Below are 288,358 nucleotides of genomic sequence, written 5' to 3' on the forward strand. Positions count from 1 at the left end.
TTCAATCCTCTCCTTGAGTGAGTGAGAGGAAAAGGAGAGGTGGAGGGAGAGTGAGTTTCAAAAGCAAAGAAAACAAGAAGGAGAGGAGAAGGAAATGGCCGGTGTTCAATGAACCCACACGTGTGAAAGGCTAATCCAGAAATCACTCAGTAATCACCACCATAAAATCAGACCCTGTTGACATCGTTAGCTACACATACACTCACTTTCCCCATCTCTCACAAAGCCTCACTTCCTGAACCAAAGTGACCTTCTGAAATCTGGCCACTCAGCCTTAGCTCTTGGCTCCATGCCCCTGCTATGCAACAGCTTCTACACACCATTAGCTTCCTTCCAAAGTCCCCATCTAGATCTTCCCCAAAGCAATATACTTGTCCTCTTTTTAAGAGAAGGGTATGGGCCCAAGTATCCAGTGAACAAAGACTGGGTAGAGGTGCTGTTAGAAGTTCCTAGGCATTTATGCATTGCATGGAGAGTTTGAAAGGAGGTTGAGGGCTCAAGAGCGCCAACATGGAAGACAGAATTGTGCTGGGAACACAGCTACTATACTCAGTGTTCAGAACTGCATTCGTGGGCCGGTCAAGCTCAAAAGAACAGTGTTGAAAAAGTGATTATGTGTTAAGATAGTTTGGCTGTCACCAAAATAATATTGCCTATTGCCAAGCCAGGAACTTTTGCCAATCAGTGAATTTTTAATAGTGATATTGTAAGTGAGCAAATCTGGGCTCGGCCATGTGGCACTTTGACACATGGCACAAGTAGTGTTGAAGGAAACAGGTTTTTATTAATAGGTATTTATTTATCCTTGGGAGGGGGCTGAGCGCACTCCTGCTCAGAGCCCTCCTCTTCCCTGTGACCTAGTGCTTCCCTTGCTCCCCAAAAGGCTACAAGACAAATTCATACCCAGAAATTCCCTGTACCCTTGTCTGTTCTGAAGCCGGTTGTGCAAACAGATCTCCATCCCCTCTGGAAGGTGCACTTGTGGTTTTCACAGTCACCATCCTCTCGCAGCAGCCCTCTCCTTCAGGATCTGGGGTGCACTGTTCTCAGCCTCCATGCGGTGGTTCAGGGAAACATGTGCCATCTTACACTGGGCCATGGTAGCATCCAGGGAGGCACGGTCCCAAGAGAGTGACTTCTTCATACATCCTTCAGAGGAGCAGAAATGGCTCCTCTCTCACTTCAGACCACATGGCTTCTCCCTTACACATCGGGCCTCATGGTGGACCTTCTCACTCACTCTGCACCTCTTCTCTCTGTGGTGGACTCTCTCCTACTCCCTTACAGCCCATGTGGTTTCCTCTTACACACCAGACCTCATAGCCGACTCCCACCTACTTCCCCTCAGATTGTGTGGTTTCTCTCCTCTTTCAGCCCACCCTCATTAACGCTTGGCCTGGAACTTCCTATGTGATCTCATATCTGGTGCTTCTAATGATGTGTCATTTTTGCCAGTTCTCCTGTATCTTTTACCTTCTTTAAGCTGCCATGTTTAGTCATGGTGAGAGTTCCCAGTGACTTCTGGGGTGGGCATCTGCCCCCTGCCTCTCACGCAGGTGGTAGCTTACCCACCCTGGACAGCAGTCCTCTCCCCTTCAAGAAAGGCACAGCTATTAACTTGCTATTGTTATAAAAAGTATCTTAAATGCCTGTCCTCTACTTCCACTTCCCCTCAATCAAGGTTTGTAGGAATTTTCTCCTATTTGCAGGAGACCTTTACTCTGCACCCCATTATAATACCAGTAATAAATACACTGGATTAAAGGCAAAACATCATTTTCCCAGGTGGGTCCCTTGTGGAAGGGACAGAGGACTTCAGCTTGGCTTCCAATGGGTCCCCCAATGTTCCTCTGTAGAAGGCGAGCTTCTGTCCATACTCCCCCCAGGGTATCCATTTACCATCAGTCCCATGCTGTCTGTACGAACTTAGGCGAATCATCAATCTCTGCCTCTTGCAGTTTCTCCACCTTGAAACGGAGTCAGTATCACTGGCCCCTGACTCTCCCACGCAGCGCTGGTTAAGTGATGAGGTGGACAAGAATGGGAAAGTTGGCCTGGGAGTGAAGGCAGACCCAGAAGGTAGGGCAGAACATAAAGAATCCCAGACAAAAGCCCACAGGTCTTCTGAAACAGACCCTTTAGGAGGATTTTTTGGTGTTTGACTGGCTCTTTATTGGATTCTTTCTGTGTTCCGCAGCCTGAGGACTTGGCTGCCAGTTTCTGCCCTCCAAGACTGGTGCAGACCAGGCGCTTTCTCCCGGTGCCTGTGCACTCTCATGATTGCGGAAGCAAGTGCACGTCTACTTTCATTTTCTGCTGTTCAAAAAAATCTTTTCACTGCCAGGGATTGTGGGAAAAGTGGGCATACCGCAAAACGAATGACAGGGAAACCACAAGTAATAAAATCTTTTTTGAACTGTAGGTTTTAGTTATCCTTGGCCATTTTTGAAGCATTGAAAGGGAATAATACTCACACAGCAATGATGCATGTAGTGGAGAACTGAAGCTGAGTCACAGGAGAAAGAATTGTAATTATTCGATAATATATATTTTATAAAAAACACAAACATACAGGAATAACTTTAACACAAATCCTTCACTGTTACATTTCAGTCATCACGAAGGACACACATGGTTCCAGGCAATACTCCCTATTTCTATAGTGATTTTTTTTCCCTTTCTCATCTGCTCTCTTCATATACTGTAGACTCTTCTATACTTTCTCCTTGATGTGCCACCTCATTCAAGATAATCTCCTCAAATATTCTGAACCCAGGGATCTCATATGAAGTCACTACTCCCTCACACCCTCCTGCCATCTCTCGGAGCATGTTCTTTTTTACCCAGTTTCTCGCCAAACCAAACAAAGAACCAACAACAACAGGAACACACTGCTCTGGAATGACAGGATCCTTTTTCAAGGATATGGAGGTGAAGAACCGATCTGATAAACTATAAGGCACTATTTATCCTGTATTGGAACTGGAGGAGAGAAAGTGTACACAGGCTTACTTGCTCAAATATTCATGTGATCACAGGAACTAGTCCTGACCTGTCCTAATGCCTAGTCTAATTCACCCCCCACTTTTGGTCTAAAACAAAGAAGCCCAACCCTTTGGGTGGGTAGTTCTCAGGGAGAGTGCTTTCTCTCCTTCCTCTAATACTTAATAGTACCTCCAGGGCCCTAAGCTGGGACCCAACTCCTAGTGGAGACGTTATAGTTGGGAATCACTTATCTTCAAACAGTTTGTGTGTAAGGAGTCTGGGCATGACTTAGCTGAATCATTGGCTTCAAGGGCTCTTGAATGAGGTGTGGTTTAGGTCACAGCCACCTCAAGGCTTCACTAGGCAAGGTTTTCATTCCAGATTCACGTGGTCATTGGCAGGAGGCAGCTCCTCATTGGCTCATGGACTCAGATCTGCATCTCAGATCTGCACTGACTGTTGGCCAGAGGCTGCCCTTGATTCCTTATCTTATGGGCCTCCCCAATATGGCAGCTTCCTTCCTCAAAGAGCACAGGCTCTGAGGGCAATAGAGATAGTGCTATCAAGATAGAAGTCACAATCTTTTGTAACCTGTTCTTGGAAGTGGCATCCATCACTTTGCCATATTCTACTGGTTAGAATCAAGTCACTATGTCCAGCCCACACTAAAAAGGACATGGGTCACTGGGGGTCATCTTAGAAATCTGCCAAACTCAAGACAAACTGGGGAAGGAAGGAGAAAGAGTTGTTTTAAGGTTTCAAGGATAATATCAGCACGAGAAGATGACAGTGTCTTTCTCCCTCCTAGTTTATACCATGAAGGTAGAGCTGAGGAGATGGTGGGTATGGGGCTAAAAGTTATGTGTGTATTTATTGTGCAAAGAACTGCTTTTTATACTAGGAAAGTAAATGGAAAATAATGGTAATGGAGTCGTGGGGCAGAGGAATAGCAGAGAGGAACTGCAGATAATCCCTCTGGACAGAAGTGACCCAGAGACCCTCTGGGCAGCAGGTTTTCAGCAGGAACATGCATCAAATAAAAAAGAAAGAATGAGTTATGAGCCAGATCTGGAATAGGCTGTCTGCAACTAAAGAGAGTCAAGATGGAAGAAACAAATTCTGGACAAAGAAGAGAAGGATGGTTCTAGAAAGATTCTTTGAGGCAACACTACACAGGGCTATGGTGTGGGGGAGAGGACAGGGAACATTTTTTAGTGGCATCTACCAACATAAATTTTATTTAATATATTGATTTTATTTTATAAGAGGAAGAAGGTTGCAGAACTTTTCAGAGCCTTTAATATATTAATATGCTTTGTGAAGCCCTAAGATGAGTGTGAGGGAGGCTGGAGATTGAGTAGGCAGTGCTTCTCACAAGTATTTGTTTGTTTTGTATGGAAGCTGTAGCGTGCCACACACTTAAGGGAATGCCATGTTATTAAAAGCCTGTGGCCTTTTCTTTGAGAGCGAGAAGGGAGGGATCCGGCTAAAATATTTTTAGTAAGCCAAGAATGGTGGCCAGTGGTTGAGCAATAAGCGAAATATTTTTATCAAGCACCTATGTGTTAAGCAGAAATGAACCAAGGATTTCAACATTGGGCCCCAACAATGGGAAAGGTACAAAACCAGGGTCCGAGCAGGAGTCACCAGACCATCCCCTTTTCCAACCACCCCCAGAACACCACCGCACGCCCCCCACCCCCAATTGCCCAAGCTCTGCCTGTTACAGCTCCCTTCAGCTCTCTCCCTCCTGCTTGCGCTCATGTTTCTTGTCACCACAGAAGGAATCAGGGGGTTTACCCCGTGGGCTTTTCACATGGAATTTTTTCAGTATCGTAGTGTTAGGCAATGAAAGGAGAGTCATTGAAAAAGGCAAGACAAACATGTTAAGAACCCCTCTCCCCACTTTACATCTTTTTAGCACAGAGAAAAGAAGGAGGGATCAGGGAAGGACTTCCAGCCAAAACACAGGGAAGATTGCTCATCAAGGACTGCTGATTTCTCTAGCATTAGTGGGGAATTGCTCACTGCGGGAATTAAGACACCAGTGCCCTTCTACTCAGAGGATGGGAGACCTCCCCTCAAGTAATCAGGTCAGCTGAGGGTCCAACCAGCTCAGGAGAACAAGAACAAAACAGCTATGAGAAGCCACTCCTTTCTATAGTGCACAATGCTTTCTATAGTGAATGCTGTGTATTCAGGTTAATCCTCCAGCGATATTACAGTTACTCTCCATGGTTAATGAATAGCTTCTAAGTACCTGCTTCATTTAATTGTCCAAAGGCCAGTTGGTCCCAGAGTGTATAAAGCTACAAGCTGGCTAATGAGAGCATTCTCTCTGAGCAAGGGAAGCAGGGGAGTGGCAGGGTCAGGAAACTGGCATCCAAAGGTGCAGGGATGCGGAACAGAACTGGCACAGTTCTTTGTGCCTTTGCCCTCCTCGCAGGCTTCCTGGTGGTCTGCCTGGGGGCCTTCTTCATGTCCTGGAGCTCCATAGTCAGCTGTCAGGAAAACTTGATCATGGCCTATTTGCTTCTGCCTCTGGGGTTTGTGATCCTTCTGGGTGGAATTTCCTGGAGCACCTACCGCCAGGCAAGTGGAAGCAAAGGGATGTTCAGCCATGTTCTCAGACAACACCTTGCTCAAGGAGCCGAGGGCCTGGCCACAGTGGACAGGTACGTGCTGAGAAGACAGACGACTGGTGAGGGCTAACAGGGGGCTGAATTCTGGAAAAGCTGAGTGACTTCTAATCCCACTGTGGAGCAACTTACCTGTCTCATGGGGCTGTGTGCCTAGGGCCAAAACCTTGTCATTGGGCAATTACTCTGGGTGGGGTTAGTGATTAGGAACCATGGTGCTGCCTCTGGGAAAAACTGTGGAGTAAAGGATTTTTATCCCAGAGACTCCCCACCCCCCACCCCCAACACACATCGAGAGCCCACCTAAGCCAACATAAGAGGCCCAGCTTTAAGGTTGTTTTGTTGTATCATGGGAGCTGCCCTTAGAGGCTACTGGTGGTTATATGAGCCACCTGGAGTAGTCAGGTTCAGAGACAGAAAGCAGAACAGCGGTTACCAGGCCAAGAGGCGGGGGATGGGGCGTGACTGTTTATGGGCACAGGGGCTCAGGCCGGGAGATGAACAGTGGCGGAGATGGTCGCACAACAAGGTCAGTGTGCTCAGCGTCACAGAATGGCACACTTGGCTAATGTGGTGAATTTCATGTTATATATATATATATATACATATATATATAATTTTTTTTTACCACATTAAAAAATTTCATTTAGCCTTATGGTTAGTATTGGATAACCGAAAGCCTCCTAATTGTTGGCTGAACACAGGGCCATTCTGGAATAAAACATCAGGTATCATCCTTGAGGTGCAGGCTGCAAGACTCCATACGTTCTTTCATCCTCTTAGTCTGAAATATTTTAGCTACTCCATGTATTTTGAATAACTGTACTTTTACTCATGACTTGATTTTTGACATGATTGTGCTAATTAATGATACAAACTATAATAACCAAAACTCATTTCCAATGTTTATTATACTTTTTGGCAGGGTCTCCAGATGTGATAAAAATTAAGATAACTGAAGTGATTGTAGAAGATGCTTCTGGCATGCTGATTTTATTTTATACAAATGTTAGATAATTGCCTCCAGAGTGTGAATTCCTGATAAGTGCAACTGATTACCTTTTGGGTGTAGCTTAAAGTTACTAACACATGCATACCATTGCACTGTGCAGAAATGCTCTATGAAGTAAATTGTGGACATCATGATGCCCCCTTTTACCATCTCTTCCTGCTGCATCTAGTAGATGCCCAGCCCACGCAAAATGGCTGCCAAGTCAGTCAACAGAAAGTTACATTTCTCAGAAGCATTTGCATTCAAAATGGGTTCCCAGGTTGAAGTATAAAGCCAATGGGTCTGCAAGGGTAGAATGCAGGGCACTGGGCACTGGGAATGGGAACTGGTTTGGGGCCGGGGGGTGGGGTGGGGTGGGGGTTGCGAGAGGTGAATGAGATTTGCGGGGCAAGCGGCCGTCATCCTGGAGCGTCTCGCATTACTCCAGGGGACAGCTCACCTTTCTGTCTTTACTGTCTTTACACTTGTGCCCCATGACACAGCCAGGGCTATTCTGAGTGAAGGCTGAGGTTTGGGCTGTACAGTAGACAGCAGCTTTAGCCTTTTGGCTTTGGGCCTGGTCACATTTGGAAGGGAGCTGTGCCTACAAGTGGCAGCCCCTGTTCTGTTGTGGTTACATACCACAAACACTGCCTGTAGGCACTGGAAGAATTCAGTCTATAAATACACAGCTCAACCAAGCTCACCCTCTATCTTCCTCACCTTGATGCCACACCCAACCCTATTCATAATGGAGAAGCCGGAGAGGTTTAGCAATTAGCCACATTGGGCACAAGTGCCAGTGAGCAAACAGCTCTGGCATGAAGGGCCCTGGTAGCCATTGGCCTGATGGGAAGGTAAAGGCTGCAACTAAAATCTATGTAAAGTTCTCCATTGGAACAGCTTGGGAAATGAGTACGGGTTGTTGGGGGTGTTTTTGTGTTTTGTGGTTTTTTTTGTTTGTTTTTTTTACTAGCTGTTGAGACTTGAAAGAGTGATGGGAAAGAGACGAGCATCTGATATAGTTCAGGGAACTGAGTGAAGCTGGTTTTCATTAATTATTTTGTTTGCTGTGAAGACCTGAGATAGTGGTTGCAATTGCGTAGAAGAAAATGTGTGTGAATGGAGACAAGGGTGTGAATGGACTTAATAACTGGGTAGGGAAGTTCCACAGGCAAGGCTCCCATGCCCCCTACCTCTGCTAAGGATCTCACACTGAAAGTCCCTGGCTCCAATGAGCAACAGAGAGGGGATAGCTTGGAATAGCCCCCTGCGAAAGCATGACTGTAGAGACCCACATCTTATGGCTGGTGAAAAGAGCTCTGCTGGAAGAGCGACACATTTTTTTTTTTAAAAAGCTCGTAATGCCAGGGAATAAATACATCTGTTTCAAAATCAGTGTTTCTTAACAGTTTAACTTTGCACAGTGTGATTTGAGAAAGGCAGACATATGCCTCCTTGGCACGAACCACTCAAATAACACATGCATGCTTGTGGCATTTTGTCCCCCAGGCCAGATTTTTACCCTCCTGCTTATGAAGAAAGTCTCGATGTGGAAAAGAAACCCTTTCCTGCAGAGAGAGAGGCCTTGGAGGTTCCTCCACCTCTGTACACAGAGACGGACCTCGAATTTGAGGATGAAAGTGATGCTCATCAAGAGGCACCGCCGTCCTATGACGAGTCCATGGTGGACAGAGCAGCGGCAGCAACACCATCGCAGGATGCTGAGAGGCAAAGCCAAGTGTGCTGAGGCAGGGGAAGCTCCCCAGTGTGCATGACACTCCCTTATGGGATACAGCTGCTAAAAATAAAAGCAGGCAAGGGACTGTGGGAAGAAAAGCCATGTCAGTGACCCTGCACAAGAGCTCCCTGAGGGGATCACAAGTCTGTAAGAAATCTTGTCAGCTTTATTACATTGAATGTTTTACTACAAGAGGACAAGTTGCATGTCAGGGTGGTGGCAAGAGACACAGCCTGATGCTTTAGAGCTTGGACAAGGGCCTTCATCTCTCTGGGCTTCAGTTTCCTCCTCTATCAAGTGAAGAATTTACGCTGGGGTTAGTATCTGACAATTATGGAATGTTTTGTATATGGCAGCCTCTGTACTATGAACTCTCTGTGCTTTTTATTTAGCCCTCATTACAACCTTCAGAGATGGGTGCAATGGTTGTTCCCATTTTACAGATGCATACACTGAGGCTTTCAGAAGTTAAGACTTTCCCAACAATGTGCAGTTATTTCCAGGAGGATGGAGGAGGTTCCACAGAGGGGCCTGGGAGGATTATTTACTTCCAACTTTTGTGCTGGGTTAATGCTGTCTTACTTCCCTCCTCACAGGGAGCAGCAGTTTGGACTTCTCTCCCCTTCAGAAAGTGGGCCCTAATAGGAGTGGAGGCCCGGGGTTATTGCAATATGTTAAAGCCCCTGGAAAAGCCGCAGAGGTTGCTTCCCGGTTCATCTGCTGGATTCTCTTTTAAAATGTAAATAAGGCCTCCAGGTTTTCTGCCAGGGAGCTTGGCCCTCACCTCCTGGTATAGTTTCCTTTCATCTGATCATTACACTGATGATGAAAGATGGTTCCTAATGGTCACAGGCAGCTGTCGGTGAGTGGGCAGGCACGGGAGGGGTGGACAGCGATGGGAAGGATGAAGATCTTTCCAGGAGGAAAAGGGTTGCCAAGATGGGATGGGGCCCCCGGGCCTTCTCTTCCCTGTTGTCGCTGAGTGCACAGATGAAGCGGGGCCTGACAAATACACAGGAAGCCACATAAAAGGAAATCCTGGTCCCTTTTTGGTTACATGAAGCAAGAATTTGGGCATCTGTGACATAAATCCTTGACATCAAGGGCGCAAGTGGGTATGTGGGTTCCTCACGATTGTCCAACAGGAAGACGATCATTTATTAGCAATGCAATTTATTATTCCTCTTTTATCATCTTTTCTATACCTCTACTGAGACAGTCATCCTGAAATTCCCCGAGGGTCTGAGCACATTCGCTGGCCTGAACAAGCTCTATCCTTGGGCTTTCATCCAGAGTTTGTGTTTGTAATAGATGGTTTTTCCTACTACTGGTCAGCATGGGAAACAAATGTTAATTTTGGTTTACATAAGAAAATTGTTTTAATCTCTTTCTGCAATAAATTTTGTACTTAAACTTTCTCTTTTTGTGCCATTTGTTTGTATCAGGGAAAAAAAATCAATGGAGGAACACAAGTCAAAACTTCATTCTTTATGTGGAACTAACGTAGCATCTAAATCAGTTAACATTTTTGCAAAACCACATATTACTGAACAAAAACTATGCATTCAGGAAATTAGCCAGGTGCTTTCTGAAAAGGAATACTAATTTATTGATTTTTTTTTTAAAGCATACATATTCTGAAGCAAGCATCAAAGACATGAGTATTACCCAAAACATGTACTACCTTTGAAAGGCCCAGCAATTAAAATCCACTGGACAAGTCAGACAAAAGTATCCTATGTGGTTAATAAGAATTCATTGGCCTTCCCTGGAGGATTCACTCAGGGGAAGAAGACATTGTACCCCCCATTGCTCCTTAAAATTATGATGAAATTAATGGTGATGGATTGAGAACCATGACTCCAGAATGACAGGGCGGGCACTTAGATGGCGAGAAAGTGGAAAAGAGGCAAACCTTCAAGCAGAGCATCTTTGCTTGTTCCCTCTTCTCAGATGTGAATGGTAGGCTCACATGTCAATGGGAAAGGTAGATGTTCAGTGGTGATGGCTCCCCAATATTTTAATCTTACAACGTCCTTCTGAATAGCAAGTTTAAGTAGCCCCTCCCCGCCAGAAGATCAGCATGATAAAGTCAATTATGGAATACTTTATGCTGTATTTTGCATTCCTGAGATGTAGAATGGGTATTTTTAACCCCTCCACTCAAAAACTCACAAGTACTTGTACTGACAATCTTATCCATCTTTCAGGGTTCTACTTAAACACATAGTGTTTGGTGAGGTATTTCCCCAGCTCACCTATGTTGCAGGACACATGCTAGGTGCTAAAAGACACGGAACTTGGGGAAAGACATGGGTTTATAATGCGTATCTTCACTGTATTCTGCAATGTTCCATGACAGCTTAGGCTGATTCACATACCAAGTGGACTGACTGTCAAGTGCATGAGCCGTTTCCTCTGATAGGGACTCCAGCGGGTTGGAGTGGAGCAGGCATTCTGCTAAGCTCCGACGCCTCGGATAATCTCTTGCTGTTTGTAACTGTTGAAGGGCCAAAGACTGACTTACTGGCAGTTACCTCATTTCCCAAGGTGCACAACTTCTCAGACCCTTCTCGACTCAGGAATGGAAGTGTCCTCCAGGCAGGTACCTGGGATGTCAGCGTCCATGTGCTTGGAGTATACCCCATGCCTGACCAAGCAATCAAAGGGAGTCACCTGTCCTGTTACTGCCGGTTCCCCCAGGTGCTTTTCAAATCCCCCAGGCCTGCCACGGCTGATGGGCGTTGCTGCCCAAGTGCCTTACACTGGCCCACAGCTGGCCAGTGAGACGTCACCACACCACTACTCGTGTCATTCCCAGCGTTATCTGCAGAGCACGCTGGCTCAGGGCAACCTGCTGTCAGGCCAATGTGCCACCGTGGGACTGGTCGTCAGTCTGAGGCTTCCTGTGCAGAAAGCCCTCATGTCATGTCCAGGCCCTTCAGCCTGCAATGTTACACAACAGTGCTTGTCCCATGGATACTGAGGATGTGTTTCAAGAATGGCTGCCTACCCATGTGCAAGGTCAGCTAATAAACTCAAGAATCATGGATGGGGAAGAACAACAACTTTTTGTTCTAGGGGACTGACACCTGGCAGGATGTTTACCATTTTTGGTCCCCTCCCATAAAATGCCTCCCTGGCACAGGTACACATATTTCCAAACACCCTCTGTGTGGGCAGCGACACTGGCCTGGGTGGGAACCACAGCATTATGTGTGTTGTTGCTGCCATTGGTCTGGGGGGGCCCGCGGTGTTGTGAGTGAATCCCTCAATAGGAGCTGATTACAAGGGTGGCCCTGACACTTGCCACATTCTCTCCATAGTTTCTTCTATGATTGCCTCCTGTGGTCCCCACAGATTTCTTGGATTTCTCCAGTCATTTACTCTTAGGAAAAACTGGTAGCTGGAGCTCCATCGTTGAGAACATAATGAACATGAAGTGCCGAAAAGTGACTTCCTGTCTTTCACCTCTCTGAGGATAAGGCAAGAAGGCATGTATGTATAACTCAGCAAGAGAAGCTTGGCTGTTATGTAAGGCAGACAGAATACCTTGGCAATGTGAGTGTGTGCAAGTTCCAGAGAGGCGGTGCCCTGGTGCCACTCTGCAAAAATAGGTGTCTGTGCAGCTGCTCCTTTCCATTGCTGGGCCCAGGCACTAGCTCTGCCTGCTATTTATGACGCTGTGTCTGCTTCAAGGCCACTCATCCAAGCCAACCGCTCTCTGGACCCACAGCAAGCCCTCCTACCCCTCCAATCCTGGACTTTGTTCTAGCTGCATCTGGCCCTGGTAAAATTATATAAATGGTTACAAGACCCAGGAAACTCTAGTCTTCGGGAAACTACTCAAGTGCCTAGTGTCCTGCCCTCTCGGAGTCACTCTCTGTGTAACTTCCACAGAACGTTGCTTGTGCCTCTGGTGCAACATTCATGTCTACCCGGTTCTTCGTGTATTTTTGTCATAGCTAGGAAGCTATGGAAACAGGATTTCCAAGTTACAAACTCACAGGAGCAAGAATAATGTTTTTACACATTTCTTTGCTGCACCAAAAACAGAAGTCTGCATACAGTTGTTCAACCAGTGTTTGCTGAATGAATGAATATGTACTGGGGCTGCTGGAACTAAAGAAGCAGAATTTTTAAATGAGGATTAATTTACAGTAAAACACTGAAAGTTTGAAATGATTTTTAAAAGTTCAGCGACTTGAGAAAAATAAATAAATATTCTCTTACCTCGGGCCAAGCCTAAGGATGCCCCTAATGGTGCCGACCAACACAGCACCGAGGCGGGGAGGCAGGCCGTCGGGACCCCCGCTTCGCAGAGCAGGAGAACCGAAGGCAGAGGGCAAACCATCTTCTGTTGCTGATAAAGGTCATAACTAGCTCTTTAGAATCTTAGCTCGAAGCTGCCTCCTATTGTTTGGAAGGGAAGAGACTTACAATGAAAGACTAAATGCCATTTCAGTTTCTGCTGTGAGCAATTCGTCTTTTCTGTCCCATTTATTTATAACATTCCCAAGGTTACGATAATGAAAACCAGCCCTTGCTAGTGTTCTCAAAGACAGACTTATCAGAATAGTGACCGCTAGTGGAGTTTCTCAAATGGCAAAACAAACAAATAAGCAAAATTCCACAACCTTTGCATAAGGATGAAATAAGGAATTTCTTTTTTATTGGATACTAAATGTCCTAGCACATTTCTGACAGAAGCATAGATAGAAAATGGAAACAAACCCCTTATGGGGAATGTTTCCCTGCTCGCCCTAATCTTGACTACAGCAATAACAAACTGCTTAACAGTCAAAGCGCACCACGTCATCTGTGCAAATGACACAAGTGAGAGTGCCGTTCCCAAGGAAGCAAAACATACGCAAACCGGTCTCGTGCACCCAGCGCCCTGGCTGAGGCAGAGGGAGGCTGCTAGAGCTGCAATATTCTTTTCCTGGGCAAAGAAAGCCAGCGGTGACCCTCTGCTTCCAGCAGGGGTCCCCGCTCTGCCCTCCGCTCATCAGGCCTGTATCTGTACCCCCAGTAAGGTTTTCCTCCAGCGCCCACTTCATTTCCTACCTTTACAGTATTTCATTGCCTCCTTTTACAGCCATTATATGTCAGACCTGAACTGTGTCCAAACAAGTGCATCAAAACAGGCCCTTACTGGGAGATAAGATAGCAGAGAGAGAAACCGCAGACATGGTGATATTTTGTCTCCCCGGGAGGAATGAGTGTACACCCATGTATCACCCTAGGCGATGTAATCAAGAAAGGGCCCGAGAAATGCTAAGCATTCATTTGCAGAGTCCTGTCCAGAAACCGTTTCCCACCTGCATAATGAATGGCTGAATTTGAAGGAATGCAGCCAGCTTAATAGCTAAAATAATATTTACAAAATAAGAGAGAAAAAACACCCTTTGATATGTTTCGTTAAAAGTGTGCCATTGTGATTTGTAGAAAGCTCTAGAAGGCGTGAGAGGAGGTGGCACAGGGACTTTGGAGATGGGGTGGGGGGTGGGAAAGCGGGCCCTCAGGCGGTTGGTGGGCCTGAGGGGGGCTGCTAGTTCTACAAATTTCCGGATAAAAAGCCTGACCTTGGATGAAAGCGAAGTCCTCCCTGCTGCCCGGGGCCCCTGTGGCTTAGGGTCAGCTCAACTGCGGCACTGATCTCCCCTCCATTACATTTCAGAACCTTTTCTCATGGGCACCAGCGATGCCCAGATGTCATGACTAACAGTTTCCTAGCCCACTTACTCTTTCTCAAAAGGGGAGGTTCCTTTGTGTGATAAAATATAGGTGACAAAAGATAGTGCAGCTTTAACAGACAACTGAAGACCCTATTGCATTTGGAAGAACTGATCAAAACCCAAACAAACCAGATTGTTTTCTTTTCCCACCCACTCCCCCCACCCCCCACCAGCAAATTAGCTTTTGTGTCTTTCCCCCCCAAAGTCATAAGAGGCACAAACAGGTAGCAAGAAGGCGTGGGTGCGGTGTCTCCCGCCAAGCGCTTTCCTTCGGCCCTGGTGAGTGATTCTGCCCCCTTCAGGTGATGACGGTGGGACCCCTCCGGCCGGTCCTCTCATGAATCTGGGATATTTTCAGCGCGATGGCTATGAGAGGGCTCAGCACTGCCTGAAAAAGGAGGAAGAAAGTCGTGAACAACCCACGTAAGTTGCAGGAGGGCCACTGTGGTGGGTCATGATCTCAAACATCTGGATTTGATTCCGATTTGCGACTTAAAGCCAGCGCCACCATGGGCAGGACACCTGTTCTCTGGGCCTTGGTTTCCGGTTTCACACAAGGAGATGGGGTGGGCAGGGGGAGGGAGGGGAGGGAGAAGATGATCTCCAAAGTCTTCTCTAACTCCCAGAAACTTTGATCTAAGGTAGGAACTGTACAACCCAACTACCAGTGCATTGGAGCATTTCACGGACAGAGCTTTGTGAATCAGGAAAGTTCAGAAAACCCCACTCTTCCTTTGCTACCCTCCCTCCCCTACATGTATCCCCTGCCCCATATGAACTTGAGGAAAAATATTGGTTCTCCATCCTGAGACCACACGTGGAGACTCTACTATCTTGAGATGTCAAAGAAGACAAGCCAATCCATTGGCTAGTGCTGCATAAATAACTGCTCATTTCTCCCATCAAATAATATGGTGGCTCCTTAGGCTCCTCAGTGTCCCCTAGAAGGAGGTGGGGTGATTTAGGGACCTAGGGAATAGATTTCTGGGATGATGGAGAACACGATGAGGAATAAGGATCACTTCTTGCCTGTTAGTTGCTTATCATTTCATAGGACTAAGGCGCTGTTTTCCGAAGTGCGGGGCACATACCACTCAGGATGATTTTAGTTGGTGTAGGAGACTATTTTAGATGGTGCAGACATGGTGTTATTTACAAAACAATGAGACCATCACTCTAACTTCCACTCTTCTTCAATCCTCCTAACTTCGTCAAGGAGAAACTTTTCTGCCAATCTTTAACAATTTAACCAAGACAGAGCATGCCTCAGGCAAGCATTCCCTAGGTGGAAGGTGCTATCATGGTATATTTTTATTGAATTCATTTTTATGATACCCTTTTGTTTATCAGGTATAATGTGTTTCTCCTCGTAGAGGAGAAAGTTTATCTACTGTAAACTTTCTGTAGTAAATGAATGGAATTAAATAAAAACAAGGTGAGCCCATTTAAAGGCAAATAGTAAGTAGTGACACTGATAGAAAAGAAACTTGTGAAATACTGACATAAAGGAATAAAAAGGATACTATATTGAGGAAAATAAAACCTGTAACTTTGGAGAGTGGCAGGGGAGTTCTGTCACTTGCAGCCCTCACATATACCTAAGAGATAAGGGATGAAAGGAGTCCATACATTCTCATCAGACAAGAGCACCAGCAAATACCCAGGTGCTGAGTGGCGTATAGACACAGTGTGTCCTGAGTGAAGTATACACGCAGGCCAGTCCTGAGTGATAACTGAGGGATCTAAATGCCAGAGTGAAGCTGAAGGTTTTAATTCATTAGCAAGGGAAGATGATGGAGTGTTTTTGAGCAAAAAGGTATTGCTATCAGAGCTATGCTTGGGCAAGATTTCTCTATCAGCAAATCCCTGGTTACACACACTTATGGCTATATGTATTAAATTGTTGTCCTCTGTGAAGACATCTAGATGAGAAAGCTCAGATACAACCTTGGACACTAGAAGGAGATGAAAAATCTAAAGTTATTTCACAACTAAAAAGCCAGGAGTGATTCCCTCTGGTTCCACCCCATAAACTTGGCATATAGAAACAAGAGTGTCTCTTTTCCTTTTAGTAACCCAACTGGTGTCCAGAAATATCTCCTACATTTTTTTCAGCACACAGTCAACGTGATACCCATATAGGGACATCTGCATTTTTTAAAATCCTAACCAAGGATGAGAGATAGAGAGAGAGAGAGAGAGATAGATAGATGATAGATAGATAGATGATAGATAGATAGATAGGTAGATAGCATCCCATAGGCTCCCAGACCTGGGATCAAACCCACAACCTAGGCATGTGCCCTGACCAGGGATCAAACCTGCAACTTTTTTGGTATATGGATCAATGCTCCAAACAATTCAGCCACCTGGCCAGGGCGGCATCTGGATTTTTTTAGGAGCCAAACACCTATTTTGTATAGAAATCAGGAATTATTCACTTTCACTCCTCTTCTTCTCCTATCTTCTCCTCCCTCTTTCTTTCTCCCCCTCCATTTTTTTTTTTTTTTTTTTTTTTTGCAATACACCAATAACACCTCATTGAGACCTATAAAACAGGTTAAACAAGGACAGTTTAAAATCAATCACTTCAACTGAGGTCCTGAAGAACAAGTAGATACATTTAAAAATCCTATCAATTTAAGAAAATGCAACTGAAATAGAATTTGAAATTTCAAGAACTGAAAATGCAATTGAAATGGAAGAAAATGCAATTGAAATTGAATCTGAAACTTCAAGAACTGAAATTAAAACATACTTGTTTTACACTCTTGTAAGTTTCAAGATTAAGGATTCTCCATTCCGTATTTTTAAGTGCTGGTACCTACTGGCAAGAGCAGAGTTGTAACTGATGCTGTAAATACTGCAGAGCTCCCTTTACTGATCTCTCCTGAACTCTGTAGATGAGTCTGTGCTCTCCATCCTCTGTAGGACACCTGATTGATGTCCACAGCACACGGGATGTCTGTGACCAATAGGTCACTCTCTAACATGCTCACCGACTTCTGCTTCCAACAACTGAGTTATGAGCTTACCAGAAGTCAGTTAAGTTTGTTCCTAAACATGTTAATGCCTGTTGTACTTGTTCTTTAGAGTATGCGATTATTAAATTATATGTAAACCAGTGAAATGTAAGTATATATGAGAAGAGGTTCTTTTTATGAAAACTAAGTTGAATGTCTAAAAAGAATTAGGTAATAGCAACTAGCTAACCCTGTCAAATTAGATGTAAGATACTAGAAAATATTTGAGAAAAATAAAAAGAATATAAAAAATTCTTTCTTCATATAGCTTCACAGTATCTTTAAGTTCTCACTGACTATAAAGAAATTAAAGGTGAACATTACTGATGATGAGTGAAAATCTTTTAGAGAAAAATAATCACAATGAAACGGTATACTTATGTTTAAAGAAAAGATCTTAGACCGAAATTAAAAGATTAACAAATGAGCATACATGTATGATTTTGTGCTATAAGCAATGGTTGAGATATGCCTGCCTTTAGTGGACTCTATTGATTCTCTTTCTGGATTACTGAGCCAAGCACTTCTTTCCCTGTCCTGATCATCCCAGATGAGGAGGCTTCGATGGCTGTTATGTAAACCGAAGGGAAGGAAACGCATTTTTTGGAAACTGCATACAAGGAAGGCCTTGAGTGCATGGCTCCCGCCCTGAGCAAAGAGCCCCGGGCCCACCTGGCTCAGAAGCTGGGGAGCCATCTGCCTGCAGGCGCCCGTGAGAGTTTGAGGTGATGTTCCCCGTGGACTGAACACTAGTGAGGTCTGTGAGCCATTTTCCAGGAACCCAGAAAGTCTTTAGGTGTTTGCATGGTCCTAAGGAGGCCTGCGGCGGGGGGTGGGGGGCGGGTGTCTCTGAAAATGCCCAAGATTGAGTTTTTGCCAGCCTTGTGGGAGCTGCAGGTCCAAATTAACCTGAGGATCATAAAGCAACGTATTGTTTTCTTGCCTGAGTGTGTAGAGTCAATACAGGGGTGAGCAAAAGAAAGAAAGAAAAAAGAAGAAGAGAAAAGAAAATCACCACTTTGATACATGTGAACACCAGGTACTTCTCTCATGTCATCAACCATGTATTATGGAAAAAAAGGGAGGGGAAATAGGTTTTCCCGAGGACTGGAAAGGCCCTCAGAATGGGGATTGAGAAGGAGAGATAAAAATGAGAAGCCCGTGGATGTGAAATTTCTGAGGTGAAACGAAACTCAGAGCTTGAGAAGCAGAGAGGACCCTGGAATGGCCTAGTCTGATTCTTTCCTGTCACAGACGAGGAAAGCCAGCCCAGACAGGAGACGTGATTGGCCCAGGGTTAGTCCTGTGTTCGGTGGCTGAGCTGGGGTAAGCACTTAGTGACGCCTCCTCTACTGTCCTTCCATCACACAGTTCTGATTCTGAGACCCGTGAGACACAAAAAGAACAGAGATACGAGCCTCAGGGGAGGGCAGGGAGAACTGGCAGGGTGGTCATCCCGCTGTTCCAGGCAAGCCCCGCATTAGATGAGAGGTCTGAGCCGCGGTCCCCACTGACCAAGAACACGTGGATGGTGGGAAGAGAATTCCCAGTTATGTGAATGAAGCTCCAAGATGAGTTTTTTGTGAATAAAGGAAATAAACTAATACAGACTTTCATCAATTAAGAAGAGCATTTTCTCCTAATGTCAGTACTGAGGATGCTCGACGTAGCTTTTCCACGGTCAGTTGTAGGAAACAGCGCGCCCTCGCCCTGCAGCAGACCCACGGGCGGTATGTCCATCCAGCAGTACGCACGCTGGGGCTCCAGCGCCCGGGGCTGGGGGCGCTGGGCCGTCATCTTGAGTTAACAGACCTGCCAGGCTAAACAGGGAATTGGAGCCTGTCTCTATTTAATAATTTGATACTTTGTTTATCTTGGATTTTCTGCATTGATTTTGATTTTTAAAAATACCACATTACAATATTTATCTCGATTACTGGGTTTTTTGGCACCCTTTTAAATTTTGCGCTCTGCTAACCTCACCCTAATCCCAGCCCCGTATTACGTTTTAACTGGTTCATACCCCCTGGAAGGACAGAGAAGGTTTCTCCTTTCTTTCCCATCTTATCTCTTGCTTTATGTGGTCGTTGTTTTGATCCACGTTCATGGAAATCAGAGCCACAAAAACAAACCCCTAACGAACTGAACTCCTTACCCTGGCCAGCAATAGGCAGGAGAGGTGGGTATGATGTGAATGTCACAAGACTCAAAGTAAATAGTTAACTGATTTTTTGGAGAAAAACAAAATCCTAACCAGAGACACGACCACTTCATAAAGCAAGATTCGTCAGACTCTGTGGAGGGAGCCAGTGCGGCTGGCCTCAGTGAGGAGTGCGCACTGGGGCGGGGGGTGGGGGGGGCGGGGGGGCGGGGGCAGCTTCCTGTGGGAAGAAGAGTGGGGCGGACAGCGCTTATCCTAGCTCATGGTTGGGGCAGGTAGCACGATCCAGAGAACACAGATCATTCAACCCCAGAAAACACCGATATTCTGACATCCATAAAATCAGGATTTATAACAAACAGCACTTTCTTCTGATCCTTAGGGGTAACTTGTAACAACACTCCCACTTTGGTTAAAGCTGAACTGCCTGACTTTCTCTCATGATTTCACCCAAACATTCATTTGTTTTTAGTCCATGTGTTGTTTGCTTAGTCTAAGGCAGTGGTTCTCAAACGCGAGTGTGCATTGGAATCATCTGGGGAATTTGGTAAAATGCAAACAGCTGGTCCCCTCCCCTTGAGTTCCCAATACAGGAGATCTGGGATGGGGCCCAAGAATTTGGATTTCTAACAAGTTCCAGGTCATGCTGATGCTGCTGGTCCAAAGATCACACTTCGAGAACCACTGCTCGAAGGTACGCCCATTACTGTGCCTGTCAAATGCTTTGCTCTAGATAAACACTAGGTTGCCTTGTTTACATCGCATGATCTCACTCCCTGGCCAGAGCTGCCTGGACCAGGAGTGGGTTTTGATCTATAGGCAGACAGTTTGTAGTCTGGCCAGGGACTGAGATAGCCTAGGGCAGAACTTGAGCCAGCTGATCAGATTCTTGCCTTAAACTGATAAGCACCCCAGACAGATGGTGGGGTAACATGTGGGGGCAAAGGCAGCCACAGAGCCCTGTCCCCTTCTCTGGGACAGCATGCTTTCTTTGCATCCCCTGTGAGCTCTTTTAGATAATCTGGGAAGGAGTGGGAGCCCCAGATGGCCGCTACTGCGCTTCCTGCCAATTCAGACAGGGGTGGCCAAGTCAGAAATAGTTTGATTCATGTAATACAGAAATGATACATTCTTGCATCCCAGGAGTTGTGGAGCAATTCATACCTGCTATGATTATAAACTTGAAATCACCTCCTGGCTTGGTTTCTAATACATCTCACTATTGGAGAAAGTTTCTGATTACACTGCCCTTCAAAACCTTAATAGTCACACAGTGCAACAGAGGAGAGCCAACTACAGGGATCTGTGACCTGAGGCTGCTTTGTAAGAGGTCCGGTAAGTAGGGGTGGAATCTCCCCGGCTTCTCTCAGCAAGCCAGGGGGCCTGGCACGGAGTCGCATCTCCCCAGAGGAAGGGGTGCCTTGGTCTTCTCACCAAGAGGCCATCCACCAGCCTCGCCTCCCTGTGTGCTCCTGCTGAAGCCCCTTTCCTCATTTGCACAAAGATGCCTTGTAGGCTAGATGCTGCCCTGTTTACTGCAGTCCAGATTGTAGGCAATAAAGATGACTAGCTATTTTACATTCATTTGGAAAGCACACAGAAGCAGCAAAATTATTACTGAAATTCAAATCAAACCAAATACATTTTGCTAATACAAATTAAGCAAGAATGCTAAGCATTGCAAACATTTTGTTCTGTATTACAATTCATACAGTTAGGGTCCTCATTTTCATCCCCTTTCATGTAATAAATCTACATATCTATCTTGATCCAAAGAGGATATAAAATTAACCAAAACAAAGAATATGAAAAAGGACTGTGGATAAATTTGAATTCTAAGCTCAACACTCAGGGAGCCCATCTATCTTGTCAATATCCAAATAAATAAATAAATAAATAAATAAATAAATAAAAACTCTTCCACGAAATCTCTCTTCTGAGAGGGGAAAAAGCCATTCCAAGATATAAGCAGATGAAATGCTCCCCCCAAAAAGTACAGTCAAAGCAACAACTAAACCAGCATTTTGGGAACACACAGGCCAACCTAACAGAAACCACACTGGCCAGGCAGGGTGGCCCCAATGCCCTGCCGCCCTCCCCACTTTTGCAAATGATTTGGGACTTCAGGAGGCGAGAAACAGCACTTAGGTTCCAAATTCAAAATAAAATGGAAGAGCCATGAAGCCTATTTTCCTATTTGTTCAAATGTGAGCTCCATTCGGTTCCACACCTGGAGTATGGAAGTACCCCGCGCGGGTGGGAAGGGGAGAAAGCCGCAGTGCCGGCAGCGCCTGCAGGCCCAGCGGAGAAGCGCGGCGCAGAGCCTCGGTCGTTCACCGCCCCTTCGAGGAAACACAAACGACCTGCCCGCGTTTACAGATTAAATTTCATAGAACTGCTCCCTGATCACTCTTTCCCCTCCCCCTTTCCTCTCTACATTATTTCTGTCCTCCCATCTGCCACCAAAAACATTGTGAAAGGACTGGAAATGGCTCATTGGTTCAGATCATCACAGTTTCTGCCTACCTTCCTCAAATGTCCCTAATCCATCCTCATGTTTCTCTTGTTTGGGGATCGCCACAGCCAGCATCAAAAGTTTCCTTTGTGTGTAATACACTTGCCAGTTGAGATGGAAACTGCAATTGCCCACCCTGCTACTGCCACTTAAAAAAATTGTTCGCAGATATGTAACTGCAAGGTTGAAAGGAGGGGTTACGCAAACAAAAGGACCACTGTCTCTCCCGTTTGTGTTACTCAAAGGACTCTCATTCTAACCATCTGCTTCCTCTTTTTCCTCTGTTTTCAAACTTCATTTGAAGCCAAGATCTAGGTTATCAGTCTTCATCATTTTTTAAAAACGGGGTTCCTATATTTGGAATAATAATGTGATTCAGTTTGGGTTTCCGCATATGAATATCAGAAAAATCTGTCCTTAGAGATGATTAAAAGCATCAAAAGTAACTTTACCTCCTCCTGAGGTACCTGTCTGCTGTGGGCTCCCTTCATGGAGAGGCTGTTTCCGTGAATGCAGGGGCCAGGCAGAGAACGCGTGTCCTGACAAGCTCCCCAAGTGATTCCAACGCATCCCCTGACCAGGAAACCACCCTTAGAAGGTGTGTTACGGACTCGAGAAGCGGCAGTGTATAATAGTGGTTACAAGCATGGACCCCGAAGCCAGACCGCCTGGCTTTATCCCCATGAGCTGCGCAAGCTTGGGTAAACTGCCTACCCTCCCTGGGCACCGACCTCAGAGAACTGTTGTAACAATTAAATGAGGTAATGAACAGGGAACATTCAGAACAGTGCCTGACACCCAGGAGTGGACATGTATAAGCATTGCTGTCCTCGTACAAACCAGTGACTGAGCTAACACTGGGGCACCTTTAGTACAACCCCCAAGGCCAGGTGGTGGCGTGCAAACTGGAAAGCCATGGTCACCCGATCCACTCTATGATCTCAAAACTAACCTCTATTTGCTAAAATATGAATTAAATGCTTTTAGATGGCACACCAGTTCTACCCAACAACTCCCTACTGTCATATGCTCTGCTGCCCTGTTCACGCTGGTGAGTTACCTGCCTGCCATTTGAATTTCTGACCATTCGGTTTGCTGTGGGATACATGTCCTGCAGCCACCCGTGCCTCGTCACAAGAAGCTGGCCTCCGTATGTGATGTGGTGGGTGGTGGGCGTGTTGGGGTGAGGGCGGTGCGTGCCTGCAGAGGTACTCTGAGCGCAGCTTCACACGGGGAGGAAGAGACCTAGGGATAGAGTACCTGGAAGCTCCTGACCAAGCTTCAAGGTCTGTGAGGTAGCTGGTACTATCTACATTTTACAGAGGAGGAAACAGGCTCAAAGGCCATACATGACTTGCTCAAAGGCACACAGCTAGTAAGTGGCAGAGCTCAGCTTCGAACCCAGGCCGTGCTGTGATTTTAACTGCAAGGCTGTGCTGTATTTCACCACCCTAGTCTGCCCTCCTACTGAGGAAAAGGTTTCCTGTTTCTGAAAATTGAAAATAAATGTGTCTTCATGCCTTTACTGTGAAAAGGTTTCTCTGTTCCAGGTACACTACTTGAAAACTACTTTTTTTAAGAATTGTGAAATACAGCATTCATAGGAAAGTGCATAAAAGATACATACTCAAATTATAGATAGAGCTGAAGCTGCCCTGGAGGCCTAGCGTATCTGAGTTCCAAATGAACTCCTCACACTGTCCCCCTTAGTTAGCAAGAAACGCAGTCTGCACGTAGAGCTGATGTCCACGGTTTCCCTTTAGGAATATTCTTTAAGAGATTAAAGGACTTGCTTTTTTACCCCTATCTGCAGGACTTTTATCATGAAAAGATTTTCAAAGGCACTCATCAAATACTTTTCTGAATCTATTTTATTACTTCCTAGCTTAAGTGCCCTTGTGATGATACTCTTCACGATTTCATTCTCCAGTATATAGTTAATTTTTATACACATTCCCTGTGGCATGAAAAGAATTTACATGTTGATGCTGTTTGGTGTAGTATCTACATATGTCCATTAAGTCAGGCATGGTAACTATGTTGTTTAAATATTCTATAACCTTAGTAATTTAAAAAAATTTCTTTGTTCTAACAATTGCTGAAAGGAGTGTTAAAATATTTCAAGGAGTTTGTAGATTCCTCTATTTCTTCTCATAGTTCTGTCAATTTTTTGGCTTTATAAATTTAAAATTGTTAGGTTTTCCTGGGGAATTAAACCTTGATCATTTTGAAGAGTTGCTCTTTATATTTAGCAATTATTTTGACCTTTATCCAAAACTAATACAGCTAAATTCTTGGTTATTATTTGTATGTAACTTTTTTCATTTTTTGAGCTTGCAAATTTTCTGTAAATTCATTTAAGATGTGTCTCTTATAATGATGTATTATCTTTTTTAAAAAAAAACCCTCAGACTTTGTCTTTCCCCTGGAATTTAGTTCATTTACATTTGACATAATAACATACTCTATGTTTTCCTTTCTTATATTGGAAGTTATGTTTTTTTCCTTCTATTTTTTGTGATGGTTACCTAGAAATTACAACACAAATTGTTGACCTAACAAAGTCTAATAATGATCTATATTTTTACTTTCCTCCAAGATATACAAAAATCTTAGCATACCTTAATGAAGATTGCTTTCACAGGGCTTATAGCTATTGTGGTTGTATATTTTAGTTCTCTATAATACCAATCAATCCCTACGTATAGCTCCTCTTTGCTTTCTTTTCCTTGAGGCATTTCTGAGGTTCCATGTGGGATACCTTTCCTCCCACCTGAAGGACACCCTTGAGAATTCTTTTTCTGTGGGTCTGCTGGTGGCCCATTCTTTCAGGTTTTGTTTGTCTAAAAATGTCTATTTTGCTTTCATTTTAGAAAGGTAGTTTCTAGACTGTCAGTTATTTTATTTCAGTCTTCTGATTTTCGATGTTGTTGCTAAAAAATTAGTTGTCCATCAAACAACTCTCTGATTTTTTTTTTTGTCTTGTGTTTTATTTCTGCAGGTTTACTCTGACCATGCCTAGATGTGAATCCCTTGTTATTCTCATCCTTCTTGGGCTTCTAAAACCAGTGGACTGGTTTCCTTGATTGGCTCTGGGAAATCCTCAGCTATTATCTTCTCAAGTTTTACCTATACTCCAGTGGCTTTCTCCTGTCTTTTTGAGATTTCAATTAAATTATGTGAGACCACACTGTATCCTTCACGTCCCTTATCTTCTATTCTATATTTTTATTAATCCTGGAGCACAGTGTATTGTCTCTTCAAGTGCCCTGTAATTGTTTATTGTTTGCTGGCCTTTTTATTTCAATATTACTTAGAGAAATAACATGAGACCTAGGGTGTTGTTAGCCTCCTTCATCTCCTGGAATGAAATTCCCGAGGAAGCAGGCAGTTCAGAGCCGTGGGTTTACAACCCTGTGGATTACAGCCTGTACTCTACCTTTGGAATGGTTCCCTTCGAGTTTACCTAGAACAGGGGTTGGTCTGCCTTTGGTGAGTTCCTAGATCTCACTCTTTTTCCTTCAACCACAGGAATCCGCCACACAGGTCTGCCTCTTAGCTGCCTCCTCTGGACAGTCCTTTGGGTGGCAGAGACAGGTGGTAATAAGTCAGTGTTTCTATATAGACCTGATGCTTTTTACCTACAACTTGTATAATTCACCATAAGCAGCCATTCTTAGCACCTCTCCTGGAGAGGAAAATGCTCCAGGACAGAAGGAGCTCTGCTTCATTTCCCTGAGCTCCAACCTCCTTCCTATTTGTGTTACTATCTTATCTGGGAATTGGTCACTGAGGCTTTTCAAATGACGCTTTTATATATTTCTTTCAGCTTTTCTTCTTTTTAGAGGGTGGGTTAGTGTGAATTACCTAGCCCACCATTCCTAGAAACTTACAGTCTTTCACATAGGGCTGGGTTTTTCTTTTTGGTAATCATTTTCCTGCCAATATTTAAGAGTCAAATTTCATATGAAAGTTTAGAAAATCTGGAAACCCTGGGCTCAAATATTACTAAGGCAACAACTGGAGAGTGCTGAGTGTCACCAGAGTTCCCCTGTAACTGGCCCCAATCTTGCATTTGTGGCCTGTTTCAGTGGACATCTGAATTTGCCATCACCGAACTAGCGATAATGTAGCCTGACATTCAATCCACTGAGCCACAGCAGCCAGGGCTGGACTAGCAATAATGCAGAAGAAACAGTGAAATGATGTCAATAGTAATGAGTATACATTTTGCCTGGATAGTTCTACATCCAGAAATCGAGGCCATACTAAGTTAATGTTCCTTTTTCTGAAACAGAGATTATCACTAGAGGGGAGTGAAGGCTGCGGGAGGGCTGGCAGATCTGCAACAGGAGCCCAGAACACTGTGGGGGGTCAGGGGTGAAGGGACTGAGGTCCTTCCCGACCCTGTTTCCTGAGATTCAAATTCTCAGCATGAACGGAGCCGACCACAACTGAGACGCAAACTGTCTCCTCTCAACCCAGCCCTCGCAGGGGGGCACACAGGAGCCTGGCAGAGCAGCTGTGTGAGCAAAGGAAGCCGAAGAGCAGAGATGCTAAGACCTCAACCCATTTTGGCGGGGAGAACCCCTGGCTGGGTGCAGCCCTGAGAGAATGAGCTCTTTTCCTCTCCCACCTTGAAGAACTTCCAAGGGCTAGGCAGGGGTCTTCCGTGGCCACAGGGTGGAGGCCCCTCCCAGGGTGGCGATACTGCTTCTCGGGGGGGAAAAGTTAACAGTGTCCCTGCACTTCCGACAACTGTCACCACAGCCCACGTGGTTTAACTGGTTACAGGTAGCACTGTGGCATTCTCCAGCTCCTAGAGAGTACAACCTCTGAGACAGGACTAGTCCTTTGGATGGGGTTTGAGGACATAAATAGGGTTAGGAAGTATAGACAACAAACTAGACTTCCTGCTACTCTGGAATGGTTGTTTGTGCTCAAGAACTGCATCTGAGAACAGTCTTAGAGGATGGGTTGGGGGGCATTAATGGTATGTCAGACTGAAATGGGCACACTGAGTATTCTAATTTATTTTTCATAAGTGGGTACGCATCCCCATATTTTTTTTAATAGCACAAGCATAGCACCCTAGTTAAGACCATGGGCTCTGGGGCTAGAGTCTAGGTCCGAATAGCAGCTATACTACTTATAAATAGTATTCCAATTCTCAGGGCCCAAATTTTTTCATTTATAAAACATGAATGGATGAATATCTATCACACTGGACGGCGATGAGAATTAGCTATAACACACACAACACACCACGTGATACATGCTACTAAATGTTGTTATTCTTATTACTGAAGCAGGAAGCCTGGCTTGCTAGAACAGCAGGGTGGGAGTGAGCAGACCAGCATCCTAGCCCAAACAGGTTCACCTTAGACAGACAACAACCACTTTGGCTTCTGCTTCCTTGCCTGTAAAATGAAGTTCATATTATCTTTTCTGATGGAAGATCAGATAAAAAAAGATTAAGGATATCAGAAGTGTTTCTGTATCCAAAGCCACTCCGATTAGAAGTAAGATCTCTCTGCATCAGTGAGATCATCTTAGCCTCAGAAAAGCGGTTCTTCCTTTTTATTTATGTGCAGCGGGACCAATATATCTGGCCAGAGGGAATACAATCAGATGGCAGTTGGACAAGACAATGCTGAAAACAGAAGGAACAGACGTCATTGCACTTGGAACACATTCCTTAGGGGTGCATCAGTTTCTAAAGTAGTCAGCAAGGACAGCCAGACTGAGCACCGGTAGCAGAAGCCAAATGGAAAGAAAGCTTCCGCCATGAGGGCTGCCTGAGTCGCACAGCAGAGGTGGTACAGCAGGAGAATCATTAACACCAGGCACAGACAAGATGGAAATGAGCCCTGTGCACAAAGAGAGAGTCTTCCTTGAGATATAAAAACTACTAGTGGAATTTATGGACAGTTAATATACATTTTATGGGTGCTGTGACTGGGAGCTTTTTCCACTTTTGACAAAAGAACATGTTCTTTTGTGGACTCTGCCTTTAAGATATAATTATCATATAACCCTTAAGTATTTTAGGTATATTATTAACCTTTTTACCTAGTAATTGAAGTAGTGCTAGGCTGTCTACCTGTTGGGAGCCGGCAAGTAAACACAGGTGTGTGAGAGTTGCTGGCAAGGCACACGCCCTCAACTGGCCCCCGGACTTGCTGATTGTATACCCATGCAAGGAGGAGGACATTGAAAACAATAGTGTCCTTAGGGGGCTCTTTTGAGTCCTCGGCCAGAGCGTGGGACAAGAAAATGTTTTCCTTGAGAATTGACAGAGTAAGCCATCCATGAAGAACTTGTCCAGGCAGATCAAGAGATACTGTTTTCAGTCACGGAGCGTACTCAAGTGACCGGGTGAACTGACTATAAATGTATTGCTGTACTGGTTAATAAACGCTGATTGCTGATTGCTGATCAGTCCTCCCGACCCTGACTCTTCATTCCACGTCTCCTCATCTCACGGGGGCTGGTGTGGTGCGGGACGCTACACTTTGGCGCCCGAATAGGGACCGGAAGGAGAAGTCCGTGAGAAGCCCCCGAGACTGCCGGCGAAATTGTAAGTAAAAGTGAAACTAAGATAATTAAAACCGGGGAAAGAACCTAATCGGGAGTAAAACATGGGGCATTCTGAGTCAAAGGAAAGACAATTGTATGCACAGATGGTAAAATCTATGTTAGTAGTCCGAGGAGTTCGGGTGTCTACGGAACAAATAAACCAATTTCTTAAACTTGTTCAGGAACAGTGCCCATGGTTTCCAGAGGAGGGAACTGTCAATTTAGAGATGTGGAATAGAATGGGTCAAAAGTTGAAAAATTTTCATGCGGGAAATCCCCTGCGAACTCCCTTAGATACATTCTCTATTTGGGGATTAGTGAGAGATGCTTTGGGGCCGTTGTGGGAACCCCCTACTGGAATCGTGCGCTCTCGCTCTTTAGACTCCATCCCCAAGGTGCAGGGATTGACACAGCAGGTAAAAAACCTTTATAATAATATCCCTGATAATGATGGAAATTTGGAAAATAAGATGGTTAAGAAGAATATAGAAAAGAATTTTCGTAATCATACTGGTTCTGCTACTTTGACATTAGAAGGGCAGGTTCCGTTAGACAAGCTAGAAAAGATAAAGTCGGCATTGGAGAGAGTCCCTTATAAACCGCCTCCATGGGAACTTCCATCCCAACCTAAACCTGAGGAGGTTAAGCCGACTGCTCCGCCTTATCAAAGTTCGAGCCGGCTAATTAGTGGATTCCCATGAGGATTGAGCACACTGCAGAGAACTTTATTATCTAATGTAGAGGAGAGTTTTGAATGTGGGTTCCCCATAATTGCTCCCGTTCAAGAAGTCGATGATCCTAATAATCCAGGGCAAAGAGTCAGACGCCATACCTCATTTCCTATGAAGCTGCTCAAGGAGTTAAAACAATCGTGTGCTCAATATGGGGCCACTGCCGCTTACACGATGAGTCTTATCAGTACTATTGAAAACACTGCCCTAACACCAAATGATTGGAGACTGCTGGCCCGATCCTGCCTCTCAGGGGGGAGATTATTTACTTTGGAAATCTGAATTTCAAGAGCAGGCTAGAGAGCAGGGCCGAGTTAACAGAATGACAGGTGCCAACCCTCAGCAGCAATGGACCGCGGCCATGATAGAGGGAATAGGACATTTTGATGGTGATGATGTGCAGCTTAGATACCCTGAAGATGTGTACATGCAAATAAATGCGTGTGCTGTTAGAGCTTGGAAAAGATTACCTACCACACATCGACTGCAAGAGTTGTCTAAAATTAAACAGGGACCCGATGAGCATTTTCAGGACTTTGTATCCCGGCTGCTACAAGCAGTTGGCAGAGTCGTTAATGATGGGGAACGTTATTGGTAAAGCAACTTGCTTTTGAGAATGCCAATACAGCTTGTCAAACATTGCTTCGCCCTTTTCAGAAAAAAGGGTCCTTGGAAGATTATATCAGATTATGTGCCGATGTAGGGCCCTCATATGTCCAGGGAATGGCTCTCGCTGCTGCTTTACAGGGGACCACCTTGGAAGGGGTAATTAATAGGACAATGCAGCGGAATGCGACCTGCTTTAGTTGTGGCAAAGTAGGGCATTTCCAAAAAGACTGTCGCATAAAGAGAGGGGGCGGCAGTACTAATAATAATAATAGTAACAATAAAAAGCAACGAGGCACTTGTCCAAAATGTAAGCGTGGCAAGCATTGGGCGAATGAATGCCGCTCGAAAACAGATAAAAACTGCAGCCCTTTGTCGTCGGGAAACGGGAGGAGGGGCCCAGCCCCGGCCCGGCAGACAATAGGGGCAGCAACCGAGGCATACCCAGTAATGAGGAAGGGGTTCCCTCCATTCACTCCCGAAGAAATGGCCCGACTATCGAAAATCTCTTCCGAGCAACACCCGGAAGTGCAGGATTGGATTTAAGTAGCCGCCTATACGTGGTACTAACCCCTGACTTAGGACCGCAAGCAATTCCTACTGGCATATATGGCCCCCTACCAAAAAAGGCATTTGGATTGCTTTTAGGACGAAGTTCCTTGACCATGAAAGGTTTGCAAGTTTTCCCAGGGGTCATAGATCAAGATTATACAGGAGAAATAAAAATTATGTGTGCAGCATTACAAGGAATTCAAACAATAAATAAAGAACAGCGCATTGCGCAATTGATTCTATTACCTCTTCCCACAATCGGACAACCTTTGAAGGGTAGTCGAGGTGACCAAGGGTTTGGGTCCTCTGACGCTGCCTTTTGGTTACATGAGATAACGCAAAAGAGGCCGGAGAAAGAATTATATATTAATGGGCATAAATTTAAGGGAATATTAGATACAGGAGCTGATGTGTCTGTTATAAGCCTGAAACACTGGCCAAAGAATTGGCCTGTAACTCAATCTCTCACCCATTTACAAGGAGTAGGGCAATCTAATAATCCTCTTCGCAGTTCGCGATTTCTTGGCTGGTCAGACAACGAAGGTCATCAGGGAACATTCCAACCGTATATATTACCCCAATTACCAGCTAATTTATGGGGAAGGGACATTTTAAAAGATATGAATGTAGTATTAATGACCCAGGATCATTCCTTGCATTCTTTTTCTTAACGGGCCCTGTTGCTACTGCACCCCTTACGGCGGAGGCCATAACTTGGCTAAATGACAATCCTGTTTGGGTAGAACAGTGGCCCTTAACACAAGAGAAAATACAAGCTGCAAATGACTTAGTGCAGGAGCAATTGCAGCTTGGACACATTGAACCTTCTAACAGCCCATGGAATAGTCCTATATTTGTCATTAAAAAGAAATCTGGCAACTGGCAGTTGTTGCAAGACCTACGTCAGGTAAATCAAACTATGCAACTTATGGGAGCCCTACAACCTGGACTCCCTTCACCTGTAGCTATTCCAAAGACTTATTGTATGATTATTATTGATTTAAAAGATTGTTTTTATACTATACCATTAGCTTCTCAGGATTGCAAAAGATTTGCTTTCTCCGTACCTTCTGTAAATTTTAAAGAACCCATGAGGAGATTTCAGTGGAAAGTTTTACCCCAAGGGATGGCCAATAGCCCCACCTTATGCCAACAGTTTGTAGCAAGGGTTCTTGAACCAATTAGGAGTAGGTATCCCCAGGCTTATATAATCCATTATATGGATGATATTCTTTTCGCTGCCCCGACTAAGTCTGAATTGGCTCAAATCTATTGCAAAGCAAAAGATAATTTATTAAAGGCAGGACTGAAGATTGCTGATGAAAAAGTTCAATTGCAATATCCTTATCAATATCTTGGGTATATTATCTTGGGACAAACAATTAGGAGACAAAAATGTGAAATTCGCAAGGACAAATTAAAAACATTAAATGACTGGCAGAAAGTTTTAGGAGATATCAACTGGATTCGTCCCTCTTTGGGGCTTACCACAGGACAGCTCAAACCCCTCTTTGATATTTTAAAAGGGGGGTCTGACCCCAATTCACCTAGGGATTTAACTCCTGTAGCTGCCGAACTCTTGGATATGGTCCAAGACAAAATTAATTCTCAATTTGTGACTCAAATTGATTATGACCAACCATGGCAATACTTAATTCTAGCAACAGAGTTTTTGCCCACAGGACTTTTTTGGCAGAAGGGACCTCTTGAGTGGGTCCACCTGCCGTCTTCCCGGAAAAGGGTTATTCTGCCATATGCTGATGCAATTGCCCAAGTCATCACGGCAGGCCGTAAAAGGGCCAGACAGCTCTTTGGGTCTGAACCCTTTGAGATTGTTGTTCCCCTGAAAGCGGAACAGGTTGAGCAATTATTACAGCAATCCACTGACTGGATGATTGCTCTTAGTGCATACCCTGGAAAAATTGCTCATCAATATCCAAGTTCTAAACTGTTGGAATTTTTCAAAACCACTACACTAATTTGGCCCCAGAAACAGAGTGTAACGCCAATTACCTCTGCTTTAACTATATTCACTGATGGTACCTCTAAAGGAACCTATGGATATGCAATTAATGGACAGGCCCATACTTATGCATGTAATAATTCCTCTGCCCAGCAAGCGGAATTACTGGCTATGCACAAAGTTTTTTCAACATATGTTGATCAAGAAATCAATGTATATACTGATAGCCAATATGTGGCTAAGGTAATGCAAAACTTAGAAACTGCTATTATTGGTTCTCATACATCACCTGAAATTTTTGATATCTTTCTTCAATTACAGAAATCAATTCACCAAAGACTGCATAAATATTATGTAGGACATATACGAGCCCACTCTGGGCTTCCAGGTCCCATAAGTGAGGGTAACGCCTTTATCGACAACAAAGTTACTGTTTGTACTGCGTTACAACACGCTATTGACAGCCATAGTAAGTTTCATCAGAATAGCAATTGTTTGCGGCTGCAATACAATCTGACTCGGGAACAAGCCCGACAAATTGTCAAACAATGTTCTACTTGTCAGGATTTTAATTTTTCCCCTCCATTAACCGGAGTTAACCCTCGCGGCCTTCGTCCTAACCACATCTGGCAAATGGATGTGACCCATGTACCAGAGTTTGGGTCCCTTAAATATGTACGTGTAATTATTGATACATTTAGTGGGTTTCTTTTTGCCTCAGCCCGAACTGGAGAGGCTCAAAAACATGTGATCACTACCTGCCTTCAAGCTTTCGCCACACTGGGCCGGCCAAAAGTCATAAAAACAGATAATGGCCCAGCTTATACTGGAAAGGGTTTTCAGCTCTTTTGCAAACAATTTAATATTTGTCATATAACTGGTATTCCTTATAACCCTCAGGGTCAGGGTATCGTAGAAGGAGCCCACCGGACCCTTAAAACACAAATTTTAAAAGTAAAGAAGGGGGGAGCTAGGGAGCCTCCATATACACTCCCCCACTAATATTCTATCTTCTGCTCTTTTTACTCTCAATTTTTTGAATTTGGATAAAGATAATGTATCAGCTTTTGAAAGGCAGAGCCAAAATTGCAGGCGAGCACAAGTGTTAGTTCGCTGGAAAGATCCACTAACGCTAAAATGGCAAGGACCCGATCCAGTATTGGTATGGGCCCGAGGCAGTGTTTGTGTTTTTCCTACAGATGCAGAGATTCCTAGATGGGTGCCAGCCCGCTTGGTCCGCCCGGTCGAAGAACAAGGCAACAAAGCAACTAATCGCCAAAATGGCGCAGCTGACGATGGACAATCCCCGCAGCCATCGGCGGAACCAGAGAGGAAAATGAGAAGGCAAAAGATCCAGAAGGAAGCCTCGCCGATGATTAAGCAAATGCTGGGGCTGGCTTTACAAGCTCAACAACAGGCGAAGCCTAACAATTTGAGGGCTCTGCTTCTTATTATGCTGACAATGTTACCTGCTGAGACACAAGGCGGGGTTTACTGGGCGTATTTACCGGATCCTCCTTTCTTGAGCCCTGTCACGTGGAATCAGCCTGCTGTTCACGTATATGTGAATGACACGAGAATGATTGGGGGGTCCGGGTAACAGATTCATTACCGCACAAACAGAGAACTTTACTTATTATGGACAGTCCATTGGTCCCCCGATATGCTTTGGGTATGTGAAGGAACAGAAGTACTGTTTAAGGACGGGACATATGCATCAGGGGACCGTAGATATAAAGGAATTAATTGTAACAAGTTTAGATGGCTCTCAGCTGCAACAGCCATTCCATCACAATACCACGTATGTCATAAGTATGACCGGGCCAGGGAGCTGGGACAAAGTAACCAATGACTCTGCAATTCTTCGACCACATGGTATACCCTCTTGCGTCCAGGAACGGTCACTACCTGGACCCATGGAGGATAGGCATCCATTGTGGCTGTATTGTCATTTTGAGCACCCAGTAAGGCATAATCTGACTAATAGTAGTTACTTCATATATGACTGGGGACACTATCATCCTAATGAATCACATTCTTATTTAGATGTTCCGTCCCCTTTCCCTGGGGGATGGGTGCCCCCCATATTGTCAAATGAACAGGGGAATGCACAACCTTACCTATGGAGATTAATGGCTGCCACGAGTTCTATTCAATATAAGCGTAACACAACCAGTCAACAGCCTATCCACCTTCAGGCCTGTGTGGCGCCACCATACTTATTAGTTATAGGAAATATTAGTATTAATGAGTTGAATCACACTGTATTTGAAGTAAATTGCACAAATTGTTCATTAACCAATTGCATTACTCATAAGCAACCTAAAACTGTTATAATGATTGTAAAACAACCTGCATTTGTCATGTTACCTGTCAATCTTACAGAGCCTTGGTATCATCAGCCTGGAGTACAAATTTTTAAAGAAGTGAATAATCAATTAATGAGACCTAAGAGGATGATTGGTTTAGTGATTGCAGGAATCGTAGCATTAGTTAGCATTATTGCCACGGCAGTTACAGCTGCTATTGCTTTAACTCAAGAAGTTCACACTGCTTACTATGCAGAAGCACTATCAAAAAATGTTACTGCCGCCTTAGAAAGTCAGGAAAGAATTGATAGAAAACTAGAACAGAGATTAGATGCTATTGAAGCTACTGTCCTAAAAATGGGAGAGGAGTTGGAAGCTCTTCGAGTTAGAAATACCCTCAGATGTCATGCTGCTTTTTCATATATATGTGTAACTTCACATAAATATAATGCTAGCACCTGGGATTGGGAAAAAATTAAGCGACACTTGTTAGGAGTGTGGCAACATAACAACTTGTCATTGGATTTGAGTAGATTACATACAGAGATTACCAATATAGAGGACAGTGGGTCTCCGGTTCTCCCTATATCTGAAGTAGCCAACAATATTGTGCAAACACTTAGGGACTGGTTTTCACATTTATCACTATCATCGATGCTCAGTTCTGTAATGGCCTTTGGCGCTACTCTGTTAATTCTAATTTGTCTCACCCCTGTCTTGATAAAAATCATAGGACACTCCTTACTTCGGCTAAGAACAACTATGCATGGGTTGTTTTTAAAAAGTAAAGAAGGGGGAGCTGTTGGGAGCCGGCAAGTAAACACAGGGGTGTGAGAGTTGCTGGCAAGGCACACGCCCTCAACTGGCCCCCGGACTTGCTGATTGTATACCCATGCAAGGAGGAGGACATTGAAAACAATAGTGTCCTTAGGGGGCTCTTTTGAGTCCTCGGCCAGAGCGTGGGACAAGAAAATGTTTTCCTTGAGAATTGACAGAGTAAGCCATCCATGAAGAACTTGTCCAGGCAGATCAAGAGAGATTGTTTTCAGTCACGGAGCGTACTCAAGTGACCGGGTGAACTGACTATAAATGTATTGCTGTACTGGCTAATAAACGCTGATTGCTGATTGCTGATCAGTCCTCCCGACCCTGACTCTTCATTCCACGTCTCCTCATCTCACGGGGGCTGGTGTGGTGCGGGACGCTACATCTACCCATATTTTTAGCAAGGCTTCCTATCTTGGTAAAATCCAATTAGAACTTTACTTCAGGTTTAACAAAGATGGCGGTGGAGTACATGGATGTTACACTCACCTCCTCTCAACGCCAAACTGGAATTACAACTAAACTATAGAATGATCAGCCTGAATAACCAGCTGAAGAATAGCTGAAGAGAAGTCTTATAACCAAGGGTTTATAGAAGAAGCAACATTGAGAATGGTAGGAAGGGCGGAGATGAGAAAAGGACTGGCCCCACTCTCACGGTGGTGGCTGAGGTTCCAGAAGGGTATCTCACCTGCAAAGGTTTCCCCTAAGAAGAGTGGGGTATCAACCACAAGCTGGGCTCTCCAGCCCCGAGCTCCAGAGCCTGGAAGAGGTACCCACATAACATCTGGCTGTGAAAATCAGCATGGGTTCTCCAAAATGAAGAGAACAGTAGTCCTCTAGTGACACAGGTGCTCTCTTAAAGGGCCAATGCACAAAATCTCATTCACAGACACACACCTTGGGCTCCAGCAGAGGAAGGGCAGAGTGGACTAGAGTCACAGGAGTTTGTGGCTCTGGGAAGAGAGCTGAAGGGACAGTGCCAGTATCCCTGAGCTGAGTTCCTCTCTCACACTGCAGATGCCATCACTCTTGGGTGGAGCACTCCCCTCCATTCGGCATCATCCTGCTGGAGTTTGCACCCTGCTGAGGAGTCAGCTGCCTGGGCTGGGGTGTAGAGGCCTAGCCAGACTCAAGAGGTTTCAGTAAATGAGTTATGTGGCTTAGGGGTGGGGCCATTCCCCCACTTTCCTGTGAACTGGGCTGGTGCCTCCCCCTCACCGGAGATCTTCCAAGCCCCACACTTTGGGCTCCCAGTGGCTTCACCCTACTGAGGTCTGGGCAGAATCCAGCTTCAAAAGGAATAAAATACCTAGCAATAAATTTGACCAAGGATGTAAAAATCCTTTACTCAGAAAATTATAAGATACTGAAGAAAGAAATTGAATTCAGATACAAATACGTGGAAGCACATACTGTATTCACTGATAGGAAAAATCAGCATCATTAAAATGTTCGTACTACCCAAAGCAATGTATAGATTCAGCTCAATTCCCATCAAGATACCAATGGAATATTTCACAAAACTAGAATAAATATTCCAAGAATTTATATGGAACCACAAAAAAACCCTGAATAGCAATAGCAGTCTTGAGAAAGAGGAACAAGGTTGGAATAATCATGCTACCTGGTGTCGAACTATACTACAAGGCCATACTAATCAAAACAACCTGGTACTCACATCAAAACAGACATATAGATCAACTGAACAGAATAGAGAGCCCAGAAATAAACCCACATCTTTGCGGTCAATTAATATTTGACAAATGGTGTAATTTGACAATTACCCCATTGTCTTTAGAATGGGATAAGGTCAGTCTATTCAATAATTGATGTTGGGAAAGTTGGACAGATACATGTAAAAAAAAATGACATTAGACCACCTTCTTACAGAATACACAAGATAACTAAAAATGGATTAAAGATTTACATGTATGACTTGAATTCATAAAAATGCTAGGAAAAAAAACATAGGCATTAAAATCTTAGATATTTCCCACAGTAACATTTTTTTCTGACATGTCTCCTTAGGTAACAGAAACAAAAGAAAGAATAAACAAATGGGACTACACCAAACTAAAAAAATTTTGCACAGCAAAGGAAACCATCATCAAAATGAAAAGGAAACTGCCTGTACGGGAGAACATGTTTACCAATGATACGTATGATAAGGGGTTAATAGGAAAAATTTATAAAGAATTTATATAAGTCAACATCAAAAAAACAATCCAATTAAAACATGGGCAAAGGACCTGATAGACACTTCTCCAAAGAGGATATATATACATGGCCAATGAACATATGAAAAGATGTTCAACAACACTAATCAACAGAGAAATGCAAATTAAAACCAAAATGAGGTATCACCACGTGAGTGTCAGAATGTCTCTTATCAGTAAATCAACAAACATGTGCAGGCGAGGATGCAGAGAAAAGGGAACACTTGCGCACTGTTCATGACAAAGCAGACTGGTGCAGCCACCCTGGAAGCAGTATGGAGACACCTCAAAAACTATAAATGGAACTGCCTATGACCCAGCCATTCCGCTTCTGGGAATATATCTGAAGAAACCTGAAACACTAATTTGAAAGAATATGTGCACCCCTATGTTCATTGCAGAATTATTTACAATAGTCAAGATTTGGAAGCAGACCAACTGCCCATCAGTAGATGAGTGGATAATAAAGCTGCAGTACATGTACACAATGGAATACACAACTGAAAAGGAAGAAATCCTACCTTTTGCAACAGCATGTATGGACCTGGAGAGCATTATGCTAAGTGAATAAGCCAGTCAGAGAGAGACAAGTACCATATGATTTCACTTAAACATGGAATCTAATAAACAAAATAAACTAACAAGCAAAATAGAAACAGACTCATATATACAGAGTTCAGACTGACAGCTGTCCGAGGGGAGGGGGTTTGGGGGCTGGCTGGAAAAGGTGAAGGGATTAAGGGAAAAAACCTCATAGCACAGACAGCAGTATGATGATACCTAGATGTAAAGAGGTGTGAGGGCAAGTAGAAGAGGGCAAAGGGGGAATAAATGGTGATGGAAGGAGACTTGCCTTGGGGTAGCAAACACACAATACAATATACAGACGATGGATTATAGAATTATACACCTGAAACTTATATAATTTTATTAACCAATGTCACCCCAATAAACTCAGTTAAAAAAAGAACTTTACTTCCTCCCTGGGTTATTTTGAATCTCTTAGCTTGATTAGTACAACTGTGTGAAGAAAATAGTCTAACACTACAGAGTTGATATTGAGGTAGGATTTCTATGGAGATGCAAAATGAATCTGATTTCCTTTTTGTTAGTTGTTCTGAGAAGCAGAAAAAGGTCTTTAAAGGTCTTGGGACATTTTTTTCTGGGTTATTCTCTGCACTTTCTGTAATTTTCCAAAAGAAGGGCAGAATAGCAGGAGCCAGTCACTCCTATAAATGCTTCCGAGCAGTTTGGCATTAGAAGGATTTTTCTGGTCTGAGAGAAAGTCAATCTAGTTAAGCAGAGGTAGAAATAAGGATCCCAAAGGCTCTCTCATAGCAGGAACTCTCAAACTTGAATGTACACACAGGTCACCTGAAGATCTTGTTAAAATGAATGCAGGATCTGATTCAGCAGGTCTGGGGTGGGGACTGAGATTCTGCATTTCTAAAAAGCAACCAGGTGATGCTAACATTGCCAGTCCAAGAATGGACCTACAAGGGCAGTTGAGAAGTTCCAACATAGACCATATGACTAGTGTTATGGGTTAAATTGTGTCTCACTGCACCGCCCCCCCACCTCATTCATATATTGAAGTTCTAACCCTCAGTACCTTAGAATGTGACTTTTGAAGATAAGGTCTTTACAGAGACAATCACGTTAAAATGAGGTCACTAGGGTGGGCCCTAATCCGTTACAACCGATATCCTTATAAGAAGAAGAAATTCGAACACAGGCACACATAGAGGGGAGATGATGTAAAGAGATATAAGGAGAAGATGGTCATCTATAAACCAGAAGAGAGGTCTGGAACACATCATTCGCTCATGACCCTTAAAAGGAATCCACTCTGCCAACACCTTGATCGTGGACTTTCATCCTCCAGTAATTGTGAGACATTAAGTTTCTCTTTGCACCACCCAGTCTATGATACTTAGTTACATAAGCTCTAGCAAACTAATACAGCTAGCAAAACGTATTTACTATCTGACTCTTTACAGAAAAAAAAAACTTGCTAACACCTACTCCATGGGACTAATATTTTGCATTTAGCACTTTGAAGCCAGCAAGCACATGCCTGACTCAAAACCAGCCAAAGAGACTCCAGAAGTCTTCAGTGAGCCTACCCTTTTTCTCACAGCAACTTTAGTTTTTAAATCTTTTCGGGGAAATGAGCTGGAAACAACAAACCAATTGCAGATTACCTTCAATAAAATAAATGTATTGAACAACCCCATCTCAGTCTCTCTTGCTTCAAGCCAGGAAGGGAGAACGTTGGTTCTATGAGCTCCACAGATGTAAGGATTCTGAAGGATGGGAGGAGTGAGAGAAGGAGAGCAAACTGGAGAGACAGAGACTTTCAACTTTGGTTTGGAACCTTTTGTATGGTATATATAAAACAGCATGCCACAGGGGCCTGGCCCCCTCCGGTAAGACCAGAGGCATCACCGCTGCCGGTTCCCTGGCACGTCTCGCATAGATCCAGTTGGGTCTCAGAGAATGTAAAGGGGGAAGATAAGACAAGACAGGTTAATTATATTATAAAACAAATTGCTAATTATCTGAGACTCTTTGATCCTCATGTAATCAGAAAACTAATCTACATTGCTATTAATAAGAACAATAATATTATTGAGAATTTTTCATGTGCCACGCATATTCCAAAATCCTTTATAGGAACTACCTCATTTACCCATCATAACAATCCTATGAAATTATATGTATTTTACTCTCCCTTTTATTTGACTGATAAAGTACAGAAATTAAAGCTTACAGAAATTAAGTTGTCCAAGGTGCAGAGCTGAAAATGGCAGAACTGGGACTCAGGCTCAAAGATGTATAATTCCGAAGCCTCATCTTTGAACAGCGGGCCGTTTCACCTCAATGCTATATGACAAAATGAAATCTTGGTACCCCAGGAAATTTTACTCACCTGTCTTTTCGTTCTGTATTAAGCATGTCTTTTATTATGATGAGTTGACAGTTAGGGACCTTGCTACCACTGGGAGGGACTGTCCCTTCCAAGGTGAGCTAATCTCTAGAGAGAGCAAATAGCTTCCCTGGGAGCACACCTTCTCTATGCAGACCAACCAATCCAAAGCCCAAACACCAACCACGCCCTTTACTGGACTCCGACACTCAGACCGCTGTCCGCCAGCTCCAATCACCCCAAGGCCAGGTATCAGACATAGGGACCAGGGACTGTTCCTATGTCCCAGAGCCTGCTGAAACTATTCAAACTAGCCAATCCCGGACCCTCTTCCCCGCCTCACCCGTCACAGTAAAAGCTGGCGGCCACATTTTCCCCCTGCTCCTGCCTCATGACTGACCCTGGTGCTTCCCTGTGTGGCCCTCTGTGGCACGGGTGTGTCCCCTCTTCTCGGGAACAGTGAGCAACAAGCTGCCTTTTCAATGGCAGTCATTTCCTAATCTGTTGTCCTCTCCTTACTTGAATAATAAAACCTGCATTTTAAATGCTCTCATAGCCTTATTTATCTCCCAGCCCCGTATCATTAAGTTTGTAGTACACAGGCTACCACCTACCAAACAATGCTTCACACGATGATTTCTACCAGCAAAAATGCTCGTAAAGGACACCAAATTTCATAAACTTTCATAGCTTTCCCTCCTGCCCTCAGGCATTGTGGTATTGAAATGCTATTGTGCTAGAGTTTGTCACACCTCCCAGCTTTCCTGGGAGGCAAAAACAAAGGATGGGGAACTTCCTCACCTGTGACTTGAACAGGGTTTCTCACTCCAGGATTGGGGCGTCAAACTTGAAGCCACCCAAGAGCAGACAGGAGAGCCACCGCGGTACCATTCCTCCCCTCAACTGCCTGGGGCCCTGGGTTCCCCATGGGAAAACCGCCCCACCCCGGCCGGAGCCCAGGCCACTCCTTCTCCTTGGCGCTGCTTGGGTACACGGCACAGTCAGGGCTTTTCTTCTGAAGATCACAGACCATCTCCAGATTCACCATCAGCACTCATTTGCCAACATACACTCTAATTTATGAGCAAAGCAAACGATTTGCTATCCGTCAGCGGCACTGCTTCAAAGCAATCTGACTCTCCACCAGCTGATGAGCTGGTGTGTCTTTCTGCTGAAAGGCATGGAAATCTGGAGCAAAGAGGATGCTGGGAAAGTCAGATTATGCTGGCCACAGCTTGTCAAACCCATTCATCTGATGAGAGAAGTTATGGCCAATGACCCTCTGTACTTATGTGACCAAGGCAAATTCATTCATGCTCCCTTTTCAGGCTGAGTAAACAAGATCTAGCAAGGCTCTGATTTGTGGACTTAAACAGGGCCAGGTTAACCAGTAGCCGGTTAAGCACATGCTTTGGGCACAGCAACGCAGAAGCACCAGAATAAATAGCATCATAAGGGCAATTGACATTTTGTAAGATTTTCATACATTTATTCTTAAAGCTAGTTTTGTTTTTATTTTGAATTAACATGTGAGGAAGCGGGGAGGGGAAATAAAATTTTTTCAGCACTTCAGGTCTCTATACTGTAATCCAAAGCCAGGATTAAGGCACAACTTTTAGCCCTTCTGCCTCCTAAGGCCACTAGGTTCTTGGGACAAATTGGCACTGACACGATAATCTTCCAAGATTTGACATAAAGTTCTCTTTCGAATATACTTCCAAAAAGGGGGATTTGAGACGGGCCCTTTCTGTGGGATTGACATGAGTAGTTTATAGTGCCAATCATTGTCATGAAGGCACATCCTTCCCCTATGTCCTAGAAAGTCCACAGTGTGGGTCGGCAAGGCGAGTCCCTGACCCAACCAGGATACACTCAGTACCTTGAAGTGTGTCTGATCCCAGCAGAGGCCAAAGGAAAGTGTCATTGTCACCAAAACCCAAAGCAGCCCTGGACTGTGAGAGCCACTAGCCCCCCGTGAAACACCTGCCAAGTTCCCAGCTCAAGGGAGTTTTCCACACTCCTTCAGATTTATCCCAGGAACGGTTCTCAGTTTCAGAGAAAACCATCCATCTGTCATAATAGAGCCTGAGTCCAGATTTCAATATCTAAGCAAGGCACAGAAGGACTGTTGGCTCTGTTTTGTTTTTCCAGGGCTTAATTTACCTAAACGAGTAAAAACATAAAAAATCTGTACATCTTTGCTTCTTTCTCAACTTTAATTCAGCTCCCAGTGACTGACTGGTGAAAACGCAGCTGTACTAAATTCCTTCCTACACCACTAGAGGGAAATCTAACCTACCTGACCACTACTTGTTTCTTAAAAAAAGAATAATAATAATAATCACAGAACCAAAATTTTAAGGCTTGAGATATCATCTTGTTTCATCCTTCCCACCCTTGGCCATATTTAAAAATCATCTGAATCTATGTGGTCATAGAGACTTCTAGAAAAGCACAAACCAGCCATCTTAATTGGGTAGATGCCCTCACAGTTAAAATTGTTCTAATAGTCGATCTGAATCCCTTCCAGTTCAGCTTGAGTTTATTTATTGAAATTGCATATTCATTAGTTGTAGAGAACAGCTGGTAATCTTTCTCTGCCTCATTATTCCTTAAATTCCTGAAGACCTCCAGGCAAGGCCCCTCTCCCATGCCAAACGGGCGGCTATTAACTTGGCCACAGCATTTACATCCCAACTTTTTAACCACGTGTTTCTTTTTAAATTCTCTCTACATCACTCCACCCTCCCTGATATTCCCAAATTACAGCAATACAGATCAAACTCTAAGAAGTAAAATAAAGTGTTTCCTCATGTTTTTCCTTGCGTATATGACTATTAGTACATCCTTGTACAGGGTTTTTAAAAAAAAATAACAACATAATGTTTTATATATATATATATTTATCTAGTATTATTCCAAAACTATGTGTGTATATATGTATATCCGTATGTGTGTGCACATGTATATGTATATGTACTTATACATACAATTTTTCATCTTGTCATGAAAATTGAATGTCTAAATGAATGTCCTTTTGTATGTCACTTCTGAATTCTATTCTGTTTCTAACTCTTCCACATTACATTATTTCAATTTCTAATTTTATTCTCCAAGTCACTTCAAGATCTCCTAATAACTATAAAACATAACCAATATGCATTCAGAATACTATTCTTTTAATCATTTTTAAAAGTCTACTCATTGCTAATTCATATCAAGAGAGAGAAAACTGGTTGTTTTCAAAACACATTCACCCACATTTATAAAGTATGGTATAATAAAAAATATATTGAACCTTTGTCTCTGGTTCCTGGCACAGAGCTCCCGAGATCCTTTAAATTTCCTGAGCGATAGGAGTGTCTTTTGTTATTCATAATAAGACACTCTCACCCACACCTAAGTTTGTGCGCGAGGTAGCTCCGGGTGGACCTCTACGTTGATGGCTGTACGACGAGGACTACGGCCAGAGGAACCAACCAGGTGTAAGGGGTTGGAACTTTCTGCCCCCACCCAACCTTCCAGGAGGAGAGAAGGGCTGGAGGTAGAGTTCAGTCACCAATGGCCGATGACTTAATTACCCATTCGTACATAATGAAACCTTTATAAAAACTCCTAAACAACAGGGCTCAGATTGCTTCTGAGCTGATGAGCATGTCCAGGTGCTGGGGCAGTGGTGTGCCAGAGAGGGCATGGAAGCTCTAGTCACCTTTCCCCACACCTTGCCCTATGCATATCTTCCATTTGGCTGTTCCTGAGTTGCATCCTTGAGAAGCCACTGGATGATGTCAGCAGAGCAAAGAGGTGATCTAATATGTCTTAAAAAAATCACTCTGGTTGCTGTGCTGAGATGAGTGTGGATAGGAAATGGGCAAGAGTGGAAGCAGGAGGTGAGAGAGGGTCAGACCCTGGTTGTGTTTTGAAGGTCATGTCAGTAGAATTTGCTGTTGAATATGGGATACGAGAGAATAAAAAGGAGTCATGGATGAAGCCTAGGTTTTGGGCCAAACAAACTAAAAGGATGGAGCTGCCATTTACTGAGATGAGGAAGATTTGAAAGAAGCAGAGTGTTTTGGGGAAGTGGGGGTGTGGTGAGGATAAAGGGAGGCTGGCAGGAGTTCAATTTTGCATATGTCAGGTTAAAGATGCCTCAAGACATTCATGTGGAGTTCAATGCGCAACTGGAAATGTGAGTCTATAGGACAGCAGCCCATGCATGCAGCGGCACTAAAAACAGGTGTTGCCCTTTCTACGATTTTAAAGAATTCAAGGTCCTGCTACTAGGGCTTCACAGTTCACATAACTCTTTGCTATTCAAAGTATGACCCCTAGACCAGCAACACAATAACACCGGAGCACTCGTTGGAAACGCAGACTCTCTGGCCTTCCTCAGACTCGAGTCGGAATCATCATTTTAACAAGATCCCCATGTGATTAATATACACATTAAAATTTAAAGGCACTTCTCTGATTTGAATTGCCTGGGAGGCTCTTTAAAATTATAGGCTCCAACCCAGAACAATGGAGGTACAATGTCTGGGAGTGGGGCGCAGGCCTGTGTGTTTTTATCTGGCCACCCAGGTCATTCTGATGTGCAGTCTGGGTTAGAACCACTGATCTAACTCCTCGCTCCTGTCATGTTCCCTCTGCACTACTAGGTCTAGATGCTAGTGCCCCTGGAAACCCTTCTTTGAAGAGATGTGCAAATCTAAGATAGCACAAAGGCACGTAACTAGAGTAACCATATATCCTTGCTTACGGGATGGCCTCGGTGTAATTATTTGTGCCCCTTTCTCTTCCAAAAGTATCCTGATTTAGATGAGAAATGATATGTTCTCCCAACATAGCACAGAATGGCTCTGTACTTTATATCTCTGAATTATAAAGCCCTAATAAGAACAGGTAGAGCAAAATGACAGAAGGCCTTTGCCTTGACAGATGAATCCAATGCATAGGGACTCCTTGTGCTTAGATATTAGTCCTTACAGACTTCTAGGTACAGCTTATCAGACATACATACATACATTCCCTCAGTTGGGAGAAAGGTTGGGGATATGGGGCTCCTTCCAGGGGTTGGGGTGGGGTGGGATGCAGTTCAAGTACTTAAGCCCGCTGTCAATTAGCCAGAAGGTGGTTATCAGTCTGTGATTATCCCAGCCCTTAACAAAAACTTTTCCTTCCTTTTCCTTTAAGATCTTTTATCGTTCATTAGCTACTCCACCCCACAGGCTGAAAAGGACAGGAAAGAAGGTGAATAAAAAGTTATTTTAGCAGCCCTGCTCATACACCTTGTGGGAAAGAAAACAATAACTACTGGGCTGTTTCTGGTTACCTGTGAATTTAAATCCCCTTGGTTCATCCCTGTTTCCAAATTATCACAGCTGGTTTGAGGGCTCATTGAAGGCCTACTGATTGCCAGTAAAATTAAATTGCGAATTTTTTTGGAAAAGGAATTATTCCTGTGCAGAGTGAAATAGTCAGATACTGATGAAGCCATTTGAGGGGAATTTTCCAGTCCTCTTGCTAAATTACTTGCATGGAGGTGAGCATTGTGTTAAGAGTGGGTAGAGCATTAAAAAATAACTGTTAAATTGGACTGAGATTGTCAATGGAATCTCTGCAGACCACAGAGGTCCTTTAATGGGCACCTGAGTGCAAGCGCCAGTGTCGAGGGTGGAGGTCAAGGCTATTTCCTCTCTGCTCTCTGAACTGCCAATCAGAACAAGCCGAAAAGGTGGGAGAGGTTTCTCTGTGACAGAGAAAGCAACACAAGCTGGTGTTTCCCTGCCAGACCTGGAATCAGTATTAACACTAGCAGCTTGGGGAGAATGCCTTATCTTTGCTCTCTGTTAACAGTTAACCAAAGGCTTTTCCTTCCAGCACTCTCCTAAGGAACAAGTAGTTTGTTGGTCCTGGAAAGCGATGCTGTTAGGAGGCCCCAAATGGTCAAACTTACCAGTAAATGCCTAGGGTACAGGTCAGCAGGTGGGCCTGATGAGAGAATCTTCTCCTTTTCCTTAGGGGTTTAGAGGTAAAGTTTAAAAATCTTACTCTCTTTTCCGGAACCGGAAAAGGGGAACCGGAAAACCAGAAGATGAAAAATTGTAAGACCCACCTAGCCAGGTCTGAGAAAACACTTGCAGTGATTAGAATGGGAGAGAATATCAGCAATCAGAAGCACAATATCAGCAGAAGGATTCCCCAGTCATTCAAGACATGCAGTAATGGTGACTTCACTCATGGATTGAAGTACATATACTGAGCCAGAGGGGAAAATTTTCCCTTCTATGCTTCTTGACTTCTTGTGGCTGGACTAATAATAAAATTGAAAAAGACCAGATAAATAGGAGAGAAACAAATTTAATACGTGCACACAGAAGATCATAAATAATATTCAGAGCAATGATGAACCAGCCCACCTTTTTATATTTTTTTAGACAAAGAAACAATAAATTTGTGAAGATTTGACAGGACAAAGAAACTTAATTCTGGAGGCTTATTTGTAAGGAATCTAAACAGAAAAGTGCCTGGATGATAAATTAGTAAAAATTAAGTTTATTTACACAGCCTTCTGAGCTCTAGATTCCTTACCTCTAGCATTAAGGGTGGCTCTCTGCACCCTGCCCCCCTCCACCAGGAGCAAGGAGGATACCTTTCACAGGGGAGAAATATTTCCTGCCTTCAAGGAGATAAGGGAGGCTCAATGTGCCCTTTTTACATGGACTGCTGGTCAAGTCACCTTAACTCAAAGTAATTAATCTGCCATAGTGGGATATTTGGGGGCAGCCTGCCCTGGACCCTGACAATAGCTAACTTATGACCCTCTAACAACAAGTCCATGGTGGTTTTTGGCTTCAAAGGAAGCCTTAAAAAGAAAGTGGCACCACTCAGCTTTTGTAGTCCATCTCAGAGAGAGATTGGTAGGAGAGCAATTTGCCACCCCAAAATGTGTCTCTTTGGTCTAAGAATTATTTTAGGCTGATTATTTTTAAGAAACTGCAGACATAGGAAAAGCTCTAAAAACTGAGTAGAACTTACCCTTGAGTAAGAGACATGTATAAAGGAAATCTCCACTTGTAAGGGTGTCTCCCTGACTTTACCAGGAAGAGGGGATGACCTTAACTCTGGAAACTCATATCAACGAGAGGCAAGGACTTAACTCTGCATAATAACCTCACCCTTGTTTACTGGGCTTTTCCTTGTAAACTTCCATACTCACTTCCCACCCTCAAAATCTTCTTTTGTCTTATAAGCTGGCAACATTATTTAAGGCAGGGGCTTCTGTCATTTCAGAGGGTTACTCAGTTTTCCCAGGCCTATCCCACATATATAGGACGTATATCTATTATTAAACTTTAATTTGTTTTTCTCCTGCTCATCTGTGTCATATCAATTTTATTGTTAGACCAAACAGAAGAACATAGAAGGGTAGAGAAAAATGTATATAAGATTGTTTTCATACATGTCTAATGGCCTAGATATTATATAGCTACTTCTACAGTCAGTGCGGAAGGTAAATAAAAATAAGCAAATATCATAACAACTTACTTTGTGCAAACAGGGAAAAGAATGTTGAGAAAAAATTGTCTTGAGTCAGGGTGAGTCAGAGTTGGCAAGGCCAGGAATATCTTTCCTCACCCTGTACGTAGCTGTGGATACTCAGGTCTTTGCTTTTAATCTTGCTTCCCAAACATGAAATATAGCTGAGAGTTTTAGACAGATAGATAGGGTAAGCCTCCAATTTTTGCATTATGTTGTACTATCTTGGGTGAAATGTACTCACTAACAAATTTTGTTGGCAGAGCGAGGTCCATCACTGCATGGGAAGCCTGTGATCCTGAGCGGGAAGGGCCAAGGACATGATGTTGGCCTTGTGCTCTGCCCCTTCATGCTCTGGGTGACCCTGATAACAGCTGTCAGCCTCCTAGGCCTCTACTTCCCCACCTGGAATAATTTTACTCAATACAGATCTTCTAGTTATAGGTCAGGTGTAAGGATCCAGGGTACCATTTTTCCCAAGTTCTTTGAGACTCTCCAAAGAAAAATACCATGGGAAAAAATCCACTAAAGTACTGACAAAGAAAGAAAACTTTCCCTGGCACCTCTTCCTTCTATAATTGTGACAAATTATAACTGGAAATGCTGAGCAACTGTAAAGTGAGAAGCAGTGACTTCTTCTTTACCTCTCTATTTCACAACAGAAGCATTGCAGATGGAGCCAATGTTTTCATCTCAAGAGATCATCAAAGACCCTGCTTCAAAACCCACGTTGAAGTAAAGATCAAGAGGGCGGGGGCAGCCAGCAATGTAGTTAGAAGGACCCAACATTATAGTGAGTCTTTTCTGGTATTAATTAATGTTTCCTGGAGCTTTAGCAAATATGGGAGTGAGGGGACCTATGCTTCTGCTATTTATTATTTTTCCGAATGAGTTCTTAATTAGTGCCATTGTTGACAACATAAGGGGGCTTTGCCAAACACTGGCTGGCCTCGCCTTGTTGGTGTCTTCTCTTGACTCTAAACTCAGGGCAGCCATAGTCCCTCCTCTCCTGCCAGGCTCTGCAGCAGTCGCAGAGAGGAAAGCCAGAGTAGCATCTATATTGGCACTTCAAGCCCATGGTCCAACACAGAATTTTCCAAACACCTGAAGACTCATAATTTACATGAGCATAGTCAAGGCTCTGAGCAGTGCGGCCAGTTTGATTCTGACTCAAAATTTCTTTATCAATACAAGGTACCTCTTCTTGATGCCACCCCAGTTAACAAAATTCAGAGCAGTCAAGAGAGACAAGTTGTTTGGGAAGTGCTAGCCTAAAGTCACCATAGATGCTAGAGAACAATTTTTCTGTTCCAAACAATGCAAGGAATAAATTAATTTTGCATGGAGTCACTCTAAGTCTGTCCTTCAGCTGGAAGTGTCAATATGGAATTTACTTTCCAAAAAATAAAATCACTCCTACTAAAGGCATACAGGAGCTCCCAGAATTTGCTGGAAGCAATGAAACACACAGTGCTGGGAACACAGCTCTGTTTTGGTACCTGAGGCTCCTGGTCATGACCGCTGGGATCCCTCTCGTAGCTCTCTGCATACAGTCTGATGGTGGCCCGCATGCCACTGGAGGAACTGAGCCGGAAAATGAGCCGTGAAGCATCTGAGAAAATGATCCTCAGGCCCTGGGACCAAGAACATTCGGAATGAATGAGTGAACAGATGAATACACAGGCAAAAACAATTAATATCTACTTTAGATATCAGCATGTTATTATGAACTAAAGATACTCAGAATCATGACAACTTATAATTGGCTCTCGACACTCACCCAAGCAAAACCATGAGGTGAACCTAGAGGCTACTTAAGGTTATGCATTAATCTCTTTATTCTATTTCTGTTGCCTTGTGGTTAATGCTAGGGGAGGGTCAGGAGCAAAACTGTGAACAGATGCTCAAGTTTTTCTGGTCTTGTGACGTGGGTGGAGGTAATAAGATGAAAAGATATTAATGTCCCTGTGGCCACAGTTCATCCCTTATAAACCTAGGTGCAATGGAGGTAGGCAATTTATCTATTACAGTAAGACAAATTGTCCATGTTAAGGTTACTCCATGTGATGTTAGGCTTTGCTTTGAGTTCATCTTCTCTTTGTTTCTTTCCTTGTTCTCACATTCCTCTGGTAGAAGGGACCCTACAATGAAGTGCTCAGGGCTAGAGCCTCTGCTGGGTTCTGGAGAGAACCTGGGGACATCCCTATCCTCTTGGCTCTCTCCTTCCTTCTTACTTGCAAGACCTGGCCACGAGGGTGGGGCGGGCACAGCACTGTGGCTGAACCTCCGTGTTGCTCAGCAATTAATTTGTTTTGGGATCAAAATATCCTCATTCTTCGTGCAATTCTTATTGGAGACAGGGATATTTAAAAAATATGACTGTAAAATCATACTGTGACTTCTGTTGAAGGACATTTGTTTTCTTAAGTCAACTGATAAAGTCATTGTTATAAATAAGCATGTCAGCAAGAGCCAGAGGAAAGAGGACAAACAAAATAGTATGCCTGGTCACTTGTTACTTCAGAAAAAGAAGAAATCTTAGGTGACTTTGGTGTGAGGCATTTTCCATAAGAAATTTACCCTTGAAATTTCTCTGGTCTCAGATCCTGTTTGTTAAGCATAAGTCATTATTGAAAATATCTCATACTGGCCATATAGATCTCTTACCCACCCCACCCCACCTCATTCTGGTCACATCTACTGGGGCACTATGACTCCATGTGAGTTTTCCTGCTTTCTAAGTCTTACAGGCACATTTTGTTCTAGGCCCTAAAAAAAGCCTTAGTCTCTGTCGAAGTGGTTCAAGTCTGCCACAGTCTGTGCAACAAAAAGAAGCCATCTCTGTTCCTGGCAATTCACCATTCTGTGATACTAGTTTTGCAAACAGTATGATATTTCTAGGATTCATTCTTTGAGCAACCATTTTTGAGTAGCTGTTAGGGATCAGGTACAAAGCCCTGAGTATATAAAGGCAAAGACACAGTACTTGTTTTCCATAAGCCTGAAGTAGTTGATTACAATAAACAGAAACCATTTTCTTAACCAGCATATGCTGCTGGACAAGTGAATAGTTAGGAAATTCCAAATGAAGCAAAAGGAACAATTCTCTACTATCCAGGAAAAATGATGCATCAAGTTATGCTCAGACTGACAATGAAGCCCCAAAGGTTTGACCACTGTCTTCCATGTTTTCACAAACTCTCCCGAAGCTGCTAATTCTGTCAAAGCCTGCTTTCCCATTGTCACTACCTATGGCACATGTGAGTTCATAATTCATTGCTCAGGGCCATGGGTTATCTATAGATTGGTTAAAACAGTATCTAAGACTGGAGCCCTAAATCACCCATCACTGCAAATTCCAAACCACTTGAGGCCACCTCTTCTGATGACCTCACAGGCTTAACCCTTTATGTAATTCCCCTTACACAATTAACCCCCCAGATTAGTTTACAGCCAGTGAGAGGTATTTTAAAATCCAGATCATAACAAACCATCAACATGCATTACCTGCTTGTAACTAAGTCTTTTTTCAGTAAAATCATATTATTTTTTCCTAAGGGCAGCTGTATTTTTGGCTGTACTTGCAAGAGATATGTTAGAATCTACATCTGGTAGCCTGGAATAGATTTTGCAGTTGAAAAGATGATGAAGGAGTAAATAGCACACACTGACTGGAAATAATCCAACATCTTCTCTCTTTCCTAAGGGACCAACCAGGAGATCTTAATAGAGAATCCATGTTGCTTTGTGAGACCTCCAGGTGAGAAACACAATTCTCCTTTTACATGTGAAATAAAAAATGTTTAGCCCCATCCCAGTTCTGTGATGCAATGACCCTAGTTCCATGTCTGTTGAGTGTCACTTTGATGTGTGAATCGTTATATTGGATTGCTTTGGGGTCCACATGCGTCCTCCAACAAATGTAATGAATTTGCAACCTGCACATGAGCCATGATCTCTCCAGCATGTATCATTACCTACCAACAAATAAAGTATGAGGCCAAAGTCACCACTGACCAAGACTTACCAAGTCTCTAAATGCTCTGTAATTCCAACAAAAGAACAGCAATAATATACTTCACTTTTTTTCATTGTTAAACCAGGGGCTGGCCATACGGTTTGTCAGTGAAATTTGACATGACATTTGTTTTTATAAATCGTTTTATTCGAACACAGCCATTCCCATTCACTTATGTAGTATCTATGGCTCCTTTTGTGTTATACCTGCAGAGTTGAATAATTAGGACAAAGGCTCTCTGGCCCACAAGGGCTAAAATATTTACTGTTTGGAAATATTTACTGTAAGAAAATGTTTGCTGACCCTTGGTATAAACCATTACATTATCCACAATGTGGACAACTTACTTTTCAACCCTACCCCAGAAAACAAAAAAATTACCATCTACCTTATCAAAATCCCAGTAGAGAGAAATTATGAAGACTGGTTTTAAGGGTGTCCAATTCATCCATTCCCCTAAATATTTCAGCTTATAGCCATAGATTAATCTGGATATATATTTGGCACAAATCAACTTACTTCTGACCACCTACTCACAACATAAATTCACCATTTTATATCCTTATTTTTATTGCAGGGTCTTCAAGGCACTGTGTTATAAAATGCAATTTTGCAGTCACTATAGGAATATTGCTGGAGACTATATGAAATTCCACATGAGACATTTCCACAAGAGCCAAGTGTTAGGAAAGCCTTTCCTTCCCTGAGGTACTGGTATATTTTTGTCTTTCTGACAATAAGGACTTTACAACTAACCAGAACTCCCTTTTCAATATGGCTGCCAGGACACTTAATGCCAAAATTGAGGTTCAGCCCAACTAGATCCTTATGACTTGCATAAATGTACATTTTTCTTCTTCTGTTCTTAACTCTCTACACTTATTTATATCTTCCCTAGTCTTGATTTCTGTTTCTTATTTATATTCTAACAATTTCATTATGTGTGTTTTGGCTGCCACAAATCCTCCCAAAAAAATCAAGGCCCAATGCAAATGAATAAAGTAAGTTCCCATCACAGTCTTGACCCTAAAGCATTGAAATTGCTGAATTATGTTTGGGGTCCTTCATTACTGGATAAGCTCTGGGAGGCAGAGCTTTATGTTCATTGTTGACTATTTATCCACATAGCCTAGGACAATACCTGGCACACTGTAGGTTCGACAACTGGAAGGAGCACCAATGGAAGGCCTTCTTCCACATTTAAGAAGGATTCAGAGGCCAAATGAAAACACTTTCATATTTCCCATCAGTGAACTAGGGCTAATGTATTCACCTTGAAGGGCATTTGTGAGAGATCAGTATATTTCTATTATTTAGACACATCATCATTATGGCAGCTGTTTTGTATCTTCTCATCCTACATTTTTAAGGCAAGAGTTAGTTTTGACTAAAAACAATTGAGTTGGGCCATCGTAGGTTTCTGTCCCCAGTTATGTGATCTTAGACAAATCATAAGGCCATTAATTGCAAACTTTGCTGGACATTGGAATCAGCTTGGGGAGGTCTTTAAAAAATATTGATACCTGACTTATACCCCAGACACGTGATTTATTTGTATGAGTGTGACTTTGGGCATCAGAATTGTAAAAGCTCTTCAGCAATTCTAATGTGTAAACAAATGCGGACACCGTTGCAGTGGCCTGTTTTCCTCTGAATCACTGGCTTCAATATCAAGTGACTGGACTATATTGCAAGTCAGTCTTAAAGAAGATCCCTTTAAGAGCTAAGATTTCATGCATATATTACCATTGGACTGGGATCTTAGGAGGCCCATACACAGGGGGACAATAAAACATCATCTTGCTGAGTTCTGAAAGCCTCCTTCTTCAGCAGGAGAACCATTAGAAGTATCTCCTCTTGAGCCATCTGACACTAATTGTCTTTAGCACAGTCTCCTAAGGAATTCTTGAAGCAACAGTGAAGGAATGCATGATGCCTCTGCTGCCATGGCAGCTACAGAAGCTGAGATGTCCCAAATGACACAACAGCCACAAGCTTCAAGAAGGAAAAAAGATGCCCTTATGCGTTAGAGGACACTGTTCATTATGGGGTGGGGTATCCAAAGGGAACTTTGGTTCCAAGCATTTTTCTTCCCTTTGAGTGCCTGCAGTTGCATGCCTTGGTGACAAGGGTTTTGCCCACCTGAGCTTTGTCACAGTAAGGAAGGATTATTAAAAGACTATGCATCCCTTGCAGGTATCTCCACACAAAAATCTTCCACTTGGCTTCCAGTTATCTCTGCAGCATCCCTTTTTCTCCCCAGATATCCCCCTCTATGTTTTGCTGTTCATGGAGTCAGTTTGGAAATGATACAGAAATAACAGTTATAAAATCCAGGCTTGAATTCTGGCTTAAGCCAGTGACTTTGAGTAAGTCACTTAAGCTCTCTAAGCCTTAGTTTCCTAAAATATGGGTGAAAAATAAAATAGCCTGGCTTATTAGGTTTTTGTGAGCATCAAATCAGAAAATGTAAGCTTTGAAAATTGTAAATTACTATATAAATATTATTTTGTTATTATGTTAAAGCTTTTAATGAAAATGGTGCTAGGCTGTAAGTTGTCTAACCTTCCAGATTTTGCAGAAGATTGTTAAATAAAGCCTAAATGATGATGGTTTGTGGTGCCATGTACATACTATTTATTTTTAAATTAGGCATAAATAAGATGAATTTTATTTTAAGAACTTTGTCATGCCCTCGGAAATCACTGCTAAACCCATGGGTCTGTTACCTCTTAGCTTCTCCATACCTCACACGGAACTGACTTCTTTGGCAATAAAATACTTCTTCCAGGTTGGTCAATTCAGGCACTTAAGGTCCTAAGGAAGGCCCTTAGAATCATCCAGGTCACTTTCTGATTTTACTGAAAATCAAGGGCAAATTAATAAACTTGCTCAAGGTAACACATCCAGTAAATGGAGGAGCCAGGACTTTAGTCTAGGTCCTCTGACTGCAGGCTCACAATTGTAGGTTGAACCATATGAAACTGCTGACGAACATACATTACTTCTCATGTGAAATATTTGAATAATATCTTATAGGATTTGTATGGTCCCCAAAATTAGCTCAGAGCCTTATGTAGAGTAGGTATGCCACAAATGTTTGATAAACATATGTTGATTCTTTTTTAAAGCCTTTGTGTAAATCAATACAGGAAAACCTGCAAGTTGCTAAATACACAGAGAGCTGCCAGATGTTAGTCTGGAGACTCTAGGACATGTTGCAGCCAGGCAGAGAAAGAGGAACTGTACATCACCAACAGTTATTTGGCAGCATCTGACCTCGTCAAATATAGACTTAGGAAGACTTCCAGAGGAAAACAGCATATGGCCCTGAAATTTGGTACGATGTCGCATATACAGTCAGTCGGCCACACCAGGCATATAAACCTGGAGACAGGACAGAGAAAGACTCTGTGAGCCTAACTCAGATGTTATCTCCCACAGGAAATCCCAGCAATTTATCTGGAAAGCTTCAAGGTGAAAATATTGCTGGGTAACATCTGCACCATATTTTGTAGACGAGAACATGCAGTTTGTATAGCAGAAGATTTGGATTGGACAGCCATATCTCTCCATGAAAAAAATTACTTAGAATTACCCATTTTTCTTTGTTTAAGTCATAGTTAACAGCGAGCGTGAGTTCAAAAGTGGTTGAGAAGGGCAGCAGCTAGTTCATACCATGCCCTTACATAAATTACAAACACGTGGACCAATTACAGGACCGCATCCTTCCTCTCGGCTGGCTTAACTTCAACTTCCCCTCCCCCATTAGGCCAGTGTCTTTGTGCAGTTCACTGGCTCTGCAGCTATACCCAGCTGACCTTTTCTTGGGAAAAATTCTCATCCATCCTTTTTTTACAATCAACCAGCACTCTTGGAAGCCAACAATTGTAAATAATTATCTGAGAGAAATCAGGGTCCAATGGCTTCTTCAGTGCACTTTTCAAACATCCATCCAGCAAGAACCATATTAGGTGATGAGAGGGCCACTTGGACTGTGAAGATTACTAGTTACTTCTCACGCAGATTCCAACTATCAACTTTGGAACAGCAGAGCCAGGCCATACACATTCCATTTCCCCATGTCTTTGGTCAAAGATGACTGCTGACCCCTGTTCACTGAACACCAGCCCCAGTGCTGGGACATGCTGCCTTCAGACACTTCACCCAGACAACAGCGGCAGCTACCTCCGTTAGCTCCTGTGATCCTAGGCAACTTTCTCCTTTTATATTTTGTTTACTGGTTATAGTCACCCACCTGGCTATACAAAGACACTAATATTTCAGTAGGAAGTGAATGTGATACCATTCCAGAATGTTTCCATTCTTAATCACACATTTTAGAAAAAATTCCTAAAGCAATCAGCTTAGGTCAAGAGAAGGTAACTTGTTATAACTCCAATGAATCATAAGCAAAGAAGTAAGAACTTCCCAATTGACTAGAAACAGTATATCCCTCTATCTTCAAATCAACCCAAAGGTCATTATAAAACACCGAATACATGTTTGGTCCTCAGAAGACAAATAAACAATATCATAGAAAGAGTAATTGTTAGAAAAAAAATTAATCTATGGTTTTCAAGGTGTCCTATCAAGAAGAGGCCCAGTTATCTTTATTTACCATTGCTACAGTTTTGTTGAATGAGCACTGAAGTTGAGAATCATAATCATAGGTATTACAATATCCCACTGAGAATGTTATTGCTTACTAGAAATCCCAGGTCTTTATCTGGAAAGCTGAACAATGGTGTAACTACATTTGATTAAAGAAAAGCATGTAGTCTAATAAGGTGGTTTCACCCGAACCAAGTTCCAACTCATTCTTCAGTGCATAGCTTAAATATCACCTCCCCAAAGAGAGCATTCCAGAGCCCTAGTCTAGGTTAGTTCCCCCTGATATGCCCTCCTAAATAAATTCTTTCCCTGTAATACCATTCAACAAATTGTATAGCAATTACAAGTTTAATGTCAGTTTGTCCTCCCTGCTAGACTGTGTGCTGTCGTAGCCTTAATGCCCAACAAGCTGACTAGCATACAGCAGTGTTTGGTAAATAGTCATTGAATGGACAAAGGTATGAATGAATCAAACTTCAACTGCCTTCACCATGTACTAAAGTAGGGAAGAAATGTATATTTATTATAGATTCTTTTTCAACATCACAACTCGCAACAGAAAAAGTTTTTAAACCCAGATTTAATCACAATATACATGTAATAGTAATACCTTACTCCCTGAACATTTCTGTTACTCAACACAAGAGGACTATTTGTAGGTACTAACCTTCAGATTTAACTAAATTCTGTAGGTATATAATCACTATGACAAAAATGATTTCTTAAATTCTAACTCTAGTACCTCAAACCACACTTCAGCAAGTGGCATGTTACCAGACAAAAATAAATGGTTAATGACAGGTTCTCAGTTGGTTCATTGATTAGAGTGTGATAAAAATTGAAGGTTGAAGTTGAAAGTTGACCAGTTAGCTGTAAATAGAGTAATCTGCCTGGAGCCCCAAGTTCTCCAGCTGACAACATTCTGTTGTCTACATCTGATGCCTCCAGAGATGAGGCCTCAATAAATTCTTCTATATCTGTCTGCCAGGGGTTGGCAACACCACAGTATATGTTATTAGAGTACCACATGCCAGACTAAAATGTGATTTCAAGATTGTCAATTCACTTTATTATTTGTAGAATACGGAAATTAAAAAATGTAGACACCTTCCTGCATATTAAAATTACAACTACAAGAAAGTTGACTTCAGAATCAGTCTTCAAAGTGATTTTTCTCTGAACTAGTTTCAAATAGTTCTTTTTTTCCAGGTTGAGGACAACATCAAAATCTTTTCACACAACCTGCATGAGTTGAAGAGGTATTAGTAAGCTCAGAGTTAGCCTGAAATAATCAAATAGATTTGGTTTCCCACATCAGCTAATTGGTATGCATTTATTTTCATAAGTTTTTAAATATCAGCTGAACTATTACTTGTCAATGACTTTAGCACCGGTAGAATTTCATGATTTTTGACCTTGTTAAGTAGAAATTCAGGAGTTGGATGAATCATAGAGACTTGGTTTCTTCAATTTTGCTCCTGAAATGTCAGGTTTTCTCATTTGAAAGTTAATTTTCAAAATGTAGTATATAGTTCGGGATCAAAGCCCACCACAGTGGCTATACATCATCAACCAGTGCTGGTGCCATCCTCATACTGTCCTTCACAACGCCGAGGATGGAGTACACCGTCTGTCAGAACTGGGAGAATCTCATAATTGTAGCACACTGAGCGATGACTCCAGGAGATCAGGCTCCAAGGAGAGGATGGGGAGGATGATAGTAAGAGATATTCTGGGTACTGATCATGTCCCTTGGGCTATATTGATGGTGGGAGAAAAAGAGTGCTAGCACCACAGAAAGTCTGGGTGTTTGCACAAAGAATTCATCCCTGAGGAAAGAGTCACCCATCAGACTTTAGGGAGTCACCTTATCGTCCCTCATCTTTCCCAACTCTTTACAAGGCAAAAATTGGGAACTTCTTAAATCAGTCAGCAGTTTGGTCACACGGCTCCCTTACTCTCATAATAGCTATTGGCTTATTTTTCTTACTCATGTTTGAAGAAACCATCACCACTCATTTATGTGCCTAGATTTTACCTGAAAATAAACAGTGACATATTCTCATGGGAAAGGTAGAAGGACGAACTGCAGCTGTTGAACCATGCCTCGATAAATTGGTATTTCTAAATCAGAGTCTCTCTTGGATCCTGTTTAATGCAAGGCACACATTAAGTTTTCTCTTGGTGTCCAAGGTCACAAACATTCAGACATTTGGAGGCAGCCATAGTCCATTCCATGAGAAATGACAGGCCACAATGAGGCCAGCGAGGTCCCTGGGAGTTCACGTCAGGAGCTGAGTACTTCAGGGGTTTCCTTCTTGCTCCTTGAATGACCCCCACAGGGTCTCACAGGCAAGATGGATCTTGCTGAACATTTCCACAGCAGTGTGCTTAGCAGTGGGGTCGGGGAGTGTGGTTTATCACCAGAGCGGATTTTAATTTCATTTTGGATGAAGAGCCTTTTCTTCTTTACCTCTTGAGATATCTGTGAAACAGCCTCTCCCCCCGCCCCCGCCACAGTTTATTTCCTGACTTCAACCTCGAATCAAGGACAAAAAGGAGACTGAGCTGCCTTAAAATAAAACCTTTTCCTTTCTGAAGCAAGGTAGGAGAGTAGGTGGCATGGGAGGGGGACATAGGAAAGGCAGAAAAATGTGACTTTGAATCAATTCACAGTTACCTCAGAAACTGAAGAGGCCTTTCCGTATCTTTACATAACCCCCTGCAAAGCTGTATGTTTTTTTTCCTGCTTTTCTTATCATATGTTTCATTAAATGCCAAAACCCTTCTTTCCCAGTGATCCAATTTTAACATAATTTATTTCAGTTAACCATTTATTAGTGTTTATTATATGCCAGGACTTTACATGTATTATCTCACAATTCTCAAAGTGGTTATATGAGGTAACCACAATTACTGTTCCTCTTTTCACAGACAAGGAGAGAAAGGCACAGGGAGGTTGAATAACTTGCTTAAGATCACTCAGTGAGGAGCTGGCAGAGCCCAGATTTAAAGCCAAGACTTTTTGCCTTCAAGCCTGTACATTTTAAACACCACTCGCACTTTTTCTGCAAACTGATATTCAGACAAGTGGAGGATTCTGCTAAGCAGGAAGGAACTGGTATTTCTCTACCATCAATGGGTGCTGGCCGCTATGCCTGGGGGCTCCCTCCTCAGTCATTCTCCATAATCCTAAATGGTAATTATTACTAGTGTCACCAGTCCCCACCACTAAGTTGACATTCAGAGAAGTTAAGTACCATGCCCAAAGTTACAAATCTAGGCGGTAGCAAAGCCAGCCTTTAAACCTGTGTCTAGCTGACTCCGACACAAAAGAAGGCTGGAGAGACCATAGCCATGTGCTTCCCACAGCAATGTTGCATGAAGTGTGCCCTAGACTCAACTGTCCCTGGAACTGAATGTTGACAATTACTGCCATCCCAAGAATGCTGAGATGTGGGCCTCTGTAATGGAGGTTTAGCAACAGCCCTGCAATGCAGGAATCCCGCCTCTACGCCAGCAGCGCTGACTGTGGCAAAAGAACCACCTGCGACTTACTGGCAGTGGGGAAGAGAGTTAACTGGCCTCTCATAACCCGTACTGAGCCAAACCTAGACCTACAGAGAAGCTCCCGTGTGACTCAGGGCCACTAGCTAATGAAGATGTCACTCGGGTCCTGGAATCTGGGAAGATGAACAACCTTCCCAAGTACTAGAGAAACTCCCAAGAGCAGGTCCTGGTAGCACTTATCTTTGTATGGCCACACTTAAGCTCAGATGAAAGAGTGGAAAGAAAAAAATATCAATAAATTAGAGTAGAAATGGAAACCTGTATTCAGGGTTGGAAGGGAGGGGGCATGGAATAAATAAATGTCCAAACTTGAGACCCAGCTGAGGAATTAGCCTGATGTGAACAATTACGGAAAGCCAGGGGAAAAGTATCCAAATGCTGAGTGTACTGAAGAAGAAAATGGTAGAGTATTAGCGGATTTAAGAGCAAAACAAATGAGCTCAACAGACAAGCTTTGTACGCATAGACGAAGTCCAGAGCCCAGTGCTGACTAGACGATCCCTTCAAGGAATGGTGCTCAGGCCTTCCTCAGGGCAGGGGAGAAACCTCCCAAAGATACTTTAGAAGGCACATATTTTAAGAATTCTAAATTTTACAGTAATGACAACAAAATGAGCCTTGGCTTTGGGAAAAGTTTATTCTAAGGTCCCTAAGTAAAATGGAAGTGGAAACACGGTACAAAACTGAAAAAGATTATCCAAGGCAGAGAGGCTCAAAGAAGCCATGTGCTGAGCTCCTGACTTCACATTTCCAGGGAGTCACTGGGATTATTTTGGAGAGAATTCAATCCAGTCAAGAAAGCATCCTGGAGTGAAACAAAACACAGCTACAAAAAAATGTATGTTGTACTCCCTGTGTAAAGGCTAGCTAGGAGCTTTTGTGTATTTTATTTCATTCCATTTCTGAAACAACCATGAAACAGATATTTTGCAGATGAGGACGAAACTGTGGTGCAAAGAAATCAAGCAACTTTCTGAAAGTCAGACACTAACAAGTGTCAGGGGTAGAATTCAATTCTGGGTCTTTAAACTTCTTAACCAGTATTTTCTCCATTACCTTAGACCTTTCCAAAGTAAAATTGTAACCAATTTGTCTGGCCATAGAGAGCCTAGAATGAAAGGCTGACATTCTGACAGAAGAAAAATCACCATAAAACTAAGCAGACCAGAGAGAGAGAAAACCAAAAGAGTGAAAGAATGACATTGAGCTTTGGAACATTTGCAAATCATGGTATCTTGGGACAAAAAGTATGAATGAAATACTGGTCAAAATAAAAACAGCATTATTACGTTAATAAAATACTATTACACTTAGTCCCCTCAAAACATACAGCTTCTGATTTGTTTTGTTGTGTGTACTTGATGAAGAACTATAAGAAGATAAGACTTTGCAGATTTTAGAGAGAAACTTCTCTTAACATTACTCGGAGTACTTACTTAGACTATAAATGTTAAAATTTACTCTGAGAGTGGTCAATATTTGCCATAGACAATAAATAAACAAAACTGAGCAGAAAAATAATTGTATTAGCTTTCAACTTTTATACAATTCACAAAAATGAGACCATAATAGAGGTTGTGTTTAATTTTGCTACTTATCTATGGTGATAATAATTCTCAACCCCAAATCTTCTTTGAGGTTTTGTGGGGCAAATTTTCCAATTGTTTCTTCCCCTACCAGGAGTAATAAACCTGTCTCACTAACCTCCTATCATTCCTCAATGACATAAGGTAGTAAAAGGTGAAACATTCCTGCACCTGAGGGTCCCGAGGAAAAGGATCTTTTGCTCTTAGAAACAACTGAGTCCATCACCAGCAATGGCTACCACATAGAGAGCCTGAAGGCTGCAAACATTTCAGAAGGAAGAGTTGGGTCTATTGGCCCGTTAGTTCCCAAGTGGAAAGAAGAATGGACAGAAATTCAGGGCTTCATGTTCTAATCTTACCCTCTGTGACTTACTACGTAGGTAACCCTCACCAACGGCTTCCCTTGCTCCTGGATATAGGGTTCTTATCTATAAAATAAAGGACTCCAAATATATCATCGCTGAAGACTCTCTAGCTCTAGGATACTTTGGCACCTGGCTCTGCCTAATAACCTCTTTTGGTTATTTCTTGGCAAGTACCTGTTTCTTGGTCACGGTGCCATCCACAGGGTCCACGTATTCAAAGCTGTCTGTCTTTGCCACACTGTAGACATGGCTCCCCACTGCAAACTGCTGGCCGATGAAGGACTTGTCTGTGACCAGCGCCTCCAGGTCCCTCATGATGTAGTATGTTGTCTTGGGCTCTAGCCCCTCATAGTCGAACCTGGTTGGGGTGGGGCAGGACACAAGATGAACACAAACCTAATTAGAGAATGAGAAAATAAGTGAACCTCTTAAGGTCATCTAATCATTGGTTTTGTTTTCATAGAAGAACCACACAGAAAAGTGCCAACTAGTCTCCCGTCTTCCAACTGGCTCTTAACAATCCACACGCTAGCCAACGCAATCTTGTAAAAATCAAGTCTTGTCACTCCATTCCTTTAAATTCCTCCAAAAGCGCCCATCACATTGAAAACAAGGTTCAAAACCCTAACCACAGTCTCTGCGGCACTGGGGAATCTGGCCCTGCCCACCTCCTCACTTGCCTTTGTCCCACTTTCTCCCTTGTTCCTTATGCTCTAGCCACACAGCCCTTCTCTCCAGTCTTCAGACACAATTCACCCTTGCCTGCCTCTGAGCCTTTGCCCTTGTTGTCTGTCCCTTTACCTAGTATCTTCTTCCCCTGGCTACTCAAAGAGCTGGCCCGTTCTCTTCCTTCAGTTTTCAAACTTGGTGTCACCTCCAGAAAGTGATCTTCTCTGAAGGTCCATCAAAAATAGCTTCCCCCCACTTCTCCCCTCCCTCATTACCCTTTATATTTTCTTTGGTAGTTATCCCAATTTCTATTTACCTTGTTTGTATATTTGTTTATTACAATATTTCTTATCTGTCTTTGCCCACAAAAACTGTAAGCTCCCCAAAGGTAGAATCCTTACCTGTTCTGTTCTCGGCTGGTTCTGGTAAATAGCAAGTGTTTCATAAGTAGTGGAATGGAAGGTAGGAAAAAGGGGAAGATGGAAGGAGAAAGATGAATCAAGAGAGAAAAAGCGAGTTCGACATACCATAAAACTCTTGGAAACTTGGAAGAAATTTCAGCGTTTTTCCATTAAAAAAAAATCCTCTTAGCCAAGATCATCAAATATCACAATGGGGCTGAGGCGTGATTAGAAAAAAAAAAAGTTTAAAAATAACACCTATCTCATTTCTTGTTATGGAGGTTAAATATAATAATGGATACCAAGTATAGTAGTTGGTATCAGACACCAGTGCTTAAAGCTATTAATTAGTTTTATTTTATTCACTACCATAAAGAAACTGTAGGGTCTTTCCAATGTTGGATGGTTTTTGACTTAGATCTAACAGCATAGCCAGAGTGTTCTGTTTAAGAAGCAAGCCCTGGCCTCGGTCAGGTAGCTCAGTTGGTTAGAATGTCGTCCTGATACGCCAAGGTTGTGGATTTAATTCCATATCAGGACCCATATAAAAATCAACCAATGAATGCACAAATAAATGAAACAACAAATTGATGTTTGCTTCTATCTATCTGTCTATCTATCTATCTATCTATCTATCTATCTATCTATCTATCCATCCATCCATCCATCCATTCTATCTCCCTTCCTCTCTGTCTCTGAAATCAAGAAGAAGGAGAAGGAAGAGGAGGAGGAGAAGAAGAAGAAAAGAAGAAGCAGCAGCAGCAAGCCCTTAGAAGGGCAGCTGTGCTCAAGTGACAGTGTTGGGACCTCACATTTGGGCTCCCTGTAACACAGAGAAAGAATGAGTTTTCAGAGTGAAATGAAAGAAGGAAGATCAGAATAGTTGTTTCTACTTTTTCCACCCAACATATTTTAAGTAAGTATCAGGATATTAGCCAAAATGGAGAACATGAAATAATATCATGTCTAGCAATATGTCCCCTGCACCTTTATCCATGTCTTTTATTTTCTCTCTCCTGCACAAGGTGTGTCTTCCCCAGCACTGGTGTCTGATGCCAACTACTGTACTTGGTATCCATTATTATATTTAACCTCCATAACAAGAAATGAGATAGGTGTTATTTTTAAACTTTTTTTTTCTAATCACGCCTCAGCCCCATTGTGATATTTGATGATCTTAGCTAAGAGGATTCTTTTTAAATGGAAAAATGCTGATACTTCTTCCAAGTTTCCAAGTTCCAACAAAACAAGAGAGAACTCAGAAAATTCTTTCTCATCAGTGTATGCATTCGGAGCCCAGATTCTCTTTAAACGTAGTCTTTTGGGGAAAGTAAAGACCCAGCCACGTAGAAAGGGGTCGGATGATGGGAAAAGGGAGTCTAGTAGGAGATAAAGAAGCACTGAAAGTGACTGAGAAACTGAGAACACCCACTAATGTAACAGGTCACATTCGGTCTGTGGCTGAAGCCATTAGACCAGCCTGCCCAAATGTTCATCTTCCTACACAAGCAGGTCCTGGCACTACCTTCCCCTTGCTACAACCCCCTCTGATGACCAACACCACCAACACCAACATGTTCAAGGGAAGAAACCTTGAAATGGAGAACTTCTGGGGTCCACTCATGTAAGGAAAATCATCTGGGTTCTCAGATACCACTTCAGGCCCCATGTTAGCTAAATCAAATTTGTTTCATTATTTCCTCTCCACTAAAAAAGTAGGCTAGAAATAATTTTATTTCACAAGCACCTTTTAATCTGCATTTGCTGGAGGCTGAAGAAAATGCCATTCTACCTTTCTCTCCTCCCCCTTATCTCTGTGATCTTTTGGACAGAAATCTGAAACATGAAACAATGTCCAAGAAGAATTCAAATCTCCTCTGCATTATATTCTCTAATATGGTATTTGTTATGAAAAAAGTAATTATCATGCAAGCTATTGGCCACAAAAAGTGAACTATATTATAAATACACTTATCATAACACCACGTCTTCAAAACACTGACAGAAAGCTAGACAGCCATTCCACAAATTATGAGCAGCACATCCCTGAGTCAGAGTGATCTCATTAAGCCAGACATTAGCAATCAATATATTTTATCAGGTTGGATTTTTAAAAACAACTTTATTCAATGGAAGGATTTGCTGTGCCAGTTAGCCCCTTTTTCAGTATGCCAAAAAAGCCCACAAGAAGCAGGATTTTTTTTGGCACTCATTAGAAATACTAGTGGGTCAAACAAGTTCCCACCTGCTCTGAGAGTCCTTATTCTATGATACAGTGCATAACTGGAGGTAGTTTGCAGGAAACCACATCCTCAGCCTTCTTGAGTGAACAGGCACCAAGAATATTACGGTGCTGTTGACATTTGCCAGACCATTGCAGTCTCTTTCATTTTAATGATTACAATCACAGGCTCCCTTATTCTGATATTTATCTAAGTAAATGACCTCTTAAGAAACAATCACCTTATAAGGGAAATCTAAAGCTTTCTTTCTGTCCTCAAGCTCTTGAAACACAACCAAACATCTAAAGTAGTTAACTATTTATAAGCAAAGCAAATGAGCCACAATCTGCTTTTAATATACAGAGAGCCTCTAAGACTATCCAAGGATTCCCTTGCCCCAGTCCCGTATTCCTTCCTGACATCCTTTCCTACCACTGTTCCCCTAAACCATGGCTTGGTACTAGGGACATACACCTAGCAGGCAACCACACAGCCAGAAGACTCTGTCCCCTCACTTACTTCAACAACAGGAAAGTGGTAGAGATCCCCCCACCCTAAGCTCATTGCCACTGACCTTTTCCCTTCCTCCTTCCTAGGGTAATAGTTCCCTTTTCTGTACCTCCTTTTATGGGGGTAAACTTTAGCAAACTCTGGGGCTTCTGAATCATGTAGCCCTGTCAGACAGCACCAGCTCAGCCACCTTGGGCATGGTCTGGACCATTAGTGGGGAGGCAAGACAAATGTGGGGAGAGGATTACAAAAGTACCCTGACCTGTCACAGCTTCTGTCTCTGCCCCTCTTTCTAGATAACTATGGGTGGAGAACCAACAAGAAAAGCCCCTGGTTTGATTGCACAGCCCTACAAAAACCAAAGAACCTCTCAAGGCTCTGCAGTTCAGATCCCCCCCTTGAGATGGCTGCCCACCATATAGGCACAGAGGGATGTGGCTGGGAGAGGGGAAATGCGTGCGCTCCTGTTTGGAAGTCCTTGACACCATCCCCAACCACTGATCAGCGATTAACCAGCTTCGTCCTCTGTGCCTCAGATCCTCCTGAAAGATGCCTCCTTCTCAAGATTCTAGTCCACCAGCTTTACAAACCTTCTCTAGCAGTAATACCCCAGGATCCATACAGAGACCTTCGCTCTTCTCACCTGCAATAGTAGTGACGGCCAAATTTGGCCCAGTGATCCCGGACAATTTCCTCCACACTCTGCTTCCGGGCAGCGATAATGGAGAGCCAGACTAAGACAGCCCAAAGGCCATCTTTCTCCCGGAGGTGATCGGAGCCTAGGGGAGAAAGAAATATTCTGCTTAGGATTTGTTCCTGGGGAGAATTAAAAGCTAAATGAACTGCGAAGACCAGTTAGCAATTGTCGCATTGAAATGGCTAGATATATTTATTCATTGTGTTGAATATATGCCCCATAATATACTTACATTTCCAAAAACATATAACTGAAATTCAAATAACATAAGATAATATGAAATAAATAAAATAAAGTCCTGTGAATTGTTGCAAGGAGCCAAATTGACAGCACACTTGCTGAATGGTATCATTCATTCAGTGAATAGTTGGTGATTTCTACCCTACATTGGTCTAGACAGTTAGGACTCAGCAGTGATACCCATAAATCTTGAGTTCAAGTAGGTGGAGACAGGTAACTACAGAAAAGTAGACAAATTAAAGAACAAGATGCATCAAATAAGGCCAAGCACTAAGAAAATAATTAACTAGGTGATGATGCCACAGAGTGTGACAGCAGCTAAGACTGCTTTGTCTATAATATAGTTTACCTATAGTAGGGTTTAATGGTGCCCCCCCAAAGATATGTCCACCCAGAACTTGTGAATGTGATGTTATTTGGAGAAACAGTCTTATAAATATAATTAAGTTAAGGACCTTAGAGGAAATCATCCTGAATTACCCAAGTGGGTTCTAAATCCAATGACAATTATTCTTAGAAGAGGAGGAGACACAGACAGAAGGCACAGAGATAGGCCAAGACAGGGGTTATGCTGTCACAAGCTAAAGAATGCACGAAGCCACCAGAAATTGAAAGAGGCCAGGACAACTTCTTCCCTAGGGTCTTCAGAGGGAGCACGGCCCTACCAACACCTCGATTTGGGACCTCTGGCCTCCAGAACTATGAGAGAATAATACATTTCTGTTGTTTTAAGCCACCCATTTCGTGGTAATTATTCTGGAATCCTTAGGAAACTAGTATAGGTAGTTAGGGTCAGCGCCTCTGAAGGGATGACATCTGAGCTCATGCCTGGGAAGTCAGCCATGCCATGGCCTCAGGACAAAGCATTCCAAGCAGAGGGACAGCAACCATGACATCCTTAAAGCAGAAATAAACGGCGAAGCTTATCCCTACAGCTATTTCCATAGAAAGAGATGCAGTTCACATTGTGGCATTCATATGAATGAGTGCAGTCTAAACAGGTAGCTCCCTGTACAAAAAGAACCCAGAAGTATGTGTTGCAGGCTCATTTAAGTATCTGTGTATTGGCCAATTATAAGCTCTCTCTGATGTGAATAAAGCCGTGAATACAAAGGAATACGCTATAGTGTGGAAACATAGTATAATGGGGAGGCATGGGGAAGGCTCTGGAATTAGGGTTTTAAACCAAACTCTGCTGCTTCCCAGGTATGAGGAGTTATTGCAAAGATGATAATCTTTCTGAGCCCCAACTTCTCATCTGTAAAATGGGGACACCATAACCAAGCTTGTGGGGTTGCCATATCAATATAATCACGTTCAGAGGACAGGCTCTTGAGTCAAAGTGTTCATGTTCCAATTCTGGCTAAGCTACTTGCCTTTCTGTGACTTGCTGTCCTCACCTGCAACGTAGGGACCATAATAGCCTCTACCCCACGGGGCTACCGTCGGGATGAAGTGACTAAGTATATACCTAGGTATTTAGAACAGTGACTGGGATGTCACAAGTAGTTGCTATTGCTGTTGATCTTGTTGTTGGCAATTCACATAAAGCACCAATATGGTGCTGATTCCTCAATACACACTTTGATGCAAATTGGTCTCAATTATTCATACAATTTTATCCTCTGTCCCTAACAATAGCAATATCTTAGGAAGGAAACTGGGACCAGGGGAAGTGGACCATTTCTTCTTGCAACAGAGCAATCAGAGTAGACAACAGTTCTCTTGGGTTCCAGGGCTATGAAACATACAGAGAAAAAAGAAAACCTGATGTCACAGAGCTGTTTAAACCCTGCAAAGGCTGGAACAATGCCTTAGTTAAGTTAAGCACCTTTGATAACGTCTCAATGAAGCTTACCCTTCCTGTTACAATTAGTGTTAAATGTTAAATGTTTTTCCTCAAAAAGGAAAACATACAACCTTGAGTGGGCAGTGGAGACAGTTAAGAGAGAAAAAGGATATCTTTAGTTCTCCCTACACACTGATCATTGTCTGCTGATGACAGGCCACATGTCTCGTTAAGAGGACTCTGGGTTTTAATCATCACACCATGGAATGACTCTAGGCTCATTCAGTGAACACATTGCTACAAAAATGGAAGAAGTTTGGAAGACGCTGGGTTAGCTCCATGGCCAAATACAAAAAAAAAAAAAAAAAAAAAAATCTAAGAAACTCTGTCCAGTGGAATAATTTTAAAACCTTTTGTCCTTTTATAGCTGAACAATCACTTTTCTTCACTGGTAAGAGAAAAATACCCTTTTGTTCTAAAACATGGGCTTTGCATACCTTGCATCTCCAGCTGGATTACATTACCTGGAAATACAATGATTAGATGCTATTAACTGTGAGATAAGATGTCAAAATTTAGTGGTGAAGACATCAAGTTCTTTTAGCAGGATTTTTTTTTTTTTAAAGCCACAACCATTTGTAGCCAACTGCATAGTAGATTGTGAGTTGGCTTGGATATACTTGCTTACAAGTATACATTTGCCAAGATTCCTAAGGGGCCAATGATCAAGTAAAATTAACTGTGCTCTTTACAGCTCCTTGAGGTGGGAATGGAGACATTGATGATGTTGCAAATACACAGATGTTTCCCCTGGATTCCCACAGTGCACTTTGGAGGGGCTATACACCACACCGTTAACAATGGCTGTCTCTGAAGTGGCAGAATCACAGGTGTTTTTCTTCTGCTGCCTCCGTATTTCCACAATAAACATGTATTATTTTCATAATAAGAAAAATAAAATTTTAAGTCATCAATAGTATAGAAATTCACATTTAAAAACATGAATTCCATTTACCAAGAGCTGGTTGGTGCATTAAAAGGATCAATACCACTTATGATAAACTGAACCTGTTGACCCCATTTCTTAGATTGAACAACTTTTTAGAGTTGTTCCAATAATGATTGGATAGCTTTTTAGAGCATAGAGATTGACTGATCCCTCCCCTCCTTGCGGGGCTCACAGGTCTTAGATTAGGATCAGGGATGTTCTGTAAGGCTTCAGAAAGTCAGGATGGGGAAGGAAGAAGGGCCACACCTGAGCTGTCAATGTTGGCCTTTGGGGAAGCTGGGCTTGGAGGAAGGGTCTGCTTGTCTCACAGAGGGACCCCCGCAGTGAGGACAAAGCCTCAGATTCATATCAAAAGCCCCCACAGACATTTCTACTGTTGCTGACCCCGTGTGGAGAGGGGGTTCACTCAGCCTGTATTTCACCCCATTTTTTCCCAGGCAAAATCCCAGCATTCTGTGAACAGTTAGAGTTGTTTGGGGAAAAAAACAAGTAAGATATTTCTTAACTTCCTCACTTCACATACTCACATCTGCTCTGTCTTTAAAACATGAGATCCCAGAAATAAACTTTTCTCCTGTAGCATTTATCCACATTATTACCAGTAAAATTTTTAAAAGACTATTTTTTAAAGCAGTTTTAGCTCCAAAGCAAAATTGAACAAAAAGTACAAGGAGTTAACATATATTTCCTGTCCCCAGGCAAATACTACCACCTCCACTATCAATGTCCCCCACTAGAGTGGGACATCTGTCATAACTGATGAACCAACACTGACACATCATTATCACCACAAGTCCATGGTTGACATACATTACAGTTCTCTCTTGCTGTTGAACAGTCTATGGGTTTTGACAAATGCGTAATGATATGTATTCATTATTAGAGTACAGAGAACAGTTTTACTGCTCTAAAAATCTTCTGTGTCTGGACTGTTCTTGTCTCTCTTTCTCCTAGCCCCTGGCAACCACTAATCTTTCTACCATTCCTCATAGTTTTGCCTTTTCCAATTATCATATAGTTTAATTCATACCATATGGAGTCTTTTCAGTTTCACGTCTTTCGCTTAGACGTATGCATTTAAAGTTCCTCCATGAATTTTTATGGCTTCATAGCTCATTTCTTTTTAGCACTGAATAACATCAGTATAATTTTTGAAGCTTGCTTCTTCTGGATTCCTGGCTGGTGGCGCAGCCAGAGCTCACCACCTGGCTGAGGACACTGCAAGGAGCTTTGACTTCTGTTCCCAAAGCCTGTAAGTACCACTCTCCTTACCTTCCTCCATCCTGGCCAGCTCTGCCTGAGGCTGAACAGCATAGAGAAGCAGCTGTCCCCACCCCGATACCAGAAGGAAGGTGCTCAGCTCTTGCCTGACATGACTACAGCAAAAATGGGTACAAAAAAAGAGGGACTATTTTTTTCTCATTAGAAAGATCCTTGTTTCCCCTTCTCCCAAATTAGACTTGGAATTCCCTCAAGCTTTAAAACCGTTATTGCTTTGAGCTGGGCAGTACACACCAGTAAGTAGCGTGACCTCACAAAAGAAAAGGGGGAAAATAAAGAGTCCTCCATAGTGTCAGTCATCCATTTGAATTTTCTTCAAATGGAAGGCCCCGCGCGGGCAAATCAGCTCCATCAAACATCATACAGGTTATGAACAGGTCAAGTTGTCCCAGCAGACACGCAGATCAGGAAAGTCTGAATCAGTCGATTAGGAAAATATAAATCATTTTGCACTTGCTGTCGACTCCAAGCTGGAACGCAGGTTGGTGATTCTCAGCTTAGGCTGCACATTAGAATCACCTAAAGAATTTATTAAAAGACACCAATAGCTCAGCAGGAGACCCAGGCATCAGTATTTTTTTTTAAGTTACTTGGGCGATTCTCATAGGCAACCAGGGTTGAAAGCCAATGCTTTATAAGAAGAGCACCCAAAATAGTCCCGTACTGGGGGCAGATTGCCTAGGGGTAGTGAATTACACCTCTTCCTCTTTTCATTCACATTTGATGTTAAAGAAAAGTAGACACTGTCCCTAGTTCAGCAGATGTCACTGGCCTTGCTGAGGCAGGTGGGGGAGGCTCTTGCTGGAGTCAGCTTCAGTATGCTGGTTTCTCCCTCCCCTTTTTGTGTGGAAAACTTGTGAGGGTTTTGCCAGTTTGGGGGTAACCAGCTCACCCTGAGATCAGGGACTCTCCTAATTTTAGCAGTCAGCATCCCACATCCCCGGAAGCCCCCAGTCCAGGGACAACAGGGTGGTCGGTCACTCACTCACTCAAAGGGGTTCCTGGTGGTTTTGAGGAGATAGGCGCATTCAGCACAAACCTTAGCACATGCATTTCCTGGAGCCAGAAATGACAGGAAATATAGATACAAAACTTGCTCTTGAAGCAGAATTGCAACACAAGATAAATTCCATTCTTAGAAGAGTAACAGCAAAGCACCAGGCACTGAACCTAGTATTTTAAATGTTTATTATATAACTTTCAGAGCTTGATAGCTCCTTTGTACAGATAAGAGGTTAAGGTTAGGTCATGCGTGTCAAGTTGCACAGTGTCTAAGTGGTAAGAAGAAGACTCACACCTGGGCAGTTTGGCACAGACACCTATGCCCTTCCCTGCTATGACAATAGCCTGGTAATGACAGTGGGCCTCAGATGTTGCAATGAAGCAGGTAACATGCCCTGCATGGTTGGAGCTGGGGCAGCCCTTCTGTCTATTCAGATAATAAATTTGCGCTTCGTTCTTCTCTCACTAGACATGCAGGAAAGTTGCCAAATTTCCCTTTACTTCTCCTTTCATATCAGTTTACCTTTTTCATTTGCAAATCAAGTTTTCATTAAGTTTGCAGTGGAACTCTTCCCATCATCTGTTTATTCACTCAAGACAAGTGTTTATTTAAAAAAAAAATAGTGGAATTATGAGGGAAAAACCGGGAGACACATCTTGCAGGGGAATCTGAGATTGGAGAACATGATACAGAATTGAGACAGGTATTTTTTTCTATGTCTCAAACCACTTAAGTTGGCCAAAAAGCAAGACTCATGGAAAAATTGTCACTTTTCTATGCATAAAAATAAGTGCTTTCAAAAAAAATAAATGCGCTAATATTTTCACCAATTGGAGAACAAATCTATGCTGCATACAGGCAGGTCAGAGCTAGCTGTCAGCACAGAAAGGTTTTACTGCTCAAAAAGGCAGCAACTGCCAGAGGGAGCTAATCCTCTGCTGTGGGCAACACAGTGCCTCCCCATAATAAGACTATGTAACAATAAATTTGATGATAATTGTGAGAACAATGGTGGTAATAATTAATAATAATAATGCCTGGCACAAAACTGCTGCACCACTCCTGGCTAATATCCTGGGCATAGCAACACCCTGTAAGCTCCGTGAGAGAGGGTCTATATCTGAAATTACTTGTTGCTCTATCCTGACCCTGGCTCATAGGACATGTGCAGCAAGTGCTTGTTGAATGAACGAGTGAAACTCCAGTATGAACGTTGATATAATTCACGAGATTCACACCTCACTAAAAGCAGCTAGCTAGAAGCACCGTGGAATGTTACATTAGACAAAACTTTACAAATCATTCCACTAATGAAGAAACCGAGGCCCAGAGAAGTTGAAGCAGTCTTTGTAAGGAAGTTCAATCAACCTCGAAGAGGGGAAGTCAGGGTTAGGGTGAGGTCTGTCAATTCCTGGTGCTGGGCAGTGTACATGACACCAGTCTCCCAAGTCCCTTTGCATTCTTCCCATCCTCATCTACTTGAAGAACCAGATGGGAGAAAATGACCCCCCAGCATTTTCTTAAAACAGAGGCAGCAGGGTACTGTGGAGCCAGTGATATTAAGTTTGAATCCTGGCTCTGCCAATGTGGTCTTGCCAGTGGCTTGACCTCCCTCAGTTAAGCTTCAGTTACTTCATCTGTAAAAGGAGGGTCAGTATGGTCCATTGCTGAAAAGTCTCAGTAACATGGTATACAGGAGGCCCTAAGCATTGTATCTGTTACTTAGGAGCTACCCAATAAATAGTACGTATTAGCACCATTTCATTAGCGCATGTCCTGAGGCGGTCAAGCCATCCATCCCAGAGGAGGGGAAAACCTCACAATATTTTGGCCAGCCAGCTGATACACTTCTCTCACCTGACCATACCAGCACAGGAAGGTAAGGGACAGTGGGATCTCCTAACTCATACATCCTCTCTTGTTTCTTGTCACCACTGCTGATGGGAACAACACCATTCTCTGAGAATTCTTCCTTGACAGGACATAACAGTGCAAGAAATCTCTCCAGTGGGTTTAAGGTCCTCACCACAAGACTGCAGATCGTTCTGGGGGCCACCTAAAAACTATCATCAGAGAGCAGGTAGAAAAACCTCAAAGCACAATTTCAGGGATTGTGTCTTAAACACCAAGGGATGGGCTCCATTGTTAAAAGTCCGTTGACAGACACTAAAAAGACACAGTCTGTTTGGAATTCTTCAATCTGTGGCTAAGGGCCATGGCTTCCCAGGATTCCCAGTCCCAGAATGCACGCACTGCAAAGTGTGGACACAGCCTCAGAGGCCCCCTTCCTTTGCTTCTGTTCCACACTTAGGTGTCACATAACACCCCCTCCTACCACTTTTCATCAGCTTGGAGAATGAATTGAAGGGTCAATGGAACTGGAACCATGGAGACCCCAAGGAAAGGATCTTAGGTGATGAAGATATTTTTCTCACTGGAGGAGGGAGCTCTGTTTCCCAGGGTTGATAACTTGTAGAGGGTCCAGAAGGGAGTTTCAGTTTCCAGACTTTGCAGGGAGGCACTTGGGGACGTCAATCACAGCACCTCGGTGCTCTGGCCCAGCCGGGATTGAGTTGCACATGTGCGCACAGCCTGTTTCAACCAGCCCAGCAGCGACTCTGCTCTCTTTAGCACTGATGCTGCTTCCTCGCATCACATCTGCTACCCAGCCAAATTTACACCAACTGGCCACAAACAAAAGAAATGTGGTAGGACCTCAACAATCTGAAATTCACAAATATAAGGGCCTCTTTCTCTAGAGATTTAGACAGATATTGAAACAGCCAAATGTGAAGTTCATGATAATTAAGATAGGGAATGGACTAAAGTTTTCCTTTATTTTGACTTTTTGAAAATATACAATATGTAATAAAACAATTGTATAAATAAGACACAGCTAAACTTATTCAAAATTTGTTCAACAGCACTATTGTGAACCTAATCTTGTTAGGTTGTACATAGTGTATGGGCAAAATATAAATAAAGGAAGAGGCGTGGCCCTGAAATTGTTATAAACTATATAATTATTAGGGGAAATAAAAATTCCTTCACAAAACAACCAGAGAGTAAGTTAATTATATAAACCAGAAGACAATAGAGCAGAGAAAATCTATGCTAAATGCCATAACAATTTAGTATATACAAAAATCACTAAAGCTGGAACCTAGCCCACTGCTGAACATGGCTATTTACAAGTAATTGCCAACAACCCTCACACAGGAAATAATCAAGTTAATTAAACAAATTACAAATACTTAACAGTATTTGAAATTTAAAATCTGTTCATTAACTCAGCCTTGTGGAAGGAGTCTTCCTAGAAGTGCTTTGTTAGCTACATGATGATTGAAAATATCAAAACTTTATTTTAAAATTTTATGTGATCCTGATTTTACCGTAATTTGTAACATCCATCCTCATCCCCTTCCAGCTGGTATATATTTGTGTGGTTTTGTTTTTATGAACACTCCCAAATGTTGGGATACCCTCATGCCTGGATCTCCAGAAATATATTCACTCAGAATGATAAAAATATAACTACTAATAATGCAAAGAAGAAATACCAAAATGGAAAGTCTTTGTTTCTTCTTTCCTTCTATATTTTCATTCATCCACCCTCCATCTCTCATTCCAGCCTTCCTTCTGCTCTTCTTTTCCTTCCTTCCTTCCTTTCCTTCCTTCCTTCCATCCTTCCATCCTTCCATCCATCCTGCCAACACTCAAAGCCTGTCATTTATCCAGGAAAGAGAGCTGAACGAGACAGACATGGCCCCTGTCCTCAGCGCACCTTCAGTTTCTGCATGGCAAGCAGAGAGGCCCAGCAAATCTTAAAAGACTAGAAAGGTGCTTGGGATTTCCTGTGACATGGAATACCCACATACTCTGGGCCTTTACCTTCTGCACTCGAGACTGGGCAGATATAAACAAGAGCCAACTTCAAGAGCACCAGGCTATACTCCAGAGTTCACAGTGGAAAAGTTGGTACTACAATGATGGACAAGTCACCCTGGTGCCAGAAAACCTGGATTCAATTCCAAGTTTCCTGAAAGAGATGAATGTATACAAAAGGCTTAGCAGTACCTCAGCACGTTCTAGTGCTCATTTTAAAATATCATTATTATTATTTTGAAAAACTCAACAGAGAGCAGTCTCTTACAAACAATAAAAATTGTTTCAGTGTCTGATTTTACTTTGTGAATTCGTATAGCTATGGATATCAGCTTTTTTACAAAAACATAATAAAAACAATAGTAATACTCAAGATGGGGGTCAACCTTGGAACTTTTCCAGGTGTTCACAACCAGAGCAATTCTTCAGTGTTACCTGTAAAGGGACACACTCTGGTCTGTGATAATTCATACACTCCCCAAATTGTAGGACTGAATGTAATGATGGAAACCAGGAGCACATCATCAGCAAATGACAAAAAACTTCAGTTTTTGGTTTAGATCTTAGTTTTAGCATTTTAGTACACCCCTTTCTTTATATGGAACAAGTCCAGATTTCTATAAAATCAGAAGTTAGAAAAGTAGCCAAAATGCCATTACGGTCAACAGTTTTCGTCCATTGAAATGGGGGGATTTATAAAAGGTTCTCCTTTCTCTCTGGAAAGCAGTTTTCCAGGGCCCTTCCCAGGAGCTGGGTGAATACCTGGCTGTAGCACAAAAGATGATTTGGCTTCTTTAATGCCCTTGGCTCTGTGACAATAAACACTGGTTTCCCACTGTCTGGGGACTGGACCTCTCCATGGGAGAGGAAGCTCAACTGTGACCCATCCTATCACCAGCTCATTGCCTTGGAAAGTTCTGGGTGCTCAAGAAGCCAGCAAGGGAAATTTCTACCCAGGATTCTGCTCATCTTGGACAAAATGCTTGGCATTCTAGAGCATGAGGTGGGTTCATAATTTCAGGCTTTCCTGGCACTAAATTATGCGTTTCTAGTTGGTACACAGCCCCACGCCTCAGGGACACTGAAGAAGGCCTCCAGTGGAAGAAGTCTGATAAAATTTTAGAAGCATCTTCCTCCCCAGTCTCAGCTCTAAAGCCTTTTCACTTCTCCACTTTCTCTCCCTTAATTAGATAAATTACTTGATTCTGAAAACTCTACCCCAAAGTAAAAAGGATGCTCCTGTGATCAGCTGACTTTTAGAGGTTGGAAGCGAAGGTCAGAGAGGCCACATGACTTGTTCAGAAGTGGCAGGTAAGGGTCTTGAATATAGTCATCAGCCTCGCATTCCTGGGCCTCTAGACTTCCTGGAGCACACGTAATGTAGCATCTCAGGCACACTCTTCCTACCATGCCTAATGGAAAACAAAAATACCGATTTTCAATAGAGCAGTGCTTTCTACTCCTGACTGCACACCAGAATTATACAAGGATACTTATTTAGAGCGCAGATTCTCAGACCCCACTCTGCCAGGAATTCCACGTATTGGTAGGATAGAAAATCCGTACTTTCAGCAAGTTTTCCAGGTAATTCTGACGCAACCAGCCCATGCCTCTCCAAGAAATGGAATTAATAAAGCCAAGGATAAGAGCAGAATGAAGCCGCTTTCTCCTTCCAGGAGTTAGTGGTCCACTTTCTCAGGCCTTCTAATAGCCATTTACTGTTGAGTGCTAGAGAGATGGAATGAGTCATTGTTTTCACCAGAAAGGCTGATCAGCACAGTGGAAAGTGACATGCACCATATGGGAGGAGACCTGCCTTTTAGTTCAACTGTACTTAAATTCGAGCAGAGGCCTTTTCCAGACACCAGGGCCCTGGGTGAAGCACTTAATCACTTCTTGGGCTCAGAAGCCTCATGTGTCATATCATTCAGTGTCATCTGAACCTGAATAACAGTGGAGGAAGCAATTCCTTTGGGGCTGTTCTATACATTGAAAAATCTCTTGTGTTCCTTAAAAGGAAAATGATAGACAAACATGACAATGAGAAACATTAAACTTCCCTTTTAGTCCAGCCTACATGTTGGAACCAGCGTAACTGTCTGAAAGCAAAGCTTGCTGAAGAGTGTGAGCAAGCTTCCTTCCTGTGCACGCTGTGGTTTCCTATTTCCACTTGAGTCAAATCCCAGCATCTAAGCTGGGCAAGCAAAGGGCTTCAGAAACCAGCTTCTCCTTGCTCACATTTCCAGTCCTGTTTCTTGATACTCCCTTCTCCACCCTACCCTATATGTCAGAGGTGAGCAAATTTCAGTCCATAGAACAAATATGGACTTAGGCCTATTAGTGTAAAATTTTTTCAGAACACAGCATACTCATATGTTGCTGTGCCACGGTGGCAGAGCTGAGTAACTGTGAAAGAGACCGTATGTAGCCTCTTAGCCTGCAAAATCTAAAATACTTACTATCTGCCACTTTACAGAAAAAGCTTGCCAACATTTCTGGCTATGATTAAAAATAAATAAATTTTACAAGGAGAGCTAGTATTGACATAGACACCTGTGTGCATGTTTATATGTACATGGTTCTCAAAGTAACATTTACTTTTACTGAATGCAATGCATTCTCATTTCTAGTCCATTAAATTTTTTTAAGCTGTTCATGACATGACACTAACCTCATTTCCCTAAATGAGTCTTGATTTATGCATATATTTGGAAAACACTGCTCTAGACAAACTGAACTACTGGCTACTCGCAACACATGGCCCCCTGCCTCCCCACCACTGTTCCTTTCTTGACATTGAGCCCTCCATCTGACAAGTCCCTGTCCTTTCATCCCTGTGTGTACAGATCCTTTCCATTCTTTAAGAACTAGCCCAACTCCATCCCTTCTATGAAATGGGCTTTGAACTTCCAATCCCAAAGCATTTCCTCCTTTTCTTATCTCCCACAGTGTTTTGCCTATTCCTCGATCGGAAACTTAAAAGTTTCTGCTTTGTGTAATAGCCATCTGTGCATCTTTCTAATTATGTACCCTGAAGATCTTGAGTTTTATAAGGACATGACCTTAAGGATTTTGTATTCTATATATCATATAATTCAGTGCCTCATACAATGTAAGTACTTAGCAAATGTTTGTTAAGTTGAAGTATGCAAATATTTGTTACTAAGGGTATAATCAGGTTTACACATGTAATATTTTATTCTTTAATTTTAAAGACTATAATTACATGGTAGATTGTAAGTACTCAATAAATGCTGATAAAGGCAAAGCAGAAGAGGAAGGATAACCTGGGCTTACTAGTTTTCTTTATAGTTGCTATGTTTATGTTAGTTTAATAACCAGGAGACAGAATTATTGTAACAATATATACTCTGGGATTTTTTTTTTTGAGTCAGTCAGTGGTTCATACACAAAGAATACTGAAGAGGAAGGAAGCTGTTCACTTTGTTAGGACTTAGCAGAGGAAGGGTGTAACAGTCTGCCCTAAGCAGAGCTGCCATCCACGCATTCTGAGTTCAAACAGTGGTTCTTGAGAGGCCTCAATACGGCTGCTCTTCTTCCGAGGAAACAAAGATGAGACCATCCCTCCTCTACCAGTAACAGTAATGCTGCTATGGTTTGACTGATTTTGGTAACAGGATAAAATTCCCCAGGAGGAAATTTCTTCAGGAACCTGAACATAGCTGAAATGTTGTCAACATTTAGTTTGATATCAACAAATCAATCATAGTATTTTATTACATTCTTAGAATAAAGGAGAAAAACATATTAATATCTTACTATATTCTGAAAGGGTGCCTGATAAATCCAACAGCCATTTCTAATAAGATTCTAAATAAAATTAGAATAGGAAAAATATCTATGCATATATGATAAAGATTTTACCAATATTAAAAACCAGTCATACTAAATAGTATAATATTGCATCCATTTTGACTAAAATCATGACCTATTACAATTATTATTTAATATTATCTTGACTATTGTAGCTAAGACAATAAAGATATTAAAATACAATAAAATTAAAATATGAAAAATATAAAAAATAAAATACAAAAGTATTTATAAATATTATAAAACAAAAAATTAGTAATAGTTATATAATTATATTCCTAAGGAAAAAGTTCTAAGAGAAGGTAGAGTTTCTAGAAAAGAAAATGCTAAAATTAATAATGAGATGTGCTAAGGTAGTTGAAAACCAGAGAAAAGGCATATGCTAAGCAATAGCTTCCCTTGTATAAGCACTAGACAAATTAGAAAGGAAAATGAGGACATCGACATTAAAATCAAAGCAGTTAAAAGCTCTATAGAATATATGACCCAGTTTCTTCAATGAGTAAGTTTGAGAGACAAAATGTGGAGAAAAACATGCAGATTAACAGCGACCAGAGTGGGGACGGGGATGACGGGGAAGAAGAGGAAGGGCCGTCACGGGAGCAGGTACGAAGGGCCCACAGACGAGGACGACGGGTGGGGGGTGGGGGCGGGGATAGGGTGCGGGCGGTGGCAGGGCAGGGGAGAGCAATGGGGGGAAATGGGGACAGCTGGAACTGAACAACAATAAATTTTTTTCATAAATAAATAAAATTTTTAAAAAAGAGACTTAAGAAATATCAACCAGTGATAATGTAAGACCTTTTGGATCCTAGCCGCGGGGCGGGGGGGACACACGACTATTAAGTTGTGGAAAGTGGGGAGGCTAGGAGACATTATTAAGATATTACTTTCGCAGTTTCACTTCTATACTTGTTTAGGATATGAAAATCTGCAAGAGAATGTCACTCCCAGTAATAATAAAAGGCCTGGCAACCTGCAAAATCATAAATTTTCTTGAACTCATTAGAGATCCAAAATCACAAGGCAATAAAGTAAAGTGAATTACAGAGTGATGAGCCCCTCCAAGGAGAGACAAGACACAGAACAGTCTCACTTTTGGCAGAGCACAGGAGAAAGGGGATGCTTCCATATAAGTGAATAATAAGTCACTGGCTGCTCACAGGGGAGTTTGGAAACAAAGACTTGCTGGTGCTGGCATGCAGGAGAGGATCAGCTGCTGCTGAGAGACAAGCGTCAAGCCCTTCCCGCTCTCCAACCCTTTCTCTCATAGGACACACAAGCCTTAAGCTCGTGAATGTACGAGCTGTAAACCTTCTCATCCCAAGGGCCCAAGCAAAGATCCACTGCTACTGGAACAGGGTTGAACTAAAAACCTCTGCTCCTTAACTAAAAAACCTTCTTGGGCCAGGATTCCACACTAATACTATGAAGAGGTCTGCTGACACTGGAGTCCCTGGTGATAGAAGTGTATATTGTATCACAGATATGCAGTAACTGGGGGAAGCTAGCGATGAAACAAAAACACTGGAAAAAATCTCCTCTAGCACCCTGCCCTTGCTTTCAGTGCATAGTAAAAAATCTCCCACTCACGGAAGACTTTGAAGTCTGTGCTACACTAAAAATTGTAATAGCAACAATAAAATCCAAATCCAGCTCAACTCCTGACTAGCTTCGTTTAACTTTGTACACTCATGGCCTGACAGAAGATGTGGTGCGCTCATTTCTGTGTATAAATATTATTTGCCTGTGTCTCTACTGTTCTTACATACATACCATCTAGCATTCAATGAAAAATTGAAGAAAAAGCAAGAGTAAACCACTGCTTTATCGAGAGAGAAGTATCAAGAGAACCAGAAACTAAGATGAACCAGATATTAGAACTATCAGACAAGGAGATTAAAATAACCATGTTTAATATGTTACATGATCTAATAAAAAAGATAAGAAACACATATAAACCTATACGAGGGGGGACTCAAAAAAACCAGAATTATCTTCTGGGAGGTGGGTCCCTTATAGTACAGGCTTCCTCTGCTAGGTGAGTGTTCTAGGAACCCATCTGTATCAGTGTACCAGCTGGCGTTGTTGTGAGAGGCTGTGTTCGACTTCAGTGAATTTTTCCTGAAGATTCTTCATTTTTATTATTCCTGTTTATTCTATTACGGTTGTCCCAGTTTTTCCCCCTTTGCCCTCCTCCACATAGCTAACCCCACATCCCCACAGCCAGTCCCCACACTGTTTTCCATGTCCACGGGTCATTCATACATGTTCTTTGACTAACCCCTGCCCTTTCTTTCTACCACTCCCCTTCTGCCCACCCCCCCTTTCCGCTGGCAGCTTGTTAGTCTGTTGCCTGTTTCCATGTCTCTGGTTCTGTTTTGCTTGTTGGTTTATTTTCTTCATTAGGTTCCTCTTATAAGTGAAATGATATGGTATTTGTCTTTCATCAACTGGCTTATTTCACTTAGCATAATAGTTTCCAGATCCATCCATGCTGTTGCAAAGGATAGGAACTCCTTCTTCTTTCTTTCTGCTGCATAGTATTCAATTGTGTAAATGTACCAACGTTTTTTAATCTATTCACTTAGGCTGCTTCCAACATTTGGCTATTGTATATAGCATGGCTATGGACATAGGGCTGCATAAGTTCTTTTTAATTGTTTTGGGGTTCTTAGGTATATTCCCAGCAATGGAATCACTGGGCCAAAATGCAGTTCCATTTTTAGTCTTTTGAGAAAATATCATAGTTTTCCACAGTGGTTGCAACAGTCTGCATTCCCACCAACAGTGTACTAGGGTTTCTTTCTCTCCACATCCTTGCCAGAACTTGTTGTTTGTTGATTTATTAATGATAGCCCTTCTGATAGGTATGAGGTGATATCTCATTATGGTTTTAATTTGCATTTCTCTTATGGCTAGTGATGTTGAGCACCCTTTCATATGTCTATGGGCAATCTATATGTCCTCTTGGGAGAAGTATCTGTTCAGGTCCTTTGCTCATTTTTTAATTGGATTGTTTGCTTTCCTGGTGTTAAGTCATATGAGTTCTTTATATCTTTTGGAGATTAAACCTTTGTCTGAAGTATCATTGGCAAATATATTTTCCCATACTGTTGGTTCCATTTTCATTTTGATGATGGTTTCTTTAGCCATGTAGAGGCTTTTTAATTTGATGTAGTCCCATTTGTTTATTTTTCCTTTATTTCCCTTGCCCTAGGATATATATCAACAAAAATATTGCCACATGGGATATCTGAAATTTTATTGCTTATGTTTTCCACTAGGACTTTTATGGTATCACGACTTATATTTAAGTCTCTTATTCATTCCCTGTTTATTCTGGTGTATGGTATAAATTGGTGGCCTGGCTTCATTTCTTTGCATGTACCAGTCCAGTTCTCCCAACATCATTTATTGAAGAGGCAATTTTTACACCATTGTATGCTTGTGCCCCCTCTGCCAAATATTAATTGACTATAGAGACATGGGTTTATTTCTGGGCTATCTTTTCTATTCCATTGATCTATGTGTCTGTTCTTATGCCAGTACCAGACTGTTTTGATTACAGTGGTCTTGTAATATAGTTTGATGTCAGGTATTGTGATCCCCCCAACTTTTTCTTTCTTTCTCAAGATTGCGGTGGCTACTTACAGCCTTTTCAAGTTCCATATAAACTTTTGAAGTATTTGTTCTAGATCTGTTAAATATGACATTGGTATTTTAATAGGAATTGTGTTGAATCTGTAGATTGCTTTAGGTAGTATGGGCATTTTAATAATGTTAATTTTTCCAATCCATGAACAGGGTACATGCTTCCATTATTTGTATCTTCCTCAGTCTCTTTCTTCAGTGTTCTATAGTTTTCTGAGTACAGGACTTTTACCTCCTGGGTTAAATTTATTCCTAGGAACTTTATTTTCTTGTTGTTGCTACACTGAATGAGATTGTTTTCTTAGTTTCTCTTTCTGATAGTTCATTGTTGGTATTCAAAAATAGCATCAGTTTTTGAATATTGACTTTGTATCCTGCTATTTTGCTGAATTCACTTATTAGGTTGAGTAGTTTTTCAGTAGAGCCTATAGGGTTTTCTATGTACACTATCATGTTATCTGCAAATAATGAGTTTTACTTCCTCCTCTGCAATTTGCATGACTTTCATTTCTTTTTCTTGTCTGATTGCTGTGACTAGGATCTCTAGTACTATGTTGAATAAAAGTCGTGAAAGTGGACACTCTTATCTTGTTCCTGATCTTAAGGGAAATGTTTTTAGTTTTTGCCCATTGAGTATGATGTTGGCCATAGGTTTTTGTAGGTTGAGCTATGCTCTGTCTATTCCCACTTTGCTGAGTGTTTTCTATCATAAATGGGTGGTGGATTTTATCAAATGCTTTTTCTGCATCTATTGATATGATCAGGTGATTTTTGTCTTTCATTTTGTTTATCTGATGTGTCACATTTATTGATTTGTGGATGTTGTACCATTCTTGCATCCCTGGAATAAATCCCACTAGATTATGGTATATGATCTTTTTAATGTATTGCTGGATCATGTTTGCCCATATTTTGTTGAGGATTTTATCATCTGTGTTCATTAGGGATAATGGCTTGCAATTTTCTTTCTTGTTGTGTCTTTACATGGCTTTTGGATTAGGATAATACTGGCTTCATTAAAGGTGTTTGGGAGTCTTTCCTCTTCTTGAATTTTTTGGAATAGTTTGAGGGTAGGTGCTAGTTTTTCTTTGAATGTTTGGTTGAAGATTCTTTCAAACCACTTGCCCATTTCATGATGGGCGATTTAGGAGTGCACCTGCCCACACTGCACTGAGTGTGCAGTAGTTTTTGACCAAAAATGGCATGACCCCTGTGCCACACCCCCTTTATTTACCCGATCTCATTCAGAGTGATTTTTTATTGTTTCTCTGGGTGAAAAAAAATCCTCAAAGGGAAACATTTGTCCATGTGGAAGAGGTGAACCAGTAACAGCAGAAGCACTAGAAGGCAGCAAAATCAAAAATTTAAAAACTGTTTTGAGCAGTGGAGTGTCTCAATAGGTGTACTGCATCAAATGGAGAGTACTTTGAAGGTGACTGACGTTTAAACATGTAAGAATAAATGCATAATTTTTTAAAAATAAATTACTTTTTTATGCTTCCTTTCATATAAATGACATATATAAAAATAATTTCTTCAGAGAGATGAAGCATTATTTTTAAAAAGCCAAAGAGAATTGCTATTAATAAAAACATAATATCAGAAGTGAAGAATTCCCCCAGTAAACTCATCAGTAAATTGGCCACAGCTAAGAAAAGAATCAATGACTTACAGGTATGTCAATAGAGATTATCCAAATTCAAACACAAAAGGAAAAAAAGTAAATAAAACCAAATGGAGGATATAAAAGCTCTGAAACAACATATGGTCATAATTCATCTAACATATGTGCAATTAGAGTCCAAGAAGAAGAGAAAGAGAATTGGGAAAAATATATATGAAAAGATAATGACTGAGAATTTTCTAAAATTAATGCAAGACAATAAACAAGCATCCAAGAGATCCCCAAGTAGGGTTTTTAAAAATACACAAACCTAGACATAGTATAATTTAACTGTTGAAAACAAAGGATAAAAAGAAAATATTGAAGGCAACCAGAGGAGGGAGTTGGGAGAATGTCAAAAGAGAGAAATAGAAGTAAGATTAGAGCTCACTTCTTAGAAACTAAGCAAGGGAGAAGATAATAAAGTGATGTCTTTAAAATACTGAATGAAGAAATTATTTCTTTTTTTAACATTTTAGGCATGATAATGTGGTCATATACTTTTTTCCTCAATAGCCATTATATTTAAAGATTCACTAGGGATTGCTTCCAATAATCAGGAAGGAGGGCTCCCAAGGTAGATGAGGGTAAAGATAAAGCAAGATTGGCCATGAGGTGATGATGATTGATATTAAGTGACAAGCACATGGAAATTCAATATGATAATCTCTCTACTCATGATTTTTTGAAAAAAATTTCCATAACAGCAATTTTTTAAATAAATGGAAGTTAAAAAAAGAAAAATAAATGGACAGTTGAGGTAAGGGTATTATAGCACATATCCCACCATGTGTATACCTTTCCTATTTACTTATTTGCCTCTAACTGTTCCTCCGGCCATTGATTCACACCAGAGTCACAGAGTACTATAGCCACCCCTTCCAGTAACACCAAACCAACAAAACCTACCAGTGCCAAAGCTCTCTTCTCCACACAGCGAGCACCGTCCTGAGTCCATCAGATTTGAGAAGAATCTCCATCCAGCTGGGGTCTCATATACAGGAACCTTCATTGATTTGGCCACTCTGAAAAATGAAATCCGAGGCAACAGTCAATTCACTTATCTCCTTTCCTTTCTTTTCTCAGCAAAAAAGGAAGTCTTTAGGATGTATTAATCCCACAATTAGATTTCAATACATCCTGAACAATACTGACAGTTTTTAGGATGTCAAGCCATAAGGTAGAGAATGATAAATAGCCCACTCCAATGGTTCTCAAGTTTGCTTTCCCCATAATATATGATATATTAAGTTAATGTATAGAAGATTCTCACATTTATGTTTCCCTTCTATACATGTTCCTTTAACTTTGTGGTAAGATTTAATTTGGGGATCTCAGAATTTAAATGAAGATGGTGTTTGGGTACAGACACGTTGAAATATTGTTTGACAGTATCCACTAAAGATGAATGTATACATATCCTACAAACCAGTGATTCAACTCCTAGAAATTACTAATGATATGTGACAGACACTTTGGTGCACTGTTCAGCTTCACCCTAAACACACACACACACACACACACACACACACACACATACACACACACACACACACACATTTTAGGAGTTTCAGGACTAGAACACTCATTCTACCAGCTGCTAGGAATGTTGCTGGATGACAGCTCACAAATGTGGCTCCCACTCTCTGTGAAAGAGAGCTGTCTCACTCAAATCATGCTCACTCCCCTGGTCAATCTACATCCGATGACTGGTGAATGAGGGATGCATAAAGGTCCAGCCTCCTTGCCTGTAACTGGCAAAACTCTGTAGGGCCATTTCAGCTCCATAGCCCCCCACAGGTTGGCTGAGACCTTTGTGTGACTGCATCACAGTCCAAATTCCCTCTCTGTCCAATCCTCCTTTCTCACTCCCCCACAGGTGTTGATCTTGAAGGCAACTTTGATCTTGATGGCAGAAAGAAATAAACTTTCTCTAAGCAAATCTCTCTCAGAGCTGCTTCTGGAGGAACACAGTGTGTGACATTATTCAACAGAATGTGTAAAAGATTTTCTAAAAATTATCATAGAACCATGATTCATAATAACTGAAACAACCTAAATGTCCATCAAAGTAGAATGGGCAAATAATTTGCAATATATAACACAATACCATAAATTCCACTGAGTAAACTATTGCTATGTGCGACAACTTAAATGAATCTCACAAACATTGAGTAGAAGAAACCAATAATAATAACTCACATACTGTACTGTTTCATTTAGATAAAATTCAAAAACAGCTAAAGCTAGTCAATGCTATCAAAATTCAGGCTCAATAGATCAAAGAGGTCAAGTGGTTTATTCAGGTCTTACAGAAGTAAAAGGCAAAGCTAGAATTTGAATCAGGTCTGCTTAGTTTCTGCTCATGGTTCTATTTCCCTACATCATGCTGTCTCCCCAAATGTTTTAGCATGTCAAGAGGTACCCAGATCTCAAAGCATGATGGGGGACAAACTGGTACCACAGACATTGGTCTGAAGAGTTCTAACTTTCCCACGTGTAAGCACAAAAAGGAAAAGACACCAAATGCCTGCCACGAGCAAGGTTTAGTTCTTTGAAGGACACAAGTATAGAAGATGGAGAGGAACCAGTGAGGTGTCCTGCTGGAAAAAAAAGAAGGGCCCCTGGCCAGGTAGCTCAGCTGGTTAGAGCCCCGTCTTGATATGCCAATGTGGTGTTTCAATCCCTGGTCAAGACACATACAAGAATCAACGAATAAGTGAATAAAATAAGTGGGACACAAATCGATGTTTCCCTCTCCCCCTCTCAAATCAATTAAAAATTTAAAAGAAAAAGAAAAAGAGGAAGAAAGATGCACATAGGACAGAGAACACAATGTAACAATAATTTCTTTAAGTGTGGTTTGTGGCCAGGTAGAGGGAAAAAAATAGCTAGAAACGTTTGACACAGGTAAGTAAACAGCTCCCTTTCCATAAAAATCTAAATAGAATTAATGAGCTCAGGGTCCTGAAAAACATATGGGCTAAGTCTCTTTCAAGTATGCTTTGAAAAAGAAGTGCCTTTTAAATGTTTGGGTGTTACATCAAAGGGTCTATTTTTTCTTTATTTCAATGGTCTAAGAAAGATAGACAATACGCTAACGTCCTGGTAGGACCAATGAAAACAAATCCTCCCCAAATCGTAGAGCAAAGGTAAATTTTTGGAGCCATTAATTTTATGGTCACAAGTTCAAGGAAGGAGGAATAATTCACACAGAAGCTTTCCCGGAGCAGCACATAGTAAAGCTTAGGTCAAAATTAATTTGGCAAATATGAATGCACATGATTACCAAATAGAACATGAGCAGAGGTGAGTGCAGAGGGTGTGGAGATGTATATTCTCTGGCCAAAACATTCATGTAGATTCAAAGCCAAGTTGGCAGATCTGAAGGGAGGGGAAAGGATTTCCCCAGTTCCCACCCTTCCCAATTAATCACTGTCAGGAGGTCACCAGGCTGAAGGGTGAAGGTGGATTTTAAAGGACCGGATACTTTTATAACTATGAGCCACAGTTGGAGCTATGCAACCTAAGATAACAATGTGAATAATTAAACTTCAGGATCTTGAGCATAAGTTGACTGTGTCCTAGAATCTGAAAGGAATTTCCTCTCCCTCCTCCTTCTACTAAAGTTGGGATCCATCCCAAGCAGCATTCAGCAGATAGTGTTCTCTAGACTGGGTTTCAGCAGGAGGCCCCTAGGGAGTTTCTGAAACCCTGTGGTACAAAGCTCAAAATAAAGCTGCTCATGCTGCGGGTCTGCAGCCCTCTCCTTGACTGCGGCCACTGAGTTGTGGAATAAACATAAGGACTCACTTTCTAGGAAAGACCAGAGTCTGAGGGAAAAGAAAGAAAATGAATTTGGGCTGTGATTCTCCTGCAAGTGGGAATGAGCTCTAGTAGCACCAAAAAAAAAAAAAAAAAAAAAAAAAATGTATATATAAGCTCCTCAGTGTGGATTTTAAAACTTCAAAACATGTGGCTTCAGGTTGGAAATAGCCTGAACCTATTTTTCTAACAGTTTCTTCCATGATACTCCCTATGTGCTCCTGAAAAACTGGACCATCTCTGATGTTTCAAATATGCTCTTGCATTTTTTCCCTACTCAAGTCTGAGCCCTTCTTCATGCTTTTCATTTTATCTGGATTAACTCTCCTTTCCAATCTCCGTCAAAAGACTTCACATTGCCTCTAGGCCAATTTTAAATGCCCTGTCATCAGGAAGCCAGTGGCAAAGGCTGCTAGGTGGTCAACAAATCCTCTTTTCTGAGACACACAGCGGACTACACTTCCCGACCTCCCTCACAGTCAGCCGTGGTCACACAGTGGAGTTCTAGCCAATGGGAGCCAAGTGAAAATGGCATACACCCTTTCAGACCAGGCTATTAAAACTTTCTATCCTCCTTGTTCTTTCTCCTTCTCCAGTTTCACGTGGACAAGCCCAGCAATCCTGGAAGCTACATGTTGAAGACGGTGGACCCATAAGATAGAAGAATCTGAATCTTTAAATTAATATTTCAAGCAGAATGAATTACTAACCAAAACACCTGTTTTTTACTTTTGATGACTGAGTTTTTAACTTTTGCTGTGTTTGATACCTTATGTATATAGGGATTAGTTTTGTAGAAGTTCCATCATCTTATCTAATACAATCCTTGTCTTATCGCCGCAGTCAATCCAAAGTATCGCTTCCTGGTCAGCCAAGGGCAGCACGAGGCATTTAGGCTGGACAGCAGGCTGTGCGACCGGAAGGCTGGGAAAGCCGATGAAGGACTGCCTCTGAGAGGACACCTGCAGAGCCCTCAGCATGGTGCCTGCTACATAGTTGGTATCCCCTGAGGGACACAGAAGAGGTTGTTCTTAGGCTTGGCCATGTTCTCTCCCTCAGAAAGTCAAGCACCACCAGTGGACAGCAACAGATGCTTTCATTGATATTAAAAAGCACAAATTAGCAAAACAAATTAAAACACAAGGTAACCCTTCCTGCCACTGTGCTTCCTCTAACTTGGAAGCTAACTTGGAAGCTAACTTGGAATACAGATATTATGTGCACATTGTCTTTGTATATGTTGTTACCTCCTTTACATTTAGCTTCAACACACAGACGCTGCCACCGCCACCAATGTGTTGGAAATTCTTTGAGGTAGGAGCTACATCTTATATACCTTTATAGATAGTCCATGTCTAGGATAATATTGACTTGCCTTCCATAAATTCTGTATGATTTCAGTTGACTAATATTTATCATTTAAGGTGTGCTGTTGCATAGCAAAAGAGAAAATATCTCTTTTACAGTCTTTGTCCTTGTAGTTTCCTAAATATACAATTAAGTCATTTCTGCATGTTTTACTTAAATTAGTCATTTTAAGCAAAGAGAATTTCTCTAGGTAGTGGCGCTATCAAGATGAAACAAACACATTTCTTGAACATAGGAGCTTAAAGTATTAGGGGGTGACCAAATGAGAATCAAAGGTTTGAGGAATAAAGGGTTGTTTTTTTTAAGGTTGCAAATAAAAAAAGACTGCTTGTATCAAGTACACAAGGCATACCTAGCTGCTCTTGGAATCCAAGATAGATGGATAAAGAAGATGTGGTGCTATGTATACACAATGGAATATTATTCAGCCATACAAAAGGGAATTCTGTTATTTGTGGCAGCATGGATGAAACTGGAGGGCATTCTGCTCAGTGAAATAAGACAGACAAAGACAAACACCATATGGTATCACTTATACGTGGAGTCTAAAAAAAGTAATAAAGTCCAACTCATAGAAATAGTAGGCAGTGGTTGCCAGGGGCTGGGGAGCAGGGGAAATGGGGAGATGTTTGTCAAAGAAAACAAACTTCCAATTATAAGATGAATAAGTCCTGAGGATCTAATGCCCAGCATGTTGTCTATAGTTAATAGTATGTATTATATACTCAAAATTTGCTGAGAGTAGCATTCTTACCAAAAACAAAAAAGAATAACTATGTGAGGTGCTGAATGCATTCATAATCTTGATCGTGGTGATCATTTCAAGTATGTTCAAATATCAAATCATCCAGTCGTATACTTTAAATATATTACAACTTTGTCAATTACACCTCAGTGAAGATGAAAAAAACAGCTAATCATTGGTGATAGGGATCAGGTCCACGGCTGTCTCTGGGAGGGAGGGAGGGAGAGAGAAGGGAGGGGAAGGGGAGAGAGGAGTGAGGGAGGAAGGAAGGGAGGAGTGGTTGCCAGGGTGAATGGGGGAGCCTCAGGGGTGCTGCTTTGTTTCCTAATCTAGATGGTAGCTCTGTGCGTGTGTTCTCTTTGTGAAAAGTCTTGAGCAGTGTACGAGTTGTGCCTTTTCTTTATATACATTATACTTCAATTAAACAGTTATATAAATACCACACAACCCTCTGTGGTATTTAAAACTAAGTACCTATTTGAATTAGTCACGTTTATATAATTTCAAGAAATAACCTACTAAAAATGGAGTTTGCAGCATTCTGGATGTGCTGGTTAATGTCTGGGAGGCATTTAGCAAAACTAGCCTCAGATTCATCCTCCAGTGTGTTCATATCTGTGAGTTCACTGGCAGTTCCCTTCTTTGATGTCTGGCACTGCTGCTGAAGCTGCTCAGAGGCAAAAGGTTTATGTGGGTTTGCATTTTAGAAGTGTTTCTAAGGCAGCCTACTCACCTCACAAGTATGTGTCAGGCAGAGCTCAGTCCAGCCTTGTTTTCTAACGGCAGCCTTAAAGTCTGCTCTTAAACTCTTCTGTTGGGTGGAGCAACTCACACTTTCAGGTAAAATAACCATAAAACATGAGGCTGTCATCATAAGATGACCACAAAAGTTTTTCAACTTTGTATACAAACTTCAGCAGAGAGCTGCTTGTTCCTAGGGCCTGTAGTATCTCAGCCTGGTCCCAGCCTCAAAACTCACATTTTAAATAACACCTTCCTCACCTGCCTTAGCAGGGAGATCGTGAGACTCAAATGAGATGATATATAATAAAAACAAGGGGCTCTAACAACTGCAAAACTCCTAGAGTTTACAACATTACCACCGTTCCTGATATTTAACACAAAGGAACAAGAACATATCATTTAAAGAATATTTACAAAGAAAAGCTAGTGGTAACTATAAGTCCCATGTTCCCTCTAAATTGCTAGATTTTGGCCAATTGTAAAACAGAGGTGAACCTCACCTTTGCTGCCTTATCTGGAAGCTTCTGTACTTTTATTTTAGATAGGTGCTATGGAAGGAAATAGGATCCTTACTGGTTAGATCTGAATTTTCTTAGGAAATATAAGGCAGGCATATTTCTGAGGATCTTGCCTTTACACAAAGGAAAAATTTCAGCTTTGGGAAATGACCAAAGAGCTAAGAGAAAAATATGTAAAATTGAAGCAATCACAGGTTCACCGTCTTAAGCTAGTAAATAATCTGTAACCCTATGTCTGGGAATTAACAAGTGTTTGTGTTTACAATCTTGATGCTTGAGCACTTTGATGTAAACTGTTCCTGGTTCTAATTATTTTCAAGGAAGAAAAATTGGTGAGGAGCTAGGGCTGGCCAATTTTAAGCCCTATGTGCTCCAGCTAAACTGTGAGATAAAGGGACTACATCCGCCCATGACATTGCTCCCAGAATAACAAAATGCAAATCATCTTTTTGTCCCTAGCTTTGCTTTGAATTTTTGGCTATGTAGACACTGTGTTGAAGCTTATAAAAAGCCAATATAACATTCTTGGAAAATTTAGAATCAAATCATTTACTCCTACTGAGTAAATGAGAGAGCTCTAACCCAGGAGGTAACACATCTCACTAAACAAAGTTTCTTCTCATTCTGAAAACTGGTCCTTAGTTTTCGCTACTGGGCTCAATTAACACCTTTTTCTGGATGGTGTTATAATAATCTTATTGGTCCTATGTCATAAAACAGGACATCTGGGCATTGGACATTAAATAAAATATGATGACTTTAAACAGACACTCATTCTAAAGAAAAAACAAAGCCCAGAGAGAACTAGTCTTTGTATCACGCTGCATCATCATTCTATGGGTAAAATCTTAAGCAGAGGTGAACATTGAAATATCATGGCAGCACCGGTTTTTGAAAAGCAAACATCTGTTCCTTGCTCTGGTGTTTCAAATTCAGTAGAGTATTGGTATTCTATCCCCATGAGTAAACCAAAGTAAGATTTTCAGGAGAAAAAAAGAAGAAGGAGCAGAATATGCCACATGTTGGGTCAAAATACAAGGAAAAGGTTGATCAATTTAATCACATTAAAATTTGTAAAAATGTCTGTTTTGTCAAAAACACCAAAAATGGAGGTAAGTCATAGACTGAGATCAGATATTTGCCATGCCAAAAATCTGAAAAATTAGTAGCCATCCTAAATAAAGAAGTCCTGTAAATCAGGATGAAACACCTAAATGACACAAGCAATTCACAGAGGAGGAAGATTAACTGGCCAATATAAAAATATACACTAATCAAAAAATAGATAATGTTACACCCATCACATAAAAAAGAAGAAAAAGATCTAATAATTTCACATATTGGTGGCCAGTCAGAAATCCAAGGATTGATGGCAGTTTGTAAATTAGTACACTCACTTTACAGGATAATTTGAGAATCCCTAGTAGAGTTGATCAGGCCCTATGACCCAGCAAGGGCTCCTCGCGGTATCTGTCCTAGAGAAATGGGTACTTGTGCACAAGAAGACATGGTTCAAGGATGTCTAGTACAGCACTATTTGTGAGAGAGAAAAAGAGTAAAAGTAAAAGCAACCAAACTGTTTTTTCAGTAGGGGAACAGATAAGCTGTTGTTTATTTACACAGTGGCAAATAGACAACCATGGTTCAAAGGCTCCAAAGCAGAGAAGGCAAAAAAGCCACAAAGGTGAAATTAAGTGTGTACTCTGTCTTGCAAGATGATCTTAGATCCCTGCTATTCCAGTAACTGTTTCTCCCTCACTAATTCAACTTGAAAACCCGGTGGGACATGAGTCCTGCTCTGTAATAATGGGTTTCAGATATTTGCAACTCTGAAGAATTAATAGGACCAAATGACTAAAATGATGAGATGTGATACGATTTGGTTCAGAGAGCCAGGCAGAACCAGCTGTGCCTCTGAAGGCAGAAGGCAGGTCCATGCACGCTGGCTGCAGCCAGGTGTAATTAATTAGCCTGAGCAAGTCCCAAGATTCCTAGTTAGTGCTTTCTATTTGCATGGATAGGACTCAAACCCTTTCTTTTTCTTTAATTAAGAGACGGTGCTTGTATTCTGTGTACTCTAAGCATTCTCCCCTTCTACTTCTCCGGCTAAGCTGTCAACCAACACTCCAGAAAAGAATTCACCAGTTCCATATATGAGTCTTAACTGAGACTTATTTTCAGCTCCCTTAGGAAGTTCCTGGTTCTTCCGCAGTAGGAAGACGAAGAATCTTTAGGCCAAAGCACTTGACCTTCCAGGCAGAGATGCCTGAGCAGAGTTACACGCAGATCTTCATGTGTCCAGGGGTTCGTTCTGGGAATGCAAGTGGCAGGCGCCCAGGCTGGATTTGGAATACCATGAGTCATTCCGCCTGACGTGTCACCTCACCAGAGAAGTCTGAGCTGTGGCCCTGATGGATGACCCAGGTTGCTGGTTCCTGGGAAGCCAGACGAAGACCTCAGGCAGCTGGGAGGGCTATCTAAATGGGCTCTGAGAAAGCAAGTATTCACCATGCGACACAGAGGCAGCCACCCCTTCCGAAAGGTACCACATTCAAGACTGCGCTTACTCTTCCAAGATTTCTGTCCATTACTCAGGACGGCCTTTAATTTTTTAAATAGCTATAAGGGAAGGTCATGCCGCGTGAATTCTTCTCTAACATTACTTTATCTTTTAAAAAACACTTCAGCTTACTAAGACATAGTTATAAAGAAAGAAACGATTTTAAAAAGTTGATGTCCTTTAGTGAGAAATGGTTTACAGCAGAAGGTAAAGCTCAGCTCTTTCACTGCAAAATGGCATCACAGTGACCCTCCTTACCCAGGGAGGGCTCCGTGGGCTGATGCCTGGGAAGCCCCAGACACCCAGAGGGGTGCACAGACATTAGCAACAGCTCTTAGCTTGTTGCCTCTCCGGCTGCTTTCTGCCTCCCCCTCCAGCCTCCTGCTAGAGCAAACCACTATTTTGATAGTCTCCTTAAAGCACCAAGCAGCTCAGACCCTCGCACAAAGAGTTCACTTAGGTGGGGACACTCTTTCTATCAGTTAGAGTCCCAGCAGGAATAGATGAGACGCTCAGGCTGAGTAACCTGAGAGTTTAATACAGGAACTATTGACACAGGCGTGGGCCGAGGAGGGAGAGGCACGATGGCCAGTACAGGGCAGCAGGCCTGGCATTACCCCGCCCCCAGATTCACTCCTGAGACCCAGAAACAGAGCTGGGCGGGTGCAGCTGCCTGGCAGGAGCCACGACCTTCAGGAGGGGCATGGGGCCAGCCCATGGAAACCCTATAGGGAGAGAAACAAATTCCCGAACACGTTCCCCACCCTCTGCCCAATACCCGCCGTGCTCCCAGTTGTCCAGACCCAACTGAAATCTGAAGGAAGATGAGCCAGTCCACGGAAGTCAGCCTGCAGGACGGACAGCAGGAGGAGGACGGAAAGAAGGTCTTGGGAGCGAAGGGAGGACACCCAGCACACTCTTCATCCCTCAGACTCCCGCTGCCTCCTGACTCGCCAGGTTAATCTGCCCAGTCCCTCCTCTGCGCTGCCACTACGAACCCCACCCAGCACACACTCAGCACAGGACACGGCGCCGATGTTGGGACACTGGACTCCCTCTGATCTGTGCGCCTCTGGAGGGCAAGGGCTCTGCCTGGCACAGAGCCAGTGCCTGAAGATACCTGTTGATTCTGTGCAAGCATCCCAGGCTCTATCAGAACACAGACTCCTCCTGTATGGGTATAAAAGACTCCAGAACCAAGTCCTTCAAATACAAGTGGGAGCAAGTACATGAGACCACTGGAAGTTCAGGGTAAAACTAGCTTATGGTGGATGGATTTCCAAATGGAATTATGCAAAAGATCGGCTGAAAAGATTGATAATCTTACTTCTAATGAAGGGTATGTTAGTTTACCAAGTGCAGGGCTGGAGGTTCATTATGAAAAAGTAGCAGATTATGTTAAAATTGACCTCTCTACCTTTGTGGGATTTCTCGGAACTAAATGCTCATTCTACTATAAAACTTAAAGGAGAGGGTAGAAACCTTGCTCGTATTGACAAGGAGCACCTGGCAGGGCTGACATTTCACTCAGCACAGGGAAAACACGGGTTAAGATGAACTGAGGAGTATATTCTGTATATGATTATGGCAGCATGTACTTCAAAGGAATTTACTCCCATTGGACACCTTTGAAGAGCAAGGGAGAAGGAATGGGTGAAATACTCTTAAGTCACATCAGGATACTCAGCAAGGTGCCTTTCCCAGAGAGGCCTGAGAGATGAGACGTTGGAAGGGCATCCCAGGGAAGCAAGAATGCCCCTCCTCCACGTCCTGGCTTGCAAAAAGCTCTGAGCTCAGCAGAGAGGGGCAGCCTAGCCTCAGGGCCCGCTCCTGGCCTGGCCCTGCGGGGACGTACAGGCACGGCTGGTGCCTGTGGCTGACAGCAGGGCTGTGTGGTATCTGAGTCAGGCTCTCTTCCCCTGAGGAGTCTGGTCCTGGAGTTCAGTCCCCAAGGAGGCAGTAAGGGAAGAGGAAGGAAGTGGAAAAGGCAGCTGTTTGCATTCAGGGTGACCCGGGCAGCCCCAGCCCCAGCTGAGACAGACTCTCAGAGGGCCTGCTCATCTCTAGGGGACGGGAACCAAAATAGGTTGGTGAGAACACACAGTTCCTGCAATGAATGGGAGAAGCAGAGACTCCCCAGGGAAATAAGTCCACCCAACTAACTGCCCTGTCTTGGAGAAGGCAAAACGAGGGAACCTTCTCTGTGTGGATCCTTTCCACGTGGAGGCTGCTGCTGGGCCTAAGTGGGAGCCTAGGAGAAACTTCACCACAGAGATGATGTGATGGCCTCTGGGCTCTGAGAACCACTGCAGGGGCACAGTCCTGTGAGAGGTACAATTCTCTTTAGGTTAAGATCCCATGTTGTGCCGCGGAGGGCTGATACAGGCGCACCACTCTCTACATCAGCGCAAGGGGGCCACCCATGCCTTCGTGTTATACATGCGCCCTCTTCAGGACCCAGTGCAGCTGTGGAAAAGTGTTGACGCACACTGCCTTTCTTAGAGGGGGAAAAAAAACACACTTTAATGTCACCTGCCGAAACACTCATAACAGTAACTCTTCAAATGCAGGTGTCTTCCATGGGAGCATTGGCCCCTTGAAACATGGTGCCCCCCTGCAGTGCGCGTCCTGTGCAACTGGGTGCGGGAACTCCAGCGGCCTTGCCTCACCCGAATTCAGGCTGCGGAGAGGCTGCCACTCCCCAGCTCCTGAGGCACGTTCCTGGTGTAGCAGGGGGTAAACCACACCCTCCCCAATGGTCAGATGACTGAGGGTGGACGAAAAAGCTTTTCACAGTCTTGGAACTGTGGAAGGCACAGCTTAGAACAGCACGTTTTCTTTTTCTCCAACCCTATGCTCTGCCCAACAGCATGTGGGGGTGACTCCCGGAGTGTGCATGTACGTGGGAGACCCCACCCTATGTCATACCGAACATATTAAAACACATCCAAATTGCACACAAAAATCTAATTTCTGCCCTAAAAGAATGTTGAAAGAACGTTTATAATTTTTCTTTTGAAATGATGAAGCTACAAGTCATTCATTTGATTAATTATTGGCAATGATTTCCCATTGATCATGCACACTCAGGAATCCTTTCAAAATGAGAAAATATATTCTACTCATTATTTGCAAGTATTCTGATGGCTTCTTGGATACTAAATTTAATAAAGTAACAATACGTTGCATTTTATACACATTCAGCTAGATTGTTAATCATGATGAATTGTCATTTTTCTTCATTTTGGAGCTCATAATTGATTTTCAGGTCTCTAATTTTAAGTCCTTCGCTGTCAAAGGCCCTAAACGATCACCTGAGAGTGGCAGTGAGGGATGAAGTGCCGCTGGTGCGTGCGGAGGGGGGGCTGGGGCTGGGTGTGTGGCGAGGGAGGGTGGTGGAACTCATATCAGAACCTTAGGTAATTTCTTGCACAATCACGTTTCAGGGCTAACACTCACCTTCTCCACTCTATCCCCACAACATTCTGCATATACTATACTTATTTTTCAGAAGGTCCTATAACTTTATTTCTGAACATTCCATTCCAGAATCCTCTCAGCTAGCTCACGTTTTCTCTGCCAATAGCCAATGCAGTTAATTATGCCCATCTGGGACACTAGACACAGATACATGCAACGCTAGCACACTAACCAGGCACCAGGCTATGGACTGCATTTCTCCAAAAATCTCAAATCAATGTTCCAAGGTTCACAAAAAGAAATGATCGTTCACTTGTAACAGATTTTCTAGCTGGATGGAATATCACAATTGGTGTTTTTTTTTTCCCCCTCATGAAACCAAATGTGCATATTCAATCCAAATAAAAGTAGCAAAACAACTTCATATGATGGAACATCTATAAACTTACAATAAGATGATACCTGTGGAGTCCCCAAATAGCGTCCTTCAAGGTCTAACCTAGCACACGAGATTGGATAAGGTTTCCCTCTGATTTACCTAGCTTGTGGTGCTTAATTATTCAGCTTCTGGGAAGAGGCTAGTGCTTCCCACACTTTCTTCACAACACCCATTATCCGGCATACTTATTAAACATGCAAGTTCCTAGGCTTCTCCAATAGAATATCTTCAAATAGTAGGTCTTGGTTAGAGCCCAGGTGTCCCTATTTATAACAAGTGGTGTTTCTTATTTCTAGGAGATTCTTATTTCTAGGAGGGTTTATAAAAAACACTGAGTTAAGACAAACTCCATGCAAATGACAGTGATCACAACCTATGCAGCAGTGTGACACACACACACACACACACACACACACACACACACACACATACACACACATGCTGGGGCAAAAGTAGGTTTACAGTAGTTCATATGGAAAATAACGCAGTAATTAATAAGTAATACAAGAATAAACTCTGTTTTGCATGCTCACAACTGTAAACCTACTCTTGCCTCATCCTGTATGTAGTGTGTGTGGTGTATGTGTATATTCAAAATGTTAATAACTGAACTTTGTATTTGGTTAATGAAACTAACACAGGGCGCCGAGGTGCTGGATAGAAGCCTCTGGGTGGGACCAGGGATCTGCAGCAAAGGCACAGGCGTCTGGAGGGAGGTCACGTGCGGGTTTCCCTAAGCGTCTCCCCCAATGGCCTGGATGGCCTGGCTGCCTGAGTGCCTCAGGGGCAGTGTGGTTGCCCTGGGACCTGCCCTAGAAGAGAGGGCAGGCCATCGAAGGACACACATTGCCACATTTCTGTCAGTTTGACCTATCCTGCAGGTCAAATGTGGCTCAAGAAGGTGGGATTCAAAGAAGAAAATGAGTGTAGGATTAGCTGCAATGGGAGGAGACAACCTGTACTTACAAGTAGAAACTCCTCCTCCCCTTACAACCTGCTGTTCTTTCTTTTCTCTGTTCTCCAACTGTGGCTCTTACTCAGCCCTGGCATGAGTGCCCTCTTTCCTCCCCCGCTCTCAGGCGTGCTATCTCTAGGGGTGGGGTGTCTACTCTTGATGGAGTACGGAGGGATGCAGTGGGATGGGAGTAACAGCTGGTGCGCATCTACCTGGCCCCAGACACTGTGCTGGGTGCTTCCGCACCGTCATGCACTGACCCCCCTCGTGCTCTGCTGCTTGTTGCCCATGCAGAGAAAGTGCCCCAGCCCAGAGGCCGTGTTGCAGGAGCAGTCTGTGCTGATGGAACCAAGGCTGGACTAGACGGGGTGCCCACCAGGTAGACAGAGCCATATGGTCCCGTAGGGAGCATGAGGGTCACCATTTCACTTTCTAGTGGCAATGAAGAGACCTCTGAAGCACCGTATTTCCATGAAATGTCCTATAGATTTGCAATAAACCCTTTCTTTGTCCTTGCTCTGACGTGATTTGTTTCTGCCCTGACAACCAAAATGCCTGGATTTAACAATCATTATCGCAGACTTCAGACTACAAAACTAAGGTACCAAGAGATTAAGCAGTGTGTCCAAGGCAATAAACTGATAAGTGGCTAGGCCGAGATGCAGGTCCAAAACCCATGCTCTGTACACCGGATCGTGCCAAGACATTCTTCAGGGCCACTAAGAATATTTCTGAATGTATTTTGCCTATAAAGAAAATCTGTAAAAAAAGTATGCTGGATCATGTAGTAGGAATTGTAGGAAATACTTGCTGCAAGAAGGAAAACTATTGCTGTCTTCTGGCAGCAATAGTAATAAAACAGCTAACATTTATTAAGCATTTGCTATGTGTTAAGTAGCGTGCTAAACACTTGAAACAAATTTTATCACATTTATCTTCACCATTTTTAGATGACAATTTGGGGCCTCAGAGAGGTTATGTAACTTGTCCAAGGTCTCAGAGCTTGGAAAAGAAAGCCCTGTGGTTCAAAGCCAGCTCTCTCTAAACTCCAGACCTGTACAGAGATGAATGCTACAATCCAGACAAGACTAATCTGAAGTCTTCAAGAGGCTGCGGCTTCACTGCAGCCATAATTACTCACAACAAGAAGGGGGGCGTCTGAGTGAATGTCAGGGTATAAGTTGTAAAGTTCTCCCTAAAAGTCAGAAGGCCAACTTGTGAAAGAGACTTGTAATGAAAACTAAGATGCCGACAGCACCAGGCAGTGAGCGTGGCCCTCTGAGGTTTTCCTCCCTGGAGCTTGGCACCAGCAACCCCCTTGTGATTTATGTTTCCAAATGACAGAGCTCGCAGGCACCAACGCTGCAGTAGCGAGGAAAATGGATGGGCTGCCTGGGGATGTTTTCCCGGCCCGCACCACGTTCCCTTAAAAGGCCTCGAGTTTATATACAGCTCTGACACAAGGGCAGAATCAAATAATAGCAGGGCCTCTCTTCCCCTTATATGGTCAAGTATTACAATGTCACCCTCCCTCCTAATGTATGAAGCACAGGAGTGGAGGAATGTCGATCAGGAGACAGGGGTGGGGGGCGGGGTGGGGTGGCCGGGGCGGGGATGTTTCACCAGAGTGAAGATACAAAAAGCTCGTCTCTCTGGCAAAGAGCTTACAAGACCAAGTGAAACAGAATGCATGCTTTCTGAGTTTGGTTTGTTGGTTGTTTTTTTTTTTTAATTCTGAAGAATAAACACTTGTTCCTCTCTTAAATATCAACATTTCTTAAAGCCAAAGAATATGCAGGTCTCCCCCCAGGTGTTGGACAAAGAGAAAAATAAATCAAGAATAAAAACTTGGAGTATATATCCTTCATACATTTACCCCTCTCTCCCTTATCTTTGTTTCTCCATTAAACATACATGCGCGCACACACACACACACACACACACACACAGCATGTACCCAACCAATCAAGCATCTGAAAAGAAAGGAGTATTTCATTTGAAACATAACACAGAAATAGGATGGGCGACCAGTCAACTACAAAGAGTTCTTATCTATAAAAGGCCTTAGCCATATTGTTAGAAGTTACAGACCAAGTTTTCTCATCTAATCTCTGTCCTATAATTGAAACCAATAAAGACAAGAGGGTGTATCGAATGAGAGTGTATGGGAAAGTGCATTGCACATCATAAATCAGATGATATTCAAAGTTAACTCAAACACTGTGGTAATGTCCTCATAGAATTATTACTTTTAAAATTAATATTTATTTTTACTTGCTGCACAAGAAGGTTTCTTGTCACGATTTAAACTATTTCCATCCTTGCTATAATTCACTTTCCTCTGTCAGGACTCTGAATCTATTTGGAGGACATGCTGGCTCCAATGACCGAATTCCTCTATCCTGCCTCAAAAAGCCACGGAACCCTTGGGCATCCACTCGAGGTTTTAATGGTATATTGTACAAGCTAGCAAACAAAGAGTCAGGCATTCTATACACATAAAACATATTGCTTTACCATTTACAAATGACATGTATGCAAGGAGCACCTTGATGTGAAACTGAATACTTTAAAAAGCACTTAGAGATCCCTCAATAAAGGGTGCGGTACAAATAACACTCAAGAAAATAAAGAACCGCATTTCCTTTATGGTGACTCCCACAATGTGGTATGTTTAATGCGAAAGTGTAGCCTGGAGGCTCAACTCCTTAAAACCAGAAATTTAGAAATCAGAACACAGTGATCCCAAATCAATGTCTTCACCTAAAAAGGTGTTATTTAAGATCCTCATACAACTCTCACAAAAAGGAAAGCTCTCAAAAGGTACTCATGCAAATTCTCTGCGTCCCACAATTTTATTGCACGGCAACATCTGAAGCAGAAAGAGCGAGGGGGCAGAGGGGCAAATGCACTCACCCCGGGCTGTTGTGCGCCCCTGGCTAACCTGGTGTCTGCTGTTTTCCTGGCCCCGTCACACTATCTCGGGGGCCTAGGAGGGAGGTTTTATGGGCATGCCAGTTGCCCAATTTTAAACATTTTTAAATACCTGCAGCTCCAACTGAGGAGGTTTCCTTCCAGGGACTGTGAACCAAACAGCAGGTATGCAGTCTGTAGGCAGAACCGCGTGCATTTTGCTTAAAATGCAGATTCTGGGGTTCCACCCAGCATGCCTGAATCCAAACTTCTGAAGATGTGGCCTTGAAATCTGCATTTTAACAAGGGCCTCGCCATCCACCCAACCCCCATAAGACTCTTATGCACTCTAACACTTAAGAACCAATGCTATAAGCACTCAGGACATTCTGTTGACTTTAACACAGTCTTATACCCAGCTAAGGAATACAATCATGGCCCAAAGTATACTTCTCTTAAGATATCAGCAAAAAGGATCTGAAGGAACAGCTAATCCAGCCCCTTCGTCCTCTAAATAAGGAAAGCAGAACTCCAAGCCGAGTAACAAACTCGCCGGCTTCTGGCAGAGCCCTTTGGGAGTTCCGGACCAGGTCCGGGGCCCAGGTTATTGTTTGTTCTGCCATAAGACCAAACGCTTTCCCCACCGCTCCCTCACTGCAGCCACACCCACCCACACACTTTCCAGGGCTGTTTTGTTTTAAATGAAGGATAACCAACCATGGTGACCTGGAAACTGTTGTTTCTTCCTGTCCAATACCCAACCCCTTCTCAAGGAACCAGAACTTTGTTTTACTTTTGTAGAACGACTCCCTTCCCCCTCATGGCACTCAAGGTGATCCCCTCCTCTCTGGCCAAAGAGCAAGCACATTACACAACCTAGGCTACGTACACACTCAATTTTAAGTTAAAATGAGGAAAATGGATAGTTTCTTCCTTGATCTGGAAGACAGTTCTTTGAAGAGATTGCTCATACACAATCCCTGTCACCCAGGATCTTATTCTTTTTTATAGATTTTCATTTATTTATTTTTAGAGAGAAGGGAAGAGAGGGAGAAAGAGAGGGAGAGAAACATTGATGTGAGAAACATGGATCGCTTGCCACAAACCTGCAAGCTGAGCATGTGCCCCAACCAGGAGTCAAACAGGCGACCTTTTGCTGAGCCACACCGGTCAGGGCAGGTTCCTATTATTTTTGAAGCCACCTTTCCTTTGATTCTGAGAGTTACTCCTTATTCTTCCACCGCATTCCTTTTTCTAGGCCAAGAACCCTACTTTACCCTGGCTTCCTAAACCCAAAACCATACCTGTGCAAGCATTTGATTCAAACCTACGGAAATGAAAGTTGGGGTTAAGTATCTCCTTTTTGGAAAGAGAGGTTGTGAGATTTTGTAATTGGATGGACAGGAATGCAGAACTGGAAACCTCTGTCTGCATCAATACTTACCACTCCACTCAACCCAAAAAGCTCAGTCTTTGCCTCTAATCCCCAAAAACTCCATCCCCAAACTAAAAGGCTTAAGATTCTATCTGTGCAGCTGAAAATAGAAATAGCCATGAACCCACAACTGCACAATGATCCAAAAGACTCTTCTAAGGAGTGCACGCAATCTCAAGATCCAGTGCCAAGAAGTTATTGGGCTTACCACATCTGCACAAGAAGACAGACTCTCCTCCTTGTCAGTCTGGGTTTTATCTTTAATGTCCTCTCCCCAGGGCAGCACTATGGTCCCTGACACGCGGTACATCTGCGTGCAATTTCCACATAATAGGAGCAAAGCTCAGTTATTTTAAAGCCACAAGTGCCATTAAGAGGTCTTTCTGCCAAAACCCATATGGCTCTTTTGTTACAAAGCTATACAAATATTTGTATTTTCTGTTTAACTTGGCAGTAAGGCAACCTTTCAGAGTCTCTACTGCTCTTGCTTTGAAATGACTGTCTCCTGCGGCATGTTATGTCCTATTTACTGTGATTCTCCAAAATAAGTTCTAATTTTTTTGAGGGGAGTTCCAATACTTTGTTTAACAGGCCCATCATTAGTTGCTCCAGGGAAGCGGTATACAACCCAAAGAACACCTTAGCAGTAAGAGGAAAACTTTAAAAATGTATTTTAATTAAAAAAATTGGCTCATACTATGTCTTGGCCAGTGTGGTTCAGTTGGCTGGAGTGTTGTCCCATAACCAAAAGGCTGTGGGTTCAATTCCCTGTCAAGACACACAGCTAAGTTGTGAGTTTGGTTCCGTTCTGGGTGTGTACAGGAGGCAACCCATAGATTTTTCTCTCTCACATCGATATTTCTCTCTCTCTCTTTATTCCTTTCTCTCTTTCTCTCTCTCAATGCAATGAAAATATATCCTTGGATAAGGATTACCCATATTTTTCCGTGTATAACCCTCACTTTTTTTGCCCACGTTTTTGAGGGAAATACAAGGATGTACATTATACGTGGGTAGTACTAATTCCATATCTATATAAATGTTTTTAATTCTTTTATATATGATTTATGCATTAAAAGTGTAACTCTAGAAAGTAATAATGATATCCATATGCAAAATAATACCCTGGAATATGATCATCAGTTTTGTTTCTAAATATAAATAAATAAATAATTGAATCGAAAGACTAAAACAAAAGACTGTTTTCCTGACAGTTTGGGCCAAAAATGTGAGTGTGCATTATTATATATGGCAAACTACAGTAGATAGATTAAAATTAACCTGTAACAAAATGGACTTTTTGCTGTTTTCTGTTCTATGAATTGTGACATATAAATAGATTCATGTACCCAGCACCACAATCAGGAGACAAAACATTGCCATCACCATCCAGAAACAGTCACACCTGTCCCTACTCCTAGCCCTAGTGAGCACTGCTCTGGTTTCATCTCCATAGTTTTGTCCTTTGGAGTACCAAATACATGGAAGCACAGTATATGACATTTTAAACCAGGCTCCTTTCATTCAGCACAATCACTTGAGACTCATCCAATTTGTCTGTGTATCAGTATTTCCATTTTATTGTCAAATAGTATTCCTTTGCATGACCATATCCTCATATCACAGTTTGTTTAGCCACTTACCCACTGAAGGACTTTTGGTTGTTTGCAGGTGATGGATATTATGAACCAAGCTATAAATATTTGTGTCTTGGTTTTTGTGTGAATATAAGGTTTTGATCCTCTGGTACATACATAGGAGTGGGATTACAGAGTCATACAGTAATCATCCATTTTTTATAAGCAATTGATAAACTTCTCCAGAGCGGCTGTATGTCCCATTTGTGTTCCCACTAACGGTGTATGAGAGCTCCAGGTGATGTACATCATTGTCAGCACTTGGTATTGTCTATATTTTTTATTTTAGCCATTCTCATTTTTATGTAGTGGTACCTCATCCTGGTTTTAATTTGCATTTTGTAGTTGTGGCTAATTATGGCCTTTTGTAATTAGGCTAATTATGTTGAATATCTTTTCATATGTTTATTTGGCATCCATCCATTCTCTTTGAGCCAAATCTTTTGCTCATTTTTAATTGAATTGATGGTTCCAACTCTTTCAATTTGTTGCAAAGATTATATTTTCTTCTATGAATTGCTTTAGCACTTTGGTCAAAAATCAACTGGCCATATTTAGGTCTATTCCTGACTCTCTATTATATTTCACTGATCTCTATGTCTCTCCCTTTGCCAATACCACATTGCTTTCTGCTAACCAGGAAATGTGATTCCTTCAGCTTTATTCTTTTCAAAACTGTTTTGCCTATTCTAGTTCCTTTGCTTTTCAATGTGGATTTTGGATCAATCTGTCTATATCTATGTCCTATGAGAATGTTTATTGGAACTGCATTAAATCTATACATCGAGTTGAAGATAAATGACACCTGTGCTATGTCGAGTCTTCAAATTCATGGACATAGGATGTCTCTTCATTTAGAATATCTTTTCTAAATCATTATTTTGTGGTTTTCAGTATATAAATCTTATACATCCTATTATTAAATTTATAGCCAAGTACTGTATTTCATTTTGTCGAGCAATTGTAAATACTATTGCCTTTTGTAATTTCAGTTTCTAGCTGACCATTGATAATATATAGAAGTGCAAGTGACTTCTGACTGTTGACTTTGTATCTTCTGACCTTCCTTTATTAATTCTAAGACTTTTTTGTGGATTTCTTAGGCTTTCCTATACAGACAATCATGCCATCTGTGAATAGGAACCACTTTATTTCTTCCTTTTCCACTCACTATACCTTTTAATTCCTTTTTATGCCTTCTCATATTAGCTAGAACTTTGAGTACTGTGTTAAGTAGTAGTGGTGAGAGTGGACAACCTAGCCTTATTTCTGATCTTAAGGGAAAAGCATTCAGCTTTTCACCATTAAGTATAATTTTAGCTCTAGGCCTCTTTGCAGATGGCCTTTATTATACTGAAGTTCTCTTCAATACCAGTTTCAGTAAATGTTGACATTCTGTCAAATGATTTTCTGTCTCAACTGGTATGATCATATGGTCTTTCTTCTTTAAACTGTTAATAAAGCAGATTACATCAATTGGTTTTTGGATATTAAACCAGCCTCATGCTTTCAGGATAAATCCCAGATTTTCTTTTTATACATTTATTGGGTTTATTATGATAATATTTTGTTAAGGATTTTTACATCTATGTTTACAAAGGATATTAGTCTGTCTTTTTTTTCCTTATACAATCTTTGTCTGGTTTTAGTGTCAGAATAATGCTGGACTCATTAAATGAGTTGGGAAGCATTTCATTCTATTGTTCTATTACATTTTCTGGAAGAGATTGTGCATAATTTTTAAAAAAATATTTGGAATAATTCAACAATGTAGCTATCTGCATGTGGATGTTTATTTTTTGAAAGCTTTTAAACTATGGATTCAATTTCTTTAATAGCTATAGAAATGTTCAAATTATCTATTTGATCTTGAGTATTAATAATTTATGTTTTTTGAAGAGTTAGCCATTTCATCTAAGGTGTTGTTGAATTTATTCATAAAGAGTTGCTTACAGTGCTCCCCTATTATTTGTAATTTGTGTCTTCTCTTTTTCTCAGTCTGTTTACTAGATTATCAATTTTATCTACCTTTTCAAAGAACCAAGCAGTTGGTTTTTTAATTTTTAAAATTGTTCTACTATTTTCATTATCATTGATTTCTGCTATTTTTATTATTTCCTTCCTTCTCTTTGCTATGTATATATTTTATTCTCTTTTTTCCTGGCTTTTTGAGGAACAAGCACAGATTATTGATTTAAAAGCTGTCTTCTTTTTAAAATAAGCATTTGATGCTATAAGTTCCCCCATCAGTACTGCTTTATCTGTATTCCACAAATTTTTGTGTTGTATTTTTATTTTCATTTAATACAAAATATTGTCTAATTCTCCTTGAAACTTTCTCTGATCCACAAGTTATTTAGGAGCATATTGTTTAATTCCCAAGTGTTCAGAGATTTTTGTGTCATCTTTCTGTTATCAAATTTTAGGCTAATTTCTTTATGGTTAGGGAACATACATACTTTCGCATGGTTTCAATTTCTTTAAAAAAATATTTTATTTATTTATTTTTAGAGACAGGGGGAGGGAGGAAGAGAAACATCAATGTGTGGTTGCCTCTCACACCCCCCCCCCTCCACTGGGAACCTGGCCCAAAACCCAGGCATGTGCCCTGACTGGGAATTGAACCAGTGACCCCTTGCTTTGCAGTCCGGTGCTCAATCCACTGAGTCACAGCCAGGGCCAATTCTTTTACATTTTGTTTTTATGTTTGTTTGTTTGTGGGTTTGTTTGTTTTAATGACCTAGCATATGGTCTACCCTGGTGAATATTCATGCTCTTGAAAAGAAAACATATTCTTCTGATGGTTAGAATATTCTGTAAATGTCAATTAGATCCTGTTGAAAAATAGTGTTGTTCCATGCCCTTCTTGATTTTCCATCTAAATTTCTTTTTGTCTGTTCTGTCAGTTTCTGAGAGGATATTGTTGATGTCTCCATCTATCACTCTAGGTTTTTTTATTTCCCCTCCCTGTTCTGTCCATTTTTGTCTCATGTACTTTGAAGATCTGTTTTTAGGAGTATATATATACTTATAATGATATCTTTTTAGCAAACTGACCAAGAACACTTTTAGTTTTCAAAATCTCTGCAGTGCAGGTGAGTTCTCAAAGTCTGCATGTACTGTTTAGGGTCAGATCCATGCACGTTCAGCTCTGGAACAGCCCAATGGTTCATACATAACTTTGAGGGTCATTTTCTCTGACTTTACCCTCTCTTTGATCTCCCAGATACTTTCCAGCTTCCTGGGATTCTTTCTGCTACTCTGACCAGAAGCTTAGGGCTTTATTTACTCTGTCCTGCCACATACTTCCATGTCTGTCCATGTTTCTGGGGGGAGGGAAAGTCAAGCAGTAGGAAGACAGGGAAGGAAAAAAAGCAACAGTGTTTTCCCTACTCTCTTGGAACCACTTCCCCCAGTGAGAGGAATGTTTCTCGCCCTCCAGGTTTTGGGCTCCTGCTGGCCACCTTACTACTACTGCCCCTGCTACTCCACAACTGGGAACTGGGAAATGAAAGGGCAAACAGAAAAATGGGAAATTTCCTTACACATTCTCTCTCTGACTGTTGGGTGAATTGAGTCAGAATAGAGGACTTTTCCTGTAGTTCTATCTGTGCAGGTTTCAGGCTGTCCTGAATTCAGCCTGGAGGATACGAAACACATCACTACCTTGGTGGCACTTTAATTTCTGGTCTTCTTTTCCTGCTGTCTGCTACTATTTACTTTTCTAGAGTCCTCAAATAGCTGTTCCATACATCTTGTCCAGATTGTATAGCTGCATTCAATGAAAAACAGGTGGTTAAAGTATGCTTACTCCATCTTACTCAAAATCAAAACCAAGAGGGAAGCTTTTTCAACATTCAGACTCCCTGGCTCGACACCAGACCTATTGGATCTGAAAGAGGAGTCGGAAAGTGGGGGCAGCGCAGATCTGCGGAAAGCACCGCGGGAGACGCTGACGCACACGTGCAGTGCAGAGCCGTTTCTTAGAATATGGTCAAACAGCTACAGATGACCTGCCGCGGCTCCGATCCTCCCCCAGATCGCTGGGCTAAAGGTTAAGAAATCTGAGTCCTTAATTCAGAAACTGCAAACTCAAATGCCTCCACAGGCCATGCAAGTCACACAGAGGTTAAGCAGCCAGTGGGACCTCGGGAATGGTGAAGAGGGCGAACTAGACAGTCCGTGCCTGTCGGCGGCAGCCTCCACTAAGCTCCGAACAAGCCGTCCTGCGGGCAACGGCAGGCCCGCTGGTGTCAGAGCTGCAGTTTTTTGGTAAAACAACAATAGTCTGGGGTGTTTTTTTTTTTATATACGATCTCTCAACGTTTAAATGTTAGCAAAATAATTCCAAAGTAAGTGTGGTGATCGCTGAGGGTGGAGGAAGAGGCGGGGGAAGGTAGAAGGGGGTCAAGAGGGGGATAAATGGTGATGGAAGGAGACTTGACTTGGGGCGGTGAAAACACAATACAGTGCGCAGACGGTGTGTCGTAAAATTGTGCGCCTGAAACATGGATCATTTTGCTGACGTGTCACCCCAATACAATAAAAAAGGAAACAAACAAGCAAACATGCCATTCTATTGCTAAAAAACAAAAACAAAAAAACTTCATGGCATCAGTTTGCTATTTTTGGTCCGGTGAGAAACTGGTAATATTTCTATAATTTGGTTGTACTTATATGTTATATGACTGTGTGTGTGTGTGCGCATCCCTTTGAAAAATTAGTCTCTGCTTTTGAGATATCTGGAGATGCCCTACATGTAGCAAAACTATTCACTGTTTGGAAACTTAGCAGTGCCACAGCATGTGTAAAATATAACACCCTTTGGAAAGAGATATTCACGAACTTGTAGACTGTTGCCCATGAACTGGACTCCCTGCGGTATTACTAAGAACTCCCTTCTCCGTAAGGCACCTCATTTCATGGAACTTGCCAAGCTTCCTTTCCCCACTAATAACGTCCTTTATCAAAACTTCTTTCAACAAAAACCCAGAGGAAATGAAACAAGGGGAGGAAATTAATAAAAAAGAAAAATCTCAAAAAGTATGATTAATTTATGTTGCTAAGAATTTTTAATTTGCAAGTTACTATAGGGTATGTGACAAATTTCATTTGATTTTAATTTCAGTGATGTGACCTAATGGGATAATCAAGTGAAATGTATGCTATAAGCATCCTCATATACAAGCCAGTTCTTATTTACCGTTAATAGAAAATCAGGAGTTACTTATGCATAAATATGACACCATATCTTAATTTTAGTGAAGGAATTCATTAATACGGTAAATTTACACTTAGTTCAAGCCGGTTCACTTAACTAGCAAAAGCATATTGCTATCAAAATACAAAAAGTATATATATTTAACATCGGAACGTGTCAGGAAATAGATCTGAGTTCACGGCATACATTAAAAAGGCTTGGAGTCAGATAAACCTGGACTTGAATTCCAGCCCCTTATCTGACTAGTGTTTAACCTTGAGCTTTGGTGTCTTCATCTATAAAATGCAGTTAATAATGAAAGTTTTTAACTCAGCTTTTCTGGTTGCAAGAAACAAAGTCTCGACTCAAGTCACTTCATATAGGATAGGATTTTGTGGGATGAAGTAGGATGTAAGAACACATTTGAGAATGGGAACACAGACATTTTGACCAGAAAGCCAAGCCTTAAAAGAAATCCAGGAAACACCGAATACCAGGCTCCATGAACATGTATTGTTCAGAATCCATGGAGGGTACACAATTTGTCATGTGATGTGTCACTACCCAGACCCAGCTCTTCCTTGTCGCTGGCTTCCTCACCTTCCATTGTATATGGTTTCCACTGCATACGTATTTTTTAACTTTATCTTCGAAGTTCTCATTATTCTGGCTTATCTACCCATAATTCCCACTCTTATGACCATCCTGGCCCCACCAGATTCCTTCTATCTACAGCTTCTGCTCCTGCATGAAAAGGATGGCTGACTGGGTTCTTACATATTCAATTTACTACGTTCAAGATGTATTAGAAAGAACCTGATAGTGTTAGTAATTCCCTGTTAATGAAGAGCTTTTTGCTCTATTTCAGAGGATAAACCATCTGTGAATAGGCCACATTTGAGCAGGTGACCAATCCTTGGCCTAATGTGTTATGGCTCAAATTTATTTTAAAAAACAAATACCATTCTTTGCCATATGAGTGTAATAATTTATTTGGGATGCACACTCACCCTGGTTAGGATGCAACATCACAGAGAGATCAAAATGCTGACACTTGGTTTCATACCTTTGTCTAACTAGCACACAAACTATTTACAAATTATCTTTTATACAGTTGGGCCTAAAAGTATTCTATCATTGAAAAGTCTTAACCATGCCCATATTGGTTTGAATAGATTTCAAATTTACACTTCGATATTTGCTGTATTAAACTGGAATTGTTTCCTGAGGGACTCCTAGCAACCGGTGAACATTATATTTTATAGAGGATGGTTCCAGACATCTGCAGACTTGTTCAGCTAAGTAAGTAAAGCATAAAATCCCCATCCCTCTACCTTTCCCCTTCTTTTGGCTCTGAGCCCTCAATAAGCAGAAGGTTGAAGGAAATCAAACCAACATCTTTCCCAACCTCTTCATTTTATTTATGTATTTGATTTTTACAAGGTTCAGTGATCAAAACGTGGCTTTTAAATTAAAGATCGCTATCACATAAGGGCCGTACTGACTTGGGACTTGATTAAAACCAAATCTGTTCAATGACCAACAGGTCAAATGTGACATATCCAAGTACCAGGGAAAGTTTAAGAGCACACATAAACACCCAGTCATCAAACTGATTTGAATTGGATAAAATAAACAAAATCTGGCCTAAATGGGAGTTTGTTCAGCAGTGTCTCTCAGCTTTCAAAAATCCCTGAAAGAAAAATTCACAGCTTGAATGTCTCAAAAAAATCTTCCAGGGGGTTAATGGATCTGTGTATTAATCAAAGCTAAATCAGAAGGAACTTAAATAAGCTTTGCTCTGGCCAGCCTTGTAAAGAGCAGATATTCATATGGGTTTGGAACAGCCCTAAACACTTCTCTGAATTTGGGCAACAACAATTTGTTATGTACAGATTCGTGAGCAGCCACTGGAACTCAGAGGTCTTTGCCCCACTTCCCTCATTGCACAGAGAGGAAGCCGACACAGAGAAGGAAAGAAGCAAATGAAGCAGCGGGATTCAGATTAGAAACCGTGCCTTTTGAGGCAAAATTTTTTCTTTGCCAAGAGGTGCTAATTCTGCACGAGCAATTACAATTTTGAAAGCACATTCTTTTTTACCTAACAACTATACTTTTAGGAATCAATGGTATAGAAATACAAGTGTGCAAAAATAACATATACTAGGATATTAACTGCACCATTGTTTCTAGCATGAAAAACTGGAAGTAACATACATGTCCAACAATAGGGCAATTGTTGAGTATAAGAGTTCATCATTGTGCAATGGAATTAAAGAGCTGTCAAAAAGAATACAGTATATTTAAATGTTCTCACATGGACATTCATGACAAACTGTAAAGTGAAAAAAAACAGTTTTCAGGTCAAAAAACCAGCATGAATTCATTCTTTTGTTTGTTAAAATAACAAATTAAAATTCTGTGTGTGTGTGTGTATTGTGAAGGAGTGGGAGATTTTTAAAAACAAAAAGAAATTCAACAAAAGGACCTCCTCAAGGATAATAAAGTAACCTGCAGTGTGCCAATAACCTGAGGCATTCAGCACGCCAGAAAGGCTCCTGGGCCGCAAATAGCTCACACAGGAGCAGCAGAAGCTCCCGGGGGGTGCCCTGGGCAGGGGAGGCTTTGGCACAGCACGGACCTCCAGCAGCCACCGCCACCTTTCTACTCTTAGATTTGGAAAAGGATGTTCTCTTCCACTAACACAAAATGCTATTCAAACCCAAGTTTCATTCTCTCCAGCATTCCTCTTCCACCCAGCTGCCTCCTTTTAACTATTCATAGAGGGAAATTCTGGAAAACCACAGCACAGGGTCCTGGAAAATCCACCTTCCTTATGGGAGAGATGGAATAGACTCAAACTCTGTCTCTGGTATACAATTCTAAAAGAATATTGTAAATGTTATTATCTGAGGTTTCTCCAAGCACACATTCCATCGCCATGGGCTTGAAAACTGTGGACGGGTTGACTCTTTTAGAAAGCTTGACCTGAGCTAAGTAAAGCAAGAGCTTTAATAGCTACACTAAATCCTTGTGTTCTTTTTTACAAAATGCTTTTGAGACAGAGACAAATTTATTTTTTGAGCATTCCTAGTCACATGCTGAAACCTGGCGTCTGCACCCCAATAAAGATAATTTTATCTCTGCTTTCTTACCATCTCCTCTTTGCCCACCCTCTAAGGAAATTTTTTATCTTCTAATGTAATTGCTGGATTTTTGTGATACAGAATTGGGAGATAGGAAGAAAGAGGTTGGAACAGAAAGACGGAATCCAAGATGTGGAAAAAGTGTGGGCAGCGTTGGGCAGTGGTGGGAAACAAGAACGCGCAGAAGGGCCCACCCACGGGTGCAGCCTGGCCGGGCGGCGCAGGGCGGGGGCGGGGCGGGGGGGCGGGGCAGCGGCGGAAGAGCAGGACAATGCTGACCTTAGGCAAAATGGCTAGGGTCTGTCCTGAGGGTCCCTTGAATGTGTTCTGGGAGCTGCAAGCAAAACTTAGAAGCACTTTCCATTTGCTTTTGGTTGTGTCTTTGAATGTCACGCTGCCCTGGGACTTGGTCGCATCGGCCAGAATGATGCCAAATTTTCTCACCGTTAAATTTCAAAACTGTAGGGAAGGCAAAAGGATACTGTATTTCCAAGAGCATTAATTTTTGAGAGCTATTTCAATAATGTATGCTCATTTTTCAGGATCTTTCTGGGTTTCAAGCAATATATCCAAGGTAACAAAAGAAGTCTTTCATTGGAACTTGCCTTTCAAATAAAGACCAAAGGTATCAAGAAAATAAAGCAAATAGTAACCAACCTTAGATAGCCAGATATTGTTCTTCTGAGAAATGCAAACACTGAGTCGTATTCTAAATCACCTGCATCCAATCTCGCATAAATGGATTGTGAGGTTCAAGTCCATACCTGGCTGTTGCTCAAAGGGTGAATGTGAAAGTTGGGATAAAAGGGAACTTGTCTTAAATTGCAACAAAATAGATTAGCTCTGAAAAAGATTTCTGAATACTGACAGCTGTTAAATTCTGGGATGAAGGCCTGAGAAAAATTATGACCTGTTCTTCAGATGTTGGGACAAATAGAATGAATGCACTTAAATCCAAGACAGTATAACTCACAAGAACCAATAAAAATTTGTACGTGGGGAAATTTTTCACTGCATAGTATACCACTTCATTCCAAAAGATACTTGTTTCATTTAACTTCCAAAAACACTGACAAAAACCATTGTCAGGCTCTGAGTTTTGTCTCTTGTGGGATATAAATGCAACAGACACTTCTTGAAGGGATAGTATTGCAATATTAATTGGAAATTTGGATTAACACTTTGATATAAGTTTGTGTTTTATGAACTTTGTGTTAGTGGTAAGTACAGTTAAGTGTCACCCTACTGCTTTAGCATCTTGATTTATTTGTTGGTTGATTGGTTATTGGTTGGTTGATTACTTTTAACATTTGATTACATTTACTGCTCTAGAAATGAAGACAAAAGTAAACTTCCCCCAGCAGCCATGCATTTAGTTTTGTTAGAGCTTTTTCCCATATCAGAAGCAGAGACTTAATATTTTTTGAGATCCTTAATAATGGTAACTAACGCACACTAAAAGCACACTATGTTCTAGGAACTGTTCTAAATGCTTTAGAGTATTATTTCATATAATCCTCATAATAGTATATTTTGGTATTACGAGGAGTGTATGGTATAATCTTCATAATAGTACAATTACTAGAGCAGACACTAAAGAATTCTTATTCTTTATACCATATACCTTGCACCACTGGAAGCATCTAAACCAAGACAATTTCCATCTTCATTTTGCAGATGAGGAAAGCAAAAGATAGGAAGATTAGATCTGCCCAGGATCACCCAACTAGCAAGTAACAGAGCTGGCATTCGAACCCAGCACTTCACCACTGGTAGCACCTCCCCAGTCATGTGGCAAGGATTTTACACACGAAATCTGAGTTATGGGGAGCATTCTCCCAGAAAACAAATGTTCATAAAGATTCCTTAAGTTTCATTGGATAGAGCTGCATATGAGATTGAAGAATGTGAAAGATAGAGACAGCAACTTCCAGGGAAAACTGGTCTCCTGCAGCTGCTTTGAATTAACATTGAAAGCAAACATTAAGAAACGAGAAGCACAGAGCAGAGTTTCCTGTAAAAGGCACTCCTGGAAATCCTGATTCCTAGCAGAATCACTAACTCCAGATATATATTTCCATACTCCTGACAGGTTATTAGATTGCAGCTGAAACACAAGACATGATCTTGGCTTGGGGTGGGAAAAGGAATTAGCATGCCTGCCTGAAAGCCAGTCAAAAGAGACAAAGAAAAAAATGCATTTTTGAAATAGGAGCTGAAAGTAAAAAAAAAGTTCATGCCCTGGCTGGTGTGGTTTGGTGGATTGAGTGCCAGCCTGTGAACTGAAAGGTCACTGGTTCGATTCCCGGTCAGGGCACATGCCTGGGTTGCCGGCCAGATCCCTGGTAGGGGGTGCATGGGAAGCAACTTACTGATGTATCTCTCCCTTTCTCCCTTCCTTACCCTCCCTCTAAAAATAAATAAATAAAATATTTTCTTTAAGTTCAAAAGAATTTGCTCATCGATATAAATTTGGGGTAATAAAACCATCAATGGGTGGCCAAAAAATAAATTGAACATCTACAAAGCCTCTACATGTGCACATGTGAAATTGCAACCAATATCCCGTGCAATACAACTGGGTTACATCCATCTCCTAGTTGACATTTCAATCTTCCAAATGGTTAATACTCTGAAACAGAAAAACTTCTTAGTCCCAGAGATGATCATTGGTTAAGTGGTGATCTTGGGCATATAATATCTTTCTGCTCAAATCAGAACAACTAATAAATATTACTCATGAAGTTTCATCTACTTGTAAGTGCAAGTGCATTTATTTCCACAAAATATACAGGTGATTCTACCACAATGCATGCAAAAACAAAGTGTATAATTTTTAGCCAAATTTGGGGAGCTCTTTAATAGAGCATTGTTAAAGGAAAGCTCTAACATTCTAACTCATATAGAAAATTCCACGTCATTGCTCAATAGCGCAACACCCAACATAAAACAATCTGAGGTCTGAAAAACTTGTCAGAGTTCTCTCAGTATTTCCACAGAAAACAACAGTAATTAGAATTCTGGAGCAGAGTTGCTCTTTGACTATCCGTGCCCTCAGAGTTTAAGCTAAGCCAACACTACAACAGGCTTCAGAGTAAGACCCAATATTGGCTTTCATCCAGCCTTCACTAAATTACATAGACTCTGGAGGAATAGGTTACAAAACAACCCAGAGTCTGAGGCCAAGAAAAGAAAAAAAAACTATTCAGAGCTATGCACTCAATTTCTGCTCCCCTTATCAAAGTTTTTCAACAATTGGCAAGTGGAATACATATAAAGTTTTGACATGGATTATTCATACCCAAGTCAAAAGCTCAGAACTCTGATCTTTCCTGAATTGGCCAGAGACCCCCAGTATCCATGCCCACAGCAGGTGGCCTTGTGATGCTCAGACAGAATCAAACAGGGATTTTCTGCTCCAGAGGGGATTTGGAAGCCCTCCCTGCTCCTGCTGTGTCAAGGAAGTCTGTTTGCACATCCTGGCTCCTACAACCCAGTCTGGAGTTCTTTGACACAGGATATGGTTATCAAACAACAGAGCAGAGGCCCTTTCTGTCATCCCAACCTCTGTAACAAGATCTTGGTTACAGAATGACAGATATTAGAGAGTAGATGATTAGAATATTTGACCAGAGCAAGGGCCTTCCCTGAAATCACATTACATGGGTCAGACCAGCTCCACCTTTTTTAACCCCATTTCAAGGAATTCCCAGATTGAAGACTGAAGTCTCCCACTCCCGCTGGGGATTCTGCTCTTAGGGAAATGAGGCCACCTGTGCTGTACTTGCCTATCTCCGGTTTCTAGCACCGGTTTCCTGCCTGACATTTTTAATAACTCTTCGATGAATGAATGTTTTGGCCAGTCAGGTGACTATAAGGAGCCTATCCGGCATTAGCCATCTGCTCAGTTCATTTCCAGAAAACAATCACTCATTGAGATCTACAACAGGCCAGGCCACAGCAGGTTGCAAAGATGATTCAGGAGCAGTTCTGTCCCAGAGGGCCCTGCAGTCTAGGGCGAGGCCTCCCAGTCAAGTGGTTTTGATAGATCCTAAAGATGGAAATATGGCCACCAAATGTAAATTTTGAATCTTGTGGCTGCTTTCAAGAGGGCATTGAAGCATTCTGGGACGTTCTAGGAAAGTTACCAAAGGGAGGGGTTGCTTGGATGAAGGAAAAAACTGAAAAGACAAGATAGATAAAAAAATGTTCATTCACTTTGACTCCATAATCTCTCCTCTGGAACTAGTCCCAGAGAAATTGGTCCAAAAAAAAAAAAAAAGCTTAAATGTACAAAGATGTTTTTTACAGTATTATTATAATGGGGAACAACTGTAAACCATTTAAATGTCCATCAACAGAGGGAAAGCTAGTAAATTACAACACAACGATAATGTTAGATGGTAAAAAGTAGAACACAAATTTGTATAAGGCACTGTGATTGGAACCATATATGCATGAACAAAGATCTGAAATGAGGTAAAAATAATTGTATGTATAAGTAAGGAAACTGAAAGTTAAAACGTTTTTAAAAACTCTCTTACTGAATACTTAGAACAACTCTGGAAAATAAATAGTATAGTAATGAATTTTTATAATAATGAATAATGAACTTTTTTTTTAAACACATGAGGAATGGAGATTCAGGAGGATAAGTGACTTGTCTAAGGTCAGAGCAAAAGACTTAAACACAAGAAAGATATCCAATCTCAAATTCTTCCTTTCCATTACACTTCTTTGCTTCTGGAGAGTCAATATAAATTAATTTTGATTCCAGTTGTAGAAAGCCATTTTGGGTATCCCTTGTCACTTTTTATGTCCAGGGTCTATTGACCAAGAAAATTAAAACTTTGCTTTAATTTATCAATCAATAAAAATGGATAAGGTGTTATCATACTGTTTGATCAATGAAAACAATTGCCTCAAAGTGGTTTCCCTCCCACATGCCAAGCAGAAAATCCTTTAATCCAAATGTCTAGCACTGAGACATTTCTGGCCCTGGCTGGTGTGGCTCAGTTGGTTGCAGCTTTGTCCTGTGAACTGAAAGATCGCAGGCTTGATTCCTGGTCAGGGCACAAATCTAGATTGTGGGTTGGGTCCCTGGTCAAGGCGTGTGTGAGAGGCAACCAATCAACATTTCTCTCTCACAGTGATGTTTCTCTCCCTTTCTCCTTTCCTTCCCCTCTCTCTTTCTTTAAAAAAAAAAAAAAAAAAGATATTTCTGGAATTTAGGTATCTTAACTACAAAATATGACAGTGCTTAGGATAGATTTTGATCCAACCTCAACATCCACTAAGAGCATTCCTTTGAATTTTTCTCTCCACTATATAGAGTAAGGAATATAATATCAAATATACCTTTGCAAAATTTCAAGTCCAATTCCCACAAGATACATAAACATCTGAAAGCCTCCACAACTTCCCATTACCAGCAATAGTGCCTTAGAATCTTCATTGCTCTCGCCCTCACCTCTTCCCCGCCCTTCTCATGTAGATGGACTGGTATGCCATCACTGACCAGATTGGACACTTTCACACTGAGCCTTGCTTGCCTTCTTTTGATAACAATTTAGCCATTCAGACGTTTGGACCACGTCATCAAGGAAGGTTTCCATTGCCTTCCTCTTGCTCTCTTTTTTTCTCACTGTTATGGAAGGGTCCCCTTGCCTTTATTTAATTTTAGAGAGAGGGGAAGGGAGGGAAAAGGAGAGGATAAAAAACATCAATACAATAGAAACATCTATTGGTTGCCTCTCCTACACACTCCAACTGGGGACCAAACCCACAGTCTGGGTCTGTGCCCTGACAGGGAATCGAACTGGCAACGTTTTGCTTTGCAAGATTACGCCTAACCCACTGAGCCAGTCACACTGGCCAAGGCTGGAAGTTTTGATAACTCAGGCTTGTTCCTGAACTTGTCTGTTTGCCTGCCAATGGGCAGAAAATAAGAATGAGGCAACCAAGACTTATAGGATACAAAATCCTCAAAAAAAAAATCATTATAATTCTTGAATTACTCTTTTATTTGGAATAATAAATTTCATTTTTTTAATGAACAGCAAATGAATAGCTGGCTAGAGATTTATATCAAATTTGCTTTGTTGGAAATGTGTTTACTCACACTGATACGTGAAGTTCAGATAAAGAAGGAAGAAGGCCCAGTTTGTACATCAGAATATAGCTCTAAGTAGGGAGGGCAACTTGAAACCATGGAGTCGCATTTTGGAAGGGATCTTTAAAATCCAACACTTCAGCCTCCTCTGATTATAAAATCCCTTCTGTAAAACTTATGACAAGGGAGCCCACTAGCTTTTGCGGGTTTCATAGCTTCCTTTTCAAGGATGCACATTGAACTCCTTTGCAGAGCAGCAAAGTGATTAATAGTGACAGTTTCACTTATTTTTTTTCTCTCCCTACAACTTCTACCAGCATTTGCCCTCTAGTTAAATACAGAATGAGCCCATTGCTTTTCCACTGGATGGCTTCAGTTAAGATTTCTCCCAAGGGGTTCCCAACGGACGGACTCTAATGCTCTAAGAGATGTTAATACATGCAGCTGGGTTGGGGGTTCCTTGCTTGAGTAACCTTGGGAAAGATTGCATTCTGTAGACCTTTACTGGGGTGTCAAAGAAACTTGTTAAAGGTTGTATATAGCTTTTTAAAAAAACAATTCTACCTTTATTTCATCCTTTTTCAACTTGTATCATCTATGGAAACTTTTTGCCTTATTTTGGAATACCCATTATCATTTCTCACGAGAAATGTTTGCTCTGAAACATACTTTGCAGGAAATCCAAAACTGAATCTTTTCTTTGCTAAAAATCTCAGGTTGTGTCAACAGCTCCCCATAAGAAAAATTCTGACACTTTACCATCTTGTGCATCATGAGGTCATGGGTGTCTGAGGAGCAGATGTGAGAAGGGAGGAGTGAGAGGAGGAGATCTAAAACGAAGTTAGAAGAGAAGTGACCACAGACTGTGTCTACTTATTTTGTCAAAAGGCATGCGGCACTGCCATCTAGATGGGTTTGAAAATAAAATTCAACACCCTCAAATTCAACCTCCCATAGCAAGGAAAGGAGAAAGAGAAAAAGGAGATAGAGTTATGTATATGAACAGACCCCACACTTTTTCCATCAAAATATGATGTAGTTATTTGAGGGCTGTGTCTTACTATTCATGAAATGCTAAAGGGTCCTCAAGGACCTTGGTCTTCAAAGAGGGGAGGGAAAGGGAGGGGGAGAGAGAGAGAGAGAGAGCGAGCAAGAGCGCATGAGAGAGAAAAGGAAAGGAGAGGAGGAAGAGGAGCAGAGGGGAGGAGAGGGGAGGGGAGGGGAGAGAAATGGTCTGGATGAAATTGTTGCCACTCCCCAAATTATGACTCTGCAAAGCTCTTCAGAGAAATCTCTAAGACTTGATAGGAACTTTGCCACCCAATGACATTTTACCCTTTTAAATTCAGATTATTGTGCGTTCTTTCATATTTTTGCCTTTGCAGAATGCTTTTCTCCTATTAGTTATTTTCCCATTAGTGTGCTAATTTTATTTCCTTTAATTATCTCATCTATATGTTTACTGTTTTCACTCTCCTAAATAGCGAATAGAGAGCATCAGAACACGGTGAGAATCTTGAAGATCAGTTATGCTATCAAGAGGGAGGAGGTAGGGGCTTTAGACCCACCCGAGAACCTCCTTCAATCACTCCAAATAATTTAAACATGAACAAAACTGAGTCCTTGTTATCCAGACAGAGTTTTAAAACAACTCCTCTACACCCCTTCTAAAAAGATTATGATGCCTAAGCCCCCTCTGTACAGACATTTTGGAGCTAATTAATGTTATTAACTATCTTGCCAAGTCATCAAATTATCATTTGTTGTTGGGAATTTTTCTTCATACTTGCCCTATCAAAAGTTAGAATTACAGTAAGTTCTCTTACTACTACAAAATTTCTTTAAAATTTTTATATCGCATTTAAGAATCATTTCTCTACATATTTTATGCTGTCATTTGATACATATTCATTAGAGTTATAAAAAAATCAATAAAAAGAATCTAAACGTGGACACAAACCAGTGACTTCCTTCTGTGATCTTGCTGTGTACTTTCTGTGCTTTATATACTCCCTCACTAATTCTGTTAGTGCTATAGGGACTCAGTGTCATTGCTTTTATTTTCCTCAGTGATTTGGCAGGAGTGCATCCCAGTCCTAATACTATTTGTGGTTTATTCATTCAACATATATCTGTAGCGTACTCTGCAGGTACTGGAAAATCTGCTTAACACTTCAAAAAATATATATAATCAGAATACAATGTCTTAAAATAAGATTAGGAGTAATTTTACTTATACATTGATACTTTAAAAGCTTGGCATTTAATCATTTCATCAACAACCTTTTATTGCTCATTTCCATTCTTAATATAGATAATGTAAATAAGTTATAACTCATCACTTGACTCTTATACTTGTTCCGAACCTCAGCACAGATGTTTTTAAGCCTTTCCACAGATGTATCTGAAATGTTAAGATATGAGGGACAAAAAACAAATGTAAGACTGTCTAAGATCTTGGAACTTTCTAAGATCCAAAGAATTCACAACATGCTATTTCAACTGCCTTTTGGAATTGGAAAGCCCATTATTGACCTCGTAAAACAAGTCATTTAAAATCATCCCTGATCCCTCCATGATTAAGAACTTGGGAAATTTCATTCTATTCTTAATTTTACAAAGACAATAACAAGTAAGATAACACATGAATAGAACTCAGAATTAATCGCATGTAAATACAACATTAATAGATCCAGATTTGGATTAGTCTCTCTCAGTATTGTTTCTGTAAAAGCCAGCTTAAGTTTCTATTTCATTCATGTCTATTGCAAGATGATAATGGTTTTACCCCCTTCTATAGATGCAAGATGAGACCTAGCAAACTCAGGTACTATAAAACATCTGGTTGACTACTCTAAGTTTTGAAAAGGACTTCAGGGGGAAAAACTTTCATTAACTTAAAAAAAATCTGCTCCAGACTATTAGACCCCAAACTTTGCTAAACTGCTTATTTTAATGAAGTCTTCAAGCAGATTCAGTACACTCAAAGCGTGCTCACCATTTTAAAATAAGGTAACCAAATTTACAGACTAATAAGTTTGCAAAGCATTCATTAAAATACTATATTACCTTTCTTCTCTACAAATTGCTGGTACCCACTTCTTAATCTAATGTTTGTCTATGAAGTAAACATTATGTACTGGTAAGGTCCAGTTAGGAAAGCAGAATCAACTCCTAGCATTTCAAAGGAAAAGTTTAATGTGGAGAATCAGTAACCCAGAAGATGGAGAAATAAGCAGCCACACAGAAGTCAGAGAGACCACCCAGAGATTAGGGACATCAGGAACCAGCTACAACCTCCAGAAGTACAGGGACAGAAGGAGCCCAGATGCTACAGTCATCCAACAAGAACTGGCTCTTCAGCTCTGGGGCAAAAGAGGAAGCCAGCAGCAGCTCTCTGAGGTACAGGGCAGGGCAGGGCAGGGCAGAGCAGGGGAAGGGCAGGGAATGAATCTGAGCGCAAAAGTGAAAATGGCCAGAACACATCTAACCTTACCCTATGTACTCCAACATGGACACAGGCACCCAGATGTGTACATGTGTATGTGCACACACATAAACACACATACACATGTGCCCACATTATGCATTCATCTCTGTTTCCTCAGCCTTGCCTTCCAGAGAAGAAACCATCAATAGGCAAAGTATGAATCCCAAGTTAATATTACTTCTCTCAAAGCCTCTACGATCATCACAATAGTACCTTATACCTCCGTAATGCTTCACTCTTTCAAAGCACATTGAAAATCATCGATGCATCTTTTATTTGAGGTATAAATGACATGGGCTTTTATTTTACAATAGTTTTCACAACTACCATGGGGCAATTCACGAATTAATATCTTCATTTGACACACACACACAAAAACATTCTGCGAGATTAAGGTATCTAACAAATGTATTTCAGAGTCAAGTCCAAAGTCCTAGATTCTTCAGGCTCCTAGGTCAGCCTCCTTAATGTTCTGCCTACTAATAAATGCCTGAAGGTCATGGTGTGCAGAGTAAGATCTCTAGGCTCTAAGTCATCACATCTGGCCATAGACTAATAAACAAGGCTATACTAAAGTAATCAGAAGCAGCAGTCAACTTCTCTTACAACTTTATGCTTCTAGTTACCCATTTTAAGAAAAATTCATCATAGCAATCACTTGTGTACTGCATGACAGTTTACAAAGTGCCTCCCAATTTCCCCATGTGATCTAATAGTATTCCTGAAATACATCATGATAACAACCTCTTATCCAACTTACATGCATTGCAAGTAAAAAAGCTTAAGGTCAGTGGGCCATTTTTTTACTCCTCATAGATGGCATAAATCTCATGGTCTACTGCATAAACTCAAAGGGATCTATTTCCATCAGATGTGACCTATTTCTGACTCTTTTCATAACCCACAAAAATCACAAACAACAAAGCAGCTCTGACTGTGTTTTTGCAACACACTACCCTTCAGAGGTTTGCCGCCGGAAGTAACAGAACTCCGGGGCCTTCAGAGTCGCCAAGTGAGGGCTGGGCTGTGCCAGTCACCAGTGCAGCAGGAATGGCTGATCCCATTAAATATCTGGGACTCCTCTTGGTATCTATTTGCATGAAGGGCTTGATGCTAACCTGATTCGGTCTGCATGCAGTGACAGCTCCAAACTCTGGGGTCAAGGCACTTTCCATGCATTTGGCAACTGACCTTAGAGGGGACTGCAGATCAAAGGCAGCCACACTATTCTGTATGGAGCATCATAGTCCCACTGGAATCTGATTGTAACAGTCTCCCAGCAGCACCCACACTCAGCAGGACAGAGAGGATTGCTCAGCAATGACAGAATTCTCATGGGATGGGGAAGGGCCATCTCAAAAACGACATAAAATCTGCCCTAGTTGTGACACTAAAAATGCTCCCATTTCTTTAGGGAAAATGCTCTGTTTGGGCTCTGAGAATATGCAGAGGGCAAGCTTTCATATGGCAACAGACATTTCCAAACTGGGAGCACTTAAAGGCTAAGTGAAAAGAGAAATAGATCAGTTTCCCAGGAAATGCTTCTAAACAAAGCTAAGTGTCAGAGGGAGGAAGTGATTAGCTGTGGGAGACCCGGCCCCACCCCTGCCAGTCCCGTTTCTGCCCTGAGCACCTCTCAGTATGGCTTCTCCCACCTCAGTCTCAAAATGCCCAACTGCATCAGAAGCAATGCCCACTCCAGCTGAGGCCAAATCCCCCAGGAGTACGTCCACCCACAACCAACTCCTCTCAGCCAGGATGTCCTTCTCCTTCCAGGTTCTGGCTGCTGGTGGAAATGGAGGAGGAGCCAAGCTGAGATCTGGGAGCTAATCGTTGAATCTATTTGTGTTTTGCTGTTTTACTCATAAGCTGCCCAAATGATAGCTACTCCATAAATTTCCTGAAAATTGCCAGCAGTTACAGAGCTTTAAAACTTAAAAAAAAAAAAAAAAAAAAAAAAAGCCAAACACTCAAGACTTATTATCTTCTGTTCATCTTCTCTCTTGGATATGTCATAATGCCTGTATCTCCCTCCTCATTAAAAAATAATAATGAGCTATAGAATTGAGAGCAACTATATTATATTAAATCAAATTGATTTCGTGAGATTTCTTCAATCGGATTTTTCTGTCAAAATCCCAAACCAGAAGTTTATTTCTACATATATATGGGGGGACGGGCACCTTGTAAAGTAGTAAATAAAAGTCACAGTCATTGTAAAACAGGCCACCTGATCCTTGCCACATTGTCTCTTCTCAATTGATGCCAAAATCGGTGCTAAAGCTCACATAAGCCTAGTTCCTCACACAGTATCATTTTTCCTCTGAACTTCATCTCCCAACACCTCCTTCCACCCCTCAACTGACATTCAAACCAACAGGCTGTGGGATGATAGGAGGGGGTTCGGGTGGACACCCTGGCAGGAGGGGTCCTAGAGGAAAAGGGGGAGAGGCACCTGACGGGGTGCCAGGCAAGCCCCACTCCCTCTGCAGCCAGCTGATAAAACCGACTCCCCTGGGCTCAGATGGGATTAAGTGAGGTGCCACCAAAGGTGCAGCCCCTCCCCGAGCAGGCGTTTAAGAGCAGTGAATCCTTTGACAAAGAGCAGAGGCAAGGTGAGAAAAACACAAGCAGTCAGCCATAGCAACTGCTGGGCCGAGTTTTCTTCTTTCTTGAACACAAAGCATCCTTTTTCCTATCGCCCCTTCAGTTTAGGACAAGCTATCAGTGACAGGGTCTGATTTCCAAAGCCCTTTTCTTTCGCACCCTCAACGCCACAGGATGTTAGCTAAAAGGTCTTCGAGCTAAAAATAATAACGCTTGTCTGTAAAGCTGAGCACCAGGGCGGAGTCGGATTCAGAGCCCAGGATGCCTTTGTCTGAGCCAAAGCAGAGTGGGAGGTGACAGAACCCCATGGGGCGAATCCTCTGGGGACTCCTTCCTCTGAGTTCTCAGAGATAAATAAGAAAGCATTCCAGTTGCTTTGCCCAGCGAAATGGGGTATGACCTCTGTAGTTCAAATAAGCTTGGGGTGCCCTTGGACAAACTCAGCAAGCAAAACACGGGCTCCTGCACACAGATCTGTCACTATGTCTTTCTCCCTTTTTTTTTTTTTTTTTTTTTTTTTTTTTTGCCGAGGAAACCCTGTTGCATGGAACCTATTATTTAAAAGCTGTACCTATTCCGCCAGCTTTGCTGCAGACAGTATAAAGATACCCTGCAGGCCTACATCGCTCAACAGGGCAGTTATCTTATCAGGATGGAGAACTTAGCAAAGGGATGGTGTACTCACTGAACCTGCAAGTTTGCCCAGTTTTCACACCTTCCCTTGGTATTTGACCCTGGCTTTCCAGCCAACCTGTTGAACACCATGCGGAAAGAAAATCTGTCAACATTCGGAGCTGAGTAGGAAATAGCATTTTTGAGATAAAATTCCCTTTGTGTTAGATATATACTTAGCTTTATCAAGTGTCTTTCCTCAACAGAGTTGCATAGCAGTAGATTTCATAAAATAACAAAATCATACATAATCACGAAAGTGAAAAACATTCCCTTTGAGATTTCCTGCTTAGAAGAGCCTGAGATAACAATGCCCTAGAGCCAGGCACATTTCTGAGTTATCCCATTATAATTGTGTATCATTTCTCTCTGTGCCTTCATTTTCTCATTGCCTACCTTTCCCAAACCAGACACAAATAATTGGATCTGAATATTTAGGAAACATCAAATAAGAAGAAAGAGAACAAGTATACCTGATGTCTTAGTTTGGGTTTTCCAGGAGCAGACTTGAATTTTGAAACAAAGATTCAAGTACATATATTTGGTCTGTGGGGAGAGGAGGGGAGTGGAGAGATCAGAGGCTGGGGGAAGAGGAAGTAAGATGAGGAAGAGAAGGAAGCCCATAAAGGTGGGTTCTCAAGCCAGTTATCACAGCAGGTGACTGAAACGACTCCTGCACAGACACCCTGGATCTCGTGAACACAAGGCTTCGGGATCCGCTCAGGGGCAAAGGAGCTAGGGCTTTTACACACCAGCTCTCACCAGGCACTCGTGCAAGAATCTTAACAAAGCAATCTGTAACTCTGTGTGGACTCCCGTGGACGCAAAGCACTACACCTCATACTGGGTTTTATCTTACTATGCCAGGGTTCTTTTGTTGTTTCGTTTTGCTTTTTTGTATGAACGGATGGCAGCAAGTCATTGGCTAACCAATAACAGAACACTTGTGGAAAGAATTATGCAGATCCTACATCTTCCCATAAGCATGCACAACACGGTCTAAATGTTTCTGTCTCCCCCGGTACCAAGTTTGTATGTTGAAATTCCATTGCCCAATGAGAAGGTATTAGGAAATGGGGTCTTTGGGTGGAGCCCCCATGAATATAAGGGACCCCAGGGAAGCTTGCGAGCCCCTCCCTACGTGAGGGTACAGTGAGAAGTCTGAGACCTGAGAGGGGGCTGTCACCTGACCCTCCTGGGCTCTGAATCTGACTTCCAGCCTCCAAATCTGTGAGAAATAAACTTCTGTTGCGTATGAGCTGCCTGATCTATGGTGCTATGTTATAGAAGCCAGAACAGACTAAGCCAGCTGGTCGTGTTTAAATCTCAACAATACTTATTCTGGAATAGTTGCTAGGCACTGGAAAATGCAATTGCTTTTCTTAAAAAAGGATGAAGCTTATGCAATTAAGTTTAACTTAACAAAATTGCATCTATGTATTTATATATGCTCTGTCTAAAATATTATTTAGAATATAATATATTTTATATATTATATATTATAAATATATATATTTATATAATATAAAAAATATATATGGGGAAAGAACACATTCAATGCCTTAACAAATTTATGATCAAGAGTTGAGGCAGAAATGTAAAAAAATACCATGAAACAAGGCATAACATACTTACCAAAAGCATAAACAGAGTGCTCTTCATCACCAAGGAAGGATCAAGAAATTCTAACCAGGTGAGAATGAAGGAAACATTTTAGAGAAATGATTCCGAGTTGTGTGTAAGCCAAGTTGGTTCCTATCCCTAATAGCAACCTCTCTCCCCATGGCCACGGCCACAGCGTCAGCTGTCCACATTTCTGTGGTTCAGGGGATTCTGCCAGGTTCCAGACTGTGCTCTGAATCCCCTCGACTGTGGTCGAAAGTTCTTCCCTGAATTCCCCTGCAGGTCTTTGCCCTGTTGGATACCCACCTGCCAGCCTTTAGTTTCAGGGTCTCCCTGGATACTTCCTCTAAAAACATATACCTTGGCTCCTCCCCTTCAGGGCTATAGGTACATCCCATGCTTCCCAGAGCTCAACCAGGTCTCTAGGTCTTCAGACTTCAATCTGTCTCAGGTTTTCTATCCGCATGTGAGAAGCAATGAGACACAGGAAAGTTGAGGTCTTGAATGACCAGCAAATAAGTGGAGAGGAAGCCAGACAGACTTTGTGGAGAATGTAGGAAGGGCCAGAGAAGAATTGGTGCCCACTACATAAAGAATCAGGTCCCAGCACATAGCACCGTGGCCTTCCTTCCCATTGTTTTACCATGTGTGCTTCCAAGAGATCTGCAACAAATGCTCCAGAAAAATCATGCTTGGCAGTCTCCTCATGTGCCTTGTTAAATTATACCTCTCATACCCTTTTATTGGTTGCTGTTTATTGCCTGGCATGTCCTTTCAATTCTCCTTCCTGTCCAGCAGACAAACTCCTATTCCCCAAACCTTCTATGTGACACTCTCCAAAGTCTTCTCTGTCCAGCATTCTCCAATCTTAAGCAAAGCTGATTTCTCACATTTTTGTGTCACCTACCTCAGAACCATTATTTCTGTAATTATTGGTTTACTTGTCTTTATCTCCTCCAGAGATCTGAGATTCTCTAAGGCAGAGAGTGTGTCTTATCATATCCTGTGGACTTGCCCTCCGTGCTGTGCATCGCACCTGGCCCAGAGCACTACAGACACCTGCCTGACCGGGCAGAGGATGTTGGTTAAGAGAAAGGAAGTGAATTTGTCCACATGGGATGAGGCCAACATCTGGAACACATATGCATTCAAGTCAATAGGTAGGAAGCAGAAGAAAGAGAGGAGAAGGTAATCTGTTGGAGATCCTTCCATTGTCTTTCATTTGGACCCATTGCCAAGGTCAATAAACAAGAACTTGGAGTCTCCTTGATTTATCTCAACTGGTGGTGTGATTGAACTCCCATGACATAATACATTGCCTTTCCAATTTTTTTTTTATTAACCAACCTACCTTATTCCAAAATGGGTGATAAAGGGCCTTGATTTTATCTGAATGCCACTGTTTTTTTTTAATTAATAAGGTAACATTGGTTAATATATAAATTTCATATGTACAACATTATTTGATATCTGTATATATGAATATCAATTCCTGTGTCCCTTTATTAGCTGTTCACAATGCCTAGGACATTCGGGATACGAGAGTTTGAAAAGTGATTGTGGAGGAAATATGAGCTCAGCACTATGAATCTACACTGCACATTTTATTTGCAGTGTCGTAAGTTTTAAGTGACACAGACGCACTGATATAATAAGATTCCTTTGAATTCCTTGAATTCTCCAGAGGCAAATTTTAAGTGCCAGATACCAACTTTACTCTTTCGAAAAATGAAAAATGAGGCATGTTTACCTGCACACCAGTCCCATAAAGCTAAAGAAGCATCACCTTTAATTAATCCTAGACAGTGATTCTGAAGATGGGGAGAGGAGGCAAACATACTTTAAGGGGTAGATAACAATCTCTAAAATTCTGTGAGTGTAAGTATATGTGAGCCTCAGTGTTTGCACAATTGTTTCCCAGATATTTTGATACCCTTGGGGAGAATCCTACTCCATAGGGAACCATTTCTACTCATGGAAGAAGAGGCAGAATTAAGGTTGAGAAGTGTTCAGTCATAACTGAAATCCAGGTGGAAATGTGCTTAGAGAGAGAAAACATGAAGGAAGAGAGTGAAAATATAAAGGAAAAGAGAAATGGAGAGTCACACATGGTTAGGAGGAGCACGGTTTTTTTTAGAAAAACAGCCCAAGAACACTCTCAAATAATGTGGCTTGTTATGTCCATATTTTGACAAAGGTGATCACATTGTGCTGCCTGTCCAAACAGCGCCAATCTCAGACCAAGCCCTGGCTTAAGAAATGAAATCCACATAGTAACAACGGGTTTCCTATCACATCCATTGTGTTCATGCTGGAGCAGATTAAAACAGATGTTTCCTGTTAAACTGTGAATCTCCCCTCAAAGAACACATCAGCGTCCTCAATCCCTTCAAGCTACATATAAGACCAGGGGTTCCAGGAAGCTGGGCTTCTCCTGAACCTCACTATTCCAGTTGTTAGGTCAGTGATCCCTAAATAACAAGGTGCTCTAAAATACTACATTGTTCCCATAAAAGGAATGTGGCACACAGTTTTATAAAAGAAAGAGACTATTAAGAAAATAGCCTCTGAAGCCAATGACAGGGAATGCAGTTTCTGGTGTGTAGCTGCTATAACCAGTTGACATTCTTGGCTTAAAAATACCTAACACCTTTGGGATGCGCCCAGAGCAGGAGCCCTGAGAAGATCTAGAAAGTTCTGTGGAAACAGGTCTCATCAACAAAGGGTGATTTCATCAATTAAGGAAAACCTAGCCACTTCTGGGGAAAAATTGGCAACTCTTCAACAATGCACCCTTTCCTATTTTAGGAAGTAGAGAACACTGAGTAAACAGACTGTAGGAAATATTAGCATGTGATATTTATCAGAATCAGACTATAAATGTCTATGGCTCTCAACTAAAAAATCAGGAAGCATAATATGTGTAAAGTTCACTTCTAGGTGCAAGAAATGTTCTGATTTACAGAAAGTATTTTATTCAACAAACCAGTAAAATTGAAGATTTAGATGAGGGAGAATAAAATAAGGTAAACTATGTTATTGAGAGATAATAAGAACTAATATTCATTGAGTGCTTATTCTGTGCTGGTCGCTTTACATGTATTATTCCATGTAAGTTGTATGATGATCTGATGAGGTTAAGTACTCTAATTTTCATTTGACAGATGAGAAAACAGGCACACAGAGGTTAGGTGACTTCCCTGCATTTAAATAGCTATGTAACGGTAGAGCTCACACTTGAACTCAGGTGTACGTGAATTCTAAGCACATACTCCTCATCACCATACTTTAGCATTTTTTTACTCACAATAGAGATGGTTTGCTTCAGAATGTTTTCTCTTTTCCTAACCTGACTTATCCCTGCTTATCACACTGAGCAACTACTGTGGTCAAATTATTACATTCAGATTACAAACAAACATAAAAAATTAATGTAGTCCCTGTCCTCAAGGAGCTCATTCAAGAGCTTCCCATAAGAAACATCCATAACCCGAAAGTTCTAGTGCAACCACAAGTCCTGATCCTGATTCAAGTCAACGTAAGTAGTTTCAGTTCCGCATTCTCATGGCCTCTGTTACGACATTCTTCACATTACGTTGTAAGTGTTGCTCAGAATATTTGTCTCTCACACTAAATCATAACTTTTTTGAGGGCAAGTGTGAATTGTATTCCCTTATAACTATCTAATCCAAAGAAAGAATTCAATAAATGTTTATTGATGAGTAAGTGAGCAAACTGTAATAAGAAATGATGTCAAAGGCATTTTCAGGAAAACACCCATAATTCTAGAATGTCCTTTAATAGTGGGTAAATAATTTCAACAAATTAGCAGGTGCTGACAGCTGCCCACCCGAAGTCGTTCATGCTGATTTCCTCATGAACAGAACTATGATTTTATTATTTATCCTCAGCAAAGGTGAACATATTATAGATCAGGACAAATACTGCACTGGATGGCTTTGCGAAAAGTTCCCTTTACTTTAAAAAGATACAGAAATAAAAGGCAGTTCTTTTTCTTCCGTAAGACCATGTCCTATGTGGGACAAATAGCTAGAATTGCTGGACTCTTTCAATGAGGAAAACTCACTAAGGACAAAGACCACACCCTGAGGATGACAGATTCTGGCTCCTTAATGGCAAGGCTGAGGCAATGAAATGGCTCCCCACCCAATCGTGCTGGAGCTAGCTCTTTCTAGATGTTTTAACATGTGAGAGACACCTTTCCCGTTTTGTTCATGTCATTTGGAATTCACTTTTCTGTTACTTGCAACTAAAAATCCCCTTGCTTCCTTCCCCAAAACCTTGCTTCCTAATCTTTGTTGCCATAAATCCAGAGGTAAGGACTGCTGTTACCTCCATGTGTGGTTCCTACTCTGAGCATCAATTTACTTATTTATAAAAAGAGGAAAAATAATATTTCTCTCATTAGGTTTGAGTTGCTATATCTTACATCTTTTAGATATAAAGTCCCTCCTGTTCCTCGTTATTATCATTAATATCATCATCATCATAGTTTATGTCGATATCCTAAGCTCTTTAGTCTAAAGAAACAATAAAAAATATATTTCAGAGAGTCAAAAATTTTTTAAAAACTAACATTTTATGTCTTCATAGACTACAATATTCTACACAAATGTTTATGACATCATCCAAACCTACAGCAGAGACGGTTGTCCTTCTATGACCTTTCTCCCCTTCTTTCTTGACAGGAAAACCGCTGACTTGGCGTGGTGCCCACAGTCATTCAGAATGAAGACTCCATCTTCCGGCTTCCCTGGCACTTAGGCATGGCCACTACCAGTAGGTGCTGGCCAGTGGATATAAGCAAACGTATCAACTTTCCAGTGATCCTTTTTTTTTCTTTGAAAGGTAGATAGTATACCTAGGCCCTTCGCCCTTCTTTATCTTTTGCTCCAGTAGCTGCCTAAAATGTAGACAGGACAGCTGGAGCTCCCATTAGCATGAAAAATAAGGGCAAGAGCGACGCCCAAGGGAGGCGGAGCAATGAGGATGAAAGACCGTGCTCCCTGAGAGCTCTGTGGGAAAGAGCCACTATTCCACCCCTGACTACTTTCCTTCTAGAAGCGGGGAGCTAGGCTTTCAGAAGCAATGACAATCAGGGTAAAGTCAGATGTACCAGCTCGATCACAACTCACATCACATGTGAGATCTCCCTCTAATCAGCCTCACCCTGGCTCAATGGCATGCCCACCCAGAGCCACAAGCCAGCCTCTGGTTTATAAGCTACTCCAGATGTTGGCCCGCAGATGGAAGTTTTTTCTACAAATTCAAATGGCCTTCTGCAAGTCAGCTCTCGTTCTCAAATCCCTCATGCTCCTGGCACCCACCTATTTCCGTAAGATTCATGTAAACAATCCCCATCTGGGAAAATATATCCACTCTTCTACCTCCCAAGTCTCTCCCTCTTGGACCAGAGGAATTGACTAATGGCTTTGCAGATAAAGGGACTCCAGAGGAGCTTATACATTTTTTTAAGGTCATTAGCAAAGCAGGAAACAACCACTACAATAATAAATTGAATTGAGGTGCTAATGTTAAGAAAGGAAGTAGCCAGTGTTACATGGGTAACAAAGAAAGCCATTTTTCAGGAATCACTCCTCTGCCCTCTCATTCCCTCACACCGGTATAGCACAGAGCGTGTTTCTCTTATTTTACTTTTTGTAGTTTTTGGCTGAACTACTATACAGATTTTGAAATGGGCAAGTGCTTATTACATCATTCACACAAATCATATTACATATTTTAATGGGATGTGTATACAATGCAAAGTCAAAATGTCAAAATCCTATCATCATATCATCAGACTTAGTGGTAAGGAAAAAGCCTTGAGCTCTGTGTGGGGGTTTGACGGTTTTGGCCAGCATACAGACAGACACCGGTGCATTTTAAAATAAAAAAGAAACACCATCTCTTCCCATAAAGACAATTTTTTCTAAAGAGATGAGGCTTCCAGGGTGTGATATGTTTTCTAGGGAAGCACTTGATAAAGTTAATAAAGAACTTCTAATTTGTAACCACTTTAAAGATACTAATAAAAAGGCAAAACATCAAAAGGCAATAGATCTAATCCTGGGTCCCTAATTGAAAACTTTGCTATATACATACAAAAAAGCTAAAGAAAATTAACGTTCATTGTTTACAAGGTAATGTGAAAAACAGCCAATTACAGATATCTGTGCTTCACAGAGCAGTCTTCTAAAAGCTTCGTCATACTGTGAAATGGGACGAACGCACAGCTAAAAGCACCACTCAATGTCTATTATTTATGTAGGGGATATAGGATCTAAGTGTAACCACTGGTTAAGGTTTAGTCCCAGTTCCTTGGTTTGAAAAAACTGGAGACTAGTCATTAGAATCTACTGTCTATCCTTTGGTTTGTTATCTATAAAACTCCATCTTATGATAATAGCTAACCTCATTGAGTTCCAACATCATATAGAACTGTGAACTGACACTGTTCTCTATGTTACCTCATTTAATCCTCAGTAAGAGAAGTGCTGTTATTGTCCTCTTTTAGCAGAAGAGCTCCTGGTTAGGTAACAGAGCCAGAGAGGGCAGGAGTCAGTTCAAACCAAGATAGTCTGAAAGCAGAGGCCAATGAAAGTCATAGGGTACCAAGTCCCATTGTGTACATGAGCTCATCTGAGTACACTAGCAATCCTTGATCTATGTTCTCTCTCTTTCAATCTAGCGCATACGTTCTCTCCCCCCCCCCCCCATTCCTAAATGTAGGTAGTAGAATCTATATAAGGCAATCTATAGAATACAATGTCTTCAGGATTTTAAAACACTCCAGGTTTATCCTTGACATTCAGATTTAAGTCATGGACCTCTTGAGCATAGCAGAATACCTTACACATAGAAGATTAATATATTTTGTTGACAGTAAAGTTTGATGAAGGAAGAAAGGATGTGGAAGAGAAGATAAGCTTCAGCAGTGATGTACAGAATCTAGCAGTGTGCCTAATAGAGGTAGATGCTTAAAAAAAAAGGTTTTTTGAAAATGACAAAGTGAAGGGTAGATAAACAGAGAAGGGGAGATAGAGGAAAGAAAATAAGGAAGAACAGAAGAAGGAAGCAAAGAAGAAAACAGGGAGAGGGCAAGAAAGATGGTAGGAGGAAGAAAAGGAGAGAGAAAGGATTAGAGAGGAGAGGATGGGAAAGAGATGAATCCACAGGCATGAGCTAGGATCACAGGCAAGTACCTCCATTTGAATTCTAATACTGCTGTCAGCTATTGGTAAGCTGCAGAGGATTTGCAGGGGCATGAGGAGGTAACAAGAAGGGCACCTGGAGTTCTTAAATAGGTCCTGAATTCTCTCTCCAGAACTACACCCCAATGCCCTCATCTAGCTCACCTCCCTTTGCCACTTACGGAGCCCCACATTGCTGCAGTTATTCTTTCTGGAAAGAGACATGAAAGATCTTGCTCTGGAGAACAACTGCATCCATTCAGCTATCTGGTTGGGAAAGCAATGAACTGCCCACTAGCTCTACCTAATATGGAAAAGGGGCTTTCAGCATATCCCACCCCCTTGTGGCCTCACTGAATGAACGACTCAGAGGTAGTACAAACCCCAACCAAAGTCAAGACTGAACAAAATGTTTTCAGTTGCTTCTTACTAAAAAAAAAAAAAAAAAATTCTTTGTCTCTCATACAAACAATGTAGTGTGAGAGCAGACATTCGCTCCCCAAAGAGAGAGGCTGCAGAGCCAGAGGCAGGGAGCCTGTGGATTAGAGTCATGTCTTCTAAGGCAGAGCAGAGCAGGCATACCCAGGTCAAATGCAGTATCATTTGAACCGTTGCAGCAAGGTTCACCTGCGGCCACCTCGACTTCAGTTATGTGGGCCAACACATTCCTTTTATTATTTAGGCTTGTTTCAGCTGGCTTTCTCTCATTTGCAGCACAAAGGTCCTGACTGATACAATATCTCTGTGAGTCCTGGATAGAGATCTTGCATTCTTAAATACAGGTACCAACTCACCAAAGAGTTTTTCTCCATGCTAGAATATAAACCACTGATGCAATCAGGGATTCAAAAAGAACTTGGAATTTCAGGTGACAAATTTAAACCTCAGGCAGAAACCTGATCAGGGATGAGACGAATGGATCCCCAGATCTGATTCCACCCTCATCTGTGTAAGGCATATAGACAATGCCTAACAAGATTCATTTTCATTTTTTTTGTCCGTAAGCATGGACATCTAATACCCATCTGTTAACACAGTATTTACTAAAGGAACCCATTGTACTTAATCGGTACCTTTCATGTTTCTGGTCATCAGTGTGGCCTGTCTGAGATTAAAAACTCAAAGTGTAGGAAGTGTATCTGCTTAACCCAGTTTACATAGAATGTAACAGAGAAAAGCTGCTGAAACCTGATAAATGTTTTCTGTGAAGCCACTGCTGGTGATCTTAGCTACCTGAAGCAGATCCAGAGACAAGGATATAAAATTCAAACCTTACCTTGGACTCCAGCCAACATTTTCCTGGAAGTTTTAAGTTAAAGCCGGGAAACCACTTCTTCCAGAGATTTACTAAACAATAGTGATGTTCAAGGTCAAAATTACATGGCACCTTAGGGTGAAAATTAATTATGTTTGTCCAATGTCATACATCACCCTCTGGGCAATATAGGGTCCACACACACATACACAGCTTCCAACCCACACTAACAACTTTCACTCAAGGTACCATCAGAACATTTTCCTGCTCCCAACAATAAAGAAAAGTAAAGAAATTATGCTTCTTTCTTACTCTGTGACCTTAAGCAAGTTACTTAACCTCTCAACATCATATTTTTCCTATAAATAAAATGTCAATAATAGCGCCTGACTCAAATATTTTTGAGGATTTGATGAAAATCGAACAAGACACTCTAATAGAATTCACTGTAAATAAAAACGCATTTATCCTCTTACTGTTTGCTGAGCAGGCAAAACTTTGGGGCAACTTCCTGATTTACCCTGTGCATCTTTCTCATATACTATTCTTCCTTCAGCCTGATGGGTAAAGTGAAATCAATGACATTTAGCAATCACTTAAGCAGTGTTCCAATGGGATTAGCTGGGCACTACCCTATGAGGGGGGAGTATAAAATTCATTTTGAAACTTTTCTTTTGTTGTTAGACTTACAAAATCTATTTTAAAATATAAATCACACACTAAAAGTACATTCTCTTTTACTCCAGAAAGATCTTCAGGACTAGGATGATTTATTATTATCCTCCTTCATTTAAAAGCATTGTAAAGTGCTAGGCTTTTCTGGCAGCTTGACAAAGCATATGTTTCAGAGTTATGCTGGGCTATCTTATTTTCCTTATATCTTTTATGCCACTGATAAATTAGACTAATGACCTTGATACCTTAAAACTTCTGACTCTACATGTAAGATTATTTCAAAGAAGACAAAATTGCAGGTACTATATTGATGTTCTAGCTCCCCACAGAGCTAGAACAGTGGACAGCAATTCCAGAGGCCACTCACCTCACCTGAACCCAGACAGTGTTTACAGACAGTTTAGTAAATGCAAACCTCCATGCTGGGAACTAGAGTTACTCAGAAAGTGATGATTCCTGACCCCAACCATACAGGAAGGCCCCAGAGAGGTGCTTTGTTTTATCTTTAAATAAATAGGTTTTGTAAAAACAGTAATAATAGTTTTTATTACTTTTATTAAGGTATAATTTACATAAAATAAAATTCATCAACTTACATATAAAGACTACATATACAGAAAACTATAGTTGTCACTATGTTGCATAGCTACCTCCATAATCAAGATTTAGAACATTTTTATCAGCCCAAACAAAAGTTACTTCATGGCTCTTTGCAGCAATCAATGGAATTCACTTTTAAATTGTATAAATATTTGAAGTCACAAGGAAAGAAAAAGAAAGAAGATTATTTAACCAAATGGATCCCCCAAAAAACAAAATTGAGATTATAAATGAAGGTGGGCCATGAAGTCAGTGTCCCCATTGAAGAGCCACTGTATGTCACTTAGTTCTATTCTCTAGACGATTTCATTGAAATCCCTGCTTCGAATGGTCTTTAATCCCCAATCACCCCGGGCGGCATTAAGGGGCTTCTTTCAGTATTAGCTGATTCCACCCATGGTCAAAGTGACTTGATAAAGGCCAAGGAGGGCCGAGTCAGTGGAAAGACTACGAATACGATGCTGGGCACCCTTAACAATGATTAGCTATGCCTTTCCAGAGATAGAACCAGAGGCAAAGAGTCCTTGCAAATGTAGCGGGCAAGAAAGAACTGACTTCTAAAAATGGTTTGTCTTTCAGTTCACAAAGGACGGTGATAATGACTATATATTTTGGAACTCAGGTCACTTAATGCTTATCCAAAATTGTTTTTCTGACCCTCAAACAGCTAAAACCCAAGGACTCAGGACAACTCAATAAAAGTTTATCCAACATCTTGCCGCTTCTAGTCTTAAATATTAACAATTTATTCCTCTCATTTTAGCCAATTAATTCATAAAAGCCCTCTACTACATGTAGGCATGAAATCACTTGCTCATCGGATATCAACTCTTAGAAATACCAAATAACAGGCTTGAATAACTATCAGCATCCTTTCCAGTAGGTGAACACAAAAATTATAGAGGAAGGCAATGCAAGTTATTCTCTAAATGTTTTAGTAAGAAGCCCTGGCTGGTGTGGTTCAATGGATTGACTGCTGGCCTGTGAACTAAAGGGTTGCTGGTTAAATTCCCAGTTAGGGCACATGCCTGGGTTGCAGGCTAAGTTCCCAGTAGGGGGTGTGCAAGAGGCAACCGCACATTGATGTTTCCCTCTCTCCCTCCTTCCCCTCTCTAAAAATAAATAAATAAAATCTTAAAATAAAATAAATGTTCTAGTAAGAAATCCATCTCATACTGTTCATCAAAGCAAAAAATAAATAATTCTGAGCTTAAGTTCGGAATTTAATTATTGACTAGAAAATAACTTCTATGTGGTTGTTTACTTTTACCTTACCTCGATGAAGTTATAATCAATACCCACATATCATTATTAAAAATCTGACTCACTATAAAACTTACCTAAATATAAATGAAAACCATCTATCAGGCATAGTTTTATTATACCCAAAGATGATTGTATGATTATACATCATTCATTTTCTTCTTATCATTCAGGTATACTTTCCTGTGTAACTAGATGATAGCATCAACAAATTTATTTTGCATAGAAAGCAAAAGAAGTGTATTGGTAGTTCATAGTAGTTAACTTTTAGATTTATGTGATTAGATCTGTGAAGTCCTAGTTACTTTTTCTCCCAAATAAAATGTATCCAGAAAGGAAAGAAATCTTACTCAACCATTTAATAAGTATTTACTGAGACCGTATTCTGTGCCAGGCACTGGATAAAACCTTTGCCTTTGCCTTCAAGGGTCTCACAGGACATTAGGAAACAGATAAATACATGTAGTCAATGCCTGTGACAACTGTGATAAAGTGATCTATGAGGAGCAACTTCCATACACTGCTTTGGGGCAAAGAGAACACAATGCCAAAGGAGAACTTACAAGAAGGTGATGCTTGACTCAAGCCTTGAAAGATAAGGAAGAACAGAGTGGCCTAAAGTGGGGCACAGGGGACGCATTTCAAGGAAAGAGAACAGCAAGTGCAAAGACACGGCAGTGTGACAGGTTATCAAATTTGGGGAACTGTAAGCAGTACAACACTTACAGAAGGCAGGGTAAAAATGTAGGTAGGAGTTAGATGTTCATAATCAGGAGATTTTGCAGTTTTGAAATCCAGGGATGGGGGTCTCATTCTGGGGGCCTTTGAGGCCACGAACAGATTTCTAGCAAGGAAGGAAGATGTGTGACTTTCTGCTTTAGAAAAATTGGCCTTGGGGTGGTCCAAAAAATAAACCAGAGAGGTCTGAGGGCAGGGAGGAAACCAGCTCATTGACTGTTGCAATAGTTCAAGCAAAAGATTTTGAGAACCTGTACTAAAAAAATAAAAGTAAGGTTGGAGAAGAAAGAAGAATTCAGGAGCAGTTAAGTGATTTTTCTAACAGGACCCAATGACTATAGTACATTGGGAATGAGGAGAAGTAGAACTCTAGGATTATTCCAAGGCTTATGATTTTGGCATAGGTGATTCACCCAGATAGTAAACACACAAAAAAAGAGCAATTTTTAAGAAAAAATCAGAAAAGTTGTTATTTACACATATTAGATCTGAGTTGTTTAAAACAGACAGATATTGACAGCAATTTAGACGTAAAACTTAGGGGTTACATTTTATCTGAAGAGAAAAAATGAAAATTAGAAGTGCCTAGATGACAAGGGCTTAATATCTAAAATATACAATGAGCCCTGGCTGGTGTGGCTCAGTGGATTGAGTACCAGCTTGAGAATGGAAAGGTCACTAGTTCGATTCCCTATCAGGGCACATGCCTGGGTTGCAGGCCAGGTCCCCAGTCAGGGACTCACAGGAGGCAGCTAACTGATGTTTCTCTCCCTCTCTTTCTCCCTCCCTTCTCCTCTCTCTGGAAGTAAATAAATTCTTTTTAAAAATAAATAAATAAAATATACAATGAACTCTTGCAAATCTATAAAAAGAGAGAGAGAGAACATAAACAGAAAAATGAACAAAATTCAGGAACAGGTCATTAATAGAAAAGGAAACCCCAAAAATCTCTCAAGTATATACACTCATTAGTAATGTGAGAAATTAAAAATTAAAATAGCAATGGAAAATTGGACTCAAGGGTGCAAGGGGGCAAACAAAGAATAACCAGCATAACCAGCACAATAGCCGATCTTTTCGATAATCTCTCCTTGCTTATCTCCCGGTCTCATCCTTTCTTCCCGCCCCGCCCCCCCTTTTTTTTGGAGCTTGGGCATACAGAGGAGTTAATTTATCACTATACAATCTTTTCATAATTTGTCCCGTGGAAGTCCCATTTCTTTAAATGCCCATCTCTGCCCTCCTTACTTCTCCAGAGGGCTGAGCGCCACACGCTGCCCTCTCACTGCCAGGTGGGTTTGGCCAATAGAGGCATCAGCAGGAGGTTAGCAGGTGGGAAACAAGAGAAGCTGGGGTCTTTGTACCTCCCTGACAAGTTCAGTTCCTCTCTGATAGCCCATCCTTCCCTACTTACACCTCACCAAGCTCTGGCTACCCTGATCCCTCCCCTTGACCCTTCAGTCTTAGGAGAATTAGTGGCTTTCTGCTATTGTGAGTCCTGGGATACATTATAATATTTTAAAATTTTGCCCATATTTCTGTCTACCAGGTTATTAGGTTACTATTATTAACTTACTTTTAGTAAACCCCTGTTGAGTGTGCCATCTTTTTTTTTTGACCCTGGCTGAATTGGCTATGGAGAATTTCAGGGCAGTAATTCTTATGATAAAGGGTTTTTTTAAATTTTATTTTAATTCAGGATACACTTGAACACATTTATCTGCTGTGACAAAATAATTTCCATCATTCTATAGCAGAAGCAATCAATGGAGAGACTAAGTAATTAGATATCAGCTTATATCACTATGTCTCTCACCACCTTAGTCCATCGCGACTGATCTTAGAGACAAAACAGCACAGGGCTACAGGATGCAGTATGGACCAAGGTCATCCCAGATCAGTAGATACTTGCATACTTGCAGGATTAGCACTGTCTAGATTCCAAAGACCAGCTAAATATGTTCAAGATAAAGCTACAGTCCATATTTCAGACTGAGGATTGGCAACAAATAGCTGTAGACTACATTCTGAAAAATAAGTATTTTCACATGTGTTATGGGCCATCCCTGATCCCAGCATCATAGCCAGGCCCAACTGTAACATTCTGATCTTTGGTTCCTACCCATGCCCCCCTGGAGACTTTCCTGGCTACCCTTTTTAAGCAGAATGTTCCATACCCACCAATTACTATTGCGCCAAGTTCATTTCCCATGTCCATGGGTTACAATTGGTATTTATTTATGCCTTTTTCTTTCTGTACTTGTTATTGTCTGTCTTCTCCATTAAACTGTAAGTTCCACCAGGGCAAGGGTGTAGGATACAGAAAGCCCTTCATAAACAACTCTTGTGTGAATAAATGGTGAACAACGAGGGTAGCACAAAGAGCAAAGACAGAGTAGAAAAGCAGTAATTCCCCTCACTATGATATTTACGGATGGTGGACCTTTCATGGCCCCCCTGGTAGTCAAAACAGACATATTGTATCTGACTCCTTTGCAATATACCCAAAGACGCTAGCCTATTTGAGGCTTTAAATATCTCTAATGAGGAGGGCTTAAGTCTGCATGTATTTGCCTTGTTTTATGCAGTATTCGGCACAGCCCCAAGCACAGATGGGCGCTTCATAAATACCGCTGAAAGATAACACAGAGGATTATTTAATGCTTCCACGTGGGGCAGAGAGAGACCTTGGGCTACAAATATATTTTGAATGTGCTTTACTTCTCCGATCATTTGAACTGAAATGATTTCAGCAACCTAGACTCATCTACAACCACAAATCACATTCAGAATGACAAAGCTCCAAAAGAATGCCATTTTCAAGGCTGAAACTGTATTATTCTGGGGTAAATGGAGTCCTTGTTGTAGTGACTGGTAAGGATACAAGTGAAAGACACTGAAAGTCTCCCCTCAGGGGACAATGATTATCTTTAACAATAAAAGTTTGTCTGGATAATTCTTCAGTTTCCAATGTGCAGTCCCCCCGTATTCTGGAATCCCTGGAGTTGAGGCGAGTGCACCATTTAATGTTTCCCAAATATTCAGTTGTCATTCTTCCAGGGCCTGGCAATTCTGGGCACATTCCTATGATTTCATCAATGTTAAAAAATAACCTCCATGGGAAACCACTGTTAAGATAAAACTTTGAAGCTGCATTTATTTTACCTAAGAAAAAAGAAGCTTATAAAGTGTCCATCATGAGAATCCACCTGGGAGCTGCACAACAGATCAAATACCCAAAACAAATCACCGCGTCAGAGCCCCACAGAATTCTGAATCCCAACCAGCAAGCATGAATAATCCTTTTAAATGGTCACTTACATATCAGAACCGGTCCTTTGTGAAATCTCTAAGAAAAGCCTCTGGTTTCTGACTGAAACAGATTTATTGGAAAGAGGGGATAAAGTGAAATCAAGAAACACTGGGAAATTTCCACGAGAAAAGAGGACAAATGGTTTTTGTTGTCTGAATGAAACCAGCTTCTCCTGGCCAGGGTTTGAAAATTTGCTGGCTAAGCTACAGGAAAGTTGAGTAATATTCGCATGGTTTCTCAGGGACCATCCTGATCAAGTTGTAGGTTCTGGGCACATGCAATAGCATATTAAATCAGAAGACCTACTTTCAAATCCTGGGTTCTTTCTTATTAGCTGTACAACCTTATGCAAGTTAACTTAACCTCTTTGATACTTTGTTCAACATCTTTAATATGTTGAGAGTAATGCCTACCCAATTACCACATTTTTATTACAAGGATCAAGTGAGATCAAATGTACCCAAGTTCTTTCTAAATTATAAGATTCTGCATAAGTGAAAAGTTATTATTAACTACACTTCCAAAGTTTAAATAACTTACATAATGCTCAGGATCTGTATAATTCTGGATTCTCAATTTCTAAAGATGGTCCCATTTTTGCCTATTCACTACAGCTCTACTGAATTTTTGTTTGTTTGCAAGGAAGGACATAAGCAAAGGCAAACAAAAACAAACAAACAAACCATGGAATTATATAACTTTCTCTTTGATACCAGGCAAGAATTTTAAACTGAGCTGGTTCATCATTATGAACTTAATATCAATGTCACCTGAGGAAAAGAAGTAAAGTGGGGGACATCAAAAGGTGTGTGATTCTTATCTGGTGGAAGAATACAAGATCAATTTACAAAAATTAGTTGTATTTCTAACTACTAGCATAAAACAACTGGAAAATTAAATCTATAAAATTATTCCATTGGCAATATCATCAAAATATATATATAAATACACAGGAACAAATTTAACAAGAGTTGGGTAGGACCACTACACTAAACTACAAAACATATGTATAAGAAAATATACTACAACATATGTATGAGAAATTAATGAAAAAATAAATAAGTTGAAAGATATACCACATTCCAAGACTGTAAATCTCAATATTATTAAAATGCAATTCTTCCCAAATTGCTCTATGGATTGAACACAATCTCAGTCAAAATCTCAACAGGCTTTTGTTGAAATTAGCAAGTTGATACTGATGTGTACATAGAAATGCAAAGGACCTAGGACACATAATTTTTTATTGGCTAAAAAAGAAAAAAAATTGGTGGGAGTTGCTTAGTTTCAGTACTTACTTTAAAACTTCAGTAATCAAGACAATGTAATATTGATATAAGAATAGAAAAATGTATCAGTGGAACAGAATAGAGAATCCTCAAATAGATCCACATATATATAGTCAACTGATTTTGAACAAAGGCACCAAGGGGAAAGGAAATTCTTTTCAATAAATAGGGTTAGAATAAATGGATATGGAGGAAAAGTGAACCTTGACCCCTGCCTTACACCACACACAAAAGTTAATTCAAAAATCATCAAAACTTAAATGTAAAAATTAAAACTACAATGATTCTAGATAAAAACATAGGGAAATCATCTTTCTGACTTTGGGGTAAGGAATGATTTCACGTAGAGGACAAAGAATTATATACTAACCATAAAAGAAAAGAAATAAATTGAACTGTTAAAATTTAAAAGTTATACACATCAAAAGACACCATCAAGAATATGAAAAGGCAAGCACCAGGGAGGGAAAAAATATTTGTAATGCGTATATCTCACAAAAGCCTTATTATCCATAATATATAAAGAACTTCTATAAATCAATAACAAAAAGACAAACAACCCAATTTTTTAATTGAGCAAATACATTAAAAAGTTACACAAATGGACAGTAAGCATATGAAAATGAGCTCAATATCACTTGTTATTAGGACAATAAAAATCTAAACCAAAATGAAACAATATTTTATACTCACTAGGATGTCTAAAATAAAAAAGACTGACAACACCAAATGATGATGATATGAAACAACTAGAACTCTCATATATTTCAAATAAGAGTGCGTAAAATGGAAAAAAGCTGGGCAGTTTCTTGTAAAACTAAACATACATCATTCAGCCTTCTCATTCTAGATATTTACCCAGGAGAAATGAAGATGTGCCCACAAAAAGACTTGTATAAAAATGCTCAAAAGGGGCATGACTCACAATAGCCAGTTACTGGAAACAACTATAGTGTCCACTGACAGGAGATTGGAAAAAAATACATTGTGATATACTCAATAATCGGGATACTACAGAGCAGCAAAAAAGAATGAACTACTAACACATGCAATGACTGTGGATGCATAAAATATATATATATGCAATGACTGTGGACGAATATTTTATATATCTATATAATGTAACAAACAAGTACATAGTATATGATTATATTTAGGTGAAATTCAAGAACAGAAAAAACTTAAATATGGCAATAGAGCTTATGACAATGGTTGCCTATGGGCGATTGGAAGGAGACAGGGTGATGAGAATGTTCTGTATCTTAATCGGTATGGTTGTTACACAGATGTATACATCTTCAAAACTCATCGAATTGTACCATTAAGATTACTCATTTTACTGTATGAAAATTTTACCTCATGAGTAAACGAATGAACAACACCATGAGGAAATAACCACACCAATCCAGAAGGTGGGATTCTGCAAGACAGCTGGTCAGGTCTCCTCAAAAATCTTTGTCATTAAGTATAAGAGAATAGGCTTGTGCTAAATTTTAAAAGATTTAAGGGACATAGCAACCAGATGTAATGTATGGTCTTGGACAGGATATTGCTTTGGGCAAGCAATGCATTTAAGATATTTTGGGACCATCTGGGGGAAATTTGAATATAGTCTTGGTTTTAGATGACATAAAAATGTATTAATACAAAGCTGGAGATGGTTGATGGAAAAGAAAAAACAAGCTACAAAGCAGTATATAGTATGTTTTATACATATTATATATTATATATTATATATGATTTATAATTATGTATGTATAGAAGGAGATCCAATAGCAAATATACATTTATCTATTAACATAGGTAATGTTGGAAAAGGGTATTTGTTGCATATTCTAACTTTCCATCATGCACAAGTAATGCTTCCATAATAATATATATTGCTTGAAAAGATTAGATTCTGAAATTCCTTCTTTTACAAGGCAAGGTAAAAGATGGTGGGGGTGGGCAAGGCAAGGAGAAAAAGTGCCTAACACTTTGATCTACTCAGTCAATATCCTGTTGGGCACATCTCATTTCTTCTTACAGCACACCTATAATGGATCATCCCTATTTTTGCAGACGTAATAAGGATATGAGCCAGCAGTTTAACATAATGTTATTTGACCTGAAAACCCATGTTCTTTCCACCTCACTTACATATTGTTTTATTACTAAACATTTATGAAGTATTTATTATGTACCATGCACTCTGTTAAGTGTTTCACATGAATCACCTCACTCCTACCTCATAAGAATCCAAGTAAAGATGATTCTGTCATAATCCTCATTTTAAAGAAAAGAAAGCCGAGCACAGAGATCAAATAAGTCTTAAAGTTCCCACAAATAAGAAGTGCCAGAACCAAGAATCAAATCCAGCCCACTTGATTCCTCATGTTCCAACCCTGAACACCATCCGTGTCTCTGAGTTCCTCAAGGTCCCAACAGAGTAGGACGAGTCATCGGCAGCAGCAAGTGAACATTGACATCAGAGCCTACCACAAAGCTATTCACAATGACGTCCTTGCTTACCTGTCCAGGGCCATGCTGGTGGGCATACTCCTCCCAAACCCTCGGACCCCCATCTGACGGAAATATGGAATGCAAGAGAGGTTGGCGGCAATGATGGCCAGAGAGTCGGAAGGGCTCACAAAGAAGCCATTTTGGCCTAGGATCATATAACGGTCCTGTGGGAAAGAATGTGTGAAAATGATCGGACAGAGGCACCTGCTGCTAGCAGCCCATTCCCATAATCATCACAAGACACTTTACGGCCATCGTGTATTTAAACAACCTAAAACAACCTGAATGAGGCTAAAGAGGGCATGGGAAACCTTCTTTCAACTCCCTAAATATTGTAGGCCCCAGGATGTTGACGCAACTGGGAATGAGTCCCACCTGCTGAAATGTAGACGACTACCTCAGACTTCAGTAGCCTCCAGACCCTACCTCACACTGTCCCCCAAACGTAATGGAAAACAGGGGTTATTGTTAAAACAGCTGGCTCCTTAACATGGTGCTTTCAACAAAACAAGCCATAAATAAAGATTTATTGCATGAATATTTTTTAAAAAGAAATAACCTCTTCATAACATAATGTTTACCAGGAACTAAGAACAGTAATGGCTATTGAGTTGCAATACTTGTTAAACAGAAGAGCAGATGCAGTGCCAGTTAGGCTTCATGTGCCCCATACATGTTGGCCCCAGATGTGTTCATTAATTTTCCAGTTTCCAATGCTTGGTTCATTTTATGGCAAAAGAGTTAACAGGTGAAAAACATTCTTACCCCGTCAGCATCAAATGCAGCTCCAAATCCATATTCCCCTCCTTTCATAGCTTCCAGAAGGGTCGTTGCATAAGTCAGGTTTGGGTCAGGATGTTGCCCGCCAAAATCTTCCAGGGGAACACAGTTTATTGCAGAATTGGCTGGGGCTCCCAGCTCATCACACAAGACTTTTCTCACATAGGGTCCCATAACTAAATAAAGATAAACAGTGATGTGAAATCTTTACAGAACTGCATCCCCCTATCCCACCCACCATAAGTACTTTGTTCTGGTTAGAACAAGAAAAGTCATTTAATTGCACAGAATTTACACACACATACACACACACATACACACACACACACACACAAAGCTTTCTCAAGACACAACACAGAATAAGTTTTACTTCAATTACTATTCACTGAGCATCTACTATGTGCCAGTTGGTGTGTCAGGCATATAAAAGATGTAGTCAGTAATCCAGTTACATAAAGCTTTTCTCCAAATCTTTTCTAAAATGTTGCCAGAAAGAAATAAACTACTTAATAATGACTCACTGTCTGTTGCTTTTCGTGTATTAAAAGCTTTAGCTAAATATATGCAAAAGCACTAACAGGCTCTAGCAATGTTCTTTGTCTCTGCAATTGTAGTAACTCTGCCAAATGTGTAATTAAACACTGTAAAACTGAAGCATATAAAACTAAGCACGTTTTACAAAATAAATGCTGAGGAATAGTGTTTTCCAGTTCGGCACACACTTATGGCTTGCCTAACATGAAATTCCTATGTTAGAAATGGAAGGGATCATATTCAACGGACTCAGACACACAGTTCCTACATTTCTGGGCTCTTAGTCTACTAGTGGAATAAGTCAAATCTACAGGTGAGTGATTGCAACGGTAAGACAAGTGCTATTCATTGTGTATTTATAAAATCATCCAATCAAATGGCTTAAGAGAAAGAATTACCACAGGTAAGGCTCCCAGAAAATGGCAGCATTTCTACATGGGGACTAGAAGGGAAAATATGAATTTGACAGGGGTGGGGAGAGAAGATGCCATCCGAATGAAAAGAACATTATGAGCAAGGGAACAGAGCCTGAGACAAAACATACAGCATGTTTGGGGACCAGCGTATAATTCTGTTAGCTGAAACATATAGAAAGGATTGTTTTCTGTTTATTTTCCATTACTATAACACAAACCTCAAACAGTGAGGCATCTCTTGATTTTTCCTGCCCAGCCCTCATTTCTCCTTCCTCTAGCAGAAGCACTTTGGGTTTCCTTTGAAGAGCCAACCCTGTTCCCATCTCAGTTCATTTAATCTGGGTGTGACTAAATCCCACTGCTCCCATGCTGGGGAGGTGGCCTAGATCTGCCCAACTGGTGTCTTTCATTTCTTCCAGAGTTATTGATGCAGAGATGGACATATAGTACAAGCTAGGCAGTGAGGCTCAAACCCAGAAATATCCCTCAAACTATTTGGAAATAGAAGCCTCCTTTTCTCTGGCCAGATAATGCTAAGGGAAGAACCTAAAAGATGCTTTTCTTAGGAATAGGACCAGCCTAACAGGAAAGAATGAAACAGCCCAGCCGGAAGACCTTAAAGTCCATGGAGGACAAGCTCCATGCATGGGCTCAGAGATCACAACAAATGTTTAGTGTCTAACTCGTAAACATGTCAGAGAGCCAAGGATCACCAGACTTTTGAGGAATGCATTTAACATGAGACTTAAACAAAGTAAAGAACAACTTGGAGGACACAGACACTGTACAGAGAGAAGAAAACTTTAAAAGTATGTATCAGTAATAGCCTCACAAATCAATAAGATATGGTAGAATGGCTAAAATGGAAAAGACTAACAATACCAAGTGTTGGTGAGAACACAGGGAAACTGGAGCCCTCACACATCCCTGGAAATGCAAACGGTCGGGCCACTCAGGGAAGCAGTGGGGCGGTTTCTTACAGCTGTCTGTGTGCTCATCACATGACCCAGCTATCTCCCCCGGGGTATTTACCCAAGACAAATGAAAACATATATCCGTACAAACGCTTGTTCACAGTGTTTATAGAAGCTTTGTTTATAGTAGCCAAAAACTAGAAATAACCCTAACGACTTGAACTGGTGCATGGATAAACAAATGGGTTGTTTACAATGCAATACTACTCAGTGCTAATAAGGAATAACTACTAATATATAAACACCACGAATGCATCTCTGAAACATTATTCAGACGGAAAAAGCCTGAAGAAAAAGGCCATGTATTATATGCTTACATTTATATGGCTTTCTGGAAAAGGCAAAATTGTGCAGGCAGAGAGCACACGAGTAATTGCCAGGGGCTAAGTGTAGGAGGATGGGTTTGATTTCAAAGGGCCACAAGGCAATTTTTGGAAGTGAGGGAAATGTTCTATATCTTGTTCGTCATATTGGTTACATACTATTTATACTTGTCAAACTTCATCCTATTGTATAGCTACAAGGTATGGATCTTTACGGCATATATGTAAATTACCTCAGCAAACCTGACTTATTAAAAAGAGATATGGGATTCATGAAACGTGAATCAGAAGCTATTTTTAAAAAGAGATCATTTGGAAAAAAAATTGGGGAGATTAAAAATATAACAGTGGAACTGAAAAACTTAATGGAAAGAATTGGAGGTAAAACTGATCACATCTCCCAGACAGTATCACAAAATAAGGAGAAGAAAAACTGGTGGCGCAGGGAGAATGGGAGAACGAGAGCATCAGTTCTACAGGGCCCGTGTCTAAACAATAGCCATTCTGGAAAGAAAGGAAAAGGAAAACAATAGAGGAAATCATCCAACAAGTAATTCAAAGAGAAATTCCCCAGAATGAAAGGGCACAGCTTTCCAGACTAAAAGGATCCTCCAAGTGCCCAGCAAAAAAGAGGAAAATAGTCCCACATTAAGACTCATTGTTGTGAAAGGTAGAAACAACTGAAGATAAGGCAAGGGCCTAAGAGCCCCCAGAGAGGAAAAGAGAAAGATTTCATACAATGAATTAAAAATCAGAAGTTCAATACAGGTGGCTATCATGGAACAATGCCTTCAAACTTCTAAAGGAAGATAATATCCAGCCTAGATTTCTATATCCAGACAAATGTCAATTAATTGAGAGTAAGCATAGAATAAAAGGCATTTTCAAATATGCAATGACTTAAAACATTTACCTTCCATGAGCTTCTCTCACGGAGTTCCTAGAGAACGTGCTCCTCCAAAACTTAGGGATTAATTAAAACAAAAACAAAAACAAAATTAAAAAAACCCAGAAGACAAAGTTCCAGAAATAGGACAGTCAGCATAAGAGAGGGGTAAAGGGAATTACTAGAATGATGGCAAGGGACGATTCCAGGAAGACAGCAGCTCAGAGAGCAACCAGTGCAGAGAGAAGCAGATCAGAGATCTCCAGGAGAGTGAAGTGAGAGATTTAGACCCTGTGAGAGTATGAGGGTTAATAGTAATAATCACACTTGACAAAGACTAAGCGATGTGTGTACACAAGACAATGACTAATCGCAAGGCAATAAAAAAAAACTGTACTGTAAAGAAAACAGAATTATAATGCTTTACATGACTCAGCAGTATTATGGTAATGTAGACACTGAATACTGATCTTATTAAAATGGTCATATAAGTAGCTTAGGTAAATGTGCTCGACTCAGCAAGTGGAGAGAGTGTAAAAAAAAGCTACAACCTCGTTTTCCATAATACGAAGCCAGTACTGGCCAAAACTGAAAAATCAACAAGAAGCTGTATAGTCACGGTATTTATTAACAGGAGATAAATACTTCAAAAAAAGAAAACTAAAAAGGGATGGCTGAGTAGTCAAACACTGTGTTCACCTCCTCCCATAACCAAATCAAAATTACAACTAAACTATAGAACATGCAACCAGCCAACCACCTGAAGACAGGTTGACCAGAAGTCCTGTAACTAGGATGTGAAGAGGAAGCCACTGGAGACTGGTAACACAGAGGAGATGCAAGCAGGGCCGGCTCCGCCCCCACGCCTAGCAGTTAAGAATCCGGAGGGATATCTCAGCTCCGAAGAACCTAGGAGCTCCAGCCCCACACTGGGCTCCCCACCTTGGAGCACCAGAGCCAGAAAGAGGCGCCCACCTAACATCTGGCTGTGAAAATCAGCAGGGATTCGCCCCTATGGGTAAAACAAAAGGCTGCAGGAAACCCAGCTGCACTCTTAAAGGGTCTGCGCACAGGGCTTGCTGGCACTCACCCTGGGGGCTTTGAGGGAAGGGGACAGGGCACCAGAGATGTACAGGAAGAAACTGAGTTGTGCAGTTTCAAAGCAAGGGCTAGAGAGTTGCCATTGTCCCTGTGTTGAGCCCCCCTCACACACAGACAGCAGGCAGGCACCATCTTTCTGGTGTTGAGCCCTCAGCCAACTGGTCCAAATCGGAATCTGCATTAGCCTGGTGAACGCAGCTCACCCTGCTCCGACTACTTCCTGAGACCCCCGCCCCACCCAACTCAGGGTATGAACAGAGGCCCTTTCATAGCCAGGCGGCCAGCCTTGCTGGCAGTGCAGTCTTTCTTAAAATCTCCCAAAGGTCTCCCAGCCCCAGGCAGATGGTGGCTGACCTCAGTGTGCCCTGTGCCTTTTACCGAGAGGCCCCAGGCTCAGCACTGGTGAACAACACTCACCCTACCCTGGTGACTCCCTGAGACCCCACCTCGCCCACCTCAGGTACTACCTGAGGCTCTTTCCGTGCTGAGCCTTAAGGGCAGTCAGCAAGCCTTAGGGTGCCCCACGCCTTCTGCTGAGTGGCCCCGTGCATGGTGCTGGTGGCAGCCAGCCACCATTAGCAGTATGGCTGCTCCCACGCGCTTCTAGGCATAGCACAGGTAGCTACCAACCTTGAATCACTTCGTAGCTCCTACCAGGTAGCACCAGACTGGTCACAGGCAGCAACTGACATTGGCACCGACGGAGTTCCCATGAGGCCCCAGAACCAACACACTTGGTGGCTGGCTTCAGACCACAACAGAGCACTACCTAATTAGCCTCACAGGCGGCAAACCCAAACGGTAGTCTCAGCAGGTACTAGGGCCACTGGGGCAAATCCCACGCCGTGGAGTCAACCTGAGCGCAGCAGCTGGTGTGCTGCGGTCATGGCCAACCCTCACAGCCAGTCAGCCTGAGGGTTAACCCCACGCACTGATGTGTCAGCAGCAATCAAGGCTCAACTACAATAGGAGGGCATACACAACCCAAACAAGGGAGACCCACGGAGCACCTGGTTCAGGTGATCAGGGAGATTGTGTGTGCCATGGGGCCCCACAGGTCACCTGCAACATAAGGCCACCCCGCCAAGACCAGGAAATGGAGCGGATCTACCTAATACATTAGAGCAAACACAGAGTGACAGCAAACTTACTTGTTCAAGCTTTTTTTTCTTTTGCATCAAAAGGGAGAAATTAGAGCCCTGATGTTTTCTAGAGCATGCCAAACAACTGAAAACACATATGTTGTGTGAATACCTACAAATCCAGCCTTTCTCATAATCTCAGAAATCCAACGTGGGTCAAGGTCTCCTTAACATTTCTTGCCCACCGAATGGTGAAAGCCCACATGCTTACCTCCATGCATCGCATCAACTCGGATCTTCAGTTGCCCAGGCCCCGTCAGCAAACTTTTGATGGCATTGAAGTCAAAGATGGTCCGAAGGAGATTGAGATAGATATCCACTGGGTCCACTATCTCCACTAAAGATAGGAAAGCAAAGTGAAACATCAATAGCTGTGACCATGAAGAATACCTGGAAGTGTAACAAAGAATCACTGCCCTAATACGTGAATCTCTGACCAAAATCCCATCATAATCCTACACATTATCTAGGAAGCAAAGTGTCCATTTACAGACAAAATCACAGACTAAGACAAAGTAAGATGCTACAAACTTTTCAGGTTATAGGGGCGTAAATAATATCAAGTTATAAATTCTCCTTTGCAAGTAAAAATCCAGCCGCAAGAATAAAGTCGTTAAAACTGTGCCTCTGCTCCCTACCCACACCCTCTTTCTGCCACCTACCTCCAAAATACTGCCCCCACCTCAAAGCTGAAAGGCATCTTGGCATACTCAGTGGCCTGTCCAGCAGGGGCTGGCCAAACCATGACTCAGCTGTCGTGAAACAAATCAAGGAGTGACCTCAGCAGCGACTCCTGTTTTCCAAATGCTATCGTGCCAACCAGACCCAGGTTCAAAATTAGTGAGAAAAATATATTCCTGAGTTTGGTTTATGACATCTCTTGTGTGCCCAATCGAGTACCAATTTCAGGGTAAATGCCAGATATTTAGAAATCCTCATTAAACACAAATGTTCTCCAATGTCTGGCACCATCCAATGACCAGGAATCCAACACATGTCATTTCTATTTATTTGACAAATACATAAAACACAGAATACATTACATTTTTCAAACTTGGCAATCATCACATAATAACACTCAGAAAGTACTTTTCCTAGAAAAGTTCCTACTTGACTTTTAGACACTAAAATTTTTCCATGAGCACAGCTTTTTAAATTCGTAGTTAAATTTTCAAACTTATATGCATTGTTTTTCAAAGTTTTCAAACACATACTAAATACTTTGGAATCCTGAAATATTTAAAAATGCACTAAAAATATTACCAATCCATCTTTAATAATGCTCAGTAAATCCAGGTAAAATCTTTAATGGATGAGATTAGAATACATAACATGAAACTATCTCTTCATTTGGTCAACTATGCATCCAAAAATATTGCTCCTTGCACTTAAATCATTGTAGTATGTGTGTAATTACTTTTTAAGGAAAACAGATAGCTTTTAGTCATATTTTGACATAAAGAAAATATTATTCTTAACATAAATCAATTAAAAATGAATCTATCTGAATTCTATACCTAAAAATGGTTAAAATTATAAACTTTGTTATTTACATTTTACCACAACAAAATATTAATCTATAAAATAAAAGGTCGTGTCTTGAATATATTAAAAATTTTACTCATTGTATAATATTCGATAATGTTTTCAGCAATTTCATTCTGGTATTTTAGTTCTCGAGCCACTTCCCTAAATACATTTGGTATTTATAGTAGATAACACATGATACCAAAGAGAAATGTAAAAAACAAGGAAGCAAAGAGAATTCAGTGAAATTTGAAAGATCACTTCACAAAGTTTATGTGCTTGGCCCTTTAAGGTGAAATGACAAGGACTGACTTGTTTCCAATTAACTCAAGCCCTGCTTAACATTTAAAACAGCACGAATGTAGCACATAAATTATTCTGATTATCTGAAAATTCTTTTCAGAAGCCAGGAAATCTCTCTACCCACCTCCTGGTATCCAAAATACTTTTTTAAAAAACTCATCAGACTAGCCCTGTTGCTACAGCAATAGACCTGAATCTAAGGTCACCAAAGATCTAGGTCTCTTGGACAACTAAATAAAATTGTAAAGATACCATAAATAAACAAAAAAACACACAAAAAACAAGCTATCTTCTTAATGGTAATGACTGATTTTTCTCAGTCATCTTATTGTCTAGTCCTTCAAACACATGTAATCAAGCATATTTAAATCATTTTGTTTAATATAATATATCCCTTTCTTTTAGCTGTCAAATCATTGTATGTGTGTCATGTGCGTGTTTGTGCATACGTGCACACGGTTCCAACTCGATTAATAAAAGCAAGCTTCCATTGCTTCCAATAAGTACCACATTGCTTTGAATTAATTTCTGCAGACTAGCTAAGTAAGAAAGTGATTGAAAACCTTTCAAGAAAAATGTACTAGAGCTGGTCCAACGCTGTGACCTCTGAGCAGTCCATTTCAAGCTCTTCTCTGTCCCTACAATACCTTGTTGCCATGAGCCAAGTATTTCACCTTTTTAGCTAAGTTAAATTACTCATAAAATATAGATACCGTCCTAACACAACCTGTATTTAGGCTTATAGGGGCACTAAAGTAGTAAAAAATATATATATTAGTTTTTTTGTTACCTATATGTCTTTTAGAAAAAAATAAAAGGATAAAATAGAGGGAGGAAATGATACATACATAAATGACATTAATGTAATTATATGGTTCAATATTAATCTATAAAATAAAATATTATAATCTAAGTACCTTAGACGTTTTATTCACTTTACAATATTTTTGACAATTCCATTTGGTTCTCTCATTTTTCAACCCCTTGCCTAAATCGACTGGGTACTTACTAAATTCTTTGATAAAATTTCCTAAAACAGTGCTTGGTAGAGAGCAGGGAAACAGCAATTGTGCTTTGAATTAATATGAACTGCATGGTTCTGGCTTGAAAAAGAAACACCTACCTCCCATGGGAAATTTTAACCCCATTACCATGCTGAGTCTCCTCTAATTATCTGAGGTATTTGAGCATCTTCACCTTAATTGCTCAGAAAAGCAATTCACAGTTTAGTCTTAGAACACTGTGAAAGAGTCAGCCCTGAAATGCCCCTATGTGGAAAATGATAGAGAGTTTGGGAAGTAGTTTTTGAAAGGTGCCAGTTCTGAATATCTTCTCTGCCCTCTTTGCCCTCTGCACCACATTCCGATTATATCTGTTTATCAAGTGTGACTCCCAAGGTTGATAACCCAATGGCTTCATGCGTGCGCTGCCCTGCCCCGCGGAAACCAGTCGCTCCTCCACAGAGTTATTCTGACTTCTCCAGAATAAGATCTATTACCTCGAAACGGTTTGAATTTGTTCTCCAGGTCAAATTCTTGTCTTCCTAGTCGAGACAGGTCAATTCGAAGATCAGGACATATAGCATATTCCTCAATTGTTTTGCTGATCTGATAAATTTTGTCTGAGACAACGTCTGGCGCAGGACCTAAAATTTGAAAATAATGTATCACCAAAAATAAATTTAATTAAAATTTCCATCAGAACAATGTTACCTCCTCCCCTACCAAGCAGGAGAAAGATTCATTTGTTCTCTAAACAATAGACAACAGTTCACAGTTCAATTAGCCTCAATATTTCTTATGCTGTATACATCCACTGCAGGGGAAATTTAGTAAGCCTCACCTGTTCTATGGAGCCTCATAACCTACATGTTTGTTTGTTTTAATCCACTTCTAAGCAATGATACATCTTCCCTAAAAATAGTTTCACACCTGCCAGGGAGGCCCGGTTATGTAATCAGCTTTATTCAGGATATGAGACACAAACAGGATATGCATTTGACAGAAGTGAGGGATTCCAGATTTAAACTACAGCTTCCCAGGCGCACCTAGAGGAAAGAAATACGATTTCTACTCCCAGGTCTGCTGCCTCATAAGTGTGTGAATTGACCAGGGAAAATTATTTTCCCCAATTCTCACTCTCCAGTGACCTTCAAGTTTTCAAATGGGGTTTAATTAAAAATATCCAATACATTTCCTCGCAAGGCCAAGTTGACAAGTTGTAATACACTTTACATTAATTAAACATAAAAACTATAGTTGTCCTCCTTTAGTTTTTTCTTGTTTTTTTAAAATATCTTAATGCAAGCCACTTCACATATTTTGCACTAAGTTTGGGAATCAAATGAAAAAGTAGATTGAAAGATCTAAAATATATATGATAGAGGATAGATAGACAAATAGACGTTAGGTAGCTTTGTGTATTAATTTCACTCATCAACTATATTTTACCTTTCTACTGAACACAAGTTATTTCTTGATTTCTTTTATATCCCAATCCTTAGAGCTGTACTGTCCAATGCAATAGCCACTAGCCACATGCAGCTAGTCAGCACTTGGAATGTGACTAATCAGATTGCAATGTGCTATAGTTGTAAAATACACAACAAATTTTGAAGAATTAATAGAAAAATATAGTACATTGTATTAATAATTTTATAATAACATGTTGACATAATGTTTTGGATATATTAGGTTAAATAAAATGTGTTAATCATTTCACCTGTTTCTTTTTACTTTGTTTATGTGGCTATTAGAAAATTTTAAATTGCGTATGTAACACACAACTTATTTCTATTTGACAGTACTGCTTTAGGGCATTACACTATTGTTGCTTCCCAATTAATGCTCATTGAACATATAAAAAGGAATAGTGCCCCAACTCATTAAATTACATACATTAAATATGTGCAAGTTTTTTGTATATGAATTGCACCTCGATAAGGCCGGGGGTTTGGGGGAGGGACAGCAACGGCACCATTCCAGTAGGTAGGAAAGAAAAGAGCCTAGCAGATTGTGCTGACGTTTCTTTGTCATGTAGGAAAAGTAAGAACCAAAAAGAAATAAGCACGTCCCTTCTCAACTTCACCCTTTTACAAAACATAAAAAGTAAATAGTCTTACTTAATTTTTGCATTTTTTATACAAAACGAATGCTTGCCAGATTAAAGAATGCATAAATATCCCCGTCTTCTGGACACCACACCATGTTCTTGTACTATCTCCATCAGTTTTTAAAAGTTTCTGAGTTTTAATGCCAAAGCACACTAGCTTCCAAAAGTAAAACAAGTTCTAGCACACTAGATAACTTTCTATCAACCACAAACATTGATAACCTCAGAGCTCATCAACCACCTCTGCACTACTTGACAACTTCCACATTCTTTGACATATTCTACTGCAATGATTTTCTTCTTCGTTTTGGTCAATGCCTGGTACAGTCATACCTTAAGTATTATTGTCTCTTGAAACTCTTCTTTCAAAAATATCAAACCTGAGTGTCCTTAGCTCACACATTGCTTATCTTCCATCTCTCTTACTCTGTACCTCTGCTGAACATGCTCCCCATCACTTAATTACTCCCAGGCCATCAACCCGTTCTAGTTTTATTGATCTATTATTCCAGGCAGGACCCTATGGTACACCGCTTGAGCTATGCCTTTGTTAGCATGGTAACACATACCAACATTTATCATAATTTACATATGCCACATATCACACTTCAGATGGATTTGGCATTTACAAAAAGCAGAGGAAGTAAGCATTGTTATTATCCTCATTTTACAAATGGAGAATCTGAAATTGGAAGAGGTGACCTAAATCAAGGTCATATCATTAGTAACTGACAGGCTGATTTGAATCCTTGTAGTCTGATGACAGCTCAGACACTATTAAGAACTACCAGCTCGGGGGTTAGGCGGGTGGAGGGACTGTGCAGAAAGGAAACAGGGACTCGTGGACACGGGCAGCAGTGTGGTGATTGCAGCAGAGGGGAGGGGGGATAAGGGGGATACATGGAAATGGACAAAAATACAATAAAAAAGTTTTAATGATTTTGAAAAAAAAAAACAAAGAACTGCCAGCCCTCTTGATTCTCTGCCAGGCCCACCCAACTGTTCCCCAAACACTGGACGTCCCCATTTTCTGCTCCCATTGCTGCCACACCGAGCATTGCTGAGGTTAGTCATGAAATTATATGCTTGCCTTCTCCTAAAAGTGAGGGTTTACCTTCATCCTGGCCCTCACTTCTCAGGAATCCTCAACACATTTCCCAGAGCACCTTTTATAAGACATTTCCATTTATTCCAAGTCCTTTCCCTATTCTTACCTCATGATCTTAGCAGGCAAACTTTCTCCTTACTTTTTTTTTGAACAGATAAGGATAACTATATCTGCCCCTCTCAAAGTGGGTTCTTTCCCCATCTTTGCCATCTTACTCAGATGTTCAGCCCTCTTCTTGGAATCTAGGTTCTGAACGAGCTCCATAGCTTTTTCTGTGATGCTGGTTGAGGTTTTTGTTTTTTTTTTTTTAACCATTTTACTCCTCAGTGACTTTATCAGGTTGTTATAAGGATTAAATGAGATAATGTATGTAAAGTTCTGTGTATAGAGCCTGGCACATTTTAAGTATTAAAAAAACCCCAGTATTTTAATTATGGATTCCATTTGTCCTCTAACATATTCCCCTCTACTTAAAAACATGTTCAAAATAGTCCTGTTCCCTAAAGATATTTTAAAAGCAATGTAGCTCCAGATGTGTCCCATTTTCTTGGATATGCCTACTTATTCTATACAATTAGCCTTTTAACTTATTCCATATGCTGTATCTGCATGACACACAATAGAAGAGATGAATGCCTGCAACTTCAGATGAAGGATGTCTTGCTAAAACTTATTCTACTTTGAGTCGGAAGAAACCAACTGAATCTCTCTGTGCCATCAGGAATTTAGTTTCATTAATAAGTCCAAGACATGCAAACATGAAGAAGTAAATGTAAGAGGAAGGACTTTCAATGTATTGGGTTGGCCAAAAAGTTCATTTAGTTTTTACCCACGATGGTCCTAGCAGTGCTTAGTTGTCTTTAACTTAATTCAAAACAAACTCATTAGATTACATTGTGACAGCAGTCATATCATGTGCATTTTTAAAAAACTAATCAAAATTGGTGAATTTTTGTGCAGCCATTTTAATATTGAAGATGAAAGTAAATACACAACATTTTTGGTGTATTATGCTTTATTATTTCAATAAAAGTAAAAACACAACTGAAAAGCGAAAAAAGATTTTTTGTGTGTGTATAGTGTATGGAAAAGGTGCTGTGACTTATCAAACACATCAAAAGTGGTTTGCGAAGTTTCTTAGTACTACTGATAATTTGGCCAAATAATTCTTTGCTGTCTCATGCACTGGAAGATGTTTAGCTGCACCCCTGGCCTCTACCCACAAGAAGCCAATAGAGAGAAAGAGCCAACATACTCAGAGTATCCAAGTCAATAGTTATAGGTGAAAATGAAAACTATGCCTTTTATTTATGGAAAAAACTAAACAGCTTTTTAGGCCAACTCAATAGTTAAAGGCTAAATGGTAAGTTCAATCCTCTACCTCTATTTGAGGTTTAATTGAATAGGTCTCAAAACCTCCTGTAATTGGGTATTTTAGAAAACACCTTCCTTTAAGCCTCACAGGATGTCATAGAGATGACTGGGGTGCTCTTGTAAGATATGAAGTCATGTATTAATTCCAAATTCTTATTTGAAATCTATTGCTGTTTGGTAACTTATATATTACATTTCTCTAAAAACTGCCATTTTTCTGAGCCTATTCAATGTCCTGTGTTAGTGTATGAAATACTTCACATTGCATAGTTTTTCCAGAAATATTCAATAGCTGCTGCAAGACTAGCTTATAGGTCCTAGGTATGATTTTTAGCGAAGCAGAACTCCTCTAAACAAGCTTTCAATGACAAGGCACTTCATAAGGCATTTTTTTAAATGCTTGACATCAATAAAGTTCTTTGTTTGGTAGTATCCAAAATGGCTACAAGGAGGAGGAGATAATATATGTTCTCTCGGGATGTGCTTTTTTTGGCTGGAGTCAGGAAAAATTCAGAGTGGTAACTGTTGCTGGTTAAAATTCAGCTCCTACCCATGTTGACACACAGATTCGGTATTCTAGATTAAAAGAGATTTAAGAGACTTAACCAAACTCAATGCATGGTTCTGGAATAAATCCTGGTTTAAAAAAAATAGCTATAAATGACATTTGGGGGACAATTGGAAAATTTTGAGTACAGGTTGTTTTAGACGATATTAGAGAATTAGTATTATTTTTGGTTGGGTGTGCTATCTCTTTCTTTTCAAGAGATGCATTCAGAAATATGTAGATGTAGACAAAATGTATTCATGCTGTAATTTACCTTAAAATTCTTAAGGGAAAAAAAGATAAGCAAAATGAAAAACAAAGTAATGGGTATGTGTATTCATTCATTATTCTCCATTACATACAAGATCTGTTCAGAAAGTATCCATGTAATATGAAGAATAGAGACATTTATTGAACATAATATAAGATACAAGAAACATTGTACACAGAACAATGACGCCTCAGTCCCCTTGAAAGTAAGCACCTTGGGACCTCACAGAGTTTTCCCAAGATTCATCTCCAGTTATGACCTTCTTGAAGAAATCTTGTTCATTAGTAGCAATTTGAATCGAGTCATCAACAACTGCTGCACGATGTTCCTTCTGCCCTGGCGGCAGAAGCCGTGGAAAGAATTTTGCCAGGACACATTCCACACCAAGATCCTGCATCAAAACCTCAGACACAGTAGTTTTTGGCATCCCCAGAGCACCTTCTAGTTCTTGTACTGTCAGTCGCCAATCTTTGTTGATTGCAGCTCATACACATTTAACATTCTGAGGTGTTCTGCTTGTTGTAGGCCTTCCAGAATGTGCATCACTTTCAATAGATTCTTGACCATCTTTGAAGTGTTTGTGCCACATTTTTATTTGCACTGCACTCATCACAACATCCCCGAAAGCCTTTTGAATCATCCGAATAGTTTCCACAAAGGAATGTTCTAACTTAATGCAAAATTTGATGCAGATTCGTTGCTCTACTTGCTCAGTCATTTTGAATGGGACAGCCACACAACACACATGCTCACTCAACAGTGTCTACCACCCCGACTAAGTAGTACAGTGAAGTCAGCATTGTTCACACACACACATTCCATTCCATCTCCTGGCTGCCAGGTTGCATCAATGTTACGCAAACTGTTCTCATTATATTAATGAAGGCTGGACTTTTTCTGAACAGACCTCATATGTTTAAAATTTTTTAGTTCATGCCTATACACATATCCCACTTTCCTGTTTGGCCACCAACATTTCCAAACTATACATTTCTGTAAATATAAGAAAAAGTGAAATAATTCTAAGCATTTCAGTGAAAGGAAGTCAACACTATAGGAAAGGAGGGCCTAAGGCTTAGGCAAAAAAGTCATTTGCCCAACCCTGAGCAGCCATGTGACTTTGAGCAAATAACAGCCGCTCAGGGCTTTGATTTGTTCATCTGTAAAATAACAATAACATTCTAAATGACTTCGAGGGTATGTTCCAACATAATCCAGAGTCTTTCCTTATCAAATAAGCATCAACTATTCAACTCTTTCACTGTACTGAGGAGTTCAGGGGACCAAGAGACCAAATGGATTCAAGATGCCATTATGCTACTTCTTTGTCCTGTCACTTTGGGCGCTGTGATAATTCATTTTATGGGTTAATTTGACTGGGCCACAGAGAGCACAGACGTCTGGTTAAACGTGATTCTAGGTGTGTCTGTGAGGGTGTTTCTTGATAAGATTAACATTTGAATCAGTAGACAAGTGGGCTTCATCCAATCCAAGGGAGACCTGGACAGAACAAACACACTAAGGGAGAATTCGCTGTCTCTTTCTGGTTGTCTTCAAGTGGACACTTCCATCCTTTCTGCCTTTAGACCCCAACTCAGACTGGAATTTACACCATTAGCACTGCTGCTTCTCAGGCCTTCCAGCTCAGGTCAGAACAATTCCATTAACTTTCCTGAGCCTCCAGCTTGCCAACTGTAGATCTTAGGACTTCCCAGCCTCCAAAAACATGTGAGCCAATTTCCTAAAATAAATCTCCTTATATCCTATCAGTACTGTTTCTCTGAAAAACCCTGACTTATACAGGCACCTCACTAGATATCTCTAAGCTATTTCCTCTCCACTCTGTCTGTCTACCATCAGAGGACCACTGTAAGACTATGATCATGAAAGAGGAAAGAAATCATGATAATTAAGGCATTCTCTGAATCACATACCTCCATTGGAAACATTAAACTTCACTCCAAACTCTCCTCCTGGTCCTCCAGGGCAGTGGCTGGCTGTTAGGATGATTCCACCAGCTGCCTTGATCTTTCTGATAATGCAGGAAACGGCAGGTGTTGACAAGATGCCATTCTGTCCAATAATCAGTCGTCCAATCTAGACCAACCAGGAAAAAAAAAATCATCCCTGTTACATGGGATTGAAGTATGGTTCAACAGGAAAGTGCCACGGTATCTGTTAACACACAGTAAATCACTTCAAAAGGAACAACCAAGTGGGTGGGGACGAGGTGGGGGACAGAGCATGGGCGTTGTCTCTTCTGCCCAATGTCTCCAAAACAATTTGGGATACCCACATCTAGCAGTCAATTATTAGTCTGTAAATTGGAACTGCCTCATTGATTTTCAGTAGCTTGAACCACCTGCTTTTGATGACCAAAGGGTTAGCCTGAACCAGACAAAAAGTTCTCAGTTACTGGTTCCAAAGCTGCGCATTAACATGCTAGAAATTACAAGAAAAAAAGAAATGAAGCAAGTCTATTCTTCACCCCTTCCTTTGCCTCAGCACAAGCTCACACAGGAGGGGACCTGACTTACACAGACTCATTGTCAGTGGGCATATTTTAATTGTACCCAGAATGATCACTCTCCTGAACACAGGAATTCTATATCTGCTACTAAGTGATAGCATGTGCTGGGAATGTTGAAGAAGCTATCCAGTCATGCTAGGCATAGATCTTTAAGTCATCCATTGGTGTGTCCAGACTTTCTAGAACTACAAAATGGACTTTTTAAAAAGAAAGCAATACAGCCCTGCAGAGCATAACTTGGGATGCTTTGTTTTAAAATAAGACCCAATGTCATGCAATCCAGTGGTTCTCAAATATTGCTGCAAATTAAAATCACTAGTAAAGCCTAGAAAATTCACCATACTCAGATTGCATCCCAGACTAATTACATTGGAATCTCTGGGGGTAGGATCCAGCCATTTGTAGTTTTTAAGCATCCACAGGTGATTCTTATACCCAGTCAAGCCCGGTGATCAAACCTCCTCGTCACTCAAAGGACCAGCAGCATAAGCACTACCTATGAACTTGGTACAAATGCAGAGCCTCAAGGCCCACCCAAGACCTACTGAATAAGAATCAGTATATGTCTTTTAAGGTTTTATTTATTTATTTTTAGAAAGAGGGAGAGAAACATTGATGTGAGAGAAAAACATCAATTGGTTGCCTCTCACATGTACCCTGACCCCAGGACTAAACCTGCAACCCAGACACGTGGGCTGGCCAGGATTTGAACTGGTGACCTTTTGCTCTACAGGACAATGCCCAACCAACTGAGTCATACCTGTCAGGGCAAGAATCAGTATCTTAATAAGACCCTCTTTCCTCCTTCTAGATAATCCATTTGTCCATAAATGTTTGAGAAGTATTGATGTAGCCCACAAACCAAGGCAAGCTCTAGCATCCAGCTCAACAGCAATTACACTGGCATCAAATAATAGCATTGCTAGAGGAAGGTCACTGACCAAATATGACCGTGAGGGGAGATACAGGAAAAATATGCTTTAGAGAGCAAACACAAGAGCTCCAAAAACAAAGCAATCTTGGATGACTTAGTCTGGAAAGACCCACACACCACAACATCAACAGACTATGTTTTCCATTGGATGAGGCATATTATAAACAAATAAATGTAATAATAATAAACAACTAGTTGGATACATATTAGGAAGGAAGTCAACAGGGTTCCATGACAAAGAATAATGGGGTGTCGATTTTAATAATAACAATACTAACAATAGCCCAGAGAGCTTGAATTTTATTCTAAGTACAATGGGAATCCATCAAAGGGTATTAAGCAGTGGAAGTGACCTAATATTATTTACACTTTAAAAGATCACAGACTGAGCAATCCAAATGATCTTGTTAAAAAGCAAGTCATTTCTTGTCAGCAAAACCTCATGGCTCTCCTTGTCCCCCACCAACCCAAGGTAAAGTCAAAGTCTTCATCATAGACTCCAAGGCCTGACATAATCTGACCCTCATTGCCTGCCATTTCCCTCCCTCCCTCTGCTTCAGCCACACTGGCCAGTTTGCTGTTCCTCAACACAGCAAGCATGATCAGGGTCTTTGCATTTGCTCTTTCCTCTGTTAGAGCACTCTTACCTGGGTATTCACATACCCACCCTGTCCTCTCCTTTGTGTTTCTTTCCAATGTCCACTAATCAGAGATAGCACTGTTGACAGCCATATATAATACAGCACCCATTAGTCTTTAATTTCTCTATTATTCTGTTTCCTTTACCCTGATTTAATCTTCTGTATTACACACATTATCATCTAATATTTCCATGTTATTTATTTCTTTTCCCATTATGTATAAGCTCTAACGACTTCATTTATTCACTGCAACATTTTGTGATTCTCAAACAAACTTACCATGTAAGTACCTGATAAATATATATTGAATTAATTGAAAAAATGAATGAATGATGAATGAATGGCTGCTATGTGAAAAATGCATTTGAGAGTGACAAGAACAGAAGGAAAAAGATCAGGTGAAAGGCTGAGTATGAGTAATGTCTTGGATTAGGCTAGAGGCAGTAGAAATAAAGAGAAGTGATTATATCTGTGATATTTTCTGGAAGGAGAATGAACAGAACATGTGTGTTGAGTGAACTATGAAATAGAGGAGCAATGGTAGTGAGCCTCCAAGATGGCTCCCAATGACCCTTGCTTCTGGCACTCCTGCCTCGAAGCAGTCCCACTGAATATGGCAGATTTAGGGTACCAGTACATTAAAGAGTGATAGTGTGTGACTTCTAAGGTGAGGCCGTAATTGCCACTTCTGACTTGCTCTCTTGGATTGTTCACTCTGGAGGATACCAGTTAGCAGGTCATGAAGACACCACTCTTGTAGCCCTATGTGGGCACCTGTATGGAGAGGAATGAAGACCGCCCACCAGCAGCCAGCCCCACCTTGCTAGCCGTTAAGGTGAGCCGTCTTGCAGGGTATCTATCCTCCAGCCCCAATCAAAGGCTTCATATGACAAAGCCCTCACCAATGTGACTGTGACCTCATGAGAGTTTCCAAGCCAGAACAACCCATATTCTGTCCCACAGAAACTAAGAAATAAATGTTGTTATTTTTAAGCCACTAGGTTTTATGGTATTTTCTTTCTCAGTTTTCTACCTTTAAAATTTGATGAATGATGATGCCATTTATTGAGACACAAAAAACATAGGGCAACAATTACACTCATATTATTATCCAGAGCCATGGTAAATTATGTTCTACAGGCTCTTGTTAAAATTTAATTGATTACTCAACTCAGTCTACTGAGTATTGCATGCAATGTAGAAGACTCCAGGTACAGCGACGAATACAATTTAATCACTTCTTTCAAAAAACAAGTTTATAGATTCAAGAAACTGAAAATTTATTATACCTTTTGTTCATAGTTTTTGATCCTATTTTTTTTGAATTATTCTTAAAGATATAATCTTTACCATAAACTTGGTGGCTAAAACAACAGAAATTGATTCCTTCACAGTTCTGGAGACTAGAGTCTAAAATCCCACTTCCTCTGGGGGGTCTAGGGAAAAATCTGGTCCCTGACTTTGTTGGTCTCTGATGGCTGCCTGGTGTTCCTGGGCTTGTGGCCACATCACTCTAATCTCTGCCTCTGTCATCACATCACCTTCTCCATCCACCATGTGCTGGTTTTATCTTCTTCTATTAATTCTTGCTCTCCCAGTTAGCCCAAGACAAATGACACCAGAAAAGATACGGTTTTTGAGATCTAGTAATTGACCAAGTAAATATAATCTTTGGAAGCCCTGTTGTATAAAAAAAAAAGTAGTTAACTTGAAGTTAGAAGATCTAGATATGAGTCTTGGCTCCATCCCTGACCTATGGCAAACTACCTCAGTTTTCTGAAGCTTTCTGTCTTCATCTTCAAAGCCAAGAGGGTAAAGGGTTGTGAAAACTCGCTTATGATGAGGTTATATAAAGGGGAACTCTCTGTGAAATGAATCTTGACCCAAATGATGCTACTGCCTCCCCCAAATCCCATTCCCCTCCCCCCAATATTTAAAATTCATTCTTAGACAGGAGATTATCCCTTAAACTGCTATTTCACTTTCTGAAAAAGTACCAGAAATACTACCCTCCATCAATGTAGCAGACTGCTGCCTTGCAAGGAAGAGATGGCCTACATACTCAATTGGCTTTGGTTTTGTTTGAGGCATTGGAACAGGCAACATCTGACTTTTATTTCTGAGTGGAACCCGGATCACAGCCTGGAGAGGTGCAGGCCATGGCATTCTGCTGCAACCTCACCAACCCTCCCAAAGGGGGCATTGGAGGGACCTCCACTCCCACACCACATGGCCTGTGTTTGGCTGGAGGAAGGGAACCCAACCCAGCCCTGCAGAAGGTACACTAAAGCTCCCTAGATGGATTTTACTGCCTCTGAGGAACATGTCCTTTAGCACCCACTAAGGAAGATGGGGCAAGGTGGGCCCTAGCCCACTGTCATACACACAGAGGAGGCACAGTGACACCGATCCCAGGACCCACAGGTAGCCATGTGAACACTGTCACACAGGTGCCTGCAGACACATATGCGAGGCATACACTTTCCAAGACACATAGATACATTGACACAGCATGAACTTGTTCATACCCAGTCACAACTTCTAAATATTTGGGGCATGGAAGGCATAGCAGGGAGCAGTGTGCAATCACCATCGTTCCTGTGGCTCAGTTACTTATGATCTCTCTGTGTCTAACCTTCTAACTGGATGCCAATGCCCTCCGTCAACCCTTAAACCTCACCTAGATTGTGCCATTATTTATTCGACCCATGAGTGGGCATAGCAGATGCTGCAGGAATCTGGATTCCTCGCCTCATGGCACAGACCAGTGTCCCGAAAACAGAAAGCTTTATTACACCAAGCTTTCTCCCAACACTTTCATTTCTTTACGCTAGGTACACAAACAACTAATTCTGTTAATGATTTTTATTTCTGATGGCTCCTTCTTTTCCAGAATGCTGCCAACAACTCTTCCAAATTAGATTTAGTATGAGTTCAGTGTTTAATTATCTCAAATTAAAAGCCAAGAGAGCAGCAATGCACAATTTAAACCCACAGGTTAGAATCTCAGAGTAGACGCAGCATCCTGACTCCAAATGAGTTTTCCCCAGTAATGTAACACTAATGAAAGCAGGATTGTTTTCATGTGTGAACTCCCTTAATAAGACTTCCCCTTGATGATTTCCTTTTAGCTTTAAGTAAGTCATTTTTTTTTTAAAGAGTCCCAAAGGGAAGGAAGAAAAGTAAGCATGACATTCCTCAATGTCTTCCATTCACTGTGGCATAGCCCTACAGTCTCAAAGTGAAACAGAGAAAGTGAAGAGAGCAATAAACAGAAACTTCCTTGATGTTGCACAGAGGGAGTGTTGTACAGGACCACACAGCCACCACCACGTCCATCTCCAAAGTGCATGGAAAGCCATACACACAAAGATGCCTGTTTCCTGTCTTCTCAGTTAAACAAAAGACAAAAACCTCAAAGGCAGTCCAAAGCCAAACTGCCATGGATGGCAGGGGCCTCAGTCTTTCAGTCCCAGCTGTCAGAGAGGAGGGCCAGCCCTTAAGCAGCACGGCACATGAGTAAGCAGGTGATGGCTAAGTGGAATTTCAAGAAATAACAAACTCAAGACATGGATGTGGTTACCCAAACGCCAAGGGACTTCTCCAGTTGCTCGTGGATAATTGTACAGTTAAATGCTTTGTTACATGGAGACCAGATGGGAGCGACCAAGCTCATCCTCAGCTTCCTGTCCCTCTGGAAGTCTTTACACATATACTCAGGGGCTGGAAGCAAGAGATGAGAGTCCTTTAGAACCAAACCAAGATGCGAATTTCACATTCAATCCCTAACCTCTGAACAAGTTCAGATAATTCACAGGCATCTAGAAGTTTGGCCCAAGTTCTCTGTTCCTGTTCCTCAATCAGTCCACCAATTCCCAGGGTCTCACTGAAAGGATCAGACAATCTAGCTTTCCTCAGGTGCAAAATGAGGGTCATGAAATTGGAACTTGATTCCTCCTGGTGAAAAGGTAATTCAGTGCTTGAAAAATGCTGAGGTCTTTACCATAAGGCACAGGGCTTGGCCCACTAAAATAAGAAACGGCCCTGTTTGCTGCCATGTCATAAGGTGACCAACTCCTCTGGGTACCAGGATGAGAACAGTTGGATCTACCTAGGTCAAGGATGCAGAGTTGAGTGTCCTGAGATACGCTGAGATTTTTGGTATCCAGTGGGAAAGGATATAAAAACTGACCTTGCCACCTACTAGCTATGAGGGGACCCAAAAAACCCTGGAATTTTTTTGTAAAAAGTTATGTATTTATTTTTACATGTTTAAACTTCAGTCACCTTCAAAATAATCTCCATTTGATGCAATACACCTATCCAGACTTTTTTTCCACTGCTCAAAAACAGTTTTTGAACCCATCTATTTTGATTCCTTTTAGTGCTTCTGCCATTTTTTGTTTTGCCTCTTCCACATAGGCAAAACGTTTCCCTTTGAGTGCTTTTTTCAACTGGGGAAACAAAGAAAGTCACTTGGGGCAAGATCAGGTGAAGAGAGAGGGTGGGGCACAGGGGTCATGCCACTTTTGGTCAACAACTGCTTAGCACTCAGCGTGGAGTGGGCAGGTGCGCTCATACATCACCCACCATGAAATGGGCAAGCACATTGAAAGAGTGTTCAAAAAAAATTCACTGAAGCCTAATGCAGCCTCTCTCAACAACACTAGTCGGTAAACTGATACAGATGGGTTCCTGGAACACCCACCTAGCCGGGGAAGCCTGTTCTACAAGGGGCCCGCTCTCCAGAAGATAATTCCAAGTACTTGGGTGGTCTCCCCTAGTATATGATTTTGGACAAGACCCTGAATCTCTCTGTATTTCAGTTTTGTTATCTAAAAGGTCGAAGCAATCACATGATGGAGGATGAAAGCCAATGAAGCCAAGCTTCAGTTCAGGGTCTGGCACCCAATAAATGCTAATACATTTCACTTGCATTCTTTAATTCTTAATTCTTAATTATGAATTTCTTACTTCATAGTCATTGAATGAATTTGTTGTTTTATTAATCTGTCATGGTTTTCTCATTATAAAAATATATATTTGCATGTTTCTTTTTTGAACGTTTAGGAAGTACACATTAGCAAGAGGAAAATAAAAATCATCTGTAAACCTAAAAATGACCACTATTAACATTTGTGTGCACTCTTTGTCTTTTGTCTATCTGTTTTGATCTTTCCCTTTCTCTTTCTTCCCCATGCCCTGTCTTTTTCTCTCTCCTTCCCTCCCTTCCTTACATTTACATATTTTTATGTTTTTACAAAACAGTTTTGTGTGGCCTACATCCTTCATTTAATGTAACTAACCCTTCCCTAGAGTCTGTCTTACTATCACTGAATATTCTTTCACATGATTTTAGTGACTGTAGAGTCTTCCATTATCTAAATGTACTATCATTTATTGACCAATAAAAAAGTGTTCTTTCACTTAAAGTTTTATATGTGAAACTTAAAAAATGTTCGAGGACCAAACTCATACTGTGGAATAAATTAAACTGAATATAGCTTGCCCATAATTAAATTAAGAATTAGTTGTAACACGCTTTCATGACTATATATAATGTTTTCTTTCTTCTTTAACCACCAAAACTGCTCACTAAGAAACTACTGAAGTCCATGGCGAGGAGTGACAGGACTTTGTCTGCATCCTTGTCTTGACCTCGACCTCCTGTCATTGCCCGCATCTATGCCTCCAATTTGCACTGACCGCTGGTTGGTATGATGCCGACCTCCTAGCTTACCCGTGCCATTGAGCTCACTGCAGAAAGCTGCCCTTGAAACACAGACCCCTGCCTAGAACAGTAGGACTTAAACACTGCTTGTGTTTCTTTGAATTGGTCCCTCCAACTCCAGCACAAGTCCTATTTATTATCATAGAAACATAGCTCATTTGGGAACATTTAGTCACCTCCTTGAACTCTATGCACTCTGCAAACACTCCTGATATCTAGGACTCTGTTCTTTCTTCCTCTTAAATATATCCAGAGAAGAAGATATATCTCTTTGAGGGGGTGGGAGGTATCCTATGCACAAGTGCACACACATATGTATGCTACTTGACAAACCACCAAAATTCGTAAGAATAATTTATACCCGGCACCTTTATAGGTAGACAGAAATTTTATAATACAACAAGTCCTGGACTAACATTGTTTTGTTCAACATCAATTCGTTATAACACTGACGAGATACCCAAGGAAATTAACTCTTATTTATATCAATTAGCCTATGGTAAAACCAGTTTTATGATATGTCATTCCACTTAAAGTTACAGGACTTACTGTATAATAAATATAAATACATTATATAGTAAGTACACTGAAAAAAACTCAGAAACTTTGGCATCTCAGCCTTTCCTTATAGCTTTGTGTTTTCCCATGAGGATCTGTCACATCAATTAAAATATATTTATATAGATCTTTAAATAAATTCCGTCAAATCACTTTCTGTCTGGACAGGAAATAATTACTGCCCATTTGCTAAGTGCCTCCACCCCCTATAGTAAGTTCCAGTGAACTAAGGACCTCTGGCTATCATAGATTTACAACTCAGCGAGATTAAACAATTTACGGTTATTTATGACAGCGAAGCTGGGTCTTCTGTATTATATTCCACATTAGCATCTGTCACTTTACATTTGGGAGCTCCTGTCCAAAAAAAGATTATGCTTCCTAACCAAACATTCAGCAGGGCAGCAGAAACAGGCACCCTGACAAAGAGCCCGACAAAATAGTTTAAAGCATCACCAGCCCCTGCAGCTGTGCATTTTCAGACCACTCAGCAGATTAGCATGGAGTCTCTTAGCCCCTGCTTGGTCTGTTCCTCTCACTAATCTCTCACATGGCCCAGTCCATTAGGCTTGAAAATACTCCTGAAACGAGCAGCTTAAGATTTGGCCTCAGGAGGGGCAGTGGGGCAGCTGGGGTTGGGGGGCTGCTCTTAACACAGCCAGAGACTCAGAAAGTTTTAAGGTGGAAAAACATGGCATTGACACAGCTCATTCATAACAGGAAGTAATGCATAGACTATGCTAAAAAAAAAAAAAAAAAAAGTTCTTTATGTTGAGTTAAAAGTGTATGCCAGAGCAGCTGCTGCCACCTCAAGTACCGTGCCAGTGAGTGTGTGCATGAGTGTGCGCGTGCATGTGGAGCGCTGGGAGGGGCAGGGGGTCATGGTGTCCACAGCCATCATCCGGCCCTAGGCAGCAGCGAGGAGGAACACCAAAAGCCAAGAGGAAGCCTTACCGACGCGAATGTGATCGCCGTATCAGCAGGCACCTTCTAGTCAGTAAAGCTCCTGAGACTAAAAGTCCGTATGCACATGTCTTTTTATTTTAATCAGAGTAAAATAGTTTGGTAATAATTGTTATATGAAGAAATAAAATAATTGATAATAATTCAGCCCTGGTGTGGCTCAGTGGACCAAGTGCCGGCCTGTGAACTGAGGGGTCCAGATTTGATTCCCGGTCAAGGCACACTCCTGGCTTGTAGGCCAGGTCCCTGGTTGGAGGTGTGCAAAAGGCAACCAACCGATGTTTCTCTTGCGTATTGATGTTTCTCTCCCTCTCTTTGTTTCTCCCTTTCTCTCTCCCCGAAAATAAATAAATAAAATATTTTTAAAAATCATTAGCACATTCATTCCTCCCAATAACCCTGGAAGATGGGGGGACAAGTATTATTACTTTCTTTATTTTTATAAATGAGGAAACAAACCCAAGAAGGTCAGGTGACTTCAAAATCAGACAAGCTGCAAATGGTAGTATCATGATTCAAATCCAGAGCTGCTTCTCTTTGCATTATTTTTTAATGATGTCTTTGATTATTAAAGCAATGTATATACATAGATGGTTAGTTAATAAGAGTATATAAAGGAGAAAGGGAAAGGATTCTCCTTCCTCCACCATACATACCCACAGACCCCAGATACTGGGTTGGCCAAAAAGTCCCTTACCTTTCTTCCATAAAATAAAAGACACATTTTTCATTTTCACTAATAACTTTATTGATATGGGTATTTTGAGTATATCGGCTGTCTCCCGCTATTAGCTTCCAGTGGGTAGAGGCCAGGGGTGCTGCTAAACATCTTCCAATGCATAAACAGCCCCACAGAAAAGAATTATTTAGCCAAGATGTCAGTAGTACCAAAAAAACTTTGCAAACCACTTTTGGCACTTTCAATCAGTCACAGCACCCTCTCCATACACTGCACAAATCTTTTTTTCTTTTTTTGTATTTCAGTTGAGTTTTTACCTTTCTTTAAATAATAAAGCATAATATACCAGAAATGTTGCATATTTTCTTCCATCATCAATATCAAAATCGCTGCACAAAAATTCACCTATGTTGATAATGTTTTTAATGCACACTGATAGAACAGCTGTCACAATACAATCTAACAAAATTGTTTCAAATGAAGTCAAAGACAACTAAATGCTACTAGAGCCATCATATACGAAAAAAAGTAGTGGACTTTTTGGCCAGTCCATCATAGTCACTGTTAATTGTTTGGAGTGTGTTCTTCCGACCTTATTTTTTTATGCCTAAATTATATACACAAAAGTGAGATCATGCTACACATAATACTCTACTAATTACTTTGTTTCATGTAACAAACTATCATTCACATCTTTCTCAGGTCACATAGAGATCTACCTCCTGTGTTCATGAATTTCAATGAGTCCATGGTGAGGCTGTGCCATAAACTATGCACCTGTACTCTACTGTTGAACATATAGATTGTTTCCAAGTTTTTCTTTAACCAAATGCTGCAGTAAGTAGTTTTTTACACAGAGATTTGTACATTGGTACTAGGAAAATCTATGAGATAATATCATAGATTAAAGGATTCCTGGATTATGGGACAAGAACTCTATAAATTTAGATGTATACTGCCAAATTCCCTAAGCAAGAAGTCGTATCTATTTAACTTCTACCAACAGTGTACAAGCATAACAATTTTCTATACCCACACCAACTCTGAGTATTTACTATTCTTTTTTTCAAACTGATAGGTTGGTTTTTTATTTTTCTTTCATTATTGAGGTTGATCACCTGTTCATGTATTTTTTGTTGTTGACATATTCCTTTTGAATTGTTTGAATTTTCTCACTGGAAACACTTTCATATATTGTAGATATTACGCATTTGTTGTAAAACTCTCCTCCCAGTATTTTGTGGGGTCTTTTGTCAAAGGGGATAAACTTTGGTCTTTATGATTTCAAATTCTTTTCTTTTTCCATCAGAAATTCCTAAATGCAAAACTATTTATCCCAGCTACCAATCAGGACTCTTATTAGTGGAAAACAATATACTGGCAATAATTTAATATTATATTTGTACAAAGCACCTATTAGCAGACTTGGGGGGAAAAAAAACAAAACTTCTGTGCCTTTATGCCAAGAAAAAGAATTTCTTTGGGGAATTGAATGTTCCTGAAACTTTTCTCTACATATAAATACAGACTTTAGTCCAAAATTTGATGTCACTAAAAATGTAAGAGATGAAAGATATTTGAGGACTCAGAAAATGTGGATTTTAACAAGTCTTGTATATATTCTAAATATCCTTTTAATCATAATAATGAGAGTTGAGTCAGATGAAAGAAACTAAAACTTTCCCTTTGGCTATGCAAGTATAAACAGTTAAGGCACATTGGCCAAATCTTGAGTGTTTGCAATTAACTGTCAAGGCTGTAGGCAAACGAAGAACATTGTAGGCCTAGCTTTCTACCTTCAATACAAAAATCCCTGGGAATTTTAGACCTTTTTCCCCCTGCCTATTATTCCAAAAATAATACTGTTCAAATTCTGTTACAGTATTTTTTCATGTTACTGTTGCCTAAAAGAAGAGTGGCCAATGCCCAAAAGATACGGGTTAAGGTTGGTCATGCCAAAAACTATGCTTAGATTTCTCAAAAATCGGTTCCAACTTCTATTCCTCAAGTCTATACAGAAACTCGCAAACTTCAGAGTTCACAAAGGGCTCCAAGAGAACAGATGTTTCATAGAAAATTCTTAGGGCAAGTCTCACACATAATGTTGCTGATGTGTGTCTGTCTTTTCAATAAACATCATTATGCTTTATTAGAAGATTTAATAAAGCAGCTTAGTTAAAAATGCCATCTGGGTCTCTGGACACATTAAACAAAGCTTAAAATAACCCACCCTAGCAACTGGGAGGGCCCAGCTGTTCTCAAAACCTCTCCCACTCTCTTTACTTCCCCACAAAAAAAATAAATGAAGACTCAAGGTTAAAAGATTCAAGAATGAACTGGCCCAAACAGATAGACAAATGGAACCACAGACTCCCTAAAACTTGCTACTGCTCATTCAATAGATATCCGAAGTCCACAAATCAGGGATGTGGGTTTGGAAAGGGAACCAAAATAGAGTGATGGAAGACTCTTTAGGGTTTTCTAATGTATTACAAAACTTCCTATTATCTGGGCCATAAGAGCTTACTCCATTTACCTATACTGTAGTGAAAACCAGTAGAAAACATGGAGCAATCACCACCAAGATCTTTTTCCCTTCAAGAGATAAGACCTGGAACCAGTCAACTCCAGATTTTCACATCCATTCCAGAAAAGAAACCTTACATATCAAAGCTCAGGCTTCCCTCGCTTGCTTCCTTTTTCTTCCTTCCTTACTTACCACCTAACACCATATCCCACTCTGCTCTCCTTTCAAGCCTACTTTCTTTATCTTTGGGTCTACACCAAAACTGTTCCCCCAGATAGTCTAATAAATGACAAGGCAAGTGTGTTCTCATTCTTTGGAACAACCACCTGTCCATGGCCTATTAGAATCAAACACAACCTGTGCAAGCATCTTAACTGGAGTGCACACCCGAGTCCCTTACTGGCCCAGCTTTCCTCATGCCATTGCACTTCGGCTTCTACCTTGAAAAGGCTTCACAAGGCATTGAGAAGCTCTTAAATTCTGTAACTCAATAATAATATTGTTGTTGATCATCCTATGCCCAATACTGTACATGACTAGTCAACAAATGGATTTTCTCTTGACAAAAACATGAAACAGAGATATAAGTTGTTTGTAAAGAGACCCACTGCATGGTTTATTCAATAGATGCATTCAAATTACTATTATCTAAAATGTATTCCACTGAACTTAATAAGACTCCATTATATTTCTTAGTGCTATAAATTTTACAAAATGCTTTCCTATTCAGTGCTTCCTCTGATTCCCAGGATAATTTAGTGATGCTGTCATTTCCAGTTTATAGAAGAGGAAACAAGTGGTTTCTAGGTATTTCAAGAGGCTAAAGCATTTGCCCTGCAACTTGTAAGACAGAGCTAGGAAAACAACGGGAGAATCCCCAATGCTGATAGAAGGCTTTCTACCATCCCATTGTCTCATAGGCCATAGTCTGGTTTGGGTTGACCAAACATGTATTTGTAATATTGGTGGGTTACCTTTATTTAACCTATAGCTGCTTTGACTGTTAACAGCCTGGCTTCTCTAAATACACATACATTTTAAATGCTAAGTTATAGAACTGTACTGTCTAGTATGATAGCTACTAACCACTTGTGGCTATTTAAAGTTAACTTTTAATTAACTAAATTAAATGTAAAATTCAGTTCTTCAGTAGCATTAGCTGCATTTCGAGGGTTCAGTAGTCACATGTGGCTAGTGGCCAGGACAGTGCAGGTTACGGGATCTTTCCAGCATCACAGAAAGTTCTGTTGGACAGTGCTGATAAACAATGTCATCTCCGGAGAGAGAAGATATTAGAAAAAGTCAGAAAGATCTTGAGGCCGACTCAGTGCTGTCATTGTCCAATAGTAAAGGTAGTTTGAACTTAAAAAGTTTATAACAAAAGAGATAGAGAGAATGCTCTTGGCCAGATGGATCTACCCAGACAAGGGCAAGGCATATTCTTGTAGCCGTTCTGCTGTATTTAGCTATAGAACTCTATAAGGCATTAGAATAAATTGATCTACAGAGGATCTAAACCCCTGAAGAGGATCTGAAGCAGATGGAAACAGAAACAGAATAAAAAATCAATTAGTTACAAACTAAGTTTAATCACAATTCACTTAAATGATACAATTTACTCTTTGTACTTAGTAGTTGTTTTACTATTTTAGTATGACATTGTTTGTAGTATTAAAAAGGCATTAAAATACTTCTCCAGATTTTTTAGGTAAACTCACAAAGCCACATAAAACTACAAAAACAGGTAAAGAGTTTCTTTTCAGTGTTCAGGCATCCACTGAAATTGATTATATATAAATCCAGGAGTCCATAGCAATACTCAAACACAGGAAAGCAAAACAAAACAAAATGCATGTGTTACCAATGGAGGTGCCTGTTTCACTAAATCTTCACTGTGAGAATTGGTAATTAAAAAGAGAGAGAAATAAATATATTCTGCTTTCTAAAGGGAACTCTATTACAGGATAACCAAATAGCCTAGGTTGTGATGAAACTGCCCAGTTTACAGGAGGGGAAACTGCCAGCTAAAACATTTAGAAAGAACTAGACAATTAGCAAATCATCATTTTTGAAACCCCTAATGAAACAGTTTACTAAAGCCAGGGTCATTAACGGATGCAATAGGTAAAGGTTGACAAGGAAACAAATATTCACCCGCTACTTGCTGGTCCCAAGGGGGAAATAATGGACGCTATAGGCAACCAACACCACAATCCTGTGATCACCCCAGCATCACACACGACTGGTCAACCAGAGATTACGCTTCCTGATGTGATATAACGTGAACATACACCATCACCTATAAAATATTCTTGTAAAATAATGCTGACCCTGAATCTAATTAAGCCTTTACAACTAATTTTTAGTTCACCAAAAATAAACAAACAAGCAAAACAGGAATATAGTGAAAAGTTAAATGACGTCATCAAGAAATCATCAGAAAATTCTAGAAAGAGGGTGGTGGCCGTAGTCTCTCCAATAAGTAGATTTCATTAACTAAATAAAAATAAAGAGGGAGGGACTTTCTCGGTTAAGAGAGACTGAAGAAAAATAACCAAATGCAATGTGTGTTCTTGGATTAGAAGAAACATTTCAGAGTAACTGAAGAAATCTGAATGTGGGCTGGGCAATAAATGATACAAAGAAATCACTTTTTATTTTGTTGGGGATGATAATGAGACAGTGCAACTGTCAAAGAAAATGTTCCTATTTTTTTAGAGATCCATACTAAAGAACTTAAAGGTAAAATACCATCTTATTTAATATAATTTAAAATACTTTAGCCCTCAAAAGAGATGAAATAAGTATAGAAAAATGTTAAGAATTTACGGTATGGGCATATGAATGTCATTAACTTATTCTCTTCACTTTTCTGAAAGTTTGAAAATTTCATAATTTTTTAATAAAAATTTTCAAATCTCAAATTGTACAGGTATATGTCTGAGAATCTACTTCAAATGTTATGAGATATTTAAATATTGATAATATAGTTTATCATTTTCTAACTTCCAACCTTCTGTTCTCCTCCAGCAATTACATAATCAAAGAACAACTACAGCTTTTTAATAGGAAATTGTGTAAAATTAACTTTTTAAATCAAAACCAAGAGCTTTCAGGTAGAGAAAATGCAGCCCACCCAGTCAGATTCCAATCACGTCAAAAAAAGAAAAAGAAAAGAAAGAAAGAAAGAAAGAAAGAAAGAAAGAAAGAAAGAAAGAAAGAAAGAAAGAAAAATTCTAGTTTTCTCCTATTTTCTAGTCTGTTTATTGAATATTCAATAAGATATCAAAAAAGGCCAAAGCACTTGGACTCAAAGTTCACCATTTCTGCATATAACTCAATAGTCCAAATCGGGAGGCAAGTGTATTCCCATCAATTTGCGATTACTCAAGACCAGTTTTGCTTATAGTATCCAAACCACTTTCCCCAGTTTTTTTATTATTCACTTTGCTTTAGCAAAAGCCCCCAAGAACTGAAGAAAATGAGGGAAAGATTGGTTAAAATTGCCTGTTTGAGATTTTGATGAATGTCCACCATTCCCTTCACCCATGCCTAGGCATCTTACAAGTAGTACTACCAGATTAAGAGATGGTGCTTCTATGTGGATTTCAATTTGTCACTCTGCTCTTCATAATCACTGCTAGGTTAAATTTGACTCTATTTTAAGCATATATTAATATATGCTAACTATCTCCTAAAATAGACTCCGCTCAAAGTTAATAAAATGTGTTTATCAGAGAAGACCCATGGAAGGAAGAGGCTGAAGAGTCCTTATGGTAAAGTGTGCCAAGAAATAATAAAGCATAGTAATAATTTGCCTGTGCGAATCAACAACTGTAGCTTCAAAAATATCCTGACCCACAATAAATATTGAACAGGCTATGTTTCTCTCACTCCCTGGAAAAACTGGCCCCGGAGGGAGTATGAAAGCTTCCATAGTTCCCCCAGGGCTCATTCCTCTCCATCATTCCAGGGGGCAGCTTTGTCAGACGAGAGTAAAAGACCATTTGTCAGCCTCTCTCCAAACCCCTGATTCAAGCCAAGTTTCACCAATGTCAAGTGAGAGTCTGGGAGAAATACAAGTCTTGTATCTCCAGCATCATCATCTGCTGGGGTGGGTAACCACAATTCCACCACCCTACGTGCCCCTCTGCCCTGTTCCCCCAATCGATTTCAGTTATTTTTTTTTTCAAATCTCCTTCTCCCATCCCTGAAACCTTGAGAAAGGGGAATTATAGTAGGCAAACATGATACATGGACAACCCCAAAGCTTTAAAACAGACACGCACAAAATGAGAAAAAAAAAACGGAAAGTGTTGGGAAGAGGAAGGACGGAATCAAAATGCCAGCAAATTGTTTAGTTTCACTTTTTAAAATGTTCCCACTCATCTCTATAGCTGCAGAGATTTCACTTAAAGTTCTATGTGAATGGGTCTGCCTGCATTAACAAGGCTGAAGTTCCTCTTTAAGACAACATTTCCCACATAAAATTCAGAGGTCCCTGAAGTTAGGTATCCCTCCTGTCAAAGTCCTTGAGAGGCCTCTGGATTTGGAAAGGAGGAAATAGGGGTATGGGAATATACGAAAAGGAAGGAGGGAGAAGGAACAATAAGAAAAACCAAGGTCTGAGAATTCAGATTGCAAAAGGAGGCTACAGAGGTCGTGGGAGAATGGAGAGGAAATGAGGATGAAATGCAACGAGAGAATAAGCATGAAATGTTGTCAAATGCCAAAGGGCATCTTGGAGAGAAGTTGGGAATTGCTTTTTAAAAGGCATTGCAAATCTCATTTCCGTCTATTTACAGATACGTCTCAGGGGAACGGGGAGCCCAGGCTGCATAGCATCAAATTGATCCCTACTCTATTCCTACCCAAATCGCATTAATCATGAAATAATTCCACCGGGTTCATGAACCAACGATATTAAAAACCTCCACCGATTACACTCTCCAAGTATGTCAGAGATCAACACTGGTGTGTGTTCTGAGACAATACTACTGTTAAATTTGGCAGACCCAAACGTTAGGGTGGAAGGAGATCACTGCAAATAGGACGATGTCCAGGGAGCATCAGAGAGGCTGCGGAGAGCGGGAGCGGCCGGACGCTGGAGGAGAGGACCTGGGAGAGCAGCACAGCCGGAGTCGGGGCCCAGGCCAGCGGCGGCCGGGGGCGGGAGTGGGCACGGGCCGCAGGGGGACGGCAGCAGCGCGGCGGGGAGCGAGGGACGACCAGGTAACTCACCCCGTTGGCCGCGGCCATCTGCACCACGATCTCCGTGGCCGTCCTGCTGAAGTACCTGCCGTCGCTGCCCACCACCATGGTGCAGCCCTGGCGATCGCGCAGGTCGATGGACGACAGCACGCTCTGGATGAAGTTGGGCAGGTAGTTGCGCTGGCCCTCGAAAAGGCCGGTGGGCCGCCGCAGCCCCCCTCCGCCGGTGGGCCGCTGGTCCTCGTAGGGTGCCGTGGGCACGGTCAGCACCGGGATGGGGCTCCCCTCCATGGCGCTTCCTGGCCGGTCCTGCTGCGGCTCCTGGGAGCCGGAGGGAATCTGCAGCCCGTCGGGGCCCCCCACCGGCCTGGCAGCGCGCCGAACTCCGCCTAACGCCCCGGACCCCTCCCCAGCCGGCCCGCGCCCTGCGCCCTCCCGCGGCACAGACCGGCGGATCCTCCCTCTCCGAGCGGCCCTCGCTGCCCCAGCAGTTTGGCCTCTACCTTCCAACAAAGTTCTCTCCCGCCCAACTTCCTCTCCAGCCGGATCGCCCTAAGGACCTGCGGTTTCTTCCCCCAGCTGGACTCACTTTGGGGTGTCGTCCCCCAAACTCGTTCCCTGTGCCAGCTACCCCGACCCCTGGAGGCTCCTCCTCTTGTGCCTGGCCCCAGCCTGCCCCAGCAATCTGTGTCTCCGGGGCCCGGCCTCCCCTAGAAAATAACCTGGGAGTGGTGAGACCTGCGGCAGGATTTGGGATCCTCTCCCGCACCCCCAGACCCCCTTCCCTTTCCCCGGCAGCCCTGTCTCCCAGTCTCCCTGGGAGTGAGCCGTTTACACGCGCAAGTTTCTCTCTTGAACAAGGGCAAGGGAGGGAGGTGGGAGGGGGCCGAACTTTTTGCCATCAGCAACAGCCCCAGCCAAAAATAACCCTGGAAAGGCGAGCTGAGAATTGTTATCTTCTGCCAGCGCTGAAATTGGAGGCTGGGTGCTGCGTGTGTGTCTGTGTGTGTGTACACGCCCTCCGCCACTGCCATTTGTTGCAGGGAATCACAGACTGTCAGGCCCTTCAATCCAGCAGGACCCGCCCAGCCATCCACACTTCTCCCCAGGCTCTCTCAAGGCAGCCCACGGCTCAGCAGGGAAACGTTTCTTCTTGTGGTGGTCGGAAGGGCAGCAACACAGACCCACATTTCCTTATCCTTCCCACCCTCCCTAGCCCAGCTCATGCTGAGAAACAGGTTTGTCCCACAATGTATTTGCCAATACTGCTGAGTCCTTATGGGAATCGTTCACTTTTAAGAGGAAGAGGGTTAAAGCCCTTTTTAATAACCTACCAGAAATGAACAAACTCAAAATAAACAAGGACGGGGTACCAGAAACTGTATTAAGTCCTTTCCATGCATCGTCTTATTCCGCCAGGGCTAGAGATAGCCTGCCTTGTCTCCTTAAAGCTCACTTGAAATCCAAAACCAAGAAATACTCCATAGAAAATAGGAGTGCAGAGAGAATAGACTAAAAAGATAAAACGCCAAGAGCCCATTCCCCTGACTTTGTGGTTGAGGGAGACTTGGCTTAGCACCAAGAAGACGAAACCTCAACGCTTTTAAGGATCTGTGCATTTCTCTATGGTTTGGGGTTTTTTTAAATCACTGTCTAATAACATTTCATTTTGCAAGGAAGGACAGTATCATTTCCAGAAGAAGAGAGGGCAGCAAGTCCTTTACCCCAGTAAAGATGCAGCCCTCAAGCCTAGAGATGCCCAAAAGACCTCCAGGATTTCAACTCTCCACTTTCAGCACCTGCTTCTCTCTTCATACCACCATCTTTCTGTCCTACCAAAGCTCAGCTCCTTCCACAGGACTAGAGACAAGTCAGGCACATCTCAGACAAGATGTTACAGTTTTACCAGCCAAGAGGAAAGCCTCTTCCCTTGGTTCTAATCCCAAAATTTCCAAAGGCTCTGACTGGTCCAGCTCAAGGCAATGGGCCCAACGATATTACCAGGCCCCACAGTGAAAAGGGAAAAGGGTCGCTCCAAGGTAAGGAGGTGCTATTCTCCGGAGGGAGGAGAAACAGATGACCAAACCATACTGTTCACCATACTCCACACTTTCCCTGTTCAAGCCTTTTGAAAATTATTTTTTCACTTTATATCATTCATAAAGAATGTTTCACATGCTGCTGCACCTTTCTATGTATATCTTCTCTCCTCTAGCTGTAGGTGACCTTGGAATAATCCCAGAACCTCCCCTCACCTCAGAGTCCTCCCTGTGAAATGGGCATTATCATTATAATCCCTCCCGCATAAATTGTGGGGAAGACTAAAGTACTTAGTACACGGCCTGACAAATGTTAGATGTTTACATTGTTGCCATCAATGCTGCATTTATCATTATTATTAATGTATAGCAAGAACTACAGTTATAGATTTGTAGACCACCATTGTACAAAAAGAGTCTTCAGGCATAGGTGATAGCCTATAAAAGTTGATTCAATTAATCTGTGGTTTTTGACAAGGGGAACTCAAAATACATCGAGCAATTTGCTCTTGGAACATACAAAAGAAAGGTTTATAAATTAAAGAAATCTCTTCCAAGCTGCCTCTAAACTTGATCAAGTTAATTTTAATAAATTTTTCACAGTGATGGAGAAAGAAACCTAAGAAGGCACCACAGATAAGAAATGCTCTGCCTATAGTTGATTGCTGGTAAAATGAGAAGGTCAGATTAGATCAGTGCTTCTCAAAGGGTTTTCCTCAGAGCATGCGTGTCTCCCAAATGCCACACAAAGAAAGAGTTTCACGGCTAAGTAGCCTTTTAAAATCCTGCACAACTCTACACAATTCTTGGAGCTTTATGATGCACATTTTCATTTTAAACGCTCTGAGAGGTCCTGCAGAAGACATCAGTTTAACTTTTTTTAAAACTGATGCTCTCCAACCTAAACTCACACGACCAGTTTGCTTAAGAGACTCAAATTACCTTTGTGACTACAGTGGTGACACCTGCCCCCCTTCCCTCCATTTGTCCTCAGTGGGCTAGGTCAGGTATAAATAAATTTTCCTGCATCTAAAAGCTGGTCACCCCTTTGTGCTGAGCTCAGAGCTTCTTTGCAGCCTAAGTCCCAATGAAGGGCACCTCCCTTTGCCTAGAGATACCTTTCAGCCCTCTCTAGGCCTCTAGAGAAAGGCATCTCACTGAGAATTCTTGGCATGAAACAGGAGCAACTGATATATCCTCCCTTCCTCTTGGGACTTCCTTGCTGTCAAAAAAAAAAAAAAAAAAAGGTGTCAGCCAGCACCTTCATGTCGAGAATACACTAGCTGGCTCAGCTAGATCAGCATTTCCCAAAAAGAGAATTTGGGGTAAAATAAGTGTTGAAACACTTCACACTTTATCCCTCCTTTTGTAGATTCACTTTAGCATATTAAAGATTGAGGCTCTGTAGGAAAGACACCTACTTAAATTTAACCCAGAATTTACAAGTTTTATTTGACCATGGGGACCTTTTTCAACACACCTATTAACAGATGAAGGATATTAATATTCCATGAAACACTTTAGGTCTTTGGGGTCCCTTCCAAATAAATCATTCTATGGTTCCCTTTCTGACTTATGAAGCATTAAAAAAAAATAATGTCTTGTCAGGTTGCCATTAAGAAAGTTACTAGAATTTGCAAGAGAGAGCAGGTAAAATCACCTAATTAAAAAATATACCCTTGAGTGATTTTGAGACTTAAAGTGATTTACATATATATTTACGTATCATTTTATTTTAAATCCTCTGTTCTCCCATCCTCCCCCACCTCATCCCCTGGCTGGCAGGGGCGGCTGGCGCCCATATTTGGCTCACGGTAGTTATGCATTGCTGTGAGCTGGAGTCTACCTCAGTGCACACAGGGAGTGCTAAAAACACGCTCTTGACTCACTGATTCTGATGGCAGAAGAAATGCCAGAAGCATAGGACAAGAGCCAGGGAAGCAGGTGGAAAATGTCATGAGGCAATCAGTCCTCTAAGGAAACACTAGTTCCCTTTTTAATCTGCCCAAACACCTTTGGGTGCTAGGGAAAGTCAATTCTATTTCTCCCAAAATAAACCTTCCGCTAAGCCTCTGTTCACCAACAAATGAAATAGCATATAGCAATTCCAACAGAACTTGCTGCTTCGCTAATTCCTTCATTGGAAGTCCACTAAGTGTTCAAGTGATGCAAAGGTGCTTGTCACATGTGAGTCTTGTAAATATTAGTGCACTTGTCCCTGTGTTCCTACATCTTGAGCTTCAAATATTTGTTTCCCACCTTCATCAATGACTACATAAGTGGCCTTGGACAAGTTGCTTACTCTCCCTAAAGCTAGGTTTCTGCACCTGAAAAATGGACATAATGCTACCTCCCTCTTAGGGTTGATGATCATATTCGAAGAGCTAGTATGTGGCAAATTGCTCAGCACAATGCCTGGAACATAAAAAGGGTTTAATATATGCTTGCTGCAATTTATTATTATTATTGCTACTACTACTACTACAAATAATTATTTCTATTATATTTACTAAAATTACCGTTACCATCTAATTATTATGACTATAATAGTAATGGTTCTTAATCTTTGTATAAGGTAGTATTGTCTTTGAGAGTGGGAATGAACTATGTCTGATTAACCTTTTTAGAACAATGTCGAGCATGACATCATAGGCAAAATCGGGAACTAGTGTTAAGGATGAAAAGATTACTTTTACTGACCCTTAAATACTTTGTAAGTAACAGTGCAAAATGAGTCATCAGCCTAACACGTGGAAATTCCAGTGTCTCTGGAGTTTGTTTGTGGAGGTGCTGCCACAGGAGGCCTAGGAAAAGTGCAGGGCTGCTTCGCAGTGTCCCGGGGCTGCACACGGCGCTGATGGGCAAAACAAGAGCAGGTGTGGTTTCCTGACTCCTGCGTGTGCCGGCCCCAACTCTGAAAAGCATTCCATGTTAATGGACTAACTTGTAAATATTGTGTTTTTAGAAAGCAAGTGATTTCATTTTAATTCCGTTTTACCTAAAAATAATGAGACTCTGATAGCCAAGGATGAAGGTTCAATTTCCAGTTGTCCCCCGAAGTATCCAAAACCATCAGTGATAGGCAGTAACGGATTATTAAAAACTTCAGAAAGTCTTATCAACGTTCTTTATGTTATAAAAGGCAAAAAGTTTACTTTTCTAAAGGAATCTCTATACTTTTTTAATGGCTAATTTTGTTATAGGAACACAATTTAGATATGCATTAAAAGGAAATGTATTTACCATGTTTTACTTAAATTATGTTTTATTAGTCATTTTTAATCATGGCCTTCATGGAATTTTTCATTGGTGGTTATAATGTTTGGGTTTTAGGGGCAGATCTCCACTTTATGGTGAATACTTGAATAAATATTTTAGCATTCCTGTGTAAAGTCACTTCTTAAAAGCTGTTTTATATCCATCTATGTCATGGAGCTAAATAACAAGTATGCTTAATAAGCCAGTATTCCTGTCTTACAAATAGGTTTTCTTCAGCTATCAAGTCTCCGTGAATTTACATGACTGATAGCGAAATGTCAGTAAAATACCAGGGCCAGTCAGTTTTGGAGCTGTGAGCACATACCATGCTCAAGTCCCCAGCCCAGCCAACGCCTGGCTCTGGTGTTACTCGCCCATTTATCAGGAACCACTGTCCCCACCGATTCTATGTGCCCCGCATGACCAATATTTCCATGAGAGTCTTCCAGTCTTTTGTTCATTCCCTCGGAACACATCTACAGAGGGCATGCTAATTTGAAAATTAACGCGAGCAAATGCAGAAACAATGCACACAACTGTATTTTAACCTTGGGCTTTCTTGACACACTATTTTAAACCAAAAGTGGTGCCCATGGTGGGGGTCTCACATCTAAAGTATGACTATCAATTTCAAAGGGAAGCCCACCAATGGTACCTTCATTGTTTTGACATTTTCCTTCTGCTTATTTCTAATGTTTCCTCAGAAGCTGAAAGTGATCACTTTCCATTTCTGATGGAATTGATTTTTCCAACTTTCAATAGGAGCTGAAATCAACCAGAGGTTTTTAACCACTAGCAGTTCTCATTGTGTATCTGAGGTCTCCCAACAAGTCTGACTTACTCAGGAGCATCATTAGTAAGAGAAGCTGAACAATAACATTTTATCATTAACCCCACCAGGTAGTAAACAGAAGATAGTATTCTGTTTCACTGTGTCCAAACTTTTGACAGATATTAATCATTGGGACTAGAGAATAAGGAAATGGAATATTGGACAATTCCTCCAGAATTTATGTTATTCTATAATTTTTTATAACTCTTTATTCACATGTTTTTGAAAAAATAATAGGAGAGCCTAAGACTAAGCACAGAATCATTTTTCTGTAATAGGATTATATGAAAAATTTTCATGGTCTTCTGTTAAAAAAGATATAATGACAAGTGGACAGTTTGTTATTGTTATAAATCAACATATTGTGACAAGATTATAGAATCCAATAATATATAAAAGTGGTCTTTATCTGATAAAGACACAGGATAACAGAAAACATTTTCAAAAAGAAATGAACATTAACAATTCTAAATAAAGATTATTTTAAAACTGGAAGATAATACCACAGATATTTAAAGATTGTCATTCTTTAAACTAAATTTTTAACGCCACAAAACATCAGTTGTTCTCTCGAATAAAATTCAAATAATGTAATATTCAGGTTTCCTGGTACGTTTGAGAGCACCACAGAGAAACAAATGTCAGAATAGCCAATTTAATGACATAGATTGCCTCCAGAACCTGGTATTTCTTAGGATACCACTCACAGGATTGGTAAAAAGTATACTACCCTTATAAACTTATTAACATTTACTCACAAAAATGACTCAGTGTCAGCAGAGGACAGGGCCATGTGAGCACACTTAGAGCAAACAGATACAAGGACTAATTCTTCTCTTCTACTGCTCCTGTCCCTGGTCCCAGAAAAGTTGGCCTTGACCTTCAGTTCCATGCACCAACATTTCCTGCTCTTACTTTCAACCTGAAGTCAGTGGACTTCTTCATATCAGTAAGATCCCTACACAGACTATTTAAGGTTTAATTCTCATAGAAGAATTATAATACTTCATCCAGTTTTCAAGATTTCTCAACTGATTTCTCTCAGGATCCAGAATTCAGGAGTCCATATTCCCAAGAAAAGCCAAGAAGGAATTCCCAAATGGAAACTTTCCTTTTGTTCCTTTTCAGAGGAAGCCATGAACATAGAACTTTCCTTCTCAACTCCAAATTTCTCTGCTCCTTTATGATTGTCACTTGTTTAGATGCCCAGCCCATAATGTCCCCTTCTCTGAATCTTCTGTTCCTGACACTATGCTAAGGGTTGACCCAGTGAAGAATGCCTGGCACAAACTGGATTCCCTCAGTGTCTCTAGAATTTGACTTCTGGAACCCAGACATACAGAGACTAGGGCCACTGTTTGGCCATATGGATGGTGTGTGTCTGGGGGATTAAGTATATAGCTTCCTGTTGCTCATGTCCCAGGAGCTGGTCCGAAACTCCACGTTCCCAGTCATGGATACTTAAGATGCCCCCATATTCTTCCTTACACCCCTCATGGTTGAAGCTAGCCAGAATGAGTTTCTGTTGCTTTCAATCAAAAGAACCTTAGCTAATACATTATTATTCTCTGGCCCTAATTCCTTTAATTACCCAGGAAAAAAAGAAAAAATGTCTTACTGGTATTAAAAAGTGAAAACATATGATACCATCTATGTAACATTTAGAAACACACGAAGGAATACTCTGTACAGTTTATGATACACACCTCCGTGGTATGGGCATAAACTGTGAACAGTGTGTACATCTATACCGTGATCACGGTTGCTGAGGCAGAGGTGTGGTGCTGGCGGGACATGGGCCAGGAAGAGGCACAAGGTGAGGACTTCAAATAGTAATGCTTGGTTTCCAGGGGACCACACCACCCAGTTTGCCCGGGCTGTACAGTTTCCATCTGCTATCACAGCGTAATTATCAGCAGCAGCCCCTTCTCGCTCAAAAGTATCCCAGTTTGGATAATAAGTTCTATGGCCACCCTATAAGAACATTCTAAATAAATATAGAAAGATACTTCTCTATATTTTCCTATATGTTTGAAATATTTTATAATAAAAATATTTTTAAAGTTCTCACATATCCAGAATACAGCTGCCAAGGTCCCTTCCTGTGATATCCCAGCCATGAACCCTCTAGAGCACCACCTTCACACAACACCTGTGAGGATTAAATGAGGTCGATTCTATGAAGCGCTCACTCATCAGTGACCCGCACTCAATAAAAGGGCCACCGCTAAGGGGACGTTCCTTTATATTAACAAATTCTTCATAAGTAGTTTAGAGATAGCTTAATTTTAATTTTTTTGTGTGTAGGTTATACATTAGTATGGTTCAAAATTCAAAAAATACAAAATGAAAAGTACTCCACCCTTGGCCCTGTTTACCTCCCTGGAGGAAACTAAATGTTTCCAGATTTTTTAATATCCTTAAAGGATACCCTATGCTTGTAAGAACAAGGAGATATTGTGTGTGTGTGTGTGTGTGTGTATCACTCCATTTGAAGCTCACAAAGACTCTTTGAAAAACTTATTATTCCCTCTACTTTACGTGATGACATCAAGGCCTGGAGAGAATGGGTGACTTGGCCAAGGTCACATAGCTAGTAAATATCAAATTTTGAATGCAAATCTCTTAACTATGACATGTATCATCCAAATTAAAGAGGGAGGCGAGGTAACTTACTAAATTGAAGGTGTATTTTAAGCAACGAAGAAGCCGACACCCCCACACCAGGTTCATTTGGCAAGCTCACTCGCACAAAAATAACTCCCATTTTCATAAGAAATTCCACCATTTCAGATTTTTGCTCAACAGTGATCTGCCCTTATCCTGGAGTTCCCTATTTAAGATAGAAATAGAAATCTTGGAAGGCTAAATACATGCTAGCACTGTGAAACTTGTGGGCTTCCCTTCCCATGGCACGGCACCGAAGGGAGGGTCGGGTGGGGATGAGCAGGGGCCTCCTTGAGGCCTGGGAATAAGACACTGAAAGGCAAGGCCGGATGTAGAAAAGAAAACCTACCTCATGGTTTTCCCTTGAACCCGCCCTAACTTTGTTCTATTAGGTTCAGCCACTGATTTGTCATCAGATCTAAGAGGGACTTTTTTCAACCAATCTAAGTTATTTTTAAAATAATGATGAATATTGACGTTGCCTCATCATCCAATATTCTGATCTGGGTCTTATTTCAACCAAGGACACACTTTGCCAGGCCGAGGATGGGTGGTTATTTCTCCCCCATGAGAATGTGAAGATTCTTAGTTAACCAAGATCACTCACCTACACCTACCTACCAATTTGTATCCCTAGTCCTGAGCAGCACTCCCCCCCCCCCCATCCCTCAAGTTCTTGATACAGCAAAGCCAGCTCTCCCACAGGAAGGTCCCAGGTATCCAGAGGCAAAAAAAAGTGAACACAGGAACAATAAGCCAAATTTTGTTTCTCTCTGAAAAGGATGTATAGAGCTTAATTCAGGTAACAATGGAGTCAATCCACAGAACCCACAGGAAGATTATTCCCAACAAACACAAATTACAAGGTGGAGGGAAAGATGAAGTCAGGCCTTACCTTGGAAAGCACTGGTGATTGACTTAATATGATATAAAATACTTTTGTTCCTTAGCCAAATATTTGCCTGACAATTTGGCTATCAGTTGCACATCCAGAAAAATCAGTCATCAGTTAGGAAAATGTGCTGCTTTATGAGTCTTAGGACTCAGTTTATCTATAATTGCAAGGGAAGTGAACTTTTTCATCCGAAATGAATGCCTTTGCTCATCTTGGCTGATTATTCTAAAATCAATGGCCTTTAAATAAACTGTTGAAGTCTGTGACATAACCACCTGTTTCTCCAGTTTTCCCATCCCTCCCATAGGGTTTCAATTGCACAAAGTCCACCATTAACAACTCTTTCTGCTGAAATCTGGCTCTCCAAGGAAGAGTATCCAGAAATAGAAGAAACAGATAGGGGAAGCTCTTCCTACTAGAACGGCTGCTTTAGTTTAGCTTGGAAAAAGCCCACACCCAGTTCCTAATGAAAAACATCTGAACCACCAGGTTTTCCACAAGCAGGCGATGCTGATGCTTCGTGCTCGCTCCATTCTATGTGTGACACACAGACTGCTAGAGGAGAAATGGAGCCCACCAGGAGGGCAACATTCCACCAGACCCTGATTTAGCAAGACAATTCCATATCATATCTCCAACCAGCTGGAAATACTCCATTGCTTTTGTGCAAAGATCTAACTTATCTTGCTGGATTTCCTGATTTAAAAGTCTAATTCATTTCACCAAAAGTGTGATAGAAGGAAGCCAAGCATACCACCCTCTCCTGCCAGAATTCTGCAGACCACAGCTCTTGCAATCTGTAAAAACAGGTCCCGGTATGCTAGGCAGGGGTACCAGTCAGTGTCATCCTTTTATTAATGCACAAAAACTTGGCTGATGGCAGTGGAGGAAAAACAAATGTGTCAATTACATCAGCCACTAAGCTCACTCCTCCAGTAAAATAATAACAAGCCTAATGTCCCTTATTCTCATGAACTGAAAACTGCAAAATACAAAGGAGTCACAGTTTAAAATTGTGAAATACTTTCTCTAAGCAGTGAGCTACTTAAAGACGAAATATTTACATTGCATAGCCCTCCTAGAGCCAGGATTATAAGGGTCAGCTGTCCTTTGGTGTTCAAGACTGGGGAAAAGGTAAACAGGCCTGCCAGGGGGCAGTGACTTAGTGAAGGAGCCCATGAGAGAAAAGGGAAGTGAACTCATTTGCTGATTAGAAAAATAATGCACACATATATGCGCTACACACACAAATATGCACACATACGAAAATGTTTTAAGTATAATTTTCCCATATGTAGTTAGCCCATAATGGCCTCTCCTGGTTAATCATCAAGGCAAATCTTCTTTCCTTTTGCTACACCTTCCTGGGCTCCCTTTTATTATTTTTTTTATGTATAAATGATCAACTCACTTTCTGTAATTTGTAGTCCCCTCCCCCGATTTCCCCTGCGCTGTGTATTTACGCCATTGGCTCTCACAGCTGCCGGGGACCTTCTGAGCCCTGAGCTTCCCTCTTAGATTTGAACATAGACATGCCCAGTAGTCGCCACCACATCATACTGCTTTATTTAATTTTTTTATCGCATCTAAGAGCAATTTCAGGATTGAAAATAGAAGCTGACTCCACATATCTCAGTAGGAAGAGAGTATCCTATGAAGAAAGTTCATTCTGCTGGTCAAAAAGAACCATCCATTTGATATCAAATCATCCTCTGAATGCACTTACGGTACCGACTGGAAGTGCACATGAGGAAAATGGTCCAACAGCGCCACTTACAGCGAGAGCTGTTAAGTGCAACGGAGCTGGTTGGTGACAGCAAAGAAAAGCAAGCTAGGGGCCTGGCTCATCAGATAGATTGGCCTCCCCCAGGGTCCGCAGAAAGATTATGCTGGTCACAGGAAACCAGTGCAATCATTTTGTCATCACTTCACGGGAACACACAAGATTCCAGCAAATCCTGTGCAGGAAATGTTAATATCAGGCTCTGCTAAACAATAGGAACCAACTCCCATTTGAGATAACTGATTTTCATCAGAGGCTCCTGGTGCCTGAAAAGACAGATCAGGAAATCCTGCATTACATCTGGTGTATATAAATAAAGCATTTCTTCCTTTGTAATCAAGGCTTTCCCCAAAACTCAAATAAATCCAGACTAGGAACTGCCTTTTCCACCTTCTCACTAACTTGCTTTCAGGGTCTCCAGGACAAAAAGAAATACAGCACGAAAATGCTTTCTCCTTAGGGACTGTATACAAATTCACTCAGTCTGTTTCTTTTCCACATGGAGCAACAAAGCCATCAGTCCTCCATCCCCCCTTTGGCTCCTTCTTGGTAAAGTAAGATAAATCTTCGACCTCTGTCTCCAGGTGGCAGGTTACAGGGGCGGGAGGTTTGGCTGGGAAGACTTGCCTCGAAAGGTCCTCCCCATGCCTCTGTATTCCAGCAAGCCAGAGTGGACAAGCACAAGCAATTATGACTGTATTACAATTCCACATACCTCACAATTAAGAATGGAAATTTTTTGTTAGTCTATTCCTATGTGAGGGGGTACCCCCAAAATGGAATTAATTTTTTTAATTGTGTATTTATTTTTACATGTTTAAACTTCAGTTACTTTCAAAGTATTCTCCATTTGATGCAATACACCTATCGAGATGTTTTTTCCACTACTCAAAACAGTTTTTGAACTCATCAATTTTGCTGCCTTTTAGTGCTTCCACTGTTTTTTGTTTCACCTCTTCCTCATCAGCTAAATGTTTCCCTTTGAGGACTTTTTTTTTCCATCTTGGGAAACAAAAAAAGTCACTCAGGGCAGGATCAGGTGAATAGGGAGGGTAGGGCACAGGGGTCACGATGTTTTTGTTCAAAAATTGCTGAACACTCGGCACGGAGTGGGCAGGTGCACACATAAATCACCCATCATGAAATGGGCAAATGCATTGTAAGAGTCTTCAAAACAATATTCACTGAAGCCTCTCACAGCCTCGCACAACAACGCTAGCAGGTACACTGATACAGATGGGTTCCTGAGGACTCACCTAGTGGGGGAAGCCTGTACTACAAGGGGCCCGCCCTCCAGAAGATAATTCTGGTATTTTGGCGGGTCCCCCCTCACACGTGTGTGCTGGTGAAGGAGAGTTATCTTTTTTATTGGCTACCTTGTTTAAATTCATCAAACATTAACTCCACCTTCACTCTGTCCAGGTTGACATAATTCAGGACACATTTTCAACAGCCTTAACCTCCTCAAATCAAAGAGAAGAATCAGTGGTATTATTAAGTTCAAATAAAGTCTTGTTTTGTTTCCTCTGCAAACCCTGATTTAGCAAAGATAGTATTAGAAAATGCAGCTCTTACAAGCAGTATCTACCTACACTTCGAATAAGCCCTAGTCTTCTCCATGTACGTTCCATCAAACACCTCAACTTTAAAATCGTAGATACCAAAACGTTATGCCTAAAGAGAGCCTAGCGACTGCCCAGTCCTGTGGTTTGATGGGTGAAGGCATTTAAACACAGAGGAAGATAAGTCATTTGTCCCCAATGCCTTAAATAAAATAAAAGAGAAAATGACCAGTTGACAATTTCCACTGATGTTCAAGGATGGAGGTCCAGGATCACAAGGTATCATTGAATTGTGCTACACTCCTGCCTCCTTATTTAGTAATCTCAGAAAATTCTTATTTGGAACCTGACCTCTTTCTCAGGCTGGGTGAGCTCTGTTCTCAAGGACTGTCACAAGACACCCTGATAGCATACTGCACAAAGGCCATCTGGCTAGTTCAAGAAACTAGCTCCGGCAGGGGAGCCCAGCCCTTTGCCCCACGTCCGGTAAACACGGTCCTTCCATTAGAGGCTGTCAGAATTGGGGCTTTGACTCGCCCTGATTTTGATTTGTGCATGAGTGAATTATTGTGCTAGAGCAGCTTTCCCAGCTGTTAGTGAGCAAGACTTTCTCTTTTCATATTTTATAGGGAAATATTAAATTAAAAGTATAGACATTTATTTCATGACCTCTTATACTCCTATAATTTTCTTGTGGATATAATTTCTTTGTCTCTCTCCCTAGTGACCAAAAGAGTATCTAGTGCAAAGCAGACACTCAATAAATATTTTTTGAATGATTCCTGGAACCCAGCACATGAGTGTCACAGAATGCCTGCCCCATAAATGATCTGACATATAGTCTCATTCAGCCAGTCAAAATCAAGGGTACCTTTCTTTTCAGCCCACATAGTCCTTTTTACATGTCTTCTCAGCATTTCCAAATCATGAGTCCTCTTATCTTCATAATTTTGCTCTGTCAACTATTTCTGTTATTATTTATTTAAATGGCCTCACTCTTAAAAGAAAGTTTTCTCACTACTGTGTATGGAAGACCAACAACACTTGCTCTTAAGTACTCTTAGCAATAAATTCACAGCTATTATAAATTTAAAATGTTTATCCACATACTAACTAAATTCACGGGGCATATGCACACTCTTGGAGAAATAACTCTGCATTACTCATTCAGTTTTTGCAACATCCCTGTGAGGTAGGTAAGGCAGGACAAACCTTGGGACCAAAGAATTGAGGTGGAGGCCCAGGCAAGATGGCAACCAGATGATGGCAGCCAGATAAAGGCAAACACGATCTGGAAGCCAGGTCAACTGATGTCTCAGCTAATAATGCTCATTCCTCTGCTCCCAGGCCCTTGTTTCTCCACGTACGGCTGTCAATCCAGAAGTGGGCCCCAGAAGCTTGCAAAAAAATACACAAGCTCAGGCCCCACCCCCGGTCTACTCACTCAGGCTCTGCCTTTTAACAAGATCCGGTTAGTTCGGGTACACAGTGAGGTTTGAAAAGCCCTGGTCTACAACAGTGATCCTCTCAAGAGAGGCCTGATCCTGTAATTTGCTGGGTAAGGGCATTGAAGCCTAGAGGAGTTTAAGTCATTTGGTCCCAGTACACAAGAACCATCTCGGGAGGCATAAATACTGAGGCCTGGGCTCTGCCTCCCAGAGATGCCAATGTAAGTGTCTGGGGTTTGGCTCAGGCCTAGGTAATCTTGGCCTCATAAAGAGATGGCAGTTTACAAGTGAGGAGAGTACAGCCAAGTTTATGATACAGGCATCTATATTAGCAGTTCTAGAACTTTGCTATGGAACATACCTGGAGGTCTTGTTAACCCACAGATGCCCTATCCCCACCCCCAGAGTTTCTGGTTCAGGAGATCCTAATGGAGGCTGAGATTTTGCATTTCTAGTAAGTTCCATGCTAATGCTGCTGGTCTCCAGACATTTTGAGAATCCCTGCTGGCTAGGTGGACCATACAAGGTCAACACTCAAACTCTTTCCAAAGAAATTTTCTAGGCTATATACAAGCTGTAGTTGAAGCAAGCATCTTAAGGGTAAAAAAAGTTTAATTGTAAAATATTAAGGTATAGAAAGCCAGGTGTTTGGGGTTGAGAGGAGGGCTTGTCTGTCCTGTGTGGAACCTATGGGGTACCTAATGTGGGCCTCTCCCCTCAGGAAAAGCCTCCATATTTCTGAGATCCCTCCCACTGGTGGCTTGTGGCTGCCAGGATGCAGTTTTCCCCCACTGGCCACACCGTATCTCTCTCTGCCTCTCCTTTCTGTCTCATGCTATCCTTTTATGCTTTGTTGTGGTGGCTCTGATTACCTAATTTTCAGGTTCTTTTCAGAGGGAATTATTTCATATGTAGTTGTAGATTTGCTAAGTCCATGGGAGGAGGTGGGTTAAGATTCTTCCTTACCCTGCCATCTTGAACCCAATTAAAAAAAAAAAAAAGTATTTCACCTGTTCTCTCATATAGTCCTATTTCTCTCACTGTAAAAATGTCATTAGATAGTTCCCATATTGCTTGTTTTCATCCTCCTAAAATAACTTTTCCACCAGAACTAGGTCTAAATGTAAGTTGTAAAAAACACTCTGGGAAAGTGCTTAGGAAGGCAGGCTCAGGGTTCCAGCCCAAGTGGGCAGGTGGTAGTCATCACTGTGGGAAGGGCGCCCCCTAAAGCTAGGGATCAGGCGGTGCCCTGGTTCTGACATTTGGCTGAAACTACAGGTCCTTTGTTTTCCTCTCAGGAAGGCACCACCAAGAGCTGCTCTGTGGAATTCCCTGAAACACATGTTACCACTAGCTCAGCATGTTTGCCTGAAAGTTCTTTGCTTTTGCATCAGATTGATTATAGGGCAACACAGAAAAGACCAGCAACTACAAGATTTCTCTCTTTTTTAAAATCACACTGAACTCATAACTCCTTATCATTATCAGTTTGCGCATAGCCCCTCTCGTTTTATTTTATTTTCTCTCTCTTATCTCTGATCCCCACACTCGTCCCTTCTACCTCCTAGGCAACCTCTCTAATAGGTTAGATATATGTATGTCCTTAAATGTGCATATACTGTATCTCTATAGAAATAGGTTGAGCTGTTTTGTGTGTATATATGGCTTTATATTACATAATGACACTATAAGTCCCTTTTTTCTCATTGTTGCACTCAACATTCTGTTGCTTTTTGTCCACCTAAGATGCACCCTCCACATTCTCCTTATTGAAAAGCTGTCTTTACACATCTGTTTCTCATGCCAAAATCAGCATGTTTTTGAGTCAGAGTATTTCAAACTAAGCAAAACTGCTTGCTGGAGTTAATCTGACACCAGATGCATTTATCCCTCCTTCAGGACTGTAACGAATTCTTTTCCGTTCCATGTGGCGGTGCTTGCTAGCTGGCATCACAGGTGTCTTCTTTAAAAAGAAAAAAATTTTTTCCTTTGGTTTCCTGGCAGTCCCCCCACCCCCACCCACACACACAACTCCCTCTGTGTGTGTGCTGTGGGCTTTTTTGCCCTTCTTCATGAAGTTCACACCAAACACAGCACAGAGATGGATTCCTCCAAGAGAAAATCTCATTATCATATACAACTTACATTTGCTTACACAAGATCATTCCCACTTATTAAAAATTTAAAAAAGTATTTTTTGAAAGAATAAGAAAAATTACCTCAATCTCATATTACAAGTTTCAGGTGAAAAAAAAAAAAAGTCAAATTGCTTATCAGAGGGCATCCTGTTCTTCTGCTTTCTTAGTCCTTTTACAGATATGAGTAATAAATCCCAAACCAAATTCCTTCTCCCAAGAGGTAAAACTCCCACCATCACCCATGAGGAGGAAATTGGCTCACATAATAGCACAATTAAAATGTATAATTTCCACATATACATGAGCAGTAAAAAGAATGCTTCTTTGGGCATGTTTCCAGCCCAGTCTTTCAAAATATGTGAAGTCATATTTCTTAATCAATGGTACCCAAAAAGTGATAAATACAAGATACCAAGATTTAAAATGTAGATAATACTTTCCTAGGCCTTAAAATTCTGGGACAAGCCCTTCACAAATGTGTATAATAACAAATTAAAAATAACTGCTGTATATTACATATTTATAATGTACCAGGCTATATACTAAGCACTATTTGTGTATTTTTCCATGTAATCCTTATAAGCCTGTGACATATTTTTTATCCCTCTTTTAAAGATGGAAGGCCTGAGATTCAGGGATGAAATAAAAGGAAAATTTTAATTCCATCATGCAAGATGAGCTGATTCCCCCAAGCCAAACACTACTCCTGTTTCTCCCTTCCCCTACACACACTTTTACTTGTTTTACTTGTTTCATCCCCCTGACTGCAGTTAACACCTGGACTTCTCCATCTGTGCTGCCCTCCCCTCTGTTCTCTCCTCCCTTCTCCCCTCAACTCCTGACAGTCTGGGGGCATCTCACAGCATAGACGCAAAAAGCTGTTTCCTTGGTCTGTAATCAGCTCAAATTCGGAATCGCCTTGGAGTAGCCTTGAACCGTTGGCTGCCACTCCTCCACCTCTAAATCCTCTCCTGCCTTGGTTTCTCTGGCACTGGATCCCTTGGGTCTCTTTGGTCTCCTTTCATGTACTCCTGCCAATTCCTCTTCCCTTGCTGCCCTGACACAACCAGGCACAGCACAGCTCCCGCCTCAGACTCTTTCCTCACTTCCACCAGGTGTCCCGTGAGCTCTCTCACTGCCCCCAGACTGGAGCCTTTGTTCCCTTCCCCTCATGGACCCTTAGCTCCTGCCACCAGTGGTTATCACAAGTGCCTGCCTATTCTGCAAACTTTGCCTGCTACATCATTTCCCAGTGTTGCCCACCTATTACTATGTGAACCTGAGCCTCAGTTTCCCCATTTATCGCTAGCGTCCTTTCTAGTTTTGCCATTCCGGCATAGTTCCTCTCCACAAAGAGAACTCAAAACTCTCTAACTCACCCTTCAAAGACCTCCACGCTATGCCCTTAGGCTTGTCTCCCTGCCTCCTGACCTCACAAAATACTCTACAGTCCCCTTGGCCTTTCCCTGAAACAGACCTGGTGATGCTTTTCTGCAGGGACTCCCCTGCTGTATCTCCAATATCTGCCTTCCGACATCCTGGGTCCAATCTAAAAATCCTCAATCTGCCAAGCAGTTGTCTTGATTAAAAATCATTCCCCTCCCATTGCACTTGAGAGCTCCATTGCGGGACTCGTGATGTTCTACGCGGTGGCAGGGCCCCGTCAGCATGGGCGTTTCAGGGCCATCTACCTCGGAAACACTGAAGGCAGATTAGTCTCCAGACCCAGAGCCAGACAGCCTAGGCTTGGGTTGTATATACAGTAGCCCCCCCTCTTATCTGTGGAGGATATGGTCCAAGACCCCCAGTGGATGCCTGAAACCGCAGACAGTACCAAACCCTATATATACTGTTTTTTTCTATATATACATACCTATCATAAAGTTTACTTTATAAATTAGGCACAGTAAGATATTAACAACAATAACTTATAACAAAGTAGAACATTTATAATAATATACTATACTAAAAGTTCTGTGAACATGGTCGCTCTCTCTCAAATATCTTACTGTGCTGTACTCACCCTTCTGGTGAGGACGTGAGATGATACAATGCCTACGTGATAAGATGAAGTGAGGAGGATCACGTAGGCATTGTGATGTAGCATTAGGCTACTAGTCACCTTCTGACTATGTAACAGAACTTTATGGCTTCTCTTTGTGAGCACAATAGGGCAATACCCCAAAAGCATATCTGACAATCAAGATGGCGGCTGCTAAGGGACTGCTGGGCCAGCGTGTGAGCAGTGTGAATACGCGAGAAAAAAGATGTTCACATCCCAGGCTGGGTGGAGTGAGACTCGCAAGATTTCATCACACTACTCAAAATGGTGCACAGTTTAAAACTTATGAATTGTTTGCTTCTGGAATTTTCCATTTACTATTTTCAGACCACAATTGACCATGGGTAACTGAAATCTTGGAACATGAAACTGGGTAAGAGGGAACTACCATACTTTCCAGTGTTTGTGTGTTTTGATGTTTTGACATCTCCAAAGGCCTTTCTAGCTGAGAGACTTCCCCTCCTAGAGTCAGCCAGTTCTTAGAGGAAATAAAGAGCCCAGCCAGAGCAAGCCTGTGATATTCAAATTAACCAATCCGCAGCTTTCTTCCACTCTCTGGCCCTTACACTCCAGGAAACAATGTTCCTCTACCTTAATCTCCTCAGAGCCGGGTATCAGGCAACTTCAGACCACCCTATAGCCCAAATTCCACCAAAATTATTCAGACTAGCCAATCCTAAACTGTTTACTCTGCCCTGCCTTGTCTTTGCACAGAAACCCCAATAATAGAAGCTGTGGCCTAAGCACGTCCTACTTCCTGTCTTCAGCCTCCCGAGCACTCTGGCGTTTTCCCCCGTAGCCCTGGGGGTATGTAGTGACCTTCTGTCTGGGATCTGTGACACTTCTTTCCTGCCTCATTCTTGTTTCTCCCAGTGGCCATATGGACTTTACCGTACAAACCATGCCCAACACATACACTCTTAAAACCCCACTGCTTATTTTCTGTGCTACCTTAGGCTACTCAAGGTGCCCAAGGCTCTGTAGGATAAACTTAATAACAGTGCTGACCTCAAAGCATTATTGTAAGGATTCAGCGAAATAATATATACGAGTACTATACACAATATGTTTTAATAAAAGTTATATTTAAAGGTTTAGTATAGTAGCTAACATATGGTAGATAAATGATCACTGTTAGTTATTAATAATGGTATTATTTTCATTATTGGATTTATTTTTCTACCCCTGGAGCACAGCAGCCTACACTGAAAGCAGACGGTAACATGACGGTTCTAAAAATGAATGGAAGCAGACCTGGTCCTTCTTTTGAAAGAATGCAAAATCAGCTCCAAATTGTCTATTTGATGAGTAACTTCAGGGACCACAGTGTGGTAGGGGCAGAGCAGGGTGTGAAAACTTAATTTGCATAGAAGTTTACATTTTTCTTTAACTTCATTTATTTAACTTTATATATATCTATAAAACCCTGCTTCCCACTACTATTTAAGCTGTAAGTTAAGGCAAGAGTTTATGCAGCATCTAAGAGGCCAGTAAGAAGAGAGAATGTGCACAATACTCCAGGCAGCTTGGAAAAGAACAGGAAGGACTGAAAGTGACCTCGTGCCTTCAGAAGATGGAAGCTCATAGCCGCCTGTCCGCATGCCAGCTCTCAGGTTGCAGGAACGCCAGCAGCACCACCTCGCCTGGTTGAAGGTGGCCTCGGAAGCTTCCCTAGACTTCCTGCATGCACAGTTTGCACCTATAGGCCTTGGAATCATCTCTTATTCTCCCACCCCTCCATTCATTCTCTGCTCTTCATTTTAAAATTGTTGATTAAGCTCCTACTATGGGCCAGACATTTTTCTAGACTCTGGAAGCACATCAATGAGCAGACTCGTGCTCTCATGGATCTGACATTCTGGAAAGGAAGATAAACCATAAACAAATCAATACGTAATACAGCAGGTGGTGGTGAATGTTATGAAGGGTAAAGCAGAATAAGTGGGCAGTAGCTGGTTACTCTGTACTGTAGAGGCCAGAGAAGGCCTCTCTCATAAGGGGATATTTCACAGAGATTTGAAGAAAGTAAAAGGGTACCATTTGAATATCTAGCAGAAGAGCATTCCTGGCAGAGAGATCAGCAAGTGCAAAGGGCCTGAGGAAGAAGTGAGCTTGGCATGTATGAGGGACAGCAAGGATGGCTCCGAGCACAGGAAAGAGTCTTAGATGAGGTTTCGGGTGCCCTTTGGCTGTGCTAGAGCGCCTGCGCCCTCCACCTGACAGCCCCACTCATCCTAAAATATATGTACACTAAGGACTTGACCTCAAACTTCCTTTCATCATCGTCTGCTTTCTGGTATCTTGCTCTGGAAAGTAGAAAATTCCTGCTTTCTCCAAGTAATTACTAAACCATCTCCTCTCCAAAATGTCAGGCTAGTGAGGACAAGGACTTGTTCTGTTTATTCACTGCTGTGTATCTGGCACCTGTTTCAGGGCTGGACACCAAGTAGGCCCTCAATAAATATTTATTACGTGGATGAGGTAGAAAACACAGCCATGTTACACGGTAATGAGGCTGCTGACCCTCTCGGAATCAGGAGACCTAAGTTCCAGAATAGGTGACACAAAAGCAATAAGGGAATGACCTTTACAAATCACTGTCTCGGGGCCTCTGTTCCCCCGCACACAAAAGTATTAGATTAGAATTGGGGATGGCAAAGTCCTGCTGCAGGAATGACCATTCTCCCCCTCCCGTGCCCATTAGAATCTCTAATGGACTGTAAATCTCGTTCTTTCTAGACAAGGCCTTTCCCTGCACAGTACTCTCAGCAGCCACTACCTATTAGCCCAAAGTGTCCCTCACAATGAACCTAATCCGCCATCACTCAAGTACAAGACTTTTAAGATTCCTTTCAGCTTTAACATCCTATGATTCAAATCTATTTAAGTTCCTTTGTTTATCTACATGGAGGCACATGTCACTGCAAACTGAACCAGTCAAGTACACCAGGAAATCATACTGTTGAGAGTAAGGCGAGCCTTGCTGGCTCCCTACCAAGCTGCTTCTATAGTAGAGGCATCAATTAACAGCACATGCTTTAATTCTAGTGAATATTTTTCACCAAAAAACCCCCTAATTCGGAACTAGCTTTTTGAGGCTCCTTCAAAGGCTCCTACGTTTGATGCTCTGAGTAAGCTGAACGTGGAGGTTCCCCGCAAATCCCATACCATAGAAACTTGGACTCCATTCACAAATCCACCATCCCTAGGGCTTAGAACCAGTCTGGCCTGGCTTAAGCTTTTAAATCACTCTATATCTTCTGGCTAATAAAAGTGAGTGGCTGGGGTCCCTGCTTTGGTTATGGTCCTTTGGATCCTGAACCCTTTGGCTTACTCTTTCCTCAAGTATCCGTCCCTGACCTGTCTCTGACCTCTTTCTCTGCCTCTTGTCTAATCTTCCTTGCTCTGATTTCATTTGAACACTCCTCTTTTCGACAGCAGGCCCTCACCTGTCAGAACACGTCTTCTTTCAGCCACTCCAGGTAATAAGCCCAGACCAATCCATCCTGAAGCCGGGCATACAACTCTATACAAGCAATGGCTTTGGCCTTGCTGCTGAGGGAGATAAATACACAAACATCCAGATACAGAACAGGACCATGAAAGATCCAAAAGTCCTATGGAGAAACGTGGAAACTAGACACATCTTTTCACCTCAGCTTCCTCAAAAAACCATGAAAGGGAGTTTTTTAATGACTGAAGGGAGTGTTTCTTTGTTTTTAACTCATAATGATGAAGAAAGTTGGGGAAGAATCAGCAGAAGAGAGGAGTCAACAGGGTTCCAAAAGCTGAAAATGGCTGAGCAATATCTGTCCTAGTAAGACAGAGAACATAAGCTAACGCAGGGCTTTGTTCCTTGGCTCTTCTCATAGGGGACTTACAGACATTATGGAAAATGCCTTCAACTTTATGTTCTTAAAAGTAACAGAAACCTTGTTCAGGTGCCTACATTCAAAACAACTTCCTTTTCATTTGTTCTGCCGAACTGTCTTAATGTCATCCTCATTGTTGCATGGTGTCATCAAAAGAACAAGAGTTGTCAAGTTTTGGATAGGAGTTCAAACCTTGAGTCTACAGTTTACAACCTGTGTGATCTGTCTTAGTCTTTCTAGATCTCAGTGTCCTCAGCTGCAAAACAGAAGCAGTAAATAATACCAGCCTTGCATGCCTGTGTCAAGAATTTTAAATAACGTATGTTAAAATGTTCAGTATGATGCTCATTGCACAATAGCCCCTCAGTAACTGAAAGGTATTGTTTTTATTCTCATTTGGATAAAGGCCCATTTCACTTTCACAAGGAGGTGAGTCTCAAGAGCACCTATGGTACGTCAAGATTTTCCTCAAAAAATATGTTTTAAATAACCTTGTATATTTGAGTAAGTTTTTATTCCATTGAGGCCCCCACTGTTTTGGGTTCTGTCAAAAGTTGTAAGGGCAGGAATTATTAATCAACTAATCAGAACAGAGTCTCTGGTTTCTAAGGAGATTAATATCTTTTCTTTTTACTTGCATTTCTTTGTAATAATGCAAATTCATGTAACATAGATTTGAGCTTTTTTAAGTACAGAATTCACTGGAATGTAGTAAATATACAATGTCCCTACCACAGCTTTTATCTATTTATTTTTTATTTTTTATTTTTATTTTTAAAGATTGTATTTCTTTATTCTTAGAGAGGGGAAGGGAGGGAGAGAGGAAGAGAAACATCCACGTGTGGTTGCCTCTTGAAAGCCCCCTGTTGGGGACCTGGCCCATAACTGAGGCACATGTCCTGACGGCAAATCCCACTAGCGACCCTCTGATTCACAGGCCGGAGCTCAATCTGCTGAGCCACACCAGCCAGGGTATTGTTTTGTTTTGTTTTTATTGTTGTTCAAGTACAGTTGTCTCCAGTAATGGGACCAGTATAAGTTCCATGCCAAATGTGCTCCATTGGAAGAGATAAACCAGTGATTTTCAATCCTGGCTGCATATAAAAAAATTGAAACAATTTATTTAAAATTGCTTGAAATGGGACCCAGCACCAGAGTATTTTTAAGAGCTCTCCAGTAACTCCAATGTGCAGTCAGGATGAAAAACCACCTGGCTTTTTTTTTTTTAATGAACTATTGGATGGAGTATAACAATTTACTTATTTGAATATTTGCAATTTCTTCCAAATCATTCCAGTCTCAGCATAGTTGCTGCTAAATCACTTTCTGAAAAGTAGCTAATAATCTGAAAGCAACCAAGATGTCCTTCAGTAGGTTAATAGATAAATAAACTGTGGTACATCCAGATAACAGGACATTACTCGGCATTAAAACAAAATGAGCTATGACACTATGAAAAGAGATGGAGGGATCTTAAAAGCATATTACTAAGTAGAAGAAGCCAATTTAAAAAGGCTACATACTGTATGACTAGCTATACGGCATTCTGGAAAATGCAAAACTATGGAGACAAAAAAGATTAGTGGTTGTCAGAGGCTCTGATGAAAGAATAATGAACAGGCAGAACACAGGATTCTGAGGGCAGTGAGACCACTCTGTATGATACTATAATGCTATACATGCCGTTATGTATTTATAAAAGCCACAGAATGCTCAACACCAAGAGTGAACCGTAATGTAAACTACAGACTTCAGGTGATAATGATGTGTCAGTGTAGGTTCATCAGCTGTAACAAATGTGCCATTCTGGTGGGTGACTGAGAATGGGGGAAATTATGCAGAAGTGGGGACAGAAGGTCTATGGGAAGTCTCTGTACTTTCTGCTCAACATTGCTGTAGACACAAAAGTCTACTTAAGTAAAAAAAGAATCAACAGTCTAATGCAAGAGCCTTTAGGCCAAGGTCATGAAGATAGTGCTTCCAGGAAGCACTGAGAGCAGTTGCTCAGACTATCCTGACTATGCTGAGGCCAATGGAAGGAGACACTCCCAGCCCAAAGGAAGAGGTCAGGTTACAGTTAAAGAAGTGAGCAAAGGCTCCAAAAAGGAGATGACGCAGAAGCAAACAGAAAATCTGCAAGAAGCAGAGGCCAGTCTGGCAGCAAGACCTACGCTGCAGAGGAAGGTGGCTGTTGAAGGACTCTGGGGGCAGCACGTGCAGCCACCACTTCCCTTGACATGCAGCCTGAGCTCTCCTGCGGGGAGGCTTGCTCTGGGTACCAGCATGTCAGGCAGATGATAACCCAGGGAGTTCATTTTTAATTGCTGTGTGTGGTGGTCGTCTTTCGGACAGGCACAGAGTAACAGTGCACTTCCTTACTCTCTTGGAAGTGACATGGGCACGTGACTGGATCTGGCCAATACGATGTGAATGAAAGTGAGTGATGGGCACACGTCCCACGGAAGCTTTAAAAGCTATTGCAACACCCATCACTTGCTGAGTTGCTGGTCTAGGATGCCTCATGGTAGAGCAAAATTAAAATTTTTTTATGTTGAATCCCAGAGATTTGGAGGTTGTTTGTTACTACAATAGATACTTAGTATCTATTGATTAATATGCTGCAGTTTGAGATTATGAATGAAACTCTTCTAGCTCAGGGTTTCTCAACCTCAGTACAACTGACATTTGGGTTTGAATTATGTTGTGTTGTGGGGTTATTCTGTGCATTTGTGGGGTTATTGCGTAGCCACCCTGGCCTCTACCCACAGGACACCAGTAGCACCCCTTCCCCAGCTGTGACAACCATAAATGCCTCCAGCCAGTGTGATTCCACATATGTGAGATGCCTACAGTAATCAAACTCATAGGGACATAAAGTAGAACAGAGGTTGCCAGGGCCTCGGGGGAGGAAGGAACGGGAAGGTATTGTTCAATGGGCACAGAGTTTCAGTTTTACAAGATGAAAATTGTCCTGGGGCGGCCGGTCATGATGGGAGGACAGCAGTGTGAATGTACCTAATGCCTCTGAACTGTGCGCTTAAAAATGGTCAATTTTATGTTATGTGTGTTTGCCACAATTTTTCAAAGTGGAAGGGGAAAGCCCTGGCTGGCATGGCTCAGTTGGTTGGGCATCATCCCACAAACCAAATGGTTACGGGTTCAGTCCCCGGTCAGGGCATTTATGAAAGATGACCAGTCCATGTTTGCCTCTCACATCAGTGGTTCTCTTCCTCCCTTTCTCCCTTCTCTCCCAGAAGTCAATGGGCGTGTCCTCAGGTGAGGATTTAAAAAAAAGAAAAGAGAGACAGAAAATACTCACGTTCTTCCAAAAAAAAAAAATCTCCAGACATTTGCTAAATGTCTCCTGGGGAGCAAAATAGCCTCTGGTTGAGAATGACTGTTTCTGCTGTAGCAACAACTCATTGAAATGTATGTGTAAAGATGCAGGATAGGGCTCAGTCCTGTTTTATACCATTAAGGGTTAGAATTTCAACTTTTCTAAAATTGCTTTTTTCTACTCTGATTTTAGGGCAGGATCTCCACAACAATTAAACAGTTTAACCTAGAAAAGATTCCTCACTATGGACCCAAAACTGATTTGGTAGAAATAAGCCCTGTGAAAACTATTACATTATATAAAGCTTTTCCCTCCAGTTGATAAACAGAGCACACTAGGAAATTCACTTGGAATAATTATTCCTCAGACCTCCTGGTTCCTCACACAGACCCCAAGGTGAAGGGGCAAAGCCACGTGGAAGAAAAAGAACGGGAAAACTTGAGGGACTACCCAGCAGGTTTGTGAGTCTGTCATTAAAAAAGTGTTTGTGGTTTTCCCTTCTTGAGTTCATCTTAAGCGGTATTCCTCCAGCCTGAGGAATAAATTCAGGCCAGCACAGGGCCCAATTGGTGACAGGTCCTGTTCTCCATTAACCAAATTCCACGCTGACACCCAAGCAGCCGAGGGCTTCTCGTGTGCGCCTGCACCACCACCCTGCATGAGCTATCTCGGAGAATCCTCGTCTGTCTCAACATTGGAAACAACATTCACACTCTTCAGTCCTTTCCCACAGTGACTCGTACAGATTGCCCCAGGTTGGGGCCATGACACAGAGGGCAGCAATCATGCTGGGCAAGGACTTCATCTCCAAATAAGGGACTGGTGCCCTTGATTGCAAGGCTTCCCGCTCTGGCCTCCAGGGCATTCTCCAGGTTGACGCTAAAACTGCTCCCCACAAGCTCTGTAATAGGCATGAACAGATTACCCTCCTCTTCTTGGTTCCCATGGCCAGGAGCCTTAACTAATCCTCGACCCACAAAGTAGGGCTAGTTTCACAAGCTGTTGTCTCAGCTGCTCACTCCAACATCTGCTCCTGATTTGCTTACTGAACACCTCCAACACGCACGGAGCTGCGCTGTCACGCTTCATCCGCTCAGCTTGTTGCCCTCTCCACCCTCAAACGCATCTGCATCTGCACACACCCGTCCCCTTCCCACCCCTAGTTCTGCCCACTGTTGATCCATCCACCTGTGTTCCAACCCCCAGCCCCTCGGGAGCTTGCACCATTAATTACGTGCTCTCAGTCCAAAATTGTTAAACTCTCCATCTCTGGGGCTCCTTTATTTATTCAGCAAAGTAACTTGTTAAAGTCTCCCTTCTTGGGAAAACAGCTTCTTAAAGTGAAGTCTACGATCTTCCTTGCTACTCATTTACTTCTGTACTGAGTTGATCAGTGTTCCCTCCCCTGAAAAATGTCATGTCCTTCCCAGGAACTTCAGAACGTGATCTTCTTTGGAAATATGGTGTTGAAGATGTAATTAGTTAAGAGAAAGGTCCAGTGCGACTGGAGCCTTTATAAGAAGAGAAGAAACAGAGAGAGCAAACAGGGGAAACGCGACATAATCGAGGCATTAACTGGGGTAACATGTCTATAAACCCAGGAACGCCAAGGATTTCCAGCGGCACCAGAAGCTAAGAGACAGGCATGGAACAGATCCGTCCCCAGAGACTTCAGAGAGAACATAGCCCTTCTGACACCTTGATTTTGGGCTTCAAGCCTCCAGAACAGGAAGAGAATAAATTTCTGTTGTTTCAAGCTGCCAAGTTTGAGGTAGTTTTTTATGGCAGCCTCAGGAAATCAACACCTGTAAGTCAGCACAATTTTCCTTTTGGCTCTAAGATTCTTCCATATATGACCTGCTAGAGCCAAATTCAGTCTTTATTTTATTTGACCTTCCTCGGTTCGTGCCACTGACTAATTCCTGTTGTTGCTCTTCTCCTTCGGCATCCATAACATCACTGGGTGTTGATTCTCCTCCGGCATCCTTCTCAGCCTTCTTCACACAGCCACCTATTGAAAAGTGGCATCCCTGGGACCACCCCCTCTCTTCTCACTCCATTCATGCCCTGCTGCGGTCCCCTCCAAACGCCAGCTATCCTACCACCGACATGATGGCGACTCCCCAAACCCCCCAGCCCAGACTTCCCTCCTGAGTTCTAGTCTTGAAGTTCTTACTGCCTCCTGAACGTGGCCACCTGGCGCTGGTACAAGCACCTCAAGTACTGCATGGCTAAGATGGAAGTCATTTTCAGAACTGCCCCCTTCCTCAAACACACCTGCTTCTCTTTATACAGGGGGGACCCCAAAAATGGGATTTATTTATAACAAATTATGTATTTATTCTTACATGTTTAACCTTCAGTCACCTTCAAAGTACTCTCCATTTGATGCAATACACCAATCGGGATGTTCTTTCTACCACTCAGAACAGTTTTTGAACTCATCAATTTTGATGTCTTTTAGTGCTTCTGTTGTTTTTTGTTTCACCTATTCCACACCGGCAAAACGTTTCCCTTTGGGTACTTTTTTCATCTGGGGAAACAAACAAACAAACAAAAGTCAGTTGGGGCGAGATTAAGTGAATAGGGAGGGAAGGGTATAGGGGCCATGCTGTTTTGGGTCAAAAACTGCTGAACTCTCCATGCAATGTGGCCAGGTGCGCTCATAAATCACCCATCAGGAAATGAGAAAACACATTGAAAGAGTCTTCAAAAAAATTCACTGAAACTCAACACAGCCTCTCACAACAACGCCAGCTGGTGCACTGATACAGATGGCTTCCTAGGACTCTCACCTGGCAGGGAGCAACTGCACTACAAGGGGCCCGCACTCCAGGAGATCGCTCTGAATTTTGGGGGATCCCCCTCATATAGCCCGTGTGTCCATGCAGGGGCACAAGTCAGCCACTCGGCACCCTCCTGGACTTCTCCTACCCTCTACACTGGGGTCACCGAGGCCAAAGGGCCCTATCCGTGGGAGCTGGGGGAATTCGCCCCCTCCTTCCCATCCCTGCTCCTGCAGCTTTAGCTCAGATTCTCACCACGTCTTGTGACTAATGTCACTCTTTCCTAAATCTCACTTGAATGCTGCTCTCATGGAGAGCGTTCTGTACCACTGGAGATAAGTCACTTTTCTGCTTCAGGTGCTTCAGAGCCTCCTGATTGTCTGCATGCCAATGCCTTTGGGACACCTCAGCTTGGAATAATAAGGCTTCTTAGCATCTGGCTCTCAAAAGTTTAGAGTGCAGGGAGTCTGGAGTCAATTCCAGGATCCACCATGTATTTGCTGTGTGGCCTTGGACAAGGTATTTAACCTTTCTGTGTGTCATGTTAGATTCTTCATCTGTAAAGTGGGGATAATAATAGTCCCTACTTCACTGGGTTGTTTTAAAGATTAAATAAAATAATATGTTTACAGTGCCCCAAACTGTATCTAGTATGTGGTAAATGAGCACTAAATATTAACTGCTATTGCTGTAAGTACTACCTTTTCCCTTCCTTTCCTCCCAGCTCCATGTAGACATTGTTTTCCAGCCAATCAGAATCACTCTCTAATCACACCTGGTGTACCCTGCCTCTTGACCTGACACACACTCCTTGGAACGCCTTCGCTTCCCGTCTCTTGTCCTAAGTACCAATAAACATACTTCAAGGCTCATCTCCTCGGTGGAGCTGCCCTAACCACCCCCCCACTGGAGTTACACACGCTCCTCTTTGGGCTGTCATCGGAGCACAGGTCACACTGGATTATAACACACTGTTTCCTGTCTCTCTGTCAACTCCTCAGGCAAGGACTTTGCCTTATTAATCGACCTTGTCAGTGCCAGCACCTGGCACAAAGAAGATTCAATAAACACTGTAGAATTAAGTAATGAGTTGGATAAGGACATGAAGTGTAGGTGAGATATAAATATGTCCCAGGCTGCCTGGGACAGTCTGGTTTAGGCCATGGTCTTGATACAATCATTAATAGCACCCCCTTTCACCCTCAAAAGTATCTCCATATGCATAATAAACTATAAAATTCTTCCAGGTATTAGAGCTGTGGTTCTCACCCTGTCAGACACAGTGCTCCCTGCTGGAATGCCTTACGCGCTATCCTTATGTAAAATTGATGGATAATAGGATCTGAGTATAATAGAATTTCCAAACAATTGATATAATACCCTAAATAAAAGCTAACGAAGATTTAAAAAGGAAAGGAGCTTCTACTAAAATGATATGTGTTCTGATAAGTAAATGCATGGCTAGATGCTGTTCCATCTTAAAACAACTAAAAGACTGGACAAAATACATGAAACAATGGTCTTCAGGATACTGGAACTAAGCAACAAAGGACGGCAATCCCTCAGAGATGGGAAACAAACCAGGTGAGCCCTCGATTACCCCAGCTGACTGCCTTGTGAGGGGGTCCAGGCCACAGCACAAGGAGGGGGATGCAGACGGAGTCCAGAGGTCTCCCTGAGTTGAGAAGACAGAACTAAGTCTGTGAAGGCCAAGGTGGCTAGAATACAATAGAGCAGAGAACTGGGGAGGAGAGCTCTGCTAGTTGCTGCAGCAACTGTTGCTCCCCCTTGAGCATCAGCAGAGTACTGATTAGAGCATGCATGTGAAAAAACAGCATGAGAGCAGAGGAAGACCCATCCACAAGGAGTAAAGGGAACAGCACCAGCTGCTCACATGGAACCAGAATAGTGCCTATTGCTATCAGCCTCAATGGAAGACCTCAGTTCATGAGGCACAGGGCAGAGCATTCAAGAGGATTGTGACTCAGTAGTGGCGCAAACCAGCTCCAGACTAAATGCTGTTCTTATCACCCAATAAAGCAAGGTCTGAAAGGATCAAATCTTTTCCAAATAGGAAATACAAAATTATCAAGTACCAACTATCAAGACAAAAATTCACAATGTCTGTCATCCAGTCAAAAATTATCAGCGTTGTAAAAAGGCAAAAAAATGTGAAATGTGACAAATAATTAGAATAAAAATTAATCAAAACCAATCCAAAAATGACATAAATGATAGCATTAGTTTACAAGCACATTTAAACAGTTACATAGCTATGTTTCATATGTTCCAAAAGATTTAGAAAAGATTGAGCATTTTACCTAGAGATGAAATTAATATGGGATTATCAGATTAGATGCTACAGAATAAAGATAAATAAATTTAAAAACATAGCAATAGAAATTATGCAAAATGAAACACAGAGGGAAAAAATATAGAAGAAAATAACAGCAATCTGTGAACTGTAGGACAACTTTAAACAATCTGGTATATGTGTATTTGGAGTCCACGGCAGCGGGAAAGGGACCAAAGAAATACTTAAGGAAATAAAGGTTGAAATTTTTCCAAATGTCAAATAAGACTAAACAAGAAGATAGCAAACTAGTAATATGCTTACATCTAAATGTGTAAATCACCACAAAAGTGACAATTACAAATGCAGACCATTTGCAGGAAGTGTTATACCGGTGTTTCAAATTCAAATACCGTGTACGGTTTTCTTCTTTGGGTGGGACTACTGGTATATTTCAGGATGTTCATCAACCCTAAACCTCACTCAATATCAGTGATGCCTGACAATCATTATGCCTGCAAAAACAAAAGTCATTCCTCAGTGCTGTGCCACTTCTTTGAGATCCGTTGGCTTAGAACAACAGGTCAGGGGCCAGAATAGAACATGAGCTGCATTTGTATAGCCTATGAGCTAAAAATGGGTTTACATTTTTAAAGGTGGTAAGGAGGAGGAGGAGGGAGACGAAGGAGAGAAGGAGAAAAGAAAGAGGAGGGGAAAGAGAAAAGAAAGAGGAGGGGAGGAGAACAAGAAAATGAAGATTCAGAAGAGCAAAACAAGAAGTAGGAAGGAGGAGAAAGAGAAGAAAAGGGGAAGTGACAGATTTTGCTGACCCCCAGTCTAGAATCCCTTTTCCCAGAGGAAAAGGGATAACATATGGTCCATTCCCACAAGGAGCTTATAATCCAATGGGGAATGTGTCCATTGGGATTCAGTCATAGAAGCAGAACCACTGTGAGTGATGTGCAATAAGGGATTTGTTATAGGGATTAGACTAGGCAACTGTGAGAGCTGGCGAGGAAGTCAGCAGCAGGCCTTTGTGTCTGGTGGCGGCTGGAAATCACTGCACAGCGATCAGTCTGTCAGTCAGAAGGAACAGCTACATATGAAGTGGGGGAAAGCAAGGACAAACTGGAACCCACCAGAACACATTGGAAGCCATGAAAACAACCTGGGACCAACGTGTATCCCTCGCCACCTCCAGTCTCATTGATGAAAACCACCAGAAGAAGCTGGCACGCTCTGCTCCAGAGCTGCAACGTGGCCCCACCTTCCTACATGCTCTCACGCACTGTGGGCTGATCGGGCATCGCGCCCATCGCACGACCCTGCAGTTGCCCGCTCCCTTGTTTGTGTCCTCGGCTGGACTCCGCGCCCTGACAGGGGAAGCTGCACCTGTCCTGGTCATCATTGGGTCCCTTGATCCCAGCACAAACACGATGTAACTGCTCAATCGTTATTTTCTGGACAAATGAGTGAAAACTATATCTAATATCAAGTAAAAATTAAGATAAGCAGAAATGAAGCAGGCGACTCACTCAACAGGAGGATGGTCTCGTTATTCTACATGTGTGAATTCTAATGTTACAGGTGTTGTGGTTACTTCATGTTATCTGCTGGGATTCTTTATGTAAACAGGAAGAGTTCACCCAAAGGGTGTGTACTTCACTATGCTTGTCCTTAGGAGGTGATGGTGCGCATGCTTGCCCCTCACACCAGAGGCTGAACGAAGCTAGCAGGTGACCTGCATTGGACACCTTCTGGCAGAAAAGAAACAGCATGCCCGGCACACCATCCGCATGTGGCAGAAATTAAGGATGCCACCACGTGAAGGCTGACCAGGACGCAGGAAAGAGGGGGCCAGGCAAGGTTCCACTCAGAGACACATCCTCGTTATTACCATCACTAAATAATAGCTGGTGTTTATAGAGCACTTAGCCCTTGCCATGCACTGTGTTAAGCACTTCACATGCATTATTTCAGGTAAACCCCATAATAAAATCTTGAATTACCTCCGCTGTGTAAGTGGGGAAATTGAGGCTTTGAGAGGTTAAGTTGCTTGTCCAGGATTGTAGAGCTGGGAAGAGTCAGAACTGGAACGTAAACTGACACACATTTCATCAAAAAGCCCAGCTTCTCGCTACCATCTATCCTTGGAAACTGGGTCAGTTCTTGAGAAAACAAGAGTCTAGGTTTTACTTTAATAAACAAAAGCTGTTTCCATACAGTAAGTATTTAAGTAGTGTTTAGTAAACACTGAAATCTATTAAAGTTTCAAAGCTATTGTATGTCAAATATAATAGATATATTTGTATATATTATGTACAGATACAATATATGATACCATATGAAGTGCTAGATGCAGTGAATCAGGAAATTCAAGCAAAAATAACCCCCAACACATTATATAAAACATCAGCTGCTTACCAAAAGGTATTAAATGATTAAGAAATGTGACCTATTAATTAAGGTATTACAACATACGAATTCAGCCTTACCTAAAATCTCTATTTGTTCCAGGTAAATTATACTTTTTAGACAATTTTGAATAAGCATAGATCCATTTAAACTTAAACTTAACACTGCAAGAGTATATTAAACTTAACTTAAATCAGAGTCCAAAATATGTACTGCACTTTACACACCTCAATATTATAGATACAATAGATTCAAATTAATTTCATGTGTATTTTCGACAATGTTCTGGAAACTGTTTGAGATATAAAGATGAAGAAGACTTGGTCTATACCTCCACAGGAACTCCAGAGAGTGGGGAACATAGGAACCTCGGCAAATAACTGCAGAATCATTTGAGATCATAGAAGCCCAATATAAAATAGAAAAATGTAAATAAAAATTTTACTTGGTGCACATATTCATTAAAGTAATAAGGAGCCCCCCAAGAGTTGGCTACTTTCAGTTTTTATTAAACATTTCTTATATTCAAGTGAAATTTGTTCTATCCAGTTTAATTTCTTTCATATCCTGAGTCCCTTTAATTTGGAGTTTTCCTAAAATGATTGTTCTTATTGTGGGCACAGAATCTGTTGTTACCCTACTCTGACCCTAACTGCATGTTACCACATGGTAGCTTTTCCATTTTAAAATACAAAACAATAAAGAAAACCTAAAATTTTGAAACATAAAATGTCTTTGAAACTTCAACTAGAAATTTAAAGGTATAAAGAGCTTCATTTTTTGTCAAAATAAGACTAGATTTAAATCTTCAGATGAAATATTTTATCGGTGATTCTATATTTCTATAAATACATGAAAGTAGCCACCTAGTCTTAAGAGTTGTAAGAAAACATTATATTTACATTTAGGAAAATCTCAAATAAACTTTCTTAGACCCATGCTTACCTTAATAAAAATTTATTTTCTCAACAGTGGACTCTTCAAAGTATCTTGACTCACTGGTAAAGAGGAGGAGGAGGGAGAGGAAGGAAAGAGGAACCTCTCTACAAACAGTATCATTATTTGCTCATATTCAAAAGTCTAAAATAGCCTTATTCCTAAGAATATGTTACCACAAAAACATTGCCTTTAACCGCAAAATCCAAAATGCCAAATTCTTCAAGACAAACAGTCCAGTTTCTTCAACAGCAACAAAAAATGCTAATTTTTTTTTTTAATGACAGAGGTTTGGAGAGAAACCTAAGAGAGAATAAGAGAACATATATCCACTAAATGTAATGTGTGGGCCTTTCTTGCATTCTAATTCAAACCAATCAACTAAATAAAAGTTTTGAGACAATTGAGGACATTTAAACATTGTCTGGATAAATCAACGCTATTAATGAATTATTTACATATGATAATGCTGTGGTTACATTGATGGAATTCTTATCTCTTAGAGAAATGCTCAAAAATAGTTGTGGATAGAATGATAGAATATCTGGGATCTGACACAAAATAATCCAGTGGGGAGAAGACTTTCAGAGAGTAAAGATGAAACAAGGTTGGCCCAGCTGAGGGATACATAGAGGTTAATTACTCTAATCTCTCTGGCTTTGGATGTGTTTGGAAGTTTCCATTATTTTTTTAAAGACAAAAATTGAGGGAAAATATAAATATTACTTGAAATGCAACACAGTATCTTTCATATAGCAGTTACTTGGATAACACCATATCAGTCATCTTTATCTGAAGAATTATCGGTCATAAATATGACTTTACAGGCAAAGCTATAGAAAGCAAAGTTACAGTATCTGAAGAAAAGGAAATCTCTCATGCTTAATTTAATCTCATTTTTCTCTGCTTGAATTTGGGAATAGAAACTGCTTCACTAGTTGAATAAATTGTAAGTATCCCCAAATATTCTTAATTACTGACTTCAATAAACATACTCGTGCATTGTAAGAACAAATAAGAAAGTAAAGTTTATATCCAAGTATTTCTTTTATATGCATTCATTTTAACGTATATACCTTGGTTATATTAAGGTAATTGAGGAACAGGGAACTGGTGTCGATGTAAATTTCAGACTGGATTCTCAAATCCTTTTTTTTACATCTAATTTTCTGGGTTTTTTGTTTTATTATTGTTATTATTATTATTATTTTGGTAGTGGGGGAGTGGGGAGAGGCTGGCAAATTTTGATAGTATTAGCCATCACCTAATTAAGTTCTTTGAACCTAGTTGTGGTGTATGTGGAATCAATAAATGCTTAAAACACCTTTAAGTAATTTCAGTGCTGATATTTAAAAAAGCAGTCATTAACACTAAACTATTTTTGTAGAGATTACAAGAAGGTGACATTAGCAATTAGAATAAAATTACAATTTAGACTTGGAATCACATGTTAATGCGAAGGCATTTCTGAAAAATTGTCCTGAGTACGGGGCGGGGGGGCGGGGGGGGGGTAAGAGCTATGAGTCCCCCGCCCCCCGACCCGGCCCACTTTCAGTAAAATGTGGTGAAAGACTAGTGCAAAACCTTAGAAGATGAAATTTGCTTTCTCTCTCTCCCAGCCTTATTAGTGCTTAGCGCCGTTTTGATTCTAGTCTTTTTTTAATAGTTTGTGCTGTTTCTCTGGGTCGTCTACCTTCTGTTACTGCATTCCAATCCATAAGAATGAAGCGAGGGGACTCTGGTTTAGGCCGACGGGAGAAGAGAAAGGTTCCTGGAGGGTTAGCGACACTCCCAAGAATAAACTATCACCAAAGGTTTTGGATACACAGAATCTGGGCGCTTAGACCGTCGCCGCCGGGAGGGATCCACCTGCGCCGGGTGGGGGGCATGCTGACGCCGACAGGCACCTGGGCTCCAGCCCGCCCGACCCCCAGACGCCCTCTCTCCTTCTCCATCGGGGCCCCCACCTCTACTCGCGTCCCTGTGGGCCGGCTCCACCTTCACTCCCAACCCACCTTCTGACCCGAGCGTGAACTGAGGGCAGCTGCTCCCGCGGCCCAGCGTCCTCACCCTCCCTCGCCTCTCCCAGGCCTGTGCCGCCCAGCGACTAGGGCGCATAGCGACTCTTTCACGTCGTCTGGATCCAGGGCCCCGCGAGGGGCGCGAAGTGGCGCACAAAGTCAAGATTCCGGAGACGAATTGCGGAGCAGTGCGGGGCAGTTGGCTGCCCACCACCACCGCCGCCGGGGTGGGCGGCAGGGAAGAGGCCGCGGCTCCCCGCTGCGAGCGGACTGGGGTTCGCTGTACCGCCGACGCCGGGGTCCTCGGGAACCTCGAGGGGAAAGAGAACGAAAATTCTGCCAGGGAGGAAGAACGCACTCTCAGGCCTCTCTGAGATCTTGCGTTAAGTGGAGCCCAATAGTTCGACGGCGGCCGGGTCGTGGCCGGCTCCTGTCCTCGCAGTGACCTTCCTAGGGAAACGCAGAGCAGAGTCCGGGGCGAAAGGCTGGGGAACTGGCGGCGCGCGCGTCCTTCGGGGCTTCCTGCCTTGGGGTGCCAAGTTCCCTGGCCGCTCCGGACGCTGCATCTGCGGCACGAGGGAGGCCTAGGCAGGAGCAAGTTGCGGATGCCCGTGGGGTTGGGATTCAAACACCAGAAAGGGACCAGAAGGATCCTCGGAAGAGTTCCTTAATTTCTCTAAGTCCCAAATGTCTGAACTGTACAATTGGGATTCTGTAGTGTCACTGGTGCCGAGAGGGTTAAAGGTGTAATCCAGTGCGTGGCGCGGAGAGCTGGAGATAGAAGGTTGCCGCTATTGTTACTACTACAGCGGGCTGGACCAGAAAGTCTCCCTTGCAGGTTGCCCTCCTGCTCTCGCCCACACCTCTCTGAGCCTCCCAAGCCCCAGCACTCCGCTCCCCCGGGGCCTCTGGACGCATCCAGCTTTCTAGCCTCGAGCAGACGAGTCCGAGGGTTCAGAACCTCAGACACCCGATCCCGTCTCGCAATTCGGAAGCGACGTACCCTGTACACAGGGATTTTTAAATGGACCGGCGCTCTTGACCAAGGCCAGCACCGGGGGGAACAGAAGCCCGGACTCAGAAGGTTCCGGGACGCCCCCGCGCAGAACCACGGGGATCCCGAGCATCGGCCTAGCGTTTTGCGCGGTCCGAAACGCGGCAAGGCCTGTTCACCGCCCTGAGCACGATGCCGCCTGTGCACATTCCGCCGCTCACCCTCCCTGCCTAGGGTGCTGCGACATCACCCCAACTGCGGGCCGTGCCAGCCCGGCCAGCAGTGCGGGCTCGGCGTTATCAGTGGTTCGCCCGGACCCCACTAAGACCGGACCTCTCCACGCGGTCGCCGCGCTGCCAGCCAGGTGCCTCCGAAGCGCCACGTTCGGTTGGAGAACATTTAATGTACTTTCACTGACTCAATGTTTTTTCCGAAAATTCATCATTGAACATCGTTTCATTAGGTGAAAATTAGGAGCTTGGGGCCGACTGAAGCAGGGTTCTGACCCGCAGTCACCAGTGTTGGCGGCTGTACTGGTCTGGCCTGGGGCAAAGCGGGGAGGAAAACTCGCCGTCTCCTGCGAGGCGCAGGCAGCGCTGGGAGAGACTTGAGGGTCTGCAGGAAGCGCTACCAGGCGCTCCGACGTTTGTTGAATGAATGAATGAATGAATGAAGGCCTGGAGATGTTTTCGCACAAAGGGCAAGGAAGGGTTGGAATGTGAACGGGCTCCCTTTATTCTAGGCTTGTTTCCAAACTCTTCGGTTGCCCCAAACCTGGAGAATTTGCTAAAAGGACCTTAAAGCTGAGGTGCTGCGGATCAGACAGACTGAGTTCACGAATGGTCAAAGCCCAAGGAGGGAGATGTGGATGGAGGCGAAAGAAGTTAGGGGAGAGGTCGCCCGGAGCCCGAGGACAGGAGCTTATGTACGGGACTGGCTGTGCAAGCCATGCAGGCGAGGGGTGCAGGTGCGGAGCCCAGGGTAGACTCCCAGCTCCGCATCCCAGGGGCTACCAAAGGCTGGATTTGGGAACTTTCCAGAACGTCCCTGCAACCGTACTACCAAGCCCCGAGGAGGTAAGGATTACAGGTAGAAGGTGCCAAAGAAGCTCTGAGTGATGGGGTGAAGCTGAGAAGTTGGAGTAAAAACAGCTATATTAAACAGCTATAAATACATCTGTCTCTTTGTCATCCCTCCCTCCTGCAATGACAAACTCATAGTTGGGGCTTGGGAGTTGCTGAGGGGGAACGACATTCTTCACAGTCACAGAGAGACTTCTTCGAAACCTGCACTGAAAGTAACTCTTGAGAGAAGAGAAGAGAGAGGAGAGGAGAGGGGAGGAGAGGGGGAGGGGAGGGGAGGGGAGGGGAGGAGGGAGGGAGGGGGGGAGGAGGGGGGGAGGGGAGGGGAGGGGGGGGGGGGAGGGGAGGGAGGGGAGGAGGGGAGGGGGAGGGGGAGGGGAGGGAGGAGGGGAGGAAAGAGAAGTTTGTTTAAAGGTTGGAAGGGGCAGGATCTCTAGAAATTTGCTTCCTCTGGCAGGATGTTTCACGATGGGCATCGTGGTCTTCTTTCCCCTCCCACTCAGTCGCCTGAAGCGGAGCACAGCGAAATCTTTCTGGTTGCAACGTCCTTTCAGAAATTAACTCTTTTCTAAACAAACAGAAGTTACTTTCTCTTCTGAAGAAGGAGAATAGGAGCTCCTAGAAAGCACCTTTCTAGAAAGAGTGTTTTTGAAATTGTAAAAGTCCAGAACATGAGTGTTTATTTGATATAGCCCCTTTCTTTGGGCCCTCGTTTTGAAAGTTCTAATGCTTTTTAAAATACCTTGCCCCCACACCCAATAAATGTTGGCCACTACCTTCCAAATTGATTTCAAATAGCCCTCCATCTCATTCAGAAGAAAAATCAACGTCTTCAGGAAGATGAAAAAAAAAAGGGAGACTATATTTAGATTTCCTCTAACTCTTTTATTCTGTAGGTTTTATACATATTAAATCCCATTATTTGAAAAAACAGGTCTTTTTCAACTTTAAGTATTTGGAAGGTTTTTTAAAAAAAGCCATTTTGAAAATGGGTTGTTTCTGATGTCTATGACAAATGAAAATTGTAAAACTAAATGGTTTAATTGAGAGGAAAGAACTAGTTTTAAAATAAGTTCCATTTAGAAAGCAAATAGTGAGAAATAATATAAAGTAAACGATGCCGTGTAATGAGTTAGTACTTTATTTAAACGGCTGAGTTTAATTTTAACACCTTTCCATGGAAGTTGGCACATCAGAGACACCGGTCAGAACTAAATGCTCTGGAATTAAAATTCTGCTTATATTACACATCGATTTCAGGACGGCATAAAGGACACGAGCACTTTGTACTGGACTTAGGAATACCACTTGCAGTTCCGAGGGAGTGAAGAAGGGGAAACAGGAAGGCATTGCACATTGTATCTTTGTTTTTCTTTTTATAGCAGAACAAAATGCTCCACTCACGTTCATCGTTCCTCTGGAAACGTGTAAATCGGAAAAGCCGTAGAAACCGCAAGTGGAGGCTGGAACAGAAAAACCGAGACTTGACACCACGGGAAGTTTACGTTCGTGTTGTCTGAAGAAGCGGTGCCCAACTTTCCCTTTGTAGACGTTTCGCAGCGAACAGAAGTTAGTGGCTGCTTTGCTGCGGGATGCTAAGACCTACACCTAGTCCGGGCCGAGCGAGGTGTAGTGCCGGAGGACAGGCGGCTGGGAGAGCCGGACCGGGGACTCTCTGCCCTCCCTCTAGGCTCCAGGTCCTCTCTCCGCCCGACTTCGGCCTGGAGCCCTCGGCGCCCGGCTGACACCCCCGCGGCGCAGCGGCGGACCTGTGCTGGCCCGGCAGCGCGCCTTTGCTGGCCAAGTCCTGGTGCTGCTGCTGTTGCGGCTGCAGCACCGTCCGGGCAGCGGATGCTGCGGCGGCGGCGGACACGTGGAGCAAGGGGGCAGCGGCCTGGGTGTGCAACAGGCACGACGGGCGTTGCAGCAGGTGACAGTAGCCCCACGGGGTCGGGGATGGACTCTGCGCGGTCCCTGTACTCCCTCCTCGGACCCCTTGCATGATACTCTCGATACTGAAGGAGGTGCATCCACCTCCGGGCCGCGACACCGGCCCCTTGCCCCTCTCCCAAGGTTGGGAGCCCACTGGGGGCTGCAGCGCTGTAAGGGCGCCGCCGGGGGTCACCAGGTCCGCGCCTTGCGCTTTCCTCGGTGCCTCCGAGTAGGTAGGAGCGGACAGCAGCAGGTAGCGAAGGGGATGAGGGTGCAGCAAAGAGCACAGGCGGCTCCCAGGAGCGGCGGCGGGGCAGGCCCCGGGGACGGGCGGCCGGGCGGGGGACCCGAGCAGCAGGCCCGCGTAGGGGCCGTGCAGGGCGTCAGGCGCTGCGGACAGGGGGAAGGGGTGGTGCAGGTGGGCTCCCGGGGGCGGGTGGTGGCGCTTGAAGCGCTTCCTGCGCCGAAGGAAGCTGCCGTTGTCGAACATGTCCCGGGAGGCGGGGTCCAGGCTCCAGTAGTTGCCCTTGCCCGGGTGGCCGGGCTCTCGGGGGATCTTGACGAAGCAGTCGTTGAGCGAGAGGTTGTGTCGGATGCTGTTCTGCCAGGCCGGGAACTTGCGGCGGTAGTAGGGGAAGCGGCTGCTGATGAAGGCGCAGATGCCGCTGAGCGTGAGGCGCTTGTGCGGGCTCTGCAGGATGGCCATGGTGATGAGTGCGATGTAGGAGTAGGGGGGCTTGGCGGGCTGCGGGGCGTCCCCAGAGGCCGCCGCAGACCCCGCGGTGGCCCTGAACTTGGTGCCAAGCTCCGGAGAGTCGCTCCGGGGGCCTCGGCTCTCGGAGCGCTCTCCCGGCAGCGCGCCCGCGCCCGGCCGCGCCCCCTGCGGCTCCGGCGGGTGCAGCGGCTCCAGGAACTGCGCGCTTCCCTCATCCTCCACGTCGTCCTCTTCCTCCTCCTCCTCCTCCTCCTCCTCCTCGTCTTCATCTTCCTCCTCTCCCAAGATATCGATCTCACCATCTTCCCCTTCGGACCCCCGGAGACTGCGCGGCGGTGTGGAGCGAAGGCGCTCGATTACCGGCAGGTTCATGGAGGAACAGGTCCTGCGGCCGCCGGGGATTGGCGGCCACTCACCTGTCCTGCCGTGGGCTCGGCTGGATTCCAGGGGTAGGGCGTCCCAAGAAGTGGAAACGCTCCTGGTGACTCCTTTAGATGTTCTTTACTGCTGGTTTCTCCTCCTTTACAGCACCCAAGTCCAGCAGAGATGCACTTTGCCTTTTACTGAAGCTTCTTCGCGTCCCTGTGTGGTGGGCTCTTCAGCCCCTCCATATATACCATTCTTGTCCTACCTCAGAGCGCGCCTACTTCCTCGCCACGCAGTCCAATGATGAGGGTCCTCTGCGCATTGGCCAACCTGGGAAGAGCCCCCAGCCTCCTCCTCCTCCTCCTCACACTCTCCCGCCACCAAGGAAGATGCTCCGGCTACTCAGGTTAGCCAGCCAGTCGCTCCGGGAGTCGTACAGGCTTCGTTAATGCACTTTCAAAACTGCGCAAGTAAAGAAAGGAGTAGGAAAAATATGAAACCCAACCATCTACAACCACCTGGATATTCAGGCCCCTCTCCTGGAGGATAGAAAGGGGGCAGTGAAATGTATATGGTGTTTGTCAAAGAATGTGTAAAATTATGTTTTCATGTTCCAGAGCTGGTTCATCCCCCATTTTCATTGGTGGGTTCTGTCCTTATCCAGGCTGTGGAGTTGAACTATTTTAACTACTCTCTAGTCCCAAACTCAAGGGGTTGTGAAGGGCTGTTTCCTTGTTGCTCCAACCGCCCCCTCCCCAACCCCAGCTCCTCAAAACGTTCTCTCGGACTGAAGTTTTCAGAAAAGGTTGAAATGTCCTGGCAGTACCTTGTGGGCGTTCAGGGCGGAGAGAAAGCAGGAGAACTAGAGAGAAGCCCCCTTCCCCGCAGGGCTTCTCCAACTTCTCCGAACATTTAACCACGGTGCAAAATGCATTTTTACAAAACAATCATGTATATCCTGACTTGTGTAACTACAATGGGTTTCCTAAAGCAACATACTCACACTAGAGTGATCAACGCTGTTTTTTCTTTTTTAATGGCCACAGCCAACTGAATTGAGTGTGCCACATAGTAACCAGTACAAACCTAGTTTGAAATACCCTGTTTTCACAAAATGGCCCCACAACTTCAAGGGAGGCACCTAGGATGGGAGAGCCTCCTCTCCCTCTCCCCCACCGCCCTTCTTTCAGAAAAACAAAAAATCACATTAAGCACTTTTATTATAATAATAAATAGCAACACGTAAGCGAGGCAAGGAGAGGTTGCGGTTGCAATCAAAGGCTTGGCGTTCATTTCTCAACATGGGAGAGGAGTGATAGGACCGAGAAGCCTCTTTAAATGACCTGACATCTTTGGAGGTAACATTTTTAGATGGTTACATTTAGTCAACTCAGAGTAAAGTAGCAGTCCGGTAGAATATAACGGGTTGTTATATAAATAGAGATCTTACGGTAAAATATTAAGCCATGGTATATGTTTGTAATTTACAGCCCATGACTTATAATTTGAGGTGGCATTAATAAAAATGTAGCATAAAAGAATATTGTATTAGGTCATTGATTGTCACATAGTAAATTTTTCATGAGTGTTTGTAAAATAATGACTCTTCAATCAGAAGTCACAAGCCAACTAAGAGGTCAACATATAATTAAAAAGTAGTTTAGTGCATTCAGGATAAAAAGTAGCTTAAAGTAGCTAATTCCTTCAGGCTAAAATTTTGAAAACAGCTTTCTTATTCCTGAGGTGTTTACCCACCTAAGGCTTCCCAGTTGTATGTAGTTTGAAGGAAGACCAATAACAGGTTTTGAGCCTAATAGATTTGTGTTTAAATCCCAAATTTACCAATTACCACTTGTGTGATCTACTAAATTAAACTGGAGGGCAAAACAGGGGTCTTATTTAACATCAGATTCCCAGACGCCTCCTCCTCAACCCCATGCAGGTAAGGCACAGTTCTTCCATCAGCATAGGAATCAGGATCACCTGGGAAAGGGAGTATTGTTTAGTTTTCCTAGAGTCAACTTCTGTGGAGATTAGGGTTATTTAAAAAGGGAAGGAGAAGAGGAGGAACAAAGGAAAAAAAACCCACATTAATGGGGGGATGTGTCAAAAGGCACACAGGAAACAACTGAAAAAGTCCCCAATGGCCAAAGCTGGGACAATGTGAGCAAGAAAATGAAGTCATATTGGACTATAACGCAAATTATTAAAATAGATATCCATGTGTCCACAGTGATAAAAATAAATGATTGAGTTAATTAATAAAGGTGGGAGGGGGAAGGCAAATCTCCCTTGCAGAAGAATACCAAACAAATGAGGTTGATACTCAGCCCTTCACGTACACAGCACTTAGTGACATCCTCCCAGGAAGTATGGTATGGGAAGGGGCGGCAAGGGTACCGTAACTGTACAGTGGGCAAACCTGACAAACACTACTTCAGCCAGATGATCAGGTGATCAATGCCAACAAAAACAGACATTAACTGTGTGGATAGTATATCCCCGATATGATGAGCTGATCTTCCCTGTGATCACCTGTGATCTTCCTCCCCCAGACCTGAATCCAATCATGACAAAAACACACAAATTCCAAAAAAGGAGCATCCTATGTTCCTCCTGACCAGTACTTCTCAAAACTATCAACGTCATCACAAGTCGAGTCTAAGAAACTGTCAAAGCCAAGAAGAGTCTAAAGAGACATGACTATTAAGTGTAGTATGGAAACCTGGATAAGGATCCTGGAAAAGAAAAAGAATATTGGGTAAAATATTAAGGATATCTCAGTAAACTGTGGACTTCAGCTAATACTGTACCAATACTGGTTCACTAATGTAACAAATGTACTATTGTAAGATGTTAACTCTGTGAGGGGGGCAGGGTTTGGGGTGATACGGTGATATAGGGGAACTCTTACTGTCTGCTCAATTTTTCCATAAATCTAAAATTTTATGAAAAATATAATCTATTAATTCAAAAAATTAAACATGGGAAAAATGGACATAATAGCCAAGAGTTAAAAACTTAAATGTCCATCAACTGGACATCTATCAATGAAAAGGAACAGAGTGCTGCAACAGGGTGAACCAAGAAAACCTTATAGGAAATGAAAGGGGTCCAAAAAGGAGCATCAAAGGGACAGAAAGTAGTTGTTAGTGCCCGGGTAAGAGCAAGGGAAAATGGGAGATAACTGCAAATGGATACAGGGTTTCTTTTAGAAGTAAGGTATGTTAATAGTATATGAGTTACATCCAAATAAAATTGTTATACAAAATATAACATAAAAACAAAGAACTGCGCCAATGAAAATTAAATTGAATGAAAAGCCTTATACTGTGTTCAGCCACATTTAAAATGGGGCCATAATAGGCACTCAATTAATACCTGATTATTTCTTTTCTAATGCTCACACAATACTATCCTAGTTAGAAAAAGAACCATTCCAAACTAATCTACAAGAAGGGTGATGTCTGATTTCTCTCCATTTTACTCTGAAAATTAAAAGGCAATTTGGTCACCAACAGCTAAAAGGTGAAATTCATTCCAATAGTAAGACTGTGAGAAAAAAATGCAGTCTATCTTGCTCATCAAAGTAAGTCGAATTGCTAGACAGTCAAAAGCAGAATTCATTTCTTTCGACACTACTTCCACAACATATGGCATTTCTAGACCTAGCTATCTAAACGTTTTCCCATCTACTCTAGTGGTCCAAATGATTCAATTTGTAGCAAGCAGCCAAGCCCATAAATGTTTAAATAAAAGACTGTTGTTTATTTTGTTGATAATTCCCTCCAAACTTCAGGACCTAGGAATTTTAGACCTTTTCAGTCACCTGGTCTTCCCTCTTACCCTGTGCTTACCCTTCCTACAGCTATCTTAGACTCAGTACCAATGTTCTTGCGCCTTTCACTAAAGCTATGGAAAGCCTAGGAAAGAACCACATTATAAGAAGGTGTACAAAAGCTTTAATTTCTTTTTTTTAAGTCTTGCTGGAAAGGGGGAATTCACTGTTACTGAGATTCTGTATCCAGGGTGCTTAAAATCCCTAGAACAATCCAGAGATCTTCATTATCTCCATTTTATTTGGAGGCAAAGACTCAAAGATTTTGTAATTTATCCCATATCACTCACTCAGTAAGCTATAGTTTTAGATGACCTATGCCTAAACCTTGATCATCACCAATACCCTGCAAATCTTCTATAGTAAAAGAATGGCCCACATTATTTTTTTGTTAGCAATTTGCATTATAAAAAAAAATAATCTTCTCTTGAGGATATCTATGGCAAGTTCCAAAGTCCTCTAAAGGTGCTGATTATACTATAGCCCTAATCATTGAAAAATACTTCATTTGGCAGAAAATAAAAATGAAGAACAGGACAATACACCTTGAAAAGAATATATAAATATCATCAAAATCAGAATAAAATCTAAATTAAAAGTGGTATGTCATTCCATGCAAGTTGACAAAAGTTAAATTGTATTAGCTAGTTTGGAAAAATGGGTACTTTCATATACTACAGTAAAGAGGTACGGATATTTGGAAGAGCAACTAATCAATATCTATTAAAAATTTTAAATGTGAGTATCCTGGAAGCTCATGGTTCCACCCTTACATCTCCACGCCAGAGAAACAGTGTCACATAGGAACGAAGAGGATGCACTGCAGTTCACTGCAGCACTGCCTGCAATTTTAAAAACAGAAAACTAGTTCATCTGCCACATCAGTCACAACCCCTTTACTTTACTTCCCACGGCTTTCAGAATAATCCATGTGTGTCACTCTGTCCTACAAAGAGCACCAAGTCTGGCCCCAGCTCACAGCTCCAATCCCACCTCAGACCCTGGCTTCCTCTCCTCGCACCACTCTGCCTTCTTCCTGGTCTTCCAACACGCTGTGCTCGGTGCCAACTCAAGGGCTTCTGCAAACCCGCTCCCTCTGCGTAGAACCTTTTCCTTTACTTTGCATGAACAACTCCTTTTAATTCTAGTCTCAACTTAAAAGCCACCCTCCTTTGAGAGCCTTTCCATGATCACTCAATCTAAAGTCAATCTATTTTTATCAATGATTTTAGGCGACCCCATGTTTTCTTTTATGTCCCTCCACCAGAACATAAGCAGTATCTGCCACGAGCAGTTTCAGCCCCAGCACTAATACCTGGGCAAACTGGAAGCTCTCAATAAACGCTTTTAAAAATGAATGTATTCTAGGCTAATACTATGAATATCTATGTAGCAGTTAAAAGAATAAGATATTTTTATATAATGTCATGGAAAGATCTAAGACTAATTGTTGAGTTTTTTAGAAAAAGCAAACTGCATTACAATATACACTTTATTTAAAACATTCACATTATAAAAATAAAACATTTCCTTGAGGATATTTATGGCAAGTTAGTAAGTTTCCTGAAGAAGGGGCTTAAAGCTTTAATCACTGGAAAATAATTCACTTTGGGAAACAACATAAACCATAATGTGTGTATGACTGAAGAGACATCTAAAAAAACAGACATTAAACTGACAATACTGCCCACCCCTAAGAAGTGGCAGTGACTGAAGGAGAAAGGCCAGGAGAGAATGGCTTCATCTGCAATGTGTGCGTTTTTACAACACAACTGAATTCATGTGGTACATACATAATGAAAAATATTTAAAGATTAACGCATTTTAAAGGAAAAAGCCAAATATTGATGAGCTTTACAAATACAGATTTTTAAGAATATAGATTAACGTTACTTCAAGTATTTCTCCCACAAGAGGACAATTATAAGCCCTTTCTGGTCTAGAAGATATGAATCCATATGAATTATTTGTCGAAGAACATTATGAAGTACTATTGTGACTACATAAATTATAAAACGAACTTAAAACTGTTAGGACGAAGACACATTTACTTAGGCTCTGTTGTGTGCCAGGAACTGAGCTGTGTGCATTACAAACCTATTTAATCCTCACAAGAACACTGAATGGTTGGTTTGTCACTGTCAACTTTATCAATAAAAAAACTAATTTCAGAGAAAACACCTTGCCCAAGATTACACAGCCAAGAAGTAGCTGAGCTGGAATTAAAGCCCAGATCTGACTCAAATATCAGATGACTTTCTATGGTACAATACGCTGCCACAAAATATGGGTATTCTCTCAACCACTCTTTAAGAGAATGGATTTAGGAGGCAAATGGACAAATATAGAAAAGTTATATATATATAAAAGATAAGAGAATGCAGGGGAAGGGGCATAGATAATTTAATCAGTGGACATGCCTCCAAACACAATGGAACCGTTCAAGATACACAAATGTAATTCTTTATTTAAAATTATAAAAAAAAATTCAAAAATGCCATTTTGGTAAGTTTCCTCTGATATTTAACAACTATTTGTTTGGGAAAGGTCTTCTTTAAATTCTATCTAATGCTGTTCCCCTACAATCTGAATACTGATAATGCTGACCTGCTCTTAGAGGAGTAGGAGACAAGTAAGGATTGTTGAATTATCAAATTATCTGCAATTATATCTGAAGGTTTGTACCTCATCACTTTCTAGTTGATTCTAAAATCTTGAAAAGTTCAAAGAACCCAAAATGAATTTAATACCAGTAGTAAAATCTACTTAAAATTAAAAGTTCTACAATTAGAATTTTCTAAATAAATTTCAAAGTGGCTGAAATTTCATTACACTGATTATCAGTAAGACTTACAATTGACTAAAACGAAGAGATGGTTCCGATTAATTTATTTGATTCAGATTTCTTCCACCTTTAAGTGTCTAGGCACAACAAACCTTTTATTTCATTTAATAAAAATGGTGACGTTATTTGCTTTCAAAATGTTTTTGTTAATTATATCTATGCAAGATGCTGTAGTTCTAAAGGAAAATGACAATGCTGAAGTAAGTTTTACCATCATTAAATACAGTAACTTCCATGGATAAAAAGCTCAGTATATATAAACTTCAGAGCTAATTCTGAAAGACATTTTTGTGAAACATTTATTAAAAAAACAGGATATTGTATTTTATTGTGTAAATAGCAAATGTTTTACAGTATTGATTTACTATATCATATGTAGTTTATAAAATATAATTTTAACACACACCGGAATTCACAGCAGAATGCAAAGAACAGATGTTTGAAATATACCCAGGAGGAACTATAGTTCTAATATTATTATCCAATCCTTTTGATAAGAAATGCATCTAATGTTATGGACAAACTTGATCTTCTTTAAAACATGTTGTCCACCGTTTTTCTGTTTCAGTCACAGTAGATATAAATAGTTGCTTAAGGATATCCTTATCCAAATTTCTGCCTGCAAAGAGAAAAATATGGTGTGATTAAAACATGTTTATTAAAATGACACAGTTGACCTGTCAACTCCAGATCATTAAGTTCTTGATGACCTTCAGAAATGAAAAATAGTAACTGAGTGATTCCTTCCTTAACTTTCTAGTTAAATCCTTCAGAACTCAACTGACACTTGGACTAATCATTTTTCTAAAGTTATTGGAAGAGTAAAAGGTCTAGCAAGTTCTTATGAATGCTATCATGTGAATAAGACAGATACAGTAACTGCAAGTTTATTTACTTGTAGGTTTACAAAATGGCTTCTGATTGATTAATGCTACTTAAATAGCACATTATATTCCTTTCAAATATATAGGATCCAGCAGAAGTAAGCCCTGCTTGAGTATGGCTGGTAGGTTAATAACATGGATGTAATAATTTATAGTTTTAATTTGAACATTTCACCTAACATGTCATATGGTGTGCTTGAGTGTGGTATTTTTATGTTACAAAATTACATGCTTATGATTTTGTAATAAAAAAGGGGTGTTATTTGTGCAGAACCCTGTTTTTCTGCTTTGCTTTAGAAATTTAATGGTTTGTAACTTACCAATAAGAACCAATCGATTTGTTCTCTCAGTGTCATCTTTCCAGCTCACTGGGGTCTCTTCCAGATCATACAGCTCATAGACACCTTGGACAATCATTTGTTGAGGTCTGTCTTTGATTGACACCAGCCCCTGTTCAGAGGACAAAGATCAGTCATCCTCAATTTGAATTTAAAAGCAGAAAGCAAGCATTAATATTAATGGATTAATTTTTCCTATTCCTTTCAAAATACAAACTCATAAAAAGATACTGTTAAAATTACTTATTTCCTGCCCTGGCTGATGTGACTCAGTTAGTAGGAGCCTCTTACCCTAAATGAAAGGTTGCTGGTTTGATTTCTGGTCAGAGCATACACCTAGGTTGTAGGTTTGATTCCCAGTCCGGCCACATACAATCCCCAATACAGGCATGTATGGGAGGCAACCAACTGATGTTTCTCTCTTGCATCAATGCTTCTTCCTCTCCCTTCCTCTCTCTAAAGAGCAATGAAAAAACAAAAATGTCCTAGGGTGAGGATAAAATTTTAACTTATTTTCAGTTATTTGTGCATTAAAGAGTTTCTGAAAGTCTCCAAAGTTTCTGTACATGATTTAAAAAAAAATATTACGCTATTCCAGTTGTACCAATTTTTCTCCCTTTGTCCCTTTCTGCCCAGTTACCCCCCATTCCCTACAGCAATCCGCTCCCTTAGCTCATGTCCATGGGTCATGCATGTCCATGGGTCGTGCATGTAAATTTTTTGGCTACTCCATTTACTATGCTGTTCTTTACATCCCCCTGACTATTTTGTAACTACCAATTGGTACTTCTTATTCCCTGCACCTTTCCCCCCATTCTCCCCTATTCCCCACCCCCCCCAGCTGATAACCCTCCATGTCATGTCTATGTCTATCATCTCCATGTCTATGATTCTGTTCCTGTTCTGCTTGTTTGCTTATTTTGTTTTTTAGATTCAGTTGTTTTTGTAAAAAATATTTTATTCTTTTTAGAGAGGGAGAGAAACATTGATGTGTGAAAGAAACATTGATTAGTTGTCTCTTGTTCAGTCCCACATGGGGAACCAGCCTGCAACTCAGGCATGGGCACTGGCAGGGAATTGAACCAGCGGCTTTTTGGTTCACAGGCCGGTGCTCAGTTCACTAAGCCACACCAGACAGGGCAGTTGATAGGCTTATGGGAATTCTGGTGTAGGTAACTCCCTGCTTTTTGCTGCTTTCAATTCTCTTTAACCTTTGGCATTTTAATTATGATATATCTTGGTATGGTCCTCTTTGGGTCCAACTTGTTTGGGATTCTCTGTGCTTCCTGGACTTGTATGTCTATTCCCTTCACCAAATTAGGGAAGTTGTTTTTCAAATTTTTTTCAAATGAGTACTCAATTTCCTGCTCTTACTCTTCTCCTTCAGGCACCCCTATGATTTGGATGATGGTATATGTTTGGAGATGTCACAGAGGCTCCTTATTCTATCCTCATTTTTTTGAATGCTCTTTTCTTCTCGCTATTCTGATTGAATGCTTTTTTTCTTCTCTATGTTCCAAATCGTTGCTTTGATTCTCAGCTTCATCTCCTTCTCTGTTAGTTCCCTCTAGGTTTTTATTTATTAATGCAACCTCCATTTCTGTCTGGGCCTTTTTTATGCTGTTGCAGTACCCAATGATTTCTTTGAGCATTCTGATAACCAGTGTTTTGAACTGTGCATCTGATAGTTTGCTTACCTCCATTTCATTTAGTTCTTTTCCTGTAGTTGTGTTCTGTTCTTTCATTTGGGGCATATTTCTTTGTCTCCTCAATTTGGCAGCCTCCCTGTGTTTGTTTCTGAGTATTAGGTTGCGCTGTTTTGACTCTCTCTTACTACTGTGGCCTACTGTAGAAAAGGTACCTGTAAATTGTATGGGGTAGAGCCTTAGGTAATAGCCAGGGTGTGGCAACCTATTCAACTGCTTTGTGGCTCTGTTTAGGGGAGGGCTCAGAGAGGAGACAATGTTGCTCCCTGTCCTCTGGAGATTGCCCAGGAAGAATCTGTCTCTCAACACTCGTCCCCGTTGCTAGTCACTTCACTTTCTCCCCTTCTCGCCATATGCTACTTGTGCCCTTCCAGCTGTTGCCCTGGTGCTAAATCTGAGAAGGGGTGGGTACGCATTGAGTCCTAAGTCCATTGCAGGCCCTTTAAGAGGAGTCTCTTGAGAATCACGCAGTTTCTTCTGCCACTACAACCCCCACTGGTTTTTACAGCCGGAAGTTATGGGGACTTATCTTCCTTGTGCTGGAATCCTGGGCTGGGTGGTCTGGTCTGGGGTTGGAAATGCTCACTCCCAAGGTATCCCTTCCCATTTTTATCCACCACACGTGAATGAGGGATCACCCATTCTACTACCTCTCCTCGCCTCTCCTCCCCTACTACCTATCTAGGTGAATGTGGCTTCTTTAAATCCTTGGTTGTTGGACTTCCACACAGCTCAATTTTCCGACAAATCTGGGTGATATTTGATTTGGAGACTAGATGTAATTTTTGCTGCAGCTGTCTGCAAAAATGAAGCATGTTTACCTACACCTCCATCTTGGCTGGAAGTCCCTTTGATTTTTTTCTAATGACAAAATTCATATATGTATTAGGATGTTCTTTCAGTGTTATCACAACAACAGCAAAAAAACAAGAGTGATAAAACATAATGTATTCAGATTCTACTGATTATTCTACTTTTAAGAATTTTATACTTGTCTCCCAGTTTTTATGGGCAAATTGAGAAGTTACAAGACTGTGATGACAAATGATTCGTTTTTGTATGAGTTGCAACAAATGCAGTAGATACTAATGAAATACAGAAAAGCTATTACATTTATCTGAATAAAAGTTCATGTTATATTTATTTGCAGAAATGAGGAACAAATCATCTAACTGGCTCCTATGGAGATAAAATCATTTCTCTGAACTCTGTTATACATATTTGTATAAAATTAACATAAATTGAAAGACACTAAAAAACAAATCACTGATAGTCATTCCAACCACACAACTTTTGTGTATTTTTGGTGTATTTATGCATTTTGTGTGCATGTTCTCCCAGTTTTTCTTTGCCTGTGCCCAGCTGCTTTCTGGTTCTTTGCCCCAGTTTTACTGAGATATAATTGACATATCACATTGTATTGATTTAAGGTGCATAACATGTAATGATTGTCTTTTGTTTTTTGAATTTGAATATGTATTATAATAATAAATTAGAATTACCTAAGCATTCATTTTGTATCAAGAGTTTGAAACATTAGCTGCTACTAGAGTTAACATGTTCAACATGCTGATTACACTGGACTACTATTTGTTAACAGGAAAGAGAAGGAAGTCTATGAAGATAAAGACTATCTTGCTCTAGAGCTCCCAGTGTTGTAATGAGAGAAAGGCCAAAGGAGGAACCAAAGAGGACAACTGCCAAGAAACTGGCATACACATAAGGACAAACTCCAAACTGGGATAGTGCAGAATGGGCCACTGAACTCCAGGTAGAGGTCTTGGTGGCAGCATTAGTAAAATGCCACAATGGTTCCTTTTCTAGGTACCACCTCTCTTCAGTACTAGGAGACAAAAGCAGTTACAGAATGAAGTATGATCTGCCAGTTAGAATCACGGAAGGTAGATGGTGCTACAATCACAAAGCAGCAGCCAGATGGGGTGGGAAGGATATGGGATTCACCTGTGTTGCTCTGCAGCAGCTACCCCAGGGAGAGCCAGCACAAGAAGTGAAGAAATCTCAACCTAAGTAGTTTCTCCACAGTCTAACCTTTGTCATTCTAGTGATCACGAGAAGTCATTCCCTAACCAGTGAATCTAGTTACTAACAGTAATAATAATAAACAACAATCATAAAAAGTTTACAGACTTCTGGAAACACAAGAATAGACACTCAAATAATGGCTGATAGATTAAGCACACAACCTAGAACCATTGCATTATGTAAGAGATACTTTTTGTGCCCTGCCCAGGTGGCTCAATTGGTTAGAGCATCATCCCATACACCAAAAGGTTGCAGATTTGATTCCCAGTCAGGGCACATAACTAGGTTGCAGGTACAATCCCTAGTCGGGGTGCATATGGAAGGCAACCAATTGATGCTTCTCTCTCACATCAATGGTCCTCTGTCTTTCTTTTTCCCTTCCTCTCTCTAAAATCAAGAAACAGATCCTTGGATGAGGATTTAAAAAAACAAACAAACCACCTTTTCTGACATAAATACCCAAATGTCAAGTGTTCTTTCAGTCTTTTATAATACTGCTTATAGTATGACAAACGTTTACTGTCTGCCAGAAGCATCAAGAAGCAAAAGGTTCAGCTGCACCAAGATTTCTTATATTATTGCTCTGTTAAAAAAGCTCTCTTGGAAAAAATAAGCACAGGAAAATGTCCAGTTTTCTCTTACTGACTAAGCTGAGTGCCAAAAGGAGGAGAGTTTCAACACGTCAAGCTCACGAGCCAGATAACTGGTCAGAACTCCTGGGAGTAGAGAGCACAGGGTAACATTTCAAAACACACAGGCTGTTTTAGCTGCAACACTAAATGAAGCTGTGCAAATAAATCATGCTTTACGATTCCTAGGCTTCTTTTCAGCAGTGGAAAAAAGGAAAAATGAAAATAGACAAACGTTATTTGTACTAAAACCAGTGCTTATGTTTAAAACCAAATATGATTTTATATAACAGCCAAGAAAGGGACTCATCCAAAAGTATAAGCCTGTAAACTGTATACTGTACCTTTAGTCGTATGACCTCCATGCAGTCACCATCCTTGTTCCTCACATTCTTTTCCCATAGAAGATTCTGTATCAAGTGACATATGTTAATATCAAGTGACATACCAACCATGGCAAATAGCAACTATAGAACAACACAGCTGATAAATCATTAACCAGTTAATTATTGCATTCACCTGAATAAATACATTTAGATTTTCTTCCTTTGCATTTCCTTGTACTTCAAATGTGACTGTAATAATACTCTGTAAATCAAGAGAGAGAATCAATAATGATTTTCTTATAGTAAAAAAAAAATCACAAGTTTTAAGATAAAAAGTAAGGAACACATTCATAGAAATTTATGTTACCTAATAATACCTATCACGTATAATTTTTTCACCATTATTTGCTGATTTTTGGTATCAGCAACTCCATTTTCTATATTCTGAACAGCTGATTTACACAGAGAAACTGTTATACAAGGGAACGCATTATTTAATTCATTCTCTCCAGGATTCTCAGTGCTAAAAGGGAAGGTAATATTAATATGTATACATAACTTATTAATTATAAGTACTGAGCCAGGTACCTTTGCCTGGGATCACTTCATTTATCTTTCATTTACTTGTGACAACCATCCTGTGGAATAGAGAATTATTTCCATTTTATAAATTGGGGGAAAGGAGGCTCAAAAAAAAAACCAAAACAAAACAAAACAAAAACTACCCAGAGCCAGGAGTAGACCTCCAAAGCAAAAGTTTAATTCTGTTCTTTGGAAAAATATAAAGGAAAGGTTTGTTTTATCTCTGACCAAACATGTGCCAATGGTTGTAAAGACTACCTAGAGATGAGAATGGATAGTATGTCATCTTTGGTTTTAGACGTGACATCATCATTTATAGCATGTTAACTTTGAGATTTATTTTTCCTCCTGACCTTGATAAAGCTCTCACTGTCTACTCTAAGGAATCAGACGCTTAAGATTTCCTCTAGCTAGTCACATACTTAAAATCCAAATGTCCAATTTCTGCCATAAGCCAAAATTTCAAACTTGATGAAAATCCAAGGCTAAAAACATAACCTGATAAAAGCACAAACCTCATCTTAGATAATGAGAATAAAATGTTCAAGCCAAGCTTTAAAACAGGCAGAAAAAGTATATACTAAGGCACAGCTTTCCATCATTTCCTAGAGCTGCATATCTACTCACCAGTAGAAAAATCAGAGGCTTTTAGTAGAAAATATGAAAACATCAAAACTGTTTTTTATCTAAATATATTAGGTTGGCCAAAAAGTTCATTTGTTTTTTTCTGTAAGATGGTTCTAACAGCACTTATTTGTCTTTAACCTCATTCAAAACAATTTGTTAGATTGTATTATGACAGCTGTCATATCAGTTTGCACTAAAAAAAACTTATCAAAATTGGTGAATTTTTATGCAGCCACTTTAATAGTGAAGATGGAAGAAGATATTTTTGTCTATTATGCTTTATTATTTCAAGAAAGGTAAAAATGCAACTGAAATGCAAAAAAAGATTTGTGCAGCATATGGAGAAGGTACAGTGACTGATCGAACACGTCAAAAGTGGTTTGCAAACTTCCTTGGCACTATTCACATTTTGGCCAAAGAATTCTTTGCTGTGGAGCTGTCTTGTGCATTGGAAGACATTTAGCAGCACCCCTGGCCTCTACCCACTAGAAGCCAATAGTGGGAGACAGCCGACATACTCAAAATATCCAAATCAATTAAGTTATTGGTGAAAATGAAAAACGTGTCTTTAATTTTATGTAAAAAGCTAAACGGGCTTTTTGGCCAACCCAAGAGCTAAAGGTAAATAAATGTTAAAGAGCAACATAAGCAGAAAATATATTGGCGTTTAGTCTACACTGTTGCTACTAATAGGAAAACCAGAAAGCATTTTCTTGTTCAGTATGGGACCTAAAAGCCAACTAAAATTAGACTCGAAAATGCTGTATTTCTAAAAGTATTTATTTTGCTGTGATAGGTAAGTGGTAGAAACAATGTAAAATTAATGGGTAAATGAAAATGTAGTATAATAATGTAGTATAAAAATGTGGACTAGAATATTATTCATCCATTAAAAGAAATTCTGACACATGCTACAACATGGATGAACCTTAAAAGACATTATGCTGAGTGAAATAAGCCAGTCACAGAAGGATAAATACTACAGGATTCCGCTTATATGAGGTTATCTATACAGTCAAACTTGTAGAGGCAGGAAGTAGAGCAGTGATTGCCAGGGGCAGGGTGAAGGGAATGGAGAGGTGCTATTCAGTGAGTGTAGAGTTTCAGTTACGCAAGCTGAGGACATTCTAGAGATCTTCCATACAATATAATGTGTATGCAGTTAACCATACTGCACTATACGCTTAAAAATTTCTTAAGAGGGTAAATCTCATGTTATGTATTTTTTACCACAACTTTTAAAAGTGTTTATTTTAAATCTTAAACACTGCTTTTAAACTACTTGTTTTTATAAGTTTATGGTAGTAGTATGTATTTAAATAAAAAGAGTCTTCTTTCCTCCTCAAAGCAATCACTACAAACAATGCCTAAAAGTCCATATTAATGGAATTTTTTAATAAAAAATCATATTAAAATACACAGCAAAAGAGTGCCAAGTGAAACGTAAGTCTGTTTTAAAAGATAGTAATAATTTAATCTTCAAAAATGCTAAACATATACTTTATTCAAGTTGTATAACTTTGCTTTTAATATTGGAAATGTCTTAATATAGCACTAAATATTGCTTTATTCTTGACTTAAAACAATTTTACATCACAGGATGAGTTTTGCTTTTTGCAGGTTACAGACATGACAATATTTCTGAGGAATTCAATTAACTACAGCATGATATTAAAAAGCTTTTAAAAATTAAGACAATGCATCACAGGGCTCAAGGAAGGAAATACACCCTCTAAAATGAGATTTTTTTTTTTGTATCAATGAACTCTACTCATATTAGACAATCCCAAAAGAAGAAGAAATCCATAAAACTCCCCGGTCAAAAGATGAGGGTCATGCTCATAATTCGTAACTGGCTCCTCTGATTAAGTGAGCACAGGCTGTCACTTGGGTTTTCTCACCTATCTTCCCTCCTCCAACCCCAGAACCTCTTTATAGGGAGTAAACAAGAAATCCATGAAATAAAGAAAACTGCATTAAACATCATTCAGGGAAAAAACCTTAATAACACACAGTATGTCGTATGTATTACCCATTTCAGACTTTCCCCCCCAGTTTATTATTCTTTTGAATCTAAAAATAATTCTTTTCCAAACACAGAATCAGAAAACTGAGTCAATAATTCAGAAAACTAAATCAATATAAAGTACTGTCCTTAAAATAAAACTTAGAAATAACCCCTAAATTTTAGAAGTTTGTTCAGTTTGTTTTTTCTTTAACCTGCCACATTATTTCCCTCAGTTTCCCACTCTTTTTCACAAATGATACCTAGTATCAATAACATCTATGTTTTCTTCATCTAGAAAACTAAGCCCACTAACATGCTTAAACTCAAAACCTGCATCTCAACACTCCAGTCCTCTGCTCCTCTTTGCTTGTGTAGTATATACTATGATATCCTGCCGCCAGGTTCAAAGCCGAATATTCGGTTTCATCCAAATCAGTTTGCCTTCCAGATATCTCTTATTTCTAGGTTCCTTTAGATAATCTAGGCTTCCCATCACTTCTCTCTTCTTACTGCTCTACAATCAGTTAGTAAGGTTATTCAGACACGTCTGCCTTAAAACAGTGCTCGAATACTCCCATTTCCATTCTCACTGTAACCAACATAGTCAGGCCCTCGTCACAGGGCACACGAACTTCTGCAAGATCTTCCTGCTTGGTGTCCTGACTCCACAGTCCAATCCAGTTTACCCAACACCATCTGACATAACAGCAGGAGTTCTCTTTACCTAGCAAATCAAAGCCAAAGCAGGATCCCAATACCCAACTTTCACTAAGGCTTCTGCGCTGGTTTTCTGCTCTTCCATAGCATTCTCACCTTCCCACTTTTAAACATCTGGACCGCTCTTTCCAGTACCCTTCTAGTCAAAAATAAATCTACCATCCTGAGGCCACGTTTTGGAATAAAGTCAGAACAGCAGTTGGCTCTCTGGAAGAAGCAGGGCTGCTGACTGGAAAGAGGTACAAAGTAACTTTCCTAAGGGTATTGGAAATCTTCTGTATCTTCATCGGAGTGGGATTGTAGGATTACACGTTCATGTACACATATGGACAGATAAATAGATACCAATATATGTGAAGATACTTGTATACTTTTTTTCTATACAGATATATAGTCTTTTATGAAATACTTAACCAAATGAGACTCTTCGAACAGCTCAATCCCATAGCCCTTTATCTGCAATAATATTATATTCTGTTCTATGTTCATATTTCTAAAGCAGGAAAGTGCATCAGAATCTTCTGGGGAGCTTTTAGAAAGCAGACGTGCGTGCCCTAGTTACTGATGAAATGACACACTGTCTGGAACTTTCTTTAATACACTCCAGCAAAGGTGATGGGTACATGCAGGTTCATCACACTAGTTTAGTTTTATGTGTGCTTGAAAATTTCTATTTAAAGAAAAAAGTTTAAATAATGTCGCAGCAAAAGAAATGCTGGGAAGATAGATGAAGTAAAATCAGCAAAATATCGATGGCCATTGCGACTGGGTAATATGTACGAAGGGTTCATTTTAGTACTCTTTCTACTTTTGTATATCTTTGAAATTTTCCAAAATAAAATGTTAAAAGTATACACACACATTAGTATGTACATAAGCACGGTCCATCGCTGCAGATGTGAGGGGTGGTTAACAACTGAGCATCCAGGTTATTTTTAAAAGCTCCACAATTGATTCTGCTGTACACCCCCATCACACCTTTGCATTCTTTTAACATATACTCACAGCAATGAGGAATTTATAGTTAAGAAATTTAGAGACTACTTGTAAGAGAAAAAGCATTTCAACCCAAACTACAAGGCGTTATAAGTGCCACAAGAAGGGCATATTCAAGATACAATGGGTGCAGATACAGGCCATTATAAAGGTTCTTGAAAATGAATACTACACATTCTTCATCTTTTAATCCTTATGACTCCTACTGTGATGTCCTTCACCTAGAGTCATTAAGGATGTAATTAAAGTTCACTTTATAACTAATATTGAGACTGTCAAGAGTGGTTTTTCCCAAAAATTCTGCCACTAAGGATTTATATTTCTCCCATTCACTCATTTTAAAAATAAGTGAAGATAAGTATTCTATTAAGTTTCTCAGAAAAAAGTGCCACAAACATGGTAGTATAGCTCCCCATACGTATGAGCCAAACTGAAGACAAATGAACAAGTGGCTGCTATTACCTTGGCCCTATTACAGTTAACAAGGACTTAAAAACTGAGTGACAGTTTCAAGACAGGGGATGGAAGACTACAACTACATCCAGGGCCACACCCATGCTCCCTTCCTTTCACTGTACTTAAATGGAACAAGGAAGTTACCCTCAAGCTCTACTATCTATGACTTGCTTAAAAGAAAGACGGATACAGTGAAAACTTATTTTGTTTGTTTCTAGCATCTGCAATATTTACCTCAGGAATTAGAGTTTTAGAGCATGAAAAACACCTTAAGAAGTTTAAATTTACAGTGCTATGTGAAACTGTAAAGTCAATTTTTATTCAAATAAGTTACAGATGCACATACCAAATTTTTCCTTAATCAATTTAAAATTGTTAAAAATAGGCTGCACATAGAACTCCCACTCTGCTTCTACGCAGGGATTCCCTTCAGAAGAACTGATCAAATATGTTGAATGACCCAGAGAATGGAGAAGTTAGAAAGCATATTTTTCTAAATACAGGGTCTGGCACAAATAATGCCCCTTTTTTTTAGAACATAAAAATCTTTCATTACAAAATCATAAGCATGTAATCCTGCAACATAACAATATCACATGCAAGCACACCACATGACATTTTAGGTGAAATGTTCAAATTGCTGTCCATCTTGTGCAAGACATTCACATGCCCTACCAACCACACTCAATGGTGTTACTTCTGCTGGACCCTGTATTCTAAGCAATTCCAGTTTAATTAATTCCTATAATTCTTTAAGAAGTAAGATTAGACGACCTCAAAAACATTTAAATTCTGAAAACTATCAACACAGTTCAAAAATACATTTTTAGAAAGAGTTCTAATGTAACAGTCCTGAGCATAACCATGTTAGTTAGAGATACTTTAAAAATGTTAAGGTTTTTTTTTACCTGATCAAGATGAGGTTGTATTGTCGGCAAATGTTGAAGTTTTTTCTGCAAACTAAAACAACTGATTATAAATTCAGAGATAGATACATTTTTTATTTAATCTTGTACATTTCTTAGATACAAAGCTACATAAGGACGAGAAAATCCAGAGTTGAATCTATTATGTGTTGCTCACATATTCTAATAGAGAAAAGCTGGCAGATTGTTTTAAAACTTTTCTTAAAAATGTACACACATTGACATACATAAACACAATATAAAGAAAAACTAATCTTTAACAACACTATTTTGTGTGGTTAAATATGTGGGATTTCATTTCTAAGAGATCCTAATACGAGGATCTAGAGGTCCTAGAAAAGTATAAATAAGCATTTTTACTATTGCTCAAAATTTCACCAACTCTCCCCACGCTTCCTAATGGGAAAATGCTGGTACCTAAAGAAAGTCAGAAGAATAAAATTTCCTTTATAAATGTTTTCCCTTGAACATGACTACTTAATAAAAAAATAAACATTATCCACAAATATAGATCTTCTATATATTCAGTTACTGGTATAAACAAAAAGTCAGAATCTTAAAAATGCATTGCTCTGATATGAAAAGAGTGAGAAGATCAATATGGCATAACAAATTATAACCATAACAACTGTAGCAAGCATTTAGACACTGATGGGGGTAGGGCTGGGAGGAGGGAAGGACTTAAAACCTTGCAGATGTGTTGCCCTGAAGAACAGTGAGGGGAAAATTAGTAACAGTAAGTTTAGGAAAAAGAAAAGGTTTATAGGGGCTACTGGAGTGAATGAGTCTCTGGCGGGGTGGGGGAAGGGGGTCTCAGTAGGGAAAGTGTCCGATTAAATCTTCCCAGCTGGTTGCTCAGGAATGGATTCTCCCATTTAACAACTAAGCACAATAGAAGGTTACGCAAACGCCTTACCCGCAGCAGGGGCATCACATTAAACAGCTACTTCTTTAAGCGTCACTAATGCATTATAACTGTTCTTAAGTAAGTCATACTGTTCTTAAGTAGTGCTCTTTCCCTACACTCAGTATTTAATGTTGTTGGACAATGAATGCCTAAAAATTCTGTAGGGCCGGAAAATGTTTTATTCTACCCTCTACAGGTCCCCAGCTGGGTCTGAAAATTAGACTGACAGAGTAATAGGAGGAAAGCATACAAGTACTTAAGTTTTACATGACACAGGAGTTTTCATAAGGAAATGAAGACCCAAATAAATGCTTAAGCCCTAGTGGTTTTATGTTAGGTTTGATGAAGAGTGCAAAGTCATGGCAAGATATGACAGGATAGACTATGAGCCAAGTGTAGTAAATCGTGGGAAACTCAGTAAGGTCTGCTCTTTCAGATTCCTCTGTGCACCCATTTGTCTTCAGAGATAAAAGCACGCTCCTTTCCTACGGGTACACAGAGGAAACTGTCACATGAGGGGTTTTACTGACCCATCCACTTCAGAGGAAATGGAAGAAAACAACTGCAAATCATATGTCTGATAAGGGGTTAATACTTAGAATTTATTAAAAAACTCCTATAACTCAGCCACAAGAAAAAAATTAAATAACCTGATTTAAAAATGAGCAAAGTACTTACATAGACATTTTTCCAAAGATGATAATACAAATGGCCAACAAGCAATGAAAATATGTTCAACATCTCTAATCATTAAGGAAATGCAAATCAAAACCACAATGAGTGGTCACCTCATACCCATTAGGACAGCTATTACCAAAACAACAGAAAATAAGTATGGGCAAGATGTAGAAAAATTAAAACCCTTGTGCACTGTTGGTGGGAATGTAAAATGGTGCAACTGCTACGGAAAACAGCGTGGTGGTCCCTGAAGAACTTAAAAATAGAAATATCGTAGGATACAGCAATTTCACTTTTGGGTATATATCAAAACAAAAAAAAAAAAAGAATTGAAAGCAGGATCTTGAAGAGATATTAGCACACCCATGTTCATAAGCAACATTATACACTTATAGGGGAATATTATTTAGCCTTTTAAAAAGAAGGAAATCCTGTCATATGCTAAAACATGTATGAACCCTGAGGACTATGTGAAATACGCCAGTCACGGTAAGACAAATACTGTTTGATTCTATTTATGAGTATCAAAGTAGTCAAATTCACAGAAACAAATAATGTAATAATGGTTACCAGGGGCAGTGGGGGAGTGAATGAGAGTTCTCATTTAATAGGTGTGGAGTTTTAGTTTTATAAGGTAAAAGAGTTCTGTAGATCCATTCCACAATAATATGAATATACTTTACTGAACTGTACACTTAAAAATTGTTAAGATGACTTAAAAAAAAAAAAAGATACTGATATCCAGGAAAGAAATTTACATTCTTTTCTTCCTTATCAAAAAGATTCCTTTTGGGGAAAGAGGCAGGAAATTGACCCATCACTGAGGAAAAGGAGGTTTCTGTGGTAATACCCCAAGCTAAATTTTTTTTATGTATTTCATGTATTTTATCATAGGAAATATTATATATATATTTGGTGTAGAAATATTAACAATGAGTCTCTAATGTTAACTACCATTTACACTATAATTTCTATAGGAAAATGTACTGTGATTTCCAAACATCCAATTAACAGAACTTTCAAGAACATAATCATTAGGAATGGTCTTTTATGTCAAAAGAATTACAGGAAGCTTAAACCAAGAGTGCAACTCTGTAAATCATTCCTCTAACTCTTTTAACTTTGTAACAATAGGTACATTACAACAAAAAGGACCAAAATACAGGAAACATACCTTATTCCAGAGAGACTGTCAAAGGCGTGAAGATCTAAGACGTTAGAGAGATCAACTCTAAAAGAAAACCAAAGTAACAGTGTGAAATCCTATTTATTATATTCAATCAAGGGAAAAAAAAATTTCAAAGATTCTTCTGCCAAAAATGTAGACATAAAGATTTATCAGTATATCATAATATTTTGGAAACATAAAAGTAACAGACAAGGAACACAAAGCTTGTAAAAATACTATTTTATAGATTTTATATATAAAATTCAAAAATCTGAGTAAATGGTATGAGATCAAGTCTACCTGATTATTGCTTCAATAAGCTAAAATTTTTTAGTTTGTTGGGTTTTTTTACTCTCAATTGTCTCTTCAATCCTGAAAATTATGAGCTTTGATTTATTTATTGATGTTTTTATAGAGAGCAGAAGGAGGAGAGAAAGAGAAAGAGAGGTATTATATTTGTTGTTCCACTTACTGATGCATTCATTGGTTGATTCCTGTATGTGCCCTGACTGGGGATTAAACCCCCTCAACCTGAGTGTCCTTGAACAACACTCTAGCCAACTGAGCTACTCAGCCTGGGACTCATGAGCTTTTCAAATGCATTTTTATAGCAAAAAAAATAAAATAAAATAAAATCAGTTAAAAAACGGAAACTTTTCAGAGCAGCAGTTTATTACTCAAAATATGCAACGACGGTAGTGGAACAAATGCAAATAACATAGTAACGCAGGTGCACTATCCTTTGGAATTTTTGTATTTCTTTTACTCCACCTTCCTCCTTCCGTGATATACCAGGTAACATTATAAGAATGTGAGGAGTCAAACAACCACTATATTAGAAATATTCACTCTAGGACCCATATCTATATGTAAAGAATGGTTTGATTTCATTTTCTTCAGAATGGTGTTGCATACAGACTGAAACTTTCTAGTTAGTGATCTATCTGAATAAACATTATTTCTGTTAGAATGATTCAGTAGTAAATAATTAAGCTTTATTAGGAAAGCAAAAATTCAAATCAGAAGAGAATATTGTATCAAAATTAGCATTAGATCTGATTGAAATACATAAATTTATAAAAACTAGTGATCGAGTTTGAATTTTCACAAGCCTATAAAACAGTAAAAGACATTGATTTTTCTATAATCAAAGCTACAATGAAAGAATGTTTCAAGACAATGACAATAGTATAATTAAATTTCAAAATTAGATTCCAGAAACTTCTCATTTATTCAATTTTCTCACAAGGAAAACCAAACTTTGTCAAATTCAAGATTTGTAAAAATGTGTAAACATGTAAGCTAAACCATCTCCTTTAACTTTGGACTGACTGACCAGCTGTGCTGCTTTGTTCATTCTCAACAGTCTGCTATATATCATATTTGGGTCAACAATGTGCTCTTAGATTTTGAATACTTATCCTGGCACAAGGCAGATAGATTCCCATCTTTTTAAAAGAAGAATACTCCATAGTTCTATGTTAATAGGCTGTAACAATATTTCAAATTCTGGACATTCTACATGAGCAGAATTAGGAAAATGATCAAGCATATAAGTAAATGTTCCATGAAGAAATTTTTGAATATCAACTTACATAAGAGACCAAAGCCTTAACATTAAACATATTCCCTTTTTCCCCATCACAACCAAGCAAATATTTATACTGATAGGTGATGAATGAAATTTCCCCCCCAACTTTATTATCTTTATCTTAGGAAATAGCTTAAAGTTTAAAAAAGTTTACAGATGCCAACTGTGAGAATATAAAAATTCAGGCCAATTATTTGAAAACCAAAAGTCAGTTTTGAAACACAAGCTTCTAAATAAACTAGTTTGACCATGACAGCATCCTTGAGAATACATGTCACAACTTTGGATATAATTCTGCTTATACCCAGATTCCTTTGATATTTCCAAAACAGACAGGAACAACAATACATCTGTACAGGTTAAATTCTATAAAGCATAATAAAATGTCAAAGTCTCTCACTGTATTCTCACCAGATTCTCAAAGGAGAGTAAGAGGAAAAAGTCTAAGTATCCGGGTGAAAGTTAACCATGGACTTTCTTCAAATGCTATTATGACAGAACCACAGCTATTTATGGATATGATTTTTAAAACCTCATTTAAGCATTAAATGGTTATTTATCATTTCATAAAGAGAAAAATTAAGGAGAAAGGAAATAGTAAAATGCAATAGGAAGAAGACAGATACCAAAGAATGGCTCACAGTGTAAGTTAGGTTATCAGAGATTTTTCACAGTGGAACTTGAAATGCAGGGAGCACATTTGGTGTGTGCCTGTGCAGAAGTTACACTCATGGCATTCTTACCACTCTGCCAGCAGATGAGCGGCTCCGCAGAATGCATACCAAATTAATGCCCCCGCTGCTGACATGCACATAAGCAGCTGCTGCTGTTACTGCCTAACACTTACGGTAGTCTGTCAGCACCTCTAATCTCTGCCATAGCAGACGAGTCACTCAACTAAGGCCTCTGCTGCACTTTCAAGGAAAGAATCTCTGAATTAAAAACTGGGTGGCAGCATACTGCAAGCTGTGAGTCTCAGAGCTGCTGGCTGCCTGAGCTCAGTCTCTCAGCTGCTGAGCCATTCTTGCTTTAAAAAAAAAAAAAAAAAAAAAAAAAAAAAAAATTAGCTTAATGAAATACCCCTGTACAGAAATTTCCTGAAATCCATTTTAATGGAAAAGAGTTCAATTTACAGAAATCAATTTTAAAGATGCTTTAGAAACACATAATTTTATAAAGTAATGCACACCTGTATAAATACAATGAAAAGAAAGAAAAACCTGCAGGAAATGGAAATCAAAATTTTTAAAAAAGAATGTAACAGAAACTTAAAGATTCCTTGTATTTTTTACATGACAGCTCATTTTTTCAACCATTAAACACTAAGATTATTTTTTAAATATTAAAAAACTATTTAGGTAACTCAAAATAAGATTCCTAGTGATATACTTTTTTCAGATTTCTATACTAGTTAGAGGAAAGTTCTGTTTTCTTCTTCATTAAGTAAAAGCAGTTACAAAGTGTTATCATAGCTCTACAGTCTTAGTTACAAGGAGAAGCAAATAAATAAGTATTCCAAACTAATTTATAAAGAACATTCAAAACAGCATCTTTGGGCCTTATTTTTAAAAAATGTTACAATCTTATATTACAATCTTATATTACAATCAAGCATATTTATCAATTACTTAATATTTATTATTACCTAAAATTATTTAGTGTTAATACCAGTAGTAGTTTTTTAAAAGTACCTTGATCTTTGTGTTTCTAAAATTTTTCCCAGTCCATTTACTGATCTGAAATAAATTTAAAAATGAGGAAGGTAAAAAAGTATTAAATTTTTTAAAAAGCACACAGGGCACACTTCTAAAATATGACGTAAGCATATATAAATATATCTAGAACTAGAAAAGTCAAAAAATAGAAAACAAAACTTACATAGTTGAATTATTCTTTTCCTTTTAATCATAAGTCAGGTATAATCCACTGAGGCATTAAAACATGATATACAAAAATCTACTGCACGACTCAGAGACTAGGGGCTACACTTGGTGATTTATAAAAAGACCCTTCACTTTAGAAAATATGATTCATAAGTAACAAGTAACTCTAATGTTTTTAAAATGAGTAGATAAGTAAAAAAGTTCACTGATACCCAGTATTCCCCAAGCACACTTTGTAGAAATGACTATACATATGCTAGAAATAAAAACCTAGCTATGAGTGACTTTGATCCCAGTCTGCCATCAATACTCACAGTAACACTGTGTCACACATTCAAGTTCTTTTATAGAATAACCTCTTCAATTCCGTGAGTAGGATCTCTACCCATTATACCAGCCCCACCCCGCTTCTGCTACAAAGATAATAAAATATGGCTCCTGTTGTATGGCACCAAAAAATAATTGTTAAATCCTTTTCAACATATTGTATACCTGCTCTCATTATGTTTATATCATCAATTCCATTGCTGTTAAGGTTACTTGCTGCTGATATCTGCTATCTGTGCAAGATTGTTCTCATGGGTTAGGCTTCCTGCATACAATGATTCCAAGGCAAGTCTCTCCACTATTTCCCTGAATTCTTAATCTTCTCTTTTGAATGTAACATGATGACTATTCCCTCTCAAATATGTTTACCTTCTTCCAACTTCCCACACCTAACTCAGCTGCAAGTCTGATGTACAATGGAGGGAAAAAGTAAAAAGGATCTGTAATTTATCAGTGTGCTTTGTCCAAATTCTTTTCTGGTATATCTATATGGTGCAGGCTGGCAACAAGCTGGCTTAATAGTTGATCTTGCTGATACTGGAAATCCAGCTGTCATTATGGAAATAGAAAAGCCCAGTGGATCCAAAAATGTTTGCCACACAGATTGTGTTCTTTTTTCCTAGCAATCACAAGGATGCATAGGATTTGGAAAAGTGAAACAAAATTTAGGAAACCAATGTCAAAGGGGTAAAAGAAGTAATTTTCATTCAGTGGTTCACCTTTTTAGACTTTTCAAAATTGTCAACCACCTTCTTATTTCTTTCATTTTTTTAATTCACTGTAACTTGAGATTACTTTATAAACTAAGAAAAAAAATTACAATCTAATAGTGATAGTAGCTAACAGCTCACTTACTATGTGCTGGGCACTGCACAAAGTTTTCCAACATTATCTCACGTAATATACAAACCAAACTTATGAAGTAGGTGTTACTCCCATTTTACAGATGAGACTTAAAAAGAATACAGTGAGAAACAGACCAAGGATGAGAACCCAAGCAGATTCCAAAGTCTGTGACTTTAAATACTACGCAATACTACCTGCCTTCCACATGGAGATACTACTAGTTTTTTTAGTAAAGCATGAGAGGATATTACTATTAAAATAAGACCAACTATAGAGAAAAAATGGATTTTCTTCTTCTGTAACCATTGTGATTGCAGGCAATCTCCTAATGAATCTTAGCTTCAACAATTCAATTCATAACATATACTATATGAACTGGCACTGACAGATTCAAAATCTGATGTCAGCTGACCATGCCCACTAAAGAAAATTAATAATAAAAGCTATTCAATGTCACTTTAAAGGTGGCATTTATTAGTTTAGGTCTTATAAAATAATTCAAAGTCCCTGAACTCTAGCCTCATTTGAAAAGTCCAAAATTACTGTTAGATCATTTAACACATATTTGAGTATCATTCATATTATCCTATATTGATTTGCCTTGGCCATGGACACTACAGACATTAATAAAACAAGCTGGAAATCATGTATGGTTAGTAGACAGTTAAGGAAGAAAAAGTCAGTGACAGTTCAGATAAGAGTGAAACCACAAAAGTTAGGGAAGACTTCACAGAGAAGGGAGGAAGAAAAGATGGGGAGGGAAAGGGATCTAAAGAATGGATAAAATTGCTGGAAAATAAAAAAAGAAAGAGAAGAAAAAGGAATTCAAGGACTGGCAGAGGGAGAAAGAACAAAATATGAGTAATAAAAAAATTTCACAGGATATATCCAGGAGAATGTTAAGTAAATAATCATCCTGGGAACAATTACAGAACTTCATGTAAGGAAAAAGTCAAAGAGAAGACAGGAAAAGGAGGATGAAGTCAGAAGACCTTGCACATCAGTCTATGGACTTTGAACTATATTCTGTAAGCAATAGAGAATAACTTCGTATAGTACTATTTACATAACTAACAGTCAATTAGGCGACAATATATGTGATTCTCTAATTGTACATGGTAAAAATATTTTGTATGATACACTTTGAATTTGTAAGTACTTAACTTTTACCTAATAGTTGTTCTTAATTTGTTTAAATCCTCTTCTGAAACCAAGTCTATTTTATTGATGATGATGATATCTGCCAAAGCAACTTGCCTAAATTAGCAAAGAACAAATGTCAAAAAAAGAAGTGTTAAGAAATTAAAAAATAAATAAAACATCTCCTTCAGATCAACTATCAGTTAAAAACTATATAATACTCAAATAGTAATTCAATTTACTCCTAAACTACTTATTCTTCAAATAGTAAGGATAAATTATAGTCATCACTATACAAATTCATATTTCACATTATTCATTAAAAATATTTACTAAGAACTTTCACTTGCTACTCTAGAACTACAAAGATAAGCCTCAAAAGTTTTACAATCAAGGATGATTTACAATTATGATGATTACCAACTCCTGATTTTCTTTGTAAAGAAATGTATAAAATTCAGATATCCAATATGGTAAAAAACAAAGATAGTCTACATAGTAAAATATTCCATGTAATAGTTACCATAATGTTCAAAGAAATACAGGTGAATAAATTTATTTATCATTAAAACTATATCAAAAAGTTTTTTTAAAACTATACTTCAGGAGATTTATCAGGATCTCTAATAATATATACTTCATCATTATGAATATGTTTTCTCTATAAAACAAATATACGTAAGTTCAAGTTAAAGAATACAGTTGACAGAAGGCTGAATAAGAATACAGCTTTCTATAAATAGAAGTTTTATATTCTATTAACAGGACTGGTAAAGCTGAAGAGTCTTTAAATTTCCCTCAATTCTTCAGGAAGTTTTAATCACTAAACTGTTTATCCCAAATATTAGTTTTATGCTTCCTGAAGGTATAGCTGATAAATAACATCACCAAATTCTCAAAAATAAATTAATTTTAATTTATTAAAAGAGCAGATTTCAATAGTATGCATATCACAATCCCATTACATGAATAAAGACTGAATATGCCCATCTCAAAATACTTGTATAAGCAATTGCAATCTTTAAACTGGAGGTCTTTTATGTTTAACTTTACTTTGGCTTTTATAATATTTTAACATTTGCTATTTGGCTTATTTACATTTTCTATAATAAACATATTTTAATAAGGAGAAAAGTTACAAAAACATTTAAGTTCAGTCTCATTCCAATCAAAGATATATACTGAATGCAGTGTTTGGGCAGGATTACAAAACAACAGAGTACTGCACTCCAAAATGATGGGGACTCAATCGCTGGCTCGCAGTCTTCATTATTTATGTCTGGATCATACATTGCAAAACTCAAGGGACCTCCCTCTTAAATCCAGCAGCACATTTAGTGACTGTCATTTATCCAAAAACCTTTTTCCCATTAGGGAGAGTATGCTTAGGGTAGGCAAACTAACTTAAATATTTATAAGTCTAAAGACAAACCAATCAGGAGCAGAAAGGTATTTAAACAAAAAAATCTTCAAAATGCCAAATTAAAACTAGATTCATATTTTTCCTCTGTCGTTCTGAATAAGTGAGCATTTGAATCAAATGAATGACTGTTAAAGAAGGAAGTAAGTGAGCCAACTTTTTTATAATCATCTTCAATCCCAAAGAAATTGTATGAGAACAAGAAAGTATTTTTAAATGTTTAACATTTCCCTGCTCATCACAAAAAACTCCTGTGCCCAGCACTAACTTTATGTTATAATAAAAAATAGTTTTAAACAGAATTTTGGTTACCAGACCATTATAAACAGGTAGCAATAATTCAACTACAAGAAGATAACAAATTCCTTGACTTATGCTTCTGTATTTCTCAGTTTGTTTTGGGTTACATATTAATAATTTTCTCTTTCCAATAGTCATTATCAATATACACTTTAAATATGAATACCTAGAAGCTTCATTGATAAGGCCATCAGGTTTTTCTTCTGTTAAATGCTAAACAAAAAACAAAGTTAGAAAAAAGTTACTGTGGTGTAACAAAATCAAATGTTAACAAAAAGTTTTAAAGTAGAGACTCCTTTCTTTTCTCTGATAAAGACTTCAACAAGCTCTGTTACTGAATACACAAATTACTTTTCTGTTTGTAATTTTTTTCCTATAGTAAACCTGTAGGGCTTTTTTTTTTTAATTGGGGGGGTGATTAAATTGTATCCCGTGATATCACCTTTTTCTTAAAAAATAAAATCCTCCATATTTCTTTCTTTCCCGTTTTATTGAGAAATGATTGATATCATAGTGTAGGTTTAAGGCATACAGCATGAAGCTTTGATTTACATACAGAAAATCCTCCATATGTAAATAAAGGCATAAAACATAGTTCAGATTTTAGGCATTTTCCTTTTTACAAAATTATTCTTGTTCTAAATATTCATTATTACTTCTTTAAAAAGATAACCACTAAAATTGTACTTTCATAAAGTCTAATATACTTTCCTCGTTCCTATCCCACTCTAGAGCAAATAGGATTTGTTATAGCCTAATATACTTCCCTTAAAAAAATTACAATTCAGAAGATTTATCAGCATCTTTAGCAAGTATCTTCAACACTATGAATATATATATTCTCTGTAAAATAGATATACATAAATTCAAGGTAAAGAACCCTATTGACAGAATGCTAGTAACAAAATAGCCCCACTCCCCACACCAGAATGGTACATTATGTTAACTCAGTTCTGGGCCCTTCATATACCTTAGAAACAAATATCCTCAAAGAAGGGCACAACCCTAATTCTAGCATGAAAGCAGTTTATCAATTATAAACACTTGAGTGATCTGGCCTCTTCACGCAACTGTTTATTTTGCTGATCTCTCCAGAGACAAGCTAGCTTCAAAAAATATTTTGACATTGACTTAGGGGCCCACAGGTAGTTCTCATCTCTCTGGAGGCAGTAATTTTTCCATAATCCTATTTATATCCTTGACATTACCAACGCCATACAGGTTCCTCTGAAAAATGTTTCACCTTCATTACCTTAACTCTCAAAAGCTTACTGAAAGTCAGAAGCAATTAGATTAATATTCTTTATATAGGAATCAAATTTCACAATTATTAAATCTTTTTACACATTATCTCATTTATCCTTCATAACAATTACGGGAAAAAGCTTGTCTCCTCATCTTATAAAAAAAAGAGACTATATCTAACATCGTAACCATCACAGGACACCCTATTAAAGGGCTATTTCTCAAAAATTGAAAATGTGTTCAACAGAAGAAAAATGAACAAAAATCTTTGTGAAAGCTTTTTTTGTATAAAATCTGTCTTAAAAACAGTGTTACAAAAATGTTAATTACCTAAAAGTATACTCATAAAGATTATCTAAAAATTACATTCAAAATTATTCACTGTGCTCACTTTAGCAGCACATATCCTAAAATAATTACTTCACCAAACCAGTTTTGTAATTCAAGGGAAGGTAGAGCATTAAGGTATTTGGATAGTTTAAAACCTAAGAGTAAACTGGTAATAATTTTACTTAATAGTATTGGTTAAGTATATAAAGAAAAACTTTTTTCTTCTATTTGCCAAATTCTGTTTCAGGGGAAATAAGACTAAACTAAAACTACAGTCATGATGCACTGATTTTCACTTTAGGTACAAACCTATAAATTTAACAGCAAACCCACTCAAATTATGACAATCACAGAACTTGGAGCATATTGGAGCAAGTATCATTCCTTTGCACAAGACCAAATTTACTATTTTTGCTAATTATTCTTGGGCTGGGGCTGTAACAAATCCTAATATTGTGTCCTCTTGAAAATAAGGCTGTTACCACCCTGGAAGGAGTATCTCACACCCAGGCTCAACAAACATTTGTTCAGTGAATTCTAATTAACACCCCCTATCTGTTGACACAGAACATGAATGCTGTTACTTGAAAAATTTTATGTAATATGAAGCAACAAATCCCTTTCTATTCAGTAGGAAATCTATTTAGGAAAGGTTTTTAGCAAGGCATCTGTTCCTGAAGGATCCTGTAATACTGTTCTTTTAAAAACTATTTTTCAAAATGTGATTATTATTGACCATTTGGAAGCTTTATTTACATATATTGGTTTGGCCAAAAAGTTCATTTAGTTTTTTCCCTACAATGACCCTAGTAGTACTTAGCTGTCTTTAACTTCATTTGAAACAGTTTTGTTACATTGTATTGTGACAGCTGTCATACCAGCATATATTTAAAAAAATCAAAATTGGTGAATTTTTATGCAGCCATTTTAATACTGAAGATGGAAGAAAATAGGCAGCATTTTTGGTGTATTATACTTTATTATTTCAAGAAAGGTAAAAATGCAACTGAAATGCAAAAAAAGATTTGTGCAGTGCATAGAGAAGGTGCTGTGACTGATCAAACATGTCAAAAGTGGTTTGTGAAGTTTCTCGGCACTATTGACATTTTGGCCAAACTCTTTGCTGTGGGGCTGTCTTATGCATTGGAAGATGTTTAGCAGCATCCCTGGCTGAAGCCAATAGCAGGAAGAGCTGACATACTCAAAATATCCAAATCAATAAAGTTATTGGTAAAAATGAAAACTGTGTCTTTTATTTTACAGAAGAAAACTAAATGGACTTTTTTGCCAATCCAATAAATGTAGGGCTACTACCTGTGAGCTGGTGCAGTATAAAAAAGGTATGGCAAGTTTTGAATTTCCATACCTAAATGTAACTAATAAAATAGTTTCACAAAGTAACCCATATTTTCAATGCATTTATTAATACTTCTCCAGAACATCAGAAATCTTCACGAAAAGTTAAATGGGATAGATGGATAATATTTTACTACCTCCAGGCAGTCAAGAAGTATCACATATTTTAAAACATATTAAAACTCTCCAAAATATAAACCTTCCAACACATATATCTCTATTAAGAATATGGCATGTGCCCTGACTGGTGTGGTTCAGTGGGTTGGACATTGTCCTCCAGACAGAAAAGTTTCCCATTCGATTCCTGGTTGGGGCCAATGCCTGGGTTGCAGGCCAGGTTCCAGGTTGGGGGCGTGCGAGAGGCAGTCAATCTATGTTTTTTTCCTTGCATACTGATGTTTCTCTCCCTCTTTCTCTCTCCCCTCCCCCTCTGTCTAAAAATAAATAAATAAAATCTTTGGGGGAAAAAAAATATGACAAGTGCCCTGGCCAATGTGGCTCAGTCGGTTGGAGCATCTTCCTGTGGATCAAAGGTTTATTGGTTCAACTCCCGGTGAGGGTCCATGCCTGGGTTGTGGATATGATCCCCAGTCAAGGCACGTATGAGAAAGCAGCCCACTGATGCTTCTGTCTCACATCAATGTTTCCATCTCTGTCTGTTTCTCTTTCTACACCCCCCTATTCTCTCTTGTCCTCCCTCCCTCCCTCTCTAAGAGCAATGAAAAAAAAATGTCTTCAAGTAAGGATAAAAACAAAAAAAAGAGTAAGACATGTAATAATCACATAAATTATAGCCAAAGAGATAAATGCCCTGTTCTCTGCACATATAAAGGCTATATAAACATAAAGAAGTAATAAAAGCATACTAACATTTATTTTCTCTGGATATCAGCCCAACATTTCCCTTATGCAACTTCCTACCTCCCCAAGACAAATTCTATAAAAAAGACCAAAACCAATGTCTGCTATTCAAGAAAATATTCTCTAAAAATACATTTTACACTATTAAGTCAAATGACTTCCATTTATAAGGTCAAAAATTGGAAATTTTGACAATCTATTCAACCTGTACAAGCAAAAAAGATAAAATTTTTGCAAAACCTTCATACACGTATCTCCCCAAAGGAGTCCTCATCTTTGCTTAGAGACAGTGGCTTTTGCTTATATATCAAAAAGACAAAAACAATTTTGGCACTAATTAATCCAACATACCCAAAAAAGTAAGGTTCAACCCTTTAACTTAACACACCATATGAAAGGAACCCTTCTCAATAACATCACTGTAGATACAACTTCTGTAAAGGCTATAGGGTGTCCTTTTCTGCAGAAATAGAAACAAGCTTCATTAAAAAAAAAAAGGGGGGGTAACACTGTTGTTAACCAAATGGGAATAAATCTAGTGTCAAAGATGTCAAATGACATTTAAAAAAAAAAAAAGCATCAGCAGGTATTTCTTTCCAATGGATCAGTTATAAATCTAACACTATTTTAGCTTTAAAAAAAGATTATCGCACAATGTTAGTCTATTTATTTTTCTGGTCTTTTCCAAGCCAAACTATTTTCTGACTGAATTGTTTCAACAGCTTGTGCAATATGACAAAAGAACCAAAGAGAAACCCCTCACTTGACCTTTTCTCTGTAACTTCATTCACCGATTCTATTGCATTAAATGCTGTCACATTTGTAGAACTGAAAAGAACAATGTCAGTAGCCTGGGTGTCAAGTCCTGAGAATAGAGAGCTGTCATTGGAAGTTGTCCAATTCTTTGCCCATGATTAAAAAATGAATATTTCAGATCAATGGGTGACAATCCCATTAGAGTGATAGCCCATGATATCAATTACCACTTCAGTTTCAATTTGGCTGGCTGGTCACAGGGTACCATTTCTCAGCTTTACTTATGACGGGCTGGCTCTGTGAAGCATGACACCCTTAAATTGCTGCCCATTATCCAAGTGTCATTACTTGTTCTGCCTCAGAATTCTCTGAATCACAAGCAGCTACTGAGGTCAAGCTTTGCAACCCGAGGAATTGGACAAGTTGGCAAATTCTTTATATAAAGGAAAAGTTATTTATCTGGCATCTGACTTAGAAAATCTAAAGTTTCCATTACCCTGACAGTATGTCAGCTTAATGTAGGTATATTGATTTAATAATTTAAGAGGTTTTATCAAGGTGGCAGGGGGTTAAGTGTTTACTGTGTTTGCATTATTCAGAATGCTGCTTTGATTTTTTGGCCTCTATCACACTGATAATAGATTCTATTTAACTCTTCTCCATACCCAAATATACACATAAAATTATTCCTATAATCATAAACACATAAAGAGTTTGACTTTGGGTATGGCACTTTAAATTTACCAAAAAAACAAATAAAATATCCTAACTGCTATCTATCCCACAGGTACCCCAAATTTTGTAATAAATTTATATAGATGAATTCAAACATGCCTTATAACAATTATTCAGAATGAAGAATCTGACTTTTTTGCTTCCTTCATCAACATTTTGCTAGAAATGTTATATCATAACACTTGGAGTTTTTCTGAGTCAAATTGTAATATATGAGATCTTTCTTTGATTCTTAAGGCTACTAATAAACTTGAATTTAAAAATCTAAAAAGGAATTATCTCCCCAACTTCTCAAGTTAGGGTGCTCTAACCCTGAGGAAACTGAAGGGCCAGTGAAAGGTTATTGTTAACAATTTGACAAGCCTGCCACAGATTTCTAGAACATCATTTTATTTCATTTTTAAATAAATTTTTAATTGATTCTTTGAAAGAGGGAGTGAGAAACATTGATTTATTGTTCCACTCATTTATGCACTCATTGGTTGCTTCTTGTATGTGCCCTGACCAGGGATTGAACCCCATAACCTTGGTGTATGAGGAAGATACTTCTAGAGCATCATTTTAATAAAGGTTTGGGAGGAAAACAAATTTTTTTCAAATTAACAGATTTAGATATATTGTAAGATAGAATACAAAATGGACATAATTTTTTTTATTTTTATTTATTGCTTTTAGTGAAAGAGAGAGAGGGATAGGGAGAGTGGAGGGGGAAAGGGAGGAGTGGGGGAGAGACAAACAAGGTTATTTGTTGTTCCATTTAGTTACGTAGTTACTGCCTGATTCTTGTATGTGCCCTGGCCAAGGACTGAACTCACAACCTTGGTGTATGGGAAAGATGCTTCTAGAGCATTATTTTAATAAAGGCTTCGAAGAAAAACAATTTTTTTCAAATTAACAAATTTAGATATATTGCAGGATAGACTACAAAGTGGACATAATTTTTTAAATTTTTATTTATTGATTTTAGTGAGAGAGGGACAGGGAGAGAGGAAGGGAGGGGAAGGGGGAGAGGGAGGGATAATGGGGGAGAAAGAGAGAGAGAGAGATATTTATTGTTCTTCTTAGTTATGTAGTCATTGGTTCATTCTTGTATGTGCCCTGACCAGGGATCAAACTGCGGCCTTGGTGCATCAGGAGAACACTCTAAACAACTAGCCACCTGGGCAGGACAATTAATTTAAACATTAAATTTAAACTTCTAAAAATGATTACTTTGAACACTATCCACATCTCCCAACTGGAACTGCAAGATGGAATCTAATTTCATTCTCTTCTGCCTCTAGTAATATTTCACTTAGAAAGTTGAACAACACTATTTTACTTTATGTAATAACATGCTTTTAAAAATCTTACTAAGTGCATTTTATAAAATGAAGCCCATTAAAATCCATCTGAGGACCTTGTTAGTTCCAAAAACATTGAGAGCAGGATGCCTTTTAATGAAAAGTGGCGCCTCACTTCATCTATGTATAAATCCTGATTTCTTCAAAATAAGGTAAAGCAGCATGTTTTTAAAGCTCAATTATCTCCAGTTTGTGTCTAATAGCAACTTAATAGAAAAATAAGGTCTCATATGTTTTATGAAGCTCAGTTTCCTCGCTCAATCAGAGAAACTTATCAACACTGGGGTTGAATCCTACTGAGGAGTTACACATACCTATACTTTATCCTGTATAATCCTTATTACAAATATCATACTTCTAACTTTTATCACCTCAAGCCAGAATAATTAAAAATATTTAATCAAAACCACAAAATAATAATTTAAAAACACATAAATTTCATCTAGTGTTCAGGATACCTTTTATAAAAAAAGTTTTTGTTAAGGAAATTTCAAACAGACACAAATGTGGAGAAAATAATATCATCAATCTCCATATACCCAGCTCTTAATAATTAGCAACTCATAGCAATCTTTCAACTTACTTTTAATCCATATTTTGAATCCACGATAGTTATGATACCTACAAAGAAATTAATCTTTAAATCAACTTTATACTTGAGAAATTAAATTAACACTAATCTATTTCAGTTCACAAATGTTACTTGATAAAATATTGGGTTTCTTTCTCTTGGCAAGGCTGTAATTTAATTAAATTCCACTAATAGGCAGATGCATTTTCAAATATGTACTGAGTCTCTAGCACTATTTAAAGGGACTACAGAGGCTACAAAATAAATAATTTTAAAAAATTAAGTAACTAAGCTTTTTAGCTTATAATCCAAAATATTATGAGGCAAATTTAAATTTCATAATATAAAGTGAAATGAGATAAATTACATAAGACAGGTTATTTCTAGTTTATTTTCATATAATCAAAACCAAGATTTTCCTTAACAATTAACATTATTATTTAACAAACCTGAGATGTCTTAAAGTATCTTATTCCTGTATCTCTCACCAAATCTAACTCACACAAATGTTATACATAATTTGTACCGAAATCACCAAATGATCAATTTGACAATCTATAAATTTATATGCTAAATAATTTTTTCAAAGGATAAGAGTAGAATGAGTTTGATGATGCCTAAAGAATTCAACTAACTACATGCCAAATATATTACAGCCAAATAACGAGGCCCAGTTTCAATGATTCCTAAATTATTTCACCCCTTAGTCTATAAAAGACTTGGTTTAAAAAGAGAAGAGCTGTGGGGAAAGGGAGGAATAAGATACAATAGAAGGAAGACGGATGACATACAACAGAACATTAATCAAACAATAGAGGATATAGGAAATCCACCTGGTATTTTAAAAGGAAAACCTTAGTGGAAGCACTAAACTGGGAGTTGAGATTAAGATTTGACATCTAGTTCTATCAAGATGCTTTAGAATCTGTATGAGCAAAGACTTACTTCATCATCAAACTAAACAAGTTTAAAAAGATAACAATATAAGGAATTAAAATTATAATATGAATAAACAAATATCATCCTAACCATACATAACAATAACAATTTACTTAAAAACAAAAGGAAAACTCTTTTTTAACTTACCATCAAGATAAATATCACTCCCTAATTCAGCATCAATCCAAAACATAGAAGCTACAGCACCTGAAAATATATATATATTTAGCAAATAAAAATATTTCTTCAAACTGAGAAACACAATTCTATCCATAATGTTTTAATTTGCCCCAACAGAATTAGCAGGCAAACACATATGCAAACTAAATAGTTTTCCAGTCTTCTTATGGGAATTACAGTGATAGATACTTTTACTATTTATACCCATTTCTTTCCCTCTCCCCTTATCTTAAATAACAATAGACCAACTTTTATCAAATAATAAACCCAACACCAAGCTTCTACCAATGCCACAATAATTTACCCACAGACGTTATCAAATAATTTGGGCAATATGGCTGTGTGCACACAGGAGTTATTTTTATTTTCTCTCTCCTGAATATAGTTATCACATAGTTTAAAAATAATAAATTATCTCTCTAAAGGAAAGCAAAATAAAACATAGATAATTCCAAAATCAACTGTCCAAAAAATAAAAAATACATACTTGTAAATTTTATAGAAGAAAAAGAACAAAAAATCCTTATACTATTTACTTAAAACTAGTACAAAATTTGAGTCTGAGGAAAAATAATTTCTAAATAAGAAATTAAAATTTGTTTTTGACAGAAACTGGTCCAGTACCAAACCATACACCATGATTAGTATGCTACAACACGAGAAAAAGAAAACTGACAGCAAAGAAAGTATTTGATTTTTCAAAGCATCACAGGTCCAGTTAGTGACAAGGCTGTCTGAAAGAATGAGTATTGGGGAAAAACAAGGATAACTGAACTCATTCCAATGTCTAAAACTGTCCACCTATCCTGATAAGACGTGGTCCCCCAAGCATCACTCTGTGTCAACAATGAAATGCCTGTCAGCTGTTTACAGTGATTACTCATGCAAGATATAGCAAGGGCCACAAGATCTAATGGTTTCCTGATACCTATTGATTTTTTCCCCAAAACTTAATAGTTTTCCAATTTGACTGAAATAGGATTTCTGAGTAACAGGGGCTGAATCAATGTCTGTCCCTTTCATGGAAATTACTTTACCATGACAATTATTTAGCTTAGAACTGGAGAGTGTCAGTCTCCTAAAAGGGAAACAACTGAATTGCCAATATGAATTTTCTTCACTTACTTGGCTAACAACATGATATTAATTAATGATGGAGAAAAAAGTAAATCTACTGTATCATTACACCAAATGACAAATCATTAAAAAGTATTAACTTTTTTCACTCAGTAAAATTCCTAACATTGTACATAAATCATTTTAAATAAATCATTTTTTAAAAAACTCACTCATTCCTATTCCGATAGCTTTTAGTCCTCTACTGTTACCAACTGCCTAGTATTAAGTTGAACTGTTAGAGTGTATTAGAGCTTTTAATCTAAATCTGATGTGTATCTTTGGTATAATACAAGGCTACAGAAGATAGAACTATTTCAAATTTCGATGCTGGTGTTAAGAAAAAGAAGCAGAGATGAGAAAATGAAGTTAATTAATCAGTGGTTCTCAACCCAGAGTAATCTATCTCTCCAAGCGAATATTAGACAATGTCTGGAGATATTTTTAATTGTCTCAACTAGGGGACTGCTTGCTACTGGCATGTAGTGGGTAGAAGCCAGAGATGCTATTAAATATCCTACAACGCACAAGACAGTCCCCTACAAGAAAGAATTATTCAATCCATCCTATTATTTGGGCAAAGGTTAATGAATCCTGAGTTACAGAATCTCCCTTTGCAAACCTAATAAAACAAAAAATAAAATACAATTTAAAAAGCCAAATTTTATCAGCAGCAACCAAACACAGAACCTCCTGCCATAAACATCAACCAGTTACCTCTCACAGACTCCCCAATCAGGGATCAAATCCCCAACCCAGGCATGTGTGCTGACCGGGAATCAAAACCATGACCTTTCAATGTACGGGACGATGCCCCAAACAACTGAGCCAAGGCTGACTTATGATAGTTCTTAATTCTACTCCCATACCCAGTAAGAGGTTATAGGGAAACATACAATAGTTTACAAAGTCTTAACACTTATCAGAAATAGCTTTCAAAATGACAAGAAGTAGAACTGAGGAAGGAATAAGCAATAAGGAAAAAGTCAACAAATAAATTTCAAGTGTAAAAGTTTCCTATCACCACCACATTTGTGGGGAAGGGGGTCACTTTCTCAGGCTCACAGGAAAATGAAGCGAGAAATCTGAAGCTCAAGCACGTCCCTGCACAAGATACGGGATGCCCATTTATAAGTAGAGCAAACCCAGGAGCAGGGAGCACTTGGTATTTGTACTCATATTTTTGGAGAGCAGAGCCTTAAAGTCACGTTGCCCATGAGACACTCTCAGTCACCTCTTTTCCCTTTGCCTTCCCTTCCCTGCTCCCAGCAATACCCAGTTTTCACACTGGAGCTCAGAAGAAAAACAAGTATAGGTAAAATGGGTACAGTATTAAAAAGAATTCGGCAATACCACATCTAATTATAGTTCTCTGAGTCTTTTACATCAAGAACAAACCTGCTGAAAAAACTATACACATGTATTACAGCTTAGAACAACAACAACAAAAAAATTGAAGCAGAATAATATCAAAATGTAATGTGTAGTGCTAAAGTAAAATAGAGTGTACATATATTACTTAACCAACTGATTCATTTCAAACATCAAGGAATAGAATAGATGTTGGTAGAAACAGAATTGTTGAACAAAAGAAAGGTTTGAAATAATTACAGTAAATGCAGAGGCAAAACGCAAAACAAAACAATTAGAAGATAACAGATATGGAGAACAAAAGAAAATTCAATATAAGAAAAATTGGTGTCATAGAGAGGATCCAATAATTTGACAGAAAAACTGTTCGTGATAATAAATAGAAAAATGTCTCTAAATGAAGAACTAAACCTACAGATTAAAGGGCATATTATAATCCAGGAAAAAATGGTTATGAATGACATCAAGATGTACCTTGGTTATGTTACTGAACTTCAAAAATAAAAATAAAAATTTCAGGCATTTTTGGATGAAACATCAAGTCAGTGTCAAGGAGATGGGGGAAAAAAAATCAGACTTTTCTACAGCAACACCCTTTACCCCAATATAATAAAATGGCCACAAAGTTCTAATAAAAATGTTCCCTAAAAATATTACCTACAACCAAATAGTCTTTCAAAAAATAAAACAATAGGCACACATCCTCAAATATTAAAAGAAACAACAAGCACTGAAACTCAAAAAATATAGCATTCACGAATCCTTCCTCATGAAATAAAAAGTGAAAATATTGAACAAGGAAATCCAGCCAATCAAAAAATACTAAGAGATCACAGAACTACAAATACTAAGTTCTGAGGCAAAGAAATTGTGATCTGAAAATTCTGAACACAACTAAGTAATCCTTCAGGCATAAAAACAAAACAAGTATTCTCAAGCAATCAAGTATGCAAGAACTCAGGGAACACAGCACACATTGCTTAAAAAGATCATCTGGCCACTAAATTCAGCAATCAAGGGAAGGATCAAGAAAGGAACAGAGAAGCCACATACTGGTAATGAGGACTAAAGCCATTTAAATGTAAAACTAAACAAAATAGAACAGAATGTAAATATTAGAAACCTTGACAATGTAGCACAGAATATAATCGAACAAAACCAGGAGGTGGGAGAAAGTGGAAGTGTGTCACTTCCGTCATCTTTTATGCCAGGGTGTCAATAAATGATACTTTTAAAGTTGAAACATGTAGTTTAAAAAAACAACTCCTCCAATTTGTTTGTTTTTTTTTTCTTATATCTCTTGCAATCAAGAAGCATTAACCTGATACCCAGCAACTCCTTCACTTCTTTTGAGTTCTCTTTTTTTACAATAAATTCAAGTAAAACTAAATTAATAATTATCCAGAAAAGCACAAAGAATGAGATCCCATTTTATAAAATCTCTGTGTGCATGTATGTGTGTGTGCATGCATGCGTGCGTGCTTGTGTGTGTGTGTATAGTTTTCAGAAGTGCACAGATCAGAGCTTCTCAGATTTGTGCATTATAATGGCAATTTCCAACCTTTTCCATCTCATGGCACATATAAACTAATTACTAAAATTCTGCAGCACACCAAAAGATGTATTTTTTTACAATCTGACAAAAAAACAAAACAGGTATAATTTTGATTTCACAATGTATGCCCACTGTTGTGCTGATTGTCAATTTTTAATATGGCAATCTAAGCGAAAACAGGTCAGTGCCCCTAACTAAATAGGTACTGCATGTTTTAAGTGTTCTTGTGGCGCACACATGGCTGATTTATGAGAATCACCTATAGGGCTTATTAAAACAGGTTGCTCGGCCCCACCCTTAGAGATTCTGATTCACTAGATCTGTGATGGGGCTCAAGAATCTGCACTTCTGCCCTGGATGGCTCAGTTGGTTGGAGCATCCTCTTGTACACCACAAGGTTACAGATTCAATCTCTGGTCAGGGCACAAACCTAGATTATGGGGTCCATCTCCAGCCAGGGCATGGACAGGAGGCAGCTAACTGATGTTTCTCTGTCACATTGATGTTTCATTCTCATATTCTCTCTCTCTCTCTCTCTCTCTCTCTCTCTCTCTCTCTCTCTCAAAATCAATAAAAATATCCTCGGGTAATGATTTTTTAATTATTAAAAAAGAAATGAATCTGCACTTTTCACAAGCTCCAAACTACGGCCACTACTATCATATTTATAATATTACAGTAAGTACCACTGGCACAGAGAAATCTTGAAAATGAAAATTACCTACTTGTATTTCAAGGTACTGAGATGTAGGGTGATTTTTGTTTTAAACTTCTTCATATTTTCTTAGGTATTCTTTAATTTGTTAAAATAGTGAATGTTTAGTTTTTAACCAAACAATAAAAATCATTATTCTAAAAAAGTCAGAAGCAAAATGCATTAACTCATTTATATCTACAATTTGTACAAAAGCTTTATCTCATATCTTTAACTTTTCTTTCTTCCTCTGAAAAGCTGAACCATGTTTTATTAAAATCAACTACTCTCAAAGAAAAGTTACAAGAGTTTTTCTAGTGTTACAATGGGGAAAAAAACCCCCAAAAACAAAAACACCTGCCCACTGCCCTGGCTAGTGTGGCTCAGTGGATTGAGTGCCAGCCGGAGAACCAAAGGGTCGCCAGTTCGATTCCCAGTCAGGACACATGCCTGGGTTGTGGGCCAGGTTCCAAGTAGGGGGTGTGGTGTGCAAGAAGCAACCACACATTGATGTTTCTCTCCCGCTCTTTCTCCCTCCCTTCCCCTCTGTCTAAAAATAAATAAATAAAATCTTAAAAAAAAGATATTTGCTATTTCAAAAAGAGACACAGATTTTCCCATCTTATCAGATTTAAGTTAATTTAATATTTAACACCAATGCTGTATCATCAGCCAAACCTATTGAAAATATATGAAATGTATGAAAAATCCATGCCTACAATAAGGACCAAAATAGCCCAATTCAATACTAGTTTGAAAACATGAGGACAACGTTATTGCATAATACTTCTAAGTATAACAACCACTGACTACATATGAACCTTCAGTAATATACTAATATGGGACAGACTCACAGAACAAACACTAAATGTTCAGCAAACTAGGTATAAAAATGTCACCTAAAAGTTATTTAGGTTAGAAGGAATCAGAAACCCATTGTCAGAAACAGGTCACCTTTGTGTAGCTTTAAACAGGGAAGTTTATATGTAATTCCATTCAGACATAAAAATTTCATGAATAATTATTATTCATTCTACACCAGGGAAAAGGCTCTTGATTTACTTCTATACCTTATAACAGCATTTACAAAAAAAAAAAAAATATTTGAGGCTTAGTAGTAGAAAAACAAAACGCTAAAAATAATTTAAAGAAGTATTGCTAGAATTAGAATCCAAAAGCCTTTAAATATCTCTAAATGACCCTCTAAGAAAACTGGAATAAAAAGTAATTGGAAATAAGAACTCTGTAGAGTATAACTAATCAAATATAAACTTAAAAGTAAAATGTCTCAATTTTTCCTAAATTTCCATATTTTAAAACAATTTTTGTTTCTACCAAAAACCCTAAATCAATCAATACAGCTTCAAATTCTAGTATCAGGTTAAGAGTACTAAGTACTCTGATCGTGATTCATCTGTTGAAAAACACAACAACCCAGTATTTTTTTCTTTAACCAAAGACATACTTTTAAATCTAGAGTAAAGCTTTAATACTCATTTTTTAAAAATCTTCAAGTGAGGATGCTTCTTACTGATTTTTGAGAGAGAGGAAAGCATGGAGGGAAAGAGGAAAAAAACAGAGAGAGAAGCACAGACCAGATGCCTCCCAAACACACCCCAACCAGTGATCGAACTTGCATTCTAGACATGTGCCCTGACCAGGAGTCGAACCTGTGACCTTTTGGAGAACAGGACGATGCTCCCACCAACTGAGCAACCTGGCCAGGGCCATACTCATTTTTAGATATTTCTCTAGCACATTTATTTTAAAATGTTTAAGAACTATATTCTGGTTATTAATAATAATGTTGTTTCTTACCAGGATCTGCTAACCCTGTGGTCTCTAACAATATGTAATCAAATTTCCCCTTCTTCTGCATCAAATTCTCAATAGCTCTAAGGCCATTATCCCTGGAGAATACCAAAACATAATATATAGGTCACTGCCTTAATATTTTAAAGCAAACATTACAAACATTTAAAAATATATTCAACAACCTGAGACAAAAATATCTTTAGGCATGTGGAAATTTAACTCATTCCCAAGCTTCTAACAAAATGTCCATCCAATACTTAACCATGAGTGGAAAAACAGATGCATATATACTGATAGATAAAAAGAAATCAGATATATGATGTTAATATTTTAATTTTATTAAAATTAAAAGAGGAAATTTTAATATACCTGACTATAAAGTCAGAATCTATTATTTTTATATCTTTTGAAAGAAAAAATCAACATCTAAAATAATGATAAAATTTATGAATTACAATAGTTTACTGCAACAGCTAAAAGGGCACTACTATTAAACGCCTTTTAATTCTGTTCTGAATTAGAGTACCAGTTATTAATTTCTCTTTTTTCTTATAATATCAAAAGTACCAAAAAAAAATAGATTGCATTTTGGTTGTTCAAGATGCCTTGTTAAATACATTTGACTCAAAGTCAAACATCTAAGATTGTAAATGATGCAGAAGAAATTTAAATAACTTGAACATACAAAATCTGCAGCACAGATGTAAATTTTCCTAATTCGTTCAAGAAATATTTGAATGATTGCTATGTGTCAGGTCCTTTTCTAAGATCTGTGCTGTGTTAGTGAATAAATCAGACCATTCTTGGAAAGAGCTATAATTAGTGGAACATAATGTGAAGATTTTCTCTTTTTTGATAGTTATTTATTTTTGGTTTTAGAAGTTGAAATCTTGGAACTAAACCAATGACTTATTAAACTCAGAACCATTTCTTACAGATAAAATGAGATTTTCATGCATTACAGAGATTAAAAAAACCCTGACATCAAAAACAATTTAAAAACTCAGTAAAAGGACCAAACTATTTATTAGAGAACAATGAAAGATAAATAAGATAGCAAGAAACACTTAAAGAAAATGCATCCTGATGAGTCTACACTCTGTTTGAAAATACAATGAAGCAGACTATAAATTCAGTAAAATTAGACAAGAAAACCAAAGTTGGAAATATAATCAGTAAGCATTTATAATAGTAAACCAACCATCACACAGTAAACACATTTCTCACTTTACTGAACAGCAGAGGCAACCGTTTCTAAGTTCCAGCCATTCTTCGTAGAGCTCTCCACCTTGGCTGACGGCTAAGGATTTTTCCACCGCACTTCCTGAAATACAAATAAGCACTCTTCAGATTATGTTCACTAGCAAACCAATGTATGTGTGCCTGTGTGGGGGTGTGTGTGTGTGTGTGTGTGAAAACACTAAAACATGTAGATTTCAAAGAAGTAAATGCATTTTATACCTTTTATTTTTCCATATGTAGCCTCAATATGTTAAACTATACTACTCTAGTTTATTTTAGATTTTATTTCTTAAAGAGGATTTAAGAACCTAAAGAGGCAAATCCAAATTTAATGAATCAAACCATACTTCCTCTTAGGCCTCCTCCTTGCCTACTCCCATTTCCTAATAAGGTAGCTATTTCAAAGGCACTTTTTTTTGTTTGTGGCCAACTTTTTAGATAGTATGTTTTATATATTAGTTTTCATATGCCCTTCTAACTCTTAAGGTCCTTATCTATATTGTTCTTTTCATTCTGCCTCTAAATTGGTTTTGTTTCTATTAGGCAGCCTACTCAGTACTCCCAATATGAGTAAAAACCCTAGTCATTTGAGCAAGTTTGCTTAGACAAGGTATCAATGTGTTCACTTAAAAATTAAATTTTAGTCAAATACACCTAAGTTTCCCAGGAACGCTTCCTTGAGAAAAAATATACGAGATTCTGATATGCTCATTATCCTGTAAGAATGATTTTAAATGTCTTATTTTTTTCCTCCAACAAACAAATAGACCGAAGCCAGGAAAGAGTTCTGAGTGACCAGTAAAACAAATAGCCAAAAGAAACTATTTTCTTCATTTACATATTCTTTGTTTATATTTCAGCTGGGTAATGACAAAGAGCTTTAAAAGCGGCTGCTACAGAATTTAGGATGTAGAGAACACCAATACAATGTGAAGTAAAGAACTGCGAGTGCTATAAAAGACAAATTGTAAAAAACGATCCAGAAAGAATAAAGAAAAAGAGTAAGAAGTAATAAATGCAATCAGTGTTCCAAAGAAGATCAGTTAATAAGGAGCTAGAATAAAAGACTGTGATTTAAAAATCTTACTTTTTATTTTGCCTAACAGCCCTTTTCTCTTTATTTTACTGAAACCAGAAATCATGTTTAACTAGTAGACCTCCCAACCTGTTCATAAAAACTAGCTCCTTTACTAATTTACAACAGAAAAAAAAAATAGCGTACCTTAGGAAATATCCCACAGAAGTTACAATTTTAGGGCTAAAACTAAGCTTTTATTCAAATTCACACTTATTAAGAAAACAATAAAAGTCATCAAAGAACTGTGTATAACACTGCTGTATTAACTTTTTAAAACTGCATTCAATATTAAGGACAAAAATTAGAACATTTAATACATGTATTTTCACAGATAATTCAATTTTCTTGAGGATAGAGACCATATGTTCAATTTATTTTATAAATCTTCAGTTTTAATTGCTTTGCAGACAATAAACATTCAACAAGGTAAACTTATAATAACTGAAGCATTTTCAAATTTTTCAAAAGATGCAATTAAACTATAGTCAGTACAAAGCACCTTTTTTCATATATCATATCACTTCTGGAGTTATTTAATATAAAAATCTATAATTTAATCCCATTGGCATGAATTCAAGTTATACCAAATAAAATATTATAGAAACCATCTAATTTCAGTATTCAAATCCTGTCCAAAGCATGACAAAAATTAATCTAATTCTTCCTAAACAATCCATACCAATGTATTCACATTATAATGCCTTGCATTTTCATTATGAAATATCAAACATCAAGTCCAATACCAGTGGAATAAATTATCCTACAAATTCTTGCAGCATGGCATTTATTGAACTTTACTTACCTTCTCCAAATTCATTTAAAATAACTGCTACTCTTTTACTATGTTGCTCCGTCAAAATATAGTTCAGGAGTGTCGTCTTCCCAGCACCTATAAAATATACATTCTTTAAATAACAAAATTTAAAGACTGATTTTAAAGACACAAAAAAAGAGCCCTGGCCCAGTAGCTTAGTTGGTTAAAGCACTGTCCCAATATAGCAAGGCTGGAGGTTTCGATCCCTGATCAGGGCACATACAAGAATCAACCATACAGTAGAACAACAAATCAATGTTTCTTTCCCTCAAATTAATTAAAAAAAAAGATATAGAGTCCCAATGTTTTAAAAAAATTGCATGTTATTTTTCAATTAAGATTATTCTAGAGGAAGATTAAAGTACCTTTTGAAAAGTTAAAAAAAGTTTTGACATAACATTTTATAAATATTTACAAGCTCCTACAAATTGGATTACACAGCTTTCTTCAACCTCATGACGAAAATACTATGCCTTTTACATAACTTACAATACAATTAATATAAGGGTATCTAAATTTTCTATTAAATAGAAAATATTGAAGTAATGGCATCCAAGGAATAAAGTACTCATGCAGTTTATAAAATATAAAACATTTAAATACTTTTGCATGATGACAATGTTTCTAAGCCAAGAATATACACTTTAATTCCCTAAAGTTTACATAAAAAGGTCTTTTATTTCAACATCCATCATTAATCAGACATAAATTCAAACTGCCTATATGTCTATTTTTAGTATGCTTCAAACAACCTATAGAATTGATTATATACATATACATATATATATCTCACACACACAAAGAATGGATGTAGGAAATAACAAAAGACAGAATATTCACTCTTTAGAAAAATAAACTCATAAAGCTACACTAACTTCATCCAGTAGGTGGCATATTAAACCTAGTATGTTCAGCAGAAGTAGAAGAAAAACATGTCCTGTGATCCACAGACAACAAAATTCATAGAGAGAAAAAAAAAATCCTCAATCCCAATTGTACATATATACCATTTATTTATCTATTTCCTTGTTGCTGAACATTTGGGTTATTTCCAGGGTTTTGCTAGGACAAACAGTTGCACACATCTTCTGACCTGAATTTACAAGATTTTAAGGGTATAACTAGGAGGGATTTACTGAGCATTAGGGCATTAATATCTTCAACATTTTTAGGCCATATTCCTTTAAAAGTTGTTGAAGCTTGTATTACAGTGCTCTATGTAGGAAGCCCATCATCACTAGAGTGTGAAGTATGGAATAAAAGGGAGCAGACCTTAAGGAGGCAGGGCCATGAAGAAATTCTTAAAGCCAGTCCCACTGTAAGACAGAGTCCCTGAAGAGGAGCATGGCACCAGGTAATGGCTGTGAAAATGAAAAGGATTTGCAGGCCAGCACTCAATCCAGAGCCACACCAGCCAGGGCTTGAAAATGAAAAGGGAAGGGCACAAGAGACCTTATAATACAATTACTAAAGTTTAATAATTAACTATATGATAAATTAAAAGACTTTAAGATGTAGTTCATTCAAAAGTCTACTACAGACCAGATTTTATGGGGGGCTTGGGTAAAAAGTGCACAAGACAGAGACAAACTGTCTCTACCTTCATGCAGCCTAACAGTATTAAGTGGGATATAGAGGAACATGCAGGTCAATAGAGGCAATTAATTATGTTGCAGGATGATATATATAATAGATGTCCAGGATATTATGAAGTGTGTAAGAGGACATCTAGCCAGAGGAGTAAGAAAAGTATACAAGGGCTAAAATTCTTTGCACCTTTTTAAAGTAAAAGTAGTACAATGTTGATGGGCCAGTTTTGCAGGCTGGGATGTTGTCAAGAGCTGGATGGTATAGAACCTTGTAATTCATGTTAAGGAATTTGAACTTTAACCCAAATGGAAACTACAGAAGCATGTGACACAATCAGATTGACATTAAAAAAGATCATTAAGGCCAAAATACACAATACATTAAACGGCTCAAGACTAGTTAGGAAGCTTTTAGAGTATTTCAAGTGGTTTGGATCACAGGAGCAGATGGATTTGTGGGGATAACAGGAAGTTTCTGGACATGCTGAGTTTGAGATGTCTGTGCGACATCAAAATAGAAACTATCTGTTTGTAAAGTTAAAAGAATGGCCCAGGTGGGTGGGTGGGGGGGAATTTAAAAGAAACCAGAGGAGCAGGTGGAAAAATCAGAAGAAAAATGTGATGGAAGCTGAAAGAATAATGTTTCAAGAAAGAGAAAATGATGATCAAGAATAAGCAGTGAGACTATGCTCTAGATTCAGCAACAAGCTTGCTTGTATGAGCCTCACTCCTGAGCTTCAGACCATTAGCTCCAATGTTCTACTGACCTACCAATTAGTAAAATGAGGAGGGCGAGAGGAGCAAGTTTGAGCTATACTATTTTGGACAAGGAATTTGCTCAATTTCTCAGGACAGTCCCTGAATAACAGTGGAAAAATACCAAAAATAAATTCCATTATAAGATTAGTCCTGACTAAAAATAGAAATAAACTTACAGTTTACAAAGCAAAAAGAAAAAGGGAAAATACCAGGTATTTAATTCTTATTTTTATGTAAAAGGTCCTCAGGTGCACCAAATTTGTACCTGTCTCTAGCAGCACCTAGGAATGGTATTACTTCCCCAAATCCTTTCACTTTGTTTTTATTTAACTTTTCCCCACCAAGGGAGACGTGTGCTCTGCAGTCCCAGTCATTCTTCTTAAAGGGCCCGTACATGGACTTACTCAGACTCACTCGCTCTGAGCTCCAGCACTAAGGCAGCAAGCAGCTCAAAAGGCACCAGAGACATGGGGAGGAACCGAATTGTCCAGCATCAAGGCGAAGGCTGGAAGGGCAGCTTTCTTCCAGTGAGAAGTGCTGGCAGAGGCCAATGTTCCTCTTCTGAGCCCTCTCCACACAGAGTCACAGACCTGGCAGGGAAGTGCCATATCTGAGTCTCCACCACCCTGGCTCGCACTGTTTGCTCAGCTCTAGTGACTCCCAGAGACCCTGCCCCACCCAACTTACAGGCCAATCCAAGTTGCTTCCAGGGGCTTTTCCATACAAATGGCCAGTCTTGGTTCATGCTTCAGACTTTTCTAAAATCTCTCAAATTAGCAGCATCTAGCCGCAGCATGCTCCATACCACTCACTGAGTGGCCCCATGCCCAGCACTCGTGGCAGCCTGCTTTCATTCACAGCTTGGCCTCTCCTGGGCACCTCCAAGCCCAGCAGAAGTAGCAACCATCTACAAAAAGATCGCTCTGTAGCTCCTGCTGGGTGGCCCTGGGCAGAACACAGGCAATTGAGTTTGTGCTGCACCTTCTGGGAGGCCGCAGAGCCAGCACACCTCGTGGATAACCTGATTATCATAGAGGAGCACCACCCAACCACCTCCACAAGCAACACACTCAAGGGGTAGACTCAGTGAGCACCAGAGTCCCACTGAAGTCAGTCCTGCTCCATGGGGTTGGCCCCTGTACAGCTTATCTTCCAAAGTGGTCACAGCCAGTCCTTGTGGCTGACCAGTCTGGGGGTAAATCTCTCCCATCAATGTGCCAAGAGCAATCAAGGCTCAAATACAAGAGGGGGATATGCACAGCCCACAAATGGTGGTGCATCTAGAGTGCCCAGCTTGGGTGATGTGGGGCAGGGTGCCTCTAAGTCCTACAGGTCACTTACTACAACAGGTCACCCTACCAAGCTTGGAAGACATAGCAGCTCTACCTAATACATAGAAATAAACACATGGAGGCTGCCAAAATGAGCAGACAAAGAAACATGGCCCAAAGGAAAGAACAGATCAAAACTCCAGATAAAAAACTAAACAAAATGGAGACAAGAAATCTACTACATGCAGAGTTCAAGACACTAGTTATAAGGATGCTCCATGAACTTAGAACTCCAACAGCAAAAAAAAAAAAAAAAAAAAAAAAGGCATGGAAACCATAAAAAAATAACGAGTCATAAATGAAGGATACACTAACTGAAATGAGTAATTTACAGGGAATCAACAGTATAGTAGATGAAGCCAAGATGCAAATCAGCAATTTGGAATAGAAGGAAGCAAAAAACACCCAATCAGAACACCAAAAAGAAGGAAGAATATGAAAAAAATAAGGGTAGTATAAGGATCCTCTAGGACAGCTTCAAGCATACCAACGTTCCAATCATAGGGATGACAGAAAGAAGAAAGACACCAAGGAATTGAAAACCTATGTTTAAAAAAAAAAAAAAAAACTGACGGAAAACTTCTCCAACATGGTTAGGGAAAGAGACATACAAGTCCAGGAAGCACAGAGAATCTCAAATAAGATGAACCCAAAGAGGCCCAAACCAAGACACATCATAATTAAAATTCAAAAGGACAGCTCTGGCCAGGTGGCTGAGTTGGTTGGAGCATCCTCCCATACCAAAAGATTGAGGGTTTGATCCCACTCAGGGCACATACTTAGCTTGCAGGTTCAATCCTCAGGGGGAGTGTACAAGAGGCAACCGATCGATGTTTCTCTCACATTGATGTTTTTCTCTCTCTCAAATCAATAAAACATATCCTTGGGTGAGGACTTTTTTTTTTTTTTTTAATGCAAAAGGTTAAGGGCAAAGAGAATTCTTAAAAGCGGCAAGATTTAGTTACCTATAAGGGAGCTCCCATAAGACTATCAGCTGATTTCTCAATAAAAACTTTGCAGGCCAGAGGGACTGGCAAGTATTCAACATGATGAAAACAGGGACCTACAACCAAGGTTACTCTACCCAACAAAGCTATCATTCAGAATTGAAGGACAGATAAAGAGCTTTCCAGACAATAAAAAGCTAAAGAAGTTCATCAGAACCAAATCAGTGTTATATGAAATGTTAATCGGTCATCTTTAAGACGACAAAAATATATATAAACAATAAAATGGCAATAAATACATCTCTTTTGACAATTGAATCTAAAAAACAAAATTAACAAACAACATAAACAGACTCACAGATACAGAAAACATTTTGACAGTTGCCAAATGAGAGGGTGGTTGGTGGGCTAGGTGAAAAAGGTTAAGGGATTAAGAAGTACAAATTGATCGCTACAGAATAGTTATGGGGATGTAAAATACAGCAGAAGGAATATAGTCAATAATATTCTAAAAAGTAGGTATGGTGTCAGGTGGGCACAAGATTTACCAGGATGACTACTTAGTAAGTTATATAATGTTTAATCACGAGGATGTACAACTGAAACTAATATAATATTGTATTGTCAACTGTAATTGAAAAATACAAAGTTAAAAAAAACAAATACAGTCTTGGAGGGCAGAGATTTTATTGTTACTCTTTCTCCTACAGTGCTTTACAAACAGACCTAAAAAACAAAAGTTTGAGATAGGTGGGCTTTCCAGGAATGGCTGGAAGAGAACGCTTGTGGGCAAGGGGAATTTACTGGGAATGCCCCTGTTTGGGGCCTTTTACTGACACGACACCCTCTAATGGTAACAGACTTATAAGGGAGACATTTCCGGCCCCATTTGCCGATGAGAAACTCAGACAGGTGACCGGTATTGTTTACATTTTCAGGTGAGGCAGATAAGCTTCAGAAAGTAATTTGTTAAAAGTCACATGCATAGTGGGGACGGGCCCGGGTTTCAGACCGCAAAACTAGAACTAGTTTCAAAACGCGAGGTCAATTTTCAATCTCACTTGATAAATGTGAAATCTCACGCAGACGAGGTTCTGGGCATCACTAACCCCCGAGATGAGAAGGAACCCATATGGTAAGTAAGTGGCACAGCCCAAACCTCACAGACATTTGCTGCCAGCCGGAGGCCCGGCCACCTCAGGAGGAAAGGCACCGTCGGCCCCCCAAGTCCCAGGAACTAGCGTTTACAGCATTCTCAGACCGGGATGGTCAGTTACCTAAATACCCGGTGATAATTGTGACTGGGATCTTAGCGCCGGGGTCAGACTTTTCCTCCTCCTCTCTTTGCTTCTTTTCAATGGGGACCAATTCAGGACAATCCTCCTCTGCCTGCTCCTCTTCCTCGTCCACAGCACCAATAGCCTGTAACATGTCGTCCACCAGCACGCACCACACTCCCTCGGCTCAAGAGCTGGGACCAACACGCAGAACAGCAACTGCGCACGCCCAACACGCCACGCCAGGCGCGGGGTAACGTCATCACGCCGCGACGCGTGGCTCCCCCGGATCCTGCCCCTACTACCTGGGCCCGGGCTAAGGACCACCTCGCCTGTTAGGCACGCCCCCGGTGTGTTCTCTGAATCTGACAGCCGCGGGGCGGAGTCGTTAAGACTCATTGGTCAGCCCTGCTCTGACGCAGTGGCTGGGGGCGTCCACAGTGTTTGTATCTCTTGGCTGATGGTAACACTGAGATCAGGTTGGCTGAAACCTGGAGTGGGTGAAGTGACCTAAACAGCTCCCACAGGGAATAGACACTAATGAATTGACACTTTTTAGTATAATTAATTTTTTTTGATTCATAGGGGAAAAAATGGGATACTATAACAACACAGTGTTATTTATAGTTTTTCTACCTAAAGGAATTATCAGGGAAAACTTTCTTTTAACTACATGTTATATGTATATCCAAATTTTTACAATGTACACACATTACTTTCATTTATTGTTCTGTCACTATTTGTTTGAATCTTAGGTAGCCTGAGTTCATTTATTATATTCTTTGGTTCATGACACCCTCTCAACATCAATCCATGGATAGCTCTCTCTTCTATTTATATATATTTATAATTAACTCCTCTGCCCTCACTCCTAACTCAAAAAAAAAAAAAAATAAGTTCCAGGTACCTATATTCCCCTCTCCTAGTCCAACCCTTGGGCTCTCTCCTAAAGTAGTAAATACAGTCATGAGCTGATTATGGGTGATTCATTATTCCCTCTTTTCTTTTTTAGTTTTATCACATTTATATGTATTTAGACAATATGTTGTTTAATTTTGTCTTTAAACTTTATAAAAAGAGTGTTATACAAAATATAAACTGGGGTTACCTATGTTTTTCAACTCCACCATAGTATTATATTCTACAGTACCATGTGACTGTGCAGCAATTTATTTATATGTTTCCTGTCAACTGTTTCCAGGTTTTGCATTATAAACAGCACTGAGTGATCCTTCAGCACTGCATTACTGCCTGAGAGGCAGCTATTATAGCCCTGACCAACTTCTCTTACATATTTTTCTCAGGCACATTCTTGCAGATTTTCTTACATGGCTCTGGCTGAATGTTATATTAACATCTTATCTCTCAACAAGAGGAACCTGTGCCCCATAAGACAGGTTTAGTCAAAATGACTAGCAAGTATTACTGTAAGAGCATCGAGCCTCAGTCAAAGCAAAATTTTTACCTAGCAGTCAAAAATTAAAGGCATCCGAAGAATGCATGTGTATATTTATATTCAAGGAAGAGACACCATTTTGAATTGCTTCAAATCTCCCTTCTTTAAATATCATTAAACCTGTCAAAAAAAATTAAAGGCATCCCAGTTGTCTATCACACAATAAATGGATAAACAAACTGTAGTATACCCATGCAATGGAATATTATTTCACAATAAACATCAATAGTGTACTAATGTCTGCAACAAGATGAAGTTTAAAAGCATTGTGTTGCATGAAAGAAAGCATTCACATGGCACCACACATTGTATAATTCCATTTATATAAAATATCCAGAGTAGGCAAATCTATAGAAATATTGTAGAAAATAGATTAGCTGTTACTAGGGACCGGGGGACGGAGGGGAGAGACTGCTAATGGGTACATTTGGGAGGTTAGAAATATGTACTAAAATTGATTAGAGTGATGGTAACACAACACTTAATATACTAAAAACCACTGAACTGTATACTTTATAATATGTATATAATATGGTCTATGAATTTTACCCCAATAAAGCTGTTATTAAAAAAAAGTTAAAGGCTCATCTGTGCATCAAAATGGGGTGATGCCAGTGTGAATCTGCAGAGAAGCACTGCCTTCACGCTCTGCCCCAAGAAGCTTTAAGACCCGACTTTCTGAATAGAGTAGAGTTAGAACCTATTTGTGGTGATTCTCCAACTGAGCTACACCTAAGTACGAGTGTAAAGATTACAGCTTAATAACATCTTTCCTTTTATCTGTTTCCATAATACTCTTCATCAAGTTATCTCTCTATGAATTTTGTGGAGTTCTGCCATTTTCTTTGCTGACTCTAGTAATTGGACAGAATTCAGCAAGCATGTGTCTGAGGAGGTGACAATTAGGTTTATTCATATACACGGCTTGCGATCTCAGCTCTCCTGTTTTTACTTCCATTTTAACACGGGACTTACCAATTTTATCATTCTATTTTGAGTGAGCCTCTGTTGTTATTTAATTTAAAATGACTTCTAAAATATTTTTTTAATTTCCTAAGTATAATAGTATAGAATCTATTATAGTTTCTAATATCTTTAAAATTTTCTTAGTTTTGCAATTTTGTTTATCTTCAGTTGCTTTATGGTAAAACAACAATGATAATAATAATGTGTGGATCCCTTACCATCTGATAGGTATTATGTTAAGCACAAGAAATACATTACCTCATTTAACTCTGCAATATATTATTTGTATGTCCATTTTAAAAGCAAAGAAACCGAGGCTTAAATCATTTACCATTGCAACAGAGACCTTGCTCAAGGTCATACAATCAGTAAATGGCAGCCCTAGAGGTGTGCCAGCCACTAAATTTCATGCTCTTCTAAACAGGGGATCTACAAACTTTTTCTGGAAAGGGCCAGGTAGTAAATATTTAGGCTTTAGAGGGCAATAGACAAATTCAAGGATATAATGTAGGTACTTACACTATAAGAGAGAAAACAAATTTTCACAAACTTTGAAATTTTAATTCTATACAATTTTATATGTCATGAAATATTACTTTTAATTATTTTCAACTTATTAAAAATGTAAAAAAAATTTTTTTTAAGTAAAAGTCATTCTTCGCTTGCAGGCTGCACAAAAAGAGACAGTGAACCATAGCATGTCAACTACTGATCTAAGCTAACATGCATTGTCTTGTTAAGCTGAATAAAATGAAATTTTGTAAAAATAGGTTATCCTTGCTATTTTAAACTTGGTTAAATCATTAACCATTGCAACAACCCTCCTGCCCTTAAGGGGTTGGGTATCAGAGTTACCACTATACTAATAATTTGGAGGAAAGTGTGAAGCTGAAAGCTTAAACTATTTCACCAAGGGCACGGATACCTGGCCTTGGAGAGACCCGGTTTAGGCAACACTTCACTTTTTGCACTGTGGTAGGAGCCCTTCTGCATTGGAGCAGAGCAGAGCCAAGAAGCTCTCAAGCTACCCGGATCCCTGCAGCTCAGCTTCCTGCCAATAATCCTGCCATTGTCCTTTGGTGCAATTCCCTGATCCTCCCCTTTGCCTCATTTTCTTCCTTTGAATAGTTATGACAGTTGCCATGAGAAAAAGTGAGAACTGTAGCTATATCCAAATCAGAGGAGATCTAAAAATAATGCCAACTTGGCTTTGTTTCTTTCTCTCTCAATTTCACAACTTCCTACAAAGGAAAGAACATGCTAGTGGCCAGCAATAGCTACTGGTGTAGAGGAAAGGAAACTGAGGATTTCAAAATAAACTCAGTTCCTCTTATGTAGGTATAGCTGATAAATCAATCAATCAATCAATGAACAAAAATATTTTTCTTTTTTTAACAAAATATTTCTTAAACCCTTAATACTTATAGATTAATTCGCTACTTTCATTACGTGCACATGAACTTAGAGTGGGAACATCTCTGAAAGGCCAGAGGCTAATGGCTTTTATTTTTGTGACTGCTTTAGTTAAGATAGTATAACAATATTCAAGTATAATAGAGTCCTCTGTTAAGATATAAAACCAGTGTAAGGAATGAAATAACATTTTTTTCCTCAAAATATTGAAGAAGGCTGACAGTTGAGATAAATACATTTCAGTGTTTTTAAAAAGTGAGACTTCCATTTCAAAGCCTGTCAGTAACATTATTTGAATTCATTATCTTGAGCTGTTAAACAATGTTATTAATAAGGCTTAGCTCACAGTCCAGTCACTTATAAATGAGTTTCCCACAAAATAGTTTTGTAAAAGAGAGCACTCTTCAAAAACTGAAGGCTGACCAACATGAGTGATGTACTTACTCTACAATACACCATAAGGCAAGGAGTGGGTATTGAGCAAAACTAAAAAAAAAAAAAATATATTGTGAAATGATTTATGTTGTAATAGTTCAGGAAACAGTTTAAATAATATTCTCTTCTACTGTAAATAGAAATTTAAAAGTGACATTTGTGGCTTTAAGTTTCACTTTCTAAATTTTACTGTTTTAGAGAAGTATATGCCAAAATCCACAGGCACCTGCTCATGATTTCTTAAGTGTAAATAAAAAACACAGAAACAAAAATGAAATTATCCCCATTCTTCCCTTTCTCTTACTATTCATCTAGATCTCCTCAAAGAGTGTTTAGTTGCACTTAGTTAAAGTATTCTGTTATCAGCGAAGACATGTCTACCAGGTTTCAACACTAGTGTCTTCGAGTCCCATAGCTCTGTCTCTCAATTTGGCACCACAATTTCACTTACAGAGAAAGATTCATGAACTTTCTTTAGATTGGCTTACTTTCCTTCCTCTTGCCCTTGAGTCTCAGTGTAGATTGCTCCAAATACAGGGCAGCAGATGTGTGGAAGCCACTCAGCCACTTCCGGATCTCCATCTCAGTTACATGATCTTTCTTTAGGGAACTTCTTTCACATGATGTTCTTCAGCATACTCACTCCTTCTACAAACTTTATTTTAGCAGCTCTTCCAAATTTCTATGTATAGTAATTTGAAATTCCCTGAACTAGATACTATATTACCCATTCTCCCCTTTAAAAAAAAAATAGCAGAACCCCTGATTTTTAAGCTACAGGGCCTTCCGGATAAAGACAACACTAGACTTCTCCGTCTGCCTTGCGGCTAGTCATGGCCATGTAAAAATGTTCTGGCTAGTGGAATGTATGCAGAAGTGTCCTGCGGCCCTTTCCTGAACCCAGCTTCCTTCATTCCTTCCTTTATCTTCGCTGCCTGGGGCACAAGGGTGACGGCTGGAGCACTTCCTGGTTGCTGAGAATGGGAGATACACGATCCAAGAAGAGGTGGGGGAGCAGGACCCTGGAAGCAGCCTACATGCTGACGACTTAGGGAGTAAAGCTGCCTGAGAGGGAAAGAAACTTTTTTTGCTTAAGTATCTAGTTATGCCGCTGAAACTAACCTAATCAATAGATGGTTTCACTTAATGACGTTAATCCAGTAATTTTTTTGCCCAATCTTTGCCACTGCCACGGGAGCCAGATATTTTTCTATGCATTTGTGTACATATGAAGCTTTTGTTTTTACTGTAAGAAGGAACACACAAATAGATTTGTTCTGGAACTTTCTTCACTTAACAATATGTGCTGATCATTTTTCCTTCTCACCAGAGTTAGAACTACATCATTCAATTTTAACCGCTTCATGGTATTCCTTAATAGAGATAAATTATAACTGTTGTTAGCTTTTCTTATTAAATCAGCTTATTTCGGTTCTGAAATATTAAGATTTAAATTTAGTTACTTGGAATATTAATTTATTATCAGTAACTCTTGGTTACTTTTTTAAAAAGATTTTATAAGATTTTATTTATTTATTATTTAAAGAGAAGGGAAGGGAGGAAGAAAGATAGGGCGAGAACCATCGGACATGTGAGAAAAACATCACAGGGTTGCCTCCCCCACTCCCCCAGGCAGGAACCTGGCCCGCAACCCAGGCATGTGCCCTGACCAGGAATCAAACCAGCAACCCTGGGGTTCACAGGCTGGTGTTCAATCAAATGAGCCATACCAGCCAGGGCTGAGTTCCTTATAAAATTAATATAATTCTATGCATATACAGTATTTGCTGAATAACAAGCTTGTGTTTGGGATTGTGTGTTTACTATGCATAAAGTTACATATGGACTTTTACAATTTAATTGTAGTTGGTGAGTTTTTGGCAGCAATGTCCAACACACATATTAAAATTCATTTCTGAGTTGCTGCTTGGAGGAAAAAAAACAAGCTCACAAATTATGTGTTAATTAGTGCTGCTTTGTGCTTAAGTGATAGCTTAGCACTTCCAAGCCCTGAGTAACACTACTAGAAACTATTAGTAGACAAAATATCAATCTATATACTTTTGCATTATAATGGTTCTTTTTACTTCATACATTTTAGTTTATGAAATGTTGTAAGTCACACAAGCTAGTTATGATGACAACAGAAAGTTAAGCACTTTTTTATTCACTAATAAATATAAATTATGTATAGAAATGGTATTTATATAGATATGTATAATTATAACAGCATAATCAATTTGTTATATAGTTTGCCTTTGAGAGAGAGGGAACAGGGAAGATGATACGGGTGACAGATGCATAAGGGTGGGAGAAGCAAGCCCTTCCCCACCATAAAACGTGACTTTTATTTTTTAAAATATTTTATTTATTTATTTTTAGACAGAGGGGAAGGGAGAGAGAAAGAGGGGGAGAGAAACATCAATGTGTGGTTGCCTCTCACACACACCTTACTGAGTACCAGGCCTGCAACCCAGGCATGTGCCCTGACTGGGAATCGAACCAGTAACCCTTTGGTTTGTAGGCCAGTGCTCAGTCCACTGAGTCACATCAGCCAGGGTTTAAAAAATGTCTTTAAAAGTAGCATGTATGAAATACAAAAATAAACAAAAAGTGTTTATAATATAATCCTGTTTAGATAAAATTGTATATATTTGAATATATGTATGCAGAAAATTATAATAAAAAAAGAGCAATATACCAGAGGGGAGCCAAAATTTAAAAAATGGAACTATCTTCTGGAGGGCAGGCCCCTTGTAGTACAGGCTTCCCCTGCTAAGTGGGTGTTCTAAGAACCTATTTATGTCGGTGTGCCAGCTGGAATTGTTGTGAGAGGCTGCCTTCAGCTTCAGTGAATTTTTTTGAAGATTCTTTCAACGTGTTTGCACATTTCATGATGGGTGATTTTACAAGCACATCTACCCACACCACACTGAGTGTTCAGCAAAAATGGCATGACCCCCACGTCCCACCCTTCCTATTCACCCAATCTTGCCCCAAGCAACTTTTCTTTTTGTTTCCCCAGATGAAAATAGTCCTCAAAGGGAAACATTTTGCCTATATGAAAGAGGTGAAACAAAAATGGGCAGAAGCACCAAAAGGCATCAAAATCAACACATTCAAAAACTGTTTTGAGCAGTGGAAAACACATCTCAATCGGTGCATTGCATCAAATGGAGAGTACTTTGAAGGTGACTGAAGTTTAAACATGTAAGAATGAATACACAATATTTTATGAATAAATTCTTGGTTTTTGGGGGGCCCCCTCTTGTATGAGTACTGATTTGTAGAATGACAATAAATATGAGGTGAAAACAGAATTTGCTTGTAATATATATAGTATGATTCCATTTCAGTAAAAATTTTAAAAAAGCCTATATATAAAGTATGTGTGTGTGTGTATTTAAGGGTGACATATGTATGTGGGAGCAATATGTTCAGAAGGATATGCCTCATTGTAATAGCATGGGCTACCACAGGGAGGTAGCATAGGTGACAAGGACATTGGGATAAGAAGAGAAATAATTACCTTTTATTTTAAAAAATCTTTGTGTCATATCATTGGTTCCAAAACATCACAATTTTTAAAACATTACAATGAAATTTTTTTATTTTTTATATTTTATATTTTAATTTTTTAATTTTTCTTTTTATTGTTCAAATACATTTGTCTCCATTTTCCCGCCACCACTTTCCCTTGCCTACCCACCCCCACCTCCCACCCTCAATCCTTCCCCACTTTGGCTTTAAATTAAACATTTTTAAATAAATAAAACATTAATATATATCAGCAACTTTTTATGAGAGGCAAATTTTAAGATACCTATCAAAATAATAGGTATTTTGACCTAGAAATGCTACTGATAGGAACATATCATATCTATACATAGACAATGATGACATTCATAGCTGAATTGTTTTAAAGGTAAAACATTGGAAACATCCTAACTATCTACCTATAGGAGAATAGCTAACTAAATTTGGCTTATTCATACATAGAAATACTATGTATGAATGTGTGAATACTATGTATGGTAAAGTAGGGCTTTGCATTGTATTTATGTACGAAACTGCTAGAAGCACCTTTATTTTAAGCAGTCTACAAGAAAAAGTTGGCCAGAAAGTGTCTGAATGAAGCCTTCTGATTAACAAGAAAAACTACTGTATACTATGGTGGGTTTTCAATACAAGTATGGTGAATTCATATACAGCTTAAGTAAACAAATTTAATGTCCTATCATGTGTATATTCTACAGATTAAATAAATAATTATGATTTCCTGTAACAAATATGTTTATAAATTTTATGATCATTACATGCTTTAAGTTAAGGGTTCCATTCGGGGAGATTATGGAAAAACTTTTAAGTTAACAACTGACTCACTTGGTCAATGCTCTTTGTTCGTTATGCTTTAGTCGTTACCAGAATATTAACATTCTCTTTATTACCTTTAATGAGCAGAAAAATGACCAGAATGGTACTTTGAATTTTAAAAGCTCTTGGGTCAATGAGATTGTCTTTCCAAGGTCTGCATTAAATATTATGACCCATAAGTCTCTTTTAATATTAAGCAAAGCAGGGTCAAACATTTTAGGTTTTATTTCACAAGTACAAGAGTCACTAAAAAAATATGAAGTGAGGTAGAAAAGAAAAATGCAGAATGGTATATATAGTGGGGTTCCATTTGGCAGTGGAGGAGAGGAAAAGAGAGACTGGTTACTGTAATAATATTTATTTTTAATACTTCATTTAAAATGTGTCTTCATTGACTTTCTTACTTCATGCTTTCTGAACAATGGATAAAATTTTGGTCATCATTAATTTGGTTACCATTAATTTCTTATCAATCCATTGCCATTTTCCCAGCTGAAAGGTACAACTTCCTTTTAACTTTTCATTTTGAAACTATTTCAAAGTAACTTACAAAAGCTTTAAAAATAGTACAGAGATTCTCACCTACCCTTCATCCTGTTTCCTCTAATTTTAATATCTCACACAATTGCAGTACAATTATCAAAAGCAGGAAATTAACATTGACACAATACTATTTACTAATCTACAGACCTTATTCAAATTTTGCTACTTGTCCCACTAGTGTACGTTCTCCGGGCCAGGACCCAGTATAGGATTTCTCACTGCACTTATTTGTAACCTCTCCTTAGTCTACTTCAATCAGGGCTGTTGTTCAATAGTCTATCATGACTTTAACACTTTTGAAGGGTAGTGATTAGTTATTTTGTAGAGTGTCCCCAAACTTGGGTTTGCCTTATGCTTCTTCAGGATTACATTCAGGTTATATGTTTTTGGCAGGAATATCACAAATTGATATGATTACCTGTCTCTGTGCATCGTTTCAGAGGGCACATAACAGTGCATGTGTCCCTTTACTGGTGGTATTAATTTTGATCACTTGGTTATAGTGATGTCTGTCAGTTTTCTCCACCTTAATGTTACTATTTTTCCCATTGTAGTTAATAAGTACCTAGAGTGGAGATACTTTGAGACGGTGTAAATATCTTGTTTTTCATTATACTTTAGCCCACTGTTTTTATCATCTATTACTCTTTTTTAAAATTAGAGCTTTATTATGGCATACTTTAACTAGCATAAAATTCACCAATTTTAAGTATACAATTTTAGAGTTTTAAATATATTTATACAATTGTGAAATGATCACCACAATCTAGTTTGAGCACTGCCATCATCCCCAAAGGTCCTTTGTGTCTGTTTACAATCAATCTCCTCTGTACCTCAGGCCAGGCAATCACTGAACTATTCTATGGCTTTGCTTATACAATACACTAATTTTTTTTCTCGTTATTTCTTTTTACCCTTGCTCATCTGTATATGAACAGACTTAGATAGTGTAGTAAAGAGAAGACTTAAAGCTACAACATTGCTTGGTATTTGACACAGGTCACTGACCAGCCTGGAAGTTAACAGAAGTGGTTAGTAATTCTTTGATAGCAGAGTGAAAATAGACTGGATATTCTAAACATTAGCAGGGCCTGAATGATTCACTTGCTTTAGATCTTCAATTAATTTGTAAGATTAATTAATTAATTTAGTTAGTCATCCCAACTAAATTCTGTTTCTCAGTATGTAAAGTCAAAGGCATAATCTTTGATGTCTTAAGTGCACCAAGTAATTTTGATTTTGTTATGTCAACCTGCCTTGGAAAAACATTACGTTCCAAAAGTTCTGTTTCTTTGTTTTGCTTTGGCTTCTGTTTTGCTTTGCTTTGTTTTTGTTGCTTTGCTTTGCTTTGGCTTTTTAGTTTCATAAGTCTTCATTCCTAGGTTTGCTGTTTAAAATTATTTTCATCCAGAGCCAATTTTACTAATCCAATGCAATATAGTTTTAAAGTACATTATATCTGTCCTATACTGTACAAATGAGCATGAGAAAGCTTCATTATTTTAGAGCTGCCAGTTGGCAGCATATAGGGCAAAGGTAGTCCACAGGTGTGATTTTTGAATAAAGCAACGTTTTAAAAATCAAGACATTTTCATTTGTAAAAATGTATATCTGGCTTTTCTGGAAAAATCCTTAAGTCTAGTGATACTGTTACCAGACAGGGACTGGCCCAGAGCAGTTCTGTCTCAGGTTGGCTTGTAGTTTTGGGTTCTTGACTTTGTGCAGGAAAGATTTTACAGCACAAGTCCAGGTGATTTTGAGAGTATGTTTATTAAAGCGGGGGCAGTGAAACAAAAGAAGGACTTAGGGTAGAAGCGGCAGCAGGAGAGAGTCTGGGTGGTGCTCTGCTTTGGCTCCCTAGAAAAGTTAAAGGAAAAAGGGAGCTAAGGTGCGGCTGCTTTTAGCTCATTGGGAAGTCAGAGAAAAGGCAGGCCTTGGAAACAGAATCGGAGGTAAGCCTGGGACAAGCTGCCACTGCCCATTTCTCCCTTAGTTGCAAGTCTCATGGGGACCCTTAGAGTTTCGGAGGAAGTACAAAGTTCACGCCTAGAAGGAGCATGGGCATATTATGGAGTGCGCCACACTGGGTCTTTGTCCTGAGAGCTTTTTATCTTTCCTTTTTTTTTTTCTTTAAGAATCTTATGGATGGTTTCAGGGCGCTGTTCTAGCTCACTGAACAGCATAGCATGTTCACCTTTTGGCTCTTCACTTTCAGCTTCTCCAGGTCCTCCTCCTGCTCCTTGATGGTGTCCTCCAGTACCATGATCATCACGTTCTTCTGCTCCAGATCTTTCACAGTTCATTGTTTTCGTTCATCTGGACTTTCAGGTGAGCTTCCAGTCCTTTGCACCTTTTCTTTAGTTCTCTGCCTCTGAAAATCCACCTCCTGCCTGTTCCGAGCTCTTGAGTGTCAGCTCGTATCTGTGCAGTGTTGCTGCAGGCACCTGATCTGCGGTGCAGGCCCTCGAGGGTGCAGGTGTGCTCCTGCTGCAGGAACAGCAGGTTCTTCTGGGTACTGTGCGACTTGTTCACCAGGTTTCGGCTGCCACACTGACATCCAGATTAGGTAAGGAGTTATCAGGACAGAACACAATGCAATTTATCAGGGAAGGGATCTAAAGTCCACAGGGTGGTACTATGCGTTTTAAAAAACAATGTGGCTTTACATGGCTTCCTCCCCACAGCATTCTAGGCAAAGCAAGCAAAGCCGGGCCCTCAGTGCTCCTGGTGCACCTGCAATGTGGACGCCTCCCCTTGCAATCCCACCTCAAGGCAGGCAAGAGCAGCCCTTGGCCCCATCAGACTGGCTTGGGTGCACAGTGGAGATAGTCCACAACTTGACTGTAGCCCTGGCCAGGGCATCCCTCTCTGCATAATGAGCTGGAAGACCCTGCTGGCAGCCAGCGCTGGGGGCACTGTACCTCACTTTTGCCCTCCTTTCCATCACTTTATTTTTTCTCCCATAATATTCTTGTTTCAGGGGTGCAGTATCCCTTCTCATCCCTCTGTGGATATCAATAGTTCTCTAATTCCATCAGAGTCTTGGTCTCTTCCAAGTTGTTATGTTTGCTTGGTTTGGTTTCTACCTTTCATGTTGATAGGTTTTCATAGATGTCTGTTAATCTTTGGTTGTTTACTCAAATTTAGGAGTGAGGTACTAAAAAAGCTT

At 40.3% G+C, this 288,358-nt stretch overlaps 4 protein-coding genes across 4 annotated transcripts; 1 reads left to right on the top strand and 3 right to left on the bottom strand.

Annotated features, from left to right (window-relative positions):
- Positions 1-5,350: 5,350 nt before the first annotated feature.
- Positions 5,351-8,365, top strand: TMEM252 (transmembrane protein 252). The gene is made up of 2 exons (XM_054583270.1): positions 5,351-5,660; positions 8,128-8,365. The coding sequence occupies exons 1-2, from the start codon at positions 5,383-5,385 to the stop codon at positions 8,363-8,365; spliced, it is 516 nt and encodes a 171-aa protein (XP_054439245.1). The 5' UTR covers positions 5,351-5,382.
- Positions 8,366-12,994: 4,629 nt separating this feature from the next.
- On the bottom strand, positions 12,995-181,888 carry PGM5 (phosphoglucomutase 5). Its single transcript, XM_054583054.1, has 11 exons — positions 181,515-181,888; positions 163,645-163,807; positions 156,798-156,944; positions 153,681-153,806; positions 148,079-148,269; positions 147,323-147,477; positions 85,965-86,080; positions 66,644-66,779; positions 62,373-62,556; positions 49,545-49,679; positions 12,995-14,482 (listed from the first exon to the last, which is right to left on the bottom strand). Exons 1-11 carry the CDS (start codon positions 181,773-181,775, stop codon positions 14,393-14,395), a joined length of 1,704 nt encoding a protein of 567 aa, XP_054439029.1. The 5' UTR covers positions 181,776-181,888; the 3' UTR covers positions 12,995-14,392.
- A 39,586-nt stretch (positions 181,889-221,474) lies between these two features.
- LOC129078503 (forkhead box protein D4-like 1) lies at positions 221,475-222,955 on the bottom strand. Its single transcript, XM_054583309.1, has one exon. It carries the CDS (start codon positions 222,921-222,923, stop codon positions 221,475-221,477), a length of 1,449 nt encoding a protein of 482 aa, XP_054439284.1. The 5' UTR covers positions 222,924-222,955.
- Positions 222,956-229,337: 6,382 nt separating this feature from the next.
- On the bottom strand, positions 229,338-276,232 carry LOC129078281 (zinc-regulated GTPase metalloprotein activator 1C). Its single transcript, XM_054583055.1, has 15 exons — positions 276,003-276,232; positions 270,088-270,174; positions 268,193-268,289; positions 266,969-267,060; positions 260,382-260,441; positions 259,308-259,345; positions 252,265-252,311; positions 250,409-250,495; positions 247,874-247,918; positions 244,598-244,654; positions 241,821-241,872; positions 235,720-235,788; positions 235,545-235,610; positions 230,805-230,934; positions 229,338-230,219 (listed from the first exon to the last, which is right to left on the bottom strand). Exons 1-15 carry the CDS (start codon positions 276,154-276,156, stop codon positions 230,113-230,115), a joined length of 1,188 nt encoding a protein of 395 aa, XP_054439030.1. The 5' UTR covers positions 276,157-276,232; the 3' UTR covers positions 229,338-230,112.
- Positions 276,233-288,358: the final 12,126 nt, after the last annotated feature.

This window comes from Pteronotus mesoamericanus, unplaced genomic scaffold (assembly GCF_021234165.1).
Source record: "Pteronotus mesoamericanus isolate MK-2021 breed Mesoamerican mustached bat unplaced genomic scaffold, CSHL_Meso_final contig_73, whole genome shotgun sequence".
NCBI classification, from domain to species: Eukaryota; Metazoa; Chordata; class Mammalia; order Chiroptera; family Mormoopidae; genus Pteronotus; species Pteronotus mesoamericanus.

Bases quoted from the DNA above. Each gene is read 5' to 3' on its own strand.
- TMEM252 (XM_054583270.1), top strand. From the start codon at position 5,383: ATGCGGAACAGAACTGGCACAGTTCTTTGTGCCTTTGCCCTCCTCGCA. The intron at 5,661-8,127 runs GTACGTGCTGAG...TTTGTCCCCCAG, and splicing joins GGCCTGGCCACAGTGGACAG to GCCAGATTTTTACCCTCCTG.
- PGM5 (XM_054583054.1), bottom strand. From the start codon at position 181,775: ATGGAGGGGAGCCCCATCCCGGTGCTGACCGTGCCCACGGCACCCTAC. The intron at 153,807-156,797 runs GTAATAGATCTT...TCCTATCTTTAG, and splicing joins CAAATTCAAACCGTTTCGAG to TGGAGATAGTGGACCCAGTG. The intron at 49,680-62,372 runs GTACTTGCCAAG...TCTTGGTCCCAG, and splicing joins GCACCGTGACCAAGAAACAG to GGCCTGAGGATCATTTTCTC.
- LOC129078503 (XM_054583309.1), bottom strand. From the start codon at position 222,923: ATGAACCTGCCGGTAATCGAGCGCCTTCGCTCCACACCGCCGCGCAGT.
- LOC129078281 (XM_054583055.1), bottom strand. From the start codon at position 276,156: ATGTTACAGGCTATTGGTGCTGTGGACGAGGAAGAGGAGCAGGCAGAG. The intron at 268,290-270,087 runs GTAAGTAAAGTT...TTTGTATTTCAG, and splicing joins TTTAAATGAATTTGGAGAAG to GAAGTGCGGTGGAAAAATCC. The intron at 230,220-230,804 runs GTAAGTTACAAA...TTCTCTTTGCAG, and splicing joins AAATCGATTGGTTCTTATTG to GCAGAAATTTGGATAAGGAT.